The sequence below is a fragment of the Podarcis raffonei genome, chromosome 15 (assembly GCF_027172205.1).
Source record: "Podarcis raffonei isolate rPodRaf1 chromosome 15, rPodRaf1.pri, whole genome shotgun sequence".
Lineage (NCBI taxonomy): Eukaryota > Metazoa > Chordata > Lepidosauria > Squamata > Lacertidae > Podarcis > Podarcis raffonei.
The window spans coordinates 43739234-44018128 of NC_070616.1; the positions used below are offsets into that span (position 1 = coordinate 43739234).

The window sequence follows — 278895 nt, forward strand, 5'->3', positions numbered from 1 at the left end:
CCTGCCCCCAAAAACCTAGATACTAATGAGTTTTCACATGAGTGGTGACTGTCAATATTTTTCTACTTATCACATGTTCTGTGGTAAGGGGAAATCCATATTAAATGTGAAAAAGTAGGAGCTGGTATTTTGATGATGACATCACGTGGACGCCATAAAAAAGGAGTGTGTGAGAGAGCGTCATGCCAATTCTACAATGAACTACTTCCGGAAGAGCTCTCAGTCTCTCTCTCTAGTGTGAAATCTGCTTCTTCCTCATGGTGCAATCTGATGCCACTGACAAATTGTTTTAGAAAAGTGATTAAGTTCTGCCTGGTCCTCCAGTTCTTCAGCTGCATCGAGGACACACCAGGCAGGAAGCTAAAGAAGAACTTTATTAGCATTCTCCAAAAGGCCAAGAGCAGGAATCTCCCAATTCCACCCAGATACAACTAGGTCCAGGGCAACCCAGTGACCAAAGTACACACACATATCTAAGTGGAAATTGAGGCACGGCCCTAGCCTAAGTAAGAGGGGAAAGCTGCAGCAAGGCAGGGGCACGTCCACATCAGTGGGGCAGGATGCAGTTTGCCCACTGTCTGCCCACACTAGCAGGCTGAGAGGGGGCATGGATGTCTTCAGGCTTATATTTTCATATCAGATCAACACATCAAAACAAAGTATTTCTCAAGAAACTACTGGATAGGTGTCAATTGTGACCAGCGCTGTGAATACAGGGCTTCTTCACAAGTCAGCAGTGGGAGCGCAATGAATGCAGAGTACCGTAAATGTGAATGTGTACTTTGTAGCTCTTGGGAAAGGTTTGAGTCCTATGGACACGCTTGTCGCCCCTGCTGATCATTACCATAGCCAAGTACTGTTTACTCTGACTGGCAATAGCTATGCTATTGAAACAGACCAGAAACAGACCAGACAAGAAAGGAGGAGGAGTGGCGTTGTATGTCAGGGATGTGTATACCTGTGAAGAGATCCAAGATTTAGAACCTCAAAGCAAAAGTGAGAGCATTTGGGTCAAAATTAAGGGAGAGAAGAATAACAGTGACCTCATTGTGGGAGTTTACTATAGATCCCCAAGCCAAACGGAGGACATAGATGATGCCTTCCTGGAACAGATGGCCAAGCATGCAAAAGGAAGGGAGATAGTAGTAATGGGGGACTTCAATTACCCGGATATTTGTTGGATGTCAAACTCAGCCAAGAGCATAAGGTCAAACAGATTCCTCACTGGCCTTGCAGACAACTTCATTGTCCAGAAAGTGGGAGAAGCAACAAGAGGAACAGCCATTTTAGATCTGGTCCTAACCAATGTTGATGACCTGGTTAGTGGGGTAGAAGTGGAAGGATCATTAGGCGCGAGTGATCATGTTCTTCTGAAGTTTACTATACAGCGGAAAGGAGCAGCCAAGCATACTAGGACTCAATTTCTCGACTTTAAGAAAGCCGACTTCATAAAACTTAGGGAAGTGCTGGGTGAGATCCCATGGACAGTAATACTAAAAGGAAAGGGAGTTCATGATGGCTGGGAGTTTGTTAAGAGGGAGATAGTAAAAGCACAACTTCAGGCAATACCAATGAGACGGAAACATGGAAGGTGCCTAAAGAAGCCAGGGTGGCTATCTAAAGAACTTTTAACTGAGTTAAGATTAAAAAAGAATGTGTACAAAAAATGGAAAAGGGGGGAAACCACCAAAGAGGAATTCAAACAAATAGCCAGCACGTGTAGACACAAAGTCAGAAAAGCTAAAGCACAGAATGAACTCAGGCTTGCTAGAGAGGTTAAAAGCAACAAAAAAGGCTTTTATGGGTATGTTCGTAGCAAAAGGAAGAACAAAGAAACAGTGGGGTCACTCAGAGGAGATAGTGAAATGCAAACAGGGGACACAGAAAGGGCTGAACTCCTCAATGCCTTCTTTGCCTCAGTCTTCTCCGATACAGAAAACAATGCCCGACCTGAAGAATTTGGAGCAAATGATTCAGCAGAGGAAACACAGCCCAGAATAACTAAGGAGATAGTACAAGAATACTTGGCTAGTCTAGATGTATTCAAGTCTCCAGGGCCAGATGAACTGGCAGATATGATCTCAGAACCACTGGCAGTCATCTTTGAGAATTCCTGGAGAACAGACGAAGTCCCGGCAGACTGGAGGAGGGCAAATGTTGTCTCTATTTTCAAAAAGGGGAAAAGAGAGGACCCAAATAATTACCGCCCAGTCAGTCTGACATCAATACCAGGGAAGATTCTGGAGCAGATCATTAAGCAAACAGTCTGTGAGCACCTAGAAAGGAATGCTGTGATCACCAATAGTCAGCATGGATTTCTGAAAAATAAGTCATGTCAGACTAACCTGATCTCGTTTTTTGACAGAATTACAAGCCTGGTAGATGAAGGGAACGCAGTGGATGTAGCCTACCTTGATTTCAGCAAGGCATTTGACAAGGTGCCCCATGATATTCTTGTAAAGAAGCTGGTAAAATGCGGTCTTGACTATGCTACCACTCAGTGGATTTGTAACTGGCTGACTGACCGAACCCAAAGGGTGCTCATCAATGGTTCCTCTTCATCCTGGAGAAGAGTGACTAGTGGGGTGCCACAGGGTTCTGTCTTGGGCCCGGTCTTATTCAACATCTTTATCAACGACTTGGATGATGGACTCAAGGGCATCCTGATCAAATTTGCAGATGACACCAAACTGGGAGGGGTGGCTAACACCCCAGAGGACAGGATCACACTTCAAAACGACCTTGACAGATTAGAGAACTGGGCCAAAACAAACAAGATGAATTTTAACAGGGATAAATGTAAAGTATTGCACTTGGGCAAAAAAAATGAGAGGCACAAATACAAGATGGGTGACACCTGGCTTGAGAGCAGTACATGTGAAAAGGATCTAGGAGTCTTGGTTGACCACAAACTTGACATGAACCAACAGTGTGACGCGGCAGCTAAAAAAGCCAATGCAATTCTGGGCTGCATCAATAGTATAGCCTCTAGATCAAGGGAAGTAATAGTGCCACTGTATTCTGCTCTGGTCAGACCTCACCTGGAGTACTGTGTCCAGTTCTGGGCACCACAGTTCAAGAAGGACACTGACAAACTGGAACGTGTCCAGAGGAGGGCAACCAAAATGGTCAGAGGCCTGGAAACGATGCCTTATGAGGAACGGCTAAGGGAGCTGGGCATGTTTAGCCTGGAGAAGAGGAGGTTAAGGGGTGATATGATAGCCATGTTCAAATATATAAAAGGATGTCACATAGAGGAGGGAGAAAGGTTGTTTTCTGCTGCTCCAGAGAAGCGGACACGGAGCAATGGATCCAAACTACAAGAAAGAAGATTCCACCTAAACATTAGGAAGAACTTCCTGACAGTAAGAGCTGTTCGACAGTGGAATTTGCTGCCAAGGAGTGTGGTGGAGTCTTCTTCTTTGGAGGTCTTTAAGCAGAGGCTTGACAACCATATGTCAGGAGTACTCTGATGGTGTTTCCTGCTTGGCAGGGGGTTGGACTCGATGGCCCTTGTGGTCTCTTCCAACTCTATGATTCTATGATTCTATGATTCTATGATTCTATGATTCTATGATTCTATGCACTGTCATGCTTTCCCCCAGCCTTGCCGTGTGATCTCTTTTTAACTGGAGATGGGACCTTCTACATTCAGAGCACCTGATCAACCCCACCCCCGCCCGTTGCTGGTTGATTTTTCTATATGTTTAATTCAAGCAATACTTACCTTACACACAAGCAAATGTGCTGCCCTCCTCACACTCTCCCTAGCACTGTGCAAAAGAAAACAAACAGAAATATAAATGACACCCCCACCCCAAAGAAACCCAATTATTTAGGACATTTATTTACTATAGAGGACAAAAGAGACTCAAGAAAGAGCATGCACTCTTGGATCCTTTCCCACCATGAAACTTGGCAACTGTCTCCCGCTTTTGGCTTCCTGCAGCTTTCCTTTCCTTCGGAACTGGAGTCTTCACATGGGACACATTCGTCCATCTCAATCTCTTCTTGGTCATCTGATTCCTCTTTCCATAGCTCAGCTCGGTGCTCTGGTCTTCGACATGCGCCACTCTTCAGCCCGCAGTTGTCATCTTCCTGTACGGATGGCACTTGGACACAAGGACTCTTGCTTTTCCATTTATTGCATGGCTGCTGGACCTCATTTTCTAACTCTATGCCATCTTCATTATCCAGAAATATATTTAAAGGTACATTTAGGTGGATGTCTATAGGGACGATTCTGCGCTTCTTCAGGCTGGGCTGTTCAGTAGAGCTGCATTTGACAGTTGCTTTGCATGTAACTCCTGCATTGCTTTTTCTTCCATGCTTTTGCCTTCTCTTTCCTCTTGAACATTTTGCTTTCCGGAAAGCAGTGGGTGATGCACATATCTGCCCACAGGAGCTGCTACAACAAGATGAGGTGGGGCTCTTACATCGGTCTTTGCTGCTTTTGTTACTCCTTGAGAGGGAGCATAAAGACTCCTCAGACTCGTATACCTTTTTTGTTTTGGTCCAAGCAAAAGGTGAAGAAGGATCTTCACACTCCCTTCGCTGCTCCTCTGATCTTTCTCTCTTTGTGCTACAAGATGTTGACGGGGCTGCAAAACCAGGCGTTTCTTCACATCTGCTTTTGCATGTGATCTTGTATGTACACTGGTTCTTCCTGGGGCACTTGCGCTTACATGGAGGTGAACAGATGCGGGCATCTTGTGGGACTTTGATTTGAACTGGTATGCGGTAGCTCTGTGTGATGAATTCGGCCATAGAATAGGTGACCCCTATCTTCTTGGACAGCTGCCTGGGGGTGAGGCCCAAATCCTGCCACCTGGTCTTGTCGATGTTCATTCTACTGTTCCTTTCCAGCTACCCCATCTTTATGCCCACCCTTGCTCTCCAGAGCTTGCAGTGGTCCTTGGGGAGCAGGGGTTCTGTGACATCAGTAGCTACAGAGCTGATGTCATAAGCATGACTGCACCTTATGTTAGCATATGTGTCACATACGAGTCATTTTTGTTTTAAATAGCCTCTTGCGGTAAAAGAGAAATCCTTCATTTAAGTAGTTCCTGGTTCTTGACATTGCAGGCAACACAACTGCAAGAATGTTTATGGATCAGCAGCATTCTGGCAGTCCAAGAGCAAATGTAGGAACCAAGTTTACCTGTCATTCCCTTCTGTTTTGCGATCAAAGGACAGGTTCGCTCTGATGCCCTCCCCAAGCCAAGGAACGAGGGCCTCCGAGAGGCTGCTTTCCTGGAAGAACATCACGGCAAGGGGTTGACCTGCCCAAATGAATCTAGTGGCCAGAGAAGGATATTGCTTCTACCACCCTGCTTCAAAGAACATTTGGGCTCCAGCTGCCATTTGCTATGGGACAAATAGTGAATCCTTTCCCTTTTAGCTGTAACTGAATTAATTGTGAGTCAGAACTTAACTGATTTTTTAATGAATTAATATCCTGCTTTGCAAACAGTCATCAAAGTGGTTTACGGCACAGGGGCGAATTTTGGTACTCTTTGGTAATATGGCCCCATGAGTGTGGCCAAAATTTGGCAGCCCCAAATGGATTTCAGTTACGGGTCTTCTAAATTTTGTTGTTGTTTAGTCGTGTCCGACTCTTCATGACCCCATGGACCAGAGCCTGCCAGGCACTCCTGTCTTCCACTGCTTCCTGGAGTTTTGTCAAATTCATGTTGGTAGTTTTGAGAACACTGTCCAACCATCTCATCCTCTGTCGTCCCCTTCTCCTTGTGCCCTCCATCTTTCCCAACATCAGGGTCTTTTCCAGGGAGTCTTCTCTTCTCATGAGGTGGCCAAAGTCTTGGAGCCTCAGCTTCAGGATCTGTCCTTCCAGTGAGCACTCAGGGCTGATTTCCTTCAGGATAGATTGGTTTGATCTTCTTGCAGTCCATGGGACTCTCAAGAGTCTCCTCCAGCACCACAATTCAATTATGGTCAGCAGAGCTAAATTTTATACCCCCTCATATTGGCATCCTGTGTGGGGGGAACCACCTGCACTGCCCTAAATCTGGCACTATCCAGCCTCACTGTCCCTGTGCAACTAGCTCCACTGCAGCAGGAGTTGCCATTGGATGTTACTTCCCAGCAGGTCACCTGGTGTTATAAGGCCTTGTGGAGCAGGTGCTTGCTGCTGCCAGAACAGAGCAGGTGAATACATGATGAATCAAACCTGTGTTCCATTTAACTCAGTATCATCTAGAGCAGGGTTTCCCAAACTTGTTGGACTACAAGTCCCATCAACCCTAGCTAGCAGTGGCTCTCAATAATTTTAGACGGGGGACATTCCCAGCTCTACCTTGAGGTGCTGGCAAGTGAAACTGGGACCTGCATGCAGAACAGATGCTCTGTCGCTGAGCTACAGAGCTTCCCATGTCCTCACCTCCCTCCTGTGATAGTGAAGTTGGTTATTAGTTATCATGCCAATAGCAGCTAAAATGTGTAGACAACAATAAGGAACTGGATCAGCGCACACTACGTTAAGTGTTGGACCACCACAAATGATATTCCAGGAGATAATCCTCTATGATATGGATCACATCTGGCCCAATGCTTGTTTTGGGTACAATATACTGTCAACAATATGTATCCATGCCACTAATCACCAAAATATATGGAAAAGGAATAAGCAACTGGGGCTCTGCTCCCAGAATAAACATTAGACCACAACAAATGATAGTTTTATGAGAATACCCTGAAATAGCGTTGAATCTTGTTTGACCCAAAGCTTGACACAAGACGCTGTGCTCATGTGTCCATGCCAATAGCCAAACATGTAGAAAAGAATGAGGATATGTGTGTATTAACCCCACAATTTGCATGCCCAACGAAATGAATGAGAACTGCACTGGTAGCTGCCAATTTATCAATGAGGCATAAGGAGAACATTCTGGTAGATGGTGACCTGTGTTGGTCAGCACCAAAGCATCTCAAGTGCTGGATAACAGAGATTCAAACTTAATAGTGTCATGAGTAGCACTGCAAATACTTTCCAGCATCATTTATTATTGGGCTCATCCCCATTACACAGAGAGTCTTCACACTAGCTTAAGCCGCTTCCAGGAACATGTGATGTGAAGACTCCATGCAGTAACTGGCTTCCACACTGCAGCATCTGTTTGGAACTGCCTCTGGGCATTTCCTGTGGCCCTCGTGTGGCTGCTGCCGCATAGGAAGTAGTCCTTTTACTACTTTTAGATGTAAGGAGTTGCTTACTAGCGAGCCATAGGAGGTAGCAGGGAATTCATTATTTGTTCCCCATAATGCTTTCATGCGACCTCCAATTCTGATTTTACTCCTTTAGGGGCAAATGACTGAAATCAAATCTACTCTGCTCCCTTGGCCCCAGGCCAGATGATGGGAGCTATACCCTTCTCACTCATATTTTGTTCAAGTTAAAAGCTCCCTTTTCTTCTTCATCTCATTTATCACACAGATTGCCATAACTTGCCTCTGTTGGCATTGCTGCAGCCCAATGAATGTAGGAGCAAGTTCACAGCTGGACTTTGAATGTGTATAACCCAAAGTGACTACTTGAGCCACTGTGATGGAGTGCAGTGCTGGACTAAAACCAACCAGCTAGAGTACAATTTTTGTTTAGCCATGAGACTCCAATGACCGTGTGCCAGTCAGTCACCTGCTCTCAGCATCATTTAGTTCACAGGTTGTGTGAAGAAGTGAACTGAGTGTTTTCTCATGCTGACATATTCTTGGTGGTACTTGCAATGTGAGAATATTCATGCTTTTAGTGCAGTGAATCCCTTCCTTGGGGTCCCAGGAAACCTCCAACACCCACCGTCCTTTTGTTGAACTTTTCATCTGCAAAGAAGGGCTGGCTGGCTTTTCCTCAAAGGGAAGGAAAAATGGCCAGGTTAGTCACCTGTACTAATAACTCTAAGTCAATGCACACCTGTGCAAAAAAGAAAAGATGGTAATGGGGTCCAGAGACCAGGAGACTCTGGTGAAATGCTCTTCTGGGCCATGGCCTTCTTGCAGGGCCTTGGGAAAGAGCTCCTCTTTTCTGAAGACTTCATAAGAAGATGAGTGAAATAAGGGCCACAATCCCAAACAGCTGAATGAACTGGTATAGGATTGGGCACAGTAGCGAGCGCTATTTTGAACACCTTTTCTACAGCTGCTCAGCAAAATGGTCAAGTCTGCATTCCATTTAAAAACCAGTTGCAGTAAAAGTTCTCAAGTAATGCTGGCCAAATATCTGGCTTCTAGAATTGTGAAAAAGGACTGTGGAACATTCTACCATTCTTGGTTCCATGGAGATACATTTACAGTCATCTAAAAGTAGCTTGGGCTTTCATTCCCCCCCAAGATTCAGACAATGAATTCCACAGAAATTAGGAGAGTTGAAAGTACAGGCCCCAAAAAGAAACTGCAGCTAATCTGATGCCTGAGCTGAGGACATCGAGAGTTCACGGCATCTATATCCAGCGTCAGAGGAAGCAGGCCTCCAAATCCCACTTGCTGGGGATCACAAGTGGGGAGAGTGCACTTGCACTTCGGTCCTGTTTCTAGGCTTTTCACTTGGCCACTGTGAGAAAAGGATGATGGACTAGATGGGTCTTTGGCCTAATCCAGAAGCGCTCTTACTTATGTTCCCACTTGAGCAGGAAGTGAATGGCAGGAATAATGAAGAGGAAACCAGAAGGGAAGGTGATCACTAGAGAAAAAACAAACCATCCCAAAAGGAAAGTGCAGCTGGAATGGGGGAAAAGAAAGAAATGGCCAAAACTCCATTTGAAACAGCTCCAGAAAGAGAGTTGCACAGAACCAGAACGCAAAAGGAACCCATGAAAATAAAGATTCACAAGGTAATTTCAGGAATTCTGGTTGCAGTACTTTCCCTTTTCATAGGTCTGGACAAGTGGGGACTGCAAGTTCTGCTTTTATTCCAATTGAAAATTTAATTTAAAAATAAAAAAGTTAATGAAGGAGCAAGAAGTTTTGAAGTTACATTTTTCTTGGTAATGGAAGATTTTTTTTTAAATCTCAAATAATAAACGTTTAAAGAGGCTGTTGTGCATCTCTTGAGAAGTACAAGAAAGAGTGTTTATTACATCATTACAACAGATAAGACAGCTTCTGCAAGCATGGCAGTCTCTCCACTGCATTTGGGTCTGTATAGTCAGACACTTTGCTGGTCAACCTGCTTTATAGAGTTTATAAAGGAAAATGTCTGCCATAGGTTGGATTTCCCAGCATTTAAATCATAACCTCCAGGACTGGGGGAGAGCCGTGCAGACAAAGAATCAAATTGTAAATGGAAGCTGTGAAGTGGTTAGTCCTGGAGACCCTCTGCTCAAGAAACAAAGAGGCACAGAAACGGACATTTGTTTTTTAAATGAAAGGACTCCCCCGAGACAAGTCTGTATGAGCAGCTGGCAGCACCTTTGCTTTTGCTTGAGTGTTTCACACTCTGAGGTGTATTGTGTTTTTCTCCTTCCAGTCTATTTGAATTTTCTCCAGAGTGTCTTTTTTCCTTTTTCTGCAGACAGTGGAGACCTGCCCCTCCAGTACTGGAAGGCTTGCTCTCCTTCGTAGGGTGTTGGGCGGCCAGAGATCACTTCCGTGTGTGCAGCGTGTCCTGGAACTTGGTACTGGTGTACCGCAGGTGGAAACCCTTCTTGTTAATGGTGTCATCTGAGTGGAATCTTACCATCACGGAGTCACCAGCAGAATAGACCTCTTCTGGAGGCTAGCAGGAAGGAAGGATCAAGAGAGAGAACAGGTAAGATGAACTGGGGAGACACGATTCCTTCTTAACCCTAAGAGGTAAGATCCTGCCTTCCTCAGGATAGGCAGGCTTATGTCCCATCCGTGCCCCCCAAAATCCAGTTTCTGTACCTTGAAAACCCAAATCTGTGCTTGAAATTAGGCAAGTTAAGCAGTGGTGGTTGAATTTGCATTGGAGGCCGAGGTGATTGGTGCCAGTAATTAAGCCTCTGCAAAGAGATGTCGCCGGGGGGGGGGCGGAGGGGGGCAAGGAAGCTCCTCCTTTCTCAGCACCCTCCTGCTTTTGCCATTATCCTGGCAAAATGTACTGAAATACACTACTTTTCAAATACACTACTTTTGCAAATACACTACTTTTCAGTTTTGCTTGCCTTTCTATTTGGCCTCTCAGTTTCAAGTGCTGCCTAAGGTTGCACCAAGGGGTCTCACAAATGCATTATAATGGGAGAGGAAATGTGTTATAGTAAAATTGCTGGTGAACAAGGGCTGGGGATTTCCATGCAGCCATAAATATACCTGAGTGACCTTGAGCCCATCACTATCTCCCAGCCTAAGCTTCCTCACAGGGTTATTGTGAAGACAGGAAGGAACCATATTTTCTACCATGAGCTTTTTGGACGATGGGAAGAATAAAAATGTAATAGTTAGATGGACAGATAAGTGTTTGAAAAGAGGGGAAACCGTCTTTGCTACATTACTTAAAGTCTGTAAGGGATGTAAGTGAAGTACAGTGGTACCTCAGGTTACAGACGCTTCAGGTTACGCGCTTTCGGGTTGCGCACCGCGCCGAACCTGCAAGTACTGGAATGGGTTACCTCTGGGTTTTGGCACTTGCGCATGCGCGGAAACACTAAATAGCACTCTGCGCATGTGCAGAAGCACCAAATCACAACCCGTGCATGCGCAGACGTGGTGTTGCAGGTTGCGAATGTGCCTCCCGCACGGATCACGTTCGCAACCTGAGGTTCCACTGTACCCATGACATGTACACATGATCATGATGCAGCAGAAATTTCAGGCTACTGCTGTAGAAATCTATGGTGCAAGGCTTACCGTAATATGCAATCCTATGCATGTCTACTCAGAAGTAAACCCCAGTGAGTTCAATGGGGCTTACAATGGGGCAGGCATCTAGTTACAGCCTTAAATGCTTAATTATGGTATCTATTCTAACAGGGTTTAATCAATCTAGACTGGCTGCAATAGTGTTTTTAGATTTCTATTTTATTCCAATTGCATTTACAGTGGTACCTCAGGTTAAGAACTTAATTCGTTCTGGAGGTCTTTTCTTAACCTGAAACTGTTCTTAACCTGAAGCACCACTTTAACTAATGGGGCCTCCTGCTGCCGCTGTGCCACCGGAGCATGATTTCTGTTCTCATCCTGAAGCAAAGTTCTTAACCCGAGGTAATATTTCTGGGTTAGTGGAGTCTGTAACCTGAATAATAATAATAATAAAAATTTTTATTTATATCCCGCCCTCCCCAGCCGAAGTCGGGCTCAGGGCGGCTAACAACAATAAAACAATACAAAAGTACAACACAAACAACATTCTAAAATCATTCATTATAAAATTAATTAAATTCAAGCCACTGGCCACCATTGGGCCAGAGCTCCGCGAAGATTGCCGAGGGAGGGAGTCAGGCTGTGCCCTGGCCAAAGGCCTGGCGGAACAGCTCTGTCTTGCAGGCCCTGCGGAAAGATGTCAAGTCCCGCAGGGCCCTAGTCTCTTGTGACAGAGTGTTCCACCAGGTCGGAGCCACAGCCGAAAAAGCCCTGGCTCTATTTGAGGCCAGCCTAACTTCTCTGTGGCCTGGGACCTTCAAGATGTTTTTATTTGAAGACCGTAAGTTTCTCTGTGGGGCATACCAGGAGAGGTGGTCCCGTAGGTACGAGGGTCCTAGGCCGTATAGGGCTTTAAAGGTTAAAACCAGCACCTTAAACCTGATCCTGTACTCCACCGGGAGCCAGTGCAGTTGATATAGCACCGGATGAATGTGATCTCGCAGCGAAGACCCCGTAAGGAGTCTCGCTGCAGCATTCTGCACCCGCTGGAGTTTCTGGGTCAGTCTTAAGGGCAGCCCCACGTAGAGCGAGTTACAATAATCCAGTCTGGAGGTGACTGTCGCGTGGATCACAGTGGCTAGGTCAGGGCGAGAGAGGTAAGGAGCCAACTGCTTAGCTTGGCGGAGATGGAAAAATGCCGCCTTTGTTATAGCTGCAATCTGCGCCTCCATGGAAAGGGAGGTGTCGAAGATTACACCCAAACTCTTAACGGACGGTGCTGGCACTAACTGCGCCCCCGCAAGAGATGGGAGTTGCCCCCCCAATCCCATATCGTCCCGTCCCAGCCACAGGACCTCTGTCTTCGAAGGATTTAGCTTCAACCGGCTCCCACGTAACCATCCAGCCACAGCTTCCAGACATCTGGTCAGTTTGTCTGGGGCCGAGTCAGGATGGCCATCCATCAACAGATAGAGTTGGGTGTCATCGGCATACTGATGGCAACCCAGCCCAAAACTCCGGACAAGCTGGGCGAGGGGGCGCATAAAGATGTTGAAAAGCATTGGGGAGAGTATCGCACCCTGAGGTACTCCACACACCAAGGAGTGGCGCGATGACAATCCCCCCCCAAGCGCCACCCTCTGTCCCCGACCAGAGAGAAACGAGCGCAGCCATTGAAGGACTGTGCCCTGGATCCCCATGTCGGCAAGGCGGTGGTCCAGAAGTTCGTGATCGACCATGTCGAAAGCTGCTGACAGATCTAGAAGAATCAGCAGCCCCGACCCGCCTCGATCCAGCTGTCTACGAAGATCATCTGTTAGGGCAACCAGAGCTGTCTCGGTCCCATGACCAGCGCGGAAGCCAGACTGGAATGGATCCAGAGCCGATGTTTCATCCAGAAACCCACCAAGCTGTTCAGCAACCGCTCTCTCAATCACCTTACCCAGGAACGGAAGATTCGAAACCGGGCGGTAATTGGATAGATCTAAAGGATCTAATGATGTTTTCTTTAAGAGCGGGCGCACCACTGCCTCCTTCAGTTCCCCTGGGAATGTCCTCGTGCCAAGGGACAAATTGATGATATCCCCCAGGAGGGCCCGCACCTCGTCTGGACACGCTCTAATCAGCCAAGACGGGCACGGGTCGAGAGGACAGGTGGTGGGCTTTCCAGCTCGGAGGAGTCTGTCCACATCGGCTGGGGATATCCGGTCAAAGTGGTCCAATACTGGACCCGAGGACAGTCGAGGGGCCTCCAGTTCCTTTATTGTATCCAAATTGGCAGGGAGGTCATGGCGGAGCAACAAGACCTTCTCTGCAAAAAAGCTCGCAAATGCCTCACAGCCGTGTGTCAAATTGTTATTTAAATTTGGCTGTCCTTCAAGGGACGTTAAAGCATCTGTAACCTGAGGTACCACTGTATTGGGCTTCATTGGATCCAAATATTCCAGCAAGGGTTGGAGTAGAAAAGGATATGGAGTCAGGCTCAGGTTGTATGGCAAATCAGTCAGGAGAAAGAAGTCCACAAAAGAGGAGTTAAGTTCTCTTCCGTGCCCCCATATTACTAGGTGCTTCCTGCTTATGCAATAATGTTAAAATATGTTTACAATGGTACCTTGGGTTACATATGCTTCAGGTTACATACGCTTCAGGTTGCAGACTCCGCTAACCCAGAAATAGTACCTAGGCTTAAGAACTTTGCTTCAGGATGAGAACAGAAATCATGCTTCAGCGGCACGACATCAGCAGGAGGCCCCATTAACTGAAGTGGTGCTTCAGGTTAAGAACAGTTTCAGGTTAAGAACAGACCTCCAGAACTTACTAAGTTCTTAACCCGAGGTACCTCTGTAATTATCTCAATTTTAGCAACATTCTCAACAGGGCTCATGCAAAACATTTCTGTTGCCTGAGGTCAAAGAGAAGAGGTCACCCTGCCCTACTCTATGAACTGCCAGCTGACCAGACTGGCCCTTGATCCTGGCTCTCCCACGGCCCCCGAGGGCAGCCGGCTGGCCATGTGGCACCCACAGCGGGGGCCTCCCGCCCTGGCAGCTGCTGCTGCTCCTTGCCCCCCTATTACCTGCCACCTGAGGCAGCTGCCTCACTGTCTGCCTTATGACACCCTTGATGCTTAATGGGTTTTTAAAAGTGGGTTTTCTTAAAAAAAAATTAACATTATAGCATTACAGTGTTATAGCACTGTACCTCTCTTTCATGAAAAGAAAAGAAGGCTAACTGGATTAGCTTTTTTTACTGCTAATTAAAAGAGTGATAAAAAAATGAACCAGGCATAAATGTCAGCTATTGCAATGGTTATAAATGAGCTGTGATAGGGTCATATGCTCATTATGCCTACGTAAATGAAAGCAACCCTTCTTTTTAAAAACCTGCAACAGTAGCACTGAAGGCATTTATTCCTTCTTCTGAAAAAGAAAGATGGAAGAACCACAAGGGAAAAGGCACGCTGTCACTGGCAGGGTCACCTGGCCGTGTGGATGTGCCTTTACAAGTGCATCCTGGGGCTCTTGGGAAGATAAATTTTGTGCTGTTTTCATATAGACAAACAAACAATGGACATCCTACAGAATTACAGTCTTGCCCCTGGACACCATAACAAACGTTAGAAACGGTTTGCCCAAGTTCTAAAGATAAGCAATTCACCAGAGTCACTTCTATCTTATTATATAGATATGCATTCTGCTCCTGTCCCAGTTTTATCATCTAAGTGATTTGTGCCATCTTTGTTCTGTGTTTTCGCCAGAGAGAGACTCCTGGAACAGTTGCACAAGAAGAGAGCAACAGGGGTACTAAGCAAGTAGCTCACCCCAGAGCCGCAGTAGCGTCCCAAACGGGGGGCTGTCCCGTCATAGCCATCAAACAGCTCCATGTAGTCATAGCCACAGTCTGCCTCTTCCTCAATCTCAAATGTCTGGAAGATGAGCTCCACCCCATAGCCTTCTTCAGCCACAATCACCCATTCACACTCCGAGCCTCCAGGGTAGTTGTTGTCTCCAAACTGGGCATGAGAATAGAGATCCTTGGTTTTTACTTCAGCTCGCATCTGGCCTCCACATTCTGGAAATAAGAACAAACACACAGTGGAATTCTTGATTGTCCCAAAAGAAAGTGCACCCTTCACACAGTGAGTGAAGCAGACAAGATGAGTCATTTTGCTAGCCAACAGAAATCCCACCCCACTCTTCTAGACAGCTGGATTTGGCTAGACATCCCTTAGCTGGGATCTCGGAAGCTGCCTTCAGTCCACCTAGTCTAGTGTTTTCAGTTCAGTTTGGCAGTGGTTCTCCAGAGTCCTGAGTAAAGTCTTCCTCATCACCTGCTTCTTGAACCTTTCTTTCCTAAACTCACCGTACCAGGACTTGAACTCGGGACCTTCTGCATCTAAGCATGTGCTCTATCGCTGACCTATTCTCTCTCCACCAGGGCACTGACAAATGGTTCCCCATGGCACACGTTCACTAGGGAAGTGGTGAAATAAAGGCGTTTGGTCATCTTCAGACATTCCGGGGGGACTGGAGGGAGGGAAAGTGAGATGTTTAAGGTGTGCCCACTTATACAGTAGGGCAGGGATGGTACCCTTCTATCCCCTATATGTGAATTACTGTTTTTTTGACCAGAAAACCCTGGTGGATGAACCTTTTGTGATGGGATTATCTGATGCATCAGCTTCTTTTATAAGGGCTTCATAGCTACTATTCTGGTTTCCAGGGCTATTTTTTCCAGCAGGAACTCACAGGTACTCAGTTCCTTCCTCTCGCGGGTGAGTGCCATTGCCATTCTAAGAGAACGAGGGAGGAGCTCATGATGAATTCCGGCACCTCTTTTTCTAGAAAAACAGCACTGCTTAAGACCACCCATCTTTGGCAATGAACCAGTGTGGGGTGTTACCTGATGTGTAGGTTGCCTCAAAGCCTTTTCTTTGGACGGAGTTATCTGAAAAGAACCTGAGGAACATCCTGTTGCTAGAAGAGATAATGGGGTCTGGTTCTTTAGACCCACAAAACCGGCCCAGGACAGGAGCTTTGGCGTCTTTCCCATTGTAAACTTCCAGGTGATCATAAGTGCATTCTTGGTGGCCTTCGATATCCAGCTCCCGGATGGTCTGAAATAGGAAACTTGCTTACAAAGACAGTGGGCGGCAAAGTGCATTGCGTGGCTTTACTGAAGGACTGCTCTGCGGAGGGGATGGTGGCCACAGGCCACATCAGACTGCCTGGCCTCACACGACAAGACATTGCTTTGTCATACAGACATACATTCATTCATACCCTCTTGCCTTGGCGGTTTCCAACTGGAAAGCCAGATCATGACTCTCAAGGCTTAGTATTGATACTATGGCTGCCAGGTGCTGAATCCCAAGAAGCTTCAGGTGCTGACTTTGGTGAGCCAGTTCACCTGGAGGACTAAAGTTTTTAGTTTTATGTTTGTATGTTTTATTTCACATGTGCATTGCTTTTTACTGGAAGCAGCCCAGAGACATTTGTATTATGGAGTGGCATACAAATAACAAAGATTGTCGTCTCCCAGAGGTGATGTTTCAGGGTTCTTGTTTTTTTTAATCATCAGCAAAGAACCACCCTTCCTTCCACAAAAATTCTGCAAAAGCAACCTGTTGTTATTTATGGTAAGGGACTCCCCACCTGACCCCTTATTTGCCCGCCTCTGTTCCTGGTGAGTTAAGAGGACTGCCAGTCTAAATGCAGTTTGAAACCCTGTTGATCTATGCCTTGTTTTTCCTTCTAACACTCTTCTCTCCTGCTCAGTTACCAGTTTGACACGGTGTCCTGGCGTAGTTGTTATTGCCCAGGTGCATTCCTTCTTGCTTGGGTATTTATCAGGCCAGTTTGGACTGGTGATGGTTGCAGTGATGGAAGTCATCTTGTGATCACAGCCAGCTGTAAGAAGTGGGACTCAGTAAACAGACAGATGCCATGAAGTCTACTTTCTATTTCCATTCCATCTTTCTTTATCCACCACATACAAGGTCACTACAGACAGTTGTTGATGAAATGGCCACAGAGAAAATAGGAAGGACCCTTACTAATCTATCAGAATATTTCTCTATCTAGTCTTGTATTGCCTATACCAGACAGGCAGCAGCTGTTTTAGGCAGAGGTTTTTCCCTTTCAGCTAATCTCTTTCCTTTTAACTGAGGTTAGCAGGGACTGTACCTGCAACCATCTGTATGAAAAGCTTGTGCTCTAAACCATGGAGATTTTCAGCCTCCCTGGGAATTAGATATAATGTTATGGATAGTCCAATGGGCACATTAACACTGTCTAAAATATTATGTAGCATTTTAAACATGCAAAGTGCATTTAACTTTTATCTTTGCACCTCCACAATCCTGTGGAATAGGCCACAATCTATCCCCACTTAGGGCCAAGAACTGAGCAGGGTAACTCATACCCCCATTGCTGCAAGTCTACCAAGTCTCTCCCCTCAGCAACACCCACCCACAGCTCCTCCACCCGGCTTCATTCTAGTTCCACCTATTAACCCATCAGCCATGATAAATAAATTGAATGCTTGCGTTTATAGGTAGCGTACCTCTGAAGATCATATGCAAGGGCATATGTTAGTTTCCCATGGCGTTTGGCTGGAAACAAGAGTGCTGGACTTGCCCAAGGCCACGGACAGGAGCACAGGGAAAAGGTGGGGAGTCTGAGCCACAATGCGCTATCCATCTCCCTTCAGTTAATTTACACCCCACCACAAAGAAACCCACCCAAACAAATTCCCTTTGAATTTACCTGCTAAATACTCACTTCCCACCCAGATTCCACCACAATCAATTCTTCTTCTGCTTTTCTCTCTCTCATTTCTCCTCTGCTCATCCTCCCCTAAATAAAGCTCTTTCTGGTCTCATTCATGCCTGCCCAGAACTCTCCTTAGATGCCACCAAGATTGTAACAGCAGATGGATCCTCTGTTCCCCACCCTCTAGGTTTCTTGGGGAGAAAGTGCAACTGTTGTCCTGGAAGAACACACTTGATGAGCCAGTCCAGCCTGCAGCCACTATGCTACCCCACCAAGCTCCTCCAAAGTAGCAAATTGTTAAAAAACACACGTATGCATTAATGCTACTGCCAGAGCATCAGAGACCACCAAACAATCCAGTATTGAGATCCATGGAGTATTCCCCCTTGAGATGACAGTTCAGGGGCAGTTTCTTCCATAAAGAGCACAGCATGATGAACCACACTGAAGGGACAGTGGCCTACCCACCCCTGTGAATCTACAGCACAAAACAGATCTGATTCTTGATCTTCCAAATCAAGTCTGGCACCTTCTCTGCTGAACCACACCAACTCTAGTGCCCCCAATAACTTTCAAGTGAAAACAAGCACAGTACATTTGCCAGACTAGTTCTTCAGCAAGCAGTGAAACAATCAAGCCTGGGATCTGGGATCTGTGTAACAGTACATTGCATTAAAGCAGGGTAGTGGAACAGGATCCAACCCATGGGCCAAATATTGACCTCCCTAACCCTCTGCAGGCCATTTTGATGGGTGGATGCAGACTCCCACCTGCCAATCACCTGATGCCACAATGGCAAAACAAAAAATACTTATTGGCGGACACAGCTGGAGTTGCACCTACAAAGGAGGAGCATTTGCACTGCGGATTCTTGGGCTTGCTGCAAGTGCAGATCCCAGCCAGCTTGCTGTAGGTGCCCATCAGCTGTTGGCTGCCAACTTGAAGTCCGCCGGGATGTGCTGTGCTACCAAGTTCCTGAAGTGGAACTCCCTCGTGCAGCTAATTTGGGCAGGCTTGCTGCCAGCACCAATAAGTAAACTAGCCCTGACAAGAAGCACTTTTAAGGCTTCAAATTGTTCCACAGCAGCCGCATTTTCATCTGCCCCACATCCGATATCACATCAGAGGTGGGACACATGGGTGCCTCACAGGGGGAAATTGTGACCTATGCTTTAGGGCCTCTTGAGGTGTGTAGGCTAAAAGTTCCCCACCCCTACATTCAAAGCAAGGATGGGGAACCTGTGACATTCCAGATGTTGTTCCTGCTCCCATTCCCATCACCATCAGCCAGCAGGACCAGGGTTCAGGGGACCTGTAGTCCAACATCATCTGGAAAGCCACAGGCTCTCTACCCCGGCATTAAATACTACTACAAAAACCTGACCCTGGCCCCATATCTTCCCTTGCCCCATGGACACCCCTAGTTCCATGGGACTCAGGGGGCTGCCTTATGCCCTTGCTTCATCTAGCCCAGTCCTGCCTATTCTTAACTGGCAGCAACTCTCCCGCTTCTTAGGCAGAAAAAGATCTTCCCTATCCCCTGCTCCCTCTTCCTGGGGATGCGGCCAGGGATTGAAACTGGGGTCCTCTGTATGCAAAACATGTTAAGAAAGTGGTCAATAGCTGGCATGTATTACACAGGTGGAGGGCATCTATCTTGCATCGCTGGACCCAACCAATCTTTTATGCCTATGGATTTTCAGACAAGGATTTTGGCATTGGCACTGGGAGATCCACAAGGGGGACCCTTTTCACCAAGAAAACCATGTAACGCACCTTCTTTGCAGTCATGCTTGTTGTCGTGCAGCACAAAGCCGCTGCGGCACTGGCACTCGTAGCTGCCAAAAGTGTTCAGGCACTCGTGCTGGCATCCACCATTATCCTTCGAGCATTCATCTTTGTCTAGGAAAGAAGCGTCACTTGCTTAGCAGCTGCCCCCTGCTGACCAACACAGTTATTGTAGACAAAGTGGCATCTAGATCAGCATCTAGATCAGCTGAATTAATTTGAAAACTGGCAACTTCCAGTGTCAGTGAGCCCATGGCATGATTTCAGCAAGATTAAGTCCTTCATAAATTCTATGATTTACCACACGATTTGAGTCCTCCCTGAACAAGGGAGAACAAAACACAATGATACTTTGGGCCAGTTTATGCAATCAGCAGAATAAAACAGTAGAGCTATTCCTGGGTGGTAGCAGTCCTCAAGTAATGGAAGTTTGAAGGCCCCCTCCCAATGAAGCAGCATGTCAAGAGCAGTTTTGTCTCGCCTTCTCCCAGAGAAATGTGCAGAGAGGGGCCTTCAGGAACTGCCTATAGTTGTCCATAGTCCAACAAAAGCTTTTCCACTTGAGTCTGCTGACCGAATAAACTGGACTTTTCATGCCACTGCTTGCCTCTTCCTTGGTTTATGTTAGGCTAGATTAGTGACTGTTCTTCCGACGGGGCCATTCGACTCCAGCACCTCCCCCGCCCGTTCTCAGAATGCAGAAAGAAACTACCAAAGCACCAAGCTACTCTGATGCTCAGCAGCACCCAGATTGGCAGGACAGCCCCTCATTAAGTCTCTCAGCAGCACAAATCAGGATTCCACAGCATGTGAACAGTAAAATGGATGGTGCCAGAGCCCATAATCCTAGCCAAGACTACCCTCTATGTACGGATGATGCTACACAGCACATAACAAATGGGCATAACCATTACCTGCTTACTGAACAGATGAGCAAGAAGAAAAACAGACACATGGACAACAAGGAGATGCAGAAAAGAGACCAGGACATGGTGCCCCTCTTTACTTATCAATGGAAAATGTCACAGACACAATAAAAAGGCAAAAACAAGGTCAGCTGGTCAATGATAAACCAGAGAAATCGAAAAACAACAACGAATGTTAAAAGCACCAGCAATCAGTTCAGTCAAGAAAGGATTTGGGGAGTTCTGTTGGGGCAACGAATAGGACTGTTTTCTTGATGGCAAAACCTTCAAGCTTAGGGTAGAACAAAGGAGGGGGGTTCTCCCTGTCTTGGGGGACATGAGGAATACTGATGAACCCATTCCTTTGGAGGTGCTGTGGAGTTCCTGAGAAACAAATGGAAGGGCAGCCAAGTTCAGTATGGGGCTTGTGTGCGCTTCTTCAGGCGAAATTTCAAGCCTGGAGGACGCATTTTCGGTAGCTGGTTCTTTTCTGAAATGAGAGAGGGAGAAAAGATGAGAGGAAGTACAAGGGAATGGGCTGAGGTGGGGAAAAATAATGTTACTTTTAAATAATCAGTTGGAGGGGCATGCAGTGAGAGGCCATACTCTTACAGTACATACCACAAACAGCCAAATTAAGAAGCAGCTAAGCTATAGAGAGGGACACAGCTACAGGAAAGAGAGAGACTGCATCAAGAAGAAGCACTGCAGTCTAGTTGAAGGCAGAGGGGTCTAATTAGCTGATTCAACCTAAAGCACAGTTCCAGGACCTTCAGCCGAGCTTCAAGTGATGGCTATCAATACAACTTTGGTGTACCTGTTTGCAGTAGAGACAAGGTTGAGACCTGGGAAGGATGCTACCCACAGCTCAAGAAACATCCCTGGAAGATGATTAAGATCCTACCCTGTTAAATCAGCAGAAATTCTGGGTATGCCGAACTGTTGGCATCCTAATCTAACAGCACAAAGAGAACTGAGATTTCCAGGGCCCAAAATCAAAGCCCCCCAAAATGGCTCACTGCCAGATTGCAGGAAGCCGCATTGGCAGGAGGCTCAGGAAGGTGCAACCCAGAGGAGGATTGCTGATAGGGCTGCCTTCTCCTTTCAGCTTAGAAGCCTATTTGCAATGGGGTTCAAAACTAGCAGAACCCAAATTGGACTTGAGAGTTGGACAGGCAGGTCCACCCGCCTGTACTAATATTACAGCAGCAGTTCTGGAGCTAGCTGTGGCTGATGCCTCAGTTCAGGTGCTGGGCGTCCCTGTAGGTGTTTAGAGTAGACGCCTCTAGGGAACCATTTCACTCAATTCCTTCACCTCTGGGAGCTGACCTTGGATGCTGCTCCTGAAAAGTATCTGCACCTCCCTTTGGTTTAGAACATATACTCAGGCCCACCCAGGGACAGGAAAGATGTGCTGGGAGAAAGGAGTGCTTATAACTCTTTCCAGCATGCCATTTCCCCAATATAAATGGCTCACCTGAAACTGCTATTTGCTCCATAAAGGAGAAACGTAATGTACCTGCACATTTTTTCCCTTTGGGGCAAACAGCAGTTTGAATTTGGGTTATGAAAAGAGTGCTGTGGGAAGGGTTAAAAATACCTCTCCCCCACTTGATTTGGCTTCCCTACCCTGCTTAGAACTAAAACCAAAAAGAGCAAGAACTTAAAAGCCAAAATGTTGGTTACAGATGTGCTGCTAGAACTCTGGCATGGCAAGCAAATTAAGCAAGCCAGTTGCAACTGCCTCCCTTTCTCTGCTTTCTTTGGTCTCAAGCAGGCAGAGGGCTGGGACAATTCTGCTGCTCACACCAATACCGTCCACTTAGTTGTCCTGTTCTGTCCCTTCCCACTTTTCTTGCCTGGTACTCTGATCCAATACATCTCAGGTGTATACACATTCACAACCATCCTCTCTTTTTTCTCAGAGAAAGAGATATATATAATCCCTTTCTATTCTTAGGCAGTTCTGCTGCTGCGTCTTTGGCAGGTGGGCCCTTTGCATGCACCCCGGTGTGGGGAGAGGCCAGAAGACCTAATGTTCCTCTTTAAAGATGAATTTGCTTCCTCATTAGGAAAGCTGGAAGTGATTACTCCCTCGGGGCTCCAACTGCACCAGCTTTCCTCAGGACACATCCCAGGAAAAGAGTTGGTGCAGCCTAATTGCTCCTTTACCTGTTGCTGATTTACAATCACTTTGGAATAGGGTCTACTGGGACTCTGCAACTTCTTACACCAGAAGGCCATCCATGGAGATGTCTAACTTGAAATGACACTGACGTGGCAGTGTTGGAACCTCTGGTATAGTAAAGAACACAAGGTGGCACTTGCGTACCTTTAAACCTTAAACTGTGCACACAGATCCCAGAGCACTAAAGCACACAGGCCTAAGCCTGAGGTCGCGTGCATTTCTGAATCACAAACACAAAAGCTCTAACAAAACAGATACAACAAACAACAATGTAAGAAGAGCTGCATTATGCTAACATGTAATGGCCTCTGACTCTAAGGGCTGTTTGGATATCTGTTGACAAATATCACTGTTTTACATCTGCCTAAATAATAACAATTTTATTATTTATACCCCACCCATCTGGCTGGGTTTCCCCAGCCACTCTGGGCGGCTTTCAACAGAACATTAAAAACAGAATAAAACCTCAAACATTAAAAACTTCCCTAAACAGGGCTGCCTTCAGATGTCTTCTAAAGGTCGGATAGTTGTTTATTTCTTTGACATCTGATGGGAGGGCGTTCCACAGGGCGGGCGCCACTACCAAGAAGGCCCTCTGCCTGGTTCCCTGTAACCTCACTTCTTGCAGTGAGGGAACAGCCAGAAGGCCCTCGGTGCTAGACCTCAGTGTCCAGGCTGAATGACGGGGGTGAAGATGCTCCTTCAGGTATACTGGGCCGAGGCCATTTAGGGCTTTAAAGGTCAGCACCAACACTTTGAATTGTGCTTGGAAACATACTGGGAGCCAATGCAGATCTCTCAGGACCAGTGTTATGTGGTCCCGGCGGCCACTCCCAGTCACCAGTCTAGCTGCCGCATTCTGGATTAGTTGTACACAGTTTCCGGGTCACCTTCAAAGGTAGCCCCACATAGAGCGCATTGCAGTAGTCCAAGCGGGAGATAACCAGAGCATGCACCACTCTGGCGAGACAGTCTGCGGGCAGATAGGGTCTCAGCCTGCGTACCAGATGGAGCTGATAAACAGCTGCCCTGGACACAAAATTGACCTGTGCCTCCATGGACAGCTGTGAGTCCAAAATGACTCCCAGGCTGTGCACCTGGTCCTTCAGGGGCACAGTTGCCCCATTCAGGATCAGGGAGTCCCCCATACCGCTTTATCACTACCCTAAGGAGTCTCAAAGTAGCTAACAATCTCCTTTCCCTTCCTCCCCCACAACAAACACTCTGTGAGGCGAGTGAGGCTGAGAGGCTCCAGAGAAGTGTGACTGGCCCAAGGTCACCCAGCAGCTGCATGTGGAGGAGCGGAGACGCGAACCCGGTTCCCCAGATTACGAGTCTACCGCTCTTAACCACTACACCACACACCACAAGACTTCATTTTGAATCATCAGAGAAGCACCAGGTACCTGCCGCACTTCCAGCTGCCCATGTATTCCTTGGTTGGCAGAAGCACCCTAGGATTGCTTTCTTACCGTCTGCCATCACTCTGGTGATCCTGTCCTCTTGCTGAGGTGTGTGCTCTAAGACATATGGATTCATTCTCATGCTAACCAGGCCTTGGGCTAGATGGTCCTCAGGGTCCTTCTGACACTACTGTTCTAGGATTCTACAATTCCTCAAGTGGACTCAGTGGTCTTTCTGCTGCCTACACTTTATTCGGCTCCAGACAAAACCCACTGTGCTGAGAAGGGTAATTTTCCCCACAAGAAGGGCATGCACACAAATGTGTATTTGCTAGAGGAGCTGAAACACCAAGTAGTTTTTTTCCTGCATTCCCTACAAGGTTTTGCTACACCAGGGTCCTAGAGAGCTTGAGGAGAACATTAAAATGGCTTCTAGGGAGCTATTCTTCAGTTACTTTAGGTTGTTTGAGCTACATCACTAGGACAAGTGACAAATAATGGGGCTTGAGACAGTTTTGGAAAAGGAATCCAAGGGAGGTTTCATCCTGCTGCTGGGCACCTGAAGATGTGCTACTGTGACCTGTGTGAGAAGAGACAGAAGGGCAGGAATTGGTTTATAGCTTTGCAAGTCTTGCATCTTTGGTCTTTGTAGAAGCAAGAAAAAAATGTACTTCCCTATTTACATTTTCTGCACATTCAGCATAAATATTTGTTGTCAAGGTGGCTAACAATTATAGATAAAATATAGCGCAAGGCAGGGGTGCCAGGTATAGGGGGTGCAGGGGCTTCAGTCACCTCAATAATTTGAGGCAGGGGGCCCAGCCCCACCAATATGAAGGGGGGCTGTCACCCCCCACCACCGCCAGGTGCCCTCCATGCATCCTTGCCCCCTCCTGGCACTTGCCGCGGGGAGGAGGAGGCCCAGCATGGAACCCAGCTCTGCACTCCCCATTCTCTCCCCGGCGTGCAAGCAGGTGTCACGTGATGCACCCCTCCAATGCGCAAGGCATGCTGAAAAGATGAGACCCTTATATATAGTTGGAAGAGATAAAAACCAAGAGAATCTTAAAATGTATATTTTAACATGAAATCAAAGCTAACCAATGTCTGGGGTTTGTTGAGCTTAAATGATGGTTCTGAGCTAATGTTAAAAAGCTGCCTATATATTTAAATATGTATACTGATGTACTTATACAATATATGAACGTGATTTTGTGTAATTTTCTTTATGGTTATTACAAGCAAGCAAGCAAATAAATAAATAACGGCAAAGACAAAAGCTGCAAAATGAAAAACAACAGCTAAAACTGTAGCAGGTTTTGAGTGTTATTGATTTTCCACGTAGTTTCTGCTGCTGGCATTTACCTTTCTGCTTAAAGATCCCTCTTTTATCCCAAAGTGAGAGATGAAGCTGCATTTAATCTATTATTGTCCCTCTGTCTCCTCTCTTTCTTTCCTGACAGTTTCACACAAGTGGCTTTAACTAGTTCTTGATTCAATCTTTTTTTTTGTCATGTGACTATAAACCTACATTACCCAGAATGCTCAGCTGCCTTGCATATGCCTCTGGTCTGCTTTGTCTTCTGCCTGAACAATGGCCAACCCCAACAGAATTTAAGTATTGCATATAAAAAGAGTTGTTGTCTTCTTGCTCCCTCGTGCCTCTCACCTCTCCTTCTCCCTCTTCCTTTTCTTTCTAAAAAAGCAAAAACAGAAAATGCTGGCTGTTCCCCTTGCACCACCTGTGCGTGCCCCGGTTGTGTGCTATGAATGACCCACCAGCTGAAAGTCAAAGCTGCAAGCCACAGGCCCCGTTCACAGGAGCCCAGAGATCTGGACAGCCCCTAGCAGAGGAACACGCCCCCCAGGCAGTGCAGCTGTGGTGGTTTTGAAATCATAGGCTTAAAGGAATCTCTTCCTTCATGCAGAGAACTGTTGCAGAGCTCACCCAACATAGTAAGTGATAATAAGAATAAGAATAAAAAATAAGTATGACTATTATATTTTATATTAGACTGATACCTTTTAGGTTTAACTTTGCAAGCTTTCGAGCTACGCAGAACTTGTGAGGCAGGAAAAGGCTGATGTTCACCGATGGCTTTTGTTATCTTCAAAAGGCATTGCTCAGCTCTAACAACACTTTAACAAACAAAGTCTGCATGTTATTTGCACTCCTGATGTGGTGGCATAATGCACATCCAGAGCAATACTCGGAAGACAAGGATGGCCACTGAAGGGGCTTTGCACAACTTTCCCTCGTTGCCCATTTCCTGCCTTACTGGAGTCTGCAAATGGCAGCATCAATGGGGTGCAGGTTCTGGAGACTGCTGTCCATCAAGCAATGGCTTTTCCCAACTGCTCCCCCCCCCCGCATGAGGAGCCCCTCCCAGACCACGACTGGGAGCACAGCAGAAGCAGCTAGGGAGAGAGAAGAGGAGTTCAGGGATATTTCTTTAAAAAATAATTCAGTTGTGTGTCCTTGTTTCTCAATTTGATCCTGTTACATGGTGTTGTATGTTTTGTGGTATTTTATGCATTGTGACTTGACATTTTTTATTGATTATTGTTTAGTAATTCTTTATTGTAACGGAGAAGTGTAAACTGTTTAATTCTTATTTGCTGATATTTAATTATACTGTTTACTACTACATTTTAATGGATTAATGCTTTGCCCCAATATTAATGAATATTGCTTTATTTTATATGTTGTTTATTTTAAAGCTATTGTGACTTTTTTGCATTGGGTCAGATTGTTATTAGGTGTGTGAACATTGCTGTCTATTTTGTTGTTTCTTCAGCTTGTAAACTGCCTTCTGAATAGTAACAGAGTAAGGCGGTATACAAATTTAAAGTGAAATGAAAAAAATGACTGAATGTCTGTGGGAACCGAGTAGTGGGGATACAGATATGCTCTAAGCACACTGCCCAGCAGGGACCTGGTAATCCAAGATTTATGTTCAACAAGGTTCCGGATGAATTCTGAGATATACCCGCTGCACTGAACATTGCCACTTCTCAGTTCAGGCTACTTCCCAGGGTTGTTGTAAAGCAAAACATTGCTTTGAGCTCCTTGGCAGAAAACAAAAGCCACAACTTAACAATAGTTAATAATGTTCGCTGATGTTCTGGTGGTGATGTTCTGGTGATGAGCTGGCAGTACTGTGAGACACAATCTGATGAGAACGGGATAAAATCTGTATTTGTAACCAGTTTTGCTTTCTCTAGACAATCTGCATGGCCAGATTGTTCTGATTGGGATCACTTTGAAGGCAGATTGCAGGGGCTATGGCATGATGGCACAGGCCTGGTGGGCAAAGGTTTCCCAGGACTACTTTATAGTTGTGATTTTTGCTTTAGAATTCAGTGCTACTTGGAAGCTTGCACATTCCTTTACCAGCAGATCTTGAGTCAGTAACAAATACCTCCAACATTCATTTTGTGTTTCATTTGCAAGGCTGTTAGGGACATGATAGTACACAGATTAAGAAGGCTAAAAACATTCATCTTAACAGTGTCAAAAGTTCCTATATATAAACAGTCAATAAGGCCTCTGCTCAGGTGAGTTCCCTTGAACCATAAGGAAGAGGAAGATAACAAGATACTCACCCTGCTGCCGCTGAAGTCTTGTTGGCTGGGTTTTATTCTGGGATGGTTCCTGGCTTTTTGGTTGCTGGGTGACTCCTGGATACCTTACATGCCTTGCTTTTGTTTTTAAAAAAGTAATTCAAATATACCATACCCCAAAACCAACTCAAATGATTTTTGATCTAGTTGCATGATCCCCAGCTAACAGCACGAGAGCACCCTTCACAAACAAAGTGGCCAAGCCCTCTTCTTTAGAAGCTGGGCTCATCTGATATCATACGTGGAGGCTGCAGAATGCCTTGCCCAGAACTGGGGGGGGGGGGGTATTTCTAAGGTGGGGTGGCAAACAGGGTGCACTGATAGGGACCGGAATCCAGGAGAGGGAAGAAGGAAGCACAAACCTTTCATTGGCTTTCACCTGACTTTTATAGACGGAGAGTTGGAATGAGACAAAATTTTTTTACCACACCTGACATTTGGTAAACTTCCTTTTATCATTTGGGAGGTACAAATAAACCAAATGGTTACATACACTCTGTGCTAAATTACCACTTGGTAAATGTTTGTGTGGCTCTACCCAGATTTAGGGAATAGCACATACATGCACATGGTTAAGCCCATCTTACTTCACACATGACTTAAAGAATACTCATACATCCAACTTCTGTTATAGAGACAAGCACAGTCTTGAAAAGGATTGCTCCCCAGAACCAAATCCTTTGCAGCAAATAACCAGGTACCTAGGTACTGGCATAATGATGCAAAAGCAAACCCTTCAGGATCAACAACCCTCAAGGGTTTCACAGAAGAACAAAAGCTGCAGATATCCTCAAAGGTTTATCCAGGAATTAAACAATGATAATTTAATAAGATAATTTAAACTGACGAAGTTATTGCCTAGACTTTGATCCCACCCAAGGGCTCTGCTTAATGCTCATCAGGTGATGTGGAAAGGCCTTTGAGCCCTGACTGGGAGCATCATTCCAAAGCCTTGGGCAGAAATCTCTCATAGCCCAGCGGCTAGCTGAGACCTTGTGGACCAAAGACTCCAGAAACTGAACCCGGGACTTCCTGCATGCAAAACAGGTCGTCTCCCACGGGGGGGGGGGGGGGGAGAGTGCATTGGTCCATCTGCATACATAGAAGCCTTTAATAAGCCGTTGAGAGTTTCTGCGGCTTTTGTTTCCCTGCCATCTCTTTCCTGTGACATTGCTGAAGCTTTTGCTGATTATGCCAGCTGGGGCGGCCTGCTTTTGAAAGTGTCAAGATAAAAGTTGCTCAGAAACCAGAGATTATTTTGTTGCACTGACATGAAAGTAACAAGACAACATGGAACACAAGACAACATAAGCAGGTAATGGTTTCCCAACATCCTCTGCCTTCTCTGAGCCAGCAGTGGTCTGGCTACATTCTCCTCTAGAATCTCTGTGTGTATTGGGGGGGGATCTTGCCCCATTTTATATGCTGCATACATCAGACAGATCATTCCTGCAAAAAGGCAAACAATCTTCAGGATGGATTGACAACAATGCCTAACTAGTCCAGAAAAAGGGGTGTCAGCTCCCCACTGCCTATCCTATATCAGGGTTTGTCAAAGCAAGTGGAGAATCAGAGAAGCTGCCATCAAGCAGAGCAAAAGCCACGTTGCCTTGGGATGTGGTCAGAAGAAGGGCGTGCAACCCCACAGCCAAGTGTGTCATAGCTGAGAGTGGAGTTGGTAAAAGGTTAAGCAGAGCACAGTGTGCGGAGCACACAGACAGCATAGGACAGGCAGGAAAAGCAGTGAACTTGCAGAGTTCATATGCCTGGTGAGTGTTAAAAATCGAAAAGAGCAATGCTAGAGGATGCAGTGCCTTAAAGAAGGCAAGTTGGCTCAATGTGAAAATGGAAAGCTCTGTCTGTCATTCAAGAAATGACCAACTTTGGATTTGGCTCCAAGTCAATGCTGAAATGAAGAGCAGCATTTAGGTCAGGGCTTCCCATTGTGGAATTTGTGCCTTCTAGGGATCAGGAGAGTACAAGCTGGAGAAAACACCAGATGGAACCTGATGGATGTGGCAGATTAAGGGCTTTTCTACACTTCTTCACTTTTCTACACCCAGATGGAGCAAACAGCAGCTCAGGTTTCCTCAGGAATGATTTCTGCTCAGATTTAGAGCTAAAGAGCAGCTTTTCCCTGGGAAAGGGAAGGTGAAGGGGAAACTGCTTGGACCCGAGCTTTCTCAGCATTGGACAAGTGGAAGCAGGGATGAGCCCTAAGACGCCCAAGCCATTCCTGGCTTTGTGGGGTGTGCGCAGCAAGGGAAGCCAACTGGGTTTCCAGTGAGAAATGGTGCTAGAATGATCCTGAGGGGACCGACGAAGAGCTTGGCCACAAACCATGACAAAGCTGTGATCGAGAGAGGCTTGGCCTTGACTGCAGTTGCAGCAGACAACCAGCTCTTTCCCCAGCACACATATTTAAGACGTATGTAAAATCAGGTAGAACAATACCAGCTTCTGTAAGGTCAGGGCAGCTGACCATCTGCATCTGGCAAAGCTTCTTGCTGGCTGCACTTCTCTCTCACACACTTCATAGGAAGGCAGTTGGACTGGGTTGTATTCAGTGCTAGCCCTGCTCAGCACAGACCCATGGAAGTTAATGGACATGACTTAGATTAATTAATGGCAATGGGTCTGCTCTGAGCAGAATGAGCACTGAATATGGTCCTGTCAGACTTATCTCAAAGTCACTCTGTTCAGGATAAGGATACTGAACTCACATCTGACTGTTCCCATTTTACATAGACTGGCATCATGCATCTAGTTATACTCACATCCCTAGAATCAGATTGCCCCTATGGAATCTATGGGAATTTTAAAAAGCTCAGCTGAGCACAACTGTAGCTACTGCTTGCATCTCCCATTAACTAGCAACTCAGATAGCTAACAAGGATGGCTCACGATAAATGCTTAGAAAGGGAAACAGATGCCTAAATTATGTCATCTGAAGTGGCTCTTTAATCTGATGTAATTAAGTGCACATCAGATAGCCAGAAGTCAATTTTAGCAAAAACAATGCAATTTAGTAAGAAACACTTCACTCCAAATAAGAAAACATATTTGAAGAATAGCTGTCAGAAGCTGCAGACTGACAACAAAGCAACTATCACCAATAAATCTCTCCCTCACCACCAATTCCTTTTCAAGGCAATGTTTTCCTCAAAACACTGTGCCAGAGTTTGTCAGTCATAAAGTCCTGCAAATGGCTTAGTTTCTGTACCTGACAAATGCATTTTGTTTGAGAAGCAGAATATCCTAAATGTCCTTGCTAGTTGCAGACTGTATAAAGATGAGCAAAAATATAGACAGGGACATAAATTCAGCAGTGGTACAAGTATCGTGAGAAAATTAGGGCTTTTTTAACCAAATTCCATTTTGGAGGCTACATCTGTTTCAAGAGAATTTTTATTAAATACCAGCATAAAAGGCAGTATCTGAGTTAAGGGGACTTTAAATAGGGCTGCACTTGGCAGTATCAGCCCTGGGAATTATAAGGTATTCCCTCAACTTCTCCCCCCCCCCCCGCCCCGCAACTCTGCTCTTTTCCTGCTTTATACTGTAATTTAACCACTTTGCAAGGGCTTTCACAGATAAAGGCAGCAAGTGGTGTTATTTAATACACATTAGCTCAGTCTTTGTAGCAACAAATGATGTCAATGGGCCATCCATAGGATTGAGGCTAAGGCTAATTGTGTTCAGGCCAAGACAAAAAACACATTTTCACACACATGAGAGAACATCTGGATGGGCTTTTCAAAAGCCAAACTACATGTGATGTTAAATGCATCTTTGTGTCCAAGGCGCTGTATTTTACAAATTCAATTTGCATTGGGCACATGGGGGGGGGCTGATAAATTAAGGGGCTAAGAGCCGGCATGGAGGGGGAGTTTAACTGCTTCCTCCCCTGTTGTGGACCTGAAGAAAATTCTTCCTCTGAACCTGCTATTTGCACCAGCAGAAAATCCCCCATCAGCACCACAAAGGGAGTTTCCTGCAAAGCAAATTCTGCTGAACTTCCATTCATGTCAATGGGGACTGAAATGTATGGTCCCAGCAGTTTAATGTGAGATGACACAGGCCAGGATCGTGTGGGTGCCCAATTACACTTGGTATGAATGAGGAGCAATTAAGAAAGGAAAGAGCCCGACCACAGTAGTGGCCTCTCCTCTGCATGTAACCATTATAGAAAGACTAGCACAAGAAGCCTCAATGAGGCCGAACGAGAGCAGGTGCAGGATGCAGGAGAACATGAGCCCAGCCTGCTCTCAGTGGCAAGTCTTCTTTAGGTCTGCCCCAAATGTGAAGGAAACTACAGGTGTGCTGGCAATTATAACCCTCTTCAGGTATTATACGCACATGGAATATGCACGCAGGAAAGAGCACTCCAACCTCCACACTCCCCCCCCCATCCGGTCACCTCCATGAGTTAGGTGGGTCATTTGGCAGGGGTGCTCCAGTTATGGGATGCCCAGAGCCTACATGAATAACCTTTCTGCATTGGGCAAAGACCTTTTCATTCATTCTCCCAGACCTTTTAGAACTATGTTTCCCCCCATGGAACAGATTACTTCTGCATCTGGATTTAAAATGCTGTTGTGTTGCTTGTGCTGGTTTTCAGGCTGAAGTCTGAAGTGATGGCTTTCAATGTTTTCAATGTATATTGCCTGACTCTGTGTGAACTGCCACAGGGGACATTGTTGATTTGGCAGTCAGCAGATGTTTTAAAGGAAGAACTAAATAGGCTCCTGCATGATGTAGAACCATAGACAATCAGGATTCCACACCATTTGGGAGCCTAAATGAGCACAGGATGCCCTCCCCATAGATGGGTGATAGAGGGGCAGATCCCATGCATGCACCCCCACTCACACGCTCTAATTCCGCTCTAATTGTGGGTAGAAGGTCTGAGAAGAGGTTACACCACTGGGGCTGCATGAAAAATGGGTGTCTTAATGGCCCTTCAGCAGAGGAACATGAATTCAGCAATTTTGCTTTCTCTTGCTCTGAAGGGAGCTTCTGACAACAAGATTCCTGCAAGAATTAATCTCCTCTGTAAAGAGGAGCAGAAATCATGGCTACTGTTAGACACAGGAGACATGGCTCCATAGTCAAACAGACTCACCTGCTGCACAGGACAAGGGAATAGCACATCACATGACGCTAACAGGGCTTCAGCAACCATGGGTGCCTAAGGAAACCAGTAGACCTTTTAACTACTGGGAGTATAGCAGTCATGGTATTCAGACTGACAACTTACTGGGTATGTTAACTCCCTCCTAATTCAATGCTCTGGAAGTATACAAGCAAAGAAGAGGAACAGCACCATCTGGCCATGTCTATGCAGTGCCCAAGAGAGAAGGGAAAAAAGGAATCAGGATGGTTAGGCAAGACTCATGTTTGTGTGCCTGAAAAGAAGTTGAATACCTCAACGTGTAGACAGAATACTTTGCTGGTTTAAAATACAGATTTCTGAAATGTGGAGTTCTTAAGGGACTCAGTATGCATTGGGGACGGGTCATCCTATCCTCAGCTGGTGCAAAGTGGAACATTAAGTCTCCTAGGACCAAGGAAGATTCACACCCAGTTCAAGAGTGGGGGGTGAACACTATTCCTGGTGAGTTCCTTCCAGGGGGGTCTGCCAACAGAGCTAAGTGCAGAGCAATCCTTTAAAGAACCCCAGAGTGCTCCTGTGGGGAGAGATCAGGGACTGCACCCTCTAAGCACAGGTAAGTGTATAAAAGGGGTTAGTTGCTGGAATGAGGGGAAGCAGCCAAAAGATATCCATGCCTTGGGTGCACCAAGCGGCTCTACCTGAGAAGAAATGAGCTTTGAAACCCTTCTTGGAGACAGTGTTGTCGGACTTGAACTCAATGCGCATGTTGTTGTACTGGGAGGTGATCACATCAGGCTTTTCCGCCCCACAAAACTTGCCGTGTAGTTTGGCCTCAGAAGTGAGGCCGCTGCGCACTTCTACAAAGTCATACTTGCAGACCTGCGGGAAAGGCAGAAACAGGTGATTCCCTAGAGTTATGGCAGGTGGGCGAGAGGCCAGAGGAAAGGCCCACAGTATTTTGACACCTGAGGTTAAAATATGCTCCCTCCAGCCCCAAGCACAGAAAGACAGCCTTTGATGTCCATGCGCCATCTTCCCTTGGTACAGGGATGTTTTACATTGTTTAGGGGTGGAAGGATGAGAAGGGCTCCCCCCCTTGTGCATTTATATCTGTAGAGAACAAAAGGACACAACAATATTTTCTTAATAAGAATCTAAGAAGACCCCTGGCTGCATCCGGGTCAGAATCCTGTTTTCCACTGATAGCTAGATTCTTCTGGGCAGCTCACCAACAGGGCATGAGGACAGCAGACCTTCCATGCGATTGCACCCCCGGCAGTTGACGTTCTGTGTTTCCTTTCTCTGAACAAGGAGGTTCACGTAACCATTATGGCTGATAGCCCCCCAAAGACCTTTCCTCCTCCATAAACTCCTTTAATCCTCTTTCAAATCCATCTAACACAGCAGCCATCACCACAACTCCAGGCAGTAAAGTCAATTTACTTATGTGTTTTCTGAATAATATTTTGTCGGTACTGATTCTAGTGTTAATCAGTTTCACTGGGTGACCCTGAGTTCTATTATTAGGGGACAGGTAGAAATGTTTCTCTCTATCCACATTCTGCCCTTCCCCCTTCACCCCTGCCACTCATTCCTTCTCAATACCTCCCCTGAAATACTAACTCAGGTACCAACTGCAGCATGGATCAGGGCCTTTTGGGTGGCTGCTCCAAGGTTGCAGAATAATTTTCCTCGGGGGGTGTCAGAATACACCTCACCTCTGACCCTCAGAAAGTGGCGTAGAGGCCAAGACACTCTTCACTTCCCAATCCCAGGGGATGCAAGGTAGCTGGATACCCTCTTAAGGGGTGTGACACTCCAAAGGGTTAGTGAAGGAAGTTCTGCTTAAAGCCAGGCACTCACATCATTGCCCTCTGTCTCAAAGAAGTCAAACTGCAAGGATATACGGTACTGGGTGGGTGCCACCAGCTGCCAGATGCAGTTCTTGTTGGGCGGATATTCCTTTGGCCATCCAGGGCTTGTGATGGAGCCATTAAGTTTGGTGAGGAATCCGCCACAGGCAGCTGCAAGACAGAAAACCCAACAGGTCAATCATATGGCTCTCACATCCCAAGCTATCACCCCGTGGGCACTGTGTGGAACTCTGTTGTGCTACAAAGGGTGTGCAATCAACCTCCTGCCTTAATCGATTTGGGACCTACGGTACCGTATTTTTCGCCCTGTAGGACGCACCGGCCCATAGGACGCACCTAGTTTTTTGGGGGGGGAAATAAAGGAAACATTTTTTATTCCCCCCCCCCCAGCCGCGGATATCTGCCCGAAGCGCGGGGCGCTCTGCTTCGGCGTGCCCCGCGCTCCGGGCAAGCAGGCTGCTATCCCCACGGGCTCCCCAGGCTTGCTGATAGCTTCCTGAAGCCTGGAGAGTGAGAGGGGTCGGTGCGCCCATAGGACGCACCCAGATTTCCCCTTTATTTTTGGAGGGGGAAAAGTGCGTCCTATAGGGCGAAAAATACGGTATATATATATTTAAGGACTGCCTTCTTTCATATGGGATCTTGCAATTGTTCTGTCCAACATCTGAGGCCTCCTCTGAATGCCATTCTAATATGAAGTTTGCAGGTCATCTGCTAGGAGCACAGTTCACTGGGTAGTGGCACTGACTCTGTGAAATTCACTCCCTGCAGAAGTTATGCCAGTTCCCAACACTTTACTCCTTAGCTAAGGCCTGGCTGTTTCAGAAGGCTGTTGGCCAGCATGAATTATTTTTACACTTCTAGGTAATAAGGGCTAATATTGAACAGTCAGTTGCTGCTGTTTGGGGCTACGATAAGATAAGTGGGTTTTATTGTTTTAATTCAGTAGTTACTTTGGCTGTTTGTAAGTCATTTTCATGTTAAAGAGAAGCAGTGTATAAATTCTTCAATAAAATGATTTCCACCATGCCCTCGTAGCATCAACTAGGAAAAGGAGGCCCTCTGTGGTGGAGAGGTCCCACTCCTCTGATACTCACCCTCACACCTGCGCTTGTCTGGTGCCAACTCATAGCCAGGGTCACAGGCGCACTTGTAGCTGCCCAGAGTGTTGACGCAGCGCTGCTCACAGCCTCCATTGTTGGGCCTGGAGCACTCATCCACTTCTAGGGAGACAACAGCAGAGAAGTCCCAGGGTGCTGGGTGTCTATTTGGTGCCCACTTTGGGGTCAAAGAACCTAACAACTGTAGGGTTGGAAGGGACCCAGAGTGTCACCTAGTCCAACCCCCTGCACTGCATCTCTCCATCTAATTCTGTTCCTCTGTTAAACTCCAGGAGGAGTTTCTACCTTGCTTCTTTTTCATATCGTGCCCTCAAAGAGGTAGCTATCAAGACTTGAGAGAGAGAGAGAGAGAGAGAGAAACTAAACTACCAGTCCTGCAAAGAAGAAAGGAAGGAAGATGAGAAGTCTTGGTAGTCTTTTGATTTAATATGGGATTTTAAAATGCTTTACATAAATACATACAAAAAATTGTCTGTGGAGGCAGGAAAGTAACAGCTTCTGGAAGTCAGAGGATGCTGGTTTCCTCAGCTCAGCAAAATACACATTTTCCTGTGCGAAGCCTGCCTCCTCGTTGCCAGAACAGGAACACACCAACCACATGGAAGGCCTTCCCAGCAAAATGCAAGGTCAGCCTTCCCAGCCGGGTGCCCTTCAGATGTGGGGCTAATGCAAGTTGCACTCCAAAACATCCAGAAGGCACCAGGTTGGGGGGGCTATGTAAGACATCGGCTGCAGCATGTGAGCGGGTGTGAATCTTCAGGAGCACTTTGCTTTAAGATCAAGATCTCAGATCAGAGGGCTGAACAAGCTGATCCTTTAGATCCAAACGAGCACATAGAAAGTGGCATTGTTATGTGCCTTTTTTCAGCTGAATAAGCACAGATGCTCAGCCCATAGAAATCTGCTCCCCATCCCACAGAAAACTGATGCTGATGTACATCACCATTGCTTCCTAGGGGAAGGACCGGGGGTACCTTTGAAGAAACTGACAGCAAAGCCAGCCTTGTTGATGGACCCATCTGACACAAACTTCATCCACAACTTGTTGGAGGTGCTCTTAATGTCATCGGGCTTATCGTAACCGCAGTACCTCCCTATCAGATTGCCTGTCTCTGTGTTACCATCCCGGATCTCCAGGTAGTCGTAAGCACAGCTATCATGGCGCTCAATCTGCGGGAATGAGGGGGAAATGCAGGATTAGGGAACATTTCATGCAGTCTTAGCCAGGATACACAGTGCATGGGGCTGCCAGAGTTGACTCTTGCAGGTCGTCTCAGTCACAAGCAGTGGTGGCGGGCAGATCCACAAGCCCTCCAGAAAGAATAACAGATTCCCAAACTCGGAAGGGACACTTGCTCTTCCCTCATGGTGCAAAGGTCCACTTCAAACAACCCACCTTGACAGCCTTACTCATTCTTCCACCGTCACTGGACCCTGTCTTACTCTATCTCTGCTATTCATTGGACTCAGCTATACAGCTGCAAATAAAATGCTTTAAGTGCATTATACAAATGTGACCACTAGATGGCGATGGTGAGCTATGGCAAATTCAATATCCCCCCCAAAAAAAGTTGTTTAATAAAGCATTTTCACAGTGTTTTTTATATGTATGTAGATTCCACCATTGCCCATCCTTCCTGCCCTGCTTCTCTGCTTGTCCAGCCTAATGTAGATTTTAAGTCCTGAGGGTGCAGGCTGCCCTTCTCTTGCTCCACACGCCTTCTATGCTGCTGCCATGAGGTAAGAAGTAACAATAATGAGTAACTGTGAGTGAGCAAGTAAGTCGTCGGTGGGTAGAATACCTAGGTTGCCATGTCTAGACCCAGAAGGGATAAGGATTCCATGATATGCTACTTTTATGTGTGTAGGGCATTTGAAAAATAAATAAATAGACAAACAGTGAAACATGTGACCCACCCCACCTTGCAGTCTTGAGAGGTACAGTCCCATGTGCTTTTTGTGACTGTGCAAATAAGCTCTGAGTGGGCCCAAGCTGAGAATGTGACAGGAATGAGGTTTTGGTTTTCCGGATCCTAGCCTGTTGACTTGACTCATGTTGCTTTCAAATATGGATGGAACTCAGGCACTGAGATCCTAGAAAAGGCTAAAGCAGGGGTCCCTAAACGCGGTAACTTTGCTGACCCCTGCACTAAAGGCTGTAGCAGACATGGCATCAAAGTTGTCTTGGCACTTAAAGGTAAAGGTAAAGGTACCCCTGCCCGTACGGGCCAGTCGTGTCCGACTCTAGAGTTGTGCGCTCATCTCACTTAAGAGGCCGGGAGCCAGTGCTGTCCGAAGACACTTCCGGGTCACGTGGCCAGCGTGACAAAGCTGCTCTGGCGAGCCAGCACCAGCGCAGCACACGGAAACGCCGTTTACCTTCCCGCTATAAAGCGGTACCTATTTATCTACTTGCACTTAAGTGTGCTTTCGAACTGCTAGGTGGGCAGGAGCTGGGACCGAAAGACGGGAGCTCACCCCGCCGCGGGGATTCAAACCGCCGACCATACGATCAGCAAGTCCTAGGCACTGAGGTTTTACCCACAGCACCACACTTAACATGCACTTAACATGCACATAATTTTAAAAAAGGTAAATAGCAGCTCGGGGGAGGGGCTGATTAAAGGGAACCATTTTCATCAGGACCACAACAGTAGAAGACAGGGTGAAATTTCCTTTCCCTACCTGCTGGCAACTATGATCATTATCACACATACACCCCAGCAGACGCTATCTGCATTTTTAAAAACATGCATATGAAACAAACAAACAAGCAAGCAAGCAAGCAAACACACACACACACACACACACACACACACACACTGAGAATCTTGGGGAATGGGAGAACTGCAGGTCCTTTTTTATGGTACAATATAGCACTGGTGATCTACTGGGAAGGCAACCCAGATGCTGGTAGTTGCTTGTGGCAATGCCTTTGGTACCTCAAATGACAGGAAAGAAAGCCCCACGTGGTATCCTTCAGAGACGATAATCTTCCAAACACACAATTTATTGGGCCGGTAGTCATCAGGATAGTTGGGAGACTGGATGTGCCCACTGTCTTTCTTCACATCTCCCCCACAGATGGCTGGAAGTAGAACATGAAGGTATGAGAAATGCATCCCATTTCTTGGAAAGGGAACCTCTGGGAATGACGCTCCAGAGCAAGAAGCTCACCACCAGCTAATGCAGGGAAAGCCCACCTGGCTGCCTTTAATGTAACAGAAGAAATTTCCCCTATGAATGCCACACAGAGACCAACCAAAAGGTGAGTTGGGGAGATGGACTGTGCAAGCTGCTTTCCTTGATGGGTAGAAAACTTGACAAGATTTATTTAAATCTGAGGTCCCCAATATGGGCAACCCAGGAACTGCACTTGATTCCTGTTCCTCCTGATTTTTAAATTCAAACCTTAAAAAAAAAAAAGAGTAATGCAGGACTGGTTGGAAAGTAAAGCGTAGGCCTCCAGCCCCCCAGCCTCTTCCCTCCCTTTCCCAGACTGGCTCTTGGCCCCGCGCTTTGTCTAGCAACCTCCCACTGAAACCCACCAGAACGACCAAAGGGAGCCTCCTGCTGCAGGGTGGGTTTGGGGGACAGGGAGGCAAGGGGCAGGTGCCTTTACTCTTTTTCTTTTTTGGCTGTGTGAGAGAGAGAGATTTTACTGCCTTCTTGTGTTTGGTGGGAGATGTCTTGTTGGTTTTCCTCCTTTTTTAGGTGTGGATATGTACTTTGCCCACCTGCTTTTGTGTGTTTTGCCTACTTCTTCTTGTTTTGCTGATTTTTTTGAGTTGTGCAGTCCTTTTGTTTATCACTAAATCACAAAATATATCAAAATGGTTTACATTAAAAAGATAAAAAGCATACAATAAAAGCATAAAAGAAAACAATTTAAAAGCAAAAAAGATAAAAGCAAGCATCAACATATCGTTCTGGGATGGGTATTCTTGCCTGCATAGACTTGGAGGAATAAAGAAGTTTTCAGCAGGTCTTTAGAAGTTGGCACAGAAGTCACCCGCTTTCATGTGGTTTGTGTGTGTGTGTCTGTTTTGCTCATGTTTTGTTTATTTGTGCTGTTTGTGCTGTGTCATTTAGGATATTTGTGTGTGTTTCTCTGAGCAACACCAGTTTTCCTTCTGTGAAATAGTCCCATGACACTTTCAAAGATTTCCAAACCTAGAAAAAATATCATTCTGGTTTCTAGGTTTTTTTCTAGCTCTTCCCCGGCTCTCTTCCCAAATTTAACCTCTACCCCTCCCTCCCCTGACTCTGCCAGGTTGAAGAAGAGAAGACAATACCTTCATAAACAGCAAAGAATCCTTTTCCCACCCAGTTGCTGCTACTGCTGAATTCTATCCAGAGGCGGCTGTCCGTAGAGTAGATGGGCTCTGGTAGTTTGTTCCCACAAAACCTACCTGGAGAAAAACCACAGGCTTCCTTGGGTATGTCACTTGCACCTCTGTTGCCATACCATTTCTTGTATGGTCACATATACTCCTTATAAACTTTAATAATAACAATTTTATGATTTATATGCAGCCCATCTGACTGGGTTGCCCCAGCCACTCTGGGCAGCTTCCAACAAAATATTAAAAACACAATAAAACATGAAGCATGCACATGCCACAAGGTGAGTAGAGCAGGATATAAAGAGATGAAGTATGTTGACACATCAGAAATGGAAAAAGATCATTAAAGGAAGATTAGCTACCCAGCCCTAACCTCTATTCCCAACCCATTGCCAAATGTGTAAAATTCTTTGATAACTTGGATCTTGAAAGCAGAAGAAAAACAGAACAAGTATAAAAGCTTATATACACATATATGTAACTTTAATTGCATAATTTATTGTGAATATGAAATCGTACAAGAAAGGATTGAAGGGCTGGAAAACAGTGGAAATGCAGAAGAAAATGGATTCTAAAGGAGTCTTATATCTGCCCATAATAGAAACAGAGGTTTGGTTGTTAAAGTCATGCCAGTTTATAATGTAAATTAGACACACTTCTGGTGAACAGTTACACCACTGGGCAGATTGCCCAGGAAAGGAACAGATTTTACATCAAATGCTGCCTTTAGATCAAGATGACGTTCCCTTCTAAATGACAAAGTGCAGCCCCATCTGATCTAAGGGCCTTTGCTGCAAGCAAACTGGCTACTTTATTAATCACAGACCACCAACACATATCTGCCTCCATCATTTTAAAATAGTCTGCCCAAACTACAGTTCTTGTAACCAGGTAGTCCTTTACAGCAGAGTAAAACTGCTCTCAGGTAAAGAAGGAACAAAGTGCTTTGTATTCATCCTTGATTGAATTTAACACACTCTCCAAAGGGCCCTAGATATGGCCAGTGATGAATGAGCTGATAATGATTCTAAGGGAAGTACAATTACTCATCACAAGTGAGCATATTGGGTGCTACACAAGTATGTAATTACACAGGGAGAAAAGGAAACGGTTCAAAGACTTCGTGTTTTGTTCCCCTGCCCCTGCCTGAGTGGAGTTTCTAATATTTCTCTCTGCACTGCAAAGAGGAAAGAAATTATGCCCCCAAACATTAAACCCCCTAAGGCCTTCCCCTGAGCTGTGAAATACAAATCAAACCAAGCATCAATCTGGCATTATAAACTGGAAGGTCAGTTAGTGAATATTTCACAGGATGTCAGACAAGTTGGACATGGAAACTTCTTCCAACGGCAAGATATAGGCCTCCATATGGCCTAGCTACATGCCATGGCTTGGCCACCAATATATTCCCAATGGTTACCTCGCAGGTTGGCCTTCCTCCAGAATCCGTCTCTCACCTCTACGTAGTCATACCAGCACAGCCGACTTCGGTACAGATCCATGGATGTAAAGTTCAGAATGATCTGAGAAGCAAGCAGAGGTTACACCCTGAGTAAGAAGCGGGTACAAAACATTACTTCAAAATGTTCTGTAATTTTCTTCCTAGGAGACCAACTGTCTCTCTCTCTCTCTTTTAAAAACTGAGAGTCTGGGCCCTGGTGCAAAGGCTCCAATTGCACCACTGATAATCTCTCTGCTTCCAGATTATTGGAACTGGTGGTCAGCTGTCAGCTCCCTCAGGTCCCAGAACTTAGCCCTTCTTAAACTCTGCCCCATTCCTTATCAGGTCAGGGCTGTCGCCTCTTCATTTAGCAGAAATGTGTCATGCTGTAATTTAGGCTGCTTTTAAAGTGCACAAGCAAGCACCATTAAACTTGTGGCCCTCTGAGTCCACGTGGAATGTTGTGAGCAATACTGAAGAGGCCAACAGGTCACTGGCACTGGTTCACATTTCCCCTATTATTACTCTGGATCTGCACTTCTGAGATGATTTTAGACCTCCCAGAATAGCTCCAGAAGCACAAAAAAACGAACAACTTCAAACTCTGACTGCTGAAATCATGTGTCCTTTTGCAACTGTGGAAAACAATTGCAGACAATGTTGTTCCAAGATAGCAGTCATTTAGGCTCATAAGTCTGGAAATGGCCCCAAATTTCTGTGCCTGAGTCCAGCTCACACTTTGACGTGAATGATCACTCTCTATTTTAAGTCATTGGAAACAGAAATAAACCTACAGCTTAAGAGAGCAGTATTAGAGACACGGATATGGCAAAGGTCAACAGATGATGGGAAATTTTTGTTATTGTCTGCAAACCTGACAAATAGCTGAGTAAACAAGAGAAAGAAATTGAGTTTCTATCTTTTTGTTTCCCTGCTCTGGTCCTGAAAATGCATCTTTGTAATACTATGAAAGGCCCCTCACAAAGCTGGAGTCTTCGCCTCATAGCATGCATCTGATAACTTTGCTTTCCAGCATCACAGCATTCAAATGTCCTAGTTTTCACAACTAAGGGAAATGTTATTTCAGAAGCAGTGTTAAGATGGGGTCAAAGGAGGAAGACACTGCACAAGAAGGGGAGGACAAGCCTTCACTCACACACCCAGATCCAACTTCAGTTGGGTAATCCCATCCTGCCTTCCCTTTGTGGGCTGTGGATTCCAAGGATAAGAAAGCTCAGCCCACAACATCAGATTGGAAACAGTCACTTCCCTCTATCCCAGCCTCCCTAATGGCAGTGAGTTGGAAGAAGGAGAGGGAAGGGCCAGGGGCTGTGAGACAGGTGGACTGGAGCGGCAGCTACCTTCTCCCCGGGGGTGACGGAAATCCTCCAGATGCAGTGCATGTGTGCAGAGTACCCATTGGGAAACTCGGGCGAGGAGAAGTTCCCTTGACTGTCCTGCAGGGTTGCTCCACAAGCTGGAGGTGGTGGCCGGAAGGAGAGAAAAGAAAGCACATCATAAGGTGGTTAGAAAACAGCTGTGAATTTGGCCACCCAATGCTCTCCCCTAAACAAACACCTTCAGCACAACCAGGTGGCTCTCATTTCAGGGACACGCTGCTTCCACAGTCCAGGAGACTGTTCTGCAGTTAGGTCATCCATACCCTGGAGGGGAAAAAGCAACCCCCCCTTTTCTTGGATACTTCCTATGCACCTGGTTTGCTCAGCTGCAAGACTGGAGATGAGACACGGACATCTAGACAGGACCATAAAATTAAGGTTGCACTTTCCCCCTTCCCCTCCCCCCCATCAAAATCCTCTGCCATGCTTAAACAATTTCTGCAAAAAGAAAAACAGAATCCTGCAGCATGCGTATATTATGCAATTTAAGGACATGTTTGTTTTGCTAGTCATGGTAAAGAACAAAGAAGTGTACATGACACTGAAGCCATACAGCTGTAAATCCTAGTCATCACAACTCCCTCTGGATTCTGAGATTTCTCCAGACATTGGGGACATATCTTTGAGCCTTAGGGACTAGCAGCTTGCTTTAAAAAATAAAAAAGGAAGTTTTCTCACAACATTGTTGAAGTCTGCGTCGTGACCCATTTGAAGCTCCTGTGGAGGGGGCCAGACTGCAGAATATAGCACGCACACTCCTGCTTTTTTCCTAAGCAACTATACCCCACAGGATAAACTCCTGTTTTCCCTGCGAAATTGGCTCATTCCGGATAACCCCCCTTCTCTTTCCCCAAAGTATCTATAGCTTGTTCCGCAGCTGTGAAGGTAGCTATGGAAACCAAACCTTATGCCATGTTGCCACAGTGACGGAAGTCGGGGCTTTAGCGCAGGCAATCGAAACCTTTACAAGAGTTTTCATGTTCTCCCTTGTTGCTGCTCTCCCTCCTTCTGCAGCAAAGCACCAGGGGATCCTGGATCCTTTAGGAAACAAGGTCTCCCTCCCCTCCTCATCCTTCCCTGCCATGCCAGCCTGCCAGAGCCATGATCCTAGCCAGCTCTTAAAAACATCCAAATGCCAGCAAAAGCTGCCCTACCAAAGGGCAAAGACCCAGTGGCAGTGCCCGCAACTGGCCTCCTGTCCCCTTCTTCCATCCAGGCACGGGCGAGGGGTCAATTCCCAACACTGCCACGTCACCCTCCTCCAGGCAGCTCACTTGCCAGCTGGGACCATGACAGCTCTCTTTGCTTAGCACCACCTGGACCCAGCCCAACGTGGCCATCTGGAAGCCACATGCTCCTACTGGACGAGGCTTCGCTTAGGGGCTGATGGGGAGCTAAGACACCCATCCTCATGAGTGCTTCCAGAAGGTCTCAAAAAGGGGAAAGGAAGCAGCCCTGGAGTAAAGGGCAAAATTGTTCATTGCACACCAAGAGCTTTCTTGCCCATATGCCCCTGGGCAACACATACTGGGTGGAAAACAACATAATTAGTGGCAGCAAGATCCAGCAATTTTGAGAATCTTTATAGGAATGAATGAATGAATATATATATATATATATATATATATATATATATATATATATATATGAGAGAATGTGGGGCTAACTACACAGAACACACAAGCCTAGCTCTGACGCCCTTTATTTAGTTGGAAACTAGAGAGGGCTGTTGTATATAGGATTTCAGCTGGCCAGGGAGGTAGTATTTCTGTGCCATGTGGAATTATTCATTTGGGAGACCCCTACTCTACTGCCTCCTATCTAGCCACCAAGGGGGACATAGTCAATTAACCCATTAAAAATATAATAAAATACAACACAACATCTACATTAAAAAACAAAACAAAACAAGAAGAGTAAAGAAACAGCAATAGGAGCCATAAATGCTACAGGAGAAATAGAAGGAATAAAACAGTAAATTCTTCTTCCTTTTTCCCATGACAAGCAGGAGCAGTCTGAGGCTGAAGTCCTGTACACATGTACCTTACTTTAGGTCAGTCACGGAATTCAAAGTAATTTGGGGATAGCTCTCCTTATGCCTCATTTTTCTTTGGGGTTGCCCTTCTGCGGAAGTGTGTCAAGAAGCATGCAGAGAAGCTTGCGTGTTTCGGAGGCTTTTCCAATGCCGCCACATGGTACTCTGTTCCTACGGTTGAGCCAGGCAGCCAGTAATCTAACATTTCCCTGCAGAGATGCTCCTCCTCCGAACTTCCTATGCTCCAGAGGCCTGTCCTGCACCGCAAAGGCTATTGCATGCCAGGGCATCTACCTGATTCCACACCTGGCACCTCTAAGGTGAATCCCAAGCCTCAACCACATTTTTGCAAATCTATGCTAAGTCTTCTCAAGGTGAAATAGTCACGTCCCAGTAACCAACTCCTGATAGCAAATTAGACTACTTATATTCCAATTAATGTCATTTCCATTTAGTTAACTGTCCTCCTCTTCCCCCCACACTTACTTTTTATTGTTTCAATATAACAATGCAAACAAAATAATTCCAGTTACATGCACATGCAGAACATCACTGAATATGGAGTCAGGCAGAATGGACATTAAAGCAACTAAGAGAATGGCCCCCGTATATGCACAGAAGGCTCCAGCTCGCCAGGGAGATCTGGTGTCATACTCAGAGCAGCCCTTGCATCTAGGCGGCCACCATATAGCCTTTGGGTTACAGGAGGAGAAAGGGAGGGCCAGTCCTTGTTAAGGAACAAGAAGAAAAGGAGCCATGCTTCCTTCTAAGAGAAGCCTCTCACTACCCTCCTAAGTTGCATGAGATGTTTTGATAGGACTACATTCCAGATGTTATTTATCCCAGCCTCCCTTAGTAGCTTTGAAGCAGATCTCCAATGCTGAGCAATGCCCAACTGTGCCACTGTCAAGCAGAAGAGCACCAGATCCACAGCATATATATCACTGGCCAGCAGTAGCAGAGCTAAGGACGGGTCAGATTTCAAAGACTGGCTCATAATGGAGGAAACGGCTGCAGATGAAGTGAGCTGCAAAAAGAGCACACCTGGGTTAGCAGAAACCAACTAGGTGTCAGCCCCTCCAGCTTCTCGCAGAGAACCTCTTTTGTCAGCAAAACCATGGACTCCCCTGGGTTCCCAGGCCTGGAATTGTTGAAACTTACTCATGTGTCAAAAAGCTAAGTGATCAAGTCTATGAGTGAGTGGGGACACTCTTAGGGCCGACACAGAGCGCCAGCCGCTCCACACCAAAAGAAATGACTCTGTAGCGTAGGTTCATATGGGAGAAAGTGATCTTTACAGGATTTTTGCTTATGACCATTTGGCTTTACAAGGCAGATCCAGCCTTTAACAGTCTTGTCTCATTTGTCATGGGAACATTTTATTGCACTAGAAACTTGCAGCTCTTGCAGAAGATTCTGTGTGAGGGATCCATGAGGACTGCCTTGGACTAACTTCCTTCCTCCTGTGCTGAAATCCCTGCAGCCTGAGATTCAGTGTGCTCATTGAGGATTCACAACTTGTCAATCACCCAGCCCAACTCACAGAAGATCCTACAGGTGGAAAGAGAGCAAAGGCCTACAGGGGTGGTGGCAACACCTGGAGAAGAAGAAGCAAGGCTGGCCTGGGGTGACTCTGAAGCAGAAAAGACTACAAGAGGACAAGAAAGTGAGGCCGTCAAGAGGATGACAGAAGGATCAAATAAGCACCCTTTCTAGAACCAGCTACTTTCCCCACTCTAAACAGGTCCCACTACTGCCAGGTCAGAGCATCTCCATGTGGTGCTATTGGTGTCTAGGATGGCCTGGCTGACCCTCCTGGTCAAGTTGTCTCAGAAATAGCAAGAATTAGGCTCAAAGAGAGTCTGAATAAGAGGCCAGGGCCTAAATATTAGCAACAGTTATGGGGAGACTTGGTGATGCTTGGCCCATTGAAGCTAATGAGGACTGTTGGGTTTTGCCTGTGAAGCAACTGATGAAACTGCACTGACCCTGTGGGAATTCTGGGGAGGGTGAGTTTCTGCTGGGGTTTTGGCTTGACCCATGGCTATGGATTGGTGTTCCCCTACCCCTGCCACAACCAGATTACATTTGGAAGAAGGAAATATTAAACTCATGATCTGCAGGTGACGTGTTTTATTTCATGGGTCTGTTGACACAAAAATAAAAAATAATGTTTGCAGATGCAAATTTTAAAAATTGACTTGGGCCTTTCTGTACCTTCATGACAATTACTTACTTTTAACAAAAAATCTCCCTTTCTTGTGAGCAGTTTGAAAAAAATAAAACTTTCTCCTAACAAGAAACCATAAATTTTAAAGAATCTTACTGATCAGAGACGAAATGCCTTTACAAAACCTTGTTGTTTTTAAACTGTCTTGGGTCGATTAGTTTTCATCCCCGAAGGGAAGAAAGGTGTGAGAGCATTGTGCACAAAATTAAATTTTAACTGAAAAACTGCCATGCAAGCAACCTAGACAGTTCACTTCTCAGGAAGCTGTACACCCCCAGTTTTATCATGTTTTGGCCATGGCCTTTGGACCAGTGACGTTTATTGCATTTGTAATCCCAGGGCTCTGAGGACTTCCAAGAAGTTTGGGGAATTTCACTGCAAGTTCTCACAGGATGGTTTAAGACATGACACTGAGACGACGTGCAACTGACTCATGTCTTGTCTGACCACACTTCTGCATCTCATGAACAAGCATCTCTCTAGGGGAGCAAAATGCACCTCCAGACTTGGGGAGAGATAAACTGTGAGTCATTTGTATTCTCCTGTGTGCAGAGGCGCCACCTTGGGATGAAGATGGGGGGAAAGTGGTGTGGCACGCAATGTGTGTTGCATGCCTGTAATGTTGCATGTGTGTTGTCAGGAGGAGGCCTTGTCCAGGGCCACACAGTTTCAGTGGCCACAGCTGGTCCTCTCTTGCGCTAGGGAGAAACCTGACTATTATGCTGTGCCACGCTTGGTGGTTCAGCCTCCTCTGCCCCTTCATTACTGGGAGGGATATTGAGAGGGCTGATGACACCTCCACCCCCTAGAGTTGGCATGCCTGCCTGAATGCCACATCAACAGAGTCTCATTGCCAAGGCCAAAGAGAATACTATTGAGCAAGAACTCCTGAGTGTCAAATGGTCCCCTATGCCTACCAGAGTTTAACATTAGAAAGGGATGGCTTTAGTGTTCCAAGTGCCAAAAAGTCATGATGTTCTAAGCGATAAGCTTGACTACTTATAAAAGCAAAGAGGGTGGGTGTGTTTTTAACCTGCTGTTATTTACTCTTCAGCCCCATGGCCAAATACTTCTGGCAGCGTTTGACAAAGCGGTGCAAAATGCTGCAGCTGAAGCAGTTCCTAATGCAAACCTTAGGTGCTCTTCCACCTGTTGTACTCGGTCCTTCTTTGGTTATGGAATAATGCAGGAGAGCTGCCTCCCATGATCTGGAGTATCAGGCACCTCCAAGTACTGACATTCTGAGGGAGCTCCACAAACTGAGAGGGACAGGCAGCCGCACCTCTGGCAAAGGAGGAAGACAGACACCTCCTTCTTGCCTTGCTCTCCTCCAGCAAGTTATCTCGTCAGGGGCAAGTTTGCTGCTAGCTAGAGCTGAACGCAGTATAGTCTTCTCCTGGCACACTAACTGGTGAGTAAGATATTGTGCTTGTTTCAGTCCACAAAGGCAGCATTGCCATTTGGCCACACTGCTTCTTGGAGATGGATGAGTTTCTCCTGCACTTCAGGAGTACCACTCACTTGTTCTTCCTTTTAGAAGGTGAAGTTGCTCTTGAAATTTCCTTCCATCTCGAAAAGTCACCAGGCACCATAACAGTACACAGCTCATGTGTTCTCAAGCTTATGTTTACAGCTTTTCAAACCCTAGCCTTCATCAACCCACCCATTACACGCATGTAAGCAACAGTCCCTAGAAACTGAAGAGGATGACGGCTGCTTCATTTGCCTATGCCAGCAAGAAAGGTTGGGGGGAGTTAAGAAATGATCTGATGGCTTGCATGAGCAAGCTGCACTGAAGTTGCTGCAGGGGTAAATTCCCAGTGTGCACACACATTTTCAGCACATGCAAGCTTGGGACTGCAGCCATATCATCTTTCCACCAGGTACAAGACAGCTGGGAGTGAGCCAAGTGCCTGCAGTTTCTGTGCATTTCCCTCACGAAGGTTCCCCTCCACTGCAGTTTGGGAATCCAGGCCAACATGCAGGGCCCAATAAAGCAGTCAATCTCCCCCCCCACACACACACATAGAGGAGGCATGCAAATCCTTCCCTCCTCACATGTTACCCTGAAGGTGCCAAAAAAGGAAGCACAAGTCACTCAGGAGTCCTCCTCTTCTGGCACTTCCTCCTAACATGTGAAGGCACCTTCTGTGAGCACCAGTTCACAGCAGCATCAGTTGCACAGGTGCTGAGTGGCGAATGCTGGTTAAGCAACTGAGATGAAGTGTGTATCTCCATGGATATGCTATGGGGCCAGGGCCCCACAGCCCAAGCCTTCTGTTGCCTGGTACTCGGCTCAGTTCTCTTCTCGCCCTTTTCACACTGCTGCTTTGCAACTGCCACAAAAATTCAGAACGAGTTCTTACAGCTGAAGCATCTGATAAAGACAAAAAAGCAAGGGGGGAAGGAGATGGGGAGCTTGTATGTGGAGAAAGAAAGATGGGAAACAGGCACGAGAGAACTTTGATGCTAGGTTCTGCTAATGCCCCCACCCTTCACTGCACTCCCAGTTGTTTCCCCTGCTCCTCTTTAAACATTTCCCTGCCAACTCCTCTCTTTTGCTCATTCTCACTGCCCTTCTTGCTGGCTGACTTTCCCATTCAGAAAAGATCCTGCTGCACTCCTCACTAGAAAAACATTCTGTTGACAAGGCTTTGTCCTCTCCACAGAAACAGACACCCGGTAGGGGACGGATGCTGGGGAGCTCCAAGCCAGATCAGGCCTTGGGAGTCAAACAGGAAGCAAAAGTTTCACACACTCCCCTGCTTGTCTTTGGCTCATGGTTCCTGGCCTTCTGTTCTGACATCTGTTCTGTTTCCAGAGCCAGAGCTGGCGTAGATGGGATGGTCTCCAAAGCCTTGGTGAAGGTGGGAGCCTCCCTCCAGCCCAGGCTCCCGCGTTATGTCCTGATGTTTCCATTCATAAAGCAATGGGAAGAGTGCAGACTGAGCATGAGGTCAGACCCTGGGGGGATTATAACATGCAAGAGAAGGGCCAGGACATTCCAGGCTCAGCTTAGTCCAGCCGCAACAAGCTGATGTCACAAGACTGGAAGCAATGAATCTCCTTCCACTGTAACTCCCCAGTTGCCTCACTGTGGACAGTTGTGGCAAAATAAGGGGAAGGATCAGTAGCCAAACCATAGATAGGAATAATTAGGAATGATTTGATATGTTTCAGAAAATGTAAAATATACAGAACTAGAAATATGGAGTAGAATATAATATAGGAGCCAATTAACGAAATAAGCTTTTGGTTCAACATTTTTTGTCAAGGGCTTTCCATGTTCACTCAAGCTCCAAAATGCCAGGAAATGGTGGCTGTTAAAGGCCACACCCTCACCAGACCTGCTATCCAGGCAATACAGACATGGCATCTCGCGTTGTCATTAGTTCCAGTTTCATCGCTCCCTTGGAGCTGGATGGCTGTCAGTGACACAGGTGTCCCAGATTTGTCTGTTCACAGTGATAGATGCCTGGCATGTAGGCAACTGAAGATATTGTGCAAGTGAAGTTACTATTCCATGTTCCAAGTGTCAACGTGGAACGGATGCCACTGCCATGGAACAAGAGAGTTGGAAGGGACTTTGTGCTGATGGCAGAGGCAGCAGCGGGTGGATCTACCACCCTCCCAGGGGGTCCAGATCCATTGTCAAAGCAAGGTACTGCACCCTGCGTCATGCAAGGACTGACCATGCCTCCTCCCCAATTATAATAGTGGCACCGTATTTTTCGCTCTATAAGATGCACCAGACCACAAGACGCACCTAGTTTTTGGAGGAGGAAACAAGAAAAAAATATTCTGAATCTCAGAAGCCAGAACAGCAAGAGGGATCGCTGCGCAGTGAAAGCAGCAATCCCTCTTGCTGTTCTGGCTTCTGTGATAGCTGCGCAGCCTGCATTCGCTCCATAAGATGCACACACATTTCCCCTTACTTTTCAGGAGGGAAAAAGTGAATCTTATAGAGCAAAAAATACGGTAACTAGAATTTGCCCTCTGTGACAAAATGGCTATTGTCCTTTTTAAAGTTATGTTTATGTTTACTATGACGTACATTAGATTTTAATGGGGTTGGTTTCTGGCCACGCCCATGATTCATGGCGCTAGCTCTCTTTTGCCCTCTGGGGCAGAGGGGAGGTTCAAGCAGGGGAAAACCAGGATTTATGAGGAAAAATTCCTGGCAATGCTGGGTACCGCTTATGCCTGTGTCTGCCTAACTGAAAGGCAGAACGGGCGCAAACTGGGAGTGTGTCCCTGCCATGGATGAGCCTCCATCAGCAGCACGATTATTAATGGTTCCTCAAGAATTTAGAATATTATCATGAATTATGGGGCACTCCTGAAGCGGCATATGATAATGGGCTGCAATTAACCAGCTACCTGATGGTACCTGAATGACTTTGAACAAGAAAGAAATTTCTTACAGCAGCCGGAATGAAATGGGGGTGGGGCAGTGTTTGCTTTCATGGTTTTTTAAGGGTCTTTTATTTCCTGACCCCACCCCTACAAAATGAAATAACTGTGTGCAGGCGTTATGATGTTATCTGACACTGAGAGAGGGGGGAGCCAATGATTTGTGCTCTATTAAGGGTTTCACAATGCTTTTCTCTACCCCCCCTCGAATGTATGGATTTTATATAAATTATGCTTGGACTGGATCTGGAGTGAGAAGAGAGCGATTTGTGAGGACAAGAAACTGCTAATTATACTTGGCAGGAAATTTTATATGTGACTTTGATTTCCAACTGCGGGCTCTGGAAAATAATCCCCAGAGTTTTAATGGCGGAATGGTTGTCTTGTTGGGGAGTTATTTGTGGCTCAGTGTATCCTTGAACAACGGAAGGACTGCTTTCAAAGGAGTTCTCAGGGGAGTGGAATGTGAATGGACAATGAATGATGGTGGTTAATCTCTCTACACACCAAACCTGAGAAAAGAGGGCTGCACGCGGGAAATGAACTTTTATGTGTTTGGGAAACAACAGAAGAGGCAACCAGAGCGGATAGCTATGTAAATGGATCAAAACGAACAGAAGGATGAGAAGATGATTAAATAAGAAAAATGAAGAGGCAACATCAGGAAGAATTGGACATAAGTTTTTAACAGGAGCGGGAAACCTAATTATTTTTTTTAAATGTTGAAATAATGTGGATTGATTTGTTAAAATATGGAAAACAAACAAACAAACAAACAAATAAATAAAGATTTTAATGGGGGTTACTCACAAAATGGCTGCTCAAAAACCACACACTGTACTTGTTCCCTATGATAACTATGTATTGAAATCATCTAATACAATGTACAACACTGTCTGGAAAAGGGTCCTGAGTACAACCTTTATGATCTGAAAATATCTGATGGCATTTCAATTTGTGGGGATGCCTTGAGCCTCTTGGTGCCCCTTGCCACTGTCGGGGGGGGGGGGGGAGTCACGGTAGCGCCTCTGCCTGGGTCAGGTCCCAGGTAATTTCCCACCTTCCATCCAAGGAGCTCAAGGGGGCTACATGGTCCTCTGTTACAAGATGCATTGTCATTTCAAGATCTTACCGGGGCACCACTTCTTTCATAGAAACAAACAATATTAATAAAGGGTTTCTTATTAGATCATAACCAATAATTTCTTTCATTGCTGCTTATGGTTGAGCCCAGTGCATTCCGATTTGGGGGCACAACCACAAAAAATGAAAAGTGCCCGCCCCACAGATTGACTGCCAATATAGGCTGCTTGAATTGGGATACATTTTATTTAATTTAGGTTTTTGAAAGATACACTTAAATGTGTGCATAGCAAATGTGTAGGAGACTGGCACTTATATCGGTGGCAACCATTTTGTGCTCGTCTGATTGATGTGAGACCCCCAACGCGTTTGTCGTTTTTGGCCCCAGAAGAGGGTAGAACCGCTGACGCACCCAATGACCGGGACCTCAATCTGCATGCAAATGGGGGAACTGCCTGTAGAATATCAACCTGAGCATTCACTACATGCTGCTGTGGTGAGAGAGCACAATGTGTTTTCTGGACGCACGAGGGAAGAATTCCCAGCTGCATACATAGCATTAGCAAACAATTCTGCCTGGCTATTTTGCACCCCCCCCCCAACATGCCTCTGATTTGTGCCAGAATAACCTGTTAAATAAATATTCCAGATAAGCCATTTCTTGTCCTTTCTCCCTAGTTTGTAATGGACCTTACCTTCCTTATGCTGCCAAGTTTCAAATCAGTCTGTTGAACCATTTTCTAACTATATCCCCTGGAACCTACTGTCCTCCCACCCCCTCCTGACACAATTTTGGATTACAATGGCAGCATGTGATTCAGCATATTCACATAATCCTAGAATTGTAGGCACCCCAAGGGTCATCTAGTCCAATCCCTGTCATGCAAGGATCACAGCTAAAGAATCCCTGGCAGATGACCATCCCACCTCAGTTTCATTTGTGATAAATCATAGAATCATAGAATAAATGAATACATTCCACATACCTCTCATCTCCTCCTCCCAGTCCTCTTCTGTCCCTCACAAATCCATCTCCCTGTCACTCATTCTCACTTCATCCAACGTGCTATTCCCACCAATTAACCTTTTCTCACCACAGGTTTGCCCCACCAAGTAACATCATCCACAGAAATGCCTTTTTATTACAAACTACAAAGATGTTAACATTACTATTTAACAAAAGCTAGATGCTGCTCTTGACCTAACACAAAAACCCGTTCCACAAAGCACACAGGGAAAACCTTGCCAGCCAATTCTGGGGAGAAAAATGCACATCCTGGCAATTTGTCAGAACCCCTGCTCAACGTGTGTGACTTGTTTAAATTAAGCCATTTCTTATCTTTTCTACCCTGAATTCCTGAGGGAACCCCTCACAGTGACTTCTGCCCTGCCATGTTTCAGATGCCCTAACTGCTGCCCCCTAGTTTGTTCCTCATTTGACAGGAGGAAAGCAATTCAGCTGGAGCCCCTCACACTGGGCTATGGCAGACAATGATTAGATAAAGACAAAACAATATTAAGGAACAAAAAGCCCACAGCTTGATTAAGTTGAGCTGAGTGAGTGGCTAAGGAAATAAGAGAATTTTGATAAGAGTGTATTTTGTGGGGAGATTATATTATTTTGGGGGTGCAGGTTATAATCAGCTGGAAAAAGGGTGAGGGAGAAGGGAGAGTTACCTGGGAAAGTCCGAAGGAAAGAGCTGCCTGAGGGATATCTGTGTGAGTCCCAGACTAAGGAAATGCAGGAGGAAAACAACAACAACAACAGCAACCTCTGAATCTTGAGAAGCAAGAACTGCCAGATCACACCCAAGCACTAAATAGGTCACATTGTGTTTTTGTAATGTTATGCATTTGATTGACTTACATTGTTATAAGAATTTTCAGGTTTTATATATATAATAAATGTTCATAAGTGTACCAAGCAAACACACATATAAATATATAAACCACACGTCTGAAACCCAAAGGAAAAGTCCTAAAGCCATTTTGACTCTTTAAAGGTAAAGGGACCCCCAACCATTAGGTCCAGTCGTGACCGACTCTGGGGTTGCGGCGCTCATCTCGCTTTATTGGCCGAGGGAGCCGGCGTACAGCTTCCGGGTCATGTGGCCAGCATGACTAAGCCGCTTCTGGTGAACTAGAGCAGTGCACGGAAACGCCGTTTACCTTCCCGCCGGAGCAGTACCTATTTATCTACTATTTATCTACTTGCACTTTGACGTGCTTTAGAACTGCTAGGTTGGCAGGAGCTGGGACCGAGCAACGGGAGCTCACCCCGTCTTGGGGATTTGAACCACTGACCTTCTGATTGGCAAGTCCTAGACACAGAGCCACCCACGTCCCTATAATTATAATATCATTCAGTCACCTCTACAAGGTAGAAGGAAATGCAGAAACCCCCCCATTGTCACATCTAAGGTGTTTATAGGGTGAGCCTGTGACCTAGCTCAGGAATTAAGTATTATCATTACAAAAGAATGACCAGGCTCTCCAGGTAATCCAGTCAAGTGACCATTAACAGGTAACCTGGCAGACAGGGTAAAAACAATGCACTCAGATTTCTGTTGCAGACAGAACCTTTTCTGTGATGTATGTATGATGTTTCTGGGGGTGGTCGTGGACTCCAGGGTGGGCAATTTAAAATGTCTACATAAGGGCGGGCACACCTAGGTTCTGGGTCCTCCCTCCTTCTCCTGCATGTGAAGGGGGCATCCTGTTGCAACAGTTAATAAAGGTCAGGCTTACCAGCTGCTTTGCTTCTCAATATTCTCTGGTTGGTCTCTGCTATTTTCTCCTACCAATAGAGAACCTACAAAAGGACTCCATAAGGGCTCTTCAGTATCCCATAAGGGGAAAGGAGATGGTTTTTTTTTTACTTATATCAACTTGAAATAACCCCACTTTCCCTCAAATATAAATTAATAAATTATATCCCTGTGCAAAGTGCTTCTTCAATTTTGTCTTCAGATTAACCCCTTTTTGCTCCTGTGCGAGTCTCATGTTTTGCACCCTGACAAACGGTGCTGTGGTCACAACATGGTCCAGGCTGTGTTCCTCATCATCAGCGATGCCACAGGGGCACGACTGAGAAGGCCACCTCAGGCAACCACATTCAGGACTGCATGCCAAACAGCAATGGCTTCTCTAACTGGGGAAAGAATAGCATTTTCCTAGTGATATCATCTTGTAGTATGAGTGATGAGAAAAAGTGAGAGATCATCAAAAGAGCAGCATTTCCTGAGGAAAGGTGTTTGGGTCACTTGAGCAACAATTGTGCAGACTGTGCTATTTCACGCTGGGTGGGGTTAGGGTACAGCCATAAGCATATTGTCTGGGAAACCCCCTAGGACCGCAAACCCCCTGGCCAGGCCAAACAAGTTGAAGTACTCAGTTCAGAATATAACTTTAGACCACTAGCAAAAAATAAACATTCAGTATTGGAGGCAGTCGCAAAGCCCTGGATTTCTACTTGCCTGGTGTATAGTCAGCAATACTTACCGGGGCATTTATAGAGCTTGCGCGCCTGGGCAATATCTCCCTTGCTCAGCCGGGTCCGTTGGCCAATGACGGGCTGCACCCCATTCACCTCATATTTGGGATGGATGGTGTCTAGGAAGATCCCCCTGAAATCACAGCACAGAGCAGTGAATGAACATTCCCAGGATCTCAGCCCCCTGGCCTGGGCCCATCCTGGAGGCAAGCAATCTGACTGCTTTATTCAGGTTGCTTTGAGACGGCTGCTGTTTTCCAGGTAGGAGTCAATTGTACACTGGCAAATTTAGGTTTTACAATTAAAGTGGATTTGATGCTCTTGCACAACAAGCACACTTCCCAAAAAAGCCCCCAATGACTTAATTTTTGTAGAATGAAAAGTGATGGGAAATGTATTGGAAAGCTTGGGATAGCAGCGATGTTAGATGATGGCATAGAAGCTCTGCACAAACAAATCCATAAACCGGCCCTGTGGAATGCCCTCCCATCAGATGTCAAAGAATGTCAAAGAAATAAACAACTATCTGACTTTTAGAAGACACCTGAAGGCAGCCCTGTTTAGGGAAGTGTTTAATATTTGATGAATTATTGCATTTTATTCTTTTGTTGGAAGCTGCCCAGAGATGGGAGGGGTATTATTATTATTATTTTATTATTATTATTAACAGCAACATTGCTTAATTCCAGCGCAACCCTTGGGCTCACCCATAATTACCTTTCACCCCAAGATTTCAGGTCAGGGCTTTCCTGCCCTGTGTCTGAGCATTTGGGTTTCTTTTTTTCACTCTGCCACTTTCCTCACTCTTTAATGCTGAATTGGAACAAATGGCAATCTGAGGGCTTCCGGTGGAGCGCGAGCCCGTCGCAAGCGAGGGATTTTTCCGCTAGAGGAATCCCAGCTAATTCGGTCAAAACGGGGGGTTATTGGGCGAAATAACCCCCCCATAAAGCCTCTGGAGGGTGTCCAGAGGGTCAGGTTCCCGGCAGTGCCTAGAGCTAACTTACCGGCCGTCAGGTAACCCCGAAAAGGGGTGAAGAGCACAGAGGGAGGATTAGCAGGCTATCGGGAAGCCATTGCTATGGCCGATTAGCGAAGCCCCGACCTTGCAAGGAACAGCGCTCCGCTCTCAAATTTAAGAAATTCGGACTCAACAAAAGTACAATTTGGAAGAAACAACATTGAGGAAGGTCCCGTAATTAAAAGGATTATTACAGAGTTCAGCTGGAATCAGCGCAGACGCAGCACTGTATGCAGAGCTGGAAAATGAAAGTGAGTTGCCACTAGCGGCTATTGTTTCCGTTTCTCTCTAAACTCTTAGAACTAAAGTTAAAAAGTATAAAAGAGACTCTGGAAGAGGTTACAAGGATACAGGAAGATTAGTACAGTAAAAGAGGGATCAGAAAGTTACTATAGTGGCAAATAGACGTCTTTAGTGTAGCGGAGGATGTATAAGGCTTGAAGTTTTTCCCCACTTTCACTTTTAAAGACAAAGAGACGCGTTGGAAGGAGAGCCTTCGACTCCATTGTTAAGAGTCAAAAGGCTGCTGTTGCAGAGGGAGAATTAAAGCCTCTTTTCATCTTTTGGTCGATATAGACTCTTAAGAGGATAAAACTAAATATAGCGTAATCAGGAATTGAGGTGGTTTTTCCTTTTTCCTTTTCCTTTTTCTTTCCTTTGGAGACTGACATTTACTGAATTTTATATCTACGCCACTTATCAGGACTTTGATTCCCTAGTGGATGGAATGAGACATTACAACTTGTTTTTCTATGATTTTCCTTGCCAGTGGAATATTTTTAAGAAACAGGATATTTGACTTCTTCCACTTCATGTTTTGGGTGCTAGGTGGAATACTCCTTCTGGGACTCTATTGATTCATCTGTAAAAGTGTTTAAATATATTTTGGAATTAATACCAATTAGACAATTAAGATGCAATTTGCTGAGTTGATATTAGCAGCTATAAAATATTTTGATTTTTGAAAATTATTTTTGGAAAATAACTAATTTTGGACATTATATTGGAATTAAAAAAGAAATTATTTGGATTAAATCGTTTATGGATTATGATTTTTTTGTTTGGATCATAACTGGATCATAACTGGATTACAACCCTATATGGGAGGAAGTGCAAGAGAAGACTCTAATTAAGGATTAGCCCGATTGGGGGCAAGAAGATTGTTCTATACTGTGGTTCGGATTTTGGATTTGGCATCTCCTTTTCTCCTTTGAAGTTATTAATAGGAGATAATCCGGCAACTTATCTATCTGGGTACCCCTTCTCTTGAAAGTCAACTGTCTCTACACACTGTAATTTTCTTTTTTTCCTTATCTCACCAATTTAAAATCACTCATTACTACTTTATTACCTGTTCTACTCCTTACTCTACTCCCTACTTTTGTGGAAGAGACATATCATAAACCAAAAATTGAAACTGTAAAAATTGTTTAAAGTGTATCAGCTGAATTTGGTATATAATAATTGATTATTGGTTAATTTATTGAATAAGGTTTGGTTCTGTATAGCAATTTGGTGAAGGACTGGGGAGGGAGATTGTAGAAGGTAGAAATGGCACATCAGCAGAAGAAAGGGGTGGAGGGGGTGACACCGATAGAAAGGAGAGCATCTAAGCAAGAATCGGACTTCAAAGCAGAAATATTGAAAATGTTTGCAGAAATCAAACAAAGTGAAAAGAATTTGGAAACAAAATTAGAGCAAGTGGATAGTAAAATTGGCAAAATGGACAAAAAAATTGACGAGACGGTTAATGAATTGAAAGGACAAATAAGAGAGGTATCAAAAAGACCTTTATCATTGGAAGAAGGGATGAAAAAGGTGAAATTAGAAATGAAAGAGGTGAAACGGGAAGAAAAGAAGATGAAAATGGAGATGATGGAAATTAATAAAGCACAGGAAGATATTAAAGATGCAATGGCTATGAATGAACTAAGACAGAGGGAGGTGAATCTGAGGCTGAGATCTGTGCCGGAGATACAGAATGAATATATTAAAGAGAGACTGATAATGGAGATAGCGCAATGGTTGGAGTTACCAACAGAAGAAATGGTAAAAACAGTACAAAGTGCATTTAGAATGAAAGTAAGATCAAACAAAGCAAAGAAATTTCCAGGGGACTGCCTAATTACATTTAAAGATAGAGAAATGAGAAATTTGATACTACAGAAGAACAGAGAGAAAAGATTATACATAGATGGAAATTACATAATCATTTTTAAAGATATACCAATAAGATTGCTGAAACGAAGAGATCCATACAAGCCATTGGTACAGACTCTCAAGAAAAATAAAATTGACTTCAGGTGGGAATTCCCTGAAGGAGTCTCGTTTTTCTACAAAAGCAAGAAGCACAGGTTAAAAAACCCAGAAGAAACGGAAATTTTTGAGAAAATACAAGGAACTAAAGGCAGAAGAGGAAGAAGCCAAGGGTGCAGATGGAGGGGCAGGATCTAAGGGAGAGTCAGAATCGGGGGAGGAAAAAGAAGAGAACGGAAAGAAGTTGGATGAAGAAGTAGAAGAAGAAGAAGGAGAGGAAAAGGATACGTTATAAGAAAATTATTTTAAATTTATTTAATTGGAATCCATCATGGCGCTAAAATTTTGGAATTGGAATATTAATGGGATGAATGATAAGAAAAAACGAAATAAAATTGAACAATTTTTGAAAAAGAAAAATTTGGACATTATATGTTTACAAGAAACACACGTGGCAAGGAAACACAGAAAAATATTGATTAATAAAAGATTAGGGAATGAATTTGTATCTTTGGACAAAGAAAAAAAAGAGGGGTAGTTCTATATATCAAAAATAAAATTGAATCTCAACAAGTCTTTAAAGACGAAGAAGGAAGAATTATAGCAGTTCAGATCAAATGGCAAGGTGAAAATTTGAGAATTGTCGGGATCTATGCACCTAATGGAAACAAGACTGATTTCTACAAAATCTTGGGAAAAAACCTATTTGACTATATGGATCAAAAAATTATAATAATGGGTGACATGAACGGAGTGGTTTCATTGGAAATGGACAGACTAAGAAAAGGAACAAATAAAGAAGGGAAACTACCTAAGACCTTTTTTTACGATGACTAAGAACTGCGGTTTGATTGACATTTGGAGACTCAGACACCCATTGGAGAAGCAATTCACTTATTATTCAGAACCAAATCAGTCAATGTCAAGAATAGATCAAATATGGGTTTCGAACGAACTGACACCAAGAATCCAACAAATTGAAATACAACCTAAAGTAATTTCGGATCATAATCCAATAAAGATGGAATTAAAAGGTTTCGAGGAAAGGATTTATAGATGGAGAATCAATGAATATCTATTAGATGATCAGCAAACTTTAGAAAAAGCGCGAAAGAAACTAACAGAATATTTTGTGGATAATATCAATAAAGGGACAAAGATGAATGTGGTTTGGGACACAAGCAAAGCAGTTATGAGAGGCTTTTTCATTCAGCAGAATTCATTGAGGAATAAAAATAGAGGAAAAGGAAAAAAAGAAATTTTGAAGCAGATTATGGACAATGAACAAAAACTAATTAGAAAACCAAATAACCTAAAAATTAAGCAAGAAATTAAGACCTTACAAACTCAATTTGCAATGATAATAAACAAAGAAGTGGAATGGAATATAAAAAGGTTGAGACAGAAAAACTTCAAATTTGCTAACAAATCGGGCAAATGGTTAGCGTGGCAAATCCAAAAGAGAAAGGAACAAAACACAATTAATAAAATCATTGTAAATGGTGAAGAGATAGTTAATCCGAAAGAAATCAGAAAAGGATTCTTGGATTTTTATAGACAATTATATAAAAATAAAGAAAGGAACAATATAAAGAAAATAGAAAGATTTCTAAAAGAAAAAAAGGTACAGAAGATCACGACAGAACAAAAAGACCAGCTGAATGCCCCAATAGAAATGGACGAGATAAAGGAGGTTATAAAAGAATTGAAAAGAGGAAAGGCCCCGGGACCAGATGGATTTACATCAGGTTACTATAAAGAAATGAGAGATGTATTGTCGACACCATTGAAAGAAGTTATGAATAATACCTTAAAAGAAATCCCAGACACATGGAAAGAGATCCCAGACACATGGAAAGAAGCATTTATTACCTTGATTCCAAAACAAGACTCGGATTTAACACAAGTCAAAAACTATAGACCTATTTCATTATTGAATACGGACTACAAAATATTTGCAGGGATTTTAGCGAAGAGAATGAAAAAGATATTGTTGAAAATCATCCATAAAGATCAAGCAGGTTTCCTTCCAGGGAGACAAATGAAAGATAATATAAGGAATATAATTAATATTTTGGAATATCTGACTGCCAGGAATGAGAAACAAGCGATATTAATGTTTGTGGACGCAGAAAAGGCCTTTGACAATATAGTATGGGATTTTATGCTGAAAAATCTAGAGTACATGGATGTGGGGAAAGAGTTCTTCAATGGAATTAAGGCAACATATACAGAACAGAGAGCTAAACTGCTAGTCAATAATGTAATTACAGATATAAATAATAATGTAATTACAGATATAAAAATATCAAAAGGAACAAGACAGGGTTGTCCGCTCTCGCCACTATTATTTATAACGGTCCTAGAGGTCTTTTTAAATGTGATTAGACAAAATAAATCAATTAAAGGGGTAACAGTGGGGCAGAATGAATATAAACTGAAAGCCTTTGCCGATGATCTGGTTATAACAATTGAAGAACCACTGGAAAGTGTAAAAGAAGTTTTGGAAGAAATAGAACAATTTGGAAAAATGGCAGGATTTAGACTGAATAAGAAAAAGACTAAAATAATTGTTTAAAATATGGAACAAAATAAGATAGAAATAATGCAACAACAGACGGAGATAGAGGTTGTGAAAAAGTAAAATATTTGGGGATTTGGTTAACACCCAAAAATATTGACCTGTTCCAGAATAATTATGTACCGGTTTGGAAGGAAATAAGGAAAGATTTAGAGGTGTGGGGAAGAATGAAACTGTCCTTTTGGGGCAGAATTTCTATGATAAAGATGAGTGTGCTTCCAAAGATGCTATTTTTATTTCAGACTATCCCCATTATAAAGGGGATAGGGATTTTCAAAGAGTGGTAAAAAGTGATTTCAAGGTATATCTGGCAGGGCAAGAAGCCAAGAATAAAATATAAGTTATTAACAGATGTGAAAGAAAGAGGAGGCTTCGCCCTGCCAGATATGAAATTATATTATGAAGCAGCATGTCTTTGCTGGTTAAATGAATGGATAAAATTAGATAATAAGGTATTATTAGATCTTGAAGGTTTTGATAACAGATTTGGATGGCATGCTTACCTATGGTGTGATAAGAAGAAAATTCACAAAGGTTTTAGGAACCACATCTTCAGGAATTCGTTGATAGAGGTATGGGACAGGTACAAAAATTTACTGTAACCAAAAGTTCCACACTGGCTATCTCCGTTAGAAGTTATGAGTGTAAAGAAAATTAATATGAGAGGCAATTGGATAACATATGGCGAAATGGTGATTAAAGAGGAGGGAAAATGGAAGTTAAAACCATACGAACAAATCAAAGAACATGTATATGATTGGTTGCATTATTTACAGGTTAATGAAATGTTTAAAAAAGATATAAAAGAATGTAGATATGGAGAAAAAGATTCAAAGTTTCAAGTAGATATAATAAATAATGAATGTAAAATTCTGTCAAAAATGTATAAAATATTGTTGGAATGGAACTTGAAAGATGAAGAGGTTAAATCGGTAATGATACAATGGGCCAAAGACTTTGGTTATAATATACAATTTGATGATTGGGAAAAATTGTGGAAAGAAAATTTGAAATTTACTGCATGTACTGCGTTGAAGGAAAATGTTATGAAAATGTTTTACATTTCCGGTAAAATTAGCAAAAATGTATAAGACATGTAATAAGTGTTGGAAATGTAAAGAAAAAGAAGGAACATTTTACCATATGTGGTGGGAATGTAAGAAGGTCAAAGGTTTCTGGGATGAGATTTATAATGAATTGAAAAAGATGTTAAAATTTACTTTTGTGAAGAAACCAGAAGCCTTTCTTTTAGGAATGACAGGAAAAGAAATAAGAAGAAAAGACTGTAAACTCTTTCAGTATGCAGTTACAGCGGCAAGGATTTTATTGGCTCAAAAATGGAAACAAGAGGAATTACCGACAATAGAAGAATGGAGATTGAAATTGACAGACTATGCGGAACTGGATAAATTAACTGGGAAAATCAGATATGTCCGAGACCAAAGGTTCATCGAAGACTGGGGAAAGTTTGTAGAGTATCTGAAAAATGTATGCAATATACATACAACGCTAGTGGGGTTTCGAGAGGTGCTGTAAAAACTGAGAGATATTGTCAAAAAGAAATAGAAGGGAGAGGGAAGACAAACAGCAATATGTGTAAAAGGATTGTGTAATTAAGAGATAAACATGGATGATTGCCAGTGAAACTGAAGGAAGTCCAAAAGAGATGTTTTGTTATAATTTGGTTAAAAATGTATAAATATATTGGAAAATTAATAAAAACTTATTTAAAAAAAAGGAACAAACGGCAATCTGGGTTTTCCATGGAATTGTTTTCTGCGGTAAACAGCAGGTTTTTGTCGGGAAAGCGCCAGGGCAGGAGAAAAAGCGTTCAGACATAAAGCTTTAAGGCGCAGAAACAGGGCACAAAATGAAGTCTAGATGCAGGAGGGTAGGGGGCCGGAGCCCCGGGCGCACAGTTTTTAGGGGGCACGAATCAGACCCCCCCCCCCGGGATCCCCATCCCACCCTGCCTGCCACCAGGGGTCTTTAGGCCCCAAAGCCTGGCCTCGCTGCCACGTCCCGGCCCCTGGCTGTCACTCTCTGGGGACTGTGTATGGGAGGCTTCTCTGTTGTGGCTGCTTGACTCCCTCCCTCCCTCCCTCCCTTGCAGCCTTTGTAATTGCAGGGGTGGACACTGGCTGCTTTTAGCTTCATGCGTTTTCCTGCAGCCGAGTTGACCTCTGGGCTGTTCCCACAAACTGAGGAGACTCCAAAAGCTTGCAGGGAAAAACAGTTTGTAGGTTACAAGACAAAGAAAAAAGACCCAGATAGCCCAACAAGTATTTTTGCTCTGTTGTTTCCATGAGCTACATCAGATGAAATGAAGGAAAAAATTAAGAGCATGGGAAGGAGAGAGGTTTGTGTGGAAATTGGTCTAAAAAACCTGTCAGTTCACAGTATGGAAGGGGATGCATAGTACGAGGTTAAAAAGCTCCCTTTCCTGTGCTATATGAAATTTCAGATTTCGAGAAACACCACGATACATCTTCTTCAAGGCCCTACCAAAGCTACAAGGCTCCTGTTCTAAGCTGGCTGAAGGCTCAACAAGAACACTCATCCTCTTGGGGTAAGGAGATGCACTGCAACATTTTGTTGCTGATCTCCACTCAGGTCTGTCTGTGAGAGCAATATGTGTATAGGAGTGTGTGTTTGACGGACAGAGATCAGGAGAAAATTATATTGTTAAAAGTTTTAAGCTTCTATTTTCATCCATAACACACAGCTGTTAAAATTTCAAAACAGGAGCTGGTAATTCTTAGCATGCTGAAGGTGAAAGAAATTCCAACGAAGGCAACATTGGCCATATAAGTGGTAACTGAAAACAAATGTTAAAAATGAGATAAGATGTAAAATATATGTATTATCCTCCAAGTTACAGGATGTTAATCATGTTTCTGTCTGTATGTCCAAAAAAGGAGTATATCTTGCTTCCAGTGACTCATGAGTAGACATTTCTCTTTTGGAATTATTTCCATGTTTGAAAGTTTGACAACAGGTTGCTCAATAATTCCATTTTTGTGTGTGTGATTCACTGTTTTCCATCAATGCCAACCCTAAACCAATGCCTAGGCTGCCTCACTAAACACAAAAAGACTTACTTCTGGGTTGACATGTATCCCATTGCTTTGGCTGCTGCACAGCAGGAGACATACCTAAGCCTCTTTATCAGTTTTTCCCATTTACCTTTTAGTGGGATTCTTTAATATCCACCCACACTTATTGTGTAGTAGTACTTGCAGAAAATAATGTCTTGGAGCTACAAACTCACCACAGAAAAGATGCATCTTGGTTGCTAGGAGAAATTTCAAGGAATAGAAAATAAGACAGAACTAGGAAAAGATTGGAGAAAACAAAAGCTCTCTGGGACTCCAGGGATTCCCATTGCCTAGGGTGCAACTCACTTAACAATCACAGCTCTGACTTCACTCATTGGCTAAAACACTGACAGGCGGGAGCATTCCATAGAAATTAAAGGAAGGTTGTAAAATGTTCTTGATTCTCTTATTGGTAAGACAATAAGTCTTTTTGTAAACTGCTTTGATGGTTTTTTTTAAGCAGCTATCAGTGTATAAGTTTTTATGAAATACACTAAATATAACATTGTTGGGTTTACATGAGATATTCTAGGTACTGCAGATGGTCTTGCTGGTGGTTCTTTTGAAGGCAATTGATTTCCAATGAAAAGTCATGGGCCAAGGGGAGAGACACGGACTGGTACAGGAATGGCACTGCTGTGGCGCTCTTGTATATAAAAAGGGGGGGGGGGTATCCAGATAATCACAATTCTAGATATCCTGCTGGTAGTCAGATCTAAAGGCAGGAAAGTTTTCTTAGTGCTCACCAGGAAGCACAGTGGGGGGAGCCTGTAGGTAGAGACTGCTGGAATCACAAAACTGGCCATGAACACTGCACTGCTGGTATTGAGACGCGATTGCTCTCCTTGGTTGGTGTGGCTTGCTAGGAACAGAAGGAAATCCCAAAGAAAGCCAGTGGTACCTTTCATGAGCACGGAATACACTCCTGAACCTTTTCCCAAACCTCTGCAGAGAGGCATGTAATAAGACCCGGGGATGAGCTTGAATCGGAGATCCTGGATTCTCTCCTTAAGCTGCCAGAGAAGATTTGGGTCAGCTGGGCTAGACGAAGAGAGCAAGGAGCCAAGACTTAAGGCTTTTGTTTCCATAACCAAACAGCAGCAGCATCAGGCCAGATTTTTATGGTGGTTAAAGCTTAGTTGAATACTGCAGCCTTGAAAACAAACCAGGAAAACGCATGAAAACATAAAGCAAAGGCACAGAAGTATCTCTGCAAGTAATGGGGATGTTTCCATGGAGATGGCAGCTGGAAGGGAAAAGCCTGTGACGTGTAAGATCACCCCCTGCCTTATTTTTGAGCGTGCGATGAAAGGGGGGGGGAGAGGCACCAGGCTTATTACGCCAACCATGGACACCACCTGTCAGAAAGCCCTAAGGGAGCTGGGAGGAATTATATGTTTAGGAAGGGGAAAGAAGATAGAGGCTCTGGGGGAGGCCTCCATTTCAGTGTGACATCCTGCATCTTGTGAGAGTTCCTCATATAAACAGAAAAGGTCAGGGCCCACCTTCCTTCTTTGCCAGGGAAAGTTCTTAAGGGAGATTTTAAAAACTCAGCCAGAGAAGCTCCTTATGCCAAGGACTGTCCAGCCTCTACAAAATAAGGAAATTAATTTGGTAAGATAAAAACAAAACAAAAGCTATGGCCAAGGTAGCAAACATTCTGCACGGGGTAGCGTGGGGGAAGGAAGAAATCTTGCACCCTGAATGCAGATGGGAAGGGCTATGGCTGGATGGTGCAAGGGGACAGTTCCCCATGGCATCCCCACTTAGAAGGGCCAGGTGGCAGACAACGCAAAGGATGTTTCCGCCTGAAACCCTGGAGAGCCCCTGCCAGTCCAAGGGGCTATACTGATCTAGATGGACAAATCACTGGCCTGCAAGGGCTCCAACTGTAGAACAGCCTATGTGGCATGTAATCCACTGGGAGCAGTCAAGTACAACATTACCTGTTTTGCTAGAGTGGTCATGCAGGGGATGTTGGTCCAGCCAGTTGAACTTCCTGTTACACCTGGCTGAAGCATCCTTCCTTTTTGCATGTGACTAGTAGGTGGGCGTGACCTTTCCAGACCTGGTAAAAGGCCAAGTCACACCTCCCTCTCTTTGATCTTCTTTTTTGTCCTGCAAACTTGCTGATTCACCTGGACTGGGGTAAACCTGTTTGTATGTGTTTGTAACTTTAAGCCTAAAGCCTGCCTTCAGGGATCACACTGTGCTCTGCCTGATCGCGAGTAAAACTACTTTTTATTACTTATGAATAAGACAGTTGTGTCATTATTCTTTTAGGAGGGATCAAAGGGGTCTTACCAGGAATAACAGAATTTATCTCAATCTGGGCAAGCCAGATTGAATTGTTTATTGTCTTAAGAGGCTCACATAAGTCTGCAACCAGTTTTCTGCTGCGTAAGAAGGAGAATGCACTCTGCTGTATAAAGAAACTTGCTAGTGCGAGTTAGGAAGGATACCTGTGTATCCTCACCGTGACCAACTCCTGCCTGAAATCCTATGTCCCCACTGTGGAAGGACGTGGGTATCCAGAATTGGCCTCCACAGTGACTTACAGACACACCATTAAGATCATGTTCATAGAAGACAATCTTACTCGGCTATGAGTGATCACCAAAGAAGAAGGAGACAAATAACCCGAACTGGTATGAGGGTGCTTTTTTTTTAAATTTCCATAATTTATTCTGCTAATGAAAGCCAAGGGGAGGAAGTCAAGGAATTCTACATGGCAGTGAGTCTCCTGATCAGGGCTTCCTTTCTGACCACCTTCTGAGATTGCACAAAGAAATGCCTTTGTGTAGCCAGTTCCCATGAACATAAGAGCTAGACACTTGATTTTTAAAAAAAGAAGATACGCATAGTGATTACTTCCACATGGGGTACCAAACTCCATTTTGCATGGCACAGTGCATTTTGATATCTTGAGATAGAAAGCTCCCAAGAAGCCCACCCTGCACAGTGGTAGAAACAGAACAAACTACATCAACTGGCCATGTTTTCTTAATGAAACCTGCAACTCTGGCCCCGGGGGGAGTTGGGGGTGGGCTGCATTGCCCTATCCTTGTGTGGCCTACCCTGCACCTGAACTGTCACTGGTCAGCAGGTCAAGGAGAGGGAGGAACACAGGAAGACCACCAGACCATCTAGTTCAGGCACTCGCTCTTTGGGATTCCAGACAGGAGTCTCTCCCAGTCCTGCCTGGAAATGCCCTTGGGGTTGAACCTGGAACCTCCTGCGCTCAAAGCAGGCCTTCTGCCACGTAGCCATGGTCCTTCCTCAGGCTGTACTGAGGAGCCAGGCTCCTTCCTCCACCAACTGTCCCCTGAGCATAGCCATCCTATCAGGCTACATCAGAGAGATGAAGAAAAGGACTGCAGGACTACTCTACTGGCACCACCAAGAGACCAGCGACTTTGGGTTCCTTCTCTCCTTTGAACAGTTACTTCAATATGCCTATTCCAGTGAACAGGCAAACTCTGCTACTAACAGATATGCAACACTAAGATAGTGGTGAAGGTGGAACTAACCACAGTATAGGATACCATACCAAGCATGGTATTCAACCAACCCCTTCTATCACTATAACTTCTCCCCTTTCGCTCCCTCATCAATCGGTTCTGGGGGTTCCCCAAGCCCTCTGGAGCTGATCTGAGGAGGGTGCAGGGCAGACACAGAAAGAGGATTCCACTGTACAAGTGAAAATCCTTGTGCAAATGGCATGGGTTAGTCAGATACTACGCCATATCTATTAATGGTGTGGCTTTTAAAGGGTATAATATCTCAGTGTCTGGGGGCTAGAGTGAACATTGAAAGCCCTTAACACAACACACGAAACTGAAATGTGTTGTTTTGTTTTTGTTAACTGAGTATTTCTTTTCCCCCCCTTTTTAATAAGATATTTATTAAGATTTTCAAAATATTACAGAATGAAAAAAGCAAACCATTAAAGAAAATAATGATAAAAGAACAAACCCCTTCCCACTGTGTAAAAAAGAAGAAAAAAGAAAAAATTCAAAATAAAAAGAGACACAAAAATGACAATAATACAACAATCCCAAACCCTTAAAAAAAAGACAAAAAAGACAATAAAAGAAGACATTTAAAAACAAATTCATTATTTTCAGATCCTTAACTGTCATTACCTTCTTTCTTAGACCTCCTCCTCCTCCCTTCCTTTGTATTCTAGTTATAAATTATCTCAAGAAATCCTTTCCATTAATTACCCCAAGTTGTTTTAGTCTTATCTTTCTATAATAGAATAAACTTTAAAATTTAAAAAGCTAAAATCTAGACCTTACTAACTTCTTATAATCGTAATATTCTTTCATAATTCTTTAAACATCTTTACTAAAACCGAGTAATTTCTTCCAACATTTTTCTAACATTCATCAACTTTGTAAAGCATACTGAAAAAACAAAAAACAAAAAACAAGATACAAACAAATCCAATCTTTATCCAACGTCCCTCTCTCCTGGTTCCGGGTTTTGTCAGTCCTTGTTCCCATCAGCCTAGCCCATTAACCTGGTAACCTTGTGTCCGAGGCCCTCAAGTCACTTCCATGGCCCTTCCGCGGCTCTTCTTCATATTTGTAACTGCGCTTTCCCTTATCTCCTGCTCGTAATAACTCCAGCCTAGCTACGTCTCTTGCTCGTGGTAGCTCCAACTTGACAATGTTTTTAGCCCTTCTCGACAGATCAGATCCTTTTCCGTATTCCTCGCTGCATTCCATGTAGTATTTTAAAGCATGTTTCGAGGGCCTTCCAAAGTTAGGAGCCCCCACAGTCCCAAACATTTCACAGCCCATTGCCATATTTAAAAAGTCCAGACATCCCAACATAGGGGGGTCAATCCAGCCCCCCATTTCCAAACCACGCCGAACTTTCCCTTTCCAGCTCTGGCTTTTCCCAAGTTCATTTGTCCAGTCCACAATATCATACTCCTGTTGAGTCTGTTCTGTCAAAACACACTCCTGGTTTAGTGCCTCAAACTCCTGTTCTGTCAAGACACACTCCTGGTTTGAATCCTGGGTAGGCTCCACATATTTTCTCACTGTCTGGTCCAAATGTCCCACTGCCTGATCAAGATTTCTAGTCAAGGTCACCATACAGTTCACCTTTTCATGTAATTCTTCCAGTAGAGCATTTGTTTTGTAGAAAGCAGACACCAAGGCTTCTGAGTACACTGTCCTGCAAGGTCAAATACTTGTTCCCACGGTTACTCTGTAGCAGCTGTCAGTTCCCTGGAGTTGGTTACAATTTCACAAACTCCCCCTAGGGGGAAGACTTCTTTTTATTCTTGCTACAGAATTTCCTTTTTAAAAATACTTTGTCCTTATATATTCCTTTAAAATACGAAAGGGAACAGTGGAATCGCAAAGTTTCTCTTCTTTTAGCTATCTGTCAAAAAACAATTGTTTTTGGTCAATGAGCTTCCCACGTCAGTCCTGACATCCCTCTCCAGGATCAGGACGGAGGAAAATTTCTTCCCTTTAAAGTCACTTCAAACAGTCAAAAAAAAGAAATTCACAAGTTAAAATGTTGAAATCCAATCTTTTAAAAACGATTTTCTGAGCTCTAGTTTAAGTTGCCTTTGCTTTATTCTGTTTACAAATGAACGGAAGAGTGACTTCCTGTTTAGCTCTTCCCATTCCGTACCAAATTCAAATAAAATTTTTTTAAAAGTCCGATTCTGTCCCGCTCTCAAATCTTTGTTCAATATCCAGTTGTCCAATTTCTTAGTACTCACGGGCGCTTATTTTAGAGTCCAAATTGTCCCAGGATAAAGGCAGCGCTCTCCGGCAACAGCTATGCGGCTTCGCTCCTCGGAAGTAGCGATTGACTCACAGCACCGCGCCCCTTCCCCCTCCTCACTTCGGAGCCCGTTGGGTTCCTTAGCGGATTGGGGGGGCGCTAAAGGTGCCCGCCGAGTCCCACGGTCACAGGCTTCATCCGCCTGTGATTTTGAAAGGGTCCCCGCTTCGCCGTAGCGGAGAAGACCCGTTTTCCGAGGAGCCAGTCCCTCCAGTTCAGAGGGATTCCGCCATTGCTGGTGGCGCCACCCCGGAAGTGTTAACTGAGTATTTCTAAAGCCGAGTATCACTCCTGCTATTGTGAAAATTCCAAGAGGAGTAACTGTGTGAGTTATAACAGTTTTGTGGTACCTTAACAACTAATATATTTTATTATGTACATGATTTCATGAAGTAGAAGCCACTCACTGGAAGCATGGATATGATCTGATGAAGCAGACTCTAGTCCATGAAAGCACATGCTGTGATTAAGGTGCTGCAAGCCTGTCGTCTTGCTTGTGTGGCTTTCCTGGGAGAGAAGACCTTCAGCAAAAGAGGTAGTAGGTGCCTTAATGTTTGGGCTCTGACAGATTTTAGGCCTTTGAAGAGTTTGCACCAACCTTGCAAAGTTTATTCAAGTTTATTCTCCTATCACTGATGATTTAGCCATAGAAAACTTAACAGCGGTGGCTACGGCAATTTGGAGAAGTAAGTGAGGACCGTGAAAGAATACGGAGAGGAAGAGCGAGAAAAGAAGGAAAAAAGCTGAGAGTCTGCATGCTGACACAGTTGTCTCTCTCAACGCATGGGAATTTGGTTGTTAGCCAATAGAACCTTTCCCTTGCCACCCATATTGACCTGTTTTAAGTCTGAAAGAGCTATTTTCACTAGTGACCTACAAGTTTCCATTCTGCTGCCTTAAGTGATTTTCAGGAGTATTTTCCTGGCCTGCTGCACTTAATGTTACACCTTCCTCCACTTGGCAAAGGCCTACATCTGGCAACTGACCCAGACTGACAGAAGCAAAGGAATTTCAAAAAGGAGCAAAAGGGAAGACTGACATAGGGCCAGAAGCACAGAAAATAGTTGCAACTTGCCTCTTCTTCCTGCTGCCTTCCAAATCTCCATCCAGGAAACCAAGTGGGAACAACTCCAGGACAGCACCACCATGAATAAACATACATGGAGTTTTCGTGTACAATCTTGGAACCCGAGTCACAAAAGCACCAAGGCTGCTGTTGCCCAGCTGGTTTATCAAGCAGGCTTAAAAATACCAGGCTTGTTCTTGGAAGACGCTTCCCAGAATGGTGGGATTAGGTAAACCTCTTAGGGAAAGGACTGGCAAATGCAAAAATAATCCAGGGATAGAAGCTCTCCAGACATCACAGCATGCTATTGTCACAGCCCAGAAAGTGTCTGTGTGTAGACAGGGGGTCGCCCTGTGTCATAATTGCACAACTTCCCATTCATTTTGGGTGCCTCAAGTTTCCACCCCCCACAGACACACCTGGAGACATTTTGAAGCCTGTGGGGTTTGCAGGCACTGCTTGTTTACCTGCCTTCCCTGAATGAGTGAGCAGGGACAGGAGCAAGAAGGAATAGCAGCTTCGTTTTGCCTCTCCCTCTCCCCAGGGCTGGCTATGGGGATTAGACCCAGAGGGCAAGCAAATGGGCAGCAGGAAGGAGGAGAGAGTCCACTCAAGGAAAAGCAAAACCAAACACACCTCACTGAGGGCATCTTCTCTGAACAGCTTCCCCAAATCTGGACTCATTGTGGAAAGTACCAGGCTGGAGGCTAGTGCCAGGTCCAGGTCTGGGCTGTCAGTGACCAAATGCAGAGAGAGAGAGAGAGAGAGAGAGAGAGAGAGAGAGAGAGAATGTTCTCCAACTCAGGGTCCCAGAAGACCATCCTTAGAGCTGGAGGCTTGAAGCAGAACTGCAGTAAAGAGAAGATACTCCTCCATCAACTAGGCAAGGGCTGAAGTGATCCAAAAGATTCATATTACCTTCAGTCAGAGTGGTTGATGTTGCAACCTCTTAATTCATTGGCTCGCTGAGGTTCATGGTTCAAGCCTTGGGACCCGTGAAAGCTGGTGTGTCAACCCTGATATAGCTCAATTAATGGACCATGTAACTAGAAATAGGCAAACTGGACTCCACCCACCCTGGGATGGCAAGGATGTGGGCAGCACGCTGGCCAGTGATGGGGCAATGCCATCTCAAGGGGGAGACAGCACAGGGGATGGCCCCACTGGCATCTCCCCTTCTGGGATGCTAGTGGGGGGGGGCAAAGGCTGAACCCACATGGAAAGGACAGAAGGACCTTGAGCAAGAGTCAGGGAAGTTAAATTCTCCCAGGGTGAGAGGCAGGGAGAGGAAAGGAAAGGAAAGCTACCAGCAGAAAGCAGAGGCTCTGCCATCTTCTTAGGAGGCCAGGAATTTGCATTTGTCTTTGGCTTCTGTATTCTGGGACACCATGCTGCTGATTTTTCTTTCCCTTATATTTTATACTGTTGCTATATTGAGAATCTGTATTTTATTATATTAATTCTTAGTAAACTCTTAGCTTATATAATTGTTTTAATTTATATGTTGCACAGGTATTTGGTGATATTTGTGTTGTAGGTTGTAAACTGCATTGTGGTCTTCTGCTGAAGGGTGGTATATAATAATAAGTACTACTACTACTACTACTACTACTACTACTACTACTACTACTGGACTGCAGTTGCATAGAAAGGCCTGTAGAAAACTCCCAACTACAGCCCATTGTCAAGAGCCAGGTGCCCTACTAGAAGACAAGTTGGCAATGCTAACGATAAGGGACCCCGGGGCTCCAGGGCAAAGAGTTTTGGCACAATAATTATCAACAGCCTTCCATCAGAAAGACCCAGAGGCATGTCCTGGGCAGCCTGGATAACCCTGACAGCAATACCAGCCTCAGCATGCTGAACAGCATAAAAATGCTGAGCAAGAGCAAACATTATGGGGGCCACACCCTGCTAGCCTGGGGCCATATGCTTCTGCAGAACACGCAGAAATCCTCATACTTAAAGATTCCCTTGGGAAGCCAACCTTCCCAAGGAAAAACATTGACAAGCCCAACAAAAACGAAGGATAATCCGGAGACAACAAGAGGCTCAGGAGACAACAGCATAATTTGATGGCAGGCAAAGGCATGATCAGATGAGCGATAGGGCTGTGGTGTAACAAAAGCATGCTCACCTCAAGCTGCAGCTGAAGAATGCAAGCCCAGCACCTTTGGCCCTTTCCCAGGCGCCCAGATGCTTTACTACAGGAATCAGAGATTATTTACACCTCCTCAACACGCCACTGGCAGGACTGAAAGGACACAGGCTCCTCCACTGGGCAGACTTAGAATCATAGAATCATAGAATCATAGAGTTGGAAGAGACCACAAGGGCCATCGAGTCCAACCCCCTGCCAAGCAGGAAACACCATCAGAGCACTCCTGACATATGGTTGTCAAGCCTCTGCTTACAGACCTCCAAAGAAGAAGACTCCACCACACTCCTTGGCAGCAAATTCCACTGTCAAACAGCTCTTACTGTCAGGAAGTTCTTCCTAATGTTTAGGTGGAATCTTCTTTCCTGCAGTTTGGATCCATTGCTCCGTGTCCGCTTCTCTGGAGCAGCAGAAAACAACCTTTCTCCCTCCTCTATGTGACATCCTTTTATATATTTGAACATGGCTATCATATCACCCCTTAACTTCCTCTTCTCCAGGCTAAACATGCCCAGCTCCCTTAGCCGTTCCTCATAAGGCATCGTTTCCAGGCCTCTGACCATTTTGGTTGCCCTCCTCTGGACACGTTCCAGTTTGTCAGTGTCCTTCTTGAACTGTGGTGCCCAGAACTGGACACAGTACTCCAGGTGAGGTCTGACCAGAGCAGAATACAGTGGCACTATTACTTCCCTTGATCTAGAGGCTATACTCCTATTGATGCAGCCCAGAATTGCATTGGCTTTTTTAGCTGCCGCGTCACACTGTTGGCTCATGTCAAGTTTGTGGTCAACCAAGACTCCTGGATCCTTTTCACATGTACTGCTCTCAAGCCAGGTGTCACCCATCTTGTATTTGTGCCTCTCATTTTTTTTGCCCAAGTGCAATACTTTACATTTCTCCCTGTTAAAATTCATCTTGTTTGTTTTGGCCCAGTTCTCTAATCTGTCAAGGTCGTTTTGAAGTGTGATCCTGTCCTCTGGGGTGTTAGCCACCCCTCCCAGTTTGGTGTCATCTGCAAATTTGATCAGGATGCCCTTGAGTCCATCATCCAAGTCGTTGATAAAGATGTTGAATAAGACCGGGCCCAAGACAGAACCCTGTGGCACCCCACTAGTCACTCTTCTCCAGGATGAAGAGGAACCATTGATGAGCACCCTTTGGGTTCGGTCAGTCAGCCAGTTACAAATCCACTGAGTGGTAGCATAGTCAAGACCGCATTTTACCAGCTTCTTTACAAGAATATCATGGGGCACCTTGTCAAATGCCTTGCTGAAATCAAGGTAGGCTACATCCACTGCGTTCCCTTCGTCTACCAGGCTTGTGATTCTGTCAAAAAACTTAAAAGAGGCAGCTCTGTTCAAGAAAGAAGTGCCTCTTAGCTAATGTACTGCCAAGAAAATGGCTCATACGCCAAGATAAGAATTCGTATGCTGGTGCCATCCAAAGAGTAGAAGGCTGCATTCACATGTGGGGCAAGGAAGCAGATGCAAAGCCACAGGCCTGGACAAACCATGTGGCTTATATCAGACTCTCAAGCAAAGGGTTAACATGTCATCTCCAAGATTACTGAAATCCAAACTTGGGGAATTATTTTCCAGAGAACAATCCTCTATTGATATTTGGGGGAAAGGGCTACAACAACCAGGAAATGACAGCTATGTTTACTATATAGCTCCCTTCAGCTGCAATTCAAGCTACAATCCATCCACTCATTCATCAAATTTCCTTCTGCAGAGTCACACCACTTAGACAAAAGCTGTGCATTTAATTTGGTTTGCAGTGGGAACTAGTTGAAGAGGGCCAGAAGGGTCATCATTAGCTGTTTTTTTCATAGCGCTGCCTGCTTCTCTTGTTGGTAGCAGAATAATTGGCAAGGGGGCAGGGGAGAGGCAGCAGCCTGGAGGTTTCTCAGCTTTGGCACTGCAGTCGGCCAGAGCATCTTTCACGCATAACTCTGTGAAGAGGTGGGCAGCTGCCCTGCCTTCAGGCAAGGGGGCAGTGGGAGACCCTGGGAAGAGGTACCTCCGATGCAGCGTCCATTACTACAAGCAATGCTTGTTCTAGTTTTAGAAAACAACTGGTGTGGTTTGCCCAACTTTTCCAAGACCCTTTCTTCTGCTCTTACTTTTACCAGTCATTGCTAGGCTGCATAACTCTGCCTACATTTAAATTTATTTCCTTAGTGCTGTGATAGCCTGCACTTCCTCATATGTGCTCAAGAGGCTGTACATGGTTCTCATCCTCCCTCATTTCATAGACTCACAGAATTTTAGAGTTGGAAGGGACCCCAAGGGTCATCTAGTCCTACCCCCTGCAATGCAAACCTCTGCTTAAAAACCTCCAAGGAAGGAGAGTACCACCTCAGTTTCCTGTGCATCAATGAAACTATTATCCCCAGTACCAGGTGTTCTTCTCTCATCTGTAATGTTTTGCCCTCCCCCTCAGGATCTAGTTTAAAGCTCTCCTGATGAGGTTCGTGAGACTCTTATCCAACACATTCTTGTCAACTGCTATGAGGCACAGCCCATTTCTTGCCAGAAGTCCTTCTTCAAGGAAGCAGAGACCAGGCTTTTTTCAGGGGGAACTCACAGGAACTCAGTCCCAGCACCTCTCAGGTGGGTTCCAGCACCTCTCAGGTGGGCGCCATTGCTGTTCTAAGAGAACAAGGGAGGTGCTGATGGTGCGTTCCAGCACCTCTTTTGCTAGAAAAATAGCACTGGTGGAGACCATGATCCAAGAAGCCAAACCATCCCTTTGCGACATCACCTGCACAGCCAGTGGTTGCCCTCCAGTATTTTCCTCTCTTTCTGGGTCACGACCTTCAACAGGAAGGAGTGGTGAAAATGCCACCTGTGCCCCAAGGCTCTTCAGCTTCCTGCCCAGAGTCCCTTGTTATACGTTGAAGGCTGTGATGGCAGCATTATTTGTACCCACGTGAATCAGAAGGAAGGAGTAGTGGTCAGTGGGCTTTATAATCTTCACAACAATCCTGTGAGGTAGAATAGGCTGAGAGAGGTCAACTGAGACCACCTCAGTAGGCTTCATGGCTAAGTTGAGATTTGAACCTGGGTCTTACCAGCTCTAATCCTGCAATAATATTTTCAACTGTGGAATTATTTAGAGTCCCCAGGCAAATGTCTCACCTTTGGACTGGCATGGGCAATAGGATAAGAAATGAGAGGAGAAGGGAGGTAAGCAAGGCCCTCAAGCTCTGCCCGGAACAGGGGCAGGCAGCCTGGAGGCTTTGCAGAAGTGGTTTGACTACAACTCCTAGCATCCCTGGCCACTGCAATGCTCAGTTTGCAGTACAGAGGTAACTCGGTTTTCGAATGTAATCTGTTCCGGAAGACCGTTCAAGTTCTGAAATGTTCAAAAACTGAAAACTCAATAGCCGACAGCTAGGCCTCAGGATCTTGCACTCAGTGGAAGCCGCATTTCCTGTTCGAAACCCAAAGCATTTACTTCCAGGTTTACGGCGTTCGAAAACTGAAATGTTAATCAACGGATATGTTCAAAAACCGAGGTACCACTGTATTTCCTTACTGACAATGGTTTCAAGTTAACCTGGAGGAGAAAGGATCATTGCTGCTAATGCCTGATACAATTCCCCAAGTTCATGCCAATCAAGCTGTCTGACCTATACTAACCCTTCCTACCCCCAATTCACAAACTGACAGGAGGCTAATGTCAGACAGCTGATATTCTGCACAGCTTTCAGCCTGGGGTCCTGAGAGGGAAATATCCTCTCTTTTACAGGGCTACTTCCCACAATTTTACTTGTGCAAAAACACAACTGGCATTTACTTGTGCAAAAGCACAGCCATGTGTACATCAACGCACAGAAAAACAGGCAGAAGTGGTCCAAGCCTGAGAGGGGGCAGAGAGGGAGCTGCAGGCATTTCACTTGTGCACAGATTGCCTCCTTCTGCCTTTCCTAAGGCAAACATTTTACCCTGCTCCTGATCCTTAGAGAAATCTGGATGCTGCCTCCCTGCTGCCAGGCCTCACTAGGAGCCTGCCAGGGCTGATTCTTTGACGGGGTGTTGGTGTTGGCCTTGGGACCATCATGTGACGAGCCTTCCTCTACGGCAAAGTGTGAACTTGTTCAGTAGCTGCTCCAGGATGACCCTCTGGCACCAGACGGTATGTGGGATGCAAAGCAGGGGTTCCTCTGGGATCCGCGGTGGAATATCCCCGTTTGAAAGTGCGTCAGAGCAGAGTGGCTGAGTCAACAGTTTTTCCTCTTCATTACCTCCAACAGCATCCCCCCTCCCCTGCTGCTTGTCCCCCAGTCCCTCCACCTGCCCTCTGGCACCAGTGCATTCCCTGCCACATGAATGAGGCAGCTGTTTCTTTCTCTCCCAAGCTCTCCAGCTCTCGCCTGGGCACATGCAGAAGCCCATTCAGCAGTTTTTTCTGTGTCTGCTTGCGCCTGGACTTAGAAAGACCTACTGTGGTGCTATTCAGAAGCCAGACTAGGAGAGAACAGAACATCAGGGTTCCATGCATGCCTGGCAGCTTGGGCACGGACTCCCCTTCCTGTGGCCTCAAAGAAAAGAGACAAAGGGTGAATGAAAGTGGTTTTCTGACATCTGCAGTGTGCGAGAGAGAGAGACAGAGAGGGGATGGGATTAACAATCTTGTCATATGGACAAGATTGAGGAGGAATTAAAGAACCTTTTAATGAGGGTGAAAGAGGAGAGCGCAAAATATGGTCTGAAGCTCAACATCAAAAAAACGAAGATCATGGCCACTGGGCCCATCACCTCCTGGCAAATAGAAGGGGAAGAAATGGAGGCAGTGAGAGACTTTACTTTTTTGGGCTCAATGATCACTGCAGATGGTGACAGCAGCCACCAGCAGACACCTGCTTCTTGGGAGAAAGGCGATGGCAAACCTAGACAGCAACTTAAAAAGCAGAGACATCACCTTGCCGACAAAGGGCCATATAGTTAAAGCCATGGTTTTCCCAGTAGTGATGTATGGAAGTGAGAGCTGGACCATAAAGAAGGCTGATCGCCGAAGAATTGATGCTTTTGAATTATGGTGCTGGAGGAGACTCTTGAGAGTCCCATGGACTGCAAGAAGATCAAACCTATCCATTCTGAAGGAAATCAGCCCTGAGTGCTCACTGGAAGGACAGATCCTGAAGCTGAGGCTCCAAGACTTTGGCCACCTCATGAGAAGAGAAGACTCCCTGGAAAAGACCCTGATGTTGGGAAAGATGGAGGGCACAAGGAGAAGGGGACGACAGAGGACGAGATGGTTGGACAGTGTTCTCGAAGCTACAAACATGAGTCTGACCAAACTGCGGGAGGCAGTGGAAGACAGGAGTGCCTGGCGTGCTCTGGTCCATGGGGTCACGAAGAGTCGGACACGACTAAACGACTAAACAACAACAACATATGGACTTCCTTCTGAGTAATCCCATCATAGACAACACTACGCTGCAGCCTGTGTCACCCTCATGGCACCTCTTCCTCTCCTGTCAGCCTGCATCCTTCTTCCGCTTCTCCCAATTAACACTTTCCTCCCCGCTGGCCACCACTATCTCCAATCCTGGTCATTTTCCTTGTAAACCAGCAACCAAGTGCAGAGTGTGCACATAGGGGGGGCACGGAGAGAGACACAATCTTGTCTGTGGTGCCATACCCTGCTCTTGGAGAAAATGGTAATTCACTAATCCTATGATTTAAAAAATAAAATAAAAGCTAGAGGCCATTCCTGATGTTTTAAAGCAGGGGTGGGAAACCTGTGGTCCTCCAGATGTTGTGTAGGACTACAACAACCATGGGCCATGCTATAAACTTTATAGGGCCAAAGGATCAATTCTTCACCAGAAGCATAAAATCCTCTTCTCAAATAATAGAAGGGGAGGGGTAGCCTTGCCACGCGTGAATCGTCATACTTCTGATGACAGGCACAGACAGGGCTGATGTGTTGTGTGCTTGATGGCTGTCACATCAGGAGAGACCAACCAGGCCTCCTCCCAATGCAACATTCACCTGCCAGACTGCCCGGCCCGGGGAAACGCTACGCGCCCAGGGTGACAACCTGTCCCCTCAAGATGGGGAGGGGCTGAGTCCCATCCCAGCAGACATGGGGGGGGGGGCTGTAGAGGCCTCAGCCCCATCGAGTTGGCAACCCTGCTTCTGATTGTCACCAAATACTAACGGATGAATGTATACCCCAGTTTTTGCAACAGAGGAAGGAATGCCTTTCAGAGAGCTAAACAACAATAGTGTACATATCCCCAACATATATATAATCTAAAATATGATGTCAGTTCCCAATTTTAACTGGAGTCAGAAAGAGGCCCACTTCTCAGTGAGGCAGCAAACCTTCCCTTTGCCTGCACCTCTGCTTTTGGCTGCAGGTAGGGTTTCACCTCAATACTATTTGCCCCCTGCACACAGAAAACAAGCTTGTCAAGGAGAAGGCTAGTCTAGAGTCTTTCTCCTTAATACCTGGGGTGGGATTTTTCTTGCAGGGGGTATGGAAATGCATTCAGTCACAGGAGCTTCCACCTGCAGTCTAAAGTGGTCTAGGCAAGACTCGCGGACGGAGGCTAGAGCTAGAGCTCTCTTCCTGTGGGTGGCTTTCAAAGAGGCAGGACCCCCCACTCTTGGCCCCCTCACAGTTCAACCCAGGTTGCTTCCAGACAATCTGTTTACTGAACCGATTTGTTTGCACAAAGCTTATGGGGAGGTTAGACAATGCCAGGTCAAGCAAGTGTGACTTTCTGGTGCATTTTCCTGTCGCTTTCCTCACCACAAAAAGTCAATTGGCTTTCAGCCAAAAATGCCTTAGTCAAGGGCTTATTTTTTGTTTATTACCTGAACTAATCTCAAAAGCTTTCGTTGTCAAAAGAAACCGATAGAGCGAAATCTTGTGAGAGGACCACCTCACCACATACCTTCACATGCTGCAATGCGCACCAGCATGTTTCTTTTTTGCAAGTTACATGAACACAAGCTGAAACCTCATTGCAACCAGGCTCATAAGCAACCCAAGGCAGCCGACTGTAGCTGCTTCTGGACACGTGGCTTCTAGCACTAATCGTCATTGTTCTTCCGCTGCAAGCTAGAAGCAGAATCACAACTGACCTTCCACACTACTGGGGACCCTGTACTTCTTTGGTATGAGTCTCCTGCTAGTCCCTCTTCACACCAGTGGACATCACACAGCTGCTGGTGGGGGGAGCAGGAAGATGCTGGTCACCTGAGCAGTTATTTGGGGGGGGGATTTCAGGAGGTGGTGACCAGGAAGGAGTCTCCTCATTTTTTAAAAAAATTAGCATTATATGTTACAGCACCATAACCCTCTTTCACTTAAGGAGTTTTAGTGATAATGTAGAGATTGATTTAAATAATAATAATGAGATTATAAAATGGTGTCCGCCCCAAAAGTTTATGGTGAATGTGTGTTGAGCTGTGAGAGGTTCACCTGCCAAATACATCACTGGCCATTAAAAAAAACACCTCCTTTAAAAAAAAAACAGCAGTAGCAGAGTTCTACTACGGGCAGCTACACCTGTGGAGAATGTGGTACTCTTTCATCCATCTCAAAAGAGACAAACTTTCTATGGTAAGAAAAAGCAAGTAAGCAGCACTAGGAAAACCTGGGAAGATTACACACGGATCATGTGGAGCCCCTGCAAAATCTGAGTGGGCAATACATGGCAAATCCACACTAGAGCTGGCAAATGGCTGTTCTTGGGGACATCAATTGGAGGGAAAAGTAGCCAGGGGGGCAGATAGGAGCAATCAGAACAATACGATATGGATGCAATGCTGCTGCAAAGTGCTAGCTTGAAGACAAAACATGATGGGAATGTTGGGACTGTCCGTGGGAAACAGAGGGACAGTCATTTCACAGTGCGAATCACCGGAATTAGCGCAGAGTGTAATATGAGCTCTTCCGTTTGTTCCTGTCCAGGAAGTGCAGGAAGTGTTTGTTACTACACTGCTGGAGTTTGAAGAGAGCAGTCATGTTTTTTGTAATGCTGCAAAGACAGAAATAAAGGCATGTAAATACGTTTCTGTCTATCTCTTTCCCCTGCCAGGGGGCAGGAAAGAGGGTGTGTGTTCTTCTGACGTTTGAGAAGAATCGCCTATCGAGACCTTGCCTGCGCTTGCTGGGGAATGCAGCCAGGGAGGTCAACAGGGAATCAAGCTGGGTGCCTGGGATTGTTGCCAGTTTCTCCTGATATGGGCTTGAATTTCCGACATCTGGTAGCACGGAGCCGATGGGATCGATCCATGAAAGCAGCTAAAGAGGTTGATGGATCGTACTTCATCCTCTGCAAGGAGATAAAGGAGTTTGTGGTAGCGTGCGGATGGAGGCTACAACGAACGGCTGAACACCAAAGCAAACGTTTTTGCTGATAAGCCAGGAGCAACGGAACCCCTAAGGTATGCTGATTTATGGGCTAAAAGAGTGAACGCAGATTGATTCTTCTCTGGTTCACAAAAGCTGCTTTTTGGATAAAGAAACAGCACTGAGAGAGAGCCACATTCTTCGCATTCCTGGGACTGATAAAGTTTGCTGCTCAAGCCTGGAATGTCCAGTTGCTAAGCAACAAGACGTCAGTCTTTTCAGCTACTTCGGAGATAGTTAGCTTGAAAAGGAAGTGGAAAGTTACTAGCCAACACGGAAGTGAGGCTGGCAAAGTGAGAGGCTGGAAAAACACTGGGAAAACAGCGTTTGTTTTGTCTGCTATCTCACTGCTCTTGGAGGGACTTCCAAAGCAGCCTGCGTTTAGCTGCCAGGTGCAAGGAGTAAACAGCCAGCTATTGGATTTTACAAGCTCACTGCTGAAAGCTGAGGCTTGAGATTGAGATGGCTTTGTTCTCTCAGAAGCTCCGAAATGCTTGTGAAGCTGGAGTGAGAAGCAAGAGCCGAAAGTTGACTACCCCAGAAGGGGAAAGCCAAGATGGCGCTGGCCAAATTCCTGAAAGCTTATCGAAAGCTGAGGAGAGCTTTGACCCCAAAAGGGGGAGTGAAGGAACTGTTGCTGCTGTTGCTGTTGCTGTTCCTGTCCTTGCTGCAACTGATGTTGCTGACAGGGGGGGTGAGGCTCGGAGTTATAGCGCTCCCACTGCCATTGCAAGGAAAGAGCAAGCTAAAGCTCTGAGCATTGTTTGTTGTTTCAATTGTGGACAGACTGGGCATCTTCAGCGGAATTGTAAGAAGCCACGTCAACAGAAAGGAGCTAAGGGGAGCTCTGCAAAGCCTGAGGCGTCAGGCAAAAGTCGTACCAAGTCCCAGATGAAACCTGCAAAAGCATTGCTGTCAACAAAAGCCGCATTTTCAATGGAGAACGCTTTTGTTTTGGACACTGGAGCGACGCAACACATGACGTCGCGCAGAGAACTGTTTTCTACGTTTAAGAAGCAAAGCTTCACTGTCAAACAGGCCAATGGCCAGGAGCTTGAAGCGATCGGGTTTGGAACTGTGTATCTTGAGAGTCTGAACTTGACTATAAACAATGTGTATTTGGTTCCTGATTTAAAGTTCAATCTGCTGAGTGTTTCGCAGATCACAAAGAAAGGACTGACTTTGTCCTATGATAGAGAAAGCTGCAAAATCTTCAAAGATGGAGAGCTGTATCTTTCCGCCAAAGAGAAAGATGGGCTGTATTTGTTGACTTTTGATCAAAGTGATTGCATAAATTGTAATGCATCTGAATCTAACATGATTTCTCTTGCGGGTATGATGAAGGACGTCCAGAAGGCGACCAAAGTTAACAGTGCATTTCAGCGAGTGTATGCTGATGTGATTGGTCCTCTAGCACCATCTAGAGGCAATGCAAGATATTATCTTGTGTGTGTGGATTATTTCACTCATTATATGTGGATATACATATTGCAGAAACCACAAGAAGCCTTAGAAAGGTTTAAAGAGTTTTGTGACAAGGTTAAGACTGTTCATGATGCTAACATTGATTGTCTTTTCACAGATGAAAAGCCAGTTTTTCTTTTACAGGATTTTCAGGATTTCCTGGATAAGAAAGGGATAAGGCACAAGACTGCTGTTTCTGCAGGAGCATGGAACAAAAGTGTCTGTGTGCAAGTGAACAAAGAATTGCAAAATGGGATGAAGGCGCAATTGCTGAGTTCACATTTGCCACATGGGTTTTGGGCGGAATCGTTATTGTATTTTTGTTACTCTTGGTTGAGAAAGGTTTCAAAAGGTTTGGGATGTTCTCCTTTTGAAAAGCTATTCCACAGAAAACCTTCTATAGCCCATTTTAAGGTTTTTGGGTCTCATGTTTTGACTGAAGCTCCAGGTGGAGTAAAGAATGCCAGAGGCATTTTTGTGGGTTATGAAAAGGGTCTCTACAGAGTAATTTTGTCTGAATCTGGTCAGGTGATTCTCACAAAATTTCTAGAGAGTGCTCCTGAACAGGAGAGAGAAATTGTTCACACATTTCCCACTGAGGACAATTCAGATGGTGATGATGATTTTACTGATTACAGTGGTACTGAGAGTGACAGTGATAGCTCAAAGAGCTCAGTTGACACAGTCATTGAGAGGAAATCTCACACAATGGCTAGACCTTCACAGGTGAAGGATGAACCACTGTTTACTATTGGAACTGGTTCTCCAAAGAGTCCTGAGACTGAACCAGTGAGCAGAGAGGATCAGCACCTCATACGCAGGTCCGAGAGAGTTAAAAAGGGTGTACCACCCAAGAGGTATTCAAAAGAGTTTGTTAACTCAGCTGTTGCATGTGTTACTATTGTTGACAACTCAAGACAGGTTAAAGCTGTGTCTAGGTCAGAGACAAAGACACAACAGGGAGTTGCTAAGCGTAACACTACATTCCCTAGCCAAGGTAATGCAGATGCACTCATTCCTTGGAAGTCAGACAACCAGGGAGGTACACTGGGGAAACCAGTGGCGGGTAGTTCCAAGGGTGGAACTGAAACAACAGGGGAGTGTTACATGTATAACAACTGTTTGTTTTCTTCTCTGGATCAAGCTATGTTTGCAGCGCACATTGATTCCTATGGGGGAGTATGTTACGATATGGATGCAATGCTGCTGCAAAGTGCTAGCTTGAAGACAAAACATGATGGGAATGTTGGGACTGTCCGTGGGAAACAGAGGGACAGTCATTTCACAGTGCGAAGCACCGGAATTAGCTCAAGAGTGTAATATGAGCTCTTCCGTTTGTTCCTGTCCAGGAAGTGCAGGAAGTGTTTGTTACTACACTGCTGGAGTTTGAAGAGAGCAGTCATGTTTTTTGTAATGCTGCAAAGACAGAAATAAAGGCATGTAAATACGTTTCTGTCTATCTCTTTCCCCTGCCAGGGGGCAGGAAAGAGGGTGTGTGTTCTTCTGACGTTTGAGAAGAATCGCCTATAGAGACCTTGCCTGCGCTTGCTGGGGAATGCAGCCAGGGAGGCCAACAGGGAATCAAGCCGGGTGCCTGGGATTGTTGCCAGTTTCTCCTGATATGGGCTTGAATTTCTGACACTTTAGGCCCCCAAACAGCTGGAGTCACTCCTGAGAATGGTTCAGATATGGATTTCCTACTCTTGATGAAAGGGGTTGACGAAGAAGAAGAAGAAGAAGAAGAAGAAGAGCTTGGATTTGATATCCCGCTTTATCACTACCCTAAGGAGTCTCAAAGCGGCTCACAATCTCCTTTCCTTCCTCCCCCACAACAAACACTCTGTGAGGTGAGTGGGGCTGAGAGACTTCAGAGAAGTGTGACTAGCCCAAGGTCACCCAGCAGCTGCATGTGGAGGAGCGGAGACGCAAACCCGGTTCACCAGATTGCGAGTCCACCGCTCTTAACCACTACACCACACTGGGTCTTTAAAATCCCTCTCAGCCTCTTGGGCTCATTCTGAGGCTTGCGAATGAAACCAGGAAACCTTTCCCCCAGGGTGTGGCCTTCACCTGAAAGAAGAGCCAGGTGCTCCTGCGTGTCAATGCATATGGGCTGAATGAATGTAAGAAGTAATAGCATCTTGGACTCTCACTTGGAGAAGGTGTTCCTGGCATAGTGCATTATGCTGTCAAAATCGTACGTCTCTCCCAAAGACTCCACCTCTTCATACTCCATCTTCAAGAAGTTATACTCCTGCCCTGCGGAAACAGCAGGAGGTAGAAGCATGAGAAAAGCAGACTAGGCTAAGCTGGGCAAGGAGCATATATCTGTCTCTCATGTACTAGCATCTCTCAGGTCTCCTGCTCACACAGAACTGCTATCCAGCGGTAGCGATTAGAGCAGCGCCTTGGCTTAGGTTGCTCAGTGATGCTGACTGAGCTATATGCTTCACTGTTTTTGACTCTGCAGAAGTTCAGCAGTGAAATTTGAGGTACACATTTGCCAGCCTGTCCCAGGCTCTGCCATTTTCTAAGTTTGTCCAATGTGCTGGGCACAGTGCTCTCAGAAGGAGAATATGTAAGCACTGCATAGGTAGATACAGTGTGTGTGTGTGTGTGTGTGTGTGTGTGTGTGTGTGTGTGTGTGGACGATATGGGGCAAAAAAGCAGCAGAGAAGGAGAACACTGGTCAGATGACAAGGTGAGTCGTGAATGGATGAAGAAAGAACAGAGGGACTAAGGACAGAACTCCCATGTTCCACCAGACAAGCATCTTTTGCTGCACTGCTCATGCTCATGCTTGCTTTACATTACTTTGCTTTGTTGGGATGAAGACTAGAAGAACAGGGAGAAAATGGGCACTTTTACCTGGTTGGATGTTTTCACGGATAATGGACACGTGCTCATCTCTGTCTGGGCGTGTGTGCTCATGCCAAAAACCAATGACATGGCCCAGCTCATGCACCACAATGCCAAACTTGTCACAGTTTTTCCCAATGGAGATGGCCTGTGGTCCTCCTCCTCTGCGCCCCACATAGGAACAGCACCTGTGAGGAGAACAAGAGAGTGCCAAATTCACTTGCAAATAGGCCAAGAATGTCTCAGCAAGAAACACAAGTACAAACTTCTTTGCTTTTTCCACCATGAGAAGGAGAAGGGTCTTTAGAAGGTAAAATCATGCTCCTCTCCTCATCCCTGTTCCCTTCCCAGGAGAAGGAAGAACTGGACCAAGGGAAAGACATGCTGCTGGGGACTGATCCATGCGACTTCAGATGTTGAGAAGTTCTGTCTCTGGCTTACCCACAAGGTCTAAAGGTAAACACAATGTAGCTGTCTTCATCATTCCGTTCCAAGAAGGTGACACAGGTGTGCTTCTCCCAGTGGCGCATGGCCTGCCGAAAGACGGCGCGTTGGCTGCCTACAGGAAACAGAGAGAGGCCCAAAGCTGACTAGAGAGGGAAGATGTCTATAGTCCTCACTCTGAGCTGTGTGAGCAATTGAACAATTGTCAAGATGAGCATGTGGAGTATATGAGACAGCATATTACAATTGCAATGGTGCTGTAGGAGGAAGTGCAGGTCTTAACCAGAGGGGAGTGGAACTCAGGACTGCTCTCTAGCATCTGAACAGGAAAGGGCAAGGTCACATCACCAGACTCAGGATTAGAGGGGGCAGGTCTCAGAGGGGACTTAGCCATGTTCCCCACAAGATGGAAAGAAAACTGTCCATGCTGTTTGTTGGCAGAGCCATAAATATTATTTCAGAACTGTACATTGCAAAACAGAAAAACAGAAAACAAAGTCATCTGCGTAGGCCCTGCAGATGCTTCTGTTGAGATGCAGATGACATAACCTGGATGTGAGTGTCAGTGATGGTTTGCTAATTTCTGAGTCCAGAAGAGAGCTACTAATAAAAACAAATTAATGAAAAAATATAAAATATATGACCTATTTGCCAGAGAACCCCTAATTTTGGAGTTTGCCCTGTTGGTTGCCGCATATGATGCTTAACCTTAGAAGCTAGAAAAATGATCACAATCCAGTTTTCAGAGATTCTAAGTATAGGCTTTAACGTTTAATGGAAATTTAAATTTGTCTGTATCTGGGGGTTTTTTAAAGAGAGAGACTAAGATGAGTGAATAAAAAAATGAGTTGAATTTGGCCCAGTGCAGAGAGGTGTCCGTCTTGGTAGTGGAGCACAGAAGGGAGTTTTCTCTTGTCCCAATGCACTGCATGTTCATGTGGAACTTGGTGTTAAATATTCATAGATGGCTTTAATTTCAAAACATATGATTTATTAATTTTAGATCCAATAGTATTGATTGGCATGTTGTTGCTGTCACTGTTGTTTTAAATCGCTTTTTATCCATCTTGGCTTGGTAGCTACTCTGTTGGTATGAAAGTGGCTGATGAAAACCCATCTTCACTCTCCCTAGCTTGCAGGCCTGACTTAAACTGAGGAGTGAGCTTCCAAGGCATAAGAGCAAGCCCTGGTTAAAACTGGACAATAAATTTCTTACTTCATAGCCTGGAATTTAGCAACAGAACATCCAAGTACTTTTTGTTCAGATCACTAAGGAGATGAGGCAATTGGATTACAACTAACAGGGAACCAAAACAGAGCAATAGCCATCAGTGAAGCTGCTCAACATGATGTCCATACTTGAACCTAGAATCTAGATCACAGTTTCTCAAGCCTGGGACTCCAGGTGTTGTTAGATTACAATTCCCAGCATCCCTGGCTAGCAGGACCAGTGGCCAGGGATGATGGCAGTTGTGGGCTGGATCTAGACACATCAAAGAAGCGTTTCTGTTTAAAGCGTTGTAAATTTAAATAAGGAAAAGAGGTAGAGAACGGGAACTCCATGTCACCATCTCGTGGCACAATCTTATATCAAACATACATTGCATATAAATCACTTTTTCTTTACCGGTCTAGCTGAGTCTGTAGTCCAACAACAGCTGGAGACCCAGGTTTGAGAATGGTCTAGACAGGCAAGCGTCTGTTGTGGCCCCAAGCTGCCTCAGGTGGCCTCACCTACATCACCTGCTTTCCCTTTCAGTGGTTCAGCTTGGAGAGGAGTGAGGGTGAGGGTTCCGTGATTTCTAAGATGCAAAGAGCTGGGCAATGAGTGGAAGGAGAACAGGAAAGGCCTCAGCTGCAAGGCCTTCTAAGGGAGAATGAAGCACAATTTGTCCCATGCAGATTTTTTTGAGAAAGGCAGGAGCAACACTCAGAGGTGCCCTTAAAGGCTCATTACTGGAGAACCCCCACTTCTGGAGTAAGGCCTGCTGGGGTTTTTTGCATTCAATATGCAGCACACTGAGTTCCTGGAGGAGGGAAAACGGGATTCATATGCTCTGCAAAGCCTCTCCTACTAGCAGCATTCTTTTCCCTACAGCACATAACATTGTAGGGTTTCTGGCAAGAATGGAGTTCTCAGTTCAGTTCTCAGAGACTTGCACTGGCACATTCTTACCAATCCAGTTTGTTGAGAATTGATTACTCAGTTAAGGTATGGGGCAATTATTTATTTTAATGCAATCTCAATTACCTAAATCATTAAGATAATCAGATATCTGAATACAGATTGACATGGGAGCTACAGAGTGAAGTATGTGGCATTTCTACTAGAGTTCAGACATAGGGGATTTCCCTTGCATATTCCTTTGTAGTGGCATGTACACACTGCATGCTAATAAGTGCTGAGTTCAGGTGTTTTCTTGTGCACACACAACATAATCCCCAAGTCATCCTTATTCCACACTACTTAATCAATCAAAAGCACATTCTGTAGGACGGTTATAATCCATTTTGTACCAAGAATGCTCTTCTCAAGCTGCCTGGCATAGCTCTTAAGTCTAGCACAGCCTTTCCTAGTGTGGTGCCCCCAACTGGCTGGAAGTGACAGGAGTTATAGTTCCAAACATCTGGACGGTACCAGGTTAGGGAAGACTGATGGAGTAAATGAGCATTAACCTGAGAGTACGAGGTTCTCTCCTGAAATGTAAGAGAAGCCAGTTAGTCTATTTTTCATGTTTTGTTTCAGGCGGAATAGTAGGCTTCACAAAATATGCAGTGCAGAGCAATCTGGCAATCTCTCCACAATATCTCTGTCTCACCAGAATCATGCTGTAGGCCTAGCAGTTTGCTCTTCTTCATCTCTGCATTTTAGGGGAGAATCACAGTTTCACAGTGTGTAAAACTTACCACTGAAATTTCCGCTGATCACATAAGGAATGACTCCATCTGGCCACACCCGCTCAAGGCGGGATGTGGCGGCCCGGCGGCTTCGAGGCTGCCCCCGCCCCTGCTTCCATCGCCTCCTCTGCTGCCTCCCGGGTCTCATACTGGTGCTGTTTGAACTGTTCCCTTTGATGGAGACAATAAAGAGGTTCATGAGCACAGCTCTTTCCCATTTTGTGCAGGGAGAATCCCTCACCCAACTTTCGTTCATTGACTTCAGGGCAGAACTGGCACGCAAACCCCACGAGAAAGATAAGCTTGAGTGACCTCCCTATTCCTCCCAAATAGCTGCCTGGGTTTTATTTATTATTATTATTTTAAATAATATTTATTAAGTTTTCCAATTTAACAATCCAATAAATGCCACATTAAAGACATTCCGAATTATAAAATAATCAAACAGTCCAAATATTAAGCCAAATCATAAATCTTTGTTTGACTTCCCACGCTCTGAGGTCGGAGGATTGCCATCATCTCACATTTGTGCTGCTTTCTTAATTAGTCCAGGTGGTTCCCATAAATCAATCCGATGTTAATCCTTCGTTCGTTTTCACAGCCTCTGAGTTTGTCCAGCAAGCGAGTTATATCAAAACAGTATGTTTCTGTGTGGGTGTTTATTTTCTTCTGTGTCTTTCACTTTTGCTTCTTCATGCCAGTTGTTATCCAATACAACACGTCCCAAAATGGAGGAAATCTGGCTTTCTGCCAATTGTTTCAGGCATATGTCCAAACCCTTCCGTTTTGTCTCATACCAGAACAGATAAGCCTGTACTTTACCTAGGAGCCTCAATTCCCATCTTCCACTCTTAACAGTCCATCAGAATTAATTGCAAGTTCATAAGTCTTTCCCACACAGTTAATAACTCACTCAGAGCATGCCTGTTAATTACGGTAAGTCCAAATTATCATCTTAAATTATCATCAGGAGTTTGCTCGCTCATGGCGGCGACTTTGGAGAGTTGCTGCATGGTGTTTTCCACCCAGCGCCCCCTGCCCCCTCATTCCTACCGGATTGGGGGCAGGTGTTGGGCGATCTGTGGGTGAAGCTGCCCACCCGGCCCGGGGGGGGGGGCTGGAAGGATGATTACTCACATTTCATCCTCAAAATATCCCATGCGAAATGGCAGAGATGTAACCAACAGCAAGCCAACCATGGCTGACCAAACCGGAAGTCTCAATGGCTGCCTGGGTTTTAAGTGCATTGAACTGCTTTGCTAATGCTTCTATTAAGATGCAGATCTCAGTTAACCACGATGTAAGTCCTGTTGAGTGAAAGAAACCACTAACCCTCTCACTACTTGTTCACCCTCCTTTCCCTCTGGCCCAGAAAAAAAGTGATGCGTGCAGACAGTAGATGATGCCACTTGCTTGCTCATTGGTTCTCTGTCTGGCAAACAGTGATGAGGAAGATGAGCATCAGCAAGCTCTGCGGCTAATGGCAAAGAGTAACTAGACCCACGGGGGGGGGTGTCATGCTGGGGGTCCTGGAGAGTGTCTTGCCAAAGGGCCCACGGATACTTGGAGCTGGCACTACATTCCTTATCAACCAATAGTCTAATGCCATTTTTCATGTGTCTAAAGACCCCTGCTGCCTGCCAAGTTAGGCTGCGACACTAGATTAAAGATTGGGCTGTTATTTCATATCAATCAGTGAACTTCAGTTTTTCCCTCCGAGTTCATTTTCTCTCCTACTTCTCCTTATCCCCCCTCAGAATCCCACTTTTTGCTTTCTCTTCATTCTCCTGAGACACTCCTTTTTCCTCCAGATTTGTTTTCAGGGGGCAAGACAAGATGGGCCACTACTTACCACACCTGCTATTTATGCAAACAAGCTTGAACGGTGCCACATCTAGTTTGCCCCACAGGCTCCTGCCTCTTCTCTTGGGGGTTTCTGTTTGCTCCACTCAACCAACCACTGCTAGGGAGGCCTTTCACTGCCCAGCCCCTCTGTGACAGAAAGGCAGGCAAGCCAATCATTGCCCAAAGCTTCTTGAGCTTCTGCTTCTGCCACCACCACCAAGTCTCTTAGTAATTTATTAGATAGCTAGTGACATCACAACTCTTACCACACAAATTGAATCCTATGCATTTTCTTAAACCACTCTTTGTCCAAAAATGCTGACTCCTTGGTGTGTCTTATACAGCCTTTTTCCATTTTTGTAGGTTAGGTATATATTGTGGTCTTCAAATCGGAACCAGTGAAGGCGGTGGAGGTCCTGTGTGAGTGTCTGGAGGTGGTTGGAGGATGGATGGCGGCTAACAGATTGAGGTTGAATCCTGACAAGACAGAAGTACTGTTTTTGGGGGACAGGAGACGGGCGGGTGTGGAGGACTCCCTGGTCCTGAATGGGGTAACTGTGCCCCTGAAGGACCAGGTGTGCAGCCTGGGAGTCATTCTGGACTCACAGCTGTCCATGAAGGTGCAGGTCAATTCTGTGTCCAGGGCAGCTGTTTACCAGCTCCATCTGGTACACAGGCTGAGACCCTCTCTGCCCGCAGACTGTCTCGCCAGAGTGGTGCATGCTCTGGTTATCTCTCGCTTGGACTACTGCCATGCGCTCTATGTGGGGCTAGCTTTGAAGGTGACCCGGAAACTACAACTAATCCAGAATGCGGCAGCTAGACTGGTGACTGGGAGCGGCCACCGAGACCATATAACACCAGTCTTGAAAGACCTACACTGGCTCCCAGTACGTTTCCAAGCACAATTCAAAGTGTTGGTGCTGACCTTTTGAAGCCCTAAACGGCCTCGGTCCAGTATTCCTGAAGGAACGTCTCCACCTCCATCGTTCTGCCCAGATACCGAGTCCAGCGCCAAGGGCCTTCTGGTGGTTCCCTCACTGCGAGAAGCCAAGTTACAGCGAACCAGGCAGAGGGCCTTCTCGGTAGTGGCACCCGCCCTGTGGAACGACCTCCCACCAGATGTCAAAGAGAAAAATAACTACCAAACTTTTAGAAGACATCTGAAGGCAGCCCTGTTTAGGGAAGTGTTTAATGTTTAATAGGTTATTGTATTATAGTGTTTTGTTGGAAGCCACCCAGAGTGGCTGGGGAAACCCAGCCAGATGGGCGGGGTATAAATAATAAATTATTATTATTATTATTATTATTATTATTATTATTATTATTATTGGTATGAAGCCATGGAAAACCCAGGTGGCAGAAGGCAGGTTGGTTGCTTAAACTGTTTTGCCTGCTGTCATGTCAAGAAAACAGGCCATTGCATCTTTTTCTTCTAGTGGATGGTATTAAGGCAGCTGCAAGACATGGCTAGTTTATTCAGATGCAATGCATATTTGACTGTGAAAAAGCAGTTTTCCCTCCAAAGCTTTGGCTGGTTTTGTTAACGCAAGAGCAGAAGAAGTGCAAGGGTTTATGCCAAAATCTTTGTCTCCAAATTGTCTGGAATGCTCTCTATCAGTCAAGCTGCCGCCACAGCCTATAGAAAGCCTATTACCTGGCAGGAGAACCTACCCCAAAGGCCCAGGGAGGAGGGCCCAGTGATCTGGCAAGGAGAAACTCAAAGCTAGGCTTTGTACATGCCAAACATGAGCAAGGAGTATCCAAGGCCTCCCTGCACTCCTCACAACATGAACCAGGTCCTTTTCACTGCCTCTTTGCCATGAAAAGTGGGGCTGGGTGATGGGGAGGGCCCAATCTGCACCAGAACGGACACAACGCCCACGGAGGCTTCACGGTCACATTTTGGTCCTCCCAAATGAGGACAAAGTAGTGAGTTGCCAACCAACATTCCAAGTCAAATAACAAAATCCAGGTGTGCCAGATTTGACTGAAACTCTGGGCACTTTCTTCAGATACACTCTAAAATTCTGGGGGGGGGGGTAAAAACAAACCCCAATACCTGAATAGCTTATGTTTTTAGTGAGCAATTTTGTTGGAATTAAATAATGTTGCTGCCTATATAACATCCTCCAGTCTTTCATCCCTTTCTCTTGAGGAGATTATCCCACAGTTAAACAAATGTCACTGTCAAGGAGATTTCATTTAAAAAACCACCCTGGGTAATAAATCTTCCAATTGTTCCCTCTCTGCTAAAGAAATGCAGACAGTTACATGGGTGTTCTTGAGGATGGCTGAGAAGCAGACCCATGTGAACCCAGTTACCTTTGTCCTGTGCCTGATGAACCTGGATCCTGTCAATATTATCCATGGACCTGAGCCAGGCTGGCTGCACCCTCTTCCAGGCTCTCCCAAAGTAACAGCAGCTGAGCTAACAGTGGTCTCCTGACCCTTGACTTTCAACAGAAGCATGATGAATATAATGCAACCCTATAACACTTTCTTTATCTTTGCTGCACTGACTTTCCTCATCTCCATTCAGTCTCATTTTAGAAATCCTTTAGCTAAGACTACAGTGAAAACTAAAATGAGTCTACAGAATGGAAGAAACAGAAATCAGGTTTGGAAATGGAGCATCACAAAGCACATCCCAGCTGTCAACTACTGAATTCACAGGAAAGGCCTCCTGAGTTCTGCCTTCTGGAAAAAGGGTTAGTTTGCACAATCAGCAGAATCAAGGAGCAAAGTTTTTTTTCTAGACTGTCCCCAAAAGAAAATGAATTAGATACCATTTGCAAAATGGGTTTTAATGCAACAAAAACAAAACCATATTTTCCATCCTGTGCAACTCACCTGTTGCAAGTGTAGCAGATACATTTTTGAAATACATGTGGTGAGACTATAGAAAACTTTAGAAATTCTTTCACGGTGGTTCAGAAATAATCTGCGTAATGAAAATTGCACAGTCCAGTTCAGTTACAATTCTGCTATATCTAAAAATTCTGGTTAAATTTGAAATACAAATATACAGGGTCAACCTGGGCCCTGCTAAGCCTATATGGTCATCCTACCCAGCAGCTGTTTTATGCACACAGTAGGGCAGCCTAATAATGGGTCAACATGTGGGACACTCTATGCCACTTTGGGGTCTCTTTTGTAGAAGCGGCTGGGACCGTTGTGCATATATTTGTTGCTTTCAATAAGACTCATGGGGACCATGTGGCCTAAACAGATGTGAAGGTATAACATGTGTTGATAGATCAGTGCTAGAAGTGTGCCAAAGTTCCCTGCATGAGTGTGGGGAAGGGGAATCTTAAGCACACCCTGAACAATAGGTGTGGGTTAGGGTTTTGGAGAGTGTGGTGGGTCACTCCTTTGCTTAACAATATAAAATGTTAATATGCAAGCTAGCTGACAATAATTGACAGTAACTGGTGGGTGTAAGCTGCCCAGAGTGGCTGGGGAAACCCAGCCAGCTGGGCAGGGCATCACCATCATCATCATCACGTGGGTGGGAGATGGGGGTCCCTCACCTCCTCTTCCTCGATTGAACAGTCAGTAACCCTGAGGCAAGATGCCTACTTCAATGGGCAATTATCAGTTCACAGAGTTTTCAGTCAGTTCTGAAACCGTTATAATGACTGTAAACATTACTATTATTTTTTAAAAGCTAAAGAACCAGACTGAGAATAGCTAAAAACTTGAAAGTGAGAACTGAAGCGAAACTGTACAAGTGATGAGTAATCCAAACTAGTACTGAGAATCAGATTCTACCCCGGGCCGTGTGTCAAGACATGCTATCCAAGTTCCAGTACAATAAGTCTGCTCATTTGCTACCAGAAACACGGAAGTCACAGGTTTGTCTCTGTGTGTGCATTGTCTGAGTCCTTGTTGTATGGAGATGTGGAACTGTACCTGAGGAGTTAGTGGCAGTTCTCTCAATGGTGTGCCGTGTGAGATCCACAACCCGATCCACCTGGAACATCTTGAGGTCTTCTTCGTCCAAGGCAATGTCTCCTAAAAAGGCAGCTGTGGAGGGTGGAGAGAGAGAGAACTTGTGAGGAAGAAGTACAGTTCTGGTTGCTTTGTCTAGACCTTGAAGGAATGTGTGGTTTCTTTTTATGGATGGGAAAGCAGGACACATTCGCCCGCTTTGCATGTGATTTGTGTGAGAAACACCACGGTCACCAAGGGGAAGGGGGAGAAGGGGACCAGTATGGGGAAGCAGGAAACAAAAGACCTCAAATGCACATTAGAAACAGTTTATTGAGGCAAAGACAATGTGTTTTTGAGGGTTATGCACACACTGGACTGTTAATGTGCTGATGGATTTCACAGATCTGGGATAGCTCAGTCAGTAGAGCATGTGATACTTAATCTCAGGGTTGTGGGTTTGAGGTCCATGTTAGGCAAAAGATTTCCTGCACTGCAGGGGGCTGCACTAGATGACTCTCATGGTCCCTTCCAACTCTACAATTCTATGATCCCAGTTTTGCACAAACCTGCCCTATATATAGTGTGTCATTGGAAGCATGAGGGCTGTTGCAGCTGTGCACCTTTAACTTTTTTTAAAAATTGAAATACAAGAGCAGTTCTGTGCCGAATAGCCATTAGAAAGGGTTTGATTGTCTTAATTTATATAGTTCATCTATGCTGAAGATCAGGACGCAGGTGGTGCTGTGGGTTAAACCACAGAGCCTAGGACTTGCCGATCAGAAGGTCGGCGGTTCGAATCCCTGCAACAGGGTGAGCTCCTGTTGCTTGGTCCCTGCTCCTGCCAACCTAGCAGTTCGAAAGCAACTCAAAGTGCAAGTAGATAAATAGGTACTGCTCCAGCGGGAAGGTAAATGGCGTTTCCTTGTGCTGCTCTGGTTCGCCAGAAGCGGCTTAGTCATGCTGGCCACATGACCCAGAAGCTGTACACTGGCTCCCTCGGCCAGTAAAGTGAGATGAGCGCCGCAACCCCAGAGTCGGTCACGACTGGACCTAATGGTCAGGGGTCCCTTTACCTTTACCTATGCTGAAGATCTGTCCTTTCCATTTGCACTTTTGTGCACGTTCAACCAGACAAGCACTTTCAACTGAACACTTTCTCACTGTTTCACATTCACACTAGTGTTCAATGTTCAATGGGGTGTATTTGTACTGTGTGCCCCCTCAGCTAGTACTTCTCCATCCTCCCTCAGTTCCAGAAACCTGAGCTCCATTGTAGGCAACGGCACAGGTATTTGTTTATCTGTGTACACAGCCAATTTGTTTAATTTGTTGAGATTGAATTTTTTCAATATATCAGACTTGCAGAAAACAGCAGAAGCCCACTGAAGAGCACCTCATCAAAACCCCAGCCTTGAAGACTTTTGTCTTGTTCTCTGATTGTACTTTTTAAACTTGCTAATTCAGCATATTCCATCAATTTCCATTCCCTTTCGTAGATACTGCATCCTCCTGCCATTTGGGGGCATAGTACTCTCGCTGCCGTAGTTGCATATAGAAACAAATTCCTTTGATTCTTTGCTCCATCTGATCCAGTTATCCCTAAAAGAAAAGCTTCTGGTCTTTTGGGGAGGGTCCTCTTCAAAAAACATTTCATTATGTATCATCTCCCAAAATCCCTGAGTTACTCTGCAAGTCCACCACATGTGGTAAAATGTACCTCACTTTCTTCTTCTTTCTTCTTCTTAGTAAATAATGATGTTTGATACACAATCAGCTTGGCAGCAAATTGTAATAAACCTACACTGATAAAAGACAACAGGAAGCATCTACTAGCATGCACACTGAGCAGTGCAAACAGTGCACATGCAAGTCAGGAGTAGAATGCGACAGCTGTAAACTGGTCAGACTTTAATTCCCCCAAGACCCCTGCAAAGTCCCTGAATATCGCAATCTGTTTCTGTCTTTTGCTTGAAGCAGCATCTGATAACTCTCCAAGCTACTTTTGGATAAGAGAATTCCAAAATAAAGCCTGAAGAAATGTATTACTAATATCTTCGTCCCGTTAATAGAATGTGATACAGCTTCAAAAGAAGAGCACCAAAAACCTTCATTAACTGAACTGGCTTTTTTGCAGCTGTATCACATTTGTGGCTCAGGCATCCTGTGATCAACCAGGATCTGCAGATCTCCATCCTCCTTCTGCTGCTCCCAGCCCAGCAGTCTCTAACCAGTAAGAAAAAAATGCATGATTAATCCCCAAATGCATGACCTTACAGTTTATACTATTCCATTTCATTCCATTTCTATGACTCTAGTTCATGAGATCATCTGCTTTTCCTTGCAGAATTCCTAGATCTTTATTGTATTAAAATATTTTCTAAATTTTGTTTTTCCAGATTTCATCAACACACTTCTACTTCCGTCCACAGACTGTTTGCTAAAATGTAAATTTTAGTCCCTACTGAACTTAAATTAGTTAATTCTTTCTAACTTTAAAACTTGCTTATAGCATAAAACTCTTGTCATTTTACCTTTAGTTAGTTTCTGTAGGGCCTGGATCTCGTTTCCCTGTTTAAATAGTAACATTAATATTGTGTGGTATAAAATGCTTTACTGAAATCCAGGCATATTGTATGTATCAATTACAACTCCTCTCTGTCCAGTGAATAGCTCTCATATAAAAAAGGATGAAACCATGATCTTGTGTCCTGCATCTTCAAGGAAACCACACTACTATATGTCACATTAGGTAGGTTTTTTTTATTCCTTTAGTATTTATTTCAGAGACTTGCTTTAAGGGATATAGTTTAAGTCCTGTATGTTTGGGGAGGGGTCCATAGTGTTGGGATCTTGACCAAAGTCCAGGCCTTTTCCCTGAATTCTGAAAAGCACTTTAAAAAACACAACTACTATTTACAGAGAAATAAATGAAGGCACACTTGTTGCTTAAGAATTGTACTAGCTATATTTTAAACATGCTGTCTAATAATACTGCTTCCATTTGTTCTCTAGGGCAGTGTACTATGGCCACTGGCAATGTTGAGTTCTACCCCAGAGTTCTACCCTAGTTTCAACTGCAGGGTGCTCTGGTAGGTTGGGTTTTCAATGGATAACTAAGCCATCCAATCATTTTGTCTTGCCGTCTTCAAATAAATTCAGGGCAGCAGACCTTGTCCTCTCACAACAACCCTGCAACCTGAGCAGATATCTGAACTCACTTCTCCCTAGATCAGAGCTTTCCAAACTTTTCACGTTGGTGACATACTTTTTAGACATGTATCGTTTTGTGACACAGTAATTCAGTTTTACTAGCAAACCAGAGGTTAAACTAACCCTTTTCCAGCCCCGGGAGGAACGTTTGCGTGACACACCTACACACAGCAGCCAATTCACTAATGTGGTGCGACAAACAGTTTGGAAAGCTCTGCCCTAGATTAAGACCACTTGCTACAGAATGCATTGTCCAGATTTGCTTTCCCTCCTACCACCTCCATATTAAGATGGATCTAATAAGACAGACCACTGGAAAATATAAATGCTATAGCCTCCCGCCACCAATTCCCAACCTGCCCAGAAGGATACTTTGATACCATTATCAAATGCTGCAGAGAGATTCGGGATAATTATTAAATTTACACTCCCCCTGTCCTCCTCCTCCTCCTCCTTCATCACGACAACCAAGGCAATTTCAGGCTCTGCAGAGCAGTGAAGCTTCAGTTTCAGGTTCCCATGACTGCACAATGGCCTGCCAACAACTTCTAAATCTTATTTCCACAACCCAAAGTGCTTTTCAAAAATAAAAATCAATGCTGATAGTTTTTCCCCAATGTAGACATTCCAGATAATGAATGCTATCCTGAGCAATATCATCAGGGATGCAAGGAATGTAGACAATATAGCTCAAGGTCTCTTTATGTAGGGGTTTCGTCTCAAAGACTGGGATGAATTGGCTTTATCATCAGATGGTGTGTGTGTGGAGGGTGTGTGGAGTAGCTAATCTAGGGGTAATATTTGCTCTCTCCTTTTGAGAGCTTGTTTCTTCCAACCCTCAGGATGAGGTGAGGAATAAAAGTTTCGCTTCAGCAAAGCTACACCTTCGAAAGAATGCCAGAGCCCCATCCTTCTCATCTGCCTTTATATGAGAGCACAATGCATGCAGGGAGGCAGCTGCCATGACTGATAGTGCCTGAGTACCCCATCAGCTCACTGGCTCTGCTGGCAGCTACAGTGTTTGAACATCTGGCTCCCAGAAAGACTGCTTAGAGATCTTTTTTTTAAAAAAATACTACACAAATTGTTTTAACCTTGAACTTCTTTTGCAAATTCCCTTTCTAGTACACCCTCCTATTTTTCTCTCTGCACACACATGCTGCTGAGCCAATCTGAGCTCATACAGCCAAGGGATACTCAAATAACCTCCTATTCATTTGCCACACAAAGTATCAAAACCATATGGTCTAGCTGAAAGAAATGGATAACAAGCCCTGCTCCCTGGGAGAGAACCTGGACTCAGTTCCCTCCTCCCATAGCCCAATTCAGGGACACTTCCCCACTCTAGGCAACTAATACCAGAGGACTCAAAGTTCAGAGTGTGTATGCAAAGGTCCACATTCTGCAATCAGCAACACTGAATTCTGTAATCAAAATAACACATGTTCCCATTTGCTCCCCCCTCCCAATCTACAAGTTGTGTCATTTTAAGACTTGAAGCATGTCTGTGTAACTCTGGTGGGCCAATCTCAGAAGTCTAAGCTTTGCCTGAGCTCACAACCCACTGGAGGAGGCTGCTGGTGAGCCTGATGCTCACAGGTGCCATTCCCTACACTTAAAACCTCTCAACTCTCCCTTGGCAACTGAGGGTGAAACAGGACTTCTTAACTAATCCAGCTGGGGCTGCCAGCTGCTGGTTTCAAATCTGGATACATAAAATATTTAATATCTGCAAAAGCATGTTTGCATGCTTTATTCTGCTAATTTTCTCTTTCAAAGAATTTTACCTAATAAGATATTCCCAAACATAGTGCCCATGCAGACAGATGCATGAAAGGAAATTCTAAGACCTAATCCAAAGAGGGTGGTGCATGGATGCCACAATGGATAAAGGAGTGTGTCATGTTCTTTGTGTTAGAAGTGTATATCGAAAAAGCATGCCATGTCTCCACACAGGCATCCTGGGGACAGCGAACACGCTGGGCTGATCAGCAGACTCTGCATGTGCTTTGCCATTTAAAAGTTCCTTGAGGGAACAAAGAGACAACCACCAGCCAGAACTTTGCACAGAGCAAAATCATACAATGGGAATAAAGGCTATGTGGCAAAGCAATCCTGGAATGTGACACATGAGGATCCTTGGCGCACAGAATGGAAACATCTGCAGTCAGTGAGTGAAAGCAGGCAGAAAGAGGCCTCTTGGTGCCCAGCTCCCAAAATGGACCAATTGCATCCCAAATTCATAGTGATTTGTTGGAAGCAGCACAGCTCCTACTCAGCATCTCCACCACCTTCCCCCTCCTTTTCTGACCCAGCTTGGTGACCCCTGGAGTGACGGCCCCCTGTGACAAAAGGGTGGCACCTTATTCCGACATGTGGGGCAAATAACACAATTGCCAAATGCAAAGAATGTACAAGTGGGTTCGCCTTTATTAGCTCCACTTTTGTAACCATATATCAAGAGCCACCTATCACCTTGTACAGCTTCTTGAAGGATGTATTTAAAGGCATCTTTAATATCCTTTCTAGCACCTAGGCTTATTTCCTCCATCCCCAGGAAGTTGTATGAGATGCCTATTTGACACTGCAATTCCCACTGCAGAGCACATTAGACAGGATGCAGCTGAATCATGCTCCCTAACTCTGAAACACAGCTGCTTCCAGCTGGAAAGACCTGGCTGTTGAACAGGGCCAGGCTGGGCTCAAGACATGTCCAGTCCCTCTGATGAACTCAGGGGATGCGTCTCCTGGGAGTTCTGTTGAGCAAGCGCACTAAAATTAACAGGAGATGTGCAAGAGCACTACTAGAGTGTCATTTTTCATACAACAGGATGGTCAGACCCTATAAAATAGGCTTGTTTAATTAATTACTTATTTCATCAAGGAGACTCAAGGTAGCTAACAAACAGTATTAAAACTGGAATAAAAACAAAAGCTTGAAGATACGTGGAAATAAAATTACAGTATCTAACCTGTTTAACAAATTTCAGCAGCACAAAAGTAACACAGAACTGAGCAAGCAAGAATTATATAATTAACCAAGAGCCTTCTTTAAAAGTCAGGTCTTTGCCAACTGCCTGAAGCAATATAGCGGAGGAGAAGTGCCTCTGTCTGACCCCAACCTTGCCTCTTGAGGTTGAGGGATTTGGAGCAGGACACCAGCTCCTTCTTGCAAAGGAACCTAGAGAAGATGCCAGCTCTTAAGGTGCCATCTAAAGGTAAAGACCACCTTGAAACAAGCCTGAAAACTAATAGGGAGCAAATGAAATAATGTAAAGCTGGAGTTAAAAAATCCACAATCTGGCTGCAGAATACTGTGCTAAATGAAGTTCCCAAACACTTTTCAAGGGCTGCCTCACATAGAACATATTAACTTAGGTCTGCTGTTGTCAGGAGGGGCTGTAGACAGTGTACCAACCAAAGCTGGAAAAAGACACCCTTTGCCACTGAAGCCGCCTGCATGTCCAACAGGAGCGCCAAAAGGAGTACTCCCAAACTAGGTGCAGTGGCTGATCTTTCAAGAGGAGTGCAACCCCATCCACAACTGGCTACAAACACAACTCTGAGTCACATGGTCCACCTACCAAGAATCCTTCCATGTTGGCTGGATTAAGTTCCAGTGTACTGCACCCCAGCCAGTCCTTTGCAGCTATCAAACAGCGGTTTGGCCTTTCAACTGCCTTCTTAGAACCCAAATCTCTAGATGACCTCCCCAGAAGAGAATAGGGGACAAGATGGAGCCTTGTGAAACTCCATTGGGAAAGGCCATTGAGGAAACCAGCAGTCCCCCAGAGCACTTTCTAGAGCCTCTCTCAGGAATGAATGGACAGTTTAACACCATGCCCCCAGTTCCCATCCCTTCAACATGACCCAGAAGGACACCTTTGTCTATGTTATCAAACCAACAGGGTGACACTTCCCCTACCATCTACCAGCACAGATCACAGAGTGACCAGAGCAGGCCAAAATCCAAACTGGAATGGATAATTGTTTCCATCGCTGTGGTCCATGCACACTCCCCAAATGGGTATTAGACATGGAGTGATAGTCGGGCAAGACTGAGGGGTGCAAAGAAAACAGGCCATTTCATTGCCTCTTAAGACGGAGGGTGTGAAGCCCTCTCTAAGCAAGGCATTTCTTACAAAGGCTGTGTGCATAAGCCTGACTATTGATTTATCAGCCAGGATGGGCAGAGATCAAGACCACAGGTCAGTGAACGTACTTCTCCAAAGGTTTTGTCCACTTCCTCAGGGCCAACAAGCTGAAAGGTATCCAGTAAAAAAGGACAAACCTATTCCCTATTTTCCCATGGAGCCTCTACGGACAAACAACAGCCCAGGTCAGGGTAGATTCAAGTTATTTTATTGGCAGAGAGCTTTGCAAACAAAGTGCTTTCCAAAGCAAGTTTCTGGGGCCTCATATAACTCTTTTCGATGACCATGAAGTTAAAAAGATCCTTCACAATATAAAATAGCTCTGCTGTATATCACTGAGCAGATACAGCAATGGAGGGAAATTTAGCAGTCTTTGTCACCATCATTGCCACAGAATACTTTCAATAACGAGCTCTTAACTGTGTTCTGTCACTCAGCGCAAATCTTCCTCAGCTATCATTGTAGCCTTTCCCTCTCTCATTCATTGAGCTTCTAGGTCCCCAATAAACCATGGGTGGGTGGGTGTGCTAGTGGTCCCATCAGAGGGAAAAGGGTGCTTAGGACTTATTGTGCCAATTGCCTGAGTCATTTCTGTGTTCCACAGACTGGCCAGAGCACTGGTGGAACTGCCAAGCCATGGCAGTTGGGAAATACCTGAGCCATCAGGAATCTCTTTGAATCCATCAGTCTCCAGGGGCAGATTTCCCTTAATTGGCACCCCAATCCTGTAGAGTTGGACAGCTGAGCAGAACCTAACTTTATCAGGCAATGATCTGACCATGGCAACAGATGCACATTGAGCTCCCCCCACCTTCAGTTCATGGCCACCATTCCCAAAGCAAAAGGTGAGGTTAAGCTAATGTCCTGCAAAATGAGAAGGTCCAGATACTGCTTGAGTTGCCATTAAGGCCATGAAGTCCAGAGTTGCTCCAGGAAGGATATCTTTCACATGAAGACTGAAGACACCCAGGACAACAAAGCTGGGGGACTCAAATGCTGCCAGAGATTACCTCTGTCAGTTCAGGCACGGAAACTGTTAGAAAGCAGGGTAGGTAGTACAGTAGCAAAATCCCGATCTTGGTCTGGATATGAAACTTCACATGCAGGCATCCAAACCCAGTAGATTGCAGGCCAGGACCACGCGCAAGGGAGACAACCAGCAATGGCAATGCTGCCACCCTGCTTGCTGGGCCTGTGCTGCTGCACCACCAAGTAAACTTGGTGGGCCCAACTCAGAAAGATAAAAACATTCCCTCTCTCACATATCCACGCAGACTCAATGGTTCAAAACAAGCCAGTGTGATCATCCAGGAGTAAAGCTGAGGTAATAGCAGATTTCCCTTTCACTAACACCTGGAATTAAAAAGCACAATGGAGCCAATGGAGAACTGACATGGCATAGCTGAGGACCACATTTGGACAGAGGCATGAGTGAAGGTCTAGCCCCCCTGGGATGCCTCTATCCTTGTCTTCTCACCTGGATCCAGATGGGGGCGGTGGCAGTTATTGCAGCCATTGGAAAGCTCACTCCAAGTTTGCAGTGAGGTAGTTGCCCACAGGTCATGCCCAGCTTTGACAGTGAGCCTGAGAACATTTGCCTGTAGCCAGTTTGGCGGGGCTGCTGCATGTGCTTAATAGACTTCAAAGCATTCGTAAGCCCAGGGCAGAGATAAGCTAAATTAAAGAGGAGACTTTGGGAAGACTTCCTGTTCCCAAAAGGAGCAATATGGGAAGCATAATTGCGTGGTCATGCTTATGTGGCAAAAGAATGAGAAGATTCACAGAAGACTGAATTTTTTTCATAATGAAAATAACTCCTTAATAATCTGAAAAAGGGGATTCATGGAAGTGAAAAGAGAGACTATTCAAGGAGGGGTAAATGTGTCATGAGAAAGGCAAAAGTCACCAATAAGCTGCAACTAGCTGGAGTGGGGGGAGGGGAAAGACTAGACAACAGTTCCCAGCATCCCTAAACTGCAGGCTTGACATTGTAACCCCCCCCCCCGTAGCTTGTCATTGTGTGCTAATTAGGGACTGATTTATCACAACTCTGGTAAGTCAGTCAAGCCAGCTTCATAACCCAAGGTTTGAAAGTGGTTTGCTTTGCAACTGACCAGAGTTTGTGACAAACTAAGATCACACCACTCACTACAAGCGGAGAGGAGGGGAAATTAACAATAATTCTGACCAAATCCTCCTTCTGGCGAGGAAGTCAAGAGCCTGGGGTTCTACTTGGGTTTCTTCCAGCTTGTACATGTAGCACTAAACCATGTTTTAGCATTAGGTACAAACGCAGCCAGATTATACTTGCCAAAAGGCTCTTTTTTGTGTGTTTGCAGCAGCAGCAGACTAACACAGCTATCCCTGAGTTTGCCAGAGCAGGAGATCTGAACATGGTCAAGTAAGGATAGGGACAGAGCGGATAAGGCTACAGCAGGATGGAAAAATACTGATGTCTGCATCCTGTGAAATAGGACCACAACAGTGGCTAGAAAGTGCATCATAACCCACAGCAAGGAAGCATCTAATGAACTTGCCATATTGTTCCTGACCAGCTTTGGCCCCCAGGCTCCCCGAAACAGTGCCTTGTTCTGCTCAGACCAGCCCATTTACAGAAGTTGTTGTCACTCAGCAGAGGTACATCTGACCCCATGGAAGGCCTTGTCTGAGGTGCTGCCACATTGTGGAGCAACCTTCTACAGTGTGCAAATGTTTTGCAAGCTGGTAAAAACATACCTGTTCACACAAACATTCTCGGGCACTGATCCGCACTACCAGCTCTACTGAATTTTGGATAGCTGACTGTTTCCCCGATCGGTCTGTGAATGATTTTAAGCAAGCAAGCAAATGTTGGCCAGACGGAAGGAGAGAGCAATCAGTTTTTCTGTGATTTCACTCATGTGGAACTGGCATCTGGTGCAGAATTTGGATCCTCATAATTAGCAGCTTTCTAGTCCTCATGGCTCTGGAGAAACACTTGAGGATTCGCAGACTGTCTCCACTAAAGTTTGGAACTTTTTTGCACAAGTGGAATCTTCTGGAGATGTGCTCTGCATCCTGCTCTCCACACCTCTGGTCCCCCTATGCAGGCATCCATCCTGGTTTGCCCCCCGTGCATGAGTCTCTTAGAACTCTAAAAGATTAATTTAGAATAAAGATGGCTCATGCAAAATAAGCAAACCTTCTTGACAATGGTGTGTGGTGAATTTTCTTTGCAGGGCTAGAATTAGGGCTAGTTGCCAGGTGAAACCTGCCAAGAGCAAGGAAGGGGGCTCAGCAGGAGCTTGGCAGGGCTCTAGCAAGGGCAGCCTGCACAGAGCACCCCTCGCCATGCCAAAAAAGGCTGGAGTCAGGCTGCCTCTACTCCTTGCCCTTCCCTCCTATAGCCCTGCCCAACACCTTCTTTCCCACACAGGTGATACGCTGCCCACCCACCCAGCCTGCCCTCTCCCCCCCCCATACAGGCTCCTCACCTACCTTACTGCATGCACACGCATGGGAGAGGAGTGGAGTGAAATGCCCCCCCTCCCTAACTTTCAACATTTATCCATTGAAAATAGGGATTCCATATTCCAAAATAGTAATTTTACTATTTATACCCCACCCATCTGACTGGATTGCCCTAGCTATTCTGGGGGGCTTCCAACATACATAAAAACATAAGAAAACATTAAGAAAACTTCCCTATGCCGGGCTGCCTTCATGTGGCTCGGGGGTCGGATAACTCCAACATTTCTCTAATGAAAATAGGGACAACCTACCATACCCTCCAATATCTATCTGGTGAAAATAGCGACATCCTAAGGAAAAGCAGGACATTCCAGGATCAAATTAGTAACTGGGATGACGTCTGTAAATCTGGGGGTGTCCCTGGGTCTGCAGTTCCCTCAGGAATATGTGTGGGCACCCTATTGCTGCTCCCCACTTCCTTCCTTCCCAACCTACCTTCCGGGTGCTTGACCGTTTGCTAGAGAGGCTGGGGGTGATGGGTGGGTGGAGAATTCAAACACCCTGCCCCATCACTCCTGGGAGAAGGAAGGCAGGAAAACCCAACACATTTGGAGCTCTTAAGTACGCCACAATCAATAGCAAGGAGATCTTTGGATAAATTTCTACTTTTGAAATGATTCACACATCTGGGGAAGGGGCCCTAAAATTACACGAGCAAGCGCCATTTCAGTCCAGGAGATATCAGAGTGCTTGTTACTGGATAAATGTTTGAGGAGCTGCACTTTGGGTAAAACATAAAATGTAACACAACAGATGTTGAAAAGTGATGGTCAATGTATCAGTGCTGCTTTGTCAAAGAAAGACCCCCTTTCAAAATGTTATTTAAAGCTACGCTCCTAACCACACTTTCTAGAGGCTAGATCTGGAAGAAAATTTAAGCCAAAAGAAAGGAGTGCTACTGTTTCTATTATTTGCATCAAAGTGGGCTATAATTTGAGGGGCTTGGTGTCTCCCTCGTGCCAGTCCCTGCTTAGCTGAATTTTGACACTTTTGTCCTTCATGCAGCCAAATTAGAAGGAGGCTGTGAGCATTAAGAAAATGGCAGCAGGGAGAACAGGACAAGATGGAAAGAGGGAACAACCATCAAGCAGAAGAAGCTCTGAGAGTTCAGGCACGGGCCTCTTTCCATGGAATTATTAAGCCATGAAAGTGCCCAAGGTCTGAACCCTCTCTCCCTTATTTAGACAGTTTAAAAACTCTTCTTTGAAGGCATCCGCAAAAACCACACTGCCATTGAAGCAGGGAAGGCTCCTCTTGAGTGGACTCGGGGAAAGGGCTTCCTTCCTTTGCCCTCTGAACATCCTGCACCATGCCCCTGCCAGGTCTCTCGCTCTGGGTTTTTTTTGCTTCCGCACACCAGTCAAAATGCGGTCGTGTTTGTCTGTTTTGGGTGTTTGTTGTGTGTGGAGGCAAAGGACCTGCCCCTGGGAGCAGGCATGACCCCGACCACACATGGGCACACAAGCACCAGAAGCTGCCTTGGCCACTCGCAGGGCTTTTTTCAGGCGGAACTCACTGGAACTTAGTTCTGGCCCCTCTCAGGTGGGCGCCATTGCCATTATAAGAGAACACGGGAAGTGTTCATGGGGAGTTCCGGCACCTCTTTTTCTAGAAAAATAGCACCGGCTCTGGGAACATTTAGGGGACTAGCCTGCCCCCCTCCCGATCCACTGACCGCAACCTACTGATTCCTGAACTGTAACATATATTTTTGTGTGGCAGAAATGGAGCATTCCGGGTGAAACATGATGGCACTGAATGTGGAACAGCTTTGTGTCTGGATCTATAATAGGCAAAATAAGCAAGTGACCATTGCATCCCACAGCTTCTGTGCAGTGCGCCACTGGCCATGCATGCACAGAGGAAAGGGGGAAGCCAACGCACTAAATGAGGATCAACGTTGCATTTGTAGCCAAAACTCATAAAGAAAATGCGAAGAAAGCACATAAGGTGGGGGGAGGGAGAGCCAAGAGTGAATTTATAGCGTGTGTAAGAAAGCTGAATGACCAAACTGGGAATAGCGCGGAAGAAATTCAGAATATCTGTGAAGCTTAACCCTCCATTGACTGGAAGAGAATATGCACTGTGGCTGATTTGTACTTTCAGCATCTGAAGATGTGTGGTTAAATAGGACTTTTAAAATAAAACAATAATTACAGCCTGCTTTTTAGAGACGACACAATTTCAACAATGAGTTGGACAGCTTCACATTTTATAGTGCTACTGATCTCTTTTAAAATGGATAATCAGAAAATGAAAATGACCACTAAGCAGAAGAAGCTCTGAGAAAGCTGCATGGTATTTTCATAGATCCAGAGGGGCTCCTGCCTTGCGCAGAAGGGTGACAACCAGGATGTGTTATTCTCTGTGGAAATGGCACGGTTGGTCTCTCGGCCACCTCTCAATTCTTCAGGGTCAACTCCCAAGGAAAGGGCTTTTAAATAGTGCTGCCCTGTTTTTACTATCTCTATTTAGAATCATAGAATCATAGAGTTGGAAGAGACCACAAGGGCCATCGAGTCCAACCCCCTGCCAAGCAGGAAACACCATCAGAGCGCTCCTGACATATGGTTGTCAAGCCTCTGCTTAAAGACCTCCAAAGAAGAAGACTCCACCACACTCCTTGGCAGCAAATTCCACTGTCGAACAGCTCTTACTGTCAGGAAGTTCTTCCTAATGTTTAGGTGGAATCTTCTTTCCTGCAGTTTGGATCCATTGCTCCGTGTCCGCTTCTCTAGAGCAGCAGAAAACAACCTTTCTCCCTCCTCTATGTGACATCCTTTTATATATTTGAACATGGCTATCATATCACCCCTTAACTTCCTCTTCTCCAGGCTAAACATGCCCAGCTCCCTTAGCCGTTCCTCATAAGGCATCGTTTCCAGGCCTCTGACCATTTTGGTTGCCCTCCTCTGGACACGTTCCAGTTTGTCAGTGTCCTTCTTGAACTGTGGTGCCCAGAAGTGGACACAGTACTCCAGGTGAGATCTGACCAGAGCAGAATACAGTGGCACTATTACTTCCCTTGATCTAGATGCTATACTCCTATTGATGCAGCCCAGAATTGCATTGGCTTTTTTAGCTGCCGCGTCACACTGTTGGCTCATGTCAAGTTTGTGGTCAACCAAGACTCCTAGATCCTTTTCACATGTACTGCTCTCAAGCCAGGTGTCACCCATCTTGTATTTGTGCCTCTCATTTTTTTTGCCCAAGTGCAATACTTTACATTTCTCCCTGTTAAAATTCATCTTGTTTGTTTTGGCCCAGTTCTCTAATCTGTCAAGGTCGTTTTGAAGTGTGATCCTGTCCTCTGGGGTGTTAGCCACCCCTCCCAGTTTGGTGTCATCTGCAAATTTGATCAGGATGCCCTTGAGTCCATCATCCAAGTCGTTGATAAAGATGTTGAATAAGACCGGGCCCAAGACAGAACCCTGTGGCACCCCACTAGTCACTCTTCTCCAGGATGAAGAGGAACCATTGATGAGCACCCTTTGGGTTCGGTCAGTCAGCCAGTTACAAATCCACTGAGTGGTAGCATAGTCAAGACCGCATTTTACCAGCTTCTTTACAAGAATATCATGGGGTACCTTGCCAAATGCCTTGCTGAAATCAAGGTAGGCTACATCCACTGCGTTCCCTTCATCTATTGTAATTCTGTCAAAAAACGAGATCAGGTTCGTCTGACATGACTTATTTTTCAGAAATCCATGCTGACTATTGGTGATCACAGCATTCCTTTCTAGGTGCTCACAGACTGTTTGCTTCATGATCTGCTCCAGAATCTTCCCTGGTATTGATGTCAGACTGACTGGGCGGTAATTATTTGGGTCCTCTCTTTTCCCCTTTTTGAAAATAGGGACAACATTTGCCCTCCAGTCTGCCGGGACTTCGCCTGTTCTCCAAGAATTCTCAAAGATGACTGCCAGTGGTTCTGAGATCACATCTGCCAGTTCTTTTAATACTCTTGGATGCAGTTCATCTGGCCCTGGAGACTTGAATACATCTAAACTAGCCAAGTATTCTTGTACTATCTCCTTAGTTATTCTGGGCTGTGTTTCCTCTGCTGAATCATTTGCTCCAAATTCTTCAGGTCGGGCATTGTTTTCTTTATCGGAGAAGACTGAGGCAAAGACGGCATTGAGGAGTTCAGCCCTTTCTGTGTCCCCTGTTTGCATTTTACCATCTTCTCCTCTGAGTGACCCCACTGTTTCTTTGTTCTTCCTTTTGCTACAAACATACCCATAAAAGCCTTTTTTGTTGCTTTTAACCTCTCTAGCAAGCCTGAGTTCATTCTGTGCTTTAGCTTTTCTGACTTTGTGTCTACACGTGCTGGCTATTTGTTTGAATTCCTCTTTGGTGGTTTCCCCCCTTTTCCATTTTTTGTACACATCCTTTTTTAATCTTAACTCAGTTAAAAGTTCTTTAGATAGCCACCCTGGCTTCTTTAGGCACCTTCCATGTTTCCGTCTCATTGGTATTGCCTGAAGTTGTGCTTTTACTATCTCCCTCTTAACAAACTCCCAGCCATCATGAACTCCCTTTCCTTTTAGTATTACTGTCCATGGGATCTCACCCAGCACTTCCCTAAATTTTATGAAGTCGGCTTTCTTAAAGTCGAGAAATTGAGTCCTAGTATGCTTGGCTGCTCCTTTCCGCTGTATAGTAAACTTCAGAAGAGCATGATCACTCGCGCTTAATGATCCTTCCACTTCTACCCCACTAACCAGGTCATCAACATTGGTTAGGACCAGATCTAAAATGGCTGTTCCTCTTGTTGCTTCTCCCACGTTCTGTACAATGAAGTTGTCTGCAAGGCCAGTGAGGAATCTGTTTGACCTTATGCTCTTGGCTGAGTTTGACATCCAACAAATATCCGGGTAATTGAAGTCCCCCATTACTACTATCTCCCTTCCTTTTGCATGCTTGGCCATCTGTTCCAGGAAGGCATCATCTATGTCCTCCGTTTGGCTTGGGGATCTATAGTAAACTCCCACAATGAGGTCACTGTTATTCTTCTCTCCCTTAATTTTGACCCAAATGCTCTCACTTTGGCTTTGAGGTTCTAAATCTTGGATCTCTTCACAGGTATACACATCCCTGACATATAACGCCACTCCTCCTCCTTTCTTGTCTGGTCTGTTTCTCTGAAATAGATTGTATCCCTATATTTTAATATATTGTATTTTAATATTTCTGCTTTTATATTGTTTAAATTCAATTACAGTTTAATTATTTTAACTGTTTTTTAATATGCTTTTCACATTCTGTATTTATCTGTGTAAGCCACTTTGAGTACTTGTCTTGGAAAAAGGCCGGATGATAATAACAATAATGATAATAATAATGTTCTCCACCTACTATAATGGGTTGCCACTAAAACATAATTTGTTTTATATAGTGCTTTTTCCTAAGTGCTCAGAACGGTTCATATATCCCAGTCATCCCTAGCAAAAACCCTCAATATTGTTATCCCCAAAGCAGAGCTGGGGACTGAGGCCGCTCAGTGAGTTTACTGGGTGTCTTCTAAGTCCTGCTTGACGCTCTGATGGCATTGCTGTGCCTGCTTACTACAATATGCCAGCCCTGACCACTTTCACCATCACTAATGCATCTCTCTATCCAGCTTTTGAGCTACTATGTTGACTATTCCAAAAATGTTGGTCTAGGGTAATCGGCTTACCCTGACATGTCCAATGGCATGTTCAGCTGTGAAAAGTCATAAATACCTGAGTGCCAGAAGATACACAGCCTTCTGATTGGTTGGCACTCATCTACACTCTGCTTGCCCCATGTCTAGAAAGGTCAGGTCCAAGCAGTTCTCCACTTGTCCTGAGCTTTCTAGGCATGGGTCCCAGTGATTTTACCTTGGCCCCATCACTTCCCCCCAGAAAACCTGTCCCTTAGCTCTAAATCAGAACAAACAGCAATTCGTGGAAAACTCGGTTGCCAACTCAGTTGCTGTTTGTTCCAATTCAGTGCTAAGCCACGGGTTTTCCATGGGGAAAGTGGTGGGGAAAGTGGAGGTGTGAATAAGCCCTTGCTGGTGCAGTTGATGCACCCCATGGTGAGAGGTGATCTTCGCCACAGAGGCAACCTGGGTCTCCCTGGGCAAATATGGCTCCAAGAGCATCCCTAACCTTTGCACCTTTTGTAAACTACTTTGAGGTTTTATACAATCAAGCAGTGAATAAAATTTTATGAAATAAATAAATGTCTGTTTCTTCAAAGGGAGGGCAACTCCACCCACAACAGGCAAACTCCCCAATTCTCATACCTGGCACCACTCACCCAGAGTGCCTCTGTCTTAGCAGGATTCAGTTTTATTCTACTGGACCTCACGCATTCCACCAACTCAGTTTGTGCACGGTCTCTCCTGACTCAGATTTAACAGAGAAGTAGAGCAAGGTGTCATTAGCTTACAGTGATATTGTGCCCCCAAACCTCCTGGTAACGGCTCCCAATAGCTTTGTTTAGATGTTAGCATTGGGGACAAAATAGTGCTTTGTGGCAGATAGGCGCAAAACTGCCATAAAACAGTGCCTCCAACTCTCAACCCAGGAAGAAGGTCCAAAAGGATGCCATGGTCAATGGTACCCAAGCAGTGGTGGAGGAAGCCTCTTGGGCACCTGGGGTGGCATGCCAGGGGCAGAGCAAACCGACCCTGGGTCACAGTGCCCATAGGGGCGGGGGGGTGCAGCACCCATAGGGACAGAATGGGGTGCTCGGTGACCCGTGCCGTCCCTATGGGCACAGCGGCGTGCCCCATCCCTATGGATGCCGCACACCCCATGTCGTGCCATCCTGTCCCTATGGGTGCTGCTGTGCGCAGCAACACCTCAGTAGGTGGGTGGGTGGGCGAGGGAGGGAGGGAGGGAGGGAGAGAAGGAGGGAGTGCCAAGCAGCTAAGCTGCCCCCAGCGCCCAGCCTTGGCATCAGGCCACTCCCCTTCCCCACACCCTGCCCCCCCGCCTACACCCCTCCCACATCTTTTAATGTTGGAATTGGTGCTGCTGGTGAGTCCTGGCACTTGTTTTTCTAGGAAAAAAGGCACTGATCGTGTGTATGATATCATTTCCCCTGCCCTAAACTATGAATCCAGGAGAAATAAGGTGCAGCTTATTAAAGTCAGTTATAAAACTCCCTGTTATTTCTGTGATACCAACATTTCACCTCTGACGTTAACAACAGAACAGCAGGTCCGGGGCAATAAAAGCACAGGGTGCTGAATGGCTGGCAGAGCGCCAATGGTCTAAGCAGACGACTTCAACCTCAGCTGCTGTCTCAAGTTTAAAATCAAGTTAGCTTATCTGCACTAACTGGAATTATCTAATTTGAGTCAAGAACAAGCTCCTTATCTACTAATGCTTTATCCCTTTTCACTCCTGGTAAGGCTGAAAGAAAAGAGCTATTGGAAAACAAAACCAGTGGGTCAAGGAACCAGGTCTTGGGCAGGGGTCACAGCCAAAGACATTGCTGGGGCTTAAACAGGTCACATATCAGGCAGCATGACACGCGCTGCACTTCCCATTGGGGTTTCCACAGGGTCAGAGGGAGCTCTTTTCAGGTGGCGGTGTTAGATTTAAGGCATCTAGAGAAGTGTGCATGCGCGCGAAAGCTTATACCCAGAACAAACTTAGTTGGTCTCTAAGGTGCTTCTGCTCTCTCAGGCTCCTCTTTGGCCAGGTTCTTCCCCAGCAGCCTTGATCTTGTTCTTTATCTTGTCGAGGTAGCCCACCTTGCTATAGCTCAGGGCTGGAAAGATGGTTCCGACTGTGAAGCCTTCAGTCCAGGCAACAGCCTCCTTGGGCAAGGGTTGCTGTGATCACTAGGTCTGCACTGTTTTGGTTTCTGGGAATAAGGAATTCACTGACAGCGGGGGTTTTGTTGCTGACCTGCACTGGTCTCCAGCTCCTGGCAATAGCACAGAACTGGAAAGGACTGGAACATCTGAATATATCTTGCTGGAAACAGTATGTGTGGACAACTGCTATATAGGGAAAATTAACAAAGTGACTACATGCATCAAACAACGCAGATTACTTTATTAAAATTTGGGATCCTCTTATAAAATATTCCATTGATAATGCTGAAGAATGGAGTCCACCAGAACCACAAACAGGACTTTGCCAAAACTTAATAGCCCAGTGGTTCCCAGTTGGTGGTCTGTGGACCCCAGGGGGTCTGCATAATGCACCCAGGGGGTCTGTGGTCCCATTCACATAACAAAAACCACCACAGAGATATCGAAATTTTCAAAAAGTAGGGGATCCATGACTTGGCTTTTGAAAAAACAGGGGGTCTGTGGTACTGAGCTAACTGGGAACTACTGTCATAGGCTGTCCTGGGAGGGGGTAAGTTTGTAATTGTGCTTATCAGTAAAACTTCTTATGAAAAAGAAAAAGGACAGGTGGGTTTAACGTTACTGAGAAATTATAGCTTTTAAATATAGGAGGGAGGAACAGAGCTGGATCCAGCTGGACTAAGGTACAAATCATGTTGCTAACCATATTTTCTATTCACAACCATCCACAGGCAAAAGGATAATATTATTTTGAGTTGCATCCACAACAGACCCATTGAAATCAGTGGACATTACTAAATTAGGTCCATTAATTTCAGTGTATCTACTCTGAGTAGAACATAGTTGGAAATATCCCATGTTTCCATTGTCTATGTTATAAGGGCTAGGGCTGGGTGATATCTACTTTTCAACATCACAATATGTCACCATTGTGATATAGTGATATACCACAATGTATGAACTAAGGATGGAGCTGTGCAAAGGCATTGGCTGGCTTCATGGTTTTTCCTACATCATGATTTTTGCTTAGCTTCCCCCCCACCCCGATTCGCCAGGTCAAAAATTATGAAACCATTATCACAATATGGACTTCAAACTGCACCCCACTTCTCTCCCCCCCCACACACACAGTAAGAAAATAAAAGAAAAAAAGAAAGAAAGAAAAGAAAAGAAAGCCCTTCAAGGAACAGGGTTAGCAGAAGAGCCCAGACTGGGCGAATGAGAGGAACCAGGATGTGGGAGAAGCGGGAGACGCATCCCTAAGGCGCACTCACACGCAGCCCCCCAGCACAGCCCCCTGGGATCCCTAGGCAATGATCTTGTGCTCATTATTATGCAAATTATTTGCACTGGCATAAAGAACGTGCAACTGACGAGGAATAGCTTGTGAGGTTACTGGGCTAGGCTTTCTTACAGCTACGATCCTAAGTTCTTACATGTAATTGATGGGTTTGGCTTATATCTGTTGTGTTTAGGACACCTCAATCTGAATTCCCAACAACTGACATTTGCATCACTGAGCCTTCCTTGTATGAGACATGTTACCTCCAGGCAGACAGGCTGAAGCAAGTTTGGATTTACACATTTATCTGTGGTTACAGAATGGGCTACATATTTTTCTAAATAGATTGTAATATGTAACACCGTGCTCAGTTCTGCCATATGTAAGCCATAGTGTTGGTCCAATACATTGTGCTGCCTGAAGTGGAGCATAAATGCTCCTCCCCCTGCCCCACCCCACGCTTTAAAAAGTCTTGCTGCACCATTTCTAGTCATTGCCTTCATCAGCGGCCTCTGACCACGGAGGCCGAGCACAGACATCATGGCTACAAGCCATGGATAGACTTATGCGCCATGAATCTGTCCAATCCACTTCTAAAACTATCCAGGTTATCCCCCATTCCATGCTTTGCTATGTGAGCATAAGAACATAAGAAGAGCCCTGAATCCGGATCAGGCGAATTTGCCCATCTAGTGCAGCACCCTGTTCTCACAGGCGCCCATCAGATGCCTCTTTTGGGAAACCAGCAAGCAGGGCCATAAAGCAGAACAGACGACAATCCACTGAAAACCTGGCTGCCGTTTTCTCCAATTCAGCACTACACTGCGAGTTTTCCTAGGGGAAAGCACTGAAGCCAACGGATGCGTGGATGAGCCCCAAATCACAACAGTGTCCATGGCAAGCAAGAGCAAACATAAGGTGCCACTGGCACTGCCAGTATCCTGAGCAGCCCTGAAAGGTCCATGTTCCTGCTCAACAATTAGATATATTGGAGTTTCTATATGAAAACCAATAACACAAGTCTAATCATGTCTGATCAGGATTAAGCATTTTAATCCAGCAGGGCTTACTTCCAGCTAAGTGGGGTTAGGACTGAAGCCCAAGTTTTCGATTCACGGGAGACTCAGTACCTAACTTTTGAAGTAGTCTGTAGTCCCATCGTCACTGCTTTTTCTACAGCAGGGTCAAATTTGTCTAGGAAGGAGTGCCCAAGGGTGAACAAAATCCTTCAAATCCTTCATAGAGAAAGATATGCAGAGAAACGATCATGATGGAGTAAAAATCTGTGTGTATTTTGCTAGAAAGTTGTCTCCAGAGGGTGTCTCCAAATGGACACTATTTTGTGGGCAGGATTCAAGCCCATAGAAGAAACTAACATTGTGTAATTATGTGGATTAAAGTGCTCTGTTGCTCTAGTCTAGTGCAACAAATCCACTAAAAAACCCCACAAACTTTCTGGGGAAATTCACTTAAGTGTGGGGTGAACCCATGATTAAGAGAAAGATGTCTAAACATCCTGCAAGCATGAAGACACAGGAAGCTGCATTATCCCGGATCTGGCCACCGGTGCCTCTAACTGAGTCCTATCTACACCGACTGAGCTTGCAGGGCAGCAGCTGAAGAAAGAGCAAAAAGGGTTTTCTTCTATGTGTGTTTCTTTGTGGCTGATTAGCTGCTCTCCCTGTGCAAAGGTCAGAGGGGGCAGGGTTTCTGTTGAGGCAGGTGATTAGCTGTGGGAGGAGCTTATCAGAGTATTGATATTGCCAAGCATACTAGGACTCAATTTCTTGACTTTAAGAAAGCCGACTTCATAAAACTTAGGGAAGTGCTGGGTGAGATCCCATGGACAGTAATACTAAAAGGAAAGGGAGTTCATGATGGCTGGGAGTTTGTTAAGAGGGAGATAGTAAAAGCACAACTTCAGGCAATACCAATGAGACGGAAACATGGAAGGTGCCTAAAGAAGCCAGGGTGGCTATCTAAAGAACTTTTAACTGAGTTAAGATTAAAAAAGGATGTGTACAAAAAATGGAAAAGGGGGGAAACCACCAAAGAGGAATTCAAACAAATAGCCAGCACGTGTAGACACAAAGTCAGAAAAGCTAAAGCACAGAATGAACTCGGGCTTGCTAGAGAGGTTAAAAGCAACAAAAAAGGCTTTTATGGGTATGTTTGTAGCAAAAGGAAGAACAAAGAAACAGTGGGGTCACTCAGAGGAGAAGATGGTGAAATGCAAACAGGGGACACAGAAAGGGCTGAACTCCTCAATGCCGTCTTTGCCTCAGTCTTCTCCGATAAAGAAAACAATGCCCGACCTGAAGAATTTGGAGCAAATGATTCAGCAGAGGAAACACAGCCCAGAATAACTAAGGAGATAGTACAAGAATACTTGGCTAGTTTAGATGCATTCAAGTCTCCAGGGCCAGATGAACTGCATCCAAGAGTATTAAAAGAACTGGCAGATGTGATCTCAGAACCACTGGCAGTCATCTTTGAGAATTCTTGGAGAACAGGCGAAGTCCCGGCAGACTGGAGGGCAAATGTTGTCCCTATTTTCAAAAAGGGGAAAAGAGAGGACCCAAATAATTACCGCCCAGTCAGTCTGACATCAATACCAGGGAAGATTCTGGAGCAGATCATGAAGCAAACAGTCTGTGAGCACCTAGAAAGGAATGCTGTGATCACCAATAGTCAGCATGGATTTCTGAAAAATAAGTCATGTCAGACGAACCTGATCTCGTTTTTTGACAGAATTACAATAGATGAAGGGAACGCAGTGGATGTAGCCTACCTTGATTTCAGCAAGGCATTTGACAAGGTGCCCCATGATATTCTTGTAAAGAAGCTGGTAAAATGCGGTCTTGACTATGCTACCACTCAGTGGATTTGTAACTGGCTGACTGACCGAACCCAAAGGGTGCTCATCAATGGTTCCTCTTCATCCTGGAGAAGAGTGACTAGTGGGGTGCCACAGGGTTCTGTCTTGGGCCCGGTCTTATTCAACATCTTTATCAACGACTTGGATGATGGACTCAAGGGCATCCTGATCAAATTTGCAGATGACACCAAACTGGGAGGGGTGGCTAACACCCCAGAGGACAGGATCACACTTCAAAACGACCTTGACAGATTAGAGAACTGGGCCAAAACAAACAAGATGAATTTTAACAGGGAGAAATGTAAAGTATTGCACTTGGGCAAAAAAAATGAGAGGCACAAATACAAGATGGGTGACACCTGGCTTGAGAGCAGTACATGTGAAAAGGATCTAGGAGTCTTGGTTGACCACAAACTTGACATGAGCCAACAGTGTGACGCGGCAGCTAAAAAAGCCAATGCAATTCTGGGCTGCATCAATAGGAGTATAGCATCTAGATCAAGGGAAGTAATAGTGCCACTGTATTCTGCTCTGGTCAGACCTCACCTGGAGTACTGTGTCCACTTCTGGGCACCACAGTTCAAGAAGGACACTGACAAACTGGAACGTGTCCAGAGGAGGGCAACCAAAATGGTCAAAGGCCTGGAAACGATGCCTTATGAGGAACGGCTAAGGGAGCTGGGCATGTTTAGCCTGGAGAAGAGGAGGTTAAGGGGTGATATGATAGCCATGTTCAAATATATAAAAGGATGTCACATAGAGGAGGGAGAAAGGTTGTTTTCTGCTGCTCTAGAGAAGCGGACACGGAGCAATGGATCCAAACTACAAGAAAGAAGATTCCACCTAAACATTAGGAAGAACTTCCTGACAGTAAGAGCTGTTCGACAGTGGAATTTGCTGCCAAGGAGTGTGGTGGAGTCTTCTTCTTTGGAGGTCTTTAAGCAGAGGCTTGACAACCATATGTCAGGAGCGCTCTGATGGTGTTTCCTGCTTGGCAGGGGGTTGGACTCGATGGCCCTTGTGGTCTCTTCCAACTCTATGATTCTATGATTCTATGACTGGCAGCTGCTCTCTAGGTTCTGACAGGGCAGAGTCTCTACCCTACCTAGAGATACCAGGGATTGAATCTGGGTCATTCTGCAGGCATAGCAGATGCTCTGCCGCTGAAGGATGGCTCTTCAAAGAAAGATGAATGCTTATAGTTCCAAAACTGCTCAGCAAACAAGAAATCAGAATGAATGCTCAAGAAAGAACACGCAGAACCTCCACATAAGCTTTGTCAATAAAATCAGAAGGGACGAATGCTCCATAAATAGGTTGTCTAGAGGAGTCCTTTGTTTGTCATGGTGATTCACCTCCCCCCCCCCCCTTTGTCAAGCCATACCAAACTGAAGCGAAATGCATGGCTTTGAAATGTTCAGGTGTACCATGTTTTCCTGACAGTCAAAACACACCTTTTAAGTGTTTCTTCTTTCTAATGACAAATTGAACAATACTTTGCCAGTTAGCGTACTAACAACTGGACAGCTGCAGAAACTTTCCGAGAAGAGAGATGTACAGTCTGAGGACTCCTTAGATTGACAGAGGGAGAAGCAACTAGAGCCAGCAGTTTGGAGTTAGCAGAGCAATTTTAAAATGGAAAATAAAGATAGAGATTTTACAGCAGCAAAAGATATTAAGCGAATGGGCTGCCAAGAGGGAATTGTTTTAATCCAAACTAGATGTCCTTCTAAGAAATCCATTTTAGTCAAAGAATGTAAGCATCTCTGTGGCCAAAATCTTTTAATATTGCATTATTGCACATGAGTAGCTTGAAACAAAATCTTAAAGCCACATCCTCATATGTGTAATTACACTAGAGCTCTGCTGATGTCAACTCTGGTGTGGAGATGAGCTGGGTAGCGAAATTTCCTGGGCCACAGTCTCCTTTAACGGAGAATGCCAGGATCTAACTTTCTTCTCTTCACAAAAGCAAAAGTTGTGAGTCGCTTTGAGGAATCTGATCAAAATGCAGAACTATTTGACTCTGGTCAAATAAGCTTTCATCCTCCTAACCATACTGCAGCCACAAGAAGGAATTAATGAAGTGAACCACCATAGAAAAACTTGCAGAGCAGATTGCTTGGGGAAGTGAGCCAAGCTGTATGCAACAAGAAAACAATAACCACAAAGTGGGCAGTGATTAGACAAGGGGTCAGCAAACTTTTTCAGCAGGAGAGCCGGTCCACTGTCCCTCAGACCTTGGGGGGGGGGCAGACTATAATTTTTTGGGGGGGAATTCCTATGCCCCACAAAAAACACCAAGCAGGCCCCACAAATAACCCAGACATGCGTTTTAAACAAAAGGGTGCATTCTACTCATGTAAAAACACACTGATTCCCGGACCATCTGCGGGCCAGATTGAGAAGTTGATTGGGCCAGATCCGGCACTCAGGCCTTAGTTTGCCTATCCATGGATTAGACCAGCCTTCTGCAATCTGGCACCTTCTAGAGAATGTTGGACTACAAGTCCCATCAACCCTGGCCGGCAAGGCAAATGGTGAGTGATGACTGGAGTTGTAGTCCAACATCATCTGCAGGACACCAGTTGGAGAAGTTGGGGTTAGAGCTTGAGCAGGAAATTTAAGTCTGATTCCTACACTACCTAAGCAGCACCTGTTGCTGCCGTATATTCAAATACTGTAACATGGAATTCTTGTTGCTTTTTTGGTGGGCATCAAAAATGTGTTTTTGGATTGCACTTGACTTAGAGATTTGAGTAGCTGCTTTTTGGTTTTAAAAGCCAGTTTTAGCCTCTCTTGGGAAGCTTACTGAATAGATGCCCAAGGTTGTAAGAAACAAAGGTTAGAAGAAACAAAGATCATTATGCCCTAGATAAAACAAAATGACTACCATGGTTTCTTCTGTCTGTCTGGTCATTTTAACTGTATCAAGTTTTGAAATTGTTTTGTGGGTCTTTGGACTACAATAAAGTTTTGATCTGATTGGATAGACTGAATAGATGCTGAGATATTATTCTTCCTGTTTATTATGAAATGGTATTGCATTATAATATTGCATATGCGTTTAGCTGGTTTTATCAGACACTGGTCCAGTCTGCACATTACGATAAACCATTGTTAATTGTTGTAATGGTTATAGGGGTTGCTCGTGCGTAAGTTGCCGCCACTCCTGGCTAGGTTGCCTGGTTAAACCTTTTCTGTCTGGACAGCCCTTCACTTCATGGCTGCTTCAGTCGCTAGCAGAATCCGTCAGTGGGCGTTTCTTGAACCTCTTCCAGCATAGAAGTTCTTTGACGCCAAGTCTCCGCCTACTCTCCGTGCGCGGAAGTCTTCTGCGCAGGGTGGGTGTGGGCAGCGGAGGACCCGTGCTCTCCCCGCTGGTCTCCGGCGAGGAGTCCTGGAGCCCTCTCGCCGATTCCCTCATCTGCCCCCCTTTCTCCCTGGTGTCACGCTGATTTCCTTCCCCAGCCGATGAGCTGCCTCTCTCCCTCCTGGGCCCTTCTCCAGCATCGCTTTGGAGCCTTGCCTCCGCCTCTAGCTCCGATGGCAGTTCCCTGACATCCACCTCCCCCCCAGGACCCCCTCAACCCCCGGCCCGACCTTTTGATCCAACTTTGTCCTTTTCCTCGGCCGACGATGCGGGGAATCCCCGGAAGGAGCTGTCGCCATCCTCTGAGGATTCAAAACCCGCTTCCCACCCGCTCTGATCTCTTCCCGCGGGGTGGGCCTCCCAGTCTGATTCTTCTCCCTCTGAGGCTTCTCCTCCCTCCTCTTCGGAGGCAGGAAAACCCACAAAGTCCTCCTCGTCATCTGTGGTTCCAAACTGCTCCTCCCAGAATCTCGCTAGTGGTTTTGGTTTATCTGGGAACAGGCTGTGGAACTCCTCCACAAGATACCCGTCATTGATTGCCTCCGCGGGAACCCACATGTTTTCTGACCTGGGTTCTCCCTCCCAAGCTACCAAGTACTCCACCTTGCGCCCTCGCCACCTTGAATCGAGTATTTCCGTGGTTTGGTTGTGGTGTTCCCTCTCCTCTACCTGTGGGTGTGTGGTGACTTCTCCCTCCCGCCCCGGGAATTCCCGCCCCTCCCTGTACGGTGAGAGTAGGGACCTATGGAACACCGGGTGTATCTTCATGCTGTCAGGCAACTTGAGCTTGAATGCCACAGGGTTCACCTGCTGTGTTACCTCAAAAGGTCCCAGCCGCCTCGGCTGCAACTTCTTGCACCCTCCCTTAAAGGGTAACCCTTGGGTAGACAACCACACCCGGTCTCCCACCCGCATTGTCTCCCCTTCCCGACGGTGCTTGTCTGCCTGCCTCTTGTAAATTTCCTTGGCCCGCTCCAAGTTCATCTTGAGTTGTTGGTGCAAGGCCTCCATTTCTTCCACAAACTGCTCTGCCGCAGGTACACTCCATCCTTCCTCCCCCCTCCCTGGGAAGGCCCTGGGGTGACATCCATAATTGGCCATGAACGGGCTCATTCCCGTGGACACATGTTCAGCGTTATTGTATGCAAATTCAGCCAGCGCTAGTTTCTCTACCCAATCGTTCTGTCTCTCGCTGACGTGGCAGCGTAGGTATTGCTGGAGTATACTGTTCGCTCTTTCTGCTTGCCCGTTGGTTTCCGGGTGTCTCGCCGTCGAGAAGCCCACCTCGACCTGCAGCAAGCTCATGAGCTTCCTCCAGAACCGGGAAGTAAATTGTTTCCTGCGATCTGAGATGACCCTCGAGGGAGCCCCATGCAGCCTGAAGATGTGATCCACAAACAACCTGGCTGTTTCCTCTGCTGTCACCGCATGTGAGCAAGCTATGAAATGGCACATTTTTGTCAGTAGATCGACTACTATCATGACTGCTGTCTTCCCTCTTGACTTGGGCAAATCTGTCATAAAATCTATGGACACCACCTCCCAGGGTTTTCCCGGCGTGGGTAAGGGTTCCAGTAACCCTGCGGGGGCAGCCCTCTCCCCCTTTGCCTTCTGGCAGCGGTCGCACCCCCGCACATATTCCCGTACATCTTCCCTTACCCTTGGCCACCAGAACTCCCTGGTCACAAGCAGCATGGTCTTGTGCTGACCAAAGTGCCCCGCTGTTGGGTTGTCGTGGAGTTGTTTAAGTACCCTTCCCCTCAAGGTCTCCCCCGGTACGTACAGCGCCCCCTTATAGTACAGTAGCCCTTCCTTTTCCTCAAACTCTCCATGGTTTTCCCTTCCGTCCCGGAGTTCCCTGATTTTAGTTTGAGCGAACTCGTCGTTTCTAGTGAGCCCGGCCAGTTCTCGTTTCCCAACCAACACTCCCCCACACACCCATCGGTTCTCGGGGAACACGTGTCGGACTTCCGGCGGTCCCTCTCCTTCCATGTACTCCGGCTTCCAGGAGAGAGCATCTGCTCTAACGTTTTCCTCTCCCAGCACATACCGGATCTCGAAGGAAAACTTGGAGAACTCCTGTGCCCATCGAATCTGTCTCTGGTTGAGTACTCGCGCAGTCCTCCAGTATTCCAAGTTCTTGTGATCCGTACAAACCTGGATCTTGTGCTGTGCCCCTATCAACAGATGTCTCCATCGGCGAAACGCTGCATAAATTGCAAGCAGTTCGCGGTCATACACCGTGTAGTTTTGCTCCGACTTGCTCAGCTTCCTCGAGAAAAAGGCGCACGGCCTCCAGCCCTGCTGGGCCCCTGGCTGCAAAAGTACCGCTCCGATGGCTCGGTCTGACATGTCGGTCTCCAGCCTCATGGGCTTCTCCAGATCCACGTGCAGGAGCTGCTCTTCCAAAGCGAACGCCCTCTTCAGTCTTTCAAAGGATTGCTGGGCCCTTTCTGTCCAGACGAACTTCTTTTTGCTACTGAGACAATCTGTGATGGGCGCTGTCAAGTGGGCGAAGTTCTTGATGAACTTCCTGTAGAAGTTGCTGAACCCTAGGAACCTCTGCACGTCCTTCCGGGTTTTGGGGGCCTTCCATTCCAGCACCGCCTGCACCTTGCTGGGGTCCATAGCTAGGCCCTTGTCTGACAACTTGTACCCCAGAAACTCGACCTCCCTTGCGTGAAATTGGCATTTTTCCAGCTTGACCCACAACTGGTGCTTCTGCAGTCTCTTTAGCACTTCCCTGACGTCTCTGACATGTTGCTTCTCATTGTCAGAATAGATTAAGACGTCGTCCAAAAAGGCCACGCAGTTCTTGTACAGCAAGGACCCCAACACGTGGTGCATGAATGCTTGAAAGCAGACGGAGCCCGACTGTAATCCAAATGGCATAACTAAGTACTCAAAGGCCCCCAGGGGGGTGAACATGGTGGTTTTCCATTCGTCCCCCTCCCTCATCCTAATCAAATTGTACACTCCCCTGAGGTCCAGCTTGGTAAAGATTTTCCCCTGCCTCACCCACGTTAAAATGTTGTCAATCCTGGGCATTGGGAAGGTCACGGGTTCTGATACAAGGTTCAGGGCCCGGTAATCTACGACTAATCTGGGCTGATTAGTATCCTTTTTGTCCACAAAGAACACCGGACTGCCCCCCACCGCCTTTGATTCTCTTATGAAACCTCTCTTCAGGTTCTTGTCAATAAATTGCCGCAACTCCTGCATTTCCCGGTCAGACATGGCGTACAGCTTACCCACCGGCAGCTGAGCCCCTGGGAGTAAGTTGATTTGGCAGTCAAAGGGCCTATGGGGGGGTAGTCTATCCGCCTCCTTCTCGCTGAAAACCTCCTTCAGGTCAGCATATTGTGGCGGCACCTCCTCCTTTGGCTCCACAGCCATCCCAGCCACCCTGGCCACTGTCATCCTTGGGTGTTCCCCCCCCCAGACAGTGTTCCAAGCAGTAAGCTGACCCAAAGGTGACCGTCCGCTGATGCCATGCCACTACTGGATCATGCATTGCCAGCCAGCTCATCCCCAGTATTATTGGGGGTCCTGCCAGTGTGGCTACGTGAAAGGCGATGGTCTCCGTGTGCCTGGAAACCCTCATTCTCATTGGTGGGGTCTGGTGCATCACTTCCCCTCCCAGAAGTTCCCTCCCATCGATGGTGGTCACTTGCAAGGGAAAATCCAGGGGCAGCAGGTGGAGTTGGTGCTCTAGAGCGAAGTCCTTGCTGAAGAAATTGCAGGAGCTGCCTGAATCCAGTAGCCCCTCCACCTTGACTGGGTGCCCATTCGGGAGTTCTAGCACCACTTCTATGGCTATAGCTGCCCTGGGAGGGTCTGGCTGGGGCACTTCTATTGGTTGCTGGCTTGGCTGCTGCCCCCGCTGATTGGCAGCCAAGCGTTGTCGTTTCCCTGGGCCTGCCCCTTTTTTCCCTCCTCACAGCCAGCAGCTCCCACCATCCCTTGCCAGGCCTTTCTTTGAGGGCAGACCCTGGCAAAATGTCCTGACCGTTGGCAGAGGAAACACTTCTTGGTGGTTTTCCAATCCCTTCCCTCCCTCTTGCGACCTTCACTGGAGTTTGAAACCTCTCTCTCTCTCGCGCCATCTATTTCCATTAGCTCAGCCGGCTGGGAAGGCTGCCTCAGTATTTCAGGAATGCGGTAGTCATGGCCACGTTCCCCTCTCCCTTCGCGCTTCTCCTGAGCCCGTGCTTCCTGTCTTACTCCAATCGCAAGCACAGCCTTGGTCAGCTGATCCATCGACTGCGGGCGGGGTGCGCGGGAAAGCTCGTCCTTCACAGTTGGGGACAACCCCTCCTCAAACAACATTTGAATGGGTTCAGAGTCCAGATCCCACCCTAGCCGGTGGATCAACATCTCAAAGCGCGACCAGTAGTCTCTAACTGATTGGCTCCCCTGCTTGCACCCCATCAATTCTCGTCGAGTCACATTTTGCTCCACCTCACTGGAATACATTGCATTCATCGCCTGAAAAAAATTCCTAAGGTCCTTCAAGGCAGCATTTTGCGTCGCCATTAGGGGCCTGATCCATTCCCGGGCCCCATCCTGTAGATGCCCGACAATATAGGCCACCCTTTCCCCATCATCAGCAAAGTCATTATGCTGCAGTTCCAAAGCGTACTCTATTTCCGTTCGGAACGCGTTGTAGTCCTGGGGCTTTCCCCCAAACTTGTGTACCAGTCCCGGTACCTTCCTTGCGACGGGGGTGGGTCTGACCTGTGCATCCTGAGCCCGCCTTTCGTCCAGCCGCGCCGTCAGGAGAGCCACATGCTGTTCCAAATCTCGGTTCCTCTCCACCAGATTTTGCACTCCAGCTGCTTGCTCCGTTGCGCCGGCGTCTCCGGTTTGGCTCATTATGCTGCCTCCCTGTTGCTGCGCACAAGCAACGTCAGTGACTGATGGATTGCTGTAATGGTTATAGGGGTTGCTCGTGCGTAAGTTGCCGCCACTCCTGGCTAGGTTGCCTGGTTAAACCTTTTCTGTCTGGACAGCCCTTCACTTCGTGGCTGATTCAGTCGCTAGCAGAATCCGTCAGTGGGCGTTTCTTGAACCTCTTCCAGCATAGAAGTTCTTTGACGCCAAGTCTCCGCCTACTCTCGCTGCGCGGAAGTCTGCGCAGGGTGGGTGTGGGCAGCGGAGGACCCGTGCTCTCCCCGCTGGTCTCCGGCGAGGAGTCCTGGAGCCCTCTCGCCGATTCCCCCATCGGCCCCCCTTTCTCCCTGGTGTCACGCTGATTTCCTTCCCCAGCTGATGAGCTGCCTCTCTCCCTGCTGGGCCCTTCTCCAGCATTGCTTTGGAGCCTTGCCTCCGCCTCTAGCTCTGATGGCAGTTCCCTGACAATTGTTAATGGTTTATCATGAACCCACTGAGCTGGCTGTTTCATTCTTCCCCACCTGTGCTGGGAGGGACCAAACATGAGTGGACTTTACATCTTAACCAGTTTTTTCTTCCCCAACAAACCACAGACAGTAAGCCAAAAAGAACAAACCTTGGCTTTGGACTGTGGTTTCTTGGGAGTGAAACAAGCTAGGATCCCTGTTTCAGATCTCTTACTTAAGCCAAGGATGGTGGTTTGCTTCACCAGAAGCCAGGAGGAGCAGGGCACAGAACAGCAGGATCAATTTGCCTGGGCACAGGAAGCAATGGTTTGCAGCTTATTGTTACATATGAGCCATATCACTGTGAGTGAGAGGAAGAAGTCAGTTCCAGGAAAGATAGCCTTGTTTTGACCAGATCTGTGGGACTGCTTTCTGGTGGTGGTCCACTCATGGAGTTAAAACGATATGACAGCATGCCTTCCTATGTCATCTGGAATCTCAACATCAGCCATAAAGTTCAAGTAGCATGAGAAAAGGTCTTTAGGTATCCAAGAGAATTTTGCTGGGATACAGAGGCTTCTTGCTTAGAATCCTACATCTATTGATAGCATTCCTAGATTCAACATCCTTGCCAGTTGGTTCTCAACACTTGCTGGCGGTGGACTGATGGAGTTTTCATCCAGACAGGACCCTGTGCACTGGAGAGCCCTGCTTCTCCTCAGAGATGCCTTCCCTAGCAATGGCTCTTCCGGGTGGAAATTGCTGTGCGTCTGTTTGTACCACAACTGCCTTTTTCTTACTCTAAATTCCAAATCTGAAAAATGATGAAGAGTGAGCTGCTGTGGTAGACAGCTTATCCTTGATGTCTGGGCTTTGTAAAACTCTGGATGTGCTGTGGCTTGTTTGCTTTTTGTGGACTGGGGTTTAGGTGTCAAACAGGCATCAGAGAATGTCTGAGGAAGCAGCCTGGGGGAAAGTGTGTGTGCATGTGTACGCACTAAAATATATAGCAAGGTATGCATTAGCTCTAATAAAGTTTGCCACAGAGTCATGCTAACTCTTGAATTCAGGGGAATCCTTTCCTACTCTGAAGCAGCCTGACAAAAAGGCAAAGTCCAAAAACTACAAGGGATAACAGAAAAACCAAGATATCAAGGGCTACATGAACCCAGGTTTAACTTCCTGTGTGACCCATCAAATGATCCTCAGTGGAATCTTTATGGGGCTTTTAGGGGGACTGAGCACTCCCATTTCCAAGGTTTCTCTGGCACCACTTTGCATCTGCTTTTTAAGGCAACTTCTCTTAAGCCCCTCTTAGCATTGAAGTGCCAAATCAAGTAGCAAAAAAACAAGCAATTCCAGACTATGAGTCTTGCTAGTGTCAAACAAGAGAAAGTCATTTTTTTCATCTGCAAACTGGAGAAGGAATGTGGAGAGAGGTGGCCGCTGTGGGACATGATCAGTAAGTGGGAGGGAAGGTGTTTATTCCCCCGTGCACCCACTGATTGTCCCTTGAAAATCCCTCACAGGCCACTCCCCCCCCTACTCACTTCCTGGTTTGGAGGGGGGAAGGGACTTTTTAAGACAACCAGGGGAGAACTGGCAGATGAGGGAAGGATTAAGTATCTCCTTTGCATGTGACAATTCTTTGCAACCAATGTCTCCCTGCAGAGGTTCCTTTATAATGTTTAGTTCAGCTTTTAACTCTGTTGCAGCAATGCATCTCATAGCATTTTAATGGCTGACCATTTCATGGTTTCATCAGATGTATTGACCAGGCCTTTTGATGCAGCCCTCAAGGCATAGAGAAAGAAGCAGGACTAGAAAGGTAGAAAAGGGAAGGCAACAAGGTGGCAGGAGCGAGGTAGCCTGATGAGCAGGTTTGAGTATCAATGCTATGCCATGCTGAGCAAAGCACACAAATCGTGCCTTTGAAATCTGGTAAAATGTTGCATGCAGTCTTCAAGAACTAAGAAGATTCATCGTTCAGTGATGGACAGCTGGTGACCTCACAGCACCTTGGTTCCAGCACTATCTGGCGGCAGTACAGATCTGTAGCTAACTTCTTCTTTCTGTGCAAGCATGTCTTGGTTCTGTCAACCTGAAATTAAGTCTCATTTATTTGAGCAAGGTCTTCAAAGGAGAACAAGAAAATCATTTCATAAACAGAAGACAGTGTGCAAATCAGTGCTTTTGCCAAGAAGCAATGCGAGGTCCATCTGTTGCAGGAAAGGTTAACCTCAAGCAAAGCAAAAGTGATGGAGAATGGGGACAACAGGAATGAAAAGCACAGCAGCTGAAAGGGATCTGCTCTGCCTTCTCATACAGCCTTGGTCTCCAGGCACAACAGGATCCCACGTGTGAGCCAAGTGGACCACCTCTTACTCATTGTTTTTCATGATCACAGGCCCAAATGAGTTGTGTTATGGAGTGTTAGGGGAGGGATTGTACCTCTGGTGGGAAACACGTCATGCTCCTTCTTTGGTCCACACTCTGCACTCAGCTCTCCCCTGTGGCTCCTAGAAGCTGTCAGCCTACAACAAAGGCCACACACTGGGAAATGGCTTTGACTGGCCGTCTAAACCAGGTGAGAGTAGCCAGTGGGTCTCAAATCCTCAGTGAGTTAGGGGCTTCCCCTGCATGCAAAAACAGGCTCTAGCGGATGGATCAGACAAGCCAATGGTTAAGAAGGTGGTTTCTGCATGTAATGTAGAGGGATGTGAGAGGCAGATCAGGCTCATCAATCTGGGAAGGTAACCCATCTAGGAGAAGGAAAATTCTGATCCTAAACTGCCTTATGGGACATCTTCAGGAGAAGAAAAGGTTAATACAAATCCAAAATGGAGTCCCTAAGAAGTCCCTAGGATGGCGTGTTGTATGTCTCTTTTCAGCAACTCCTGCAACCAAGCTGATGCCAAACATCTTGCTCTGCTTTCCTTTGGACCCCATCAGTGAGGCCAAAGGGGGTCTTGAAGTCTGGGTAGCCCAGGTCCTCCATACACACTGCCCAGGCTTGCACCCCAGAGAGGTCACTTTGGTGCTGCTAGCACAGCAATTTGACTTCCCCCCTCCCTCTGGAGGCACACTCCATTGTCTCTCAAGACAGATGGATGCCAACAACATCACCTCCTGGTATGGAGGTGTGGGCTGTCATCAAACTCACTGGTGGAAAGGGTACACCCACGGTCACCATGCATATTCTGTGGTGTTACCTTTCTGGACTTGTCGGTGTCAGATCATGTCCCAACATCTTGACTGGCTTGACAAAGAAGGGTTTATATAGATAGCTCTCCTAAGCAAGAAGAAGAAAGATAGGGTGGATGTATCCAGCAAAGTTGTCCTGTTTGCACAATAATTTGTTCCTGTGCCATGAGACTTCCTCGCCTCTCTCCAAATCTGCTCTGCACAGAATCTGTACAGGAATGGATTTTACAGGTGGGTGAGTTGGAAAGGACAGGGGAAAGAAGTCTCATTTACAGGTGGAAATCCTTGCACTAAGGACTTGCACTTCTTTGGATATAACCCTAACATAACATTTTGGAAGTTCAATACTTTATAGACCCTTTATAAATCCCGACTAACCAACTGGTTGAGATTTCTGCATCTAGGACTTGGTTTCTGGTCTTGAGGGTGAAGACCACAACTGTGTTCTGCTAATCCAGGCAAATATGCTAGGTGATGATATAGAACAGCAAGGTCCCTATATCCTGTCTGAACCTTGCCATTTCCTGTCTTTGTATATTCAGATCATTTAGTTTTACAAGACGGAATTTATTTGGTACCATGTTCAGGAATGCAATGTGTAAATAAATGGCTTAGCCTCAGAAGTTCTACTTTATCCTGTATTGGTTATTTGGCTGAAGTTATTAAAAAAGCATAGCAAATAATCACACAAGAGTCTTTAAAATAAGCTGATTTCACATTTAAACCTGAAAAGAATTCAAACAGTTGGTCCTTGAAGCTTGGCTGAGAATCATACTTGATGCCAAAATAACTGCCCTGCCTGCCAGGCAATTATCAAAGGGAGAGGCCTTTGGCCTGGGGAACTAGCAGCCCAGCACAAGATGGGGACAGGAAGCAGGTTGAGACACACATGCAAGGTGAGGGAAGGACTGAGGAGCAATGCCAGGCTCTGACAGTGGGCCAGACTGTAATGAAATTTGATGCAAATTACAGACCCCTTGCAAACATCACCAGCTAGCACCAGACACAAAAGTGAAAGGCCCCTTTGGGATTACTGACTGGCCTTCTGCTCCACCAACTGTACTGTTTGCTTCAGCACAAAATTTTATTTAACCAGTCAGGAATCCGCTCTGCTTCTAACTGCTCTCCCACCAGACTCTGCTTTGCCTTATTAAAAACAAAACAAAACCACTTGTTTAGCCAAGTAACTCAGGAAACAGAGCACCAGCGCAGGCTGACCAGATGAAGCTACTGGCCAGCCAAGTTTCCCACACCACCCTCCCCCGCGGGAAGAAGGGAGAGCACGTCTTGAGGAATAGCAGGGTCAAAGGCAGAACAAGGTCATTTTGTGCCTCTACTTCTTTAAGCTTTGCCCTGCCTCCAGGCAACTGAGTGGGAAAAAAGAACTCTGGCCATTTTAGGGGCCATTTTCATTCCCAGTGTTAAGTTGTGGGCGAACATATCAGATGACACAGCGATTCTTCAACAGCTCTTGTTTATTCAGAGGCCAGAATAGAACTGAACTGAAGAGCTCAGTCAGCCTGCTTACCGTATTTTTTGCACCATAACACTCACTTTTTTCCTCCTAAAAAGTAAGGGGAAATGTCTGTGCGTGTTATGGAGGGAATGCCTACGGGTGGCATGCCTACGGATTTTCCTCCTCTAAAAACTACGTGTGTGTTATGGTCGGGTGCGTGTTATAGAGCGAAAAATACGGTATATAGAGCTCCAGAACAATGTAACTGTTGCGACTTTCTAAAACTATCCAATCACTGAACGTCACTTTCGATCCTTCATTTGCATACAAACTATCCAATCACTGAACGTCACTTTCGATCCTTCATTTGCATAACTATCTACAGTATCCCCCTGCTGGCCCAGGGTGAGAACTTCAGTACATAACACCCAGTGCTTTTTCAAACCTCGTCACCTGCAATACAGTGGTACAGTCATACCTCGGGATAAATACGCTTCAGGTTGAGCGCTTTCGGGTTGCGCTCCGTGGCGACCTGGAAGTAACGGAGCGTGTTACTTCCGGGTTTCGCCGCTTGCGCATGCGCAGACGGTCAAAATGATGTCACGCGCATGCGCGGAAGTAGCAAAACATGACCCACGCTGTCGCGTCTTACATTGTGTTCAGGATGTGAACGCGGCTCTGGAACGGATCCCGTTCGCATCCCAAGGTACCACTGTATCTTGTTTTTTGAACGTCTCAGAAGTCGAACATTTTGGCTTTCAAACGCTGAAAACCCGAAAGTAAATGCTTCAGTTTTCAAATGTGCCTTGGAAGTCGAATGGCTTCCACTGACGTACCACTGTATTTTTCTCAATTTTCTCTTGCAGACCGCACTTTGCACCTCTGTTTTCAAATGTTTTGGAAGTCAAACGGTCTTCCAGAACAGATTACATTCGAAAACCGAGGTTCCACTGTACAAAAAAAAATAAAATCTAAACTTCAGGACTGCCAGGTTACATAGCAGAGGAAAAATGCATCCTTAATTTTTACCCCCCCCCCTTTTTGGGGATTTCTACAATAATCTCTCTTAGTTGGGAACCAGACCTCACAACTTGTTAAATTTGCATTTAATATTGCTGAATTGTAGTATATATGTTTAAGAAACAATCATCTTTTGCTATAGTGATGTGTTTTTATGCATCTAAATGCAAAAAGGGGCATTCCGCATAGTAAGGAATTTTTATTTTGAAGACTTAAAAGAATTCTTTGGTGGAACGTGACATCAAGCACAAAACTAATGACTCACACATTTGCCTGGTGTGCTATCAGATTATATATTCCCTATTCAACAGATATAAAACAAGGGTGCCTATTTTTCTCTGCAAAATATTGAGGGAATGCTCACTATTGAGGGAGGGTATATTTGTACTACATTTGGTTTCTCCCTGGCCTGCCTTCTTGAGACAGGGGTCTGAGGGAGCTGCTGGAGCATTTCTGCTAATGAGTCACCAAGAAGCTGCTGTGTCAGAACCACAGGGAATTCTCTCTGAACCATAGGAAACCCAGGTTTGACCGACTTTTTCCAACGTCTGCAGGATAGCTTAATCCTCAACTGACGTTTCACTTTAAAAGAAAATTCTTGGAATGATGATGTAATCCCAGGATTGCAGTTTGTACAAACAAGACTTTTATTATGGCACCAACTGGTCTCTGGAGCACCGATTCTCAGATGGGGAAGGGCCTGTGACACACTTCAGTAAACATCAAAGTCCTTCCTTCCTTCTGGTCACCCTTTCAAGTTCCTCTGACAGGGGATTCAATGTCCAGCCACAAATGCAAAATCAATCTCCCTTCAGTCATTCAGAAAAGTGTGCTCAAGGAATCACAAGCAGTGTTTCTTAGAGCTCAGGGGTGGAATATGATCCCAGGGGGAGAAATTGTTTTCTCTAGTGATGGATTTTTTTCTCCCTCACACTGTAATTTCAAAAGCCACTTCTAGAGCTGGAAGAATCTCAACAGGATGATACTGGGCTGCCTTCAAGATGGCCAAGGAAGAAGAGAGCAGGAAAGATGACGTAGGGTCTAAGAGAGGGCCTGGGGCATCTTGGGCCCTGCAGATGCTGCTGGACTCCAACTTTCCTCAGAAGAAGAATTTATTACTTTTACCCCACCCATCTGGCCCGACCTCCCCAACCAGCATGGCCAGGGAGCCCAAGAGCAGGAGGCCCAGAAGTCTCTCCCTCCTTGATTTAAGAGGACTTGTTCTGACCCTGAGGCAGCAGACTGTGGGGTGAGGTTGGCAAGGGGAAGGCCAGCCGTCCAAACAGCAGCACCTCCACCTCCTTTGAGCAGAAGCCATGAACTCACACAGGAAGCTTGAAACAATGGGGGACTGATGAGCAAAAGAACCAAAAAGGGCACAACCTGGTAGAAACCTAGCCTTCATTGAACCTGATTATAATTATTCATTTATATAATTAATTGAGAACTTGTGGCAGGGGCCTGGACCAGATCATCTTAATGCATCATGTGCCACCAATTAAAATGCCTCACCAATATCACCAAAAAGCAGGTAGTGCTGAAAATGTGAAATAATAATTCACCAAGGTAATCCAAGTTCTCTGCACGGAAAAACTTACAAACACTTGCTTATTGCGGGGAGAAGCAATGCCACAACAGACACACACACACACACACACTTTCTAGAAACCTTGCTTACCATTACCTGCCTCACACTGACTTTTGAGATTTCACCAGGCATTGCCCAAATACCCTATTTTCACAGCTATAGGGCTTTTACAGAAAATCAAAACTAAGATTCATAGGAAGGGGAATTCTGCATCCAGTATTAAATCCTGGGCCTGCACAGTAAGATTAATGGGATATGCCTCATTCTGTGGCATACTGATTCACATCATTTCAGTTATTTCACAGGCCACAAGCAGGCAGTAGGAGAGGACATGTCTTTGGATAGTGGTGCCTTCTAGCTGAAGGATCTGCATAATGGAATACATCTAGGTGAGTCAAGCAAGTATGCCAGACAACAAACCACAGGCTGAAATTACAAAAAAAGTCAAAATTATGTGCAGAGACTGTTAGGATATTTCCGTTCCACCTTAAAAGGGAGCAGGATGTTTGTATAACAGCCTGCGTAAGTTCCTGTCTCACAGGATGTTTATGTTGTAAGTTCGTTTCGTTTTTGCCTGTCTTGCCTGAGCAGTCGGAGCAGACGGTCATGATTTCTTTGTTCTGACCAACGCCAAATAAAACCGTAAATATGCATGTTCTGCTCTCACGCTGTGCAACTTCCTGCTGTGTGAATTCTGCTGTTATAGTGTGCACTAAGCCTGAGGCTTAGTGTCGCTGAATTGCTGATATTGCCTGACTATGGGAGGTCGATGGATCGTCCGGCACCGAGCTTGGGGCTCAGATGGATTCTTATCTCCCTGGCAGTATCCCAACAACAGGTTATGGGCCCAGATTCACGGCACTTGCAGGAGAGTAAGACTGCGACAGACTGCTGAGGTATGTGTGGGGAAAGCGAAAGCAAAGGCTTTTCGTTGCCGCGGCAAGAGCTTTTGATGTCCGGCTGGCCTAATTGGCCTGGGAACCGAGCCAAGCAGGCTTCGTGATTTATGGGTGCCAAGATAAGGAGTCTCTGAAGTGAAGAAGACTCACGGCTGGCGTTAAGAGGTGGAATGGAGTTTTTCCAAGCCTCTGAAGCTGCTGAGTGTCCAAAGTTAAATCGGGACAATTATCAGAGCTGGGCAAAATGGTGTGAGAGTTTGCTGCGTCAGTTTGGAGTCTGGCATACTGTATTTGAGGCCACTCCAGTTCCTCGGACAGAGAAATGGCAGGGCCAGGATTCGAAGGCCATGGATATTATTGTCTTATCCGTCTCTCTGGAGGAAATAAAGACGCTTGCTGGAAATCTCACGGCACGTGACATGTGGGATGCTTTGAAAAAGGCCCACCAGCCAATAATCCCAGCCCAGTGTTTGAATGCGTCGGAGGTCCTGGCTGTTTCCCAGAATGCGAGTGAATGCAGAGATGCCGAGGGCACCGGTTGCAAGCTGCAGGGGGAGCTGACTGTGATGTCATCCCAGGCAGCATTCCAGCCTCCAGAGGGAGCCAAGGAGTCGGCAGCTGAGAGCTCTGTTTCTCGTGAGAACCAAGGTCAGAGCCTTTGCAGAGGCCGGAAGACCAGATGTAAACAGAGCAAGATGCTTGCAGGTGGCCAGGAGCAGGGGGGCAAGTTGCAACAGCCCACGCCAGTGGAAAACAAGGCTATGTTTGCTGGCACAGCTCCACCAAAGGCTAAAGGCACGTCTGATGGCCAGGAGCAGGGGGGCAAGTTGCAAAAGCCCTCGCCAGTGGAAAACACGGCTATGTTTGCTGGCACAGCTTCACCAAAGGCTAAAGGCAAGCAGCAAAAGCCCACGCCAGTGGAAAACAAGGTTTTGTTTGCTGGCACTGCTTCACCAAAGGCAAAAGCCAAAGCCAGGTTTATTGTGGATTCAGGCTGCACGCGCCATATCACCAAAGACCGCCATCTGTTCATCTCCTTCACACCTCAAGATGGAGAGATCCACCTGGCTGATGGAAGGACTTTGCAAGCTGCAGGAGTTGGGACTGTGAAGCTTGAAAGTCTGAATACGACCATTAGTAATGTACTTTTTGTTCCAGGAGCTGCGGACAATTTGCTTAGTGTCCCACAGCTAAATCGGCGTGGTTTTGAAATTACCTTCAAGAGGACTGTCTGTGTCATCAGAAAAGGCAAAGAGGACTTTTTGCATGCAAAGTTGTTGGATGGTTTGTTCTGTCTAACTTATGATGATGTTGCTGTGTCTAATGCTGATTCTTGTTGTGTTGCACAAACTAACAAGGTTCTTCATGCAGGATGCATTCACGATGCACATCGCAGGTTTTGTCACCTCTCTTGGCAAGCGCTAGCCAAGATGCCTGAGTTGGTTGAAGGTTTGGACATCAAACCTTGCAAATATCACATGAAATGTGTATCTTGTGCAGAGAACAAGGTGAAGGTTGCTCCAAAAGGCAAGGAGTCTAGCAGGCAGGCTTCCAAACCCTACCAGCTAGTTCACGCAGACCTGGTAGGTCCTCTAGCGCCCTCTTTGGGTAGAGCAAGGTACTTCATGGTTCTAATTGATTCTTTTTCCAGGTACATTCATGTGTTTATGCTCGAGCAGAAATCGCAAGCATTTCCTAAGTTCAAGGCATTCTGTGCTTGGTTGGAGAATGCTCACGGTAAACGTATTGGCTGTCTGTTTACTGATTGGGGCGGGGAGTTCACTTCTCAGCAGTTTGAAGCTTTCCTGACTGAGAAGGGAATCCAGCATGACTTGTCAACGCCTAGATCGCCATGGATGAATGGGCTTGCGGAGAGAGCAAATCAAACGTTGCTGCAAGGGATAAAAACCATGTTGCATGATGCCAACCTCCCTGAGAAGTTTTGGGGGGAGGCTCTCTCGAATTTGGTTTACACTTTTAATCGCAGACTGTCATCACCTATTGGCTGCACTCCCTATGAGAAAATGTTTGGTAAGAAACCTAACACCAAGCACTTGAGAATCTTTGGTTCTGACATGTGGGTACACACCCCACAAAGCAACAAGCTTGGGAAGCGTGGGGCACATGGTTTGTTCATGGGGTACGAAAAAGGTGCATACAGGGTATGGATGACTAACTCTAAATCCATAAAGTTCACAAGGAGTGTTGAGTACAATCCTAAGTGGGGGGAAAATGTGGGAATTTTCCAGAGTTACCCAGAGGAGGATGAAGGTGATGTGAAGAAAGCAGATCATGCTGAGAAAGCTGAGGAAACTGAGGATGAGGATGATGATGATGATGATCAGAGTTCGGATTCCAGTTCAGTGGGCGGCGCTGCTGCTGCTGTCAGTGACAGTGATGACACAGCAGACTACAAGAGCGCAAAGGCCTCAGTCAGACCATCTGATGAGTCTGACAATGAACTGGAAGAACCACTGTTCACCATTGGTCACTATTCTCCTAAGAAGGAGGAGATGAGTCCAGAAGACTTGCGTCTGGTTCGCAGGTCTGAAAGGGCGACCAAAGGCAAACCTCCTAAGAGATTTGCTGATGAGTTTGCTAAGATGGCAACTGCTGTTCTTAGTAGCTCGGAGAAGGTGTGGGAACCTTCTAGCTTCAAAGAGGTCCAGGAGTTAACCTCTAAAGATGCTGAGCCTTGGCTTAATGCCATGAAGGCTGAAGTTGATTCCTTAAACAGGAACCAGACTTGGGAACTGGTACCGGTAGTCCCAGGAATGAGACTGGTTGGCAGCAAATGGGTCTTCAAGGCCAAGACAGACCAGAATGGCAAGGTTGTCAGACACAAAGCCAGATTGGTTGCCAGAGGTTTTTCACAGGTACCAGGGCAGGATTACCACGAGACCTACTCACCCACGGTCAAATATGAGAGCATTCGGCTGATGCTCAAGATCGCTGCGGAGGAGAAAATGCATGTTTCCCATCATGACATTAATACAGCTTTTTTGTACGGGATTTTGGGGGAGGAGCTGTACATGCTTCCACCTGACGGGATGCAGATACAGAAGGGAATGGTCTGTAAACTGCGGAAATCCTTGTATGGTCTCAAGCAGAGTGCCAGGTGTTGGAACACAAAACTCACTGAAACGTTGCTTTCTCTAGGTTTTCACCAGGGCAAAGCTGATCCGTGTGTGTTTGTCAAGGAGGAGGGGCAAAACAAACTGTATTGTTTATGTTTTGTTGATGATCTTCTGATGTTTTGGAAGAATCAGGCTTTTTACCAAAGCACCCTAGCTCAGCTGAAGGAGCACTTTGACATGAAGGATCTTGGTGAGGTATCCAACTATCTTTCTCTGCAGGTGGAGAGGGACCAAGCAGGTAATTTTCTGGTACACCAAACACAGAAAATTACTGATGTATTAACCAGGTTGAATTTGGTTGATGCAAACCCAGCAGACACACCGATGGTGACAGGTTTCCAGGTAGACAGTACTGCTGAAGCATTTTCTGACACAACGCTGTACAGATGCATTCTAGGCAAGTTGAATTTCATTGCTAGATGTTCAAGACCTGACATTGCTGTAAGCACTAACCTGCTTAGCAGACATGCTAACAATCCTACTGTTCAGGATTGGAAAGCTCTGAAGCGCATAGCCCGGTATTTGAAAGGGACTATGCACTACAGGCTGAGGTTCACCAGTCAGAAGACTGGAGGTCTTGAAATCTTTGCAGATGCAAGTTTTGGAAGTGACACCACAGATGGTACGAGCACTTCTGGAGTATGCTACATGTACAACCACTGCCTGTTTGACTGGTTGTGCAAAAAGCAGACAACAGTTAGCCTAAGTTCCTGTGAAGCAGAACTCAATGCTCTGTCATTTTCACTCATGGATTGTGAATGGTTGATGCAACTGTTTAAGGACATTGGGGTTTCTGTGAAATGTCCTATACAAGTGTATCAAGACAATAGATCTTGTTTGGCTTTGCTGAACTCGGAGAGTTGCAAGCAAAGGACCAAGCACTTGCAGATTAAGCTACATCGTGCAAGAGAGTGTATTCAGAAAGGACTCATTCAGGTGTCCTACATGCCAGGAAATGAAATTCCTGCTGATCTGTTGTCTAAGGTTGTTAACAGAGAACAACTGAAGGTTTACGCACAAAGGTTGCAATTGGGTTGAACCACAGGTACTACAGGCTACACGGAAAGGGGGAGGATGTTAGGATATTTCCGTTCCACCTTAAAAGGGAGCAGGATGTTTGTATAACAGCCTGCGTAAGTTCCTGTCTCACAGGATGTTTATGTTGTAAGTTCGTTTCGTTTTTGCCTGTCTTGCCTGAGCAGTCGGAGCAGACGGTCATGATTTCTTTGTTCTGACCAACGCCAAATAAAACCGTAAATATGCATGTTCTGCTCTCACGCTGTGCAACTTCCTGCTGTGTGAATTCTGCTGTCAGAGTGTGCACTAAGCCTGAGGCTTAGTGTCGCTGAATTGCTGATATTGCCTGACTACGGGAGGTCGATGGATCGTCCGGCACCGAGCTTGGGGCTCAGATGGATTCTTATCTCCCTGGCAGTATCCCAACAGAGACAAGCAAAATTCTGCAACCTGTGTGCGTTATTCAGATCACTCAAATATGAACAACTTACTCATTTACATAATTTATTTTGTGTTTTAGTAGTTACGGGGCTATGCATAGGAGCTATGCATAGCACTAAATCCCAGACCTGACCCCTGAAAATCTAATTCAGAATTCCCTCTGGTTTCTGATACTTCTGAAAACAGATCTATTTCTGACGTGGTGCTAGCGGTGGGCAGGAGCCCCGTCTTTTGTCTCCCCTCGCCTCCTTCTCTTCTCCCTTTTTCTGCCATTCCCTTTCCTCTCCCTCCCCATCTTCATGGTATAAAGCTGCTCTTTTAGAAAAATAAACAGTGATCCTATGGGAAAGTTGCACCAAATACAGCATTCTTTGCTAATGCTTTTCCACCCTTTTAAAGACATTGTCAATCCTTTCTACCCCCGTTCCCTCCAGTGCAAAAGAGGAACATACATCCAGCCCTGAGAAAGGCTCAATAAATCTCCAAAGGGACATTAATCAAAATCAGCTTAGAAAATTTCCTATTACCTATCCACATATCCGCAAGGCAGGTATGATGCCGTCCTTGGTGTAATGGCATTATACAAAAATTGACTATTTTGTTACTGCTACTATTTACAGCAGATGAACTAGATTAGCTGGATGTTCATTGAAATAGTTTCTCTCCTGTTATTAAATGTTAAAATGTTCATGGTAAACAAGAAAAGCATACAATTAATTGAAAGCTACAATTAATTTTGCTATGTCTGCAAATAAATAAATGTAAATGAATAATGTAAAGGTACTGAGTTTTATTTACAGCTGGCTTTTCACATGAAGGTTTTAGTGGCCATCACTGTAACTACAAGTGCCAGTTTGTATGTGTTTTTTGTCTGGGATGGTGACCTATGATTTACATCTAAATAAGTATCTGTTCAGACATCTGTTGGGTAACTAACACAGCCAGACAAAAGCATCACAGAAGCTCCCAAGGGACATGGAGGAGACAGTTTTTATGATCAAAAAAGTGAAAAACTCTTAAGTGAAGAAAGGAAGCGACCCTGGGCCAGCTTTGCAGATGAGGAAGCACTTCAGCACAGGAGATCTCACATTCTGTGTTCTGAGGCCAGATCTATGCTACTAGCAATTAAATTAGAGGCAATTTACTTGTCAGGCCTGGAAATTAGCCTGCACTGGTGTTGCACAGCCTCATTCCCTTTGTAGCAATCAGGCAGCAGCTAGCAACTGTTCCAAGGGCCATACAGCTGGTGCTGCCATATTTGCATTTTCATGAATGAAATTCAGAAGCCACATCCCCTTGGATTCCTGCCAATATTAGCCAAATTATACTCCCCTCCCAGGGCCTTTGAAACATAGTACCTAGGGAGGAGCTCACAAAACATACGGGGTGAGGCCCCCTTTGTCCCCACTGCAATTCCTTCCCACCTCCCCATATGGCTGTGCAGAGCGTGAATAGACTTGTCCTTGTGGCAGTGTGGTCTAGTCCCTCTCCAAATGCTCTCCCCAGGTTTAGCCTCTGAGTTGCTCCCATGTAAGTCCTCCTAAAACCAAAACCACTTGGGAGCATCTGCTCTTGCCTCTGGATACCCCAGCCCCTAAAGGCAAGTACTGGTGAGATGTGTGTGGCCTACAATATGTCTTTGTGTGTAGGTAGAGTCCCTTGCAATGTACATCTTACTCTGCGCCTTCCCCCAATTACAACAAGCCTTTCAACTAGCTGCAAATATAATTAGGACGAGACATCCATGCCTGTTCCAGGAAACATTTATTCCAGGGTGGGGGAGTCCTCACTGAAGTTTGCTGCCTAGCAGAAAAAGTAATCCATGAGCTGCTTCAGTCATAGAATGACCAACAGCAGTAATAGTTTGAAGTTGGAGATGAATACACAGCCAGACCTGGCATCTAGGTCTACAAAGAAATAAATTCCATGACAGAGTAGGGTGTGCAAACAGCCACATGCAAAGATCCCAAAAGAAGTGTGCTTCACATCTTGTAAAGTCTATCCCCACATAGCTAAATTTGAGGTTGGTAGTGGTCTGATGGCCAAACTGCCTGTGCTGCTGTACAAGTCCTCAGGATGCAAATCAGGGTTTTGTTTTGTTTTTGTTTAACACTCACACCATTCCAATTTGAAGGGGGCTGGACCAGATAATCCTCAGGGTCCCTTCCAACTCTATAATTCTGTAACTGCGCTCCAGGCTCAGGGGTTTGGGCAGGTGTCAAAGAGATGGCAGTGCCATAGCACACCACTGTCCTTGCTGGGCATGCAAGATGAAATAACGAACAGGCCATTCTAAAACCTGCCCATTTTACAGGAGGGGAACCAATGCCAAAATGTTCAGGAGTTTCCAAAAGACTATTCATAGGGAGCCTATGGTTCGGCATGAATCCAAGCTTACTAGCCCCTAAATCCCCATTTTATCATCTGAAACACAGTAGATCTGTTTAGAAAAACTGTATTCTTGCCAGTTGCTTATCTGGCAATAATAATAATAATACAGCCACAGAATCAACAGATCAGCAGATCCAACATACTTCCCAAAGTTGTGAAGTTATGTCAAGAATGTTCCCTGCATACCCTCCCCCTCACAGCCCAGCTGCTCCCTATATAACAAAAACACATGCTGGTAGCTGTGAAGAATACACAAACAGAACTGCAGGGAAGAAAATTTTGCCAATTCAATACAAAGAACAGGGACTTACCATCATCATGAGGAAGGCAAAGGCTCTAGGAGGAGCTAGACAACCTAGAGAGCCCAAACATCGAGAAAAAGACCTGAGCGTTAAATGACAGCCAAACTTTCTTTTGCAAGAGTGTCGTGAGGAAGGAAGTATGGCTCAGTGGTGGAGCATGAGCACTGCATGCAGAAGTTCAACCCCTGGCATTGCAAGTTAAAAGGATCAGGTAGCAGGTGAGGTGAAAGAACCTCAACGGCAATATTGGGACAGATCGGCAAACAGTACGACTTGATATAAAAGCAGCTTCCTAAATCAGTCATTCCCCCTATCCACCCACTGCCATTTGACTGAGCTAGGGAAGAGGCAGCAGCACAGTGCAAGAGGTGGCTGAGGCAGTTAAGACAGGCATGGAAAAACAGTGGGATTCCAGATGTTGCTGGACTACAACTCCCACAATTCCTGGCTGCAGTTTATGGGAGCTGAGGACCAAAAGGATCTGGAGGGACACAGGGGGCTCAGTGGAATAACCACACCCTTAGTTCTTCCGGCTCTTGTTGAAAGGCTGCATCCCACAACACCTTGAATGACTTTTACATCCACAATCATCCACCCCTGCTGCTGCTGAAGAAGAAGAAGAACAAGAAGAAGAAGCCATCTGACTGGGTTGCCCCAGCCACTCTGGGCAGTTTCCAACAGAATATACAAAAACATAACAGCAAATCACACATTAAAGGCTCCCTGATACAGGGCTGTCTTCAGATATCTATGGAATGTCATATAGTTACTTATCTCCTTGACATTTGATGGAAGGGTGTTCCACAAGGTGGGCTCCACTACCAAGGAGGCTCTCTGCTTGGTTTCCTGTAGAGTAATTTCTCACAATGAGGGAACCTTCAGAAGACCCTTGGAGCTGCATCTCAGTGTCTGGGATGGACGATGGGGATGGAGATGCTCTTTCAGGTATACATTTAGGGCTTTAAAGGTCAATGCCAACATTTTGAGTTGTGCCAGGAAGCAATGTAGATCTTTTAGGACCGGTGTTACAAGGACCTAATCTGAGCAGGATCACTGCCTGTTGTGAACAGCACATTCTAACTGTAAGTGGCTGGACAGAAGCTCTTCCAAGGCCTGCTTACCTGGCAACCTTATTTGCCTTTGGGCCAGCAAGGGGTGAGCCCTACCGACCATGATGCTTTCACTGGTGTGTGAAATGCAAATCCATATAGTCCTTTCTTGGCCAATTAATGCTATGCAAATTGCTCAGGAAACATATCACTTATTGCACTTGCCTCCACTGACAGGTGTTGCCATCACATGATGATAAATCAGAACTATTTCCTATGGTTATTTCTTAGACGTTAGCTGGTGCATGACAAAACGCAGCTGTGAGAATCATCATAAAAAATAAGGTTACTCAAAGCAAAGTGGGAAGGGTTAGTTGGCTGTTCCAGCAGATTGACCCAGTTTGTTTTTCAAGCCTTTATACTTCCTGCATTTAAACTCAGCAGATGTGGAACGAAAACCTACAAAACGAATGTGCAGGCATGTCTGCACCAGTTGTTAGATTTGATTCCACCTCAATGATTCAAATCATAGCACCATAAGCCAGGCGCCTCTCCAAGTCACAGGGCAAGTGGGCCTCCATTGTTGTGCTGAGCTCTGGAGCAATGGCCCCACAGCCAGATTCCACAGAGCTTTCCGTTCATTTCTCAGGATTCTGCCTGCTTCTGGCAAAGTGAAAAGGCACCAAAGCAGATACAGGCCCCATCTCTACTTTTCTCATCTGTCCGGAAAGGATTCCACTTTGGCTTTCCTCCTCTTCTCAGCCACTGGCAAAGCCTGGCACAGACAACTACCGGTATTTAAAATAAAACACAGCCTGCAGCAATGCTGCACAGGAGGCAGTTTAAGTCCACAATACTGTGCAGAATGCAGTTCTCTAAATGCTGCAGAGGAAAGAAATGACAGCCTTGGAGAGTAGCAACCTGCTACAAGATCCCACCGTTGCCACCAGCCAGCCTGCTTCAGCTGCAAGACTAGAGTTATGATCCGCAGAACTCACTGTGTAATAAGAGGGTGAAAATTCCAAAATTTGTTTGAGGGATGGGAGGGGGAATGAGCAGGAGGAACGAAACCTTCTATTAAAGGTCTCTTGGACAGCAGCACAGTCAGAGATTCCACGGCCCACTGTGGCCTGTTGCCTAGCAGCCGCCTCACGAACTAGTGAAGGGCTTTTTGCTCCTCTGTTGGATGCCTGATCTCTCCAGTGTTTGCACAAGCAGGCTCCAGTTCTTGGGATGTTTGCCTGGCAGCAGCCTTGGCTGCATGAAGAGACTCTGAGAATAGCAACAAGGCGAAGACACTCAAAGCTAAATTCTGGGAAGCCTCTGTCCACTCTCATAGCAAGATGCCAGATCACACACCCAGGGCCCTTCTTCAGTTAGGGATCAGATGCACTCACTGTGAGAGTCGTGTAGCAATAAGAAAAGCTACAGCTCAAAATCTCACTGAACCCTTAGGCAAAACCTAAAAGCTACTGATCTAGGCAGAGTCGACATTTGGATTAACAGCCTTTAGGCTTAACATGCCAAAATTGGCACATGAGCTTCAGGAGCCCACAGACAGCCACTTCACCCTTTGTGCGATTGGTGAAATAACAACCGGAACAGAAGCTCAGACCAACAAACTCTTTTCAGAGTTTCTTCCACAGTTCTGGGGATTAAATGTGGCTTTAAGAAACAGGAAAGCAAATTAGGATTTTGACAAAGGAGCATTTCCCACAGATTCTTGGCACACAACACCCCCCCAAAAAACTGCTGCACTTATTACCTTGCATGTGCCAAGTGGGATGAGAAGTGCTATACAGTGGTACCTTGGTTCTCAAACATCTTGGTACTCAAACAACTTGGAACCCAAACACTGCAAACCCGGAAGTAAGTGTTCCGGTTTGTGACCTTTCTTCGGAAGCTGAATGTGCACCGTTTTGAGTGTTACGCTTCTGATTTGAGTGCCAAACTTCCATTTTGAGTGTTATGCTGAGGTCTGTCTGTTTTTTTCTATTTACCGCTACATAAGGCACGCCTAGTTTTTAGAGGGGGAAATCAAGAAAAAAAATTATTTCCCCCCCCAGCCCCAAAGAGCAGTGGACAGGCTGCGCACAGAGCTTCACAGAGCTTCTCGGGGCTGCCGGGGGAAGCCTGGGTCCCCCCCCCAGCCCCAAAGAGCAAAGAAGCCAAGACAGCAAGTGGGATCCATCCCGCTGGCTGTCTTGGCTTCTGCCACAGCCGCGCGCAGCTTCTCTCGGCCGGATCCCGCTTGCTGTCTTGGATCCGGCCGGGAAAGGCTGCGCGCGACTATGGCAATTCCCCCACCTCCTGCAAAAGCCCACAGGAGCCGCGCACCCTTTAAGGAGTGCGCGGTTCCTGTTGGCTTTTCTCCGAGGAGGCAGAAGGGACTGACTGGCCGTGTCAGTCCCTTCTCACTCCTGGAGAAAAGCCCGCAAGAGCTGTGCGGAGCTTGCATGCAGCTCTTGGGGGCTTTTCCTGTATGCCTCCCCCCTGCAATCGCTCTATAAGATGCACACACATTTCCCCTTACTGTTTAGGAGGGGGAAAGTGTGTCTTATGGAGCACAAAATACGGTATTTTGCATTTTTGTTTTTGCGGCTTTTTTGTTTTCTTTTTGTGACTTTGTGGAAGCCAGTTCAGCTACTGACTGATTGATTGTGTGACTGCAGTACATTGTCTATTGCTTTCATTTTATGGATTAATGGTCTCATTAGATAGTAAAATTCATGTTAAATTGCTGTTTTAGGGGTTGTTTTTAAAAGTCTGGAACAGATTAATTCATTTTGCATTACTTTCTATGGGAAAGCACGCCTTGGTTTTGGAATGGACTCCCGGAACGGATTAAGTTTGAGAACCAAGGTACCACTGTACTTGGAAGACAGTCCAAGGAACCCTACATACCCATCAAGAATTATAAAGTCTTGTGGCTGAGGTAGTATTTAAGATGGAGACTTCATAGCTCATCTATACTTCAACTGCTCACCTGCACACAGACTATTCACATGATCAGGTCAAGTATAGAGGATAAGAGTCTGCCAAACACTTATAAATGGCAGCATATGGCATTTATTCAACATATACTGAACATTAAGCTTGGAGGGGTTACTGTAAAAAAGCACTGGGGTAATAAAGAAAAATGCAGAAGAGTAACATGCATCTAGCAGACTGAATAAAACTTGTTCTCTCTCATTATTCAGGAATTAGGGAACATTTGATTAAACAAAGACTTGGAAGTACAGAATGCATCGTCAATAGTGCTGTTGCAGGATGCTATGAAGGTCAATGGGACAACTGGATCAGAAACAATTACACTACTTTGGGGAAGATGGACCATTTGGGGCTGGCTGTTAGGTGCCACTTTCACCTTCATTTTAACTCCAAATTCTGCCAGAATTTGAAAGTGAACAACTGTGTAAGTGACTGTTTGCATAAATGAAAAATGTTTATTCTTGTAAATAAATAAGTTTAACACGATAAACCTCAAGGCAGATCTAAGAACAAGGAAGCGAACCCTGCATGGTTGGCAATACTTTTGATGGCTCAGACAGCAACCCCTGGGTCTTTCCTTAATTGTTCTGTGGTTTCCTTTCAAGCATCTGGTATTCACTGCTGCTAGAACAGGAAACTGGGTTAGATGGGCCATTGGCCCAATCTGCTAGGTATTTTATTGAGGCAAGGGTCCAAAACAATATTGGATAGTGGAGCTGCAAGCTGCCATCCTCTAGAATTTGCAAGGGGGCCCCCTCCACAACTTCATAGCCGAGAAAACAGCCTTCTGCACATAGAAACCAATACAAGATTATCCCAGAGCCCATATTTCCCACTCTCATTTGAAAGGCACAGTTTGGGGGGTGGGACCCAGATGCAGATCAGGGGAGCCACACTCTCCACGTCATGAGTGGCCAATGCCTTATTTAGCTTATATGGGTTGCCGGTTCAGAGGATGATTTCTTGCCATTCCAGTCTCTTAGGATTCTCTCTCTCTCTCTCTCTCTCTCTCTCTCTCTTTCTGGCAGAAAATTTCCTGAAAATACCAATGATTCTATTTTTGAGCATGTTTCAAAGTGGCTGTATTGACAACAGTGTAGTCACTCAGAAGCACATAAGCATACTAGACCAACTCCAACATCACATTTGGTGCTGTCCCAAATCCTTTCCAAAACATAACAGCAGGCACACTTACTTATGAGTAAGAAAGTGATACTTAGATCATTGCAGCAGATTGATAGTACGGACTCAGTGGTATGAAAAGAGTCAAAGACAGTTCAGCTCTTGGCCGGGGAGGGCGGGATACAAATAAATTATTATTATTATTATTATTATTATTATTATTATTATTATTATTATTACAGAGGTAATTCTTGTCTAGGAAAAAACGCCAAAGTTGCAGAGTCCACAATCAGTAATGAGAATTTGAAGGCTACACAAGAGCTGTGAAGTTGTTCCAATAAGTTTTCCCACCTACCTGCCAAGCTTTTAAGCACAGACAGGGAATGTGTAGCTACTCAGAAAAATTAGCTGCCTCTGCAGGAGCTTCTGACCTGAAGGCGGGTATTACGTTGAAAGGGACACATTTCTTATTTGGGTGCACTGCTTTTCCCTGGGAGACAATAACAGCCCTGTGTCCTCCTACTCTGTCACATCAGGCAGTGTCCCAGATCCCTCTCCATCTCCCAGCAGGGAAGCAGCCTCCGCAGTCTTTGACAGCCCTCTCTCTTCCACGGGAAGAGGAAGCCTATGGGACTCCTGCTTCAACAGAGCCAGATCCATCTGGAGGTGGAGGGGGGGGTTCCAGCAACTGTCAAAGTGACCCATGTTACTTTTCTGGGGGAAATCCCACGTGCAGGATCCTAGATTCCTCTTGAATTCTGCACATGGAATCTTTCCAGGAACAGCTAAATGGATAACCAATTCCAACATTAAGCATTTACCGTATCATTTCTATAAACTACCTAATAAGCATCAGTTGTTTTACAAGAGACTCAACCCATAGCCTCCGATTCTGTTGGCCACACACTTACTAGTAATTACATAGTCTTTATAGCCAAAAGGTGTAACTTATAATGAAAAAGCCTTTAACCCAGTCATGACAGTGACTCTACTGAACAGCATGTTCTGCTTTGGTCAGGTGACACTTTGCACAGTGCTTATTGGCCTCTGCAGTCCCTCTTACTCACCTGTCAGCTGAGCAATTATTTCACAGACCAGTTACTGCCTAGACCACATCTCCTGATTTTATCTCTTCCTTCACCTTGCCCACAAAATAGCCTGTGTCAAGGGAAGGGCTAGAGTGATGTTTGTGTACAAAATCAAAGTCCATCGTTACATCATTGCTTGCAGAAACCAGCTTAACTTTTATGTCCCCTCCTCCACCTCATTTGCACAATTAGAGTCTGAGCTGATCTACACTGAAGTTTGATGTGGATCTGAAGCTGCTTGTGACTCTTTTTTCTGAGGCATCCAGACACCCTCCTCCTCTTCCAAGTGGCAGTCCACACCGCTCCCCTGAAATTAAGATTTTCTTGATTTGTGGATAAGGAAGGAAATCCAGAGTGGCAGAGTGGTGAGAGTGTCAGACTAGGACCTGAGAGTCCAGCGTTCAAATTCCCACTTGGCCAGGAAGCCCCCAGAGGGTCCCTGTGCCAGCCATTGCCTTTCACCCCAACCTGCCTTACAGAGTTGTTTTGAGGATAACATGGAGGGGGAGAATGTGCATGCCAATGAGCTCCTTGGAAGCAAATGAGGGATATGTGTGTGTATATGCAATAAAATAAATCAATAAAATTATATGTTACCAGATTGAGGACACATTGAAGTGCACTGTATGGGTTCACATCTTTCTGGGTACTATTTGTTGTCAAACCCTCTACTTCCATTTCATTTCCATCACCCAGAGGAAAGGACGCAACTGATATCCCAATGACAGAAAAGGCGTTTGTCTACGCTACAAGCGTAGCAAGAATGTTAACTGCTAGGAATTGGAAGGGGGGGAAGACACCAACAAAGGAAGAGTGGTAAATCAAATTGCGGAAATTTGGAATTGGCAAAAATGACAGTGGCAATTAGACACCAACCAAACCAAAACATTTTAAAAGAGTGGGAATGTGTAAAAGACTATTTGGGAAAACATTGTTCTGTAATAAAATCCTTGATATGTTTTGAATAAATTTCGCAAAGTTAAGAAGAGATAGATAAGCTATATTATGTAACAGAAAGGTAATAAAGACAAACAACACAGTTGAAAAGAGAAAGAAGACAGAAGAAGCTGCAGTGAGGTGGTGGGAAGTCACTTGTGAGGAAATATTGATATTGTCTGGTTTATATATGTATACAGTATATGTAAAAAAAAAGGATTGGAATATGTATATTAATAACAGATGAAAAATTTAATAAAAAGCAGATAAAAAAGAAAGTCAAAGATACATGACTGTGCATACACTCTACATTTAAAGCCCCTGCCGCCAAAAAAGAATCCTGGAAAAACTGCAGTTTGTTCCTGGTGCCAGGAATTGTAGCTCCGTGAGGGGCAAACGACTTTCCAGGATTCTTTTGGGGAGGGGGGTGTCATTTAAATGAATGGTGTGTGCCTAGCGCCAGTGTATCTCGAACTTGGGTCTCCAGTTGTTTTTGGACTAGAACTCCCATCATCCCCAGCCAGAAGGACCAGTGGTCAGGGGTGATGGAAGTTGTAGTCCAGGGGTAGGCAAACTAAGGCTTGGGGGCCGGATCTGGCCCAATCGCCTTCTCAGTCCGGCCCGCGGATAGTCTGGGAATCAGCGTGTTTTTACATGAGTAGAATGTGTCATTTCATTTAAAATGCATCTCTGGGTTATTTGTGGGGCATAGGAATTCGTTCACCCCCCTCCCCAAAAAATATAGTGTCCCCCCCAAGGTCTGAGGGACAGTGGACTGGCCCCCTGCTGAAAATGTTTGCTGACCCCTGTTGTAGTCCAACAACAGATGGAGACGCAAGTTTGAGAAGCACCAGCGTAGCCGATTACTAACAGGAGATGGTAACATTTTGCCCATCCAGATACACCATTTAAGAACCACTGTCCTCAGCACCCTCTCCCAATTCAAATTTTATTCTCTTTCAGCTCTTGAGTGCAGATTAGACATATTCTTGTCTTTGCTCCACAGATACGTTTTCTCAGCAACTAGAGAGTGGAAGAAGCTGCCCAAGGAAATGCTTTTCCTTGCCACACCTACAGCATGTGGTCCATAAACCTCAGAAAGTTCCTTCCCTCCTTACTAGATCATTTATTTCCATTTCCCTAGTTCAAATCTCGTCTCGCTTATGAACTTGCTGGGTTACCTGAAGCAAAAGACATTGAGACGATTCAGTTGTAATCCCCAAAGACTGGCATTACAGAGACCAGCATTTTAATAGTCTCCATCACACCCGATCCCTCCTCCCTGGCACAAGGCAATGCGCCACCTCCTTTCTTGGCCTGAAACAGTAAACTATGACTTGTCCCAAGTTGAGGAGTGAGGAAATTGGAGGAGGAAGGCAGGGGCTGAGATTGAGGCTGCTTGAATGCCCATTCCCGTAGCTGCAAATCAAGGTTTGATGTTGATGCCTGACTGCCTCAATGCCTTTGCCACCTCAACCCACAGCACGAGCATAATGCTACTGACCTCAGTGAGTTAGGGACTCCCCTGCATGTGAAGGCAGGCGGTGAGACCAAAAGTGGGTCCAACGGTCAAGAAGGCCCGTGCTGTGTAGAAGGAAATGAGGGGCAGATGGGGTTTATCCACCTGGGAAGAGAGCCCTTCTAGGAGAAGGGAAGCTCTGATCCTAAAACTGCTGCCTTGCGAGATATCTTTGGGAGAAAAGGCTAAGGAGTAAAGCCTACACAAATCTGATAGGGAGTCCCCAAGACAGTTGGATGGTACATTGTACACCACTTCTGGCAACTCCTGCAGCCAAGCTGGTGCCAAACGTCTTGCTCTGCTTTCTTTGGGCCATATAATCGAGGCCGAGAGGGGGGTCTTGTCATCTGGGCAGCCCAGGACTTCCAGACACACTGCCCGGGCTTGTGTCCCAGGAGGTCACTTTGGTGCTGCTAACACAGTGATTTGACTAACCCCCCAGAAGCACACTCCATTGTCTCTCAAGACAGACAGGTGCCAACAACAATACAGAGTTACTGTTGTAAAAACTGGTAAGCTAATGAAAGTACAGCAATTTGGACACTATAAAGCACTACATAAATCAGAGGTGGGGAACCTGTGACCCTCCAGTTGTTGTTGGACAACAACTTCCTTCAGTCCTGACACTTGGCCATGTCGGCTGAGGCTAATGGCAGCTGAAGTCCAACAACATCTGAAGAGCCACAGAGGATCTCCTTGCCATAAATGCTAAGTAACATCAACATGTTAGGAAGCCCTGAAGGAAGCCCTCGTCCAGGGTGCACAAATGGACCGGCTGATGCCCCATCCCCAAAGTTTGCAAAAGCATTTTAACATCTGGATTCCCCCATGTTTTATAAGGTTCATTTTGGAAGCCAGGTACAGTGAGTGGACAGTGATGACTTACAGCTGGCTTCCTTTCTTTGTTGCTCCCCTGGGAATCTGTGGGATTTCATTTCTGTTGCTTAACGAAATGCATTAATCTCCCAAGGACAATGTAAGTACAAATATTCCGCGGGGGGGGGGCATGTGTTTGGTTAGCACTTAGTAAAGCTTTTCATATTCAAAGCTCTCTACAAATACTGACTAAGCCTTCTTCTCAGCAGACATAAGATAAGAGCAAGGCACCACCATTCCCAGAGTCAGCTCCAATGATATGCTGGGACCTGTCAGAAAACATGCTCATGAGAGTATTCTACTTGTGAGCAGCGTAACAAGACACCACAAATGTGTGAAACTTGCTTTCAATTATTCCCGCCCCCCTGCAGAAGGGGACCTGTGAACTCAGAGGACTTTGTGGCTTTCACAAAGGTCTAGTTACAGACCACAGCATCCTCAGGCAGGTGCTGCAGTCATAGGATGGCCCATGGGTGATGCATGCCCCAGAGCCCTTGCTCTGAAAGGCTGGGTCCAGAAATTGCTGGATTTCTCACAATGCCCCTGACATAGCACCACACAAGGGCATTATAGGAAATTAAAATGGCTGCTCACTGCACTTGGGGGCCACAAATGGTGGACCCCACCAAAGGCTCTTTGGCAAAGGCCTCTTCAAACCTAAAGATAACCCTACTCCCATGTTACACATCTCATGTGAGCATTTCAGGACAAGACAGTCCCAAATATAAAATTGGATCTGCCTGTGATCTCAAACATGGAGGAGAAAACATGGCTGCTTTGCCACTTAGAAAGTCTGCAGCAGAACTAGCCTGATGTTCTCATTATATAGTGGGCATTGCCCCTTCTTGGAGACAGACACAAATCCAATGGACTGAAGGAAAGAACATACAGAATCCATTGGAGATTAGAAAGTGCTTCCAGAGATATTTTAAACAACTATATACACAAGGGCCACAGAAAGAGACTGACATAGACCAGTTTTTAAAAACAAATGGATTACAAAAAAACTCTCAAGAAAACAAGATAATGCTGAACCACAAAATTACAGAACAGGAGGTAGAAGGTGCCATTCAGAATATGCAGTTGGGTAAATCTCCAGGGCCGGATGGCTTAACCTCAAAATACTATAGATCTTTGAAAGATTGGTTAATTCAGCCACTAAAGGAGGTTTGTAATGGAATTTTGGAGGGGGAAAAGGCGCCAGAGTCGTGGAAGGAAGCTTACATTACACTTATACCGAAAACTGAGTCTGAAAAGACACAACTTAAGAACTACCGCCCCATATCCCTACTCAATGTGGATTACAAAATTTTTGCCGATATTTTGGCTAATAGATTAAAAAAGGTACTAGTTGAAGAGATACATAAGGACCAAGCTGGCTTTCTCCCAGGTAGACACTTGTCTGACAACACGAGGAATATAATTAACATTTTGGAGAAGTTGCAAGTGAACATTAATACCAAAGCAGTTTTAATTTTTATAACAAAAATTTTTTTTCTTCCAGTAGCACCTTAAAGACCAACTAAGTTAGTTCTTGGTATGAGCTTTCGTGTGCATGCACACTTCTTCAGATTCTTAATTTTTATAGATGCGGAAAAAGCCTTTGACAATATTTCTTGGAATTTTATGAAGAAAAATCTTCAGGGAATGGGGGTGGGTCAAGGGTTTGAAAATGGTATAAGTGCAATTTACTCAGAACAAAAGGCTACGTTAATAGTCAATAATGCGATGACAGAGGAATTTAAGATAGAGAAAGGGACACGACAAGGCTGCCCAATTTCCCCATTGCTTTTTATTTTGGTCCTGGAGGTTCTCCTAAATATGATCAGAAGGGACCGTCTGATTAAAGGTACTCAGGTCGGAGCCAAACAATACAAATTGAAAGCTTTTGCAGATGACCTAGTTTTGACGTTACAGGAGCCAGAATCTAGTACGAAAAGAGTATTAGAATTGATTCAAGAATTTGGTCATGTGGCAGGATTTAAGTTGAATAAGCTAAAAACCAAAGTTTTAGAGAAAAATTTTACACCAATTGAGAAGGAGAGGTTTCAGAAGGAGACAGGTTTAACATTAGTTAAGAAAGTAAAATACTTGGGGGTTAATATGACTGCTAAGAATTTAAATTTATTTAAAGATAATTATGAGAAATGTTGGACAGAAGTGAAAAAAGATTTGGAAATATGGTCAAATTTGAAGCTTTCCTTGTTGGGTCGAATTGCAGCTATAAAGATGAATGTATTGCCAAAAATGTTATTTCTGTTTCAGTCATTGCAAATTCTGGACAAGATGGACTGTTTCAAGAAGTGGCAGAAAGATATTTCTAGATTTGTCTGGCAGGGCAAGAAGCCCAGAATAAAATTTAAAATACTAACTGACGCAAAGGAAAGAGGTGGATTTGCCCTGCCAGACTTTAAACTTTACTATGAATCAGCAGCATTCTGCTGATTGAAAGACTGGCTGCTTCTTGAGAACACAGACATTTTGGATCTAGAAGGTTTCAACAATGTTTTTGGGTGGCATGCATATTTGTGGTACGACAAGGTTAAAGCACATAAAGCATTTAAAAACCATATTGTCAGGAAAGCATTGTTTAATGTCTGGTTAAGATACAAAGACTTATCGGAAAATAAAACCCCAAGGTGGTTGTCACCAATGGAAGCCAAGGCTCAGAAAAAGCTCAATATGGAGGCCAAATGGCCGAAATATTGGGAAATATTGGAACAAGATGGAGACAAATTGAAATTGCAGAGTTTTGAGAAATTAAAAGATAAAGTGCGAGATTGGCTGCATTATTACCAAATAAGAGAGGCCTATAACTTGGATAAAAAAATTGGCTTCCAGGTGGAAAAATCAAAATTGGAAACAGAACTGTTAGATCCCAAAACTAAGATACTTTCAAGAATGTATAACTTGCTGTTAAAATGGAATACGCAGGATGAAACGGTTAAATCTGCTATGATTAAATGGGCACAAGACATTGGTCATAACATTATGTTTGCTGACTGGGAACAGTTGTGGACCACCGGTATGAAATTTACGGCATGTAATGCCTTGAGAGAGAATATTATGAAAATGATATATAGGTGGTACATGACACCAGTCAAGCTTGCAAAAATATATCATCTGCCCGATAACAAATGTTGGAAATGTAAAGAGAATGAAGGTACATTCTTTCACCTTTGGTGGACGTGCCCAAAGATTAAGGCTTTCTGGGAGATGATCTATAATGAAATGAAAAAGGTATTTAAATATACCTTTCTGAAGAAGCCAGAGGCCTTTCTCCTGGGCATAGTCGGCCAATTGGTGCCAAAGAAGGATAGAACGTTCTTTATGTATGCAACAACAGCAGCAAGAATACTTATCGCAAAGTATTGGAAGACACAAGATCTACCCACCCTGGAAGAGTGGCAGATGAAAGTGATGGACTTTATGGAATTGGCGGAAATGACTGGCAGAATCCGAGACCTGGGAGAAGAGTTGGTGGAAGAAGATTGGAAGAAATTTAAAGATTATTTGCAGAAACATTGTAAAATTAATGAATGTTAAAATGATGTTGGATTGGAAATAAGTGGTATTAGCAACAAAGTTAATAAGAATATGCAAAAATGAATTGATAATGGATGAAAATACAGAGTTATAAAATGTTAAGATATAGAGTTAAGATAAATGAAAGAGGGTAAGGATTTGCTGATTTGATTATTTAAATGGGAATACAAGAAGGGGAGGTGTGAGGAGGTCAAAGAAACAAGCAAATAAGTTTTAAGTTATGAAAAATGGAATTGTTTTTAATTATTCTTATTTTTTCCTGTGCTTTTATATGTTGTATCTTTTCTTTTTCTTTTTTCTTTTATTATGTGTTCTTGTATTTATGTTTTTGTAAAACTTCAATAAATATCTCTTAAAAAAAAATCCAATGGACTGATGTCCGTTTTTCTAAAGCACAAACTACAAATAGTTTGCCAAGGGAGGTGCAGCTGTGTCCTGACTTCAGCCAGTGCACATCGGCTTGGGCCAGGGGGTGGATGGAGTACTTCACAGTGGGTCTGCCATCATGATGCAAGTACTCAGGCTGAATTAGTGCCCACTATTTGCCAGAGCTTAGCAATCCTTTTTTAGCCCTTGAAAGGATGTGGTACACTTGAGTTGGTTGCCTCAGGTACAGCTGTGCTCTCATGCCATTCCCATTCATCTCTGATGAGGCTTGATGGGGCTCTTGCCAGATGTAAAACAGTTGAAGGGGGTTTGTCCCAGATCCCTTTTTAACTTCCATCTCCCAAATATCCTGACATAGTCCTGGAGGGCAATGTCTGGTGACATCTTTAAAAAAACTAGGGTGGAAGGAGAATGCCACATCCAGCGGCCAGGACATCATTTCATTTATTTATTCCCTGCATTTTATCAATTAAATTTTTAACCTGACCTTCATCCAAGGAGCCCAGGGTGATGTATGTACTTTCCCCACCCATTTTATCCTTCTAACCCTAGGAGGTAGGTCAGGCTCAGAGGGAATGACTCTGGCCAAGAATACCCAGGGAACCTAATGGCTGGGTGGGAATCTAACTGCTATATCCTAAGAAGTTGAGCTATGGCCCATCTTGTTCAGTGCTCTCAACTCCAGCAGGCAGATGTTCTCTGGGGTTCAGACAGGGAGCATTCCCAGCCCCACCTGGAGATGCAGGGGAATGAACATGAGTTCTTCTGTTTGCAAGGCAGTTGTTCTCTCCCTCCATCACACTTACACTTCACACTCCCTCAATAATAGCTGAAAAAGAATGAGGCACATTGATTTAAGGCATTCACGGGGCAGGGGTGTGCTGCTTACATGAAGCTGTTTTTTATTGTAAGCTGCTTTGGATGGTCATTTGCTCAGAAAAGCATCCTAAAATATTTTAAATGAATGAAATAAGTTTCACATTTTGAAATGGATCTATTTATGCATATAACTGGGTCATATAACTATTACAATGGTTTGCAACTAAATAAAGCTTTTATGCAGCGCTAAACTGAACTGAACAGTGCTAAACCTCCTGGGATCATCCTCGGAGGCCCTTCTTCATGTGCCTCCTCAGTGAGAGGTCAGGAGGGCGGCAACACGAGAACAGGCCTTTTCTGCAGTGACTCCTGGTCTATGAAAAGCTCTGGCCAGGGCATCTTAGGTGCCAGGCAAAAACTTCTCCCAGGCCTTTGGCTAATTAAACAATCTACGGCCCTTTAAACGGGGTGTATTTTTATGTTTTTATATTATGTGATCCTCAAAAGAAGGGTTGTATAGAACTTTAATTAATAACAACAACAGCACAGGAATATTATCTAAAATCTCTGGTCATGCAGGCCACACGCACCTTCAGAAATTTAGTTGCTTAGAGACAGATTTGCATTTGACCTAAACATATGTAAGAATGCTAAGCAAGATTTCTTGCTTGAAGGCCGAGACTGTGGAATTCGATACACACTTATTTGGAAGAAAGTCCTGCTGAACAAAGTGGGCCTTATAGCCTGATCCTCCTGCATGTTTACTCAGAAGAAGTGGCCAAAACTTGCCAGAATAAAGGACTGGAAGTTCACTGGGAAAGGATTAGCATGTTTCAGATGATCGTTTGAGGCTTTAGGAGTCCTGTAGGGGTCAAGCTAAGCATTCTCTCATTTTTCCCTCCTGTCATGTGAAAGCATCCAGGTAAAGATCCTAAAAATTAGTTCCTCATTTTGTCCAAACCAGGGAACTCTGACTTAATGTTGGTTAACAAATAAAGTAAATGTGTCAGGAAGGTGGAAAGTCAACTTCTATGCTTTTGATTAGTAGTGACATGTATATTGATAATTTGAGAAGCAAATAGCAGGACTAAGATTAGACAACATAAATAGGAGCACAAGATTATCCATACTGGTTTGGTGGATGATCCTGGTGAGATACAGGAGGCAGCTCCAGGATCCTAGCACTTCTTATGATTTGTTAGGCCCTAGATCTGCTAAGACAAAAGGTCAATAAACACACATTTTGTGGCATCATTTGCACTACTTAATCCCCTCAATGATTTTTTACACAGAATTTATTCATTGTATTTGGCTTTGAATACATTCGTTTTAAGAGATTATGGCCACTATTCACAGGATTATGTATGTTTAATCCAATGAGATCAATGGTTTTAAGAATGCTTAACTCTGTGATGGAGCCTATATATGTAGGCTTTAATATGTTCGTATATATTAAATTCCATTTAAAACTGGGCTACTGCTAACGCATTGTCATGCCATCTACAGATGGGGCTTGTCCACCTGGGAAGGAAGCCCATTGAGGAGAAGGGAACTCTGATCCTAAACCTCTGCTGCCTTGCAGCTATACTTATTCCTGAGAAATGCTTTAGGAAAACCATTTCCTGCTGCCCTGTGGAAGATCTTCGGGGGAAGAAAAGGCTGAGGAGGAATCCCTACACAAATCCGGAGTGGAATCCCTAAGCGGATTGGATGGCACCTTGTACACCCCCTTCTAGCAACTCCTGCAGCCAAGCTGGTGCCAAACATCTTGCTCTGCCTTCCTCTGGACCCCATCAGTGAGGCCAAGAGGAAGGTCTTGCTGTCTGGGCAGCCCAGGACCTCCACACAAACAGCCCAGGCTTGCACCTAGAGGAGGTCACTTCACATTGCTGCTAAAGCATCTGTTTGACTTGGCCCCCAGAGGCACACTCCATTGTCTCTCAAGGCAGATAGATGCCACCTCACCCTGAATAAATGTGTTCTAGTGACCTTTGCAAACCTAAACAATCGGGCCAGGATACCTAAACAACTGCTCGTTCCAATATGAACCTGCCTGGGTGCCAAGACCCTTCTCCAAGATCCCAAGAGCCAGTATGGTATAATGATCAGATCAAGAGACCCATGTAAGAACTTGGTCATCTAGTGTGGCAGCAGCTGCACTTTGGAACTGCTTCCCTGTGGAGATCAAGCAGGGGCCTTCACTGTACTCTTCTCAGCACCTGCTTTCTTGATTTCTCTATTTTATCTTTTGTAAACTGCTTTGAGGTTTGTTTGTTGTTGTTGTTTTACAATCAAGCAATGTATCAATTTTATCAAAGAAATAAATCAGATAACCCCTTAGCCACAGCATTTGTGGGTGACCTTGGGCCAACCATTCAGTCTAAATTGGTACCTCACAGAGTTGCTGTGAGGATAAAATATGACCATGTACCTTACACTGAGTTTGGGGGGAGAGGAAAAATACAAATGCAAGAAATACGTAAATAAAATCTCCCCGTTGTCAGAAGTGACAGGAGTGACAACCAGAGACAAGATCTGTATGGCAACTCTTAGGACTGAACCATGGGCTCCTCACTATTCAAATAATGGAGGCAGATATTCCCAGGTATTCCCCCCTGATGCTGCTGCTTTGTCTCTGTCCACTAGAACAGCTGAGATGATGACATCACTGCAAGGTCAGCCCCGCCCCCACCACCCACTTTTCATGTGTGAATGATCTGACACGCCACATTGCCAGATAGTTCACTATCTCCTGGCTGGCTTTGTATGTTAAAGGGATTCCAGGAGAGAGCGCAACACACCTGCTCCTTGCTTTCGCTGTGCTCCAGCTTGGATGGGGCGGGGGGCGGGGCTGGCAAAGGAACAGATGGCCCTGCCTCTCCGCAGGAGCCGGGCCAGATGGCCCTTCCTGCTGCATGGTTCTAGAAAATGAATTGTACTCTGGAGATATCTACATTGTACTCTGGCAAGAGGATTTGTCGGGGTTAGTGACGCCTCTGCACACAGAGTGGTGCACAAGGAAATCTCGTGTGCATGCACACACACTGAACCACACTTGCTTTGCCATGCGTTCTTGTAATAGAGGCGTACAGAATTATGCACAGTATGGATACAGTGGATAGGCTCCCTCTCCTAGAACGCCTGACTTTGGCTTCATCTACAATGCAGAAGGGTGGGAGATTCTGAACTTACAAGTGCAAGCGCTTCACGCAGCACCTAGTTAAAACTGCAAAATGTGCCAGCACAAGGCTTGGGTGGCTTTCAACAGGATTACACAACTCCTGAAGGAGAAGGCTATCAATGGCTACTAGTCACGAAAGCTGTGTGTCCCACCTCAAGGACTAGAGCCACCTGCCTCCGAATATAAGGAGCTGGGGAGCCACAGCCCAGGTCTGGCCTGTGGAGTTTCTGTGGGCATGTCACTAGCTGCTGACGAAACAGTGTTGGACCGATTGCTCACTGATATGTTTCAGCAGAGCTTTTCTTATGTTACCTGGTTTAGAGAGTGGGGCTACTGTGTCCAGGAACCAGGGATTTCGTTCCACACTTGGTCTGCCTAGCCATGACTGCTGCAAAGGGGAACACGGTTCATTACTGTTGCAGTGGAGACCTGTCCAAACCAGGCCCAGCAGAGAGCGGCCGAGAGTGGGGTGAGATAATGATGGGGGGGTAGGTGAAGGTGGAATGAAGATACCCAGGGGAAGACTTTTTCTTGGTCAGATTTGCAAGAAAGACCCAGAAATCTTTAAAGGGACCACAGTGTTAATCTGCCGAGTCTCCTGAGTACAGGGAAGCTGCCATGGGCACCATGGCTCCTTCACTGCCCAGGGCGAGGTGACTGGTGTGCCCCACTGACCATCTTACAACTTCCTAGTTCAAGATTTACTGTTGATTGACCTCTTACCACCAACAGTAACTTAGGGGGAGTTAATGCATGCTCAGCCCCATCCTTCTCACTTTCTGCTTGGCAATAAAGTAGGGAAGACTTATAACTAATTTCTTGTGCATGGAGTATGAATGCTCCAAGGAAAATTCTATTCTCCCCTTCCAGAGCTAACAGTGTCCTTGATGGCAGAACTGGACCGCCTCACAACAATCTTGCTTAGCTCTGATGTTGGCTGATTGGATAGGAAAGGGAGTTTGTGACGGGGACAGGTGCTGGGAGGGAGAAAGCATTGTGGGACAAAACAAAGCATAGTTAGTGGACTGGGGTGTGTGTGTAACATTTGCAAGGGTTTCTCTTGTTCCTATTATAACACAACTGTGGGCAGCCTGAAGAAGCTCCAACAACCTCATTCCTTGGCCATAAAAGAAAGCCTAGAGACTAGGGAGGTCAGTGGGTTCCAGGTACTCTCTCTTTATGGTGAGATCTTGGGGGTGGTTAGTGAGTTTGTTTGGGCCCTCAGTAAGAGGGTGCCTGGGTGGTGTCCTGGGTGAGAAGCAGGAGACTGACAGGTGTTGAATAGGGAGGTGTATCAGGAGGATGAATTGATATCAGTATATATTTATGAGTAATTTGTATTAATTGTTTCCTTATGTATTTTTGTAACATAGATCGTTGTTTTAGTTGTTTGTACACAGCTTAGAGATTTTTTATATATACTGAGTGGTATAGAAATGGCCTAAATAAATGGCAATGATGTGGCGCTGGGTATGGGGGCGTCTTCATAAAATGCAGTGTCTGAATGACTTTAGGCCTAGGAGAATGGCTAGAGGCAGGTTGTGCCATGTTATATGAAGACCCCAAGTGCCGGATACAGTCTTACAGAGGAGGAACAGTGGAAGCACGAGGCCTGTAGAAAGAATAGGATGTGCATGATAAGAATTAAGTATATTATTTACTGCATATGCCCTATGCTTGGCCCTTCCAACTGTACAGGACTTTGAACTTGCCGAGGAGGCTTATCTGCCACTGGTGCTTCTGTGACTTGCTTTAAAAAGTCATGTCAGTACCCTTTATTAGGTTCATCACACACTTTACAACAAAGAGTATATCCTTTCAGCGTGGAATAAGTGTCACATCTTTACTCACAAAGCACTAGGATTGTTTGGAATAGCTGTCACTCACACAAACATGCACTCAAGGATGAGGAAAATAACCCACCACCTTGACTATCTCAGGAAGAGTGGCTAAAGGATGATGAGAAGTACCGAACCAAAGAAAGTCATTTTCTGTCTATCCTTATAAGACTCGGGCGGCTGGGCTGAGGGGTGAATGCAATACTTTTATTTAAACACAAGTGGTGCACTAACACACACACACACACACACACACACACACACATTAAGGAGAACATCCTAAAACTTTAGGCAAATGGGAGCTTCATGATGCTTTGATATAATATGGGGTGGTTTTTAAAAATACCTCGGATAGATGCTTTCTTAACCTTTTTATTCTGGTAGAGAAGGAACCTAAAATGTAATTTTGCATTTAGATGTTAGAAAGTCTAGTAGTTTGTTGTTGTTGTTGTTAGCTCTGTTGTGTGGATCTAGGCATGTAGTTGGCCTACATGTAGACACTGCCTTTAAACCCTTCAGGATATCTAATTGACATTACTTGATTAACCATCAATATCTATTGATGATGTAAACACTTTTCCATAAGACTATTTGATATTTCATTGGATTCTACCTGATGGCAATGATACTATATTATTATTATTTATTATTCTTTGTAAATTGGCATTGACATGTGTCTCAGAGAGATTTACAAATATGTATTGAAAACAGTTAAAAATAGGCTTTAAAACAATACAAAAAGAATGCCTAAAGCAGATACCTTTTCTAGTCAAATTGCGTGGGATCAATTCCAATCTGTTACCTCCGAGGATGTGGACATGCTGCTTGGACGAGTGAAACCAACCACCTGTCTCCTTGATCCTTGCCCATCCTGGCTTATAAAAGCGAGCCGGGAAGGGCTGGGCGATGGGCTTCGTGGAGTGGTGAATGCTTCCCTCCGTGAGGGAGCCTTCCCAGACCTGCTGAAAGAGGCGGTTATTAAACCGCTTCTTAAAAAACCATCTTTAGATGCGGCCACGATGGCCAACTATCACCCAGTCTCAAATCTTCCATTCTTGGGCAAGGTGATTGAGGGAGTGGTTGCTGAACAACTCCAGGCACGCCTGGAAGAAGCGGACCATTTGGATCCCTTCCAGTTGGGATTCAGGCCTCATCACAGGACTGAAACTGCCTTGGTCGCACTGGTTGATGATCTCCGGCGGGCTAGGGACAAAGGTGAGAGCTGTTTCCTAGTTCTGCTGGATTTCTCAGCGGCGTTTGATACCATCGACCATAACATCCTTCTGGACCGTCTTGAGGGGCTGGGAGCTGGGGGCACTGTCATACAGTGGTTCCGCTCCTTCCTCCTGGGCCATATTCAGAAAGTGGTGGGGGGGGATGAGTGTTCAGACCCCTGGGCTCTCACTTGTGGGGTGCCTCAGGGTTCTGTCCTCTCCCCCATGCTTTTCAACATCTAAATGCAGCCGCTGGGAGAGATCATCAGGGGGTTTGGGCTGGGTGTTCATCAGTATGCGGATGATACCCAGTTCTACCTCTCTTTCAAATCAGAACCAGTGAAGGCGGTGAAGGTCCTGTGTGAGTGCCTGGAGGCGGTTGGAGGTTGGATGGCAGCTAACAGATTGAGGTTGAATCCTGACAAGACAGAAGTACTGTTTTTGGGGGACAGGAGACGGGCAGGTGTGGAGGATTCCCTGGTCCTGAATGGGGTAACTGTGAACCTGAAGGACCAGGTGTGCAGCCTGGGAGTCATTTTGGACTCACAGCTGTCCATGGAGGCACAGGTCAAATCCGTGTCCAGGGCAGCTGTGTACCAGCTCCATCTGGTACGCAGGCTGAGACCCTCTCTGCCCGCAGACTGTCTCGCCAGAGTGGTGCATGCTCTGGTTATCTCCCATTTGGACTACTGCAATGCGCTCTACGTGGGGCTACCTTTGAAGGTGACCTGGAAACTACAACTAATCCAGAACGCAGCAGCCAGACTGTGACTGGGAGCAGCCGCCGAGACCATATAACACCGGTCTTGAAAGACCTACATTGGCTCCCAGTACGTTTCCGAGCACAATTCAAAGTATTGGTGCTGACCTTTAAAGCCCTAAACGGCCTCGGTCCAGTATACCTGAAGGAGCGTCTCCACCCCCATCATTCTACCTGGACACTGAGGTCCAGCTCCGAGGGCCTTCTGGCGGTTCCCTCACTGCGAGAAGCCAAGTTACAGGGAACCAGGCAGAGGGCCTTCTCGGTAGTGGCGCCCTCCCTGTGGAACGCCCTCCTACCAGATGTCAAAGAGAACAACAACTACCAGACTTTTAGAAGACATCTGAAGGCAGCCCTGTTTAGGGAAGCTTTTAATGCTTGATGTATCACAGTATTTTAATATTCTTTTGGAAGCCGCCCAGAGTGGCTGGGGAAGCCCAGCCAGATGGGCGGGGTATAAATAATAAATTATTATTATTATTATTATTATTATTATTATTATTATTCAGTTGGAAAAGCTTGTCAAAACAGAAAAGTCTTCACTTGTTTCCAGGAAATAAAATAGTTCCACAAACAGGGGCTGCCACATTGAAAGCCCTGCTCTGAGTTACTGTGGAGCAGACTTTTGCTATGTGGGCGCTCTAAGGAGAAACTCTCCTTCCTGCAGAACACTTACTAAATGCTATTAAATGATAAATCCATAGAGATGGGGGTCTGATTTTAAATCAGCTTGGCAGTACACTTGCCCTTTAACAACAAACAAACTACCCTTACTTTCTGACTTTTGCTTACATTGGAAGTTGGAACCCTGTCCTGCAGCCAGGGTCACCCAGGAAAGTGCCACGTAACAGGTTATACAACTCAAATCATAACTCAGACCCTTAAAATAAGTGGAAGGGCATCAAATGAATGGGATCTGATTTTATTTAGCTTCTGGCTACTCGGAAACAAGTCCTGCCATACCTTCCAAGGTATCAACTACAAGGACTGAAAATGCAGTAGTGTGGGGAGGGAACCTTCTAGCACTAGCCTGGGCCACATAAAAACCGCTTCAGCTTTTAGACTGCAGTTCTACTTATTAGGAAGCAAGAATTAAGCAAGCAAGCAAGCAAGCCATATAAAACACAGGAGAACCTCCAAGAATACATGCTAGGACTGCATAGCAAAAGCAGCAGGCAGGCAGGGTGATGGCTACCACTCCAAACCAACACACGGATTTAGTTCTTTTCTCTCCCTCCAAGAGCCGAATTATAATTAATGTTATTACTAATCACATCTCTTTGGAAATTAAGTTCCACCGACTTCAGTGTACCTCACCTCTAAGTCAGAGGCTGGAGAAACAAGGATAGCAGCATATGGGCCAAAAAATGAAGCTACCTAAGCCAGTATTTGAGGCTTTGGGGCATGCTGTTTTAATCACCATTTATTATTTATTAATTTTATTAATTATTAGTTAATTTTAATGGCCATTATACTCTACCCTTGCTTCATTTTGTTTTAAAATAATTATTACCTGCTCCACGTCCATGAGACGTCACCCTTCTGTGCCCAGTGAAAAAATTTAAAAATTAAAACATCAACAGCCTATTATTAATATATGAATGTTTAAGACTCTGCAGGTTGCTTTTATATTTTTACTTTATAAATGTTTATACTATAAACTGCAACTCATGTATTAAGATAATAATGGAATTCGCCAACCTACACTCTCACTAGTCCCAACTTTGGAAAGGTAAGTGACAGAGCAGAAGGCCATGCAGACTGTAACAGAAACTAAAATAAAGAGTAATGAATAAGCACATGCAGGTTCCTCTTGCCTCACAGGGGGACAGTGTGCTTTTGTTGGGCAAATGGGAGAATTGCTGCCTCCTCTTCACAGAAAAGAAGGCCAAAGGAAGGTATTAGCAACAGCTAGCAAAAGCATATGGGTGGATGCTCTCAAAATAGTCAGAGCAGAAGAACGGTTGATTGCAGAGGGGTAGATTCCACATTAATCACTCTATTTCACTCTAGAGTGACCTTGAGACAATGACCCCAGATGCATTTACAAACACCTAAAAACCTCAAAGAAAAGAAAACTTTATACTTCAGTTGTTGTATCATGGATCACACAGCCTCATTGTCTTTCACACTTTTATTTCTCCACTTCTTTGTTTGAATGAAAAAGTGTGTGTTGTGGGGGGAGAGGGAGAGAGGAAGAATAAAAAAACAAAAGCCCTTGAGCCGTTTCTTGCTTCTGCTGCCCTGGGATCTGGCACTGTCACAAGTCATTGAGCATTCTGCCACTGATTGTATTGGTAGAAGGATTAAAACGCTGTTCAGCAGAGCACAGGTTCAACAGAAACACACCAACCCTTTATTCACAGACAAGGCCAGGGGACTCTAAGCTGCCAGCTCAGAAAGTTTGCTCCCTCCCTGCTCTACACACAGGCAGGATGGCTGGTCCCATAATGGACCGCAGGGCTGACAAGGGCTGGTGTAGGATGTGCAGTCCTCACAAGCAGGTTTATGTGGGGGTGTAGAGGGGGTTAGGTCTCTCAGTACACCGTGGGAAAGAAAAGAGGGATGTGCCATCTGGGTGTTCTGCAACACACACACACACACACACACACACACACACACACGTTAATTATTTTAATGTAGCATGACTCCTAGGGATGAGCAATTAAGGATGGGTGATCTGTAAAATATTTCTGGGCCCAACATATTTGCCTCTTTTGACAGCTACCACCCAGCAAGTGTCTGCAGCTGCTCCAGACAGACAAACTGTTTGAGAGGAGGAAAGGGCAATGATGGGGTCTAGTTCAAGCCCACAGCCCTTCACCTCTGAGCTCCTGCCAGCCTCCCCCCCCCCAGCGCAGCTTCTGTTTACTTTCCTTCAAGCAAGCAGCCCCCCCCCCCACGCTTGGCAGACACATACCCAAACACATCAGGCCTCCTGCCGCTGCCTCACACAAAGAGCCACAAACAGATACAATCGTTTTTATGGGACACGGAGGAAGAAGAAAAACAACAATAGAGGGCAGATGGAAAAGAGTTTAATTCCCTGAAATGGGGCGGGGGGGGGGGGGAGAGAGAAGCTGTCCTATGAGTCCTTACTCTTGAGTTTATATATCAAAGACTCTTTTCTTTCTCAGGCTAAACTTTAAAAGTCCAGGAGTTATTTTACAGCCCAGAAGAGAGAAAGGGATGGAGGGGGAAGGAGAGAGGGAGAGAGAGCAAAAACTTTCCTTTTTTCTTTTGTCTGCAAGCTCCGCTGCCAACTAGGCACTGCCTCTGACCCAGGTTCAAGAAGCCCCTCTGCCCGTTTCAGAGCCTCCAAGCAGCGTCCAGGCACACAAAAGACCCCCGCTGCCCCTCGCCCCCCCGGCCCCCTCCCGAGAGCGGAAAGGCGCGCATTCGGGGAAGGAGATGGTCGCGGCGGGACCCCCCCCCCAAGCCTCACCAGCTTTGCAAGGGTCCTTGTAGTCGATGGGCTCCGCGTCCTGCTCCGCGTCTTCCTCCAGGACGTCGCCGTAATCCGCGAAATCCATCGCCTGTCCCAGGACCAGGACGGAGAGGAGCAGCAGCCCCCGCCTGGATGCCGGCATGCTGGCTGGCAGGTCCCGGGCAATGCTCGGCGGCGGAGCGGGAGAGGGACCGAGAGGGAGGAGCCCCCCCGCGCCTTTCTTTCTTTTAGGGAAATGAGATCTGGCGGAGGCGGGTTCAAGCGCGGAGCTCAGCCCCCTCCCGGCTGGAGGGCTCGAGCGCAGCCCAGCCGCCCCGGGAGCCGCGCCAGCCCCAGAGCGGGGCGCCGGGACCCGCCTCCGGCCCTCGGGAAGGGAGGCATTTTAGGACAGAGCCCAGAAAAAGGCGAGCGGGAGGAGAAGCCCCGGGAGGCGGGGGGGGGGGCGCCGAGAAGGAAGCCGAGGGCCCGGGCCAAAGGACGCGGGAGATGCCGGAGGGGCCGCCGGAAGGGGCCCCTCCGAGCAAGAGGGCGGCCTCGGCCCGCCTGGAGCCTCTTCGGGCCTCCTTCCCTCCTCGGTCCCTCTGAGGGGGGAAAGAGGAGGGGGCGAGACGAGCCCCGGCCTCCTGTCACGTCGGAACACTTCGGAACTGGACTACACGCGCTTAGATACGGAAAGCAAGACAAGGCGGCTGAATGGCGGCGCTTGGCCGCAGAAAGGGCTCCCGCTCCCGCGGAAATGCCCCCTTGAACTGCCCGTCTCCCGGCGCCGAGTGAGCCTTGGCCGGCCTCCGGCTTCGGGGCTCCCTTCTCCCGGTTCCCAGCCTGACCTTGCAGAAGAGGACCAGGTCTTCCCGCCCCCCAAACCCGCCGAGGCCCGACACCTGCTGCGCCCCTCAGCTCTTGCTTGGGGAGGCAAAGCCTTCTGGACACGTTCTTGCCAATTTCAGGCCAATTCTGAAATGCCTCGTTGAGAGAACTCCTCCTGCTTCCCTTCCACCCGACGAGCTGAGCCCGGGCTGACTTTCCTGCTGAGAAGGGATGTGTAAAGCCTGGGAAGTTCGGAGAAAAGGTGCTCTTACCTGCTTTGGAAAGGCAAGGTCGAAATCCAGGCACCAGCAGAGTCCGAGTCATGTCTGTGCAGAGGAACTTGGATGTCAGACCAAACTTTTTCCAATCCTTTGTTCTTTTCCTCCGGAGTCTCAGAGGAAGGAGGAACGTGTTCCCTCAGCAATAGCGGCCTATATTGTCTTCCACTGCCACAAACACTGAACTCATTATTTCTGCTAATTTATGAACCAGGGAGGCCTAGACCCGATGTTCCTGTTGATTTGTAACTTCCTTTTATGGTTTTGTCCCCTTCACCTATGACTCCCACCATCATTTGCCCAGCATGTTATTTTGATCCATTTGGCTTGTCACAAGCGTTGTCTTTTATTGTTCTTATTTTGAGAACACATTTTTCATAAGGTAAGAGTTGAGGAAAAATTGCTTTTCTGGAGTAGGAAGATTAGCCGCTTTTAAAATAGAGTTTGCTCAGGTAGGAATTTAATATAAATAAGTATCAATAAGTAAACTTATGTTGGACATATTCTCGCCACTCATTTCAGTTGAACCACAAAATCTTGCACACTTCCGCTGAAGAGTTCTGCATAACAGTTGTAACTCAAAATCTTACATGCTCATACAGACTTCAATTGCTTGGGAAACTGCCATCCCTGTTTATGCCGTTCAGCTGGGCAGCAGTTGTCCATTAAATAATTGGTTGTGAGAAGGTTAACTCTTAGTGCCAAACTGAACCCTATTTTCCCATTGTAGTTCGGATGGTACTTTGGGGAGGACTTGCCTCAGTTCTGTTTGATCACTTGTCAGGGTGCAGAGAGGGACCTTCCAGCCCTTAACTTAAGTGGGGCTCCTGTAGATTCAGATAGATGGGAAGTAGGGACGCTTTTTGCAGCTGAAGCCTTCTGCGCTGAAATTCAGGAGGGCCTTTAAACAGGTGTGACAAATATAAAATACATCACAGTGACAAATGTATTACTGTGCCTGTGCCGCCTGTTTTACAATACTTAAAGGAAGCATCCGCCTTGACCAGAAATGGGCCTGGTGACCCCAGCCGAAGCAGAGGCTGCTGAAGTGGGAGCTGTGGGAAGGTTTCGTCTGCTGTGTTAGGTACAACAGCCGTAGTTGTTGGCATTGGAATAAATATTGGCCCACAACCTGTGAACTACATATCTAGCTTGACTGCGAGTGACACCTACAGGTCAAACTGTATCACTTTGGTTTTATCTGCAGTAAACAGGCAATATAATTAGAAGTAGCTGCTTGTCAGAAGACCACTTTATGCTTTGTATGTTTTTGTAGCTGGGCAAAAGTAAAGACTGAATTATTATCCTGTTTTGGAAAGGGTCACTGTCCTTTCCAAGCAGGGGAAATGGGCATTTTCACCCTGAAGGCCACCTTCTCTTCTGGGCCAGCTGCCAATGGTGGGCAGACCCAGAGGCAACAGTGGACTGAACAACACATCTAAACCTGTCCTTTGTACGGCCAGGTAATTTTTACACACCTCTCTCTGTGTCTTTCATCCAAATCATCAAGAGTTAAAGGATACCTTCCAGTCCTGGATGAGCAGTCAGGGGTGTGGCCTCTGGAGATGGGTGTGGCCTGGGGCAGAGTTCTGAGGGCCAAGTGGAGAGCCCTGGAGGGCCTGAAGCTTACCACCCTTGCCTTAAAGGTTCTGTGCTGAGCGGCTTCACAGAGTGGCTTCTCCTGCTACAACAAACCCTGTGGGCCATTGTTTCCCACTGACAAGACCACATCCTTGTACTAAAGTTGAAATTAGTTTGGAAGGAGGAAAAGCACATTCTCAAGTGTGCTCTGTTTCTTTGTGTTTTCTCAGAGCAGCTGCAATTTGCATTCTAATTCCTCGCCCCTGCCAAACAAAGCCACCTATGGACTATGTTAGCTCTTGGGGAAAGCAAGATATAGAAATGTTGTTTTAGCTGATTGCTTTAAAAATCAGAGTTTTAGTAGAAGCCTAGACATGCCTACTCAAAAGTAAGTTCCATTGATTTCAGTGGTGTTTACTTCCATAAAAGTGGTCATGGGATTGCAACCTTAAGCTTCATCCTTGTAAGTTTTATTCAGATTTATCTTTAAAAGTAAACTCTTCATTCTAAAGGTGAAAATTTGATTCTGAAATTTGCCAGATTTTAAATGCGTATGAAGTACTATGAGGACACACATTTTTACCCTGGCCTTTGACACTTGATAATGTCCCTACTCTCATTATTGTAATTTATTTCTAACCTGTTTTAAATATTGATTTTTTAAATTGTTGCAACCCACCTTGGGAACTTACAGTGAAGGGTGGTAAGAAATTCAGTAATTAATAAATTTTGATTACACTTAGAACTTATTCCCCCTTTCTAAACTCTCTTTTAACTGAATGAGAATCCTAGGAGCTGCGGTTTGTTCAGGGTTGTGAGAGTTGCGAGGACCTTTTCCCCTAAAGGTGGGGTGGTTAATCCACTCCCCAATGCTGCTCAACATCCGTCACAAACTAGAGCTCCCAGAATTCTTTGGGGGAAGACATGGCTGTTTAAAGTGGTGTCATAGGACTTCAGATGGTGTGAACATGGCTCAGGTTTGGCTAGATCTGTTCATGAAACATCACTAGAGGGGCTGCTGCCTAAAAATTAACTTCTCCTCAGGGGCTGGGCAGAGGAAGGCTTCAAAGTTCTGTCCCCAGGAGTGGCTGCAGAGAGCACTCAACTATTCACTGGGCATCAGATGCCGTTGCTGCTGCTGCTGAAGAAGTGCTGAGGAGATATTGCCTGGCGCCGCTCAGATTTCCCTCCTGCATACAGACCATGTGCCCTGGCATGAAAGGGCCTGAGTGCTGCAAGGCTCAGCAGCTAGAATTATCTGGCAAGTCCGATCAGACTCAGGACCCCTCCTGCTCCACCTGAGGACTAGGCCATCCCTATACATTATGTCCCTCCCTGCTCATGTCATGTAAAATAAAATTTCTAATATTTGATCCCAAGAATGCCAGCCTGCCAGCCAGACCCCACCCCTCCCCACTGCTTTTTATGAAATCCCACATCTAGTAGCATGGGTGTAGCCAAAATTTTTGCGCGGGGGGTGGGGGTGGTGGCCTTTTGTTAGAGGGGGCAGAACCTCAGTTAGCTATGTATTTTTGTTGAATTTTACTGATCTGGACGGAAATATGGTTGGTTAAGTGGTTGTGAGGCAGCTGGATCTCATTGGCCTGAACAGAAGAGGCTTGTGCCCATCTGAGCCTCAGGGATGCCCCCAGGATCCGCAAATGGGCCTGCAGCATCTGTGCCCCTGCCCACCCCCAGCAATCTGGTGACAAGAAGTGCTGCTTGTGTAGTGCTCCAAAATCTCTTGGTAGATGGCTGCGTTGACCCTGGACTTAATGAAGCACAGTGGACCAACACCAGCTGATGACATGGCTCCCCAAATCAACACAGACTGTGGAAACTTCACATTGGTCTTCAAGCATCTGGCATTGTGTGCCTCCCCATTCTTCCTCCAGACTCTGGGTCCTTCGTTTCCAAGTGAGATGCAAAAGCTGCTCTCATCAGAAAAGAGATTTGCGGAGCCATGTCATCAGCTGGTGTTGGTCCACTGCTTCATTAAGTCCAGGGTCAACGCAGCCATCTACCAAGAGATTTTGGAGCACTTCATGCTTCCTTCCGCAGACGAGCTTTATGGGGATGCTGATTTCATTTTCCAGCAGGACTTTGGCACCTGCCCACACTGCCAAAAGTACCAAAACCTGGTTCAATGCCCATGGGATTACTGTGCTTGATTGGCCAGCAAACTTGCCTGACCTGAAGAGAATCTATGGGGCATTGCCAAGAGAAAGATGAGAGACATGAGACTGAGCAATGTAGAAGAGCTGAAGGCTGCTATTGAAGCTTCCTGGTCTTCCATAACACCTCAGCAGTGCCACAGGCTGATAGCATCCATGCCACGCCGCATTGAGGCAGTAATTGATGCAAAAGGGGCCCAAACCAAATACTGAGTACATGTGCATGCTTCTACTTCTCAGAGGTCCAATATTGCTCTATTTGCAGTCCTTGTTTTGCTGATTTCATTTAATATTCTAATTTTCTGAGATTGTTAATTTGGGGGGTTTCATCAGCTGTACGCCATAAACATCACAATTGTAACAAATAAAGGCTTGACATATCTCGCTTTGCATGTCATGAGTCTATCTCATATATTAGTTTCACCTTTTAAGTTGCATTACTGAAATAAATGAACTTTTCCACAATATTCTAATTTTTCGAGTTTCACCTGTATATTAACTGAACCTAGCCTACCTCAAAAGAGTTGTTGCAAAGATATGGAGGGTGTGGGGAGCAGAGGAAAATGTATACAATCTTGAGCTGGCTAGAAAAGCAAGATACAACTACATGTCACGTAGCGCAGTTACAGTTATGGCACACGCTCCCACAGGAAGCAGCACTGGCGAGTGCCCGGAGGGGCAGGCTCTCTGGGGCTTGGGCCACAAGGGCTGTGCTCTGCCTCCCCAGGCATCTGGTTGGCCACTGGGCTAGAAGATGGCCTGATCCAGCAGGACTCTCCTTATGTTTTCTGGTAATGTCATTCCCACACCATGTAAAGAAAGCCAGAAAAGAGGCCTCCTTGCTTTAACTGCAGCATTTCATACCCAAGCAAATAGGTTTGCCAGTCCTCTTGAAGCATGTGCGCTACCATTAAAATGTTGTATTTTAATCTTGTTTTTAAGTTGTATTCATTCAACTTGGTTTTATTATTGCTTGTTAGCCACCCTGAGCCCGGCCTTGGCTGGGGAGGGCAGGGTATAAATAAAAATTATTATTATTATTATTATTATTATTATTATTATTATTATTATTACCAGCTCTCAGCCCACCCTACAAAACAGGGCTGTTGTGAAGATAAAAGAGGGATGGGAAAGAGTGCACACAGCCTGGAGCTCCTGGGATCAAGACACAAATATACAAGCATCCAGCATGTGTGGAGTCACAACTCTCCACGCATACACAACTTTTTGCCAACCTAAAAGATCCTAAAATATAGTCCATGGGAATTTTAACTTGATGTAGCTGTAGCTGTAAGCCGTTTTAATTATTTCGTGGGTGCATTTGCCAATTCATTCTGTAGTTCATATTTTTGTTTTATGGTTACTTTCTGCATACTAATAAATGACAAGCAGAACAATAGAGGCTTTGTGGGGGGCTTGGAAAACTGGTGGGGAGACACAACTGCAATATCAGTTTTTTCTCAGTAGAAAGTAAACCTCATTTATTGCAAGACAGTTGCTTCCAAAGAAAACAGCAAAGTCAGTTGTGTTTTATTATGTAAAGGCAGCACATTTGGGTGGATGAAATAAAGAAGAAGAAGAAGAGTTTGGATTTGATATCCCGCCTTTCACTCCCCTTCAGGAGTCTCAAAGCGGCTAACAATCTCCTTTCCCTTCCTCCCCCACAACAAACACTCTGTGAGGTGAGTGAGGCTGAGAGGCTTCAGAGAAGTGTGACTGGCCCAAGGTCACCCAGCAGCTGCATGTGGAGGAGTGAACAGGAATGAAGTGCAGTCATACCCCCATTTCCCTCCTTTACCCAACTTTTTTTTAAAAAAAGATTTTTATTAGTTGCAAACACAAATACATCAAATATACATAAATAAAACTTAAAAAGTAAATAATATAAGAGAGAAGAAACAAAATGAATAAAAATAGAAAAATAGACAACAAACTTCAAAAAATATATATTTTCACATCAACTTCTACATAGGGAGTTCAAGCCTTTTTTAAACAGCTTCGGCTTGGCTCCTTAATTTGTATCTTGACTTCCTGCTATCGATGAACGTGCTTAGTATATCAATTTTTTCCAGATGTGTATTCAAATGGTAAATCTTGGAGAGACAGTCTGTCAGTGGGATTTAGTCCACGCTAAGCCAGGTGATGTTCTGGAAGCCTTCTTTTTCCATGTAATTAATAAAGACTGCTCATTTTCTCCTTGTTCTTTCTTTTGAGTGATTTATTAGATCTGTTAATTTGGCAAGTTCTAAATAGTCACTTAATTTTAAGAGCCATTATTCTTTTGTGGGAATTGTATTACATTTCCAATGTTTCGCTATCACGATCCTTGTGGCTGTGATTACATATAGAAATCTCTTTTATTTTCCTTTGGGATGAACATTGTGAAAATTTCTAATAAAAATAATTATGGCTTTTAAAAATTTGTACGTCTAATCATTTTTTTTTATTTCTTCATATATCATGTCCCAGACTTTTTTGATTCTGGGACACGTCCACCACATGTGGAAAAGACTCCCCTCTTTTAGATTACATTTCCATCATTTGTTACTAATATTTTTGTTCATTTTAGCCAATTTTGCTTGAGTCAATATACCACTGGTACATCATTTTAAGGAAATTTTCTTTAATCATGTAACAGGCTGTGAATCTGATATCATCTTTCCAGAGGTTTCCCCATTTTTCTAATTCTTTATTATATCCCAGGTCTTGTGCCCATTTTACCATTACATCTTTAACTCCGTCTTTTTCTGCTGCTTGGGGAAGTGGGGGGGGGGCCTTCTGAGCCCCTGGTGGGGGTGGTGAACATCCCTTCTGATTGCTTAGCAATAGTTATTAAGCATCCTTAGCAATGGTGCTCAAGCACTCAATCTGCTTTCACTTTTTGTGCTCTAGCTTTCTCTAGAAATGTCCAACTGACTTAGCTTTCATTTCTTAAAAAATGAACGCTAAGAAGTTTGGGGGCCCTGCTGGCATTTGGCCCAGTAGAGAGGCATCCCTTGCATTTGCCCACACCCCTGGGTGGCCTTGCTTGGCCTGTATCTTGGCCTGGTGGCTATGGTGGTTTTGCATACGTCAGTAGAAGCCTTGGAGATTTATTAATCCTATGATCTGATGGAAGGGCTTTAAAATACAAGAAATGGAGTGCTATATGTATAATATATATCCCCAGTTTACGGAGCCAGCATCTGCTAAAAACAAGAAACTCATCAAAATTGTGGGTATGGAGCAATAGTGGTGCTTGTCTATAGCAAAACATGCATACCTATAACACCTAGCAAACCACTTTCTAGCACAGGTGTGGGGAACTTTTGGTATTCCAGATATTGTTGAACTACAACTCCCATCATCCCTGGCAGTTTCTTTCTGGGGGAAGTAAAGCTCTGTGTAGAAATTTTTTTTATAAAGTTCTGTGTAAAAATATGCAAAACCAAGGAGAATCTTTCAGACTGCAGTAAGACAAGGTCAAAGATGTAGGTTAGAAGCCCGGTGTAAGGGAAATGCAGCATGAATTACTCTGCCCTCCACTGAGAAAGGGTTTGCCCTCAAACTAACATCTGGTAATTTCCACGTACAGGCAATCTGAAAAAAGATTTGGACTTTCTTTACCACCCGTCTGCAGTTGTTACTCAGGGCGGTAAACCAATTACAAGAGCCCAGTAAAACAGGTAAGAGCAACAGAATCTCACATGGCCACTCCCCATTAGAGCTCTTTTCAGGACCCCTGAATTATATTTCATACTAATCTGCATTTTCTTCTCTTCCCAACCTCCTAATTCGCTAGCCCACCCATCTAAATATTCTGTACTACCACCTCCCCTCAACGATGCCCCATTTCTTTTTAGGTTACCCCATGTTTCAGCTTGCCTTTAATGTTCTCCCAGCGCGATTCTGTCCTCCACAAAACTGCCCCACCTCTTCAGAGATACCCTGGCCAATACAACTTTCTATTACTCACATAAAGGTAAATGGTAAAGGTACCCCTGCCCATACGGGCCAGTCGTGTCTGACTCTGGGGTTGCGCGCCCATCTCGCTTAAGAGGCCGGGGGCCAGCGCTGTCCGAAGACACTTCCGGGTCACGTGGCCAGCGTGACAAGCTGCATCTGGCGAGCCAGCGCAGCACACGGAAACGCCGTTTACCTTCCCGCTAGTAAGCGGTCCCTATTTATCTACTTGCACCCGGGGGTGCTTTCGAACTGCTAGGTTGGCAGGCGCTGGGACCGAGCAATGGGAGCGCACCCCGCTGCGGGGATTCGAACCGCCAACCTGACGATCGGCAAGTCCTAGGCGCTGAGGTTTTACCCACAGCGCCACCCGCGTCCCAATTACTCACATACTCAGCAACAAATCACCATTCTCCATTTTTCTCCCTAAGAGACAGACTACCTCAATACAATCCTTTCTGTGCTTCGGCCCTCCATTATTCTCCTCTGAACATTCCTTTGGGAAACCCCATTCCTATTTTTATTTTGACACTTTCTCCTTGATACTCTCCCTCAGTTCCTCCACAAACCCCAAAACAGCCAGTTCCATTTATGACTCCCCCAAGGCTTCTACTCCTTCCTCCCTACAGGAGCTCCACTTCTCTCTTCTCCCCTGCAACCACTTCCCAAAGTCAATTCCATGGGGGAAGAGGGGGAAAACTTCAATAGGGCATCGCCATCTTTTCCTTTCACATGTTGGAAATTGTTCTCTTCTCAACCCCCCTGGAGCCCGTCCCTGTTTAACATCTCCTCCCACAAAACAAAGCAGACTGGGCAGCTAATCTAAACCTTCAATTCTTTCAGAAAATTATACACATTTTTGACAATTATTGTATGTGGCACTCTTAACAGTTTGCTTGGTATTTTATCCCCAGGCATTTCCCCATTTGTTACCTGCAATATACTTAACAAAAGAGTAACAGATATTTAGTTCTAGTCAATTCAAAAATGCTACTCTCAAAATAACCCTTTATGCTTGAAGAGGCAGTGAGAAAAATAAAATAGTCAAATACTTAATTGGAACATTCAGAACAATTTATTGAAGTCAACCTCAAGCAAAGATTTAATCAGTGGAATGTCATTTTAAAAACCTTTCCAAATTAATTTTCACAGAAGCAAAACCACATCTGAATTCCAAAGTATTTGTAAAATAAAAAAGGCAACATCTCCGTTAATATAATGTACAAAAATTATATGTTCCTACCATCACTCACATTCAGTAAGAAGCTAAAATATTACAGGCAATCCTAGATACACTATGACTAATAAACAATGAGCTATCTATATACAGGTTAACCAAGCTCCATAGATTTCACACTATGCAAGAGAACATAGGCCAAACAACAAAACCCTCCAAAATGTTGTTTAAGTCTCAAAATCTACGCGGCAACATCAAGTCATAATACAGTAATGTCCCCATGGAACATCCCCAGGGAAAAAATAACACGACTTTTAAAGTGTTGAGAGCTTCTATTTGGGTTTGAGAAACTCCTCTAATATATTGACTTTAACGTGAATAACAATGATTTTGCTATTAAAGACTCTGGTGATTTTTGTTAAAATAACATTTCACAGAATCTACAAAGGTTGGTACGTAGTAACAAGGTCTACAGAAATAACAATTCTACAAATTCATTGTTACAGATAGAGTACACAGGAATGGAAACAAATTGTTGGTACTGGTGCCCATTGTGCAATATCACATGTGTGGGTACAAATGGATTTTTGTCTTTTCATATAGCAATGTCAGAATAAGCACATACCCTTATAAACAATAAAAAGACACAGTCTTGTTACTAGCCAGTCATAATAGCTATTTTACCATCATGATTTTCAACAGCAACACAAATTATTTGTTGTTGTTTTCAAAATGGGGAGGGGTGATGACACAGGCTAGACACAGATCAATATGAATGAATAAACAAATATAATATTTTCTCCAGTTCTTATTGAAAAATAATTCCTTCGGATGTCCACTTGGGGGGAGAGGACAGGTGTTTGGGAGAGGATTCAACACACTGATTTTATTAATTTCCAAAAGCAGACTTCCGAAACCACCACTACACTGGTTCCTCTGCACAACTGCCAATAGCATCACTAATGGGAAGCTGTGAATGGAGGAACAGCTTTGGCAAAGTGGCAGTGTTTTTCTTTTAACTGAAATGAAGTTAACACGTGGGGGGAAAGGATGAAACCCACCAAGCTCTGCTCCTGGGCATTCTGCACTCGTCTCCATGAAGCTTGTATGGTTTCTGCACCAATCCCACTGGCAGATATGGCAAGCCCACAGTAACAGAGCTTGCCACCCCTGGACTTCTGCATGAAAACACAGTTGCAAAGAGCATTCACTTCATTTCTTTCTCACCAAAGTCCAGGGAGGGGACCCCTCACCCAATTGCATCTGCACCGCAGCTTGTCACACAACAAAATGCTGATTTGCCCAATTCTACCCGCTAAAGCAATCTAAAGCACACCCAGGAGTGTTTTGATAAGTGCAAATATCTTTCCTGAAATGCATGAAGGGGGCAAGAGAAAGGAGACAACTGATTGTGGAAAAGTAAACATTTTTTAAAGTCATAATGCTGATGCCTTGTACAACTGTCCTTTTTTCTTAAGAGCACAGGAAAAGGAGACACTTTTCAAGTCCTTTCTGTTTGCCTCGTGACCAAGGAACTGAAGCAGAAGTCAGTTTCAGTTTCAGTGTTATGGTGGGGAAAAGAGAGACTTTCACAATACCATATAAAATACATAAATATAACACAAGGTGTAAAGTAAGAATGGGAACAGCTTCAAGTACATTAAACCCTGAATTCAATGAGGCAGAAGTTCCAATGTTAAAGTGACTAAATTCGTACCAGTGGCAGACCCCCCCCCAAAACACCCGACCCATAACGTCTCAGTATATACAGTCAACTATGGTTAGAAGGTCATTGTCAATGATACTCTAGTAATTACATCTTCCCAACACCACCTGTATATGTTGGAGGCAAAGAGTCCAAGCAAAAAAGACCAATGAAATACCCAATTCCCTTTTTACTTCATGTTAATACAAGTTCTAAAGGGCTGTTTTTCACATAGCAATCTATGTAACACAGATGCACACTTGAGGGATGCTAAAACACAATGTGAGAAGTGCATACTTGTATGTAAAATTTTGCTATGTAAAAACAAACCAAAAGCACCCCTCTATAGTACGTACAAACACTTGTCTGTGAACAGCAGCAGACATGTATGTCTGCATAATGCAGCTGCAAATCACACCCATCTTGAGAGATAAATGGAAAAGTATTGCAAAGATGATAGGGCAGGTGGACGTTCCCAAGAGAAGACGCTTTGCCTTTCCTTAAAATATAACCCAAATTATTTGTGTAGTTTTGAAGTGCTACCTCGCATGGTGTTCCCTATCTGTCCATTGCTTGCACGTGCCGTGAGCACAGTGACATCTGATGCAGGGAAAATGCAGGGGGCATCCCAGTCGACTGCATTTCCCTAGTAGGTGTCCACAGACAGGACTCCACTTTGGACAGGAGAATCTGCATCATGCCACATCTGGCTGACCTCTGGGGAACAGCATCAAAACGGCGGCCTTTATTGTGTACTGGTCTTTCTGGAGATGGAATCACATATTGCTATAGCTTTTGATGTGCCTGCAGACAAAAAAAAAGTGTTTCTTGTGGCAGTGCACCTGTGTTATTAAGACTGTGATGTGAAAAGCAACCCTGAATCTCTGGTGAATGCCATGGTGACAATTCAACCAGAATACTTCCTTACTCTACAGGCAGCGTTCCTGAGCTGAATGTATCCATTCTTTCATTCCAATGGGCAAGGTAAAAAGAACAGAAACCTGCAGTATTCTAGTGGAGCAAGACAGCAAATACTCCAGTCTATGGAGTAAAGCAAACCCTAACATGTTCTACACACAGCCAGATCAACATTTGTGCAAACAGAGTCTAAAGCAATTACAAACAAAATTGAATTCCACTGAATTCACAGAACAAGCCTAAGCAAGTTTACTCAGAAGTAGGTCCCACTGTGCTCAATAGGGGTTTACTCTCAGATAAGTGCGTATAAGATTGCAACCGAAATGAGGCAGGACCACCGCGGCCTACTGCATTGGCCAGGCATTGTTCTAGCCCTTTCCACTAACTGCCTGAGGAAAATCTTCAAGCCTTCATTTTAAGTCGTTAGGCAGAAGCGGGGAAAAGCAGGGCAAGAGATAAAGGAGGAGCGCTTAGTCCACATCTCTGCTTAAGGCAAGCATGCACAGGGGAGAGGAATGCCTATTTACCACGTGGACAATCCAAATAAAGGCTGTCAACTGGTGCAACCCCATCTTCCAATAAATGACACTGCTTAAACTGCTCATTTTACAGTGACAAGGTGACAAAATATTTAGAAACCAAGAAAAATAAAGTCCACAAGGATATTAAGACTGACTTGCTTATATGGAAACACTTATTAGTCCATGATTAGTATTTGTTATAAAACTTGTTTAAAATGTCACATTATTGTAGCTCTGCATTTTTAAAAGAAGGCTCCTTGCTGTTTTTCAGTATTATTTTTAAAAAACCAAGTGCTAAAAAGTTAAATAATGATGTATAATAAAAAATTAAAAGAACACTCATAGTCTCCCCTGCTAAGATGTGAAACATTTTAACCTTATGAAGAACCTGTGGGGTTCAAAAGCCACTTTTCCAGCACACCAAAAGGTTCCATCCAAATACAATGCCTTTTCCTCTTCTATACGCATTTCAGTGCATACAATAATTTAAGCTGCTAAGTGACCTGGCAATGGAATTCCTATTTATTCCACAGAGAGGGTTGGCTTGACCACTGGTTCAATGAGATACTTTCCTTGGGTGCTGACCTTGTAGGGCAGGGTGGCTAAAAGCCAACACTGTCCATGGTTAACTTAGTAGCTATGTACATTTCAAAACCCATCACTACCTGAACGGCATCTGTTGCCAGGAATAGTTAAGCCTTTGGGGACTGGCTATTTGCTCTATCCAAACTCTGCCACAGGAGAACTGAGCACCATCTAGCGCCTCCCACTCCATCAAGTGACAAAGGAGTGTAGGGAAGAGAAGATACAGCAGTCTGAGCGGAGAGTGCTTGCACCATTCTGTGCCCACCAGCTTTGTGTAGTGGGCAGGCAGAGCGGCTCTACCATCTTGTGGGAAGGCAAGCTCTGAGCCTGCAATTTTAGATGGGGACAAAATTCTCCCCAAAGGATTTCTTCCTACTCCTCCTTCAAAATACCAACATGTTGCCAAACAACATATTCAGAAAACTAAAATCTAGTACACAAAAACAAAGTGTAGTGTTTTAAATTTTGCCTTTAACATTGCGCCTTAGTGTGGTCAAGTGTGTGACAACTTCCTTTAGAGCTCTATACCACTCAGCTGGCCCACAAGCAGAGCAGGAAGAGGCAATGGAACCTGTTCTGCAATGGGAGTTGCAGAAAGACTCTTCAAAATACTGAAGCTAAAGTACAATTCATACGCTTTGCAGAAATGTAGTGTGTTTGCCTGTACAAAAGGAGGAAAGTAAGCTGCATTTTCTCTTAAATTAGAAGCATTTTAAAAGCAGCGGGGGGTGGCCGGTGGGAGGAAGCCTATTGAAAAAGCTGAGCCAGGAAACCTTGATATTACCAGAAACAGCCTACTGTCTTCTTTTCTTGTACTGACCAGTCTATATCTGATGTTGAACTTTTCCACATAAATCAATGCATGGCTATAATTACAGTAAGTGTCTCTGGACACATTTAGAGAGCACTCATTGGGAGAAAGTTGGTAAAACTGGCTACTTCAGTGCTGTACTGTTGCTTTGCAAAGAGCTATTAACAAACATGATCCCTTCTGGGATACAAACATTGCTTTTGTTAGACAGATGGTATCACCATGGGCCATTTTATACCCTGTACAGTTAAAGAACGTACTTTTAAAGACATTCAGGTTTTTATTTAATCAAGAGATTTCATACGACCAAGCCACACACCAAAATCAGCTATAGAGCCCCAGAACAAATAACCAAAACTCACAGTATCCTAGGTCCTCAGAAAGTAGGAGGAGGCTGGACCAAGGAAATGAACCTATCAGATATTGGCAAGCATGCCACAGAGCAAGCATGGATTGGACATTAAAAACGCACACTGAAGGCCAAATTCTGCCTCTCAAATTTGAAAGGGAAAGCATAATCAGGGGCTAAACCAGCAGAGACCTTGGAGGGCCAGGTGGCAAATCCTGCACAACACGTGGCCCATAAAACAAGAGTTTAGTGGAGCCCAGTTAGGGCAGAACCTGGGAGTGCAAACTCTGAAGGCAGTAGATTTTTACTTTGCACCCTGCACTACGGCAAGACTTACAACAAGCAAGGAAAGCACTGTTTAATCATTCTTTTCACGGTAGAAAAGTGACTTATGCTTAATTAAACTGAATGGTGGACAAGACACCAGATGCCCCCAGGTACCTCCAGCTATTTCCCATTATCTAAAGTGAATTATTGTGGACGCAATCTTTCAGAAGCATCTGCTCCCCAAGCACTTTCAAAATGAAGTGGGGTTTCAAACACGGCATGTAAGAAGTCTGCAGTTTCACCATTTTCTGAAAATGTAGTTTCAAACAGAATGCACTTCAAGAGTAAGCAGATCACAACTAGTTTGCTGTGGGGGAACCTCTAGTATGATCACTCTTCACTCAGTTAAAGTGACATAAACCAACCCTCATCTCAAAACTTTTTGTCATGGTGAACGTACTGGAATGAGGCCATGTCACTTGCCAGCTGCCACGATAGGCTCTTGCTCCAGCCCCTAATAAGATTTATCTAAAAGGCTATTGGTGTGCAGAGGCTTTTTCTCATGTTTCTAAAACTAGACAGGAAAATAACCCTACAGATACATACATAGATACCAGGCTGGTGTTGCTACTCCTTTTAGACACACTGACCGTAGTAGGACGCAAAATCCTCAAAGTCCATTAAAATTTAAATAAATAAATATTTTGCTATGTTTGGTTTCCACACTCAGAGAAGATACTTTAAACATGATGCCTCTCCCCCCACAAAAATGTCGGAAAGGCTTCCTCTTCTAACAACAAAAGGTTGCCAAGACACTTCTTCCCGTTTCTCAAGGGCAAATGGATCGGAGTGCAGATGCTGCAGGCTGCCAAGGGCCACACAGACTCAGGTGGCCCCTGTCTGAGTTCCAGGGAAGCCACTCCAAAGACAAAAAGAGAGGATGCCATGGCACTTTATCCAAATTCACAATAATGTGCCACTCAGTGGGGCGGGGGGCAAGGTGGGTTGTTGTTTTAAGGAAAGGAAAGTTTATTCCTTCAAATCTTCCTCAGGATTCTGCTGTTCCAATCGGCGTTTGATCTTGCTCCAATACTCTGGTGCCACAGGAGCCTTGGGGTTGTGTTCAGAGCAGCACGGACGCCCATCCAAACCAGAGGCCACAAGGGCCCCTTTTTCATGATCCTTGCAATAAGAATGGGGGCAGAACTCACAGAACGAAGAGGCAGGGCTGCTGCAGATGTCACACTGGTGCCACGGACATTCCCATTTTCCTGAAAACAGAGCAGGGTGTGGGGAGATATTAGTGCAGGCACTAGGAAGCAAATATCCTGTTACCAGATTGCCAAGGCCCACATAGTTCCAGCTCACACATAATGCCAAGCCACATTTTATCTCAGGTACTTCTGCTCTCCTCTTGTACACTCCAGGTTTTTAATTACTTTCTCTGCAGCATACACCACAGTTTGATGTCCTATCCAGCAAACACTGGTTTGAAGCTGCCTAAAAATCCTGGGTGAGATTTAAAGCATAAACCAATGTTTGAAATGGCAAACTATTGCGTGCTCTAAACAAGGGGATTCTGCAATCTGAATCTGAGTGGCAAAGTTTGAGGAAACAATTTAGCTCACTTCTATTCTCAATATAAAAAAGAAAACAAAACTTTAATAAACCACATGCTAATGTAGTTTATTGGTCCCACTCACAGGTGGCACTGTGGTCTAAACCACTGAGCCTCTTGGGCTTGCCGAGTGCAAGGTCGGCGGTTGAATCCATGCGATGGGGTGAGCTCGTTGCTCTGTCCCAGTTCCTGCCAACCTAGCAGTTCGAAAACACACCAGTGTGAGTAGATAAATAGGTGCCACTGTGGCAGGAAGGTAAACGGCATTTTCGTGCACTCTGGCTTCTGTCCCAGTGTCCCAGAAGCAGTTTAGTCATGCTGGCCACACGACCCAGAAAAACTGTCTGCAGACAAACGCTGGCTTCCTGGCTTGAAAGCGGAGATGAGCCCCTCACCCCATGGTCGATTTTGACTGGACTTAACCGTCCAGGGGTCCTTTACCTTCACCTTTACTTGGTCCCATTATTATTAACCATCACATATGCCAGGAATGGAGAACTTGTACCCCCTCCCTTCCCTCCGGGATGTTGTTGGAATATCAAACTGTTTCCTAGGTGTCACAAAGTTAAACAGGTGAACTCTGCCTGCTCTTAATAATTCCACACAGAGGTTCATGGCTACCAAGAAAAACCTGTAAAGTCAAGTCAGGAAGCACCTACCAAAGGGTGGCTGTGTCAAGTTAAGGCAGAGGAGGTGGTATGCTTTGGGACAGTCTTTTTTGTCACACATGACCAATTCACCCCCATCTCCACACTGGAAACAGTTGTCCTCATGCATCTGCTTCTGCTCTGTTTTTATCTTCCGCTTCTTCTGCTTTAATTTTGCATTCTTTGCTTTCTCTTCATTTGCTGTTGCACACGCCGTCTAGCAGTTGGAGGAAAGAGTCACCGAGTCACTGGATTAGACAACTTTAACTGTCAGAGTTCCTTTACCTTTTACCATTAAAAAGAAGAGCCAATCCCCCCCCCCTTCCTTCTGTTTCTCAGGCTCTGGCACTGACACCTGAAGACACCAGCAGCCAGTAACAAAAAGTAGTACATCACCCAAATAGATCCAAGCAGGCACCAGATGTTTTGTACATGCTGTGTTTGTTTATAACAAGAAAGAACAGGGACGGATGGTCCCGTTTTTCTCCCACAATGAGCTTTACTACCGTGTGACATTAAGCATGAAGGTTTCTATTTGCCGATTCTGTCCGAGAGGGCTTTACTCCGCTTGCACAACTAACCTTTGGCCGCACTCCTAGGAATCCACTGCAGTTATCTGCTCCACAGTGGCATTCTGTCCTGCCATTCCCCAGGCAATCCAAATTATAGTTAAATGTTAATTCCATCCCTAGAAGTTCAAAAGAAGCACTTTACACACTAGCTGTTTGTGAAACAATGTCAGCATCAAGTGTATTTCAGAAAATTATGATGCGCCAGCACATGTCAAATCTTAAAAGAGGTTGGACAAGCAAGCAACATATTTTTAAAAACGTGACTGCCCCTCTTGCCCATCAAGGTCAGAGCATTTCAGCCAAGAAATTTCTTCTAAACTGACCTGGTGTTATGGCTTTCAGGATCCAGATCCCTTGCCTGCCCTATTTCTATATGGTATGCACATGTGAATTCCACACTTATTCTTCTACACTTAACCTTAAAACATTAAAAACAGTTCAGAATGAATTACCATGACAACTAGAGTGGATCCGTATCACACATGTATGTCAAGGGTAAAGAGGTGCATCTGCAGCATTTGGCAAAAACTGTGCAATGAATTTTCCAGAGAGGGAATCCACAATAGCAGCCACCCAAATGTCAATGGGAAGCCCACAAGTATGACATGAACAGAAGAGCACTCTCCCCCCGCAACTGAGACTGAAGGAGCACCACAACCAATATTGGAGTACAAAGCCATCATGACGAGAAGAGCTGGGCAATATATTGGGAAATTGTCTGAAACCAGTATGGCGTTCAGATAGTGATACCAGTTTCAGACATTTTGAGCTGGCAATACATCACACCAGCTCAAATTGCCTGCAGACAGCAAAGGCGCAGGCAGATGGAGCCTGAGAGGGTTCTGGGAGAGCACCTTCTTGGGCTCTGCCTGCCTGTGCCTTTGAGGAATCCGCCTGCCTCTCCAGCTCACGCGAGTCAGAGCAATATGGGGGCTCACTCAGCTAAGGGGTAGGAGACTTCCCATTCCCAGTGGAGCAGTTTAAGGAAGTTCTTGCAGCCTGCCAGCTCACATGAGCTGGAGAGGCATCAGGGCTTGCTCAGCAGGGCTGGGCATGTCTCTCGGCTGCGTCTTCCTCCCCTAAGGTGGAAAGGAAGAAGCAACCAAGACAACATTCAAGACATTGTAATATATTGGTATATTGTGATATTTAGATTTTGAAAACCAGATGTTGCCTAGCCCGAATGACTAGCAGCTATTGAAAGTGTTATTCTCCATGGATTTGTCAAATTCCCATTTAAAGCCATCCAAGTTTGTGGTCATTACTCTATCTCACAGCAGCAAATTCTATAGTTTAAACATGCATTGTGCAAAAAAGTACTTTTTTGTCTGTCCTGAGTCTTCCAACATTCAGCTATATTGGAGAACTCAGGTTCTAGTATTATGGGAGAGTAAGGAAAACTTCTCTAACTCCACACCACACATAGTTTATACACCTCTTTCATGCTCCACCTTACTCACCTTGTTTACTCAGAGTAGACCAGCTAAAATCAATGATCCTTATTTAGTCTTGCTTATTACATTCAGTGGGTCTATTCCAAATAGGACGCTGTATGCCTCCCTTTTTGTCTAAAGCAAAAGGCCTTGAATCATGGCAGTGACAGGCCTTCTGTGCCCATTCAGTGCTCATGTGATAAAAAGTGTGAGAATGGTCTCAACCACCGCAGACCCTTCCTGATGTGCACAGCTGCCTTAGAAGGCCTGATTCCACTGCAGAACGTGGCTGTTGTGCTGCCACTTCTCTATCCCCTACCTGAGGATCAGGCCCATCACCCAATTATATTAGCAACAGAGCAACAATTTACAGTATTACAGATCCTCAAGAAAAAGGCAAGAAAAGGCTGCAAGGCAGGCGAGGAAGACAGAGTAACATTAAAAGGAAATGGAGCAACGCCAAAGCACTCTTACCTGCAGGAATATCACAGAGAGCGAAGAGCCCAACTCGGACATCTCCACTCACTGTCCATTTCTGAGTTTCACAGTTGGGGTTGCAGCTGTGGTTCATAAAGCGAGAGTAATTTCCCTTGGGGCCAGCATCTATTATACGGTCCTTCAAAAAGACCAAAGAACAGAGACACAATCATATACAAAATGTCTAAGACTTAAGTTTGAATCCATCCCGTTGTAGCAAAAAGCAACACACTTTCTTGCGCCAGATATTAAGTTACCTCAAGACTCTTCAAAGTTTCAACAAAACTATCTGCAGATAACATTCACTGAGACAGGAAAGAATTTAGGCACAAACCAATGTGGAACTGTGTTTGTAGAGAAGTAACTGGCCCAGAAATACAAAGTGCTTCTACCACATGAAAGCCCTGAATGGCAAATGCTAAGCACTGCCAGAGGGGAGATCGTGACTGCACAGGTCCAACTTGCAGGTTTCCCGTTTGCAACCCACCTAAGAACAGAATGCTGCACAAGGTGGGTCTTCCACCTGATACTGCAGGGTCTGTCTCCCAGCACCAACTTTACCTCAGTTCGAACTAGATGTGTGAACTCCATATATTCAGAAGGTTTGTGGCTCATGGCTCATATCAAGATGAACCAGCGGGTGGGGCTAGGGCAATGGGTTGGTCCTTACTATTGGGGTGAACAAGCGAAAAATGAAGAAAAACCCCTGTCGCCTCTCCCCACAAAGCAGTTGGGACCAACGGATCATGCACACACCAACATGCTACCTTGAGCACACTATACGTAGCAGAGTAAGCAGCACAACAGAAGAGGCTTGAGGCTGGGGATACATACTAAACCTACAGATTTATTATACATAAATCAGAACAAAGAAACATGTCATCTCTCCTTGCCGTCTTCTCAGAGAGAGGCTCAAAACCAAAAGCAATACACAGAGCAGAAGTTCCACTCACGAGACCCAGCAGTCTGTGCTGGACTGCAAACAGACATGTGACACGCAACAATCTCATGTCTGCAACAAAAGGTGGAATGGAATCTCCCAACACATGCTGCTACCAAATGCTGACCGCAGCAAAGAAGCACAAGGCCTCCGCTTAGTGTGAGGCTGAAGGGCAAACAAGCAGATTAGCATGAGACCTCAACCAAGTGGGGAGTGCGTGCTTGCAGGGGTGACTTCTTAGGGTGAGGTGGCCTTGGGGGGCACATTCTCTGAGGCCAATTATGCCTAGTATTAGAGGCAGAGCGTGATGGCAGCTTCACCTGGCAGCTTCGTACAGAGGATGAAGCCGATGCCTCTCCCAAGTCCCTTTGCTGCCAGCGCTGCTTCCAATGTTGGGCAGCTGGTAGCAGAGGGACTTGAGAGCAGTGGTGGCTTCACCCAAGGTATACTTCCAGGTGAAGCCGCCACTGCGCTCTGCCCCTCATACCACAGAGGGAGGAGCAAACTGTATCACCAGAGCAATTCAGCTTGTTTCTCCCTCAGCTTCTTTCAAGTGCTCAGGGTTCCCTCAGCTGGGGGGCAGGAGCAGTGCAAGGCAGCCCCAGTGAGGAGCCAAGGTTGAGGCAGCCTGCTCCCTCTGCACGCTGAGAATGGATTCCCTCCACCCCCAGTGCCTGGCGCTGGGAACAAGCTGCGTTGTCCCTGGCCCCGCGAAGTGCTGCAGGAAGAGTGGCGGCAGTCACCCCGGGCCTCGCAGGCTGGGGCCAACACAGCTTGTTGTTTCAACAATGCGGTGTACCCCCAGATTGTGATCTTAGGCTGGTGACAAATTGTGATTTTGAAAAGCTGACATCACCCAGCCCTAAGGACAATTCCTAGCTATAACTTTTTTTTTTTACACAGTTTGCCACTCGCTGCATTTCAGACTCAACAGGCAAGTAGTTGCCCTTGTAATTCCACCTGAATGAGTGGCCTCATGGTTTATGAAGGCTTCATGGATATCTCAATCCAGTTTCTAATTGCCTGATTCCCACATACCCTTGCAGTAGCATCACCACACTCCCTGCAAGGATATGGTGGAGCAGCCAGCCAGCCAGGCTAAATAGGCTCATTTCAAGCCTTTTGCAATGTCACTCATTGTGGTAATCCATGCAGGGGATGTCACTTACTGGGATTTCAGTGGCCTTTAAAGTGTAACCCATTTGAAACTGAGATGGCATTACATGAACCAGTCCCACATAGAGAGAATGTCTTCTTTTTACCTTTGTAACAGTTAACATATAAAAATTGGTCACACTGTTCTCATGTGCTCGTTTGATTCGCAATCTGCATTCTTCCTCATCAATTAGCTCACCAACATACTCGTTGACAAATTCACCCTGAAAAGATTAAAAAGAAATGCATGCTGGCAATTTGTGATGCTACTGCAAGGAATAAACTCCTTTGTTAGGAGACAAGCAGTGTGGTACAGCAGAAAAAGAGATTGAAACTTGAATCATGCACCACTAAAATAAGCTGCGTGGCCTTTGGTAAGACAATCTAAATACAGTCATTTGCAAAAAGGTTACAGTGCCCTCACAGAATAACACTGAAGAGGTTCATTCAAAAAAAATCCTTAAGCATTTTGGATTCACACATCTGTGAATTAGCAAGCAATGGGACCACGGAAACCTTTGCAGCGGCTTAAGGCACATATACTTGTATTAAAGACGGAAGTAGAACTACATTTCCTTCTAACATAATTTTTATGATCCCTCCCAATTCTGTCTGGCTTCAGGCCTTCTAAAACCCAAAGAAATATGCTTCTACTAAATATGCTTAATTAATTTAAAACATTTCTCCCTTTATCAAAAGATTAACAGGAAGTGTACAAAGTGTGAAGAAAAATGAATTCATAGACAAGATATAAATGCAATTTAAAACCAGTAAATAAACAAAATTAAGTAGAATGAGGCAAAAAAATGTTACAATCTAAACCACTAAAGAGCAAATGAGAACAAAAATCCAACCACAACCTAAAAATTCCTGGGCAAATAGGAAAGCCTTCAAGAAGCTGGCAGTGTCAGCTCCAAGAACAACTGCTTGAGGAAGAAATCCCAAACTTGGGGTGTGACAGCAGAAAGGGCCCTCTTCCAGCGATCGAAGCTCCCGTTGTTCCAGGCGCATTTTGCAACAAGGAATTTCATTAACGCGAGCAGTTTCTGAGCTCTGGTGCAGTACAGCGCCTAAGATTTCAGATTAAAACTGCATAGTGGAAGGCGAGGAGGACCTTTTTCTCCCTCCCCACTTCCAGCTACTCTCTGAGTTGTACATTTAAAACCAATCTGACCAACAAGAATTATTTTCACCTACTCTGTCTCAAAGTTTATTTGTATGGGCTACAATTCAAGGGAAGACACCCCCCCAAAAGCAGCCATCTATTTAAACACTCTACAACAGTTCAAAAGCATTCATCCTATATGTTACCTTCTTAATGCTGCGTTTTGTCCTCAGACCCCAGCCGCGCCGGTCCGTTTTTATAATTTCTGCTTCTGGGTAGAGTCTTTTGGTGAAGCACTGGTTCTGGCAGCGCTCTCCTGCAGGGCAAACCTGGGGGTGGCATTCATACTGCAGCATTCGATTCAGACACTCTGACTCCAAGCCACAAGGGTTTTCGTCAGTTGGCTTACAGTTACATCGAGGGATTTCTGACAAGTCTGCAACTTGGATCTGAACTTTCCCTACTAATTTGTTGGACTGTGAAACAGAAAAAGAAGAAAAGATAAAATGTGTAATTCTAACACTTGCATGCAAGCACACACAGAGATTTGGTTCATATATGCATGTACATCATTTGCACTCTCAGAATTTCGTAAACCATGCACCGCCCCCCCCCCCCCCCGGAAATGTACCAAGTTTAAAATTGCATTTGTGGTTTTCGTATGGCTACTTTTGGGGACAGACTACAGCACAGTGTCAGAGTGCATGCTTTGTATTTAGAATGTTAAATTCTTGACATTTCCTGTTAAAAATTCAGATAGCTGGTGATGGAAAACCTTTGCCTGTCAAGGGACTTCTGGTTTGCCATAACTCATATCAGGGCACATGTTCGTTCTCTCCAGGGGCAAACCTGATCGCTGTAGGGGACCTGGGGGGCAACGCGGCCCCCAAAGGCTCAGCTGCGTGTCCTGAGACCCTAGAAGCCTCTGTGGTGCCAAAAAGAAAGATTCCCGGTCCACTAATGTTTTATAAACTAATGTTGGTAGACAAGGAAAAAGCATTTGATAACATCTCCTGGTGCCTCATGAAAAGATTAATTAACCAAATGGGTTTTGAAGAAACTTTCTGCAAAGGAATTGGGGCGATATACTTGGAGCAGCGGGGATGTGGGTGGCGCTGTGGGTTAAACCACAGTGAGCTAAACTTATCATAAATAGCAGTATTACATATAGTTGCAATACAAGGAAAGGGACATGGCAGGGGTGCCCTCTGTCCCCGCTAATATTTATTTTGATTTTGGAAATATTGAATAGGAAAATAAGAAGTGATGAAAATACAAGAGGAATTGTAGTAGGGGGAAAATCATTTAAATTGAAAGCCTTCACTGACAATTTGATAATTATGACTGAAAATCCAAAAGAATGCTTACCAAAAGTGCTGGAAATGATTAAAGAATTTGGACAGGTGGTGGGTTTTAAACTCAATAGTAAAAAACCAAAACTGCTGATTAAAAATATGGAAACCCAAGAAAAAGAGGAACTAGAAAGGATTTCCAGATTGACAATTAGTAAGAAAGTAAAATATCTAGGAATATGGCTTAGGCAAAAAAACACACCAAAAAACTTATTTTAAGATATTAAGACCTGGAAAGAGATTTTTAAAAAACATGGAGATCTGGAATAGACTTAGCTTATCATTATGGGGGGAAATATCCACTATAAAGATGAATGTGCTTCCAAGGATGCTTTTATTCTTTCAATCAATTCCTGTGATCGGGGGAATGGGCTATTTCAAGGAATGGCAGAAGGATTTCTCTAGATTTATATGGTGGGGACAGGATTAAACACAAATTGCTAATAGATATAAGGGGGGGGCGGGTTTCCCTGCCAGACTTGAAATTATATCACGAAACTGCCAGTCTCTCCTAGATCCAGGAATGGATGATGTTACAAAATACCGATCTGCTCGACTTGGAAGGATTTTATAATCGATACGGATGGCACACCTACTTAGGTGTCAGGGAACTGCCATCGGAGAAGAAGGTGAAAGGGCTCACAGAGGCTGAGAGAGACTATTCAGCTGAGGAGGGAACCAGCAGGGGGAGAGGAGGAGGAGTTCCAAGGGAAAGTGAGTCGGAGGGAGGGCTCAGAGACACTTCCAGCGAAAATAGTGGGGAGGTTTCAGGACCTCCCATAGGGACACCTACTCCTCGCCGGAAACTGTCATGCCGAGAGTCCAGAAGACGCGTTTCCATTAAGGAACTTTTATGCTGGAAGAAGTTCCGTAAACGCCCACTGTCCGATTCTACGAGCGACTGATGGAGCCATGCTTAAGGAGCTCCGCACAGACAGAGGTTTGTGGACTTAGCCAAACTCTGAGGAACTAGGACTTTACGCACAAGCAGCTCATCATCCCATCACAGCAATCGGACAGTCCCTGAAAGCAGCTTGTGCAGAGAGGCATCATGAGCAACCCAGCCGGAACCGGGGGAGCAGGAGGAGCTGGAGAGGGTCCAAGCCTGGAAGAAAGGTACAGGGTGTTGGAGGTCCAGCTAGCGCTGCAAACGGCGAGGCTAGAGGAAAGGAGGGCGCAGGATGCAGAAAAGGCAAAAGGCGCCCCACTAGCAAGAAAGATGCCAGGATTGGTGCAGAAGTTTGGGGGGGACCCCAGGAACTATCAAGCCTTTAGGACAGAGATGCAGTATGCTCTCGAGCTGCAGTTTGACGACTTTCCCGACGAGGCATCGCGAGTGGCGTTTGTGGTTGGCCATCTCGAAGGGGGGGCGAGAGACTGGGTTAGACCCCTGATGGCAGGGAATAGTGAAATGCTGAAGGACACGAGGAAGTTTTTTTGCGCCATGGATTTGATGTTTTCCAGCGAGATTGAGCAGGGACTGGTGCGCAGACAGTTGATGGCTTGTAAACAGGGGAGCCGATCGGTTCGTGAGTACTGGACTGAGTTTACAATGCTGATACATAAATTGGGGTGGGACCTATCGGCGGAACCCATTCAAATGCTTTTTGAAGAGGGGCTTTCTTCGGCGGTGAAAGACGAACTTTCCCGGGCGCCCAGGGCGGAGTCTATGGACCAGCTGACCAAATCAGCGCTGACCATTGGAGCGCGCCAGGAGGCGAGAGCCTTGGAGAAGCGGGAAGGGAAAGGAGAGCGTTGGAGGGATTTCCGCATTCCAGAGATTCCGGAGCCAAATTTCCCGCCAGGAGAGCCGATGGAAATTGGAACAGCGCGCGCGCAGTTTCAAATCCCAGTGAAGGGCGGAAGAAGGAGGGGAAGAGCGCCAAGAAATGTTATCTCTGCCAGCAGCCAGGTCACTTTGCCAGAGTCTGCCCGCAAAGAAAGGAATGGCAAGGGATGGCAGGAGCTGTTGGGGGGAAGGAGGAGGGAGTCCAGGAGCCAGTAAAAGCCAACGCCTGGCTGCCACCGTCAGGGCACAGCAGCCAGGCCAAGGAGCAGTAAAAGTGCCCACGCCGGAACCTCCAAGACCAGCCCTAGTGATAGAGGTGTTGCTAGAGCTGGCAAACGGACACCCACTAAAGACAAAGGCGCTATTGGACTCAGGCAGCTCCTGTAATTTTATGAGTAAGGAGTTTGCAGCTGAACACCAGATACAGATACTCCCTTTAAGTAACCCCCTGCAGGTGACCACGATCGATGGGAGGGAGCTGTTGGGAGGAGAAGTTAGCCTACAGACCGTCCCAATGGTTATGAGGGTGGCCAGGCACACCGAAAGGATAGCGTTCAATGTGGCCACCCTGGGAGGGGCTCCCGTTATTTTGGGAATGAGCTGGCTAGCGTTGCATGATCCGCTAGTGGGCTGGCATCAGAGAGTGGTCTCCTTTGGGTCAGCACATTGCCTGGAACACTGCAAAGAGGGAAAGGCGCCGGAAGGGGCAAAAGCCTTTCTAGCAGGGACGGAAGTAACGGACAAAGGGAAGGTGCCCAAACAATACGCTGACCTGAGCAAGGTCTTCAGCGAAAGGGAAGCAGATAAACTACCACCGCATAGAGACTTTGACTGCCAAATCAACCTGGTCCCTGGAGCCCAGCTCCCCGCGGGCAAGCTGTACGCCATGTCAGACAGGGAAATGCAGGAGTTAAGGGAGTTTATTGATAAAAACCTGAAGAGGGGCTTCATCAGAGAGTCCAGAGCGGTGGGGGGCAGCCCAGTGTTTTTTGTGGACAAAAAAAACACGGATAAACCCAGACTTGTAGTGGACTACCGGGCCCTAAATGCAGTGTCAGAACCAGTGGCTTTCCCCATGCCCAGAATTGATGACATTTTGACCAGGGTGAGGAAGGGAAAGATATTCACGAAACTGGACCTGAGAGGGGCATACAACCTGATACGAATAAGGAAAGGGGATGAATGGAAAACCACCATGTTCACCCCTTTGGGGGCTTTTGAATATTTAGTTATGCCCTTCGGATTACAAGGAGGCTCAGCATGTTTTCAATCGTTCATGAACCACGTCCTGGGACCTCTGCTCTACAAGAATTGCGTGGCCTTCCTCGATGACGTGTTGATATATTCAGAGAATGAGGAGCAGCATGTAAAGGATGTCAGGGAAGTGCTGAGCCAACTGCAAGCAAACCAGCTGTGGGTGAAATTGGAGAAGTGTCAGTTTCACACCAAGGAGGTGGAATTCCTGGGGTACCGCTTATCAGACAAGGGATTAGCCATGGATCCAGGCAAGGTCCAGGCGGTGCTGGAATGGAAGACACCGAAAACGAAAAAGGATGTGCAAAGGTTCTTAGGGTTTGGGAACTTTTACCGTAAGTTCATCAAGAACTTTGCCCACTTAACGGCTCCCATCACGGACTGTCTCAGCAGCAAGAAGAAATTCGTTTGGACGGCGGAGGTGGAGCAAGCATTTGAGGAACTGAAAAGGGCATTCGCTTCGGAAGAACAGCTCCTGCATGTGGATTTACAAAAACCAATGAGAGTGGAAACTGATGCCTCAGACCGGGCGGTGGGGGCGGTGCTGCTTCAGCCGGGGAAGAATAAGTCGGAGTGGAGACCGTGTGCCTTCTTTTCGCGTAAGCTGAACAAATCCAAGAGGAACTACACCGTATATGACCGAGAACTACTCGCCATTCATGAAGCGTTCCGGAGATGGAGACATTTACTAATTGGCGCACAGCATAAGGTGCAAGTGTGTACGGACCACAAGAATTTGGAGTATTGGAGAACGGCACGAGTGCTCAACCAACGACAAGTGAGGTGGGCCCAGGAGTTCTCCAAATTCCATTTTGAAATTTGCTATGTGCCAGGTCCAGAAAACATCAGAGCGGACGCTCTCTCACGCAAACCTGAATATTTGGAGGGGGAGGGAGCGCCTGAAGAGAGACATATCATCCCAGAGGACCGCTGGGTGTGTGGGGCGGCCTGGGTGGGGCAAAGGGAACTGGTAGAGGGAACGGTAAATGATGAATACGCCCAGAATAAGCTCAGAGGTTTAAGGAGAGAGGGAGAAGACCCCGGAGGTTTTGAAGAAAGAAACGGGGCATTGTATTACAAAGGGGCACTATATATACCTGAAGGGGAATTGAGGGGGAGAGTACTCAAACAGCTGCACGACAACCCCACAGCGGGGCATTTTGGGCAACACAAGACCATGTGGTTGGTGACCAGGGAATTTTGGTGGCCCAAGGTGAGGGAGGATGTACGGGAGTATGTAAGAGGGTGTGACCAATGCCAGAGAGCCAAAGGAGAAAGGCGGGCGCCGGCGGGGTTATTAGAACCGTTACCCACACCAGAACGACCGTGGGAGGCGGTATCGATAGATTTTATGACTGATCTGCCTAAATCCCAGGGGAAAACCGCCATACTGGTCGTAGTAGACCTGTTAACTAAGATGGGTCACTTTGTAGCTTGCTCACATGCAGTCACGGCGGAAGAGACAGCGAAATTGTTTGTAGAACATATTTTTAGGCTGCATGGCGCCCCCTTGAGGGTGGTCTCCGACAGAGGGAAACAGTTCACGTCCAGGTTCTGGAGGAAACTTATGAGCTTACTGCACGTAGAGGTCAATTTTTCGACTGCCAGGCACCCTGAGACCAATGGGCAGGCGGAGAGAGCAAACGGTATCCTCCAACAATACCTGAGGTGTTATGTCAATGACAGAGAGAACGATTGGGTCGAAAAGTTGGCGCTAGCGGAATTTGCCTACAATAATGCGGAGAATGTGTCCACCGGGATGAGCCCCTTTTTGGCTAATTATGGGTGCCACCCCAGGGCGTTTCCAGGGGGAGGAGGGGAGAGATGGAGTGTCCCGGCCGCCGAACATTTTGTAGAAGAAATGGAAGCGATCCATCGTCAACTCCAACTCAACTTAGAAAGGGCCAAAGAAGAATATAAGAGGCAGGCAGACAAAAGCAGAAGGGAAGGTGAAACCATCAGGGTGGGGAGTCAGGTCTGGCTGTCAACCCAAGGGTTGCCGTTCAAGGGGGGTTGCAAGAAATTGAGACCCAAAAGATTGGGACCATTTGAGGTCATTCAACAGGTCAACCCAGTGGCTTTCAGTCTCCGGTTACCGAACCACATGAAACTGCACCCAGTATTCCACAGGTCATTACTGTCACCATATAGGGGGGAAGGTGAAGGGGTCTCCACACGGGGGCCAGTCTTAGAAGAAAGGGAAAGCAGCAACCATGTGGCGGAGATCATCAACTCCAGGTGGAAGGGTAATCAGGTGGAGTATTTGGTCGCGTGGGAAGGGGAACCGGAGTCGGAAAACACCTGGGTGACGGCAGAGGAGGTCAGTGACGAGATCTTGATCGAAACGTTCCACCAAAGGTTCCCCAGGAAACCTCAGCCAGTAGCGAGGTTCCGGAGGGAGTACTTTGGCACCACCGACGATGAGGAGGAACTGGAAGGATTCAGGGAATCGGAGTTGGAAGAAGGAACAGACTCCGATGAGGAGGAGTACTTAGAAACCGGAAACAGCAACCGGTGGAGGGAAGTGTTCGAAACTTCGGAAGATGAGGGAGGTTCTTTCAGGGGTTTTGCTCCCTCGCCTCCCGCAGAGGAGGGGAGGGGGTGAAGGGGGCCCTGGAGGGGAGGTGGATGTCAGGGAACTGTCATCGGAGAAGCAGGAGGTGAAAGGGCTCACAGAGGCTGAGAGAGACTATTCAGCTGAGGAGGGAACCAGCAGGGGGAGAGGAGGAGGAGTTCCAAGGGAAAGTGAGTCAGAGGGAGGGCTCAGAAACACTTCCAACGAAAATAGTGGGGAGGTTTCAGGACCTCCCATAGGGACACCTACTCCTCGCCGGAAACTGTCACGCCGAGAGTCCAGAAGACGCGTTTCCGTTAAGGAACTTTTATGCTGGAAGAAGTTCCGTAAACGCCCACTGTCCGATTCTACGAGCGACTGATGGAGCCATGCTTAAGGAGCTCCGTCACAGACAGAGGTTTGTGGACTTAGCCAAACTCTGAGGGACTAGGACTTTACGCACAAGCAGCTCATCATCCCATCACATTAGGGTATGATAAAGTCCATAAAGGTTTCTTGAACCATGCCATAAGAAAATCTTTATATTTGGTGTGGTCTAAATATAAAGATCTGGTAGAGCCTAAAAAGCCATGGTGGTTATCACCGGTAGAAGCATTCTCTGTTAAAAAAAAGAATATGAAAGGAAACTGGGCAACTTACAAAGTATTACTGGAGGAGGTAGGAAACCGACTCAAATTAAAAATTTGTTTTGAAGAAATCGAAACACATTTATCTGACTGGTTACAATATCATCAGCTTAATGAGACATTTAAAATAGATAAAAGGAAAGGTTTTTCTACAGAACCATGTAAACTCGAGAAAGAACTACAGTGGTACCTCGGGTTAAGAACTGAATTCATTCTGGAGGTCCGTTCTTAACCTGAAACACCACTTTAGCTAATGGGGCATCCTGCCGCCGCCGCCGCTGCGCGATTTCTGTTCTCATCCTGAAGCAAAGTTCTTAACCCGAAGTACTATTTCTAGGTTAGTGGAGTCTGTAACCTGAAGCGTCTGTAACCCGAGGTACCACTGTAATTCAAAACAAAGACAAATCACTCTCTAAAATGTATAGACTCCTCCTAGACTGGAAAGTCAGAGAGGAGGAAGTTAAATCGGTAATGATCCAATGGGCCAGAGATTTTGGTTATAACATTCTAATGGAAGCCTGGGAAAGATTATGGAGGGAAGACGTGAAGTTTACTGCATGTTATACCCTGAAAGAGAACTTTATGAAAATGCTATACTGGTGGTATTTAACACCATCAAAATTGGTTAAAATGTATAGAACCAGGTCAAGCATTTGTTGCAGATGTAGAGAGGCGGAGGGTATGATGATTCACATGTGGTGGAATATAACGAGCTCAAAAATATGTTTAAAATCTCCTTTGAATAAAACCCCGAATGTACATATAGACATTCCAAAAAAATTGAGGAAAATCTCCCTGAATGCAACAGTGGCAGCAAGAATCTTAATAGCCAAAAAATGGAAAGAAGATTCCATTCCGACCAAAATGGACTGTCAGATGAAATTATTGGAATACACAGAATTAGCAAGGATGACAGGAAGAATTAGAGATAATACAGAACAATCATTTACTAGTAATCATTTAATCATCCACCTAAACATTAGGAAGAACTTCCTGACAGTAAGAGCTGTTCGACAGTGGAATTTGCTGCCAAGGAGCGTGGTGGAGTCTCCTTCTTTGGAGGTCTTTAAGCAGAGGCTTGACAACCATATGTCAGGAGTGCTCTGATGGTGTTTCCTGCTTGGCAGGGGGTTGGACTCGATGGCCCTTGTGGTCTCTTCCAACTCTATGATTCTATGATTCTAGAGAGTGGGATTTTTACAGAGAATATCTTAAAAGAGCATTGTAAAAATATGAATTCTCTGGCTAGCCTAGAATGATCCCAGTATGAACATAGAAAACTTATTAAAACAAAAATTTGGGAGAAGTTTGGAGTGATAATGAAAAGTACGCTACTTAAAAGAAACCTGGGACTCTTGATGGGGTGACTGCAAGTCATAAAAAGAAGTTGTATTGTAAGAAGTTAATTTAATTTTTTGTAATTTGTATCATCCTTTGGTTCTTTTCTTTGTTGACTTTTTTCTTATTTACAATCAATAAAGCAATTAATAATAATAAAAAAATGAAAACCTCTGCCTGTCAGCTGCTGCCTGTCAGAATAGACAATCCTGGGCTAGATGGACAAATAGTCTGATTTGATATAATGTCACTTTCTATGTCCTTATGGCACCTCTTTTGCAAGCCTCTTTAAATCTGTACAGGGAACATGCGCTCAGAGAGGCTGGTTACCTGATGTCGTCGTAACATTGGGTGATTGACAGTGGGTAGCCCTGCTCACATGTCGAGTCTGGCCCATGAGGAGTAGGGCAGATGCAGACCTGGCCGGCCGGGAGAAAAGGTTTCTCACTGTGGATGTAAAGTGCTCATGTGCTCAACACATCCAACACAAATAAGAGCAAGAAAAGGGGCTCACCTTAATATGTTTGTATGGAGGTGGTTTTCTTGAGTTCCTTTCAATTTCAAGTGCTTCTTTGCTTTCTCTTTGTGCTTTCAGTTCCTGGAAGCGTTTTGCTGCTTCTTCAAGCGCTGTGTGAAGGAGCCCAAAATGGAGGAAGGAGTTAGTATTAGCAGTTGGTGCAGAGGGAACACTCGACAAATAGCTACGCTCTGGAAATCCAGAACAAAACGGTTTTAAGCCATCAGAGAATATTTAGACCTGTTACTCCAACTTACAAATTTTAAAATCTATTATTTCATTTAATTGATTAACTGCATAAAGGGGTGTGGGGAAGCATACTCTTGTTGCTTATGCCCCATTCACAAGATGGCACAAAGAACCAGCCCCCCACCATGTATTTAAGGGAAAGAAACTGCTGCCCAATAATCAGGAACATCTTTTTCATCAAAGATTTTTTAACCAGATTTTAAAAAATCAATTAATAGACTAATCAACTAAATGTTGCAGCACTAATATTAATGTTTTATCATTTTACCAAATATGCACAGGGATTGCTACCTTCTAGATGGAAAACAATTCCAGAACTGTTGTCGCATATAGTTATAAACATTTAAACCAGTTCTCAGTAGAGTTCAGCTGGAGTTTCACACAGGACACAAAACACAACAACCACAATTTCCATGTGATTAAGTAGTGATGGAGACACAAAAAATGTGGAACATTTTGTCATTAAACCACTAAAAACTGTCTTTTGATTTTACCTTTCTTGAAGGTCTTGTTAATATTAGTTTGCCCCTCAGCAAAGCTTTTGTCTCCTTCAACATAAGGGAATACTCTGCCCTGATGTACCCAATAGTAGTCATGTGAACCAAAGAAAAATACTGGAAAGTCCCCGATATCATGTTTGAGGCCCTGAATGTTGAGAGGAACAGACCTGGGATTGCAGATCTCAGCTGGCCACCACCTAGAAATAATGGAGTGAGAAAAAAGGAGGGGGTTTTAAGAAAGAAATTCATTAAATAAAAGGCATACTGTCTGTCTTACAGCTCTCAAACCATCTCTCTGCTAGTAAATTATGTTCTGCAGGATTATTCCTAGTGTAGGTAGCAATCTTAGAAAATTCCTTATACAAGTGAACTCCTCATCACTTAAGAGCTAACCACCCAGCAGTCCAGCTGCACAAGGTCCATTTATTTCAATGAGTTTGTGCAAAAGTGGTATATCCTAGAAGAGAATATGAGCTCTGTAAGCAGAAAACAGACAACAATAATTCAATTTTGAAACTGTCAATCATCAGTACTAGTCCATAAGACATTTTACTAATCAATTCACATAACTAGGTCAGAAAAATATGACAACTAGTCAAAAGACAGAGAGAGAACACTACTAAATACTGTTAAAAGTTGCAAAAAGTTTTATTAATCCACAAACATATTCAATATCTCAGCACATTTTAAGCCATGCAATTCCTTAGAAGAATATTATTTTTAAATGATTGTCTGGAGAACTGGAACTTGGCGACATCAAGTTATGAATGATACATCTTTCTTGCTCTATTCCCATCTCAGGTTTGGGAAGACTCTGGAGATACTGAACTGTAGCCCAAGATCAATAATGGACTGGATATTTATTTGTACAAGTATATATATACCACATAAAATATTAAGGCAGTGCACAACATAAGGTACCATAAAACAACACAAACCTTTCTTCAAAAGGTTTGCAATTTTTGGATCCTCTTCAATACATCTTTCCTCCTGGATTGTGGCCAAGAGTGCCACTGCACAGCTGAGGCCAAGGCAACAATGACACTCTTTCCAGGAGTCACAACTGGTTTATTTATATCCAACTGAATAATTATAATGGACTCTAAGTGAAGCTGCTCCAAAGACTGTTCAGAAGCTTCAGGTGGTACAAACAGCAGCAGCAGAGCTGCTGACTAGAACCAGCTACATGGAGTATGTGAGGTCTCTAAATCACCTTCACTGGCTACTGGTTCATTTTGTAGCACAATTCAAAGTCCTAAATGGTTCGGAACCAGGTGGAATCAAGGGCTATTTCCTCTCATACAATTCTGCCTCTTCTTTAAGGATAGCTGGAGACAAAGTTGTCCAGCCTGCCACTGTCTGGAGGGTGGCTGGTAGAACCTTAAGAAAGGAACTTGACCCGAATTCAGACTGCCAGACATCATGAATCTCCTTGAATTATCTTGGGCCAGGTCTTATTCTCTGAACATAACCTATCTTTCACTCTTACTGTGAAAATAAAAAGAGGGAATGCCGCCTCCCCCAGCTGCACTAAGCTCCGGAGAAGAGGGGAAGCATACAAATATGACGAAAAATAAAATCTGCAAAGTATTTTGTACAGGTAACTCACATCTTTTGCTAATTTCACTTATGGGATTGCAGCTTTGCACGCTTGGCCAGAAAATAATGAATTAAATACAAAGTGCTTGGAGTAGGCAGAGAGAAGGGCCAGTGGGTGGTCCAAGCAGAATAGCAACCCCCCTACATCCCCCTTCCTCTTCCTTTCTGCAAGACTGGCTCAGAAACAGTGACTCACACAAATCCTGTCCCTCGGGCTGGGCTCCTCTGCATGGGGTAACCAGAGCCCAGCAGGCCCAGGAAGGAGCCCAGCAGCAGCATGGAGAACGGGGTGTGGAGAAAGCTGCTAAGAGACCCGCTACTGTAAGCAAGCTGGAGGGCTTAACAGCTTTCTCCATGCTGGGCTTTCCAGATACAAAGAGAACAGGAAAAACCAGAAAGCAGAGCCAGTGTGGGGTAAAGATGTTCTTTTTTAAAAGAAAGTTTGCGGGTTTGCAGGGATAGAACAGAAAGAGCAGCAGCAGTCAAGGAAGGACAGCAGCAGCAGCTAGAAGATGACTGAGGAACACTGCTGAGGGAAGGAGAAGCGAAGCTGCAAGGAGGCTGCATGAGTACAAGTGGTGTTTCCTGAGACCCCAGTAAGAAAGCTGGAGGGCTTAACAGCCAGATCTCAGGAGGTGGGAGCAGTTCTAGGAGTTGTTGAGGCTTTGAGCAATTTAGAAACATAACCCCTGCATAAGATGTGAGTTACCTGTATAGTTTTAAAAAAGAAATCAAGATAGAGTAGTAGTAGTAGTAGTAGTAGTAATAATAATAATAATAATAATAATAATAATAATAGGATAACCACAAAGTATTTTGAGTTGGGCTTCACTTGCCTGTAGTTTCCCAGCTTGACCCAAACAATCTGCTTGTACCGTAGCTTCTTGCCCACTTTGCAGTCATTGCAGTTCCAGGAGCCCTCTGGCATCTCGATGTTGAGACATTCCGGGTGGAAGGACGCTGGACATGATTCACAGCACAACAGTTTCCCACCTTTAAACAAACAACATTGCTCAGTTTATAGTTAAAGGCGTTGGGCAGGATTCACCGTCTCTCAAGTGCAATATGCCCAGGATTACCAACCCATACAATACAAACGGCAAAACAAAAAGATCAAGTCAAATTTGCAATGCTGGATTTAAAAACACATATTCTGTATGTACAAGACTAATAAAAAAAACCTCCTAAGCCATGTGATTTGCTAAAGCACATCAACTTTTTATGTTACACAGCCAAATCAGACCTACTTTTGAATATAAAAAAACTATGTGGAAGTTTCCTTTTCTCAGGCAGTCTTAATATTAAGAGATGCCAATATTTCAGAGAAATGACTGGTTGTAATATGTTTTAAACCAGCACTGCCATGACTGAATCCCTTAGCAATCAGTTAGTGCATAAAAGTTAGCCTATAGGTTGATCAATTTTTTTCTGCTTCAAAAACGATACAAGAGAAAAATAAATTCTATTATCTCTAAATTGCAAATCTTTGCTCTCTCCAAAACAAAGGTTTCCTGCACTACGTGGCTTGTGCAGATGTAACAATTCCCTTCTCTAAAGTGCACAGCAGGCTAAACTCACTTGCGCATCCCTCCCTCCAAACACTTTCCCTATTTTTCTGCTTTTGGAGCAAACCACACAGTAGCCTGACATCTGCACCAAGGTTGGCTCTTACTATGGGAAGCTTCAAACCAGTGTGATCAGGGACATCACATCTGCACGAGCTACCTGTATTTTGAAGTAGTTAAATATTTATACTAACGGATGGGGATATTTGCAAGTGGGGACTTGATTTTTGTTCAAATATGTTGTTGATAGCAAACAAGCACTCTTGCAAAGCCGGGGGGGGCCCTCAAAATTTAGGACACAGCATTAAGCTGCTTTTGTGGGACTTTTTAGTATCTGGAGAAATTTGGATTCATGTTTTCCAAAAGGCTGTCAGAAAATCTTGTCCACCTATAGACTTTCAAAGCTGTGATTGCACTGGTTGTTACAGAGCTCAAAAAAGAGTTTGTTAAAACAACAACAAAATAATTACTGTATTTCCTCTGCTGTGGATGCAATAAAGCCTAAAATGCTTGATTTCCCTTTCATTTCAAAATCCCACAATTAATTCTAAAAGCATAAACACCATTTCAGAGGAAATACAGCTCCAATCATTGAAAAAAATGCCCAAACAAGGTAAAATGTCAAAAAGATGTGAAAACCAAAGCAAACAACCAACAAAACACACACACACACACACACAATTTTCCAATGCTAAGCAGGAAATTGGCTCTTACAATGCATTAGTAAGATTTGCTGAAGCTAAGCATAAAGAGGGCTCAAAATAATTCTCAAGTCTCAAGTGTCTCAAGTCTCTCAGTGACGGAGACTAGCTTAAGAACAGCAACAAGGTGAGTGAGCTATTAGCCAGGTCAACATTCTTTTGGAGAGTTCAAGCACTCAGAAACAATAGAAGCTGTTTTCCAAACTTCACAGACAAAAGCCCTAGTTTGGACAAGGCTCCAACTGTGTACAGCTCACATGCAGTTGAGGAGGCAGGCCCAACCAAAGTCTTCATAGTGAACATTATGGGTTCTTATCAAACTAGCATCTACTTGGAATAGACCCACTGAAATTAACAGACCTTAACTAGCCGTGTTTATTAATTTCAGTGGATCTACTTTGAGTTTGTCTTATGTTGGATGCAACCTCATGTTGCATCCATAAGAGCTATGTGTGCCAAGTGGAAGTGAAGGCAGGGAACATGGCAGATGGCTGGGTAAGCTCCTCCTGTGGATAGATAGGGTCTATACATGCATGGAACCTCTCCAAATTCCTTCAAAACTGGTGTCCTACTCTTGTTCTCATTTGAACTGAAGGACTGTTGCAGAGTTTTCACCTGGTTGGTCTTCTGTCTTGTCTGAGTCTCAAAATTAAACAGCAATTTTGAATCTTCAGAAATTTAAAGAACGATTACAACTGTGCAAGAGTTTCTACATGTGAAGCCCTTAAGAGAATTATTCAGTAGCATCAGGTGACCACATTTTTAAAGCCATCCTTCCTATTCCCAACTGTCTCTTGCTGGAAGTACTAAATTTGCTCTCTTCAAATGTAGTTTCTTAGGAACCCCATGAGAACTATGGTTCCAGGGAGAGGTAGAGAAACAAATCAGCTGTGTGTAATATGTGCATTCTGTTATACCACATTAATGAAAATGGATGAGGGGATAAGAACATAAGAACAGCTTTGCTGGATCAGACCAAAGGTGTGGGTATTATTTATCTCCAGCAGTCCAGCATTCTGTTCTCATGTGGCTAGTGAGATATCTATGAGAATCCCACAAGCAGGACATGAGCACAACAACCCTCTCCTACTCAGGTGTTCAGAGGGCACACTGCCTGTGATGCTGGAGGCAATAAATAGTCATTGATAGCCTTATCCTCCTTAAGTGGCGACAACTGGTCAGAAGGAATCTTCTGGGAATTAAACCAGCAAAAGCTATCCAGCTGCCTAAGGAAATATCAACAAGCAATTAAAAGGCTGCCTTCTTCCTCATGGAGACTGAATAAGTCGAGCAAAGGCTTCTCAACAGAAAAATGGCAGTTGAGAAATGTGAAAGCCATCCAGGCAGGAATGGCAAGGATTGGTTCAAATACATGGCAGCCCTATACGATCGATGGCTTGAAAAGGGGTCTTGGCGATCTTACAAATCACGGCACCAAAAATCTTCTCCTGGAATCACTGGCTAACATACTTGCAACCTCTAGGCAATCCCATTCTGGCTGTGAAACAGGTCTGAACGAGGCTCAAATGGGCATTAATCTCATTTAGTGTGGTTAACATGCAACACAAAGACACAACAGATTCTGTCTCACGGTTTTCAGGAAAGTCTATTAGATTTGGTTGGTAAAGTGCAGCTCAGTAACAGAGCGGAATTTAGCAATTATTTTAAGCCCCTTTGTAATATTTTTGCCAACATGAATGCACACTCACAATAAGCAATGAGTGAAGTTTATCAAGCGCAACAAGAAGGTGCTGGATGAGCATAGAGAGCTTGATTTGTTTTTAAAAGCAAACAAAAAGAAAGGAAAAGCAGGAAAGTGAAAGAAAATTAAAAAGAGAAAGAAGCTATTTTGGTTACCTTTCTCACATTTCTTTTTGGAAGCTGACGAAGAAGGAGGAATCATAGGTAATTTCATCAACTCAGCACGATTTGATTCATTCAGTAGGTAGTGGGACTTATTGGCATATGAACTGAACAGGGGGTCTGAATGATCCTGCACTATCAGCCCTATACGAAACAAACAGAAAGAAATGAGTTGCAATGAAGCTACCCATGATTCCATAAGGAGAAAAATAAAATAAAACCAAATTAAACACCTAATATGCATATTTTACTTATGTTTTAAGTATGGAAAGAAAAGTGATGTGATGAGGAAAAAGAAAAAGTGAGAGAGAAAAAGGTTCTATGTCTACGGAGAGGTTGTTATGTTGAATAAGATAGCATCTATGTGCCTAAGTATATAGGATTAAAGATAAGATATAGGTCCAAAATTGTTTTTCACCTGTGCTCTATTTAACCTGCATACTTGAGAAAACACATCTGTGACTTTCCCTATAACCAATCTACCCTCAAAAAGGAAAGGCAGCTAATTGGGAAACATGCTGCCAATCCCATCAACAGGGGCTAAGAACTTAAGACCACACGTAAGCCACAGCCATGTTAAGAATCACCTAGAGAGGATTCAGAGCTTGGCTGTAACTTCTGCTGCACAATGCGGTCCTGAATCAATGCCCTTCTTAGATGTTGCTTCACGGGAGCAATTTCAGCCTGGTGAAATTGTTAGACTCAACAACATCTGATTGATGTGCCATGTTTATTTGAGTATTCCTTTCCCCAAATCATCATTGGGAAGAATGAGTAGGGGGGTTGGATGGTTGTGGTGTAAGGGAGGCATCATGATCAAATAAATGCAGTAAAATGGGGATCAGACATTTCACCTGTCATGGTAAACCATCGTGAGCGGTTTGCCATGGAACATGCAGGTGGCTCCTGCTTCACGTCTGCCCTGGCAGGAATGGGAACAGCATTATGTCCAAACCAGGGCTCTAGCAAACCACCCCTGCAGAGACATGAACAAACCTCAGCCTCAGATCATAGCTTGTCTGGAGTGAAATAAAGCACGTTCCCAGGTTGAAGGTAACCTTGCACAGGGATTGTGATTTGTTGTAGCCACTAGTGAAGCAGCAAAGCACAAGTCATCTGCACATACATAGCAAACCATTCATGTGAAAATGCAGCCACTACTCCCCCCCCCCACAGTACCCCACACGGATATATTTTAGAGAGTCTCACCAGATTGAGATTTCTCTCCAGTAAGTTAACACTGGAGCATAGTTTAATTTTTACCAGTCTCCAGTGACTAAGGAAAGACCCCAATATACAAAAGGGATGGAAAATAATAAAATGACTTTTCCAGAAACAACTGCAGGACACAAATCATGATTTAACCAAAAGCCTCCTCAACCAAAGCATCCTAGGTTTGGCAACTCTCATGGCAAAGGGGACAATTTCTCCTGACTTCCAGCTTCAACAGAACTTTTTCTTTCTTTACTTCTTCCTCCTTACACAAATTAAAAGTGTAAAACATACATACTGATCAGTGCACATCTATGCAGCATGGAATCTACATGCTAGAGAGCACGATCTTTCAAGAAAAAGGGGCCATATACAACTAATTCACTTAGAGCATACCCACTGAAATTAATGGACCTAAGTTACTGAGTAAGAAAAACACTGGATACAGCCCCAAGATTCTTGTGCAAATGCTTCATAGGAAGAACCTGAAGTCTATTCCTCTGATGACTACGGCAAGGGAGGCAAGCCATGCTAAGTTAATCATTCCACGCATGCCAGTCCCATTTAAAAAGCTTATGTTATGAAGTGCATACTGCAGTCTCAACATTAAATGTTGGTTTCCTACACAAAAATGCACATATGTTGAGGAGAAACGCACAAAGAGTTATCATGAGATGTCTGAATTGTATTTGTTCTCAGGGACCCCAGTATTTACTAGAACTGTTATCAGCCAAGCTAGGAGGCAAATCCAGAGAAAGATCAAGAAAAAATCATTATAAACTTGATTATAAACCATGCAGCAAAATTAACACTGTAGGCCACTAAAATTCTGGTTAGCTTTACACCTCTTTTTTGCTAGCAGCAAAGCACCCCAGAATTTTGGGGTTAGCATTACATGGAAATGTGGCCAACATAAACTTTTGTCTTCAAACTACAGAAGGCACACATGATAATCAACAGAACACTTTGGGAATCTTAAAATTTTATTACAAAAGCTAAGAATTCATCCATTTTACTCAGATTTGGGACAAGTCTCCATTTTAGACCCTCGCACGGCAAGGCTACACTATACTCTCTCAAAGCCTTGCTACACTTCCAAAGTTGTTGTCTCTGAAACACGTGTTCCTAACAGTGATCAATACTTCTCAAAAGTAAATGCAGGATATAGCTGCAATGTACTGAAAGCTATTCTTCAATGCATTTTTTTTTAAAAATCCTAAACATGCCTACTTAGAAGTAAGCCCTCTTAACTTCAAGGTAACTGTGCCTTGGATTACAGCCTTCATTACAGAACCCTCAAGAAATACATCTCTGTGAAAACCAGATCAACAAGTCAACGTACAATAAAGTCCTTGTTCTTATTATTCAATGTGTTACTATTCCACCTTTCTCTCATGTTGGGATTCAAGGCGGCTTCCAACATTAAAAAATAGCATCACAAAATATACAGTAATAAAAATTAACTAGTAAACCCAATAGTTTAAATATATCAAAACACATTTAGAAGTAGCAATTGAAATCCGATGTGCCCTTACATCAGCCCAGTGACCAGCATCGTCTGTAAGGATAGCAAAGAGGGAGCCAGTCTAGCCTCTCCTGAGAGGGAATTCCACAATATGGGACCAGCCACAGATGAAGCTCTATCTCTGGTGCACCCCCCCATGTGCTTGTGAGGTTGATGGGACTGACAGAATGTCATTAGTCAGGGAGCAGGCAGGGTATTAATGTGCCATCCTGTGTGCCTTTGGATCACACAAGAGCCCATTTAGCCCGCTGTGCTAGTTGGAGCTGATGGGAGTCCCATTATTATGTTCACTAAAACACAATACAAAAGGAACATTGGACACTTACCATGAAGGTTCCTTCTGGTTTGGAGTGAAGAAAAACCCAATCAGGTGGGCTGACTCTTACCACCCAGAAAATTAGAGAACTTGTGAGCAAACCTTTGCAGTTCAGCCTGGTCATGTAGACTCCTTCTCTGTTCTGCCCTATGGCCAAGCCTGAGGAAGAGTTTGCTGAGAAGTGTAAAGAACTGGAGCTGCAGGGGACCTGATGCCAGCCGGAGGCCTCAGCAGATGTAACTGTTCAGGAGTGTCTAATAAGTGCTAGAGGTTGGCTGTGGTAGAGTGAGCCTTGGATGCCTTGTTCACCCCAAAAGAAGATAAATGCCCCAAGTTCCTTTCTCAGTTTAGAGTAAAGGAACATCCGATAGTGTGATGTGTGCAAAAGCTGCCCTGATCACCAGGGAGGGAAACAGAAAATGAACAGTGGCTGAAGTTCAAGCAGAGGGAGAACACGCTAGAGCACTCTCTCCCCCAAAGCCAACTCAGTGGAGGTAAAAATGTTTGGTGAACATGAAGGATTTCTATATGGCTGCCCTGCAAATCTCTATGAGAGGAGCACTGCTAGATAAAGCAGTGGTGTGAGGTTTGCAAGAAAGTTCTGGTTTCTCTCCTGTGAAAAGCACATTAAATTCTTTTTTCTGGGTCTAGAACTGCTCCCATGTGCCATAACTTTCTGGGTGGGTAGAGATGGCTTTTGTGCTTGTTTATAATGAAGCCAAAGTTTTCTGTAAGTCCTGTCGTGCTCTGTTCCTGGATAAAGACCCAAAGAGCAGGAAGTGAAAGGATGCTACCGATATCAGTGTCTACCTGTTTGCTGGTATACAAAGCTCAGGAGTTGCCCAAACAGAGAGGATATGGGGATATGAAGGCATGGCCCTGTTAAATCTATGGAGTCCACTTTGTGAATTGCCTCCCTGGTGGTCCTGAGGGACTCCATCCTGAACTTGCAATAAATCCTGACACTGTTTACATATTCCAATTCCAATATGGACATCCAGTTCCCTCTTTCCTTTGAGTCAACAAAGATGACTGACTAAAGCAGATAATTATTCCTCTGAGGGAACTGGCTCAATGACCCCTATTTCTAACAGATTCTGGATGATGTTATGACCTGTTTCACCTCCGACCAGAAGGCTGGCCATGGTCAAAAACAGTCTTTTGGTCTGGACTAAAATTCTGTGACTGGGTTTAACACCCAGTTGTCCAATTAGGGTTCCTAGGTGAGGAGAAACAACTTCAATCTTCTTCCCACTGGAGGAAGGCTGGCAGCTCAGCAGGTCTGCCCTAGAATATGTGTCACCATGTGGGCTTCAGTTTCTATAATCCCTGTGGTGAAATGAGCTTTTACTGAGGTGAAATGAGTAATAAGTATATCTAGGCTGTCCCTCCCCTGTTGGGATGCATTTGTCCTTTGTTTCTACAAGGGGTTGCTTGAGTACACATCACCAAAGAGACAAATCCTGTTAAAGGGCACTGATTAAAATGGGAGGTGGGTGGTGAACTGCTACTCACAGAGTAGCAGTGATCGCCTGGTGAAAAATGGCAAAGCATTCAGGGTGGGATCTACAATGAATGCCAAGGCCTTGGCCAGCCTTCTCAATGCTCTATGGAGGATTCTATCATCCAAATCCTTGTTTTGAAGGTTTGCAAGTCAGAGAAATAAAATGATAATTAAAGAATGAAAGTAGAAGTGGCTCTTAAAGCCAGGGCTTAGTCTGAATGAGATTTCTTGACTGCCACATTGGATTTCTTTTCAATAGGCTCTTAATGCAACATTCATTATCCATAGGTAAGAGAGCACATGACAACAAGACTGTCCCCAGGGAATCTACTACTGGGATTTCTAGTTTTTCCATTGGTTGGGAAGAAAGAGTGTAGAACCTGTGAGCTAGTTTAGCAGCCTTTTTGCTCTGTAAGGAGCTAGCCCATTCCAAGTCTACCATCTGAAGAGGAGGAGGAGGAAGAGCACTTCCTTGGAGGCTGACCAGAACTCAGAAAACACCAGTACGCCTCTGGAACTCATTTGAGATGGCTGAGGAGCCAAGGTTGTAAACCAAGTGACAATAAGGCTTTTGCTAATAAAGGCAAAATATCATAATTATGAGTAAGTCTGGTAGTGGATTACCCATTAGTTCTGCTGCCAAGTGACCCTTCTCTAGCTCCCTTCTTCAAGCTACTCTGTTGTTGGAAGGGCCCTTGATTAAGAGGGGAGAATGAGGTGCCTGTAGGGGAAGCCCTGAGAGGCAACATTCTGCAGGAGGATAGAAAGCCAGCAGGTGTGAGTTCAGGCGAATACTGATTAGGTTCCTCTGATAAACAGTGAACAAGCAGCATGAACATGTTTAGCTGGGGGCTTTTGTCTGGCTTCTAGCTATCCCTCCTGTCTGGGGGAGACAGAAAACTCTGAATGTGCTGATGCCATTCTAAAATGTTTTTGAAATCTATCTTCTATCTATCTTCTTTGTTTTGTTTTAACATTTAATTGGTGAAATCATCAATAACAGCCCATAAATTCTATGAATAAATTGTTCCTCAGTTTAAAAAAAAAAGGCTGGAGGTGAAGGACTTAGTAGCCATGGAGGAGGGAGACCCCAAAGAAGACATGGGGTGTGGCATTTGAGCAGTTGTGGTGCATTTTTGAAAAGGCACTGCATTCTGCTAAAGTCAGCTGCAGGCAGCTATGTGAGTTAGCTGCTTGATGCCCTGCTATCCTCTGAAAAGGGACTGCCATATAAATGTTTTTTCCCCATCTGCAGATGACACCTGATACAAAGATGCAGAGGCTGAGATAATGGTGCTGAGAGCACCCTCCTCCTGCTTTGCTATCCCTTTGCATCAGCTGAGCTGGAGGGCAGGTCAGTACTCCTCAGACTCCTCTGTTGTTGTTGTTGGCTGGCCTTGAAATTTTGTAGTGACAGCCTCAGGCATGACAGGACCCCAGCAGTTGGCTGCACAAAAGCAGGAAGCAAGCAGAGGAGGAATCTACAAGGCTAGGATGAAAAGTTTGATCACATGTCCTCTGCCTTCCTGGGTGGTAGAAGGAATCAACCCACTCTGCATGCTTCCTTTTCCCCAAACTAAAAATGTCAACTGTAACAATTTTTTTGGCAAAAACCACACTTTCCCTTTTTTCACTTCCCTTACACTTCAACGATTAATAGCACACCTAATGTTTTTACCTATAGACTAGACTGTCCTAGCAGACAGAGCAATTTGAAACACAACAGACATCGCTGTGCTTTTGAAGAATACTGCTCAACATCAAAACCAGTAAATTTGGGAAGGGAAACAACTTTTATGAAAGAGAGAACAAAATGTACCAGCATCCCCATTCACCCCATGAAAGTTTCCAAGGACAACTGAAACCATGAACCTGAGAAGGCAACGGCCTAGAAAGAACAGTAATCAGAGGTTGTGCATATCTAATAAATACACTGTTGTTTGCATCAGCACTCTATTACTGTAGCAACCACAACTCACCCTGCAAACCTTGTCAATAGCCTTCTATCCAACAAAGCTTTTCAGAAATAGTGTGTATATATCTTAAAACGTGCAAAGAATTTTCAATTAGGAAGTAGAAATCTACAAGCTATTCCTTCACTGCACAAGTACTGCAACAGAGCAAATTTCACCATTCTGAAGGCCAACTGTAATTTCTCAGAGAAAATGTTTATGTCACCATCTCCAAGACAGAAACTGCTCAAAAAGTGTCGGCATGGTGCCTTGCCTTGGGCACTGGCTCAACCACGTAGACAGTCTCCACATCAGGAGGTTGGCAAATGGTTCTCCAGTGAACTGGGGCAACCCATGAAGATTATGAGCCCCCATGTGAAAGCTTCTCGATGCAACAGCATGTGCAGCATCTTCCCATATGAAGAGGGAAACCTGAGCACTGCAGCGACTGAGGCACCAAGTCCTATTCTAATGTGGCTGTCTATGCCTTTTGGCTGCTTGAATTCATATGTTTTGTTTTCTTTATTTATAGATTTATTTACATACCACCCCCTTGCAAAATATCAGGGCATAAAATCTTTTGAAAGCAATACAGAACAGTAATTAAAATGACTAGCTACTTAAGAGCATTTAAATTACCAGCTAATTCTCCTTTTGATATAAGAACAAAAGAGCTACTCCCTCTGTCTGTCCTAAAGTAGAAGTTCAGGAGAATTTACCCAACCCAGACCAGAGAGGTAGGCAGAAATCATAGTGTGATGTAATTAACTTAGGACTGGAGTGTAGGATGACCAAAGTGGCCACCTGCCTTTCTGAACACTAAAAGAGCTGGAATCTAAAAACTACAAGTTTTGGAAAAGCTAGCAACAGCCAACCCATTTAAGAAGTTTTGATCTTGTATATTAGATATTTCTAGCTATTTTAAATTTGATCGCCTATCAGATGTATTTTTTTTTAAATCATGCTTGTAAATATGAAAGTGAAGTCAATCTTAAAGTTGGAGGGAAAGGTAGCTAAGAAGTAACCCCCAACCCCAACAGGTAAAAGGAAACTGAAGCAAACAACACTAGAGATATGCAAATAGTTTGTGCCCACAACTGTGACTCCATTGGCATGAAGACTGCTTAGGACAGTCACAACATGCTGAAAAGGAGTTAGATCCATTCACTCCAGATGTTGGAAATTATTTGGTTTTCTTACTGCTCCAAGGACCCCTGCTCAAGCTCAACACTCTAAAACTTACTGTTTCCCTCTGAGCCTTCAGGCGCCATTCCTCTGGAAAAAATTAAATTTATTTAAAGGGACATGAACTTTGTCTCCTGTTTACCTCCATGCCCTGTGTCAGCATCATTGCCTCTCCTGTATGTAATATATCCCAAGGAGGAAATGAAATAGTTATTTCCACCACATCTGTTTATGTTCTCTGTCTCTGTATGTCTCTCTCTCTCCCCTTCACCTGCCTTTACAAACAACATTCAGAAAAATAATTTTAATTGACATCTATTGATGAAACTTTGGGGAATCAAGCAGAAAGGGGTGCATTCTACCAGGCAATGCAGGTATATTCTTCTCATTTCAACAGGGCAAAGGTAGTTGCTGTCAGTACCTGTTAGATTCTAGTCCAGGCTTCCTCAACCTCGGCCCTCCAGATGTTTTTGGCCTACAACTTCCATTATCCCTAGCTAGCAGGACCAGTGGTCAGATATGATGGGAATTGTAGTCTCAAAACATCTGGAGGGCCGAGGCTGAGGAAGCCTGTTCTTGTCTAAATCACTGCCTGCATCCACTGAATACAATTTAAGAGTCACAGCTCAGTTATTCCCTCTTCCTAGAACTGACTTCCATAACTGCTCATGTGAAATTTACTACCACATTGCTGGTATACTACAATGCACTATACATAAGCTCATTTTACATCTATACAGCTAATCTTGCTGGGTTATCATTGACTAAAACAAGTAAATGACAAAGAACTTACTGTACAATCCTAGCCATGTTTACTCCCAGCAAAGTGTATGCAATTCTAGTCTCCATGCTTTAAATTGGTAAAATTTGTAAAGGAGGATTCAGAACTACTAGAATTAGAGAACAGAAGTCTCTTCCTACTTATATTTAGCTTAAAAAGTGGTGTTTCCTCTAACTCATATTTAAAAGTATTTCATGGTTGAAAAGGGACCTTTTTCTAATCTATGAATAACCCACCCACCTGCAGGATCAGTTTTGATTTACACGATGAACTGAACACATTCATGGCTGCCAAAAGTGACTGGAAAAGTCAGTATTAGAATTCCAGCCGCTGGCATCAGGGACTTTGCCACAGGCTCCCCCCACCCCACCTGGAAGCAGAAGGCACCACCTTGGTATCCTTCCTAACGTGTCTAAGAATGGGCACTAGCAGCTAAACGCCTGTAGAAAATTAATATGCTACATCCAATAGCCAAGGAGGAAACTTGAGAACAAAAATAATTCCCCCAGAGCAGAAGGGGTGGGAGTGGGGGTGTGGGGGTTCACAGTTCAGTTTTTAACAAAATCAAGGACTGAACACCAAAGATATAAACAGAGGAAGACAAAAAAACAGAGCTCACCTCTTGCACAAACGAAACAAAAGCCTACATTTACAGCTGATGAAGAGTGATTGCTCCTTTTGGAATGGTTACTACAGATGAGAATGTGGGATGACACAAACAAACTTCCTGCAGCAATACAGCCATCTCCCGAGTGATAGGCAATGGGGCATCTCAAACATCTCACCATGCGACCTGTTTAATATAAAATGGACCATAGGACAGTATGTTTAGAACATGGCTACAGACTTCAAAGTCTGCAATGAAGTTTTGATTTTCATTTGATATACCTAATAATGATGTAACAGTTTTCAAAAAGCAATGACATTTTGCATCCCTAGGGGTGCAACTCCACCCACACCCTGGGGAGAACCTGTTTTGGATAATCCTAACATGAGCCGTAAATGGGCACAGCCAAATTCATATTGGGATTATTCCATAGGAGTGCAGAAAAGATCTAGCACATCATATCATGCTCAGAGGTCAGGTTCCCAAGAACCTCAGCTTCCATAAATAAATAAAGACATTTTTAGTGCTCATGTCTATGAAGACAGCTTGAAACACCTGCTGCAAACTCAGAATCAGAGTAGATTTACTTACACACTTACACACACACACACACACCCCTGCAAAGTGAGGCTTTCGTGCCCTGAATCTGGCCTTCCACTCTCCCACATCTAGAAAAACTAGATGGCTGGGTTGTCAACACAGGGAGCAGTGAATACCACCAGTATTTCCCAAAGAATCTCTCTTTCACCTGCACATCAAAAGCACGGTAAAGACCCTTTCTGTCCACATGGCTCCACCGCTGCAAGAGTGAGGGCCATTAGCAGAAGAGTCAACCTTTTCTTTGCTTTGACTAATCTTGATGAGGCTGAGATTCCCCCCCCCCCCTTTCAACCTAAAAGAGCCTCAGTACACCAAAGTCTTGAGAGTCCCTATCTGACGTGCCTTTTTGTGGCTGAGAATTCATATGCTCTACAACAAGGGTGAGGAACAGAACCTGGCTGATGGGCTGGATCCTTATCTCTATGCCCCCCCCCCAATGTAAAGTATGACAGGTGGGCACACAGACAATCAGCTGACTGCTGGGACTTACACAGCCGTGTGGCACTTACCAAATCCTGGCAATCAGGTGATCATCTCTTGCAAAGGGCTGTGCAGGTGCTGCTGATTAACAGTGCGTGCAAACCCCCTTTGGTGCAGCTGTGCCTTCTCCTGTCCCACACCTGATGACATGTGTAGGGTTGGGGTCATGGCTTGGCCAAGATGGCCTGGTGGGCCTCATTAGGCCCATGAGCTGCAGGTTCCCCAGCCCTGCTCTATAGCTTATCTCAAATGTATTCTAGCTAACTCAGGCCTAATTCAATAAAGGCTGCTAGGAACGCTAATGGATGTTTGTTAGGCAGGTGTGTTTCTGTACCTCAACCCAATTGAGCAATCCTCCAGCTATCCCTTCTTCTTTAAGTGACAGCTCCACTTTTCTGCACGCACAGGGTACACAGATTGTTTTACACAAAAGCTATCAATAACCAAGCAAAATATAATGTCACTTCTTTTCACATCCTACTGTACAGGTTTTATGTCTGCTGTACCAAAAGGTCTCTGCAAATTCTGTTAAGTAACTGAAAATAAAATGAAACAAGCTCTGCTATACTTGTTGATGGCCTAATATTTGGCTTCTCTTGTTCACTGCCAACAGCAATGAAAAACAGCCAGAGGCCATCAAGACAGGTTAATACAGTAACTACTTCTCACTCCTTGGATAGAACCAGAACAGAAATATGGCCACCCGTATTAAGTGCCTGGCTGAGTTTCTTGCTGATATGATAACAATCTGAGACTAGCTCAGCATACCGGCATGTCTGGTGCACGAGCAGGAAAACATACAGATATTTTAAGTTGCATCAAACCTTCTCCATCCATTAGTGCAAGGAGTCTTACACTGGTGGACGGGTGTTTGAATGTTGCGCAAGAATCCAACACAACAGCTGGGATAGTGAAAACTTGTTACACAACAAGAAAACATTTCACCAGTGAAACAAATATGCTGCCAAGTGGCTTTGTGTGGCACTCAACTAAGTTTAACTCAAAACAGACCCACTGAAGTTAATGAGTATGACTAATATGTGCTGATCCACTTTCAGATCTTGGCAATGGGTTCCTCCATCACAAGCCAACTACAGGAATTGGTAGCCTCAATTCAAGGCCACCAACACCATTTTTTAATTATATAAAAGATTTCTGACCTGCCATTCATCACAGCATGAACGTCAAGGTATGATACACCAGGCTGCCCTTGTGCCATGGGAGAATAAAACAGCACATTCTCCAAGGGAATTCAAGGACCACAGGGAAGCCTTGTATCAGGATACCTGGGCCTGCATTATCAGGTTGCCTTAACGGCAGCTATGAAGAGTGTCCCTGATGCTGCTCTTCCTATTTCCAGGGTCAAGCTAAACAGGCTGAGTGGTAACTGCAGCAGTCTAAGCGCCTTGGGGTTGTTGCTGCAACACATCAGAGAGTCTGCAGTTTCCTGCTCTTCTCCAAAGACAACAAGTAAGAATCTTACCTTTGCTCGCTTTATGAATATCCTTCTCCATGGAGCAGGCAGTACAGCAGTGTTGGGGGCAACGGAATCCTCGGGACTCAAAAACAGCCGTAGCAAACTTGCGGATGCAGACCTCGTGATAAAATTTGCCACAGGCATTGACAGAGCAGCGTTTCACGTCTTTGCCAGGCAGCTTGCAGGAAAAGCATGTATGCTGTCCTTTAGAAAAGAGAAATAAAGAGGACCAGCCTAGGGTAAAACATTCTGAGAATATAAAACAAAGCAGCCATGACAGGTAGTAGCTGCCCTAGGTCTCTGTAGACTTCTTCAGACAGAGTGGATGGGAAAGGAAGACAACTGTATATTCCTGCCAGCTTTCTGAGGCTGAGAAAGCTGACCATGAAGGCGATTTCCCCCAGTTACTCAGTACGAATAGAAAGTGGGTGGCAAGGGGGGAAGCTGAGTTAATGGACGGTGGCTAGAAAAGAAGGAGCAAATTAGCCAAGATAGTGCCACAGAGCAAGATCCAGGCTGGGAAACCTGAATAGTTTAATGTGCTTTCACACACACACACACACACACACACACACACACACACACACGGGAAGCCAATATATTTGCTAGTGAACCCTCCAGGACAGGAACACAACAGCCAAGCTGAACAAGAGCCTCCAGAACTCCTACCAGGAGAATTCACAAGGTGGAAGTCATTCCCTCATTTACCATTTTTGCACTCCAGGCAGATGAACTTCCCATCAGGCTGTGAGCTCAATCCTAGGCATTCTGTATGGAAGACCCTGCAGCATTCTCCTTCACAGGACACCAGAGATTCACCAGAACTTTCACAAATCTTAAGAGAAAATAATGAATATGTGATCATAACAACCAGAGGTTTTAAATATTCAATGTAAGCAATCAGAGCTAAAGCTAAAAGAGGGGGACACCACACAACCCTGCAAGGTTCCATCACTGTCTAGCACAGGACTCTTCTACAGGTCATATTTTTTTGGTATGTCAAGAAGCACTGGTTGAAAAGTACTGGGCTGGTGTGACCAAGATTCTTCAGATGAAGTGGCTGGGCTAGCTAGATGGGAGGAGGCTTGAAGACCAACTGTTGGGGCCACCAGAAACAGGGAGCAGAGTAAGCCCATTTCAAGGCCCTACATTTGAAAGAAACTAGTCCTGCATTGCTGGAATAAGGCAGCCCCACGGTCAGGAGGTTGCAAGACACGAGGAGCACACCAAGGCAGAGGGCAACCCTCACAGATCCTTGCGACTCCGTTGGTGACCCTGGGTACTTTGCCCAAGTCAAATGGCAGACTCCAGAGCAGTAATGATGTCAAGAACCTGGTAACACTACTCTGCTTCAGCTCTATTCCTATCATTGGGTGAATGTGATCAAACCAATATTTTCTCCACTCTTTTAACAAACATTTATAAGGTGAAGTATGGTTTCTACTTGAGTAGAAACAGTGGCTTCAGATACCAGGTATCTGAAGAAGTGTGCATGCACACGAAAGCTCATACCAAGAACTAACTTAGTTGGTCTTTAAGGTGCTACTGGAAGGAAAAAAAAAATTGTTTTAAAATAATGCTGACCAGCCTTATAGGACTATTGTAAGGATTACTAAACTAAAGTAATTTGATCCCTTGAAGTTCACCATTAAAATGGTCTTTAAATACTGATTACTAGGGTAGCCGTCAATGTCAATGTAATGTAAGGATTCTGGTCTTCAACCCAGTTCTGTTTGATTCAAGTCTGCTGCTTTGCAGATTATGCCCAGGGCCCTTCAGATAAGGTTGCAATATCATGTTTTCTAAATGTCAAGTCTTCTAAAAAGTAGTGCCTGGCTAAGACCATTACCAATCTGAGATATATTAGGCTTATAGGCGAATCCCTTGACACCCTGCCATAACCTGCTTAGTCCTGGAGTCTTGCCTAATATTTCTACCCCTTCTACTGCCATTCACTCCCCATATTTTCCTTTCAGTGCACTGAATCCACTACAGTCTTATTCATTTCTTCTTCATCTCTTCTCACTGCTCCCACTTCTCAGCACCTGGTTGTATTCTAAATTAGTGGTGGATAGGACAGTCTATTTCCAGACCATGTCTATCCTGCATGTGTTCATTTGTAAGTCCTGTTTAGAATCCACAGGAAAATGCATATTTATATTTATTTTAAAATATACATCATTCTAAACATTTTATTCTAAGATACATATTTTAAACACATTTTAACACCTTTTTTGAGCAAAGAACATATCACAAAATTCAAAGAAGTGCTAAATTTGAAGGCTAATTATATTCCAATCCACCTATTAGTGCAGGAAATGTGTATCAGTTTGCATCCAAATTCACAAAAACTAAATTCCTCAAACATCCCTACTCTAGATATGACCTATCAGAGGTTATTCTCCCAATTCATGACTTTAAGGCTGCAAGCCTATACTCACTTACCTGGGAGTAAGCATCATTGAACTCAGTAGGACACTTAGTTTTGAGAGGGCACATGTAGGCATGTGCTTGAAAACTATCACAAATCTGTATTATATGTTGTAATCAGTGCAACCCCTAGTGACCTTTGGACAGAGCATTTAAAGGATAGTTTTGTCTCTGTCTAAGATACAACTACCAGGATCAAGGAAACTTAGAATCTTAGACTGTGTTCACATTATATTGTATCCTGCGGTTGCTGTTACCAAAGATGCCTATTGTGCTTGCCTCTTGGTATTTGCCAGCCTCCCTCAAGACAACCAGTGTTGGACTTGGGAGACCTGGAAGATTCAAATTTGAATCACCACTCAACCCTAGAGCTTACTGAGTGACCCTGGCCAGTTGCTGCTTCTCAGGCTCACAGAGAATAAAGAGAGAAAGAGGAGAACCACATGTGTCACCTTGAGCTCCTTGCAGGAAAGGTGGGGTATTTTATAGTCTCTCATTGATGCAGAGGACAATCTGATGACATGCGAGTGGGAATTGCTTTAGATTGTTAAGGGGTTTTTATCGCTGTTATAACAACAGCTACTTTTTTATCATTAGCAGAGTACCTGGATTTTTCAATGAGGTGAGCATTTTGACCTGTTTCCATTCTGTTAAAAATTGTTATGGTTGCTTAATTTTTGTTTCAGCATATGGTTATAACAACTAAATGTTTCCCCCCTAAAAAGGATGTGGATGATGATTACGATAATAATAGCAATAATGTGGAATTACAGAGTCAGTGCCCTCAAGCTTTCTGGATCTATAGAGATCTAAAATAAATGGGAATTCATTATGCACTGAACAGCTGTGATTCAGTTGCATTTTGGCCAGCACTAATGCAAAGTAGCCACTTTCTGCTTAATTTGCAAGCAAAAAAAGCAGGAAAGAACTTATCCTGGGCACTCAGAGTTACATAGTATCAGAAGCAAGGCTAATCCTTAATTTTGCCAGAGGTACGAATGCAGAGAAAATTAGCTGGAGGTATATTATGGGAAATGCAGTCAAAGGTATGTAACAAGGTTGAGAAGTACAGTGGTACCTCGGGTTACATACGCTTCAGGTTACATACGCTTCAGGTTGCAGACTCCGCTAACCCAGAAATAGTACCTCGGGTTAAGAACTTTGCTTCAGGATGAGAACAGAAATCGTGCTCCGGGCACGGAGGCAGCGGGAGGCCCCATTAGCTGAAGTGGTGCTTCAGGTTAAGAACAGTTTCAGGTTAAGAACGGACCTCTGGAATGAATTAAGTACTTAACCCGAGGTACCACTGTATTTCTTAACGAAGGCTTGAATCAGCTAAATAGCTTTCAAGTCCATGCTGGGATTTAAACATCATGTAGGTGTTTCCGTGCGCTGCTCTGGTTCGCCAGAAGTGGCTTAGTCATGCTGGGCACATGACCCGGAAGCTGTACACCGGCTCCCTCGGCCAATAAAGCGAGATGAGCAACGCAACCCCAGAGTCAGTCACGACTGGACCTAATGGTCAGGGGTCCCTTTACCTTTACCTAGCATGGTGCTGACCTTGAGTTGTCCAAAAGGTTTTAGCTGAAAGCAGTGCAGCTCAATCCTGTGGATTTTTACTCTGAAGTAAGTCTCACTCTTGCTCCTATGAGTGCATGTATAGGATTGCAGCCTTGATCCTGCCACACTTTTTATTTACCTGACATATTGTGTCTCTCTTACTTGTCCCAGAACCTCTTCTTGATAAACTTGAGTCCACGGATTGTACATCAGAAGCATCAGCATCTGCTGCAGCTGAAGGGCTGTCTGACTGTTTTCCAAAGCTACCCTAAAAGAAAAAGCCCACAGCCACTTATATTGCCAACTTTTTAAAAGGAATGCTACAAAAGATAAATGCCACTGATTGAAAGAGAAAACCATAATAATATGATAGACATTGAAATTTTCTATGAAATCTTCTCTCTTATTTTAGATCAACTCTATAGTATGTTCTGCCATTTCCAAATTTGTATCAATACAATGTGTAAATGAGGAAAACCTCACAGCCTTGGGGGGGGGGGACTGCACCAAAATCTGAAATAAGAAAAGCTGAATTGTGTGGTATGGAACTTAGCATCTTATTTTCAATAATTTAGTCTGCCAGTTGGAGGAAGCAAAAGGAGCAAAACTGAGTATTTTCACAACCATAGGACCTTGCTAAATGAATTAAGAGAGAGGGAGGAAAGGAGCAGTAGCTGAGATTCTGAGTAAGTTAATTGTTGTAGCTAGGATGTGTTCTGAATCTTTGAAATATGCAACTCTGTCCATAACACCAATCTACTCCCTACATTTCCCATTTTCAATGTAAAATGCTCTGACTAATCAAGGAGAAATTATGCACAGTTCACTATCATCAGTTATTTGCCCATTTCAAAGCACATCAAGAAATACAAAACATGTACCTGTGGATCATTAAGACCTCTCGAATCAGAGTCAGATGTATCTCTGTATGCTGAGCTAGTCAGTTCTACATCTGTTGAGGCACGACTCCTTTTCTTTAGAGGCTTACAAGAATCTGAAATCTCACTGGCACCTTGAATACAACATACTGGAATTAATCTTAAAAGATCTCTTAAATGTATTAAACACTGAAGGAGAAACTAAGGGGCTGGGTAGACAAATGCAGAGATGGAACTGACAAGACACTTAGTTTAAAAGCTTTTAAAATTGCAACTAGTCCACTAAGATAACTCCAATTCTTTGAAAGATTGTCACTCCAACCCATAGATCAGAGGTAGCCCCCAGGGTGCTCTGCAGGACTACATCTCCCCTCATTCATGACCACTGGTCATGCTGGTTGGACTGGATGAGAGTAGGGAATCCACAACATCTGGGAGGCACCATGGAGAAGAAGGGAGTAGCAGGGGGTGAGGGTGCTTTGTATAGTGTTTATTTCATTCATCCATAACCTGTCTTTAAATATGAAATATTTTCAAGGCTGCTTACAGTAGAAGCACTAAAACAGTAATAAAAACAACTGAAGTTGAATGCTATACAGCACGTAAAGGTCAGGGAAGAGGCAATGATGCTCAACCCTACAAAGCTAAACCCCACAAAACTAAAATTCAAAGCATGCTTTAAAAGGCAGCAAGAAAGGGGGGTTGAATAGTGTTATTTATAGATTTTTTTACCCTATTCTTCAGTAGGCTTTGGGGCAGTTTACACATATCAATGGCATATTGCTGTTATTATAATGATTATTTGTCACCTAGTACAAAATGTCTCAATGACTTGCATGATTTTTTTTAAGTGCATCATCAAATTTAAGAATAAAATAATACCATCCTCCCCTCCAAATAATATTTGCACAGAAACAGCAGTAAGAGTGGTAATCAGATTCCCTCAAATGCTTGGAGAAGACAGGCATCTTAACCTGGCACTGAAAGGATGTTCATGTTGGCATCAGAGGCCCTTGCCAGGAGAGAGCATTCCTTAAATGGTGGGGAGGGAGACAACAGAAAGAAGTATTCTGCCTTCTCACCACCCTCCGAACCTCTCTCAGAGGGGCCAGGGAAATGTTGGAACAGACCTATAGCTGTCACAGTGAGCCATCCTGGCAAGGATACTTTTTACACTTTCCGCAAATTGTCTGCTCTTATACACAAAAGGCTGCACCAGAAGCAATTATCACCACACACATTTTCCAGCTTATATTGAATTGACATCCTTTTGTTCATACGTAGTGTGATAGAGAAGACCAAGGTCATAACTATTTCAATGACAGTTATTGGGGACAGAGGAGCTGGAAATAATAAGTCTCGTCCCTGCCTTGCCACCAGTGACAAAGGCTAAAATCCATCACACTACTTGTTGTTGTTGTTTAGTCGTTTAGTCGTGTCCGACTCTTCGTGACCCCATGGACCAGAGCACGCCAGGCACATCTGTCCTCCACTACCTCCCGCAGCTTGGTCAAACTCATGCTGGTAACCTCGAAAACACTATCCAACCATCTCGTCCTCTGTCGCCCCCTTCTCCTTGTGCCCTCCATCTTTCCCAGCATCAGTGTCTTCTCCAGGGAGTCTTCTCTTCTCATGAGGTGGCCAAAGTACTGGAGCCTCAGCTTCACGATCTGTCCTTCCAGTGAGCACTCAGGGCTGATTTCATTAAGAATGGATGCGTTTGAGCTTCTTGCAGTCCATGGGACTCTCAAGAGTCTTCTCCAGCACCATAATTCAAAAGCATCAATTCTTCGGCGATCAGCCTTCTTAAGAAAGCCTACTTAAGAAAGCCTAAAGAATTTTTAAAAACTCTCTCACCCACCCCATTCCTCTGAAACAAGACCTCCGCACCAAATCAGCTTTCCATGTGACATGCAAGATGAGTGTTTGAGAAACACAAGCCCAAAGGCTTCTGAGGCTCATGGAACCAGCGACAAAGCTCTTTTGATTTGATTTAGTTCTTTTGATCCCTACCTGCCTGCCAAACTTTTCCTAGCTCTTGTAGGTCAGTGCAACAGATCCAATGCTACCAGACCTGATTGATCTAGCAGAAGGAGAGACAGGACCGCAGGGCCTATCCATCTACTCTGCTGAGAGACCACATCCATCAGGCTCTTCCCTCAACTGTCATCTATCCACAGCCATCCCATAAGGCGAGAGGGGGGGGGAGGACCTCTCTATGGGATCTGCTGAAAGATCGCCAACTCCTCTCCAAATTGTTCCATTCCAGCCAGTCATTACAAGAACATTCTTCTTTCCTTTTTTGTTCCACCCAATCCCTTTTGAGTTTCTGTCTTTTAGATTCTGAGCATTTCTTATATTTGGTTATGTTTTGGCCACTCTAGAAGCCTTTTTCGGCTGAACAGCATGTTAAAAATTCTTTAAATAATAAATAAATATTACCTCCAACATCAGAGGTAGGATGTCTCTGAATATCAGTTGCTGTGGGAATTTTAGATGGGCTTCTGGTCTTATCCAGGTGGGATCTTATGTTCACTGCATTAACTGTTAATGCAAGAGATTAAGAAGGAGTGTCCCTGCTTTTTTGCAAGCTTTTAAAAAGAACTTTAAAAGCATGCTGTTGTCCCTATGCTCAGGGACCTGGTTCATTCCCTTTTTATTTGATCTGGCTACCACTGGGCAGTAGGTGAATGAGCCAGTTGGCAAGCAAACTCTTATTGTGGCAAGCAATGACTTCAGACCAGGGCAAAGTCTGTGAATCCCAGTCCTATTTTCCTAGTAAGCGCTCCAATAATCTATAAAGTAGCATGGAAAAGGGGGACAAGAAGGACTTGAGGCAATGAAGTACAGTCCTACACTCCATTCAGATGTGCACATTGAAATATGCAAGAGGTGGTTAGGCAGGTGGTTGTTGGATGTGGGACTACAATGCCTACATGTATTACTTACATACACAACATGGAAGGCATAGATGAGTAAAAATGAAACAGGCTGTATACCAAGTTTGGGGTTATAAGCAGCACTACTCACCTTTCTGTAATCCAGTCTTCAGTGTTGTCTGTGGGACTGTTTCCACCTGTTTGGACAGGAAAACAAGCAATTAATAGAGGAATTTCCTGTTCCCTAGTATAACAGAGGAAATGAAACTTCAACGCAAGCAATTAGCAAAAGGGAAACTCATGTTGCCATCTCCACCCCCACCCCACCCCACCCCAGCAAGTCGTTTCTGATCCACCTCTTATGGAGATAAGTGACGCTGCCTTCTCTGAACTGGGTGATGAGGCGCCTCCCCTGAACTGTGTTTACTTCAAATCATTCACTTTGTGTACTTAGTGATGGAATGGCTTTATCTTTGGTCCAGGAATCAGGAGAGGGGGTTTAGCAGCCACTCCTTGGGCTACAGAAAACCCCTACAATGGCTAAGAAAAATAAAGAGAAACAGGACACTCTAGTTCCATGTGACGCTTAACTTACTGCCCCATTTTTTAAAAAAAGGCACTTCCACTCAGCAAGCACTTGAGCTTCTGAGGCCATGGGCTGCTCCTCTGTATAGAGTGCTGCAAAGGCAGAGCGAAGCAGGAGGCATTGCAGGCCTCTATACAGCAACATCAGCACAGTGCTTGGGCAGGCAAGTTGGCGACCTTGTGAAAGCACTTCATGGCCTCAAGTATCAGCGTCTTGGATCCTACATTGGAAGGCAAGCTTTCTTCCAGAGTACACCCAAGTTGTGAATTTGGTAGTTGCAAGCAGCTGCTTTCGCTAAGATCTTGCTTTTAGGCTAAAAATTACCACTTTAAATAAATAAATAAATAAATAAATAAATAAATAAATAAATAAATAAATAAATAAATCTACACAGGTTGGTTATATGTGCATGTAAGAAACACGTCTCATAGATATTTATTAAGGATTATTCTATAATTTTTTAAAAATATTTTATTTCGTTGTACAATGGATAAAAACATACAATAGAAGGATTTGTATAGGATACAATTGATAATACAAATATAAAATCTAAACAATCACTTGTATTTCACTACCACTCACTGCAACAGAATTAACATTGCATCTCTCATTTGTAATTAAAATTCCAGTTATAATTTTAAAACCGAAAGGATGCAGAAAAAATTTGGAAATTCACTGCAACAAAGCTCGACCCTGGGAAACAAATATGGTTGCAGAATCCTAAGGTATCAGGACGCCTTTCTCAACATATATCACATCCAAGCTTATGCATTACAGTGCATCTCTGACCATTAAGTTTTGCTGGCCATATGCTCTTCCTGAAAAACATGAGTACAATATACTATGTTGTCTTAATTAGCTACATAGTATAAAGCAAGCAAGACTACTTGGGGAACAATGGCATGTGGTTCTTGTACCATGGTTAATTAAAAATATATAAATTACTACAGCTTCATATTTAAAAAGGGAAACCGCAACAATTGATGCCAAGAGTTATATATGCTATTTCCCAATATTTAATATTCACTTTAGGAAAAAAGTTGCACTGAAGTCATAGTCCTTTAACTTCCACCATTTTGGAAATCCAACAAGAGAAATGTTGAACAGGGCAGCAACAGAGTGGATATTTAAATAGAACGGTGATGATGTATTTTCAAGACTTTCAGCTAACCAAGAAATCATGTGCAACACGCTTAAAGTTTATTAGAATTGTAATTGCAAGAAATGTTCCCCCCCCCCAACATTACTTGGCCCTTGCAATAATCGTGTTAGAGAATCTTTATTACATAGTGTATATGGTTCAAGGTGGGTTGCCCTTAAATTTAAAATGGGAGCATACTGAAACAGTTGAAACAGTGACAATAACCTTCTTGAGACCTGCAAAATCCATATATCGCATGGGTGGTATGCAACTTGCCTATTCCTCTTCACTTACAACTGGCTAGTTTCAAAAGCAGTATCCTTAAAAAGGAATGCCCTGTACATGTTGGTTCTACTTAAAGGACAAAACGAAATCAACCCATCATGATGCTCTTCCCCTTCTGCTAACATAAAAGGCTATAGCCTTTAAATAATGATTATGCTAATAGTAAATTTTCAAGAGTAACCAAACAAATCCATCTAGCTTTTCTTTGAAAACAAACTAAAACCTCAGTATAAACCAGCAGCTAAACCAAGGGTAAGACAAGAAAGAAGCTGGTAGCATTTCCAGAGAAAACACTGAAACATAAAATCACTATGCTTGTAACAGAAACAGCCAAAGTAAACGTATCAGCTCATGAAGAGGTCACTGTGTTCCCATTTATCCAAAGTGTGATTGATGCTGAAAAGGGATATCAGTTAACAGCAATATTTACTGAGGGAAAGGATCTCAGGAGGGGAAGTCCAAAAGCAAACCCAATGGGGGATATAGAGGGGCAGGTGGGTAGGTAGAAATAAAAAGGCATCAGTATTAAGCCACAGAAAGTATGTATACAGTATATTTTAACTCTCTACATGGAGGAAGCCAACCTGCTCCTTTTTGATCTTCTTCTTTGGCACAACTTCAGTGGATTTCTCAGACTCTGAGCGAGTTCGTATTGATCTTCTCTGTTGCTTCTTTTCTACAGAACCTGAGGGAACAGAATGGTTTCCATTACAGGAGTCTCTCTCTCTCTCTCTCTCTGCTCTCTTTCCTCAATGAGGGATGACGTTCAATAGCAAAGTCCTGATTTCTCTACATTCTTCTTTGAGTGCATAGACTTTAATCTGCCAGCTGGCGTTCTGGCTGCAGGCAATACATCTCAGTGCTTCAGGGAGAGTCCTGAGTTCGGGAAAAGACCAGCTTTAATATGAAGATAAAGGGGAAGTCTAGAATTCAAAGTATTAAGAAGGGGTGACTTTTCATGTTCAGAACCTTTAAAATCAACCAGGAACTTGCTTACATGTCATAGGTTACCAACCACACCAAGGACACAAATATGTTCTGAATTTTATTTTCAAAGTATTTGCCTATGTAGGCAATATTTTGCACGTCTTTAAAAGAACATCTTATTCCTCTCTCTGCCTGAATCTAAGAAGGGGATGGAACCCTAAAGCCTCCATATGTTGCTGGACAACAACTTCCTTCTTCCCTGAATGTTGGCCATCAGAAGTGGCTGGTGAGATGCAATGTTCAGCAAAACATGGAACCCACAACTTCCCCAATTCCTGTCCTGCCAGGTTTAGTCATTGTACAACATATAATATTCTAGTGCAATATTTTGGGCACTTTAGAGTAAGTCAAAGATGAGAAACAAAGAACTTTTATGCATTCTCCAAGCATGGGGCTGTTCATTCAAGACATGGAACCCAAGCTCAGTATCAATAAGGGCAATTAGGGTACTCAAAGCCATCAAAGAACCTGTGCTGCTCAGCAAATGAAAACCGCAATTCACTCAAAAGGGCTTAAAATCATTGAGAGCAAAAGTTACATTTAAGAATCCTGGGGAAAACTTTAACAGGCAACAACTTTTGATACCTATCAAGGGGCTGAAATAGACAGACTCAAAAGAGATTTATTGTCAGCGCCCAATTTCTAGAAGGAGCTATACTAGAAGACCAATTGCCTGAAAGTCATGTGGCCCCCAATCAATGATACACAAGAATGGCATCCTGAACCTGCTCAGATGCATCAATTACTTCACATACTCTGGAAAGATCTGTGTCTTCATAAGCCAGTTTGTTTTAAAACATGGGTTAGTAGTGAACATGGCTGCCATGGCATGCCCTGCATGGCTTGCTTCTGTGGGTGCTGCGAGAAACAAAAACAAGGCATGGCATAACTTCTTGTGTCATGTGAATGCAACTCTGATTTGTTTGTTTCAAGCATGCCATGAATGTTAAGCCAGAAACAAGTGAAAAACAAAATTTTAGCTTATTTCTGGCTTAACACTTGTGTTTCTTTTTTAAAAAACTATGATTCAGGTTTGCAGAACACAAGAAGCCACACTATCTGAAGGAGGCTATGCTGCAGGATTAATCCATGGTTTAAAACAAATTATGGCTTAGCACGGCATGTGAATCAGCTGTATGAATATGAGGAGACAGGCAGAGCCTCATTTCTAAGCATTTTGAAAGACACATGTGAAAACTTAGAATGTGCTTACCTGTGGATTATCCTCCTACTTGTTCACCAGGCAGTGGTCCATGGCCATTGGGCGCAGAGGCAGCAGAAAGACTGGCTCTAGGGAGGAGCCTCTTAGTCCAAACCCCGCAGAGTCTTTCTTTTAAAAGAACCTGCCTCCTAGTGGACAGAGATCCCCCCAAGGTCTGGACCAATGAATGGTGACAAATAGGGAAAATAAAGCATCTTGGAAATGAGTGATATTCAAATACTATAGAATTCTGTTGGTGCTGTGACCCTCACAGAATATACCAAAGGGCTCCCCCCCCCCAATAAACAAACACAGTTGTGTCACATAAGTAAAGAAAAATCCACTGGGAGCATCATTTGTTTGCACAATGCAAGTAAAAATGACTAGAAGCATTGTGAGAATACAACTGCACTCCTGCACAACTCCCATTCATTTCAAAGAGGGCATTGGGTTGAGTGTACTTAAAATGATTAAGGCCTTATTCAAACACATCTAAAATACTGAAAATGATTAAGGCCTTATTCAAACTCATCTAAAATACTGAAAATGATTAAGGCCTTATTCAAACTCATCTAAAATTCAAGCTCATCTAAAATACCAGATTCAGATCTGATGTGCTTCACTGACAAATGCTTAAGACATGACATTAAACATATGATCACATTGGAGTCTGAGTAGGAGTAGGTTGGAGGTTTTTTCCATTTGTAAAAGGTCAGCCTATGTTTGGTTTACCCATCAGTCCATCTGTTTATGTGGTACACTGCTATTTCCTCTTCTGGCTGGATATGCAGAGGCATTGAGAAACATTTCTTCCCACATAAAGGAACACATACCAGTAGCAGCAAACAAAATGTTTCACATGCATGAGGCCTAAAGTTCAATCACCAATACATCCAGTTAAAAGTTTTGGCCAGGAGTGTGCACAGGATAAGAACTCTGACCTAGTCAGGGTTGGACTTTACAGAGATAACCAGGTCATTGGTCTGCCTCTGTATTAGGCAATTCCTTGTAACTGCTCCCAGAGCCTTCCAAGTAGTATTACCCTACATCAAACTCTGAGATGTGTTTTGAAAATGCAAGATATTGGCTAAAATTCCTTTCCTGTGTTAAGATAATAATGGGAACATTAAACCAAAATCCGTAAACCCCTCTAACTGTATGACTCTAGCCTTTTAAAGATAATTCACAAATACTACTTAAAATTCAAGACCAAATTAAACACAGTAGATTTTCTATTGTGCTAACCTAGACAGAATTAATGGCTAAGAGGGATTTACCGTATTTTTCGCCCTATAGGACGCACTTTTTCCCCTCCAAAAATGAAGGGGAAATCTGTGTGCGTCCTACGGGGCAAATACAGGCTTTCGCTGAAGCTTGGAGAGCGAGAGGGGTCGGTGCACACCGACCCCTCTTGCTCTCCATGCTTCAGGAAGCTATCAGCAAGCCTGGGGAGCCCGTGGGAGTTCCCGCAGGGCTCCCTAGGCTGCGGATAGCAGCCTGCCGCCCGGCGCGCCCTGAAGCAGAGCGCCCCGCGCGCCGGGCAGACATTGGCCAGCCCCACAAGCTCGGGGGACAGCGGGGAGGTACAGCGCCGCCATCCCGCTGTTCCCCGACCTGGTTTAGAGGCTGGCGCTGGGGAGAAGCGCGCTTCTCCCCAGCGCCAGCCCCACAAGCTCGGGGGACAGCGGGGAGGTGGAGCGCGGCCATACCGCTGTTCCCCGACCTGGTTTGGTTTCCCCGACCTGGTTTTGGGGGGGAAATAAAGGGAAATTTCCCCCCTTTATTTCCCCCCCAAAAAACTAGGTGCGTCCTATGGGACGGAGCGTCCTATGGGACGAAAAATACAGTATATATGAATCTGCACCTGCTCCTACAAATAATGTACTAAATAAAAAATGAGATTTTAAATGCACAACTGCCGTCCTGTGAAACAGTTTTAGGATCCAGAATGTGCTATGACATTTAGGAAGTTTGGGGTGGGGAATTCATGGTACCAATCAGTACCAGAGTGCAAGATGAGCCTAAAAGGAGAAGCATCATGCAATGAAGTGCTGGGGTAGCTGACTTGGTGTCTCCACATCTTGTTGGACTACAGCTCCCATCATACCTGGCCCTGCTGTCTGGGGTTGATGGGAGATGTAGTCCAACAATGTCTGAAGAGCATCACCTTAGCTACCCCTAGAATGGTGGATAGTGTGTTAGATTTGGACTGGGGAGGCCAAAGTTCAAATCCCCATAAAGTCAAAGTGTGAGCTCAAAGTGTGCCTTGGGTCACTGAGCATCTTTTAACTTAACGAACCTCACAGGGAAAACAAACAGTTTTGCAGCATTGTTTAAAAGACTAACAGATTTATGTCATAAGTGTTTGTGGACTGGAGTACAGTGGTACCTTGGGTTATGAATACGGCAAACACGGAAGTGTATATTTCCAGGTTTTGTCGCGTACGCATGTACAGAAATGATCTGTGTGCTTCGCGCATGCGCAGAAATACTCTATCGCACCGTGCACAGAAGCGCTGTATCGTGCTGTGCGCATGCACAGAAGCGGCACCTCTTGTTGTGGACTTTTCGGGTTGTGCACGGACTCCTGGAATGAATTAAGTTTGTATCCGGAGGGTCCACTGTACCCAGAAATCAGTTTGTATTTAAGATGCTGCAAGACACATTGCTGTCGTAACAACAACAACAACTTATTTATAGCCTGCCCATCTGGTTGGGTTTCCCCAGCCACTCTGGGCAGCTCCCAACAGAATTAAAAGCACAATAAAACATCAAAACAACTACAACATAATACTATGGCTTCCCCCTCTGAATTCCCCTGCAACCTCACAGGGATGTTGTGTATGTAAAAATGGGGAAGTCTTGAGTAAGATTATCAGTCTCTAAGAGACAAACAAGTAACAAAATGTTTCCGTCAGTTTTCTGTGTTCTGTAAGTTTAAGAGTTTATGACTAAAATGAGAATTCCTGCATTGCTTAAACTGCTGCAGCATAACGACCTCACAGCCCACCACCCCAAAATAATTTTTCAATGAAGCTTTGCATAATGCATTAGCCAGTTTTACATAGTAAAGTGATACTTCTGACTGCTGTATTCTGAAGACTACCCCAATGGAGGTGGTTTGATTTACTGGATATAACCCAGGAGTTGCAAACTTTACCTACTTGCCAACCCAGAAGATGTTTCGGGAGAAGGTGCACTTTGTGAGGATGCTCTTTCATTTCGCTGGTTTGAGACAGAAGTGAGTTTGTCTTGCCCCTTGATGATTATTTCAGGTTTGTTTCCTATACCCTGTTATGAATAGAAAAGATCGAGTTAGTAACTACTGAATTAGTCCTTTGGGTTAACTGCTGCATCTATGAAAAAAACACTTTCAACTGCTCAGTTATAAACTTTCTATTTAAACTGAATGCCTCCAAAGTGGGAGAATAATCCTATATGCCGCAGAACTGTGCTAAGGGTAGAGAATGCCAAGGCTTTTCCAAAAAATAGTGAGGGAAGTAGGATGTCCAGCAACTCTGCTTTCTCAAATAGCCAACAGCTAGACAGTTTGTGCAAGATTCTAATCCTCAGAATAGTTTCAGTCGCAGAAGCTGGCACTGCACACAAACTAAGTGGGGAGGGGTATGCATGCTACTGGTGCTGCCAAGCGTCTCACAGACTTCACAGTTTTCCTGACCTGACTTTTAGCATTCATCCTAGGAGGCTAGGCTGGGAGTATGAACAGGAAACATCAGAAAGTGTGATGATGTGAAGTGAGAAGGGTTTTTTGTTTTGTTTTTTTAAAGGAGACTGGGCAGAGTACCCCCACAAGTTTACTTTCTCATCTGCTGCTTGTGAGAGCTAGGCCCATAATAACTGCCTTGCAATAAGAGACCAAATATATTATTTCCAGTATATGTTCAATGCCAATCAAATTCCTCTGGAAAACACACACACACACACACACACACAGGGTTCGGTTCTTAGCACCCAATATTCAACGGATGCCTTTGTGCAGAGGAAGTCAAGAGCCAAACATGTTACATTTTTAAGCAATGTAGTGAACATCCACTTTGCCACACAGGCCCAGTTCAGATGTCACAAACGTAGGGATCAATTATGAACTATAGCTTCATGCACTCCCCTTTCCTCTCACATTGCAAGTTCCTCCTCCACTTCCCTAACCAAAGCTCCCTGTGATGTCAAAATTGGTACATATAGTTAACACCTTGCTTCCAAACCATTGTTTAAAATTATGGTTTGAAGTGAATGTGCAAGTCATAATATGTAAAGCAAGTTGCTAACCATACTTGGCCACTTCAGATGCCATGGCAAACTATGATAAAAGAAGGAAAGCAAGTGAAAGAGAAAAATACTAGCATGTTCATCAGTCTCTAAAACCATGGCTTGGCTGATTTGAATTAATGATGTCTGAAGTGGGCCATTGTTTACCAACACCTAATGACAACCTGCAGTCCCAGAATGGCAGAATCATAGAGCTGGAAGGGACCACAACGGTAATCTAGTCCAACCTCCTGCAATGCAAGAATCTTTTTGCTCAACATGGGGCTCAAACCCATGACCCTTAGACTAAGAGTCACAAGCTTTACCAATGGAGCTATCCTTCACACAAATCGAATGAAATCAAATGAAATGAAATTAAGAAAATCTATTGCTATGCCATCTCTCTCTAACTAATCATCAGGAGTCAACAAATTCACTTTATTAGCTTGACAGCAGTGAATAAACTTTCTAATCCAACAAAACAAAATTAGCACAATTTCAGGGATAAAATCCTGCTGCTTTCGAAGTTGGGAGGAGGGAAGTCAGAGTAAAGTACAATCTTTGCCGAGCTAGCAAGATCATCTATAATTTGTGAACACCTACTTGTTAGTTACAAAGCAAAGACACAAGCTAACCCAAAGCAGTCTAAACACTTGTTTGATTTAAGACTGTAATATAACAGTAAACAAGCAATTTAAATATCATTACAGAAAATTAATTTAAATTATCTTGATTTTCTGAAACTAGGAAGGATTGGGTCACAGACTTCTTGTTTTGCTGAAGACCACAAGCATATATTGCTTTGGGGTTTTTTGTTTTTGTGCGCTGCTGGCAGTGTTTCATAGGGACTAATAGCAGTATAATATTTCACATGTATAAGAGATGATGACAATGATGATGTTATTTTGATTAACATTTACAATTGGGTGTGGAAGAAGAGCTGCTGATTTTCTGGGCATCACCTGCTAGCTCAAACTGAACAACTCTCACAAAAGGTACCTGATTTCACATTACATTTCAGTCCAGAAATCAGGCTTAGCAAGCATGGGATAATGAAACCCCCAACATTTTAAGACTAAAGAATTCACCCAAATATTTTACACAAGCTTGCAAATACCACATTCTGAGACAAAAGTGAGCAGACAAGAATAAACCTTTTAATTCATTGCACATTTATGCCCTTTCAATAAATATTTATGCCGTTACCTTGGTAGAGTAAACAAACTGATCAATGAACTTTCCATTCCCAGCAGCATTCTGTAGAGCAAACACTTGTTCAATTTTAACAACTGGAGACATATTACATTTCTGAAGGTCCAAAGTTCCCTGGTGCATGGTGATGGATGCTGGCAAGGATTTTCTGGCTGCAGCCGTTTTCCATGCTATTTTAACAGGAGGGGGCTCTTCATCCACACTTGACTGCCTTCTCTGACTATTCCTCTGGACTTCAGTATTGGATGGAGAGGACACGGCCAACACCTCACTGGTGTGTTCTGGCTGTGCATTAGGCGATGGTTTAGACCTACGGGTTTTCTTCACCTCTGTCTTCGGCGCACCAGTCCTCTTGGCTTTTGACAAAGCCTCTTCTGGCTCTTTATCTATATAGATGAAGGTATATTGCTCCGTCCTCTCTTCTCGAGTCATTTTCAGTGCTTCCTCAGCATGAGCAATGCCAATATCCCATTGTGCACGTTCTCTCTGTGGCCTTGGTTTCCGAATCTTTAAAATAAAGGAGATAGGGTTATTGCATTTACTCATTTTCACCTAGAAAGCATGCCTAATTGCTCTTGTTTTGTTTGTTACAACTGAATCTGTCAGTGCTAACAGGATAGCACGAAGTGGGAAACATTAGAAGGAAATGTTCAAAATGCACTACAAGCATCTAAAGTATTCAGACCTCAAAATACCCATTGTGCCCCTCTCATACTAGTGGACTGACCCAAGTACCCAGAACTCCCTATACTTTTGATAACATCCCTGATTGGAAACATATCCACTTCAATATATTAGATAAAACTATAAGTCAGTGTTGCTGCTGAATAGGGTAGGCAGCATGAGTTTTCAAAACTTAAGTTTAAGGAATAGTCTGGGAAGGCTGAATCTAGGCTGTACCTACAATGAGGTACAAAGGCTGTACCTTTAAACCATCCCCACACCACCCTGCTAAATCTCCTCCCTGACATACCCAAATCACAACTGCCTTCATTAAATTATTGTGAAATTACTCAAGCAGACAGATGGAAGGTGCATCCATATGGCTTTTAATTTTTAAAAAGCTACATATGGAATGTGCACCAGTAAAATTAACTTTAAAGGAAACAGCAAATGTTGTAGATTTTTTAATGGTATTTTGTATGTAATACAATACAAATGGCAAACTATGTATGTTGAGCCACAGCTGATGTAGGGCTTGAGACCAGGTGAGCCAGGGCTGACCATCACCATATCCATGTCTTCCTATTTCCTTTGCCTTAAGGGCTGCTGGCACTATTCCTGGCTCCTCTTCCCTGAGACAGCAAGGCCATGGAGCAATTTGCAAGCCCTGTAAAAAACTGGCTGCCAAGGCATAAACAGGAAAACAACATCAATCTGAATCTGTCCCAACAATTATCCTCTCACCCCGCTGGTAAAATAAACTGTTGTCATTTCAGACTGTACACACCTTCTGTTTTTCAGAGTGGTTGGCTTGCTTAGCAGCCTCTGCCACCAACTGATCGTACTGTTTATGTCCTTTGTACTCTCGCACCCGCTTCTCATGCACCCATGCTCTCTCAGGCTGGTTGCTAAAGAACTGGACATGATATTCCCGTGCACCTGAAATTGAAAGAAAGCATTCTGCTGAGAAATTCCATCAACACAAATCTCCCATCACTTTCTAGAAAAATATCCTCCACACCATTTTTTAAGCTGCACAGAAAATAATGGATAGTTGGTGAGAGGCCAAGCTGGAAGTATACCCCCAGCATGACTCAAGAGCAGCCCACTCTCTCAGAGACTGCATCAGGTGAACTCCAGCAACAACCAAGGCCAGTGTGTTGCGGGGCTACGGGAGAGGCCAGGTGGAAGCCCTCAGCTCTTGCTTTCCTGGCAAACGTCCAGACAGCACTTCACCAGAGAAGAGACCTTGGCAGTACATCGCTTATCAGCCTGTGGGCCAATCAGCCTGTTAAGGGCCAGCTGTTTTCAGCCTTCTCCACCTCCTACTTCTCATGGGATTTGCAGAAGGTAAAACCCAGCAACAGCCAAGGAAAGCCAAGGCCGATAAGTTGCTGGGCAACAAGGGGTGGGCAGGGAGAAGCTACCAAACACCCCCATCCCCTCTTCCTCTCCTTAACTCCAGACAAAATGTCTTGACAGAATTTCTCTTGTGGGCCGAACTTGACACAACATTAATTATGGTATGTGAATGTTATCAATGTGTATTTTCATTGTGTGGACAGCCACAGAAAAATCTTACGTCTTGGGACATGAGGTTGGTGGTAGGGAAGGGATGTTGAAACTGCTTTTTTACTTCAAAGGAAGATCACATCAGTGCCAAAGGGGTCCATCCTTGAAATGCAAATAGCTGCTTCAGAGAGGTTAATTTTAGAAGCTTCTTAGGCTTCCCCACGACTGTTAAGAACATGTAAGAATACCTTGCTGGATCAGGCCAATAGCCCATCTAGTCCAGCATCCTGTTCTCACAGTAGCTGAACAGTTTGCCTGTAGGAAACCAGCAAGCAGAATTAAAGCACAAGAGCCCTTTCCCCCTCCCGTGGTATCCAGAAACTAGTATGATTTACATAACCAACATGTCCATTAAAAAGTGAGCCTTCAGGGAATGATCTGTGAGATCCTTCAACTCCCCTGGATCCAAGGAAAAATGTGAGGCCATCCCCCAAAACTGTTTACAAAGCTATGCAAGGAGCAAAAAGGCTCTACAGTCAGATACAATTCACTAAGGACTCTTAAGCAAACCACTTACTTTCAGTCACAGGTCTTCAGTCTACAATTTGTGAAAAATAATACTGATCCAACTTTGAGTTGTGGCAAGAAAGGTAAGTATATTTGGGCTTTTAAAATGCAATAGCCAGGCCATAGCATGCCTAAAACTGGAATATGCTTTAAGCCAGATATCACCAAATCAATCCCCTCACAAATAGGCCAGGGTCCATAACAAAGTTGGCACCTCCTGGATTTAAGAGCTTCACAGTTATGTAGCTCAGGAAGAAAACTGCACAGTAGTAATCAGTTGCATATGAAATCTAAGAGAGCTACAATAAAGTACAGGATATTTGTCAATTCCACCCTCCTACCCCTCTCCTAATGGAATGGTGTGCAATCCTTCTATCATCTAAAATTTGGAAAGACCTCAGGAGCCACAGCTTCAGAGGCTACAAGTTGCCCATCCCCACTTTGTGCAGTTGTCTTTACTGTGCTACATGCAAAAACTAGTCCTGCGTGGTCTGAAAACTCATGAAGCAGCCACCTTGCTGAAGCTAAGCAGCTTAGAGTGCAGCTGACGCCTGGATAGGAGACTTCCTGAATTCACCAGCTTGGGGGCAACCACAGGTGCAAAGGTGCCACTTCACGAGACCTTGTTTATGGCCCTCAGCCATAGGAGACTGTGGAAGGAAATTTATGGGGAACTGTGAGGGGTGAGAGCCCACAATAATGGGTGGGCAAAATGCCCTTCTGAATGAGAGCCTGGCTGGGAATGCCAGCACTAGCCCAGGTGTGAGATGTGATGGAGACCTTCGGGGTTTGAAAATTGAGCCTGGGAAGCAAACCACTGGATACAAAGGCACCATCTGAAATATGGGATACATTATATGCTACTATTCGATTTTTGTTCTGTTTAAGATTGTTCTGTTAAGTTTAAGTTATTTAATTAGGCTTGATTTTTTTGTTTGTTTTATGCAATTTTATACTTCAAGCTTTTAAATTAGATTAGCCTATTTGTGTTGCTTTTATATATTGTTATAGGGACTGACTTTTTGTACTTATTATGATAAATCTGAATTGTTTCTAATATGTTTCTGAATTGTTGTATTGTTCATTTGATATGCTACAAGCACAATTTTGTGGAGAAGCAGCAAATAAACAGATGGTGATTAAGCCCCACATATGCCACCCTGAGTTCCATAAATGGAAGAAATGTAGCCTATAAATATACAGTGGTACCTCGGGTTACATACGCTTCAGGTTACAGACTCTGCTAACCCAGAAATAGTATCTTGGGTTAAGAACTTTGCTTCAGGATGAGAACACAAATCTTGTGGCAGTGGGAGGCCCCATTAGCTAAAGTGGTGCTTCAGGTTAAGAACAGTTTCAGGTTAAGAACGGACCTCCAGAACGAATTAAGTTCTTAACCCGAGGTACCACTGTACTTAAATACTAAGACAATGTATATAAAGTGATCTCAGCAATATACTACAGGCATGCATGTCTAATTAATAATTATCACTAATGTATTATCATATTCTTTGCATCATCTGCAGCCAATCTCATTCCTATACAGCCAATAGAATCATCAAATTGTAGAGCTGGAAGGGACCTTGAGGGTCATCTAGTCCAGCCCCCTGCAATGCAAGAATCTCAGCCCATCTGAGGTCCCCCATCCAATTTGAAAGAATACAGGACCCTGCATAGCTTTGAACATGGGCTAGCAGTTTTATTGCAGTACCACTAGAACAATAAGGCAATCATTCAGATATGCTACTCAAATCCTCCTGGGTTTGTGTAACACTAACTTCCACTCAGAGAAGCCCCATGTGTGTAAATTTCAACATGTCTACTCTGAGTAGGACTAGCACTGAAAACAACCTATACATTTTTAAATCTGAGTTTAAGAGAAGCCCTAACGAAGTAATCAAGTGCATTAGCAATTCCAAACAAGTTTCTAACAAACCTACTAAGTTTTAGCTACTTACCTCTTGTGTTAATTTTGGTATGAACCTCAAGTTGTGGATCACTTGAAACCATGCAAGGCCACCAAGGATATGTTCCCACTTTGGACCAGACCAGATCTCCAACCTCAAACTTGATATCGCTTGCTACTTGTGTTGGAAGAGGAGGAGAGATTTGCTGGACCTGCACAAAAAAGGAAAAGTTGTGTACCAGATATTCTGTACATATATCAAATACTACCAAACATGTGAATGAACAGACCTTTTACAAGAACAGCCCAGCAAAAATATACATGACAATCTCTCTCCCTGCCCCCACTGGTGTAGGTGCAAGAAAAGCAGAGTATATCAAACTCTGTGGAGTTGCCCTCATTCTCCTTTAGTAGAGCTACAGTCTTTAAACAATTCTTCAGTTAGATTCATCATTCTAAAGCCACTGAAAGTAACTTATACTGCAAAACTCACCATGTCTACACTGAAGTCCTACTGAATTAGGACTGAAGCTAAAAAGGTACCCACACTTATTTGACCACTGTGTGCAGTGAAGAGAGACAACCTCTTCTAAGATGGTGCAGAAGTGATATATACATGTACCATATAAGAACACATGTTGGTCTTCCATTCTTTCTCCTGCCTTGCACCCTTTTGAGAAACACTACTCCATTTTCACCCAGGCTTACCTGTTCCACACCCTACCCAAATACTTCTGTGTCCTGCAGGCTACCCATGCATCTGGCAATGAAGCCCTTTATCTGAAAGCAGATTTATTTTTTTATTACAATTTACATACCACCTTTTCTTTCAAGCTGAGTGGGGTCTCCCAGGTCACAGTCCAACACTCTAACCCAGGCTTCCACAATCTCCAGATATTGTTGGACTACAACTCCCATAATCCACAGCCAGCAGGGGCAGCAGTCAGGGGTGATGGGAGTGGCAATCCAACAACACCTGGGAACCCAAGGTTGAGAAAGGCTACTCCAACCCCTACATCATACTGGATCAGCTTGAAAATTCTGCAGTCAGAACTCCAGAGGATTTGACTCTACTCACCAGGGTTTCATCCGTCAGCTTAGTTTCTTCCCTTGGTCTTTCAGACAGTGTGCTCAGCCTTTCATTTGGTCTCTGTGAACAAAGGCAAACAAAAAGATAAGCGTCAAAACGGAACAACAATGAAGAAGATGGAAAGGGGGAAAAATACAGGAGAAATAAAATCAGAAGAGTCTGGGTCACATCCTCAGTAGTGATGTCCCAGTTTATTTTAGAATTCAGTTCGAGCCACAGACTCCTAACTGCTCTGGAGATCTACATTAATAAGACACAGGTCAGAGAAGTACAGGAAAAGAGAGGCAGGACAACTGATATGCCATTTATATTTTTGAACTGTTATATGCAAGTTTGTTGACAATTAAAACAAAAAAGGTTCTTTTTGGACAACAAACTTTTATACATACTAACCTCAAAGAGAGGTTATTTCACTGTCAGTGGCAATGAAGTCCATTGAAGCACACAGAGAAGTGAACGGCATGCATGATGTAAGCCAACCACGAGGGGAGGGGGACTGAGGTAAATTCAAAATTTCCTAAGGCAGTTACCTTCTAAACAAGGTTGCTAACTGTATTTGGATTTAAATTAAGTACGTTCAGTCTTTAGAACTATCACATCTTGAACCAGAAATAAGTCTTTAGAACTATCACATCTTGAACCAGAAATCCAATTTAATGTAGCCAGACTTGACAACCTTCTTACAAGTTCAACAAACAATTACTTGAACTTAAGAGATAGGAAAGCATCCTTACAATTCAACTTATCCATATTTCATTTTCTGTTGCAAATGAAAAACTCGTTGGCAAACAGGCAGTTCAGCTAAAATTTTAAGAACTATTTTGCCAATGGGAAGTTTACTATGATTGTGATACAGCTTCTCGTTTATGTTTTCAGCTACGTTTGGCAGCACTGTACAAATTGCACACACAATTACAGCATTCAACCCAAGTGTATTTTGAAGCACTCTATGTACAATCAATTTTCTTCCTGATGCTACAGAGGAATAGGCCCACAGAGGAACAGGCCCCTTTACCTTTCTCTTCCCAATAAAAACACAACATACAACCAACTGCAATATCAGCTTCATCTAAACTCACAGCCTGTTTCCAGGCTGAAAGGCCAGATATGAAGAGGTCCTATGAAACCCCACAGAACCCCTTTAAAAGTATTTGTAGAGTACAATGGAGTATCAATAAACATGGATTAGTTGTAGCAGCAAAGCAGGACATAAATTTAGAAACATGAATAAGGAAAGAGGCAATTGAGGCCAACTCAGTCTAATGTTACTGGAGATGGAAAGGTAAATTGCAAGCTTTTGAAAATTTATTTTTCTGGCTAAATTTCTCTCTCTACACTGTGCTGAAATGTATTGTCACCTTGTTTCCATGGGGTTGTGTAATCTCAGGCAGGCCAAATTGCTTGCCCAAGAATCACAGTGCCTGTATAAACCTTTGTTCTTGTTACTAAATTAAGAAAACTTGGTGAGGCTTAGTTACCACTAGCTTGGGTTCATGCAAATGATAATAATAAAGTCAGCAGAAGAGATTATTCACCATCAGTAATAATACTGTTCCGTATTTACGTGGAACAAATTGCTTAAAATCTACGATCTACCTTGACAACGTCTTAGAATTCTACTGTAGCTTGGCAAGAGCCATATGCCAAGCTGAGCTAAGCTATGAACATATAATTCCCAGTTTATACCAATACTCACTTTTATTTCACAGTAAACAATTTGTAGAGCACCTTAACAAAAATAAAGCTTGATGTTTCTCTAACTCAAACAGGAATGGAAACCCTTAAGCCTGGCAGCTTCTCTTTCTGGCCTTTCAGAGTCTATCCCGCCACACTTCCATCCTAGGAACAGCCCCTCTCGCTGGACCATGCCTCTCACCCGCTTGGTTCTGCACCCTTCATGAATGTCTTGGATTGGCTGGAATGTGCCCTTGTGCTCCGATAATGTCTCTAGGCTACCTGGATGGAGGATAGAGGGGTGTGTGAGAGTGTGAGCAGAAACTAGTCTGCTGTAGAAAGGTAAAATTTACATTCACTGCTCCACCAATTTTGGCCCCACCCAGCACTGAAAAATGGCCCCAGAAAAAGTAGCCCTTGAGTTGAAAAAGGTTCCCCACTCATGAACCCAGGTTCTCTTCCCCATGAGTTGCCTTAGTCTTGATCATCTTTAAAAACAAAAAACTTTCCAGCTTTCCCTGAAGAAGCAACACTTTAGCAGTAAACATATTAAGACTGAAGGGAAGGAACTAAGTGACTCAGATATCCTGCTGGAGAAGAAGTGAACCTTATAAAGGAGCTATGAGAATGTCTTCTCTCTACAGACTGCAGGGCTAACTAAGCTGTTAATTTAACTGTCCTGAAACTGGCTTGACTGCCACAGCCCATGGGGGGGGGTACTATAAATTCTGTATACTTTGAATTTGCAAAAAAACTCTGTAATTTAATTATCATTTTGTTCTACTATGGGCTCCAAAGAAATGTGCTCCAAAGAACTGTGATGCTGAGGAGACTTTAGATGTGGTTTTCTCCAAACAGCAACCACCCAAGTCAAATTACTTCTAAAACACAGGGGATTTCAAGTTTTGCTTTGTACCATGGCACTGTGGGGTGTCTGTGTTTGTCAATGGTTTGAAAAGGAAAAAGCAAGGATTACACTGGGCCAGTATAGGCAGCTCTTTGGAGCCTACTGCGGTTTTCTTTAATTGACAAAGAACCAAGGCTGAGAGCAAACTGATGAAGGTCACAAAACAAGATCATGGCACAGGCAGAACTCTTAACACGGCTTTCCGAAATGGAAGGAGGAGAGCTTAAAAGTGCTTTTTGTGCACAGTTTTCCTGGTGCAGAAAGACTTTAAGCTCTCCAGTTTGCTTACTGGGCTGTGGGATGTTCTCGCAGGAACAGCCCCATGAAAGCATCTGTGTACCAGGTAAGCAAGGTGGAGAGCTTAAACGTCCTCTGCCTTGCTTGGGGGTGAGGGAGGGGACTAGGCCCACTTAGCGGACAGCTCTGGAAAAGTACTGATGATCACGCGGGGGGGGGGGAGTTCTAAGTGGGTGGTCCGAGTATACATGCTTTTGCATATAAGGTAAAAAGTGCAGGTAAAGGTCCCTTGGACAGTTAAGTCCAGTCAAAGGAACACAGCTGGACCATACCGCTCACACATGATGCAATTGTACTATATATACATTTTTCCTCTCAAGAAGCTAGGAGAAAAATTATCCTTATCTGCACTGAAGTCAGAAAAAATCAGGCAACCTGCTCAGTAATATGGGAGGAAACTTCCCTTAAGCAGGACAACACCAAATCGTGAGGTATTCCCAGAAGAATTCTTAGTAGAGAAAGAATCAACTTCTCTCTACACTCACTAAACACATTACAATGCAAAAGAACAGGATCAACAGATTCTATCACTCCAGCTCCACACAAAGAGGATGGTTCATTAACCGTCAATTGTCCACTTAACAGTGCAAAAGGCAGCACATTAAAACAAGTCAGGATAAATGTTCCCCTAAACCTTGAGGCAGTTAATGTATACAAGTATGAAGCTGTGGTGATTCCAAAATTTAAAGGGTTATTTAAAGAGTAACGAAGAACAGATTTTGCTACCTGTTTGTGAAGCTATGCTAAACTGGCTGTTTTCCTATAAGCATGAGTTACCATACAAAATGTTTGTTGTGTGTTCTCCTAAATGTGGCAAAGAACAGTCGTGTGTAAGAATGCAAAATGGAGCCTGGAGTACCTCTCAAAGCAAGTTCCACTGGATCAACTTTCCAAGTTGCCCTTTCAACACCCACAATCAAAACAACCTCAGCTGGAGCTTTAGCAATGCCACATGAAACAATCATGCTGTGCTCAAGGCGAAAAGTGTGCAGAAAGCATGCATATGTGTAACTGTTGTTTAAGGTGTTGTTTAAGGTCAGGTTTAAGGTGCTGGTTTTAACCTTTAAAGCCCTATATGGCCTAGGACCCTCGTACCTAAGGGACCGCCTCTCCTGGTATGTCCCACGGAGGACCTTACGGTCTTCAAACAAAAGCGCCCCCCCAATCTGCAAAGGAACCCTTTTAAGGGCTCCGGAGCGGGACAGGGAGCAGCGCGGTGCTGAGAGTCGACTGCTTCTTCCGCGGAGCGAAGCCGCACAGCCGTGATCGGAGAGCGCTGACTTTTTCCTGGGACAATTGGATTTCAAAGTAACTACTCGTGAGTAGAACTAAAAATTGGATCTAAAAGGACTAAAATAAGCTAATTTGATACCGAAGCGGGAAGGTATAAACAGGAAGTCTGCCTTCCTTTCTTGTAAATAGATCAAAGCAAAGAGACTGTAAAGCGGAAGCTTGGAAAGACGTTTTTAAAAAGGCTCAAATCCTAACATCAAGAAGGTGGTCTCCCCTCCAAATTGCAGGAGTGGAGGGGGGAAAGTTTGTAGCTTAATTACCTGCAAAACAAGAGGAAAAGGAACCTAAAATCCACTGCCTAAAACCTGGGAACGGACTGCCCCCAGGTAAGGAAGCCGTTCAGTGGAAAGCCTATCGGCAAGTAGAGGACTTTTGACTTAGCCCTGCAAAAAAAAGATACAGTGTTTCTGGACTTCTCCTGGTCTTAATGTAACTTTTTAAGTGGACTGAAACTGTTATTTTCTTTTTAAGTGAATTGGGGGACTTATTAGGACTATATTTGTACTTTAAAAGTTGCAATTTCTGGCTGCTATTGTGCCCCCCTAGAGGAGGTTGACATTGTTACAATAACAACTGGGTTGGAAAATTCCTTTTCAAAACAACCTTTCAAACCGTGGGACTGACCTTGGATTCTCATGAGAGTGTTATGGCAGACGGAAAAGCAAAATTAGAGCCGGTGCAAGAAAAGACTACTAGGTCTGGCAGGCAATACCGAACAGACACTGCACAACAGCGAAGGGCCTCAACATCTGGTGCATCTGGAATACCAGGGGTTGCTCCCCCACAGGTTAAACCAAAAGTTATGTCATCTGAAGATGTTTTAGCACATGCACTTGGAAAAATTAATGAATCTTTGGAAAATTTAGCCAAGCAAGTAGCTGAGACAAATAAACAAGTATCTGAAGCATCAGTTAAAATTGATCTGAATACTACAAGCATTAATAATTTGGGACAGAAGGTCACTACCAATACACAATCTATTGAAAAATTATTGCAGGAATCTGCTTCGACCAGAAAGATTGCTGAAGAAGCAAAAGACATAGCAACTGCTACTCAAGAGAAGATACCACCAGTATACAAGCAATTGGAGGACCACGGTTTGACATTGTCTATGATTGAATTGAAAGATAAACAAAGGAATTTAAGAATTAGGGCGGTACCAGAACGCGAGAAAGACAATTTGGCTGACTTTCTTACACAGGAATTTACAGATTTTTGGCAACAGGACTTGGGCAAGGAAGAATTTAAGATAGTGAGTGCATTTAGACTTGGAAGAGGACAAAGGAGGAACAAGGTGAGAGACTGTTTGATTACTTTTCGATCAAAGGAGGAGAGAGACAAAATTTTGAATTTGCACTATCAAAGGGCTTTGGAGACTGACGACTCAAGAGTGGAGATATTCAAGGATATCCCAAAACATCTTTTGGATTTAAGGCTTAACTACAGCGACCTAGTTGCCCTGCTGAGAAGAAACAGAGTTCTTTTTAGGTGGGAATTTCCTCAAGGACTATCCTTTAAATATAAAGGAAGAAAGATAAAAATAACATCAGCTAACGATAAAGACAGGTTTTTGAAAGACCACGAAGAAGATTTACAGAAAGAAGCAGAAGCCGGAGAAGAGCCAAGAGCATTGGAAAAAGGAATACTAGACATAGCAAACTTATCCTTTGGATTACACGGCCCAGAGAAAGAGACACCACCGACAGAACAAGAACAGACACTCGGAGCAGTCGGAGGTAAAGTGAAGTAACACCATCATGGCTCTGCAACTTTTAAGTTGGAATTGTAATGGCCTTAACTCCCCTCGGAAGAGAAAAAGTGTTTTTCACCTACTAAAAAAGGAACAATTGGACTTGACTTGCCTACAAGAAACCCATGTAACAAGGCTACACAGGAAAATACTCATTAACAAGAGATTGGGACAGGAGTTTATCTCATCGGATAAAGTTAAAAAAAGAGGAGTTGTGATATATGCAAAGGAGAGACTATTACCGAAACTAATTTTTAAAGATGAACAAGGAAGATTTTTGGCAATTGAAATTCAAGTTCAAGGAGAGAAATTTTTGATCGTAGGAATTTATGCACCGAATGAGGGGAAATCTGAATTCTTTAAAAAGTTGCATGAGATTTTATTGGACTATTTGGATTATAACACGATTTTGATGGGGGACATGAATGGAGTAGTATCTACAAATATGGACAAGGCACAAAGGCAGGTAGTCACCAAGGATGGGAGACTACCCAAAACCTTTTTTGAGATGACAGACAATATGGATTTAGTGGACATTTGGAGAACGAAGAATCCCTTGGGAAGAGAGGGAACCTTCTTTTCTGAAGCCAAGATGACATGGACTAGAATTGACCAAATATGGGTAACTAGAGGAATGGCATCAAAGATAAAGAAAGTGGAAATCTGCCCAAAAACTTGCTCCGACCATAATGCTCTAAGGATGGAGATGAAGCAAATATCATCCGGCTCCTTCAGATGGAGGATGAATGACACCTTATTTGGAGATGAAGAAGTGTATAAAAAGGCCCAAAAAACTTTGAGAGACTATTTTGAAATAAACATGAACACCAATGTAGAAAAAAGAGTAATCTGGGATGCAAGCAAAGCTGTTATGAGAAGGTTTCTGATACAACAGAATGCAATAAAGAAGAGAAGTCAAAATGAGAAGAAAGACAAAATTTTGGAGAAAATAAAAGAAAGTGAGAAGAAATTGAGGGCAAAACCAAAGTCGCAGGAGATTTTGAGAGAAATAAAATTATATCAAGTACAATATATGGTAATGATGAATCAGGAAATAGAATGGAAAATTAAACAAATGAGACAAAAGACATTTGAACCAGCCAACAAATGTGGGAAACTGCTGGCTTGGCAAATGAAAAAAAGACAAAAATTAAATACTATTACAAATTTAGAAGTGGAAGGAAAGAACATACATAACCCAATTGAGATTAGAAACTGCTTCCAGAAGTACTTTAAACAATTATATTCACAAGGGCCTCAGAAAGAAATGGATATAGACCGATTTTTGAAAATAAATGGATTACAGAAAATTTCTCAAGAAAGTAAATTAATGTTGAACTATAAAATATCTGAAGAGGAAGTAGAAGGTGCCATTCAAAATATGCAATTGGGCAAATCTCCAGGACCGGATGGGCTGACTTCTAGATATTATAGATCTTTGAAAGAGTGGCTATTACAACCTCTGAAGGAAGTCTGCAATGAAATTTTGGAAGGGGAAAGGGCACCAGAGTCGTGGAAAGAGGCGTATATTACACTTATACCGAAAACAGAGACTGAAAAGACTCTGCTTAAGAACTACCGCCCTATATCGTTACTTAATGTGGATTATAAAATTTTTGCTGACATTTTGGCCAAGAGATTGAAAAAAGTATTGATGGAAGAGATTCATAAAGACCAAGCGGGTTTTCTCCCGGGAAGACATTTGTCTGATAATCTGAGGAATATAATTGATATACTGGAAAAACTAGAAGTGAATATAAACACTAAAGCAGCTCTGATATTTGTGGACGCGGAGAAAGCTTTTGACAACATCTCTTGGAGTTTTATGAAGAAGAACCTACAGGGGATGGGGGTAGGCCAAGGTTTTGAAAATGGTATAGGTGCAATATATTCTGAACAAAAGGCAAAATTAATTGTAAATAATGTGGTGACGGAAGAATTTAAGATAGAAAAAGGGACACGACAGGGGTGCCCAATCTCTCCATTGCTTTTTATATCGGTCCTGGAGGTTTTGCTGAACATGATTAGAAGGGACCGGTTGGTTAAAGGTATACAGGTCGGAGCCAAACAGTACAAATTGAGAGCATTTGCAGATGATTTAGTACTGACGTTACAGGAGCCAGAATCTAGTACCAAAAGGGTTTTAGAACTAATTCAAGAATTTGGTCAAGTGGCAGGATTTAAACTGAACAAGTCAAAAACTAAGGTTTTAGAGAAAAATTTAACACTGATTGAAAGAGAGAGGTTTCAGAATGAGACAGGTTTAACCGTGGTCAAGAAAGTGAAATATTTGGGGATTAATATGACAGCAAAAAATGGGAACTTATTTAAAGATAATTATGAAAAATGTTGGACGGAAGTGAAAAAAGATTTAGAAATTTGGTAAAATTGGAAGCTTTCCTTGTTGGGTCGAATTGCAGCTATAAAGATGAATGTTTTACCTAGAATGTTGTTTTTGTTTCAAACATTGCAGATTGTGGACAAAATGGATTGTTTCAAGAAGTGGCAGAAAGATATTTCTAGATTTGTCTGGCAGGGCAAGAAGCCTAGAATAAAATTTAAGATATTAACTGATGCAAAGGAAAGAGGCGGATTTGCCCTGCCAGACTTTAAACTTTACTATGAATCAGCAGCATTCTGCTGGCTAAAAGATTGGCTGCTTCTTGAGAACACAGACATTTTGGACTTAGAAGGTTTTAACAACGTTTTTGGTTGGCATGCATATTTGTGGTACGACAAGGTTAAAGCACATAAAGCATTTAAAAACCATATTGTCAGGAAAGCATTGTTCAATGTTTGGATAAGACACAAAGATTTATTGGAAAATAAAACCCCAAGGTGGTTGTCACCAATGGAAGCGAAGGCTCAGAAAAAGCTCGATATGGAGGCCAAATGGCCGAAATATTGGGAAATTTTGGAACAGGAGGGAGATAGACTAAAACTGCAGAGCTTTGAGAAACTAAAAAACAAAGTGCGAGATTGGCTACATTATTATCAGATAATGGAGGCATATAATTTGGACAAGAAAATCGGCTTCCAGGTGGAAAAATCAAAATTAGAAACAGAACTGTTAGAACCCCAAACTAAGATTTTGTCAAAGATGTATAACTTGCTGTTGAAATGGAATACTCAGGATGAAACGGTGAAATCTGCTATGATTAAATGGGCACAAGATGTCGGACATAACATTATGTTTGCTGACTGGGAACAGTTGTGGACCACAGGTATGAAATTCACGGCATGCAATGCCTTAAGAGAGAATATTATGAAAATGATATACAGGTGGTACATGACCCTAGTCAAGCTTGCAAAAATATATCATTTGCCCGACAATAAATGTTGGAAATGCAAAGAAACTGAAGGTACATTCTTTCACCTTTGGTGGACGTGCCCAAGAATCAAGGCTTTCTGGGAAATGATCTACAATGAAATGAAAAAGGTATTTAAATATACCTTTCTGAAGAAACCAGAGGCCTTCCTTCTGGGCACTGTCGGCCAATTGGTGCCAAAGAAGGATAGAACGTTTTTTATGTATGCTACAACAGCAGCAAGAATACTTATTGCAAAGTATTGGAAGACACAAGAACTACCCACTTTGGAAGAATGGCAGATGAAGGTGATGGACTATATGGAATTGGCAGAAATGACCAGCAGAATCCGAGACCAGGGAGAAGAGTCAGTGGAAGAAGATTGGAAGAAATTTAAAGATTATCTACAGAAATATTGTAAAATTAATGAGTGTTAGAATGATGTTGGATTGAAATTAAGTGGTTTCCAGCTGTAATGCTTTAAGAGAATATGAAAAAAAGGATTATAAATAGGTAATAATATAATGGTAAGGATTTGCTGAACTAACAATTTGGGGTGGAATACAAAAAAGGGAGGTATGAGGAGGTCCGGGAAACAAGTTAAAAGAAAATAAGTAACTGAAAATCTATGTGTGTGTTTTTTTCTTAAAAAGTTTCTTTATTCTGTATTTTTGTTACTCTGTTTTTTCTTTTTATTGTAATATTATAAAAAATCTTAATAAATATCTTATAAAAAACAAAAAAACAAAAGCATCTTGGAGGTCCCGGGCCACAGGGAGGTTAGGCTGGCCTTGACCAGAGTCAGGGCTTTTTTGGCCGTGGCCCCTATCTGGTGGAATGCTCTGTCACAAGAGACTAGGGCCCTGCAGGACTTGACATCTTTCCGCAGGGCCTGCAAGACAGAGTTGTTCCACCAGGCCTTTGGCCAAAGCACAGCCTGACTCCCTCCTTTGGCAATCTTCACAGAACTCTAGCCCAATGGTTGCCATCAATTTGATTTGAATTAATTTTATAATGAAATGATTTTAGAATGTTTTATCATTTTACTGTTGTTAGCCGCACTGAGCCCGGCCTTGGCTGGGGAGGGCGGGATATAAATAAAAATTTATTATTATTATTGGCATCTGTCTGTCTCAAGAGACAATGGAATGCGCCTTTGGAGGGGGGAGTCAACCTGCTGTATTAGCAGCACTGAAATGACCTTCTGTGGTGCAGTGTGTATGGCCTTGGCTGTGTGTATGGGGGTCCTGGGCTTCCCAGACGTCAAGACCCCCCTCTCAGCCTCGCCGATGTGGTCCAAAGGAAGCAGAGCAGTATGACTGGGACCAACTTGTCTACAGTAAAGGTAAAAGTAAAGGATCCCTGGAAGGTTAAGTTCAGTCGAATTCAACTTTGAGGTGCAGCACCAATCTCTGCTTTCAGGCTGAGGGAGTTGCCGTTTGTCCACAGACAGCTTTCCGGGTCATGTGCCCAGCATGACTAAACCACTTCTGGCCCATGGAACACCGTGACGAGTGCCAGAGGGCACAGAAATGCCACTTATCTTCCTACCACAGCAGTACATATTTCTCTACTCACATTGGTATGCTTTTGAACTGCCAGGTTGGCAGGAGCTAGGACAAAGCAACAGGAGCTCACTCTACTGCGCAAATTCGAACTCCTGGCTTTACGACCGGCAAGCCCAAGAGGCTCAGTGGTTTAGACCACAGTGCCACCCGTGTCTTGGGCTACAGTACTTGCCAGAAGGAGGCATACAAGGCGCCACCCAACCATCTAAGGGGCTCCACTCTGGATTTCTTTAGGGTTTACTCCTTAGCTTTTTATTCTCCTGAAGATACTCTGCAAGGCAGCAGAGGTTTGGAATCAGAGTGTTCCTTCTCCTAGATGGGCTACCTTCCCAGGTTCATGAGCCCCTGAACTTCCCTTTATAGAATGGGCAGAAACTGCCTTCTTGACTGTTGGGCCCACTATTGGTCTCATCTGCCGAATTTGCCAGAGACTGTCTTCACATGCAGAGGAAGCCCCTAACTCACTGAGGGTTTGAGACCCATTGGCTTCCCTCACCTGGTTTAGCTGGCCAGTTGAAGCCATTATTGCAGTGTGGCCGCTACTGTATGCTGACAGCTTCTAGGAGCCACTGGTGAGAGCTGAGTGCAGAGTGTGGAGCAAAGGTGGACCCACTACCCCGGAAGGAGCACAATGTGCCCCCCCCAGGTACTATCCCTTCCCTAACCCCACCATAAACTCCTTATCAAGGGTTGGCAACCTAAGGCCCATGGGCCACAAGAGGCCCACGGGGGTCATTTAACTGGCCCATGAGCCGCCCCTGAACCAAGCCGCCCACTCGGTGAGTCCCCGTGTGCTGTGCTAAACTGGCACAGCATGGTGCAGGGACTCGCTTCCGCAGCGCCGGAAATTGCGTCTGCGCGGATGCCGGAAATCGCAGGCGCGTGCACGCTATCCAGTCCAACGAGGGATCTCAGCAGGACTGAACTGGCCCAGGCGAGGTAAACCTTGCCGACCCCTGCTCTATATGCCTAACTATATTATCATTATTAATTACATTTCTATCCTGCCCTTCCACCCAAAGGAGTCCAGGGTGGCAAACTTCAAAAAGTTAAAACAATACAATTTAAAATAAAATAAAAACTTATTTAAAACATTTCACAACAATTTAAAAACCATCTAAAAGCAGTTACATACCCTCATAATTACGAATTTCAAAGTTGTAATGGCCAATATCTTTCAGCCATCAATTACCTGGGTGTTTTTAAATTTCTCCTTAAAGTCAATAAATATTACAGACACTTCTCACCAGGAAGGGCATTCCACAAATGGGGAATGAACATTGAGAAGGTCCTGTCACAGGTCAACACTAACTGGGCAACAGCTGGAGGTGGCAAACATGGTTCACCAACTATGTGTACCACAAATCCATTTTACAGTACAGTGGTCCCTTGGTTTACAAACTTAAACCATTCCGAAAGTCTGTTTTTAAACCGAAACCGTTCTTAAACCAAGGTGTGCTTTCCCTAATGAGGTCTGCCACCCATCCACCATTCAGATTCTGTTCTTAGACTGAGGTAAAGTTCTCAAACCAGGACACTATTTCTGGCTTTGCGGAATTTGTAAACCAAATTGTTCTTAAACCGGACTGTTCTTAAACCGAGGTACCACTGTATAAGAATGCCTTTCCAGTCCAAACTACAGCTCCTATACAGCTCAGCCCCTCCCCACCCATGCCTTGGGCCGGTTTTTCCTTTCATCTTCTGAGCTAAGGAGCAGGCATCTGCCTGACTATGGGAAAGCCAGAAGTGCACCTGCTTCAGTCTAAAGGTGCCAGACTTGTGGCTTTGGTGCTTCAGGTTGGCCATTCATGGATTTGTGCATCAAAATGAAAAGCTGGAGCCCTGAAGTCAAGCCCACCAAACAAGTAGCTTAGCTGCAAAACTCTATACATACTCACCTCAGAACATGTCACAATAAATACAATAGGAGTTGTGAGTAAACATGCATGGCATCACACTACAGAATAGAAAAAAAAGCTTTGAATTGCTCCAAAATCCCCCTTGCCTTCTCCTTTGCTCCACTGAATCGTACAGAATATTATTCTAAAGCCCTTGGCACAGAAGATTATATTTACTACTTCCAGCAATTCTTATCACATGCAACAAGTATAAATTAACTGTGTTATCTTCTGTTAATTATACAGAAGGAAATAAATTTACAATATTAAAAGAGGCTTCCTTTATACAGAGCTACCCCATGTATGTACAGTTAAGAAATTAATTAACACAAGAAGAAAGAGAAGGCAAGGAATGGTTGTTAAGAGACAGAAAGCTTGAAGTGATTTATACTGAATCTAAAAATACCAAACTTTTCTTAAAGAAAAAGTTTGATGCAGCTTTAGCAGAGTCATTCCCTCAGTAACAATAAAATCACTGAAAGAAAAATTATGTCATTGATCAGGATAATTTTACTCTGTCAGTATGTCAAGCTTCTGACAGATCATTATGGGAATTTGCATACTTTACGCAAAGAAAATCCAAATTCTGTTTTTGCAATAAAGAGCAATCCACCAAGATAAAAAATAATTTAAAAATGAGAGATCCATAATGGTGAACTGTTCAGGAAAGAAAACCACTAATCAATCTTAACTGTGCTGCCTAACTGTAGATGCTTTGCTAATCTTTCAACATGTAAACAAAAACAAAGAAAATAAAAGCAGTGTTGGAGGAAAAGGCTAAAATTCAGTTTTCACTTACATTTTGTTCCTCTGGCTCCAGTTTTGGAATTTTATGTGATTTGCGCTCTTCTGAGTGGGAAGAGTCATGCTTGCTACTTTTTTTCCTTTTCTCTTTTCTCCCTTCATGTTTTGACTTCGCATACTCACTTCCTTGTACTTCATTTAAAAGATCCCCACACAGAGAGGACTCAAACAATTCCCTGCCGTTCTGGATAGTTTTGGTTATTTTTAATTTGATTTCTGGTGAACCAGTCTTCTTTGGAATCACCGTTTGGGATACTGAAGGTGGTGGCTGCTGTGGAGGAGATGGTTTTTCCAGATTTTCATGTGGCCTTATGCTAGAGTTCTCCATGTGGTAATACTCTGGTGGACTAAAGTTTCTAACAGTGCCAAAGCCATTGGCTGAACCATTAGGATACTGACTATATGGCTGATATTTGGCTTGGGGTTCATACATGCCAATTGGTGGAAATCCATTAATGAGGGGTGGAAGATCCTCCGTTGTTGGCGTAGGGTACTGAAAACCTTGCTGCAAGGCAAGAGCAGCTTCATATGGCGTCTGACTACCATCTTCAGTGATGTCACTGCTGGCATCAAAAGCATCCTCTTGGCGGTTGTTAGCCGAGTCAATGAGTTGAGGTGGTTGCTGAATTGTGTTTCCCATGATCCCTTGCATGAAAGAGAAGGAGAAATCCATTGTTCTGCTCCAGCATCCTTAGCTTTCCCTTTTTCTCATAGGGCCTAAAAAAAGAAACAAGTGAAAAGATAAAGCAGTTGGTGGTGCAAGTTCTTTGGTGAAGTTTAAGAAGCCAAGACAAATGCTTGGAAGTGGGCTCGGTGAGAATTTCCCTCCATGCTAACACAATGAGTCTTAGGGCACTTCAAAGGCTAACAGATGTTTTATGGCATAAGCTTTAGTGTGCACTTCATCTGATGCATGAAGTGCTACCCTCAGTTAGAAAAGTATATATAAGATCCTAAGAAGAGTGCTTCTGGACTCCTCTAGTCCAACATCCTGTTCTCACAGTGGCAGGTCAGATGCCTGTGAGAAGCCTGCAAGCAAACAGCACTTTCTCCACTTGTGATTCCCAGCCACTGGCATTCAGAGACATACTGCCTCCAATAACAGAGGTAATACATAGCCATGATGGTTGCGTTCTACACACACCACACACAGAAGGGGGGAAAATGCATGTCTAGAATCTCTTGCATTTCACAGCCTTTCCCCTCACTGCTTATTTTCCCTCGTCTGTACCCATGTGTGGAGGCCTGGGAGACATGGCAATATAGCATGAATTCCCACTCACTTCCTGGCAGAGGGAGCTCGAGAAATTTCCTGCCCGGCGCCCGCCTGCTTGTATCCTAGCAAGTGGGCTGCCTCCTTCCTCCTGGTCACTCCTCCTGCCCACTCCCTCCTTATGTGCAATGGAAGTGGAGAATTGTGCCATGTAGCTGCTTGGCTCTTGCATGGCCGATATGCAGAGACCAGATTACAACACAAGGACTGGGTGATGTATCGTCCAAAACCAGTTTGAAGTCCATATCCAGGAATCAACTCTTGGTTGCTTCTTCTTCCCCACCTTATTTCCTCCTTCCTCCTTATTCCAGACATCATGATATATTGGTATATCGTGATGGTTAGCTGGTAATATATCAAGATGTTGAAAACCAGATCTCACTCAGCCCTATTTGTGTAAAATATATTAAAAATCTCTAAGCCATTAAAGGTGCCAAAAGCACCATGAACAATATGACTACAGTGGACCCTCTGGTTAAGAACTTAATTCGTTCCAGAGGTCCACTCTTAACCTAAGGTAGCACTTTAGCTAATGGGGTCTCCGGCTGACGCCACGCGATTTCTGTTCTCATCCTGAAGTAAAGTTCTTAACCCGAGGTACTATTTCTGGGTTAGCGGAGTCTGTAACCTGAAGCATTTGTAACCCAAAGTGTTTGTTACCTGAGGTACCACTGTAACTCTGTGGAGCTAAGGGCACTGGCTGAACTATTTTTTTAGTCAAGAGTTATCTACCTATACATTGCCCTGTATACCCCAGTTTTTATCTTTGGGATTATCTTGCATAAAAAATGTATCTATTAGACAAGAGCAACTACATTAGTATATATATGCTACATGTTCTTCCAAAAACTGAGTTTTCTTACATACTGATGTGAGCAACTCCATTTGTGTGGTGGCCATGACAAGGAAGCAGCAAATTATTTTACAATATCACTGATATGGAAGTAAAAACATAATCTTGCTATTCATGCATATATAATAAAGGTAAATTAAGTGGAGGTATCTCACAGCAAAAACATCCTAGGGCCTATTCAAAAGTTAAAACGGTAAAGGACCCCTGACAGTTAAGTCCAGTTGCAAACGACTCTGGGGTTGCAGTGCTCTGGCCGAGGGAGCCGACGAGGGAGTTTGTCCGCAGAGTTTTTCCAGGTCACGTGGCCAGTATGACTAAGCCGCTTCTGGCGAACCAGAGAAGCGCACGGAAATGCCGTTTACTTTCCCGCCGGAGCGGTACCTATTTATCTACTTGACTTTGACGTGCTTTCGAACTGCTAGGAGGGCAGGAGCTGGGACTGAGCAACAGGAGCTCACCCCGTCGTGGGAATTCGAACTGCTGACCTTCCGATCGGCAAGCCCTAGGCTCAGTGGTTTAGACCACAGCGCCACCCGCGTCCCTTATTCAAACGTTACTTATATCCCATTTTGGACTGTACACAAGGGAGAGAACAGAAGCATGCTGACAGCTCATGCACTCCCTCCCTTTCTATTCTCAATGCGGAGAGAGCAGAACATCCAACTTAGGAGGTCTTACCGTATTTTTCGCCCTATAGGACGCACTTTTTCCCCTCCAAAAATGAAGGGGAAATGTGTGTGCATCCTATGGGGCGAATGCAGGCTTTCGCTGAAGCCTGGAGAGCAAGAGGGGTCGGTGTGCACCGACCCCTCTCGCTCTCCAGGCTTCAGGAGAGCCGCAGCGCCAGCCCCACAAGGTCGGGGGACAGCGGGGAGGCGGAACGCCGCCATCCCACTGTCTCCCGATGTGGTTTGGAGGCTGACGGCGGGGAGACGCGTGCTTCTCCCCGCCGCCAGCCCCGCAAGCTCCAGGGACAGCTGGGAGGCGCAGCGCGTCTTCCCGCTGTCTGCGGACCTGGTCTGCAGGAGGGCGGCGGGAAGAAGAGCGCTTCTCCCCGCTGCCTACCCCGCAAGCTCCAGGGACAGCTGGGAGGCGCAGCACGTCTTCCCGCTGTCCCCGGACCTGGCCTGCAGGCGGGCGGCGGGGAGAAGAGCGCTTCTCCCCGCTGCCTGCCCCGCAAGCTCCAACCGGAGGAACTGTCTCCGTGGAAACTGGGTCTACCCGCCGCGGCGAAGGTGGGGACCCACTAGAAATCCCAGGTGGAAGAAGCCTGGGAACGTGGGGTTCGGCAGAGCACCAGGAGCGCCTCCCCTATTTGCGGGGAACCCCATTTTGGGGCTCCGGAGCAAAGGAGGGTGATCGGCGCGGTGCTGCGAACTGACTGCTATTTTCACGGAGGGAAGCCGCATTGCCATTGCCGGAGAGCGCTGACTTTTTCCTGTCGACAATTGGATTCTAAACAAGTACCCGTGAGTAGAAACGGAAAATTGGATCAAGAAATATTTTAATTTGGCACAGAAGCGGGAAGGTTCAAAACAGGAAGTCCGCCTTCCGCTTTCTGTAAATAGACTGAAGCAAAAATCTTGTAAGCTAATAGCCTGGAAAGTCACTTTACAAAGGTCGAAATTTCCTTCATTTATAACCATTAAAAACCCCTTGGAAGCAGGAGAAAAGGGGGGGAAATTAAACTGTTCAAGCCTGCTGGAGAGGGAGTAAAGGAAAATAAGTTTCCACCGTCTCAAACCTGGGAACGGGGTGCCAGAGACAGAAATTATCGGAGACGTTCATTGACTGTGAATGGAACATTTTGACAGATAGCAAGAAAAAAGAGAAACAACTTGATTCCACTGCTGCCTGTTGCATTCTAAAGAAACAAAATATTTGAAAACTGAAAGTAACTTTCTTTTGTTGGACATGATTTAAAAAGATGGACACAAATAGAAATTGTATCCTCTAGAGGGAGCTTGTCAAATTGTTGCTGCAGTTTACTTGGGGATTTCACAGCTGCGAGATTAACATTGTGGGACCAGACTGTGACCTTGAATAAAAATGTGTTTGGAAGAAGTCCTGGTGCTTGCTTTTTGCAAGACAAGTGCTTTGCTGGAGCAGTTGCATGAGAAGGTCGATTTGATGAATGAGAAGTTGGATTTGATGACTGTTGCAACTAGTGAATGTGGACAAATAGGGAATATTGACATAGAAATTATACAGGGACCAAGCCAGGAAACTGGTTCGACTGGGCAAATGCAAGGGCAGAAAATAATGGAGGAAGCTACGGTGCTACCTCAAGCAACACAAATGGTGAGACCCGAGGCCCTGCAGGAGTATAAGCCACTGTTTTGGAAGAATGAACTTGAATTAGGCCTGAAGGAATCTGGAGCTGAGGAGGATCTCAACTTTGGAGAGATTTTGAAATATGCTGTTAAAGATCTTTTGGATTATATTGATGATTGTGGGGAGTGGCACTGTGGGGAATGGGCTGGTTTGATGTGGGGAGAAGGACATGAGTATGTGTCAGAGCTGCCCTAGGTCCCAGCTCACAAAGGACCAACGCCGCTTCTTTGTTAAGTATAAAAGTCTTTATTGAAGTTCAGTTTCACTTCCACAGCCGCAGCCCTACGTCTCAAACTCTAGACTGCCGAAGCTCCATCTGAATCTCCTCCCCCCTGACACCAGTTTAAGATTCTAGCCTTGCTCCACCTCTTCCTTTGTTCTTTCCTCCTCTGGGTCCGCCTGTCCGTCGGGGTCTCGCCCTTCCTAGACTCTTCTGACGCTGAGTCCCCTGAATCTTCCCCCTCCCTCCGGCGGGCTTTAGGACCTGGTTCCCAATCCGGGTTTCCTGCTGTCCCGTGCGCCTGTACATTTGAACTTGGCGCGCGCGCCCAGCCTGCCATCTTCCTTCTGACCGTTACACTGCTGTCACTGCTCCCCCCTTCGGGGAGGCTAGCTGGAACTGACCTCCCCTCCGTTTCCCCACTTTCCGATGGAGGCGTGGTCAGCCCTGACTCATCTTCTCTCCCCGCTGGAGGAGACGCTGGTCCTGACACATGTGACTCTTCCCCCCCACTACGCTCTGGTGGGGAAGCTGGTCCTGATCCCCCGCTGCTGCTTTGGGAGTCCCCGCTGGCCCCTTGCTTCTGGTGCGTCCCCCCTGGGACCCCCCTTGCCCTCACCATCGGCGCCCCCTTCTGGGAATCTTCGGATTCGCTGGAGAAGCTCATGGAATCTCTCGGGTCACTGTCATACTCCCCTATGCTGCCCTCGGATTCCTCCCCTTCGCTCTCCATTTCCTCTCTCCCCTGTGCTTCTGCTCCTGAGCCCCTGACAGTATGGATGGAAATTCCCTGGAGACCTACTCCCTAAGGAGAAAGGAAAGAAACTAAGAAAGAGACCAACAAAAGTCAAGGAAAAGTGCAAGCATAAACAAGAAGAAAAAGATCTGCAGAAGGGGCATGGAAGAGACTTAAGAGCCTCGGATATCAGACTACCAGGTTGATGGACTAGACGGAATTGGATAATAAGGACTGACACAAACCGAGACCAGGAAGAAGGGACGTTGGATGATAACTGGAAGAGTCTATAAAGAAAAAATTTTATTTTGGGAATTAGTGTAAAATTAATGAATATTAGGGAGAATGTTGGAATGAAATTGTCTGGCTTTAGCAGAAATGATATAAGGATAAATAAGTATTAAGTTTTTAAGTTTTAAGGTATTTTACGGTATTTTATGCTAAGATAAGGTTAAGGTATTTTATGGTAAGATAAGGTTAAATAAAGTAAGGTAAATTGAACATCAGAATATGGTGAAAGATGGATAGGATGTATAGAGTTAATTAATTGGTTATAAGATAAAATATAGAAAGGATTTGCTGAAACAATGACTGAATCAGGATACAAAAAAAGGGAGGTGTGAGGAAGTCAGGGAAATAGGCAGATGAAAGATAGGATATGGAATGACTGATTTGTTTTTAACTATTTTTATTTTTCTGTATTTTGTATCTTTTGTCTTCTTTTTTTCCTTTTTTATATTTTTGTATTTCCTCTGAAATTTTAATAAATATTATTATAAAAAAAAAAAAGAATCCAGGCTAGGAAGGTGGTATCTTTTGAATGACTACGTACAGAAAACGTTTAAAGACCTCCTCAGGCAGCATGCAGATGAAGATAGCAAAAGAAATCTAGGTTATTTTGAAGAACACTCCTTTAAATTTGACACACATTGTGATGGTTTTATGAACAAACTGTTCAGCTGAACTACTTGCTGGCAAATTTGGCCCTCTGTATCAACAACCAGCTTGCATTAGCACTCTACACTCCAGATCCAAGAATAAGCTTTTACAGTACTGTATTGCTGATCCCAGGCCAATGGGACATACAGCACAGAATAAGCATAATGGCTCTCCCTCCTCTCCCCACAAAAAACATTTTAAATACACACAATATATCCACCATCCCAATGTTTCCTTCCTAGCTGGTGTTCTGAATTCAACAATATACCAAGTCCTAAACGTTTTGCACTCAGACTTATTATGACAGTTGAGAAAATGAACCCCAAAATGCAACTATGCACACAGCTTATAACTTCATGTTTGATCAGCAATGCCTGTTTTATATGTTTGTTTGAATAAACAAACAATTACTTTGCTATTTTGCTAAGTACAAAACATTTCTAAAGGGACATAAGTTTTTAAAGTGGCAAATTTAGGAAACTTGACTTCACTTTCCTAAAATCTGGTCTACAGTACAGTGGTACCTCAGGTTACATATGCTTCAGGTTACAGACTCCGCTAACCCAGAAATAGTGCTTCAGGTTAAGAACTTTGCTTCAGGATGAGAACAGAAATCGTGCTCCGGCGGCGAGGCAGCAGCAGGAGGCCCCATTAGCTAAAGTGGTGCTTCAGGTTAAGAACAATTTCAGGTTAAGTACGGACCTCCGGAACGAATTAAGTACTTAACCTGAGGTACCACAGTATGAACATTCTTTCTCTTCTATCATCTTGCAATTTAACATACAGTATTCCATTTACTAATGACACAAATTCAAAAATATAAATCCAGCACAGCTGGGATCAGGGAAAGTACAGAATGAAAAAACACAGATGCACTCACTCTCTCTCACACACACACAACTTTTTAAAAATGGGAAAATTGCTCAAAACAGAGAGCAACAGCTATGGCAAATTACATCTACAACTAAAATGAAAGTCATTCTGGGAACCTGGTTGTAAGGGTGACATAAATACTAAAAGGAAGGAAGCAGCAGCTCAAGATTCTTAAGACAGATCCCTGGTTTGAAGATCAGGCCACAGGAGTTCATGCTTTTGTTGGTTTTACTGTCATTTATAGTCTTGGAAATGGCTTCAATTCTTGATTTAAATCCTAGTAAAGAGCAAACCTTTAAGAATGGAATGTAAGGAACTAGGTTATTCAATTCCATGTCCCTGAGAATCCTAGCATACATAATTGGCACCATTTAAGAGTCAAAGAGAGAAATAATGCCTCCCCCATTTTCAGAACTGCTCTACAATAGAGAAAAGTTGGAGGAGGGAAAGGAGCTGCTGTGCTTAGAAAGGAGAAGCCACAGCTGCTGACAGCTTGGTTTTCCTCTGCAAAAGCAGTTTTGGCAGAGCAGCAGCAGAGGGGGAGTTGTACTGCTATGCCCTGACATTCCTGTTCGTAGAACAAAGGAAGAGAGGAGGGAACTTTTTATCACAATCTACAGCAGACACTCAACATCCTGGCCTGTTTGTCCACCCTTAAAAGTCATCCCTCCAGCATTCAAATAGTTCTTTTTCCAGGATACTTTCTGCAGGTTGAGATGTGAAATAGCCGACCAAACACATGCCCAATATAAAAAAATCAGCAGTACAGTGGTACCTTGGGTTAAGTACTTAATTCATTCCGGAGGTCTGTTCTTAACCTGAAACTGTTCTTAACCTGAAGCACCACTTTAGCTAATGGGGCCTCTCGCTGCCGCTGCACCGCCGGAGCACGATTTCTATTCTCATCCTGAAGCAAAGTTCTTAACACGGGGTAATATTTCTGGGTTAGCGTAGTCTGTAACCTGAAGCGTATGTAACCTGAAGCGTATGTAACCTGAGGTACCACTGTAGTTCAGTGACAAGTGTAAAACCTCAAAAGGATAAAAAGCATAATCTTGTTTACCTCAATCACTGGCTGCTCCACACTGACAGTAAACTGCAGAGAAGTGTGTCACAAGTGCTTGAGTTGACTGTAGATAATAATACTTTAACACCACACTGTGCTGGTCCTAAATGTTAAAGTGATCTCTGGTGTATATTAAAATTACTTTTTAGAAATGTGATAGGTTTTGCTACAAGGCAAGGAAAAGAACTACATATTGCAATCAGGGTAGCTGAGCATTTCCTGATATGCCTGGCTTCCAGAGTAACACACTTTCTTGCTCCGACAACTAATCATTTATTTTTATTTTTGCTTTATACAGAAGACATTACAATGCAGTGCAGCTGCATTGATAAACACTCAGCTAAAATCAAAATTCCACGAATTTCCAACAATTAATTTTACCAAAGTTCATTGGGGATGTTAGGAGCGGGTGGATGCTAGCATCATACACACAGGATCCTCTCCAGAAGCCCTCCTTCAGGTCCCCAAGAGGTGAGAAGAGATGGCTCATCTGTCACAGAGCTCAATGCCTTTGGTGCTGGATGGAGAGTTTTTATTCACCCAGGCCTTTTAGATGTTGGGTTTTATGAAATTTTTAAATATGGCTTATTGATCATTGTTCTGCTACTGTTATAGGATGCATTTTCTATTACTTTTTTAGTATTTCAGCTGCATTAGCAACTCAGAAATCACTTGAAAAGCAAGATATTAATGCTCTAAAGTAATTAAATAAACATTATTACAAAATACAGTGGTACCTCAAGATGCGAATGGGATCCATTCCGGAGCCCCGTTTGCATCTAGAAGCAAATGTAACCAGTGATGGCACGTCTGCGCATGCGCACATTGGTTTTCATCGCTTCTGCGCATGTGCGTGATGTCATTTTGAGCATCTGTGCACGCGGCAAAACCCGGAAGTAACGCGCTCCGTTACTTCTGGGTTGCCGCAGAGTGCAACTCGAATGCGCTCATCCCGAAGCACATTCAACCCGAGGTATGACTGTATAGCAATAAGCAAACTTCATGACAACTATAACCAACATGAAAACTTTAAGCACATTTTTACATTATTGGTATTTATTAATTTGTATCCCACTCTTCCTTTCAAGGCAGCAAACATTAAAATGTTACATTTTATATTTAATGTTCCTGAAAAAGAACATGATGCAATACCCAAGGAACAGGCTGCAAAAAGCAGAGTCAACAAATGGTCAAACTAGGACAAAGAGTCTGACCCCCTGCAACACCATTATATTGCATTAACTCCAGCATCCCATTTTGTGATGGTAGGCAAATAGCCAGCATTTCACTGATGGAACATAACCCTTTCATTAGTAATGAGACACGGTTAGACTGAGAGAAACAGAATATCAGAAAGTCAGCACAAAGCTTTACATCCTCCTTCATCAATACAGTTGTACTTTGGATCCCGAATGCCTTGCAACTTGAATGTTTTGGCTCCCGAACGCCGCAAACCCGGAAGTGAATTTTCCAGTTTGCAACCGTTCTTTAGAAGCCGACTGAGTGCAGGAAGCTCCTGCAGCCAATGGGAAACCGCACCTTGGTTGTCAAACGTTTTCAGCAGTCAAACGGACTTCTGGAATGGATTCCATTCAACAATCAAGGTACGACTGTAATTACAATTCTGCATTTTTCTAGAATGTACACAAATGATGTAATTCATTATTAGGGTAGTATTTTTCCCAATCTGATAAACACAATGCTACTCAATTGCAATTCTAGACACACACAAAAGGTTAAGTTTAACCTCAAAAGTAAGCCCAGGCTTAACTTGTAGGTTATCTATCATATGGCATTATTCAGCCCATTAAGCACTTTTAAGTCCCAGCAAGTGCTTAGCTGTCCGACAATAAAAATAAATGGGAATTTAGAATTGCTTAAATTTGATCATGTGCAGTGTTCTGAGTAGAGGCACTGCAACCTTCTGGGGGTCACATGGCAGTGGTGGGTAGCCCAAGGGACATGACGTAGCTTTGTACTGGAAGCTACAGCCCAGTCATTCAGAAGTCAAGCTATTTCTACATGTGCGTGCCTCCATCCAGGCAAGCAAAAGGCATTATTACAGTTCAGTGACACACTGCATCTAGAAGGGGAGGCGTGGAGCAGGGCCGGTGAGAAATGTGAGCTTGAGAAGGGGTGTGGCCTGAAAAGAAAAGGACCAGACAGGCAGAACTATAAGGCTGAAGTGGACCCCTGGATCTGAGACAGTAAAGCTTTTCTGTGTTTGCCCTACTCTCTGAACTAGAGAGTTCAACACGGCAACCTCCCTGCACACTTTCCATCAGCAGATGAAACACTGCCTGGGTACTGGTCAGCTTATTTATTTTACTCTGATTATGACACTGCTGTTTATGGCTTTTGTGGCATTCTGTTTATATGGTATCATATTACAGACTTTTTTCCACATCTTGTTAAGAGTATGAGAGAGAGCAGCTACTAAATTATATAAAAATAATTATATATACACTACAATAATTAGCAACACTACCACCAGAGGAGCGGACTGGACAACATAATCTGCAATCTTAACCCCACTGAATTCCACAGAACTTAATTCTGAGTAGACATGGTTAGGATTCCATTAGTAGGCTTCAACAGTAAATCAATGACACCCTCTTTCAAAAGAGGTGTGTCTGGGCTAAGGTGTCAGCTATCTAACACTATCAAACTTGCATACAAGCAGCCATACAGGGAAGAAAATCAAGGCCTTCATGCTGCCTACCATTTTTATATGTATGTATATAGTCTTTCAAGTATAAAAAATCTTCCATTTGCAAAATAAAAATTTTGCCTTCTTTATGTAACAAGAAACACAGGATGCTATTTTCACTAGATCAAGTAGGTTTTCAAAATAAGCTCAGTTCGAGTATTTTAAAGCCTAGCTGGTCCAACAAAGGCATCATCTCATGGGTCTGGGGTTTCTCATTCCCACATAAATTGCCAACACTCTGGTTGTTTTGTATATTTATATTATAGAAAGCATAGTCTAAACAGTTTTATGAAGAGCAAAGCAGTTCATCAACCTAGCCATCATACAAAACGTTATGAGTCATTTCCAACTTTACATACACATAGCGCTGAAGTAAAAAAGTAATCAATTTAAAGTGAAAAATAATTATTCCTAGAAAGCATTTTGTTACAAACTTCCCCTTTGCCAACGTCCTTGTCCTCTCTACTGGAGCCAAACATTACTACTTTAACTGATTCAATAGCACCTGGTGTCATCCACTGATCATCTTTTACTAAGACTTGCTTAGAGAAAATAGTAACAAGAAAGAACAGCACTAGAGTAGCAGACATTGCCTAGTGTTACACAGAACATGGTGCAGTTATGAAAATGTTAATGAAATATTGTTATCCTGCATATAACTGCAGCATTGCAGCCAATAATAGTAATAAATTATATCTTGCCCCCAGAGTATTAGGGTTTTTAAGGGCAAAAACAGGAACACTGAGAAGCAGATGTGTAAAAATGAAGCAAGCATATCAAAATATGATACTTTGATTTTAAAACAAACCGACACAGGATTTATCCAAACATGCAAAGATTGTGGCTGATTGACAAGACATTCACATTTATACTTCCGTCCAATCAACAAAGAAAAACAAAATGAACAAACTACAAACATTAGAGATACAATCAGAATATGGAGCCTCTCTCCACTGCAGAAAAAACCCTCGGATGCTATCAATTCAAAAAAAATTACCAAAGCATCACACAAATATACCTGCTTCCCACTAATCAGATACCTGAACAGCAATTTGTCTCACATCTCTGTTGTCTGCTGTACATGAAATACAAACAACAGCATCTGCACAGTTCAATGGCAGTTAAAATAAAGGAACACTTAGCTATCTGTACAGGAATAGAGTCAAGAAAAAGCATTAAGAAAAATGTAGGAGGAAATCCCTTCGTGTATAATATTTAAAACACAATCAGTAAGTAAGTTTCATCTTGCTGTTCACAAACAAGTGTGCCTTTTGTCGACAGCCTTGGCAATGTCATTTCCTTGTTTACTTAAAGAAATTGCTGAAGACGGTTCAGCCTTCTGCCATTTACAACAGAGACAGCCCCTCTACCTATTTAATTCTTCATGAAAATGGAGAGAAAAATGTCTGTATAATCCCGCTGCAGATTTGTATTGAAAAGGGTTAATTTCTGCACCACAGTCCCCTAGCAGTACTGGCTGCAGAAAGGAATGAGAAGGAGGAAAGATGTTCCTTTCTCAGCCTGCTTATGATAAATTTCAGAATGGTATGATTTTAAGATAGAGAATAAGGAACAAGGAGAAGGATCTTAAAGATCATTTGATAACCCAAAGCAAGTCTTGTTTCTTTTGGGGAGTAGGGGGTCTAAAGAGATTTACACTGCAGTATATGGAAGCAAACATGGCTGCCTCTGCCCCTTTAAATCCAAATGGCCCTACTCCATCACATTAAACTATTATCTGATCTATCCTCAATTATTCCTCAACCCTTCTTTGAAAAACAAAGAGGGTGCCTCTCCCTTTAGCAACAAGAGATCACTTTCTAGAACTCTAGGTTCAAGCCTTAATAGGGCATTCATGCAAATTTATACGTGTAGGCAGGCACTGTATATACATACACAAAAGGTTGTGTTATTAACAGTCCCAGATTAGACTTCTCCAACTCCAAGGCCAATTCCAACACTACCCCATGACTATTTATGGCTTTTTAGTTAGAATGTCATGCAAAACAGCAACCCCATGGCAAGCGACATAACCAATTCCACATCCACAGTCCATATTCTCACACTTATATATGACACTACATTAAGGCCATCTCGCCAGACTCCAGCACAGTTATTCTATTATTGTACTGGTTACAACACACAACCCATAGCAACACTTTGTGTATAAATTATTTCATAATGTATTTTCCTATATTGTTTCTCATATCCTTTAAGCCAACAGTCTTGAAGAGTCTAACACTCCAAACCACCTAAAATGCCTCAGCAACTGTGTTTTCATTGTCATGTTGACAACATCAACCACAACTATAGGACTATAGTTGAGGTTATAGGACTATAACCTCCTTGCATACCAGCTGACTTTATTATTTATCACCAAATCATCAATCCCATTTTATTTTATTTATTAAATTTGTACATCTCCCTTCATCTGCAGATCTCAGATGAAGTACAAAATACATGATAAAAACAACCATAACCCCACCTCCCACAAACAAATTAAAAAGGCATATACAGTGGTACCTCGGGTTACATACGCTTCAGGTTACAGACTCGGCTAACCCAGAAATATTACCTCGGGTTAAGAACTTTGCTTCAGGATGAGAACAGAAATCGCGTGGCAGCAGCAGGAGGCCCGTGGTGCTTCAGGTTAATAACAGTTTCAGGTTAAGTACGGACCTCCGGAACAAATTAAGTACTTAACCTGAGTACCACTGTACTGTAAGATGTTAATCAGTCAAAGGACTGATTGAAGAGGAACATTTTTGTCTGGAACCTAAAGGTGTATAATCATAATGCCTCAACCCGCCTCCAGCCTTCGTCCCAATTCTGGCATCCTCAAAATCCCATTGCTCTATGTGAGATCTAGCCTCCAGTCATCATCCCACTTCCACTCCATCTGTTTCAGAGTCCTATAGCACCCATACATCCTCACATTCCTAGGTCTCCCCAAACCCCCATTCCCCCAGAATATATATGCTGCCCATACCTCCCCTCTGCACTATCTACCACATACAGTGGCACCTCAGTTTAAGAACAGCCCTGTTTACAAATGATTCAGTTTACGAACTCCGCAAAACTGGAAGTAGTGTCCTGGTTTGCGAACTTTACCTCAGTCTAAGAACGGAACCTCATTAGGGAAAGTGCACCTCAGTTTAAGAACAGTTTCGGTTTAAGAACGGCCTTCTGGAACGGATTAAGTTCGTAAACCGAGGTACCACTGTACTGTCAGGGATTAAGCTGCTGTGGAATAGTTTTTATGTATTTTAATAAAGTGTTTGATGTTTTGATGATACTTTGTTGGCGTACTTTCGCTACAAGTTCTTGGTGCTGCTACTGCTAAATGTCTACCAAACACACAAATACTATGGTACTCAGAGCCAAATCCACTATGAAAAGTCCTTACTTCCACATCTAATGACCCCCTGACTCTTTAGAGCTCTCCCTCAACTGGTGGTATATTAACCAATTCACTACTACTGTATACATATCTCCTCAAGAGACCCACTAAGCTCAACGGGGCTCACTCCAAGAGCTAAGGGACTATTAGGTCCAAATTTGGAAACTTACATACAGTACTTTGCCATCTCACTTTGCCATGAACTCATTATGTGGTCTTCAGCAACCCACTGTCTCTCAGATCAAATTCTGATATAATAATAGCTACAGGTTATTTGTCATGATTTTATATTGCCCTTTCTCCAAAGAATTCAGGGCAGCACACATAGTGTTAGGCTGAGAAATATTGAATGGCCTAAGGTCACAAAGTGAGTTTAACAGCTGAATGATGATTTGAACCCACTGATCCTAATGCACACCACATTTCAGATTACAGTGGTACCTCGGGTTAAGAACTTAATTTGTTCTGGAGGTCCGTTCTTAACCTGAAACTGTTCTTAACCTGAAGCACCACTTTAGCTAATGGGGCCTCCCGCTGCCGCCGCCGATGCGCGTGATTTCTGTTCTCATCCTGAAGCAAAGGTCTTAACCTGAAGTATGACTTCTGGGTTAGTGGAGTCTGTAACCTGAAGTGTCTGTAACCTGAAGCGTCTGTAACCTGAAGTACCACTGTACTGAGGGCTACTTTCGATTACAGATATACCCTAAAGCACGGGGGAGGGGGCTTGAAAATGCCCACTTGTACTTGCCTGTGCCAAGTAAGGTTTGCTTCTTGGAAACTGGGAAGGGAAAGCTTTTGCTTCCTGCGCTGGGTTCCCACCTCATCTCTCCTTAGGTCCCCAAACTGCTACATAAATATGTCTGTCCAAGCCAATACCAAAGGGAGGGATGTCACCCATGCAGGAGCAAAGGAGGAAGACCAGGTGGGGATGACTCTGGCTCTCGGGGTCGTGGGTTTGAGCCCCGCATCGTGCAAAAGATTCCTGCATTGCAGCGGGTTGGACTAGATGACCCTCGCGCCCCTTCCCACTCTACCGTTCTACCATGAGAAGCCTAACACCCTTCAGCGCACGTTTTCATCAAGGGTCCTGTAGATGAAAAACGAAAGGAAAAATGGAGGGCCCTAGGGCTCTCCAAAAGGCAAATATTGGACACGGAGGAATGCTGAGGACTAGCAACTTGGGGAGGCTCGTTCGCAAGGCGACGTCTCCGCCCCCTGCCCCCCCCTCCGTGGCGCCTCACCGTCAGTCTGTTCCATTCTAACTTCCCCGCCGTATCGGACCGATCGCCACCGGGACGCGTAACGGAGGAAGCGCGGCGGAAAGGGCCTCGCCGGGCCGGGCTCGGCAAAGGGGGCGGGCCAGGCCCCGCCGTAGGCCGCGCTCGATCCCCGGCCTCAATTGACGCGGCGCTCCCGCCGCCGCCGCCTCCTCTGCCTCTGCCTCCTTCTCCTCCGTCGCGGGCGGCGCAGGAGCCTCCTCGGGGGCTGCGGGCGAGGAGTCCGGGGAAGAGAGGGGGCGCTGGCGCTCCGCTCTCGCTCGCTCGCTCGCTCTCAGGCCCCGGCCTCGGCCCTGCCCGCCGCCTTCGCCGCCGCCTTTCTTCTCGCGCAGCACAAAGCTCCCTCAGAGGCAGCGCCGGAAGAAAGCGGCGCCTTATTGGCTGCTCGCGCTGCGCCAGGCGCCGGGCATGCTGGGAGTTGCAGTTTCCCGCCTGGACGGGTAGGGCGGAGGGCGCGCGCGCTTGTCCCGGGGCAGCAGCGCCAGGCGGCGGCGGCGGCGCTCCAGTTCCCTCCAGCCCAGCAGACAGGGCGCTGCCTTGGGGGACGGGGAAGCCGTGGCTCTGACGGGGTCCCGCAGGTACAGCCCGGCTGGCAGGAGGGGTTGGGGTCCCAGAGGATTTGGGGCTCCCCTGTGAGGCCTCCAGGTGCCCCGGCCGCGCGGGCCAAACTCTTCCACTAGGGAAGGCGGAGACCCGCTCTTGGCGCTCGGGGAAGAGGCCCAGCTGTGGCGTGGACACTTCTGCACCAACATGCAGGCCCAATTTGTGGGTTTTAATTCACATATTCATTGGAATGGCTAGACTGGGCTTCCCCTCAATTCTACAGAATGCCGACTTAAAAACAAATAAGCATAATCTGTCACCTCTCTTCAAGTCTTGTTTGGACAAGAATGAGCAGACTTGTGATTTCAGGACTCTGGAAACTGGGCAGAGAAATTTAAATGACATAGATGAGATTCAGAACTTAGAAAGAAGGCTAATATAATACAGAATTGCTATGTACATACAGCCATGTCTGTAACTTGAGGCATACTTGTTGGGTGGGTGGGCATGTAAACCATACAGCCAAACCTCCTGCTGAGGGCAGAACATCCAAACCTAGAGCAGACCCAACAGATGGTTGGCCAGCTCCTACTAACAGCATCTTGTGGCCAAGCTAGTGCCTAATGGCAAGCCTCAAAGCGGAACCTGCGCACAAGAGTCTTCGCCTTCTCCCAGTGGGTGTTTCCCAGCAACTGGCATTCCGAGGCGTCATTGGAGGTGGAACAAAGACATAAGGCTAGTAAGCCATCCATAGTCTTATCCTTCATGAATTTGTCTAATTCTCTTTTAAAGCCACCCAAGTGTTGGTGGCTTGACCTCCACTGAGGGAGTCTTCCACATCCCTGGGTAACGGATTCCATTATCAAACTGCTCTTACTGTCTAAAGGTTTCACCTAATGTTTTGCTAAAATAGTATATCATTGTATAACTTAATCCCATTTGGTTTAGTCCTTCCCATCCTGAGGCAGCAATAAAACTGCTAGCAATTTGCAAAGCTAAGCCGTGTCTGGTATGGTTTCAGATTGGATAGGGACCTTAAATGGGTTGAGGTTCCTGCACTGCAGGGCGATAGGACCCTTGGGGTTTTTTCCAACTCTATGATTCTAGGAAAAAAGCCTTTGCCTGCCTCTATATAGCAGCCCTTCAGATTCTGGAGTAGTGCTCTGATGTCTCCCCTCAGTCATCTCTTCTCCATCAACCTTTCCTCAGGATTTATTTTCTGTACCAATGGCCATCTTCATGGCCTTCCTCTGCACCTGCTCTAATCCATCTACATCCTCAAAATGCAAGCCCAGAAACTGGGCACAGTCCACTGGATGTATTCAGAATAGTGCTGAATGATGTGGAAGTAGGCCTTCTCATTCGCATTCTCTCTAGCCACTTTACACTTCTAACTTCATGTTCAGCTTGTGGCTGACTACAGTCCCAAGCTCATTTTCACATGTGTTACTGCCATATCAGATCTCCCCCATCTTATACATCTTGTTCATGTGCCTAAATAGATAACTTTGCATTTTCATTCTGCTGAATATCATTTTATTAATTTTTATTCCTGTCTCCTGAGATGGTAGCAATACCTCCTGGTTTTGTGTCATTTCCAAAGTGTTCCCTCTATCCTTTAATCTAAGTCATTGATAAAACTTTGCCTGTTGTTTAAGTATGCTGCTGATCAAAATATCAGGGGGGACTTTACCCCATGCTTTGCTGAAATCCAAATAAAGTATGTCCACAGCATTCCCACTATTGACTACGCTAGTAACCCAATTTTTAAAAAATCTATATAGCTTGGCAGGGTTTGTTTTTGACAGTCCACGCTGGCCCTGACTAATCACTGCATAGTTATTTACAGTACTTGAAAAAATTACCTTGATCTTCAGTCCCCAAAAGACTCCCAGAATAGCTTACAGACCAACAGACATAATAGAGTTCCTGCCCTCAGACTTACAATCTAAAAGGACACAATCTAAAATGACACAAAAGGAAAATTGATTGTGAGGGTGGAGGAAATAAGCAACTTGTGCACTCCATATCAATTCTACTACCTTTCCCAGTCAGACTGATTCTGTGGTTTTCTCAAACTTTCTTACCTAAACCCACTTTTTAATATAGAAGATTAGGACAACATTTGCCAGTCTCCAGCCCATCTGGCTCAACAGCATCTAGATTATTTAGCAGTAGTTTTCAGACAGAATACATTTGCGGTCCTACCTAGAAACATCCAGGATTGAACCTGGAATTGTCTGCATGCAAAGCACATGTTCCACTCCTGAGCTATGGCCCCTCCCTTACAAAGGTAAATTTGTCTGATGATTTCTCAGCCCCCTCTTCCACCAAAAGACTTTAAGAGATAAAAATGTTGCACTAAACTTTCTATTTTATTTTTAAAAAATACTTCTATACTGCCTTTTACTCCAGAGAGTATCAAAGCATAGATTGTAAAACATATCTGGAAAATATTCATAAGAATTATAGTAGGGTGCTAAATTCTTGACATTAAAGGTCAGGAAATATCTGAGCATGCCAGAAGCAACTGACAGTTGGTAGTGTGTATTTGACTGCAAAAAACAATCTGAAGTGTAATGCATAATGTAAATTATGATAGGCCTGGAGATTGGCCTTCCACTGCATGTGCTTTTAGTGGGGTTCAAAAGAGGTATTGTGGGAGAAATGACCATGTGGAATATGCATAGACTTGATAGGCTTCCCTTCTGGACAGAGTAGGCTGGGGTAGAGACTTGAGGGCCAAATGCAGCCCTCCAAACTTCTCTATCTGACCCTCAGGACTCTCCCCATACCAGAAGCCCTCCCCAGGCCTCACCTCTCACTGGTACCTGGGCTGCCACTCCTGGAATATTTCTGGCTGGCTGGAAGGCATTCTTGACCTCTGGTGATGATGCCTCTTGCTTGCCTTGCCTTGATAGGGAGGCAGGAGTGAGTGTGCATTAGAAGCAAAGATAAAGCATATATTCAAAAGGTTGTCCAGAAGGCTGAAAAGGGTTCCCCAGGCCTGCATTGGAGTCTGAAAGAGGAGAAAGTGGTCTGGAGTTGGAGGGAGTTGCAGCCTTAAGGATTCAGAGGGTGACTGGTGGACTGCTAGGCTGCCACAACCTATAAAGGGAGATGGAAGCCATGAAGAAGAAAAACCTGGCCGTTTGTTCAAATCAGCTTTCATAGGCCCTCCTCCTGCACCCATGAGAATGGATACGTGGGTTGGAAACCAGAAGTGATAGGGCCTTCTCAGTGGTGGCTCCATGGTTCTGGAATTCCCTTTCATACAGTATCTGGAAAGTCCCTTCATATATTCTAATTTGCCTTTCTTAAACAATGTTATTTCTGTCAAAGATTCCTGAGACTTGATGCTTCCTTACTATTCTGGAGTCTTCAGTTTTCAACTGTACACACATCTCTCTCAGATGGATTTCCCCCAGTTATACACTGCTTTGTAAGGAAGATTATAAAATGCTTTCGATAAACAAAGCTAGGGAACAGGTTGTGTTCTTTCTTTTGGAGGCTTTGGCTACATCTGATGCTTCTTGATTTGGAGGGAGGTACAGGTAGACAGAAGCACCAAGGGCAGGGCAGGGGGCTTTAAATTGCTTCAGTGTGTTAGCATGTCTTACTCATTACAAGATGAAGTGGTCACAGCCTGGGTAGGAGTGATGTAGCCAAGAAATTCTACAGACTCATTTTGTAATATACAGAAGGCAGTTCCAGATTCCGGTGAATCAATTTGCATTACAGCATCTTGTTGAGTTCCTAGCTCTACCTGTTGGATGGTTGCCATCTGGACAGGAGACTGAAACTGTAGGTGGGGTGTCATTCTGAATGCTCACAGACATGTACACAGATCCCTGCATGTAGACAACTAGCACATCACGCCGAAAGTTTGCATATCATGCTCTCCCCGCAGTGGAGACTTTTATGTCAGGGGTTGCAATAATGCAGGAAAGAACTGTGTTGCTGCGGTTCTTCATTACTGGGAATGACAGCAATAGGGGGACTGATGTGCTATTTTGTCCTGGGTTCAGAGCAAGGAGAGATCTTCCACACAAGCCTGGAAAAGAAGACATGATGAAGGCTTTTCAGTGTTTTCCTTTTCTTAAATTTTTGAAGCTGATTTCTGGTGAGTCAAGGTTAAAATGGTATAACTTGCTCAGGTGTGAAAAAGGCTAAAATCTTAAATGTTTGCTTAGGCTGAGCAAAGTAGTCACTGGTAATGGTTTGCCCTTACCATATGGAAACAGAAATTAAGATATAACTGAATTAATGAATGCACACCTGTCATTGGATATAGAAAAGACAGCAAGTCAGGATGTAGAATGGCTAATCAGTGGCACAGCCATTTACATCCTCTTTAAATGAAAATACATAAACGCGCACACCACACTGAGAGATGGAGGATGCTGTTAATTACTAATAGATTGCATTTAATTACTAATGCATTGCATAAAGACAGGGAGCATGCAAGATTCTGGAGGATCAATATAGCATCTGTCTCAGGTTCTGCTTTTAGCTGCTGGGGTTTGACATCTGGGCAAGAGACTGGGAATAAATACCATCATTTTCTGTTGTAGTCATTAATGCAAGATGCAGAGGAAATCATTTGCAATTCATTCCACTCTTGCCCAAATCTGAAACATCCAAAGTAAATACATTGGGAATGAAATCTATTGTTACTAAGCCAAAAGGAAAGCACAACAGGCGTGTGAAGGGAGAAGAAACCTTACATCCAGCAACAGTAAAAGGGAAAGAAAGGGGGGGAAGCAATGTTGGTTTTGAGGGGAGACATGAAAAGAGTGATGCCTGTTTCCAGAATACCGTAATCAGAAAAAAACTCAAGTACCAGGGAAAATGAGATACATGTTCTTATGAGAGATGAAAGGTTTTTATCATTTTCTTAACAGAGGCTGGATGTGGATCTCCACATTTCCCTTATTTCTCACAACCACAAGCAAATAAACAATATATTTGGCTTGTATGTGTTCTTGGGTAATCCAGACTATATGAATATGCATTTTAAAGCAAATATTCTATTTTAAAATCGTAGGTTGGGGTGTCTTAGGAATGACTTCCCTTCATCATCCTGCTGTTCTTACATTACCAAAATATACAATTTTTACCCCAAAATAGGACCATGGAGGACATTAACTGCATAGGCTGCATGGGCGTGGGGAACCTTTTTCAGCCCACATTCACTTCAGGTTGAGTAGGGCCACGGATGCGACTCTTACCTTTAAATCAACCCCACAAGTTGGAGGCTTCTACCCACACCCCACTCCATCCAAGCAAGAGTTAAAGGACATGCTCCAGCCAGGTGGCTTTTTAATCTTTGAACCAGAATTGAACCCGATAGCCCTTCAAATAGAGGATTGCCTTCTGTTCTCCCTCTGGAAGGGTCTCCTTGCAGAGCTAGGTTGACATAGAAGATACACAAAACAAAAAATTTTTTTCCCTTCCAGTAGCACCTTAAAGACCAACTAAGTTAGTTCTTGGTATGAGCTTTCGTGTGCATGCACACTTCTTCAGATACTGAAGAAGTGTGCATGCACACGAAAGCTCATACCAAGAACTAACTTAGTTGGTCTTTAAGGTGCTACTGGAAGGGAAAAAAATTTTTGTTTTGACTATGGCAGACCAACACGGCTACCTATCTGTAAATAGAAGATACACGATTGCTTAGCATTTCCCCACTCATTTATCTCCTTTTGCACACTTTCTTAGGTGTGAAATCCATAGAATTCAGTGGGATTATTTTCAGCAAACATGCATCTGCTTGAGCTACATGCAACATAATGGGATGTTTATCTAATGCTGTATTTTTGCATGAAAAGCTTTTCATTTACAAAAATGCACTCTTTAAAAAATTTTGTAACATGTACCAGTCAAACTGGGCAGTTTCAAAGCTTTCATTATTTTTCCAGGAAAGTATCCCTAGAAAGTGTGCATGGATTAATAATAATAATAATAATAATAATAATAAATAATAGATAAATAATAGATAAAAATGCATAGCTCTTTGGCAATGTCCAGAATTAACATACTAAGAGTTTTCAATGCCTTCATGATTCAATCCCTTGATATAAATAAATAAATAAATAAATAAGCGTATGTTATTGGGTTGTCAAGGCCACCCAGGCTTAAGCATCATACTTATGGTCATTGTATCATTTTGCCACCACCTTTGACCATCCAGGAATACTATCTCTCCTTGTGTAGGATATCTAATGTCTTCAACAGTTCCTAATTTTCCTTAAAGTGTTGTTCTCCTTTCCCTTTTAGATCCTAGTCTGAATTATCTAATTTCTTTAACTTGGCATTGGGCTTTGGAGTGAGCCCAAGCTCGAGGGATTGTTTCCCACGTGATCTAAGGCTCTAAACAGCTTTGAGTTACACGACATAATTGCACCTAGGGCTAAATGCAAGGAAAACAAGCTACCCAATCCTGTGGAGATATGAAGGATGTAGCTGGTTGCTGTCTTGCCCAGGCAAGCATCTGGCTCACGACACTGGCATTCTTTCATGGTTAGAGTTAAGAGGAAAAGGAGGTGGCCAAAACATACTAAAAATATAAGTTGTACATACAACTGGTCCACCTCACAATGCAGTTGTGGGCATGGCTTTGTCACAAGGGTGTCCTTGAAAGATACGGTTTATTTACGAGTGGACAAGCAGAATCTATTGGAAGCATGTGGACTCATTCAAGTCATCAGATGCCCAGATAGGATCTGATTCTATTCATATAATCTGTATATGAGTCCAGTACTGAATTTCTTGGATGCTTTGGAGTCTTTAACTGCTTATGGTAAAGTACTTTGAGATATTTTATACATTAGAAGCAGTCTATAAATTGACCAAGTAAGTATTATGCTCAACTTAGCCTTCCCTTGGCCTTTCAGACCAGTCTTCTTCATGTTGGGGAAACCCTGAAATTCAGGAAGTTGTAGGGGCAGTGGAACATGGACTTCAGCTTTCACACATGCTTTTATTTGTTTCTTTTCTTTTCTTTTCTTTCTTTTTTTTAAATAATATTTTATTAGGTTTTAACAAGAAAAAAGGTTACAGAATCAACAAAGAAAGAAAAATAAAAATAGGAAAAAACACCAATATAGTAAGAAAAATAATAATAAACACCAGAATAATAAGAAAAACACCAGAAAAGTACAAAAACCAAACATTCAACACCAAAAACAAAAAGAAAAAAGAAAATTAAAATTAAAAATCCCTCCTTTCAATTTCTACCCTTCTTTTACTTATTTTCCTGACTTCCTCTCACCTCCCTCTTTGTATTCCATTTAAAAATTTATTCAGCAAATTCATACCCTCTTATCTTACCCTTAATTATGCATCCCCATATAATATTACTTCATCTTTTCATTTATGGTCAAACCATTCTTGCAGTTTCTTATTTCACCTTATTACTCAAACCACTTCATTTTGCATTAATTTCATAAATTTTATCTTTTAACCTTTCTGCTAAAGCCAATCACTTCCTTTCCAACATCTCTTAAAATTTCATTAGTGTTACACTAATTCCATAAATACAAATTCATTACAAAAGACATTTCTCATTCTAGGTTTATCCAACGTCCTTTTTCCTGGTTCCGGATAATGTCAGTCCTTATGTCATTACCGGTATATCCTCCTCAGTCAGGTGTCCTAATATCTGAGGCTCTCAGTCACTTCCAAGCCCCTTCTGCGGGTTTTCTTGTTTCTGTTTATAGTTGCATACCTCCTTGTTCCCTGTTGGGTTCTTTCGCATTTTCTTCTCTTTCTCTTTGGGGA

General features: G+C 44.5%; 2 protein-coding genes across 14 annotated transcripts; both read right to left on the minus strand.

Moving 5' to 3' along the window:
- Positions 1–9059: 9059 nt before the first annotated feature.
- BMP1 (bone morphogenetic protein 1) lies at positions 9060–167784 on the minus strand. 2 transcript variants are annotated; one of them, XM_053367747.1, is made up of 20 exons: positions 167596–167783; positions 95802–95915; positions 90051–90212; positions 87141–87258; positions 86709–86887; positions 85994–86099; positions 56012–56136; positions 42711–42826; positions 41329–41431; positions 39858–39974; positions 38505–38650; positions 36537–36732; positions 35539–35664; positions 34431–34591; positions 33266–33446; positions 19320–19445; positions 16552–16679; positions 15673–15886; positions 14591–14841; positions 9060–9727 (listed from the first exon to the last, which is right to left on the minus strand). In XM_053367747.1, exons 1-20 carry the CDS (start codon positions 167738–167740, stop codon positions 9593–9595), a joined length of 2949 nt encoding a protein of 982 aa, XP_053223722.1. In that variant the 5' UTR covers positions 167741–167783; the 3' UTR covers positions 9060–9592. The 2 variants fall into 2 exon arrangements, with proteins under 2 accessions (XP_053223722.1, XP_053223723.1); XM_053367748.1 differs by lacking the exons at positions 9060–9727; positions 14591–14841; positions 15673–15886; positions 16552–16679; positions 19320–19445 and adding an exon at positions 20301–20726 and having other exon boundaries at positions 167596–167784.
- A 15865-nt stretch (positions 167785–183649) lies between these two features.
- NSD3 (nuclear receptor binding SET domain protein 3) lies at positions 183650–270922 on the minus strand. Of its 12 annotated transcripts, XM_053367761.1 has the most exons (25): positions 270535–270922; positions 254885–255606; positions 241379–241450; positions 240353–240512; positions 237103–237254; positions 235647–236159; positions 233339–233465; positions 228571–228671; positions 226126–226171; positions 225538–225639; positions 223099–223229; positions 222357–222485; positions 218936–219062; positions 218234–218431; positions 215683–215856; positions 206583–206732; positions 203296–203452; positions 200855–201057; positions 200109–200221; positions 190867–191136; positions 189663–189779; positions 187458–187599; positions 185560–185666; positions 184991–185195; positions 183650–183984 (listed from the first exon to the last, which is right to left on the minus strand). In XM_053367761.1, exons 2-25 carry the CDS (start codon positions 255560–255562, stop codon positions 183743–183745), a joined length of 4416 nt encoding a protein of 1471 aa, XP_053223736.1. In that variant the 5' UTR covers positions 255563–255606; positions 270535–270922; the 3' UTR covers positions 183650–183742. The 12 variants fall into 12 exon arrangements, 10 of the variants coding, with proteins under 10 accessions (XP_053223736.1, XP_053223738.1, XP_053223737.1 ...); XM_053367763.1 differs by lacking the exon at positions 206583–206732; XM_053367762.1 differs by lacking the exon at positions 225538–225639 and having other exon boundaries at positions 270535–270921.
- Positions 270923–278895: the final 7973 nt, after the last annotated feature.

Coding starts and splice junctions, on each gene's coding strand:
- BMP1 (XM_053367747.1), bottom strand. CDS start 167,740: ATGCCGGCATCCAGGCGGGGGCTGCTGCTCCTCTCCGTCCTGGTCCTG. Junction 87,259..90,050: donor GATCAGCGGAAATTTCAGTG/GTAAGTTTTACA, acceptor TGTTTCCTGTAG/GCAGCCAACGCGCCGTCTTT. Junction 36,733..38,504: donor TTTCTTTCCTGTCATTTGAG/GTACCAAAGGCA, acceptor TCATTCCCGCAG/ATTGAGCGCCATGATAGCTG.
- NSD3 (XM_053367761.1), bottom strand. CDS start 255,562: ATGGATTTCTCCTTCTCTTTCATGCAAGGGATCATGGGAAACACAATT. Junction 233,466..235,646: donor AGTTTGTTTACTCTACCAAG/GTAACGGCATAA, acceptor TATTCATAACAG/GGTATAGGAAACAAACCTGA. Junction 226,172..228,570: donor AGAAGATCAAAAAGGAGCAG/GTTGGCTTCCTC, acceptor CTGTCCAAACAG/GTGGAAACAGTCCCACAGAC.